This window comes from Sitophilus oryzae, unplaced genomic scaffold (genome assembly GCF_002938485.1).
Source record: "Sitophilus oryzae breed Bouriz unplaced genomic scaffold, Soryzae_2.0 scaffold_888_pilon_pilon, whole genome shotgun sequence".
In the NCBI taxonomy this organism is placed as follows: Eukaryota; Metazoa; Arthropoda; class Insecta; order Coleoptera; family Curculionidae; genus Sitophilus; species Sitophilus oryzae.
Genome location: NW_022147514.1, coordinates 787,575 through 1,075,932, shown reverse-complemented (window position 1 = coordinate 1,075,932; position 288,358 = coordinate 787,575). Strand labels below are relative to the sequence as shown.

At 33.6% G+C, this 288,358-nt stretch overlaps 8 protein-coding genes and 1 long non-coding RNA gene across 10 annotated transcripts; 6 read left to right on the top strand and 3 right to left on the bottom strand.

The window, feature by feature from the left end:
- The first annotated feature begins 21,014 nt into the window (after nucleotides 1-21,014).
- Nucleotides 21,015-25,558, top strand: LOC115890591. The gene is made up of 2 exons (XM_030910866.1): nucleotides 21,015-21,931; nucleotides 24,448-25,558. Exon 2 carries the CDS (start codon nucleotides 24,448-24,450, stop codon nucleotides 25,069-25,071), a length of 624 nt encoding a protein of 207 aa, XP_030766726.1. The 5' UTR covers nucleotides 21,015-21,931; the 3' UTR covers nucleotides 25,072-25,558.
- Nucleotides 25,559-28,457: 2,899 nt separating this feature from the next.
- Nucleotides 28,458-34,179, top strand: LOC115890589. The gene is made up of 2 exons (XM_030910864.1): nucleotides 28,458-28,706; nucleotides 33,438-34,179. Exons 1-2 carry the CDS (start codon nucleotides 28,673-28,675, stop codon nucleotides 34,103-34,105), a joined length of 702 nt encoding a protein of 233 aa, XP_030766724.1. The 5' UTR covers nucleotides 28,458-28,672; the 3' UTR covers nucleotides 34,106-34,179.
- Nucleotides 34,180-64,764: 30,585 nt separating this feature from the next.
- Nucleotides 64,765-67,698, top strand: LOC115890611 (probable deoxyuridine 5'-triphosphate nucleotidohydrolase). The gene is made up of 3 exons (XM_030910889.1): nucleotides 64,765-65,078; nucleotides 66,115-66,332; nucleotides 66,392-67,698. The coding sequence occupies exons 1-3, from the start codon at nucleotides 64,765-64,767 to the stop codon at nucleotides 66,589-66,591; spliced, it is 732 nt and encodes a 243-aa protein (XP_030766749.1). The 3' UTR covers nucleotides 66,592-67,698.
- A 9,234-nt stretch (nucleotides 67,699-76,932) lies between these two features.
- On the top strand, nucleotides 76,933-81,868 carry LOC115890597. Its single transcript, XM_030910876.1, has 2 exons — nucleotides 76,933-81,156; nucleotides 81,228-81,868. Exons 1-2 carry the CDS (start codon nucleotides 80,788-80,790, stop codon nucleotides 81,255-81,257), a joined length of 399 nt encoding a protein of 132 aa, XP_030766736.1. The 5' UTR covers nucleotides 76,933-80,787; the 3' UTR covers nucleotides 81,258-81,868.
- Nucleotides 81,861-85,618, top strand: LOC115890596. The gene is made up of 2 exons (XM_030910875.1): nucleotides 81,861-82,147; nucleotides 83,151-85,618. The coding sequence occupies exons 1-2, from the start codon at nucleotides 82,129-82,131 to the stop codon at nucleotides 85,130-85,132; spliced, it is 2,001 nt and encodes a 666-aa protein (XP_030766735.1). The 5' UTR covers nucleotides 81,861-82,128; the 3' UTR covers nucleotides 85,133-85,618.
- Nucleotides 85,619-98,447: 12,829 nt separating this feature from the next.
- On the bottom strand, nucleotides 98,448-135,286 carry LOC115890600 (E3 ubiquitin-protein ligase SH3RF3). The gene is given in 15 exon segments (XM_030910879.1): nucleotides 98,448-98,901; nucleotides 100,034-100,198; nucleotides 100,834-100,842; nucleotides 108,922-109,025; nucleotides 109,028-109,060; nucleotides 111,894-112,047; nucleotides 117,643-117,949; nucleotides 125,231-125,452; nucleotides 130,799-130,966; nucleotides 133,569-133,720; nucleotides 133,780-133,900; nucleotides 133,959-134,194; nucleotides 134,249-134,363; nucleotides 134,429-134,904; nucleotides 135,177-135,286. Coding segments are annotated over 14 exon segments (2,322 nt in total). The 5' UTR covers nucleotides 134,851-134,904; nucleotides 135,177-135,286; the 3' UTR covers nucleotides 98,448-98,787.
- Nucleotides 135,287-135,721: 435 nt separating this feature from the next.
- On the top strand, nucleotides 135,722-262,095 carry LOC115890608 (putative oxidoreductase GLYR1 homolog). Its single transcript, XM_030910886.1, has 10 exons — nucleotides 135,722-135,820; nucleotides 135,881-135,917; nucleotides 140,447-140,520; nucleotides 141,430-141,544; nucleotides 141,601-141,696; nucleotides 151,215-151,400; nucleotides 159,397-159,570; nucleotides 234,129-234,260; nucleotides 239,680-240,159; nucleotides 257,722-262,095. Exons 1-10 carry the CDS (start codon nucleotides 135,780-135,782, stop codon nucleotides 257,896-257,898), a joined length of 1,512 nt encoding a protein of 503 aa, XP_030766746.1. The 5' UTR covers nucleotides 135,722-135,779; the 3' UTR covers nucleotides 257,899-262,095.
- On the bottom strand, nucleotides 173,479-184,734 carry LOC115890607. Of its 2 annotated transcripts, none has more exons than XM_030910884.1 (10): nucleotides 184,446-184,734; nucleotides 176,682-177,009; nucleotides 176,385-176,617; nucleotides 175,732-176,324; nucleotides 175,433-175,678; nucleotides 175,215-175,374; nucleotides 174,851-175,083; nucleotides 174,643-174,787; nucleotides 174,446-174,586; nucleotides 173,479-174,173 (listed from the first exon to the last, which is right to left on the bottom strand). In XM_030910884.1, the coding sequence occupies exons 2-10, from the start codon at nucleotides 176,959-176,961 to the stop codon at nucleotides 173,550-173,552; spliced, it is 2,655 nt and encodes an 884-aa protein (XP_030766744.1). In that variant the 5' UTR covers nucleotides 176,962-177,009; nucleotides 184,446-184,734; the 3' UTR covers nucleotides 173,479-173,549. The 2 variants fall into 2 exon arrangements, with proteins under 2 accessions (XP_030766744.1, XP_030766745.1); XM_030910885.1 differs by having other exon boundaries at nucleotides 184,462-184,705.
- On the bottom strand, nucleotides 247,111-247,381 carry LOC115890609. The gene is made up of 2 exons (XR_004051668.1): nucleotides 247,255-247,381; nucleotides 247,111-247,193 (listed from the first exon to the last, which is right to left on the bottom strand). It is a non-coding gene; the product is annotated as an uncharacterized LOC115890609 (long non-coding RNA).
- Nucleotides 262,096-288,358: the final 26,263 nt, after the last annotated feature.

Genomic DNA, 288,358 nt, shown 5'->3' with positions numbered 1-288,358 from the left:
ACCAGTCTAGGGAGATTGTATTGTTTTCATTTCTTATTACTTTTGTGTCTAGGAAAGGGACCCAGCTATTATTCTCCTTTTCCATAGTAAACTGAATGTGCGTACTATAGCTATTAAAAATCCTGAGAATCTCGTCAATACCATTGTCTGGAATAGATAAAATTAGATCATCGACATATTTCTTGACAAAAGGTAACCCGAAAGACAGTTTTGGAATGACATCATTTAGTAAGTCATCCATTACGTATTGAGCTATGATAGGAGAGATTGTAGCTCCCATCGGAGTACCAAAAATTTTGTTTATAGAATAGATCATTAAACTTGCAATAAGTGGAATCAAAGACAAAACGCACAATTTCCAGAAAAATCTTTTGTGGTATGTTCGTTAGTCTTGAAATGGTAGGCCATCTGTGTTTGATACTATCAATGACAAGGTTCCTTGGTATGTTATTGTACAGAGACACTACGTCTAGACTGACTATTACATAATTAGGAGGTAGTTGGTAGTTATTAATGAATTCTGAAAATTGAAAAGAGTCTCTAATATAGTACTGATTATCCTCGTCATATGCTTTCGTGAGAATGTCAGTTATGAAAGTAGATAATTTACTATTCGGTGCATTTATGGATGATACTATCGGTCTGAAAGACAATGTAGGTTTGTGTATTTTAGGAAGACCATAGAATTTAGGTGATGTTTGATTATAAATAGTTAAAGTTTTGGTTACTTCCTCTTCTACAAAACCCCCATTTTTAATTCTTGAAACTAGTTTATTTGCTGTTTGTTGGAACGAAGAGGTTGGATCAGACCTGATCTGTGTGTAATATTTTTTATCATTTAAAATCTCTGAACATTTCTCAACGTAGCTTTCCTTCGTAAGAATGACAGTTACATTTCCCTTATCAGCCCTAGTTACTATTAACTCTTGATGATCTTTCATGAATTTTCTAGTTTTTAAGTACATGTGATCAAGAAACGAGTGATTTGTTGGTTTACTATAAAAGTTAGTTAAAATGTTCGTAATCTTAGCTCTAATTATATTTTCTACGTTAGCTAACATACTTTTAACTGAGATGTCGCGACAAGAAGGTGGAAGCGCAAATTTTGCCCCTAATGACAAGAAACTTTTAATGTCACCAGGAATATCGATGTTAGTCAGATTCTTGACCCATGTGTCGTTAGTTTTAATTAATTCGTTGTTTTTATTAGAGATTAAATTATTAGTTCTTTGTTGATTAGTTTTTTTGACTGATTTAAATCTTTCTATATAGTGTTTTTTTTGAGTTTCTGTGAAATTCGTGACTGTTGCTGAAGGCAATATATTCTTAAGTTCATCACAGATTTGGGTCAAAGATCTTTCTAGCCTCGATATTATTCTGATCGTGTTTGTGATCTCAAAATTTAAAATTCTACTTGCTAACCTATCACAGAATCCCCTGGATTTTGTTCCCGTATATTCATCCTCAATCTGTATTGTTGTTCTGACGTTTATTGTGGCGTCTATTATGTGCCTTGGTGTTAGTCCTTGTGATCTGCATTTCAATGAAAGCACTTTCTGTTCCTGGAAAGATGCTAACTCTTTTGTTGTGCTCGAGCCTATGATTTGAGTAAACTCACAGTATTTACTCCATATTGTACTGAGATGTCTTGGTAAAACCCCATGCCTGAAATAGCAGTGGAAGGGTAGTTTTGGCCGACTAGTTAACAATAGAACCAGAATTTTGAATTGGGGTGTAACGGCCTAGTCGTAAGGGCAAAATTTAATGAAAACTCATTTATTACTATTGCCAAGCTTTGGAAAAATCTTTATTTTCTTCTTCAAGGCTACAATATGAAGATAGATATTAACTTTAAATCAATTAACATTTAATAAAAAATCATACCTTGTGTGCAATGTGAGTATGAAAAAAGAAAAAATTGTATAGCAATCTTCGCACAACAGAAAAACCTCTACAATTCCATGCAGTTAGGATGGACACTTTTAAAATCTATTTTCAGTATTTTCATCTTATAAGACGAATTGTAACTGTTAATTTTAATCAATATATATATATATATATATATATATATATATATATATATATATTATGCAGGCATTATATATATATATATATATATATATATATATATATATATATATATATATATATATATATATATATATATATATATATATATATATATATATATATATATATATATATATATATATATATATATATACAGGGTGTCCCAGAAATGAGTGATAGTCCCAGATATTTTAAGGGGTGGTAGATCTGGCCAAAAGAAACATATTTTCTCTTTACCATTTTTAAAATAGATTGAAAATAACCGAGTTATTTAACTTTGAAAGTTTAAAAAAAAAATTGCGACATTTTGAGAGCCGCCGGGGAATCTCGCGGATCCCCCGGCGCGGGGGAGAGATCTCGCGGATCTCAGCTTGTTCGCCGCCCGCTGTTGCCACATCGACTAGAAAGACTTAAAAAGTACTTGCAAAATCCCACACCATCCAAGAGGTTCTGCAGAGGTGCGTTACTTTTTTTAAGTGGGTGATCGCCAGTAGCCCTACTTTTCACATTACACAAAATAAACTAAAAGAAAAAAAACTTACCAAACAATAAAAAAAGATATCCCTATAGCAGAGAGATACAACTGCAGAGCTTTCTTTTTTTCCATTTTACCACTCTTAAAACTGCACATAACACTACACTTAATAACATCACTTCACTACAATTCTTAACAACACTATGCAAATTTTCAACTGTGGAAATATTGGCTCCCCTATTAATTTTAGAGCTAAATCGTAAATGGTTTTTAAAGATACATTACAAATTTGCACAAGGGGATCCAATATCTCGACAGTTCAAAATTTGCATGGGATATCCTATATTTCCAACGATGATGCACCACCCGGTATACCCTTGCTTCTTGACTGCATGCCTATGCCAATTGTTCATGACGACCTCCATTTCCAATACATGCTCTCCTTCTTCTGAGCATTGGAATTTTTAACGTTTTGCAGCAATTCTTCGTTACTGTTCCAGAATCAAATGCTGAACCATACCACAAAGGTTCGAGCATTAGGGATTTATCTATTCGGATACTCTTCGGAATAAGTCTCCGAGCTTCTAAAGCGCTTTCCCTGCCAGAAAGTACCTATGCTCTTAGCATATCTACCTTCTTCGGATTTGTACATCGCGATTTGCCTATACCGATACCGGATTACCGACACAAAAATATGCACTAACGAACATTTCACAACACTTTAAACACAATCTCCGATCACTTTCTCGAATTTTAAAGCTCGATAATATTAGAAATTAGATCGATTTCTAATAGTGTACATGCTGTATTGTGCGCGATTAATAATGTCGTTAATATAATACAGGAATCTGTAATTTTCTCCCACCGCCCATTTCATTGAAAAAAACGGCGGCAAGTTTTCTGCTTTGAAATTACGATCGATGGCATTTATTGTGTAAAGTGGATGGTAAATGGCATCGATCGTAATTTCTCAGGCAATTTAACGTCTTAGTATACTTATTTTTTATCAAAAAGCTTTATAGAAAAAAATAACTGAACATGTTAGCTTTATTACTAATTAAACTATTCAAAACATGTTCTGATATTAGTAAAAATTTAAGTAAAAAAATATAGCAAATTTTATAGTTTGACGACGTTATAATTAACAATAGGCAAATGGAAAAAATTACCTAACTACATATTAGAGACATAATTCCATACCTAGAAATACCGTATGGTCGAAAAAAACGGCGTCCAGAATGGCTTGAAAATAACGGTCGGTGACATTCTTCGCCAAAATTTTACACATAAATTGACAGCGATCTTTATATCATAGCCATCGCTGACGCTGCAAGCTTTTTTTTCACGACCATATTGTATTTCCATTAATCGCATGGTGGCAATACTTTAATTTATATTTAAAGAGATATATCTAAATGTGTGTATAAACTAGGTTATTTTATTAGCAATCATATTTAAGCTATTATGACTCATATCATATTCTAATTATTTGAAACTTGAAACATAATATTTACTCCTATTATATTCATGTAACTAAATTTTCTAATATTAATAACTCTCTGATAATAAAAAACAAGAGTGTGTTTTGAAAAAGTAAAGCATAATTACTGTGTATTGACTTTATTGTGAAAAGCAACCTATTTGAAACACATTTACGTAACTACAGAATAGTTTAAAAAAGAACTTACACACATGTTTTTTTAGTCTATTTTCTTTATTATATTTGAAAACTACAGTCCCCCTTCCAATACATAAAAACATTTATATTCAAATATACTCTAGATAGAGCTCCAATTTTTATATGAAATGAGAATTTGTTCACACATAAACTACCGTATGATCGAGAAAAAACGGCGTCAACGATGGCTATGAAATGAAGGTCGCTGTCATTTTATATGTAAATTTATATAGGAAATGTCATTGATCGTCATTTCCCAGCCAACTGGACGCCGTTTTTTTTTCGATCATATGGTACATTTTATGTATTTTATTCTTTAATTTTAATTACTACAAATGGTCTTGATATTTTTCTTTTGAATACATATATTCTTGTTACTCTCTTTCATCTTTGTCTCTAATATACAGATGCATTGCAATTTGTTGTTAGTATATTTATGTAATCATTTCATAAATCCTAAAAATAAAAATGGTTATAACATGCTTTCCAGATATCCATATCCACAATATTCTGTGTGTAAATATGTTCAATTTTTAATAACCCATTCACTAAATGAGATTGTGAGACAACATACAGGTAGCTGTTTAAATAATTTTCAATCTTTGTATGTAATAATAGATTTCACATATTATATGCATTACACAATATGCATTACCTGCAATAATAAAAGATATTTTCTTTAAAGTGTATAATTCTATCTAACACACTTCTAATAAAGTATACTCTGACTCTTTGAACATTTGTTACAGCTTCTAATAATTAGGTATATCGATAACTTCCTAAGAAATTTTGTTAGCACTTTTAGTTAGTTTACCATTTTTCTCAATATATTCTGCAGAATATAATATGACTCGATACATTCACCTAGAATAAAATCAATAATATCATTTATGAATAGAAAACTACATGTATAACTTTTTCATTAATATTTGCAATTTCAGACCAGAACTTGTCTGAAGAGAACTTTCTTGGTTTGTTTAAAAATATCTTACCGTATAACATAAATTTACATCTGAATTAATCTAATCAGATCAAATTTTCTTCATAGTATAGAAAACATCGAAACTATTTGACTGGTAATCGAGCTATCAATAAGCTGACACTAAAATTTAATGAATAATTAAATGGGATAATTATTTTCATGTAAAACAAAACTTTATACTTAATAAGACCACAGGGAGTACATTATTACAACAGTGTTACTGAGATTTTTGATTTAATGTATTGCTTGGTATTTGTAGATCTGTTATTGTATTGTGATTACAATTGCCTTCTTCTCCATTGATGCTCCTAATTTAAGATTACTGATTTTCTAATACATAATTAAAGTGAAATTATTTTTCCTACCATTACATAATTAATTTCTTCCTACCATTAGGTAGATACCTGAAAGGTTAATAAATTAAAAACGAATTTATTAAGACATTTAAACTGTTTACCCTTTATTTCTCTTTCTTTGTTATGCTGCAAAATAACTTTATTTTGGAATAAATTTAATAAAATGATTCATATTATTCACAATCAGGTCACAAAAAGAAATTCCTAAAATGTTTATCGTAATTTAGAATTCAATTCAAGAAATTTAGAAAACAGCCCAGCGAATAAACGATTCATTTTTGTTTTGTTTGTTTTCTTTCATGTTTCTCTGTTTTATTTGAACCAATGTTTTACAAAACACCTTGAAAAACGTACATTACTTTGAATACCTTTCTGAATGAATAAATGTTGAGAATTATTGTCTCTTATCGCCACTTTACGAACTACTTTCAATCTAAGAAAATACATGTTTCACTCAACAATTATTGACAACGTATTTTGTTTTTTCGCTATTTTTTCGATGTATTTCGACAATTCCATCGACCGCCTAAAGGATGATTCACGGTACACCGTGACGGGCCGGGGCCGTGCGACGGTGAAGGTACGGCCAAACATTGTCAAATGTTATTTATACTTATACATTCATGCTAAGCCGAGCACGGTCCGAGCTTCGCCGAAACCCGTCCGTGCCCCGTCCAAGAAATGTCGGTGTACATTTTTCCTCGGATCCGCTACGGTCCGGCCCCGTTGCGGCAAACATAAATGAGTCGCCCGGGCTAAATACTTCGTTCATCTACGGGCCTATAGCGGCTGTTTTCTAGCAGTGTTGCCGCACCCAACTTTTAGCGCGTACCACATTATAAACTAAAAATGTACCACTTTGGTACAATTTTTTAAAGCACAACAAAATACATCTGCATATGACTTTAACCGGTTTGGTCGCTGTGAATTTCTTCATAAATTTCTACATAAAAAAACTTCCTGGAGAAAGACACAAATCGAGACGAAAAACATGAAATAGAAATTCAGAAAACCCAATTATAAGTATGTATAGGTTGAAGAATTCTAAGTAATTCTAATACTACACACAATACTTGGAAAACTTAAATTTTATTTAAAAAAAACGCAAATATAGAAGCATGTTAGAAACAGTAAATTTTCAAGTTTTTTCTTCGGGTTATTTAATATAGGCAACGCTATAGACATTACAACGTTTATAATACGTCGTTAATTAATGCGGATTTTCTCCGAATGGTATCGGTAAGCGCGTTTAATGCAATATCAACGACAATAATTATTAAATATCTATTCAATTTCGGTGCGCGTGGGAAATAATTATTGTACCAAATCATCCTGGATTTGAAAATGTAGTACTACTGTACCAAATAGAATTAAAAGTATCAAATTTGGTACAAATGTACCACTGCGGCAACACTGTTTTCTAGAATATAATCGGCACAGACATGATCCCCGTTGTCCACTCGGTGTAGCATATATTGAAGGCCCGGACGTGGCTCGGTGTCTACTTTACGGAACGTGCCCGGCTCGGGTACGGCCCGGTGTACCATGAATCATCCTTAACCGGTCGTTCTTCTCTGGCCTAACCGTCAGCCAAGAACCGCCGCGTGTGAACTGGTCCTTTGAGTCGCCGGTCGCCGCGCCGTCGTGGCGGGATTGCGTCAGACGATGATGTTAAGCAACGTTGCCTTAGTTACAACAATTTCAAATTCAAGACATTCGAAGCAATCAAATTCGTATTAAATTTTAAAAATAAAACAGAGAAACATGAAAGGAAATAAACAAAACAAAAATGAATTGATTATTCGTCGGGCTGTTTTTGATGTATTGAATTCTGAATTACGATAAACATTTTAGAAATTTCTTTTTTGTGACCCTATCAGTAACCAATTCATTTGTGTTTTGTTTGTTTCCTTTCATGTGTTCTGTTTTATTTTTAAAATTTAATAAGAATTTGATTGCTTCGAGTGTCTTGAATTTGAAATTGTTGAAACTACGGCAACCTCGCATGACGCAAGCTCGACACGGCGGCGCGACAAAGGAGCAGTTACCAGTGATGCGCCGCTCTCTTGGCCGGTGGCCGACGCGACGATTGGGCTGTCGATGGAATTGTTGAAATACATAGAAAAAATAGCGAAAAAACAAAATATGTATTTAAAATTGTTGAGTGAAACATGTATTTCCTTAGATTGAAAGTAGTTCGTAAAGTGGCGGTGAGAGACAATAATTCTCAACATTTATTCATTCAGAAAGGTATTCAAAGTAATGTGTGCTTTTCAAGGAGTTTTGTAAATCAGTGATTCAAATTGTGATGAGGCCTATATGAAAATAATGTGTTAAAAATGGGGACACTGTTATTTTAGTAGTTATTATAATAACTACAGCATGTACAAGTAAAGCAGCACAGTGAAGTGTATTTTAGTTAAGTGTATATCGAAAAAGAGAATTGTCACAGTTACAATCTGTCATAAGTATCTTTTTTAATGTTGGGTAAGTTTTTTAATTTAACTTTTTTAACACATTTTTTAACACATTATTAAACATTTAACTTTTAATTTATTTTATGTAATAATATCACAATCTTAAAAATGTAATGAATCTCTGCAAACTCCTCAGGTGTTGTGATTTTATGACTTACTTTTAACATATACTTTCTTGTCCCTATGGCAACACAGTGCGTCGAATTAACTGAAATCCGGGCTTGCTCCGGGTAATTGGATGTAGTTGGCGATATCTGCCGGCAGTTCTCAAAATGTTGCGATTATTTTTTTAAATTTTCAAAGTTAAATAAGTCGGTTATTTTCAATTTATTTTAAAAATGGTAAAATATGTTTATTTTAACCAGATCTACCACCCCTTAAAATATCTGTACTCATTTCTGGGACACCCTGTATATTGCTAATGTATGCGTGTTTTAAATATTTTTGTTACATTATATTTTACTAAGTAGATATATCGATAAAATAAAAATAATTTATATATTATTCAAAGGATAAAATCTTATCCCAATAAATATTTGGCAACGCCTTGGATTCATGTGGTTTTACGCCTGTTGGCGGTGGAAACCATGCAAGCTTTTTCTTTGGCCTAAGTTGTTAATTAAAAAAATAATAATCATAAAAAATATAGGTACTAATAGCCTAAATTTTAGCAAAATGCATCAGCAGATCCGAGTTATTATGTTTTGGAACTTAATAATTTAATTAATTATTCCCTTTAATGCATTTACCTATCCTACGTGATAAGAAAAAATATTGCATTAGTCTAAATTTATTATTTATGTGATTCCACTCTTTCACGTATAATTTGCCCCTTGACGTATAATTTGCCCTTTTCATACGGAAAGAGTTAGATTAAAATAGCCAAACTGTACCTAATAACCCATATGCCTTGACGCATATTCTTTTTTATAATATGTGCTTTCTTTATCCGCCGGCCCAGACAAACATCCATATCCATAAAATAGTTGGACCACACACACACACACACATACACACACACACACTGATAAATTAATAAGACCTCATTTCGGCCCTCAAACGTCCTTCGATGATCAACGCCGGCTAAACTATCGACTTACGTGTTGACAAGTTGATTGAGCAGGTTATTGAACTCGTGTGGCATCGAGCATGTCGTTTTTTCAAAGATGGGTCCCATATAAACGCGGCCAGAAGTATTTTCAATACTAAAATTTTGTGTGCACCTCCTCCGTTAAGTTGATCTTTTTTGTTCTCACCTGAAATTTGCTTGGCCTCGGCTGCAAATTTTAGATTCGACCAAAGAAGATCAACTTTACGGCTTTGGTACACAAATAACTATTGTATTGCTCGTAATTTCAAAGAAGTTTGTAACAATGGATCTATTCGGGAAGATTAGATTAGTTATAGTAAATAAAATACACAATATATAATTAATTACCTTATTAATAAGTGCACTATTGTATACTTACCTATAACTTTGGAGATTGGCATCTGGTTCACGGTTCAGAGCTTGAGATCACTGCCCATGAATCACTGCCAAGTTATTGATGTAAATTTGTTTTTTGGTTGCCTTGGTTCCAACATTTTTTTGAGGTGTTTCGATTTTGGAGTTATTTATTGACGATATCACTTTTTTCATTAGAAAATGTCATTATAAGTGTTCCTCTTGTCAGTCCCGTATAGAAAATTTTAAAATTTTGATGTACCTAAAATGTACCAGACCCGGCATTTATTTATATATCAGTCGAAAGCATGTAGAATGTAGAATGTAGAATGTTTAGAAGGGGAGTTAATCACCGCGACCTTATAGATCTATTGTGTGTTCCCCTTTCTTGAGTTATAACGAGTTATAACTCATCATACAGTCTCAGGGCTTTAAGAAAAGCCAGTATCTGAGACGGCTCCACAGAGTCGTCTCAGTCGAAAGCATACACTGAGGGCGGATTTATCAAATTCCTTAATTCTTATTTCTTATTATTATTTTAATTTGTAATTTTTAATCCACAATTCTTTATCCCTTATTTTTTTAGAGACAGTTATCCAATGTCTCAATCCTTATTTCTTAATTCTAAAAATTAATTGGATTTTTCCATAATGGAGGAAATTGTATCCCATGAATTTTCTGTTGCGAACGAATCTTTATGTCTTCTGTTTTGTGTTTTTTGTCCCACAAGTTGGGGAATTTTTCGAGCAGGTCTATTAGAGTGCATTGCTCTTCCAGATCCATTTTTATTGATTGTTAGATTTTATTTTACACAATAATACCTATACTGCTTACAATGTAAATTACTGCATTTTTTTAGCTTGAGTGGTATGTGACGCCGCTTACGTTTACAAAAACAAAAAACGTTTATTTGTCTCTGGCACAGTCTCTGGTTTATTTTAACTTTCCTAAACTAACCCTAACCGTCCCCCGTCCCGCAGTCCCGCCACTCGCCCTCGAAATCGAGTGTTAGGTTAGGAGCACAGGTGGATCGTTGGTAGGGATGTTCGATTTAAATCGATTCTTCAGAAAATCGATCTTTTGACATGCGATTTCTGATTTTTTGAATCGATTAATCCAAAACCGTTTTTTTACAAAATCGATTCATTTCGACTGAGATCGAATCGTCATGCGACCACCAAATTTTATGCTCAATTTCAGAGGATATAATTAATTACGTAATAAAAAGAAATTAATCTACACTCAACCGGGGTAATCCGCCATGGTTTCTCTATTACGCCATTAAAAGCGCGCTGTGTATTTCTATCCTTTAATAATAATGAGTCTGATAGAAGAGGGAAACATACTCAGTGCGCCCGATACTCTAACCAAAAAACGAAACAATTCTTTGATGACGTTCGACGACGATTGACATTTTGTGAAATCCTGAAATCGTTGTTTCATCAATGTACAATTTTAAAATTTATTTACTTTATTTTGTTTTTATGTTTTGTGTCTTTGTGTGTAAAAAAAGTCATAAAAAATAGAAATATATATTTTTAATTTATTGCGAAAACGGAAAATCAGAGTCAAAAATTGAATTAAAAAAAAGATCGATTCTCACTAAAGATCGATTTTTTAGCTTGCGATTTTTCTAGTATCGATTCGCGGTCATTCGATATAGATCGATCCAAAAATTCGATTCTTTTTACAGAAACGCACAGTCCTAGCTCGTGGCTTGGCGGGCTTGGCGTCCATGCGCATGCAGTCCATGACCATGCCGTCCATTTTATTTGCCTTCCATTCTTCATTTCGGCGCGAACCGCCAACGAGATTTACCATATTTTGTTTTAATAAATAATTAGTTTGGTTTGGATTAATTATGCCGACCTGGGCACGATGTAGAAGGTGCACCTCGTTTGAAGACATGGAAAAGAACCACAAACTGGTAATTTTTACAGATTTTTTCTTCAAACGATATGAATCGATCTCCTTCAACGACTGTGAAGCTCAAAATGTTACCTATTTTGAGTTTCAACAGCGGTTTCTGGAGATCGAAACTTATCAGTTGCTGAGATATTTCGTGTCGAAACGACGAGCCGGCGTTCGAATCTTTTCCTCCGAAGAAGTTTACGACCTTCTGGAAGTATTGTGTTAGGCAGTAGTGGCCGTGGGGCTTTAGTAAGGGGTGGACCATCTCCTGCTACGACTGCAGCAGAACACTCTGCGACAGGAGAAGGAAACGAGGAAAGGGCATTTTCTCGGTCTCCGGAAGCTGTCGCAGGGATTGTTAGATTTTATTTTACACAATAATACCTATACTGCTTACAAAGTTGATTACTGCATTTTTTTAGCTTGAGTGGTATGTGACGCCGCTTACGTTTACAAAAACAAAAAATGTTTATTTGTTTCTGGCACAGTCTCTGGTTTAGTTTAATTTTCCTAAACTAACCCTAATCGTCCCCCGTCCCGCAGTCCCGCCACTCGTCACCCGAAATCGAGTGTTAGGTTAGGAGCACAGGTAGATCGTTGGTAGGGATGCTCGATTTAAATCGATTCTTCAGAAAATCGAATCCAAAACAGTTTTTTACATAATCGATTCATTTCGACTGAGATCGAATCCACCAAATTATTATATTAGTAATAATATAATAATAACAAAATAGGTAACATTTTGAGCTTCACAGCCGTTGAAAGAGATCGATTCATATCGTTTGAAGAAAAAATCTGTAAAAATTACCAGTTTGTGGTTCTTTTCCATGTCTTCAAACGAGGTGCACCTTCTACATCGTGCCCAGGTCGGCATAATTAATCCAAACCAAACTAATTATTTATTAAAACAAAATATGGTAATCTTGTTGGCGGTTGGCGGCGAAATGAAGAATGGAAGGCAAATAAAATGGACGGCATGGTCATGGACCGCATGCTCATGGACACCAAGCCCGCCAAGCCACGAGGTAGGACTGTGCGTTTCTGTAAAAAGAATCGATTTTTGGATCGATCTATATCGAATACGACAGCTTCCGGAGACCGAGAAGATGCCCTTTCCTCGTTTCCTTCTCCTGTCGCAGAGAGTTCTGCTGCAGTCGTAGCAGAAGATGGTCCACCCCTTGCTAAAGCCCCACGGCCACTACTACCTAACACAATACTTCCAGAAGGTCGTAAATTTGTTTTTTCGGAGGAAAAGACTCGAACGCCGGCTCGTCGTTTCGTCACAAAATATCTCAGCAATTGGTAAGTTTCGATCTCCATAAACCGCTGCTGAAACTCAAAATAGGTGAAATTTTGAGCTTCACAGCCGTTGAAGGAGATCGATTCATATTGTTTGAAGAACAAATCTGTTACCAATTTGTGATTCTTTTCTATGCTCTCAAACGTGGTACACCTTCCACATCTCCTCCAAGTCGGCATGATTGTGATTTGTGATGCGGCTATGGCGACTTGGCGACGACAAAATAATATTGACCTTTCCCCTCGTTTCCTTCTCCTGTCTCAGAGAGTTCTACTGCAGTCGTAGCGGAAGATGGTCCACCCCTTGCTAAAGCCCCACGGCCACTACTATCTAACACAATACTTCCAGAAGGTCGTAAATTTGCTTTTTCGGAGGAAAAGACTCGAACGCCGGCTCGTCGTTTCGTCACAAAATATCTCAGCAATTGGTAAGTTTCGATCTCCATAAACCGCTGCTGAAACTCAAAATAGGTGAAATTTTGAGCTTCACAGCCGTTGAAGGAGATCGATTCATATCGTTTGAAGAACAAATCTGTTACCAATTTGTGATTCTTTTCTATGCTCTCAAACGTGGTACACCTTCCACATCTCCTCCAAGTCGGCATGATTGTGATTTGTGATGCGGCTATGGCGACTTGGCGACGACAAAATAATATTGACCTTCCCTCGTTTCCTTCTCCTGTCTCAGAGAGTTCTACTGCAGTCGTAGCGGAAGATGGTCCACCCCTTGCTAAAGCCCCACGGCCACTACTATCTAACACAATACTTCCAGAAGGTCGTAAATTTGCTTTTTCGGAGGAAAAGACTCGAACGCCGGCTCGTCGTTTCGTCACAAAATATCTCAGCAATTGGTAAGTTTCGATCTCCATAAACCGCTGCTGAAACTCAAAATAGGTGAAATTTTGAGCTTCACAGCCGTTGAAGGAGATCGATTCATATCGTTTGAAGAACAAATCTGTTACCAATTTGTGATTCTTTTCTATGCTCTCAAACGTGGTACACCTTCCACATCTCCTCCAAGTCGGCATGATTGTGATTTGTGATGCGGCTATGGCGACTTGGCGACGACAAAATAATATTGACCTTCCCTCGTTTCCTTCTCCTGTCTCAGAGAGTTCTACTGCAGTCGTAGCAGAAGATGGTCCCCTTGCTAAAGCCCCACGGCCACTACTATCTAACACAATACTTCCAGAAGGTCGTAAATTTGCTTTTTCGGAGGAAAAGACTCGAACGCCGGCTCGTCGTTTCGTCACAAAATATCTCAGCAATTGGTAAGTTTCGATCTCCATAAACCGCTGCTGAAACTCAAAATAGGTAACATTTTGAGCTTCACAGCCGTTGAAGGAGATCGATTCATATCGTTTGAAGAACAAATCTGTAAAAATTACCAGTTTGTGGTTCTTTTCCATGTCTTCAAATGAGGTGCACCTTCTACACCGTCCCCAGGTCGGCATGATAATTATGAATTATGATAAATGATGAAATTCACAGAACCGTTGGCGCCAAAATGCAGGATGCAGGAATAAAATAAAATGGACGGCATGGTCATGGACCGCATGGACGCCAAGCTGTGAGCTAGGAATGTGCGTTTCTGTAAAAAGAATCGATTATTTGGATCGATCTATATCGAATGACCGCGAATCGATACTAGAAAAATCGCAAGCTAAAAAATCGATCTTTAGTGAGAATCGATCTTTTTTTTAATTCAATTTTTGACTCTGATTTTCCGTTTTCGCAATAAATTAAAATATATTTCTATTTTATGACTTTTTACAATAATAAAGACACAAAACATGAAACAAAAATAAAGTAAAATAAAATTTAAAATTATTACATTGACAAATAACGATTTCAGGATTTCAATTTTTTATTTAAAAAAAACATTAAATATAAAAAAAAAACGTAATTTCGTTTTTGATTAGTAGAGAATAGTTCGCATTGAGTATGTTTCCCTTCTAATTGACTACCATTATTAAAGGATAGAAATACACAGCGCGCTTTTAATGGCGTAATAGAGAAACCATGGCGGATTACCCCGGTTGAGTGTAGATTAATTCCTTTTTATTACGTAATTAATTATATCCTCTGAAATTACATGAAATTTGTATCGTAATGACGATTCGATCTCAGTCGAAATGAATCGATTATGTAAAAAACGGTTTTGGATTAATCAATTCCAAAAATCAGAAATCGCATGTCAAAAGATCGATTTTCTGAAGAATCGATTTAAATCGAACATCCCTACCAACGATCCACCTATGCTCCTAACCTAACACTCGATTTCGAGGGCGAGTGGCGGAACTGCGGGACGGGGGACGGTTAGGGTTAGTTTAGGAAAGTTAAAATAAACCAGAGACTGTGCCAGAGACAAATAAAACGTTTTGTTTTGTAAACGTATGGCGTCACATGTACCCACCTGCCAAAATGCAGTAATCAACTTTGTAAGCAGTATAGGTATTATTGTGTAAAATAAAATCTAACAATCCCTGCGACAGCTTCCGGAGACCGAGAAGATGCCCTTTCCTCGTTTCCTTCTCCTGTCGCAGAGAGTTCTGCTGCAGTCGTAGCAGAAGATTGTCCACCCCTTGCTAAAGCCCCACGGCCACTACTACCTAAAAGACTCGAACGCCGGCTCGTCGTTTCGACACGAAATATCTCAGCAATTGATAAGTTTCGATCTCCAGAAACCGCTGTTGAAACTCAAAATAGGTAACATTTTGAGCTTCACAGCCGTTGAAGGAGATCGATTCATATCGTTTGAAGAAAAAAAATCTGTAAAATTACCAGTTTGTTCTTTTCCATGTCTTCAAACGAGGTGCACCTTCTACATCGTGTCCAGGTCAGCATAATTAATCCATAAATTCAAACTACTGGCTTATTAAAACAGAATAATAACGAGAAAACATTCCTGCTATGGTCTGCGCCGAAATGAAGAATGGAAGGCAAATAAAGTGTCTCAGTGGTAGTTCTGGTCAAAAGAAATATCTTTTCTCTTTACCGTTTTTTAAATAAATTAAAAATAAACGATTTAAGGCTTCATTTATCCAAGGGTATTAAAGCTTTTAATACTAAATATTTACTGAAGATTATTTATTGATCAGATATTGTGTTACAATAATAAAAATTATACTACTCTATTCACAGCTTCCAAAAAGTTATATTAAATAATTACTAGCTTTAAACGGCAATACAATTAATTTAAATGGAACACCCTGTATATTTTACGTGAATCAGATGCACAATTTAATTATCTATCAAATTGTGTTATACCATTTTTTAACTATCTCTTTAAGTTTTCGTAGGAAATGCATTTTTATAATTTAGACCCCATTTATCACTATACCCATGGAATATTGACATTTTAGATTTTTTTAATATTGCAAGCCCATTTGTTTACAAAAGAAAACTATTTAAATCTTTGTAAAAGAGTATACCAATTATTACTAATTATTAATAGACCACCATTATTTCCGCCCAAAAATTAGATAATTACATACTTAATTGTTTTTTGGTTAATAAATTATTCTAAATGTGGATTTGACTTAGAGTTCGATACGATAATAAGTTATGAAAACGAACGTCTCTGTTGTTATAAATAAGCATTTGTCAAAAAATGAAATAAAATTTATAAGGTGTTACTTTTTACCACACTGTCTAATACACGTACAAAATTCAGTTTTTTAGTATTTGGAGCAATAATTATTATTAATCAACTTAAACGGTCAATTAATGTAGTTTGAATACTGAGATCATATTAATTGGTCCCCTTTAACAAAAAATATTTAAACATCTTTTAATGAAATAAGCGAACTACATCGACAAAATTAGTATCTGTACTTTTTGAAAATTTGTTACATATTTAAAAGCAGGGGCGGATACATGCATTTATTTTAGGGAGGCCCAAATAAAAAGTAATGTAGAATATGCTTTTTAGGGCGCTATTTGTAACCCAAAAGCCTAATATTTAAATATTTAACCAAATTGATAGATTATAGGGGGGGGGCCCCATGGGCCCCCCTCTGTATCCGCCACTTTTTAAAAATAATCTAAAATGTCAATATTCCATGAATAAATAAATAAATGAGAAAATAATAAATAAATGAGGTCTAAATTATAAGAAAATGCATTTTCTACGAAAACTTGAACAGATAGGTAAAAATGGTATAACACAATTTGATGACAATTAAGTTGTGCATCTGATTCTCGTAAAATATACAGAGTGTTCCATTTAAATTAAACAGTTTATTGCCGTTTAAAGCTAGTAATTATTGAATATAAATTTTTAGACACTCTGTATAAGGTGTTATTATTACAAGTTATTATTACAAAACATTATCTGATCAATAAACAAATTTCTGTAAATATTTAGTATTAAAAACTTCAGAAACCCTTGGAGAAATGAAGCCTTACAATTTTACTGCAATTTCATAAAATTGAAAATATTTCAAAAACAGTAAGGTTTAAGTGTGTGATAAAAAGCTTAATGAAATTCTACCTTTATTTCAATCGTAGAATCTAAAAATAGAATAATATATAGGGTGTTCCATTTAAAAAATACAACTACACATAATAATTTTTACATATTTGGGACACTCTAACTATCTTGTAAAAATATTTTTTAAATTGTAGCTCTAATAGTCCTTCCACGAAACCAAAACTTACAATTTGTAAAAATAATTGTTTAGCCTACAATACTCAGTGTCATGTGGTGAACCACCCTGTATATGACTGAGTTGACTAGTATCTGTTTTGTAATTAGTATCAAATTGTTTTTTTCTTCTTATATGGCACATTTCAAGACAGCCTATTTTTGTAGTTATGTTCCACTTGTGTATAAAAATGTATGAGTAAAAATAATTAATGTGGTTGATTTCTAGAATTGTTAGTAATAGACACTGATATGATTTGAATTAATACTCGTAATTTTTTATGTACAAATTTAAAATTACAGTGAATATATGTTGAGAATATATATATGTTGAGTATGGATAATCTTGGAGGTGGCAAGTTTAGAGCACTGCAAAGTTTAGATACATCGTAGAGAAATCGAATTGAATAAACAAGTTACACTAAAAAGTTTTTAAAATTTCACGGAAAATGTCAATAAAAATATAAATTCCCCTTACATTTTTTTTTCACAAAACATCCTCATAGGTGTGTTTCTGGGGCCGAAAGTGTGTTTCTGGGGGCCGTGGCTACCAGTGAGAAAATATCTACATTTATTTCTGGGACACTTTGTATATTAAAATCTATAAATTTTATCTTCTATAAGTAGGTATTATTTAATTTTTGTCATTGGGATTTTAGATTACAGTCTAAACAATCTCAAAATGCAAATTGTTTGCAGTGCGAAGTTGTTTTTATTAAAAATACAACTTTTGAAAGATCTCACATGATATTAGGGGAGGGGTAGAGACAAATCTCACGATATTACATTAGAGTGGAGGAGGGGTCAAAAAAAATGCTCAAAAACGCCTTGTGTAATTAATGGACGCTCCCTACTAGGATTTCTCTATATTTTATGTTGTAAAAGACAAAAAAAACTTATTATCAACATCAACGAATTATCAAAGACATGTCTTCGATTAGACTCAAAGAATATTGATAATACATCTTTATGAACCGCATGTTACAATTTCAAGTTTGTGATTTGGCAGTCGGTCGGTGGACTTTAAGTTAGGTTAATGGCTAACATAGCTGTATAGAATTTCAATACAGAATTATGCTTCTAGAATACGTTTTGAGTTTTGGGCTTCTATCTAGTTTAAACGTTATGTTTCTATCGATTCTGTATCATTTCATTAGGATGGTATTTCTCAGTTTAGGGCATTTCTATACCATATTTAATCATATATAATTTTATAAAGATTTAGTTAGAAAATCGACTCAACATTTAATAATGTGTAAAAACACATAATAGGTATATTTTTGCTGTCGTAAAACTCGAAAATCTAATAAAACTTATCGTATAATGTAAGGTAACTTACACTTCCTAGAATTTCTCATTTAAAAACCATAAATTCCAAGTACATTTAACGCACCTAGTAGAATAACGTACTCGGTACTAAAAGTTTGATAATCTGTTAGTGGCGTATCGAATTCTAGACGATTGAGAGAATTTTCTCACCAAAGACAATGCATTATTTCGATAAAAATTAGTTTATTTATACAGGTTTGTTCACCACATACGACACGGAATATTGTAGCTAAACGATTAGATTTTTACAAATTGTAAGTTTTGGGTTCGTTGAAGGACTATTAGAGCTACAATTTAAAAATATTTTTACATGTTACAGAGTGTCCCAAATAAACAAAAAATATCAAACTTGTATTTTTTTAAATAGAACACCCTGTATATTTTTACATTTTTAATTTCTACGATTAAAATAAAGGTAAATTTGATTAAGGGTTATTATACTTAAAACTTACCGTTTTTTAAATATTTTCAATTTTGTGAAATTGCAGTATAAATTTTAAGGCTTCATTTCTCCGAGGGTATCAAAATTTTTAATACTAACTATTTACTGAAGTTTATTTATTGATCAGTTATTGTGTTGCAATAATAAAAATTTTACTACCTTATACAGAGTGTCTAAATATTTATTTTAAATAATAATTATTAGCTTTAAACGGCAATAACTTGTTTAATTTAAATGGAACACCCTGTATATTTTATGAGAATCAGATGCACAATTTAATTGTCTATCAAATTGTGTTATACCATTTTTTACCTATCTCTTCAAGCTTCCGTAGAAAATGCATTTTCTTGTAATTTAGAACTCATTTATCAATATACCCATGGAATACTGACATTTTAGATTATTTTTAAAGATGTATCAAATTTTTAAAGAGTACAGATACTAATATTGTCAATATAGTTCGTTTATTTCATTAAAAAATAAAAAAAACTGTTTAAATAAAGAGGACCAATTAATATCATTCCAGTATTCAAACTACATTAATTGACTGTTTGCGTTGCTTAATAATAATTGCTCCAAATACTAAAAAACTGAATTATTTATGTGTATTAGACAGTGTGGTAAAAAAACTAACACCTTAAAAATGATATTTTATTTTTTGACAAATGCTTATTTATAACAGACGTTCATTTTCATAACTTATTATTATATTGATTTCTGATTCAAATCCACATTTATTTAGAATAATTTATTACCGAACACAATTAAATATGTAATTAATTAGTATTTGGGCGGAAATACTAATTAAGGTGGTATATTTAATTAATGGTATACTCTTTTATAAAGATTTAAATAGTTTTCTTTTTGCAAACAAATGGGCTAGTAATATCATCGTTTTACTAAAAACGGTACTACTACTAGCCTGTACATTTTGTACATTTGTTGTTTTAAAAACACATACGGAATCACTGCGCTCATCACATTCTAATGGAGGGGTGTACTTTCCCACCGGAACAGAGAAGTTCAATGCCTCAATCCCTTGGAGCGGGAACTGTATCGCTCTGTCACATACGATCTGAGGAAAATATCGTAAAATGACTGGCAGCTGCTAAGAGGTCGATGTCCCACATCCCCATGATTGACGAAATACTTGAGGCATTGAAGGGGAAAACTGCAAGTGAAGTCAGCGGCCTTGTTACGGCTATCATGGATATCTTGTTAGTAACCACTTCAAGGCAAACACATAGAATGTTTTATCCCCTTAATATTCTTGTAAAACTGAAGTCCATAACAAATCCCACTACAGGTAATATAAGAATAGGAGATAGAGACACTGGTCTCACAGGTGTCCCCCAAATGTTACGACTAATGAACATGTCAGGATGCAACGGCTTCTATGTATATAAGTTAATCGTCGATTCCGTATTTGAAGTTTTAATTAAACCGTCTTTTGCTTATTAAAAGCGCGCTGTGTATTTCTATCCTTTAATAAATCAGTCTCTGAGCAAGGAGAAAAATATACTCAGTGCGAACTGACTATACTAATCCAAAAACGGAAATTACGTTTTTTATATTTGTCGTTTGACGACGATTGACATTTTGTGAAATTGTTTTTGTCACCGTATGTAATTTCAGTTCTTATTTTACTTTATTTTGTTTTATGTTTTGTGTCTTTGTAAAGTCATGTGGCCAGAAATATATGGATTTATGTTGTGTGAAACGGAAATCAGAGTCGTAATTTAATTAAAAGATTGATTTCACTTAAAGATCGATTTAGCCAGGTGATTTTTCGAATCGATTTTGCAAATCATTCGATATGATCGACCAAAAATCACGATGCGATAAGAGAAACGCCAAAGTCCGCTCGTGGTTTTCTGGTATAGTTTGGCGTCCAGTGGTCCATGACAATGCCGTCCATTCTTCATTTCGGCGCCAACCGCCAACGTGATTACCATATTTTAATAAATAATTAGTTTGGTTTGGTTTGGTTTGACCATTAATCATTTCGACCTGGGCACGATGTAGAAGGTGCACCTCGTTTGAAGACATGGAAAAGAACCACAAAATGGTAATTTTTATAGATTTTTTCTTCAAACGATATGAATCGATCTCCTTCAACGGCTGTGAAGCTCAAAATGTTACCTATTTTGAGTTTCAACAGCGGTTTCTGGAGATGGAAACTTATCAATTGCTGAGATATTTCGTGTCGAAACGACGAGCCGGCGTTCGAGTCTTTTCCTCCGAAGAAGTTTACGACCTGGAAGTATTGTGTTAGGTAGTAGTGGCCGTGGGGCTTTAGCAAGGGGTGGACAATCTTCTGCTACGACTGCAGCAGAACTCTCTGCGACAGGAGAAGGAAACGAGGAAAGGGCATCTTCTCGGTCTCCGGAAGCTGTCGCAGGGATTGTTAGATTTTATTTTACACAATAATACCTATACTGCTTACAATGTAAATTACTGCATTTTTTTAGCTTGAGTGGTATGTGACGCCGCTTACGTTTACAAAAACAAAAAACGTTATTTTCTCTTCGTAGCAATAGTCTCTGGTTTATTTTAACTTTCCTAAACTAACCCTAACCGTCCCCCGTCCCGCAGTTCCGCCACTCGCCCTCGAAATCGAGTGTTAGGTTAGGAGCATAGGTGGATCGTTAGTAGGGATGTTCGATTTAAATCGATTCTTCAGAAAATCGATCTTTTGAAATGCGATTTCTGATTTTTGGAATTGATTAATCCAAAACCGTTTTTTACTTTTTTTTTTTAATTAAGAAGCAAACGCAGGTTCTTTACTCTAACAAAACGTATCTTCAAAACCAAACTAAAATGACCGATCAAAGTACTACAACTGCGATGGAAACTGACCAAAGTAATAATGATCTTATAGTCAACCCAGACACATTGCAAGAGCTGCCCACAGCAAGACGATCAAGAGCCAACTTGAATGAGGATCAGAAAGAAAAGGTGTTAAACTTCCTGGTTACATTCGCTGAAGAAATCTATAATATGATAAGGATGCAAATACCAGCTGCTGACGCTTCTATATAGGTCTTGAATGGTCACCGCCATAGTCTTCCATACCTTCAACATCAAGAGGCAAAGTACATACGGGAGAACTGCTAACCAATTGGCAAAAATGGGTCAAGCTAGGGAATTCAGCTTGAATTTTTTAGGAACCAGCTGCTCTTTAAAACACATAGAATTGGAAAAGAAGATGGTAGAGATTGCAACAATTTTTGGACTACTCTTCAGACAATACAGAGCAGGAGATGCAGAAAATTGGTATTCTACAGCGGCTCCTTACTTAGACTTTTTCTCTGGATATAGACATAGACTAGGAGAACTTAGGAGCGGTCACACCAATATGCCAGTTAGGTGCGCTAACGGATCAAGGACATCCTTCCAGTTGCCTCATACGGAATCACTGGCGCTCATCGCATTCTAATGGAGGGGTGTACTTTCCCACCGGAACAGAGAAGTTCAATGCCTCAATCCCTTGGAGCGGGAACTGTATTGCTCTGTCACATACGATCTGAGGAAAAATATCGTAAGAAAATGGACTACAGCTGCTAAGAGGTCGATGTCCCACATCCCCATGATTGACGAAATACTTGAGGCATTGAAGGGGAAAACTGCAAGTGAAGTCAGCGGCCTTGTTACGGCTATCATGGATATCTTGTTAGTAACCACTTCAAGGCAAACACATAGAATGTTTTATCCCCTTAATATTCTTGTAAAACTGAAGTCCATAACAAATCCCTCTACAGGTAATATAAGAATAGGAGATAGAGACACTGGTCTCACAGGTGTCCCCCAAATGTTACGACTAATGAACATGTCAGGATGCAACGGCTTCTATGTATATAAGTTAATTTCAATGATTCCCTGGAAAATGGAGGGCAACTTCTCCTCATCGCAAGCAAAGCAAATATTCTTCCATTGCATTTTCGGAAGTTTTAATTAAACCGTCTTTTGCTTATTAAAAGCGCGCTGTGTATTTCTATCCTTTAATAAATCAGTCTCTGATGGTGAAGAGGGAACATACCTCAGTGCGAACGAGAGCATCGATATCAATACAAAAACGTGAAATTACGTTTTTTACATTGTCGTTTGACGACGATTGACATTTTTGTGAAATCTGAGATCACGAAGTCAATGTAATAATTTAAATTTTATTTTACTTTATTTTCCTTTTGTTTTTTTTTTTTTTTTTTTGTGTGTTTATGTTTAAGTGTTTAGAATGTAAAACAGAAATATATATTTTTAAATTTCATTGCGAAAAACGGAAAATCGTAGGAGTCAAAATTTAATTAAAAGATCGATTCTCACTAAAGATCGATTTTTAGCTTGCGATTTTTCTAGTATCGATTCGCAATCATTCTATATAGACCATCCTGCACCGATTCTTTTTACAGAAACGCACATTCCTAGTTTCGGCCGGCGGGTTTGAGGTCCATGCGCATGGTCCGCATGTCCATTCTCTTCATTTCGGCACAAAATCACAACGTGATTTTAGCTGTTAATGTATTGGTTCTTGGTTTGCCTTTGACCATTAATCATTTCGACCTGGGCACGATGTAGAAGGTGCACCTCGTTTCCAGAAAGATTACGGGAGAACCACAAATAATTTTGACGTCAACGATATGAATCGATCTCCTTCAACGACTGTGAAGCTCAAAATGTTACCTATTTTGAGTTTCAACAGCGGTTTCTGGAGATCGAAACTTATCAATTGCTGAGATATTTCGTGACGAAACGACGAGCCGGCGTTCGAGTCTTTTCCTCCGAAAAAACAAATTTACAACCTTCTGGAAGTATTGTGTTAGGTAGTAGTGGCCGTGGGGCTTTATCAAGGGGTGGACAATCTTCTGCTACGACTGCAGCAGAACTCTCTGCGACAGGAGAAGGAAACGAGGAAAGTGCGGCCTTCGCGGTTCCGAAGCCGTCGCAGTGGGATCGTTGATGACGGCCAATACCTATACCATTACAATGGGAATTTCACTGCATTTTCATTCGAGTGGTGTATGTGACGCTGCTTACGTTTACAAAACAAAAACGTTTATTTGTCTCTGGCACAGTCTCTGGTTTATTTTAACTTTCCTAAACTAACCCTAACCGTCCCCCGTCCCGCAGTTCCGCCACTCGCCCACGAAATCGAGTGAAGGAGCATAGGTGGATTGCTAGTAGGGATGTCTGATTTGAATCGATTCGAAAATCGATCTTTGAAATGCGATTTCTGATTTTTGGAATTGATTAATCCAAAACCGTTTTTTACTTATTTTTTGCATTCAAGAAGCAAAATCTGGTTCCTTTTACCTAACAAACACCAAAACCAAACTAAAATGACCGATCAAAGTACTACAACTGCGATGGAAACTGACCAAAGTAATAATGATCTTATAGTCAACCCAGACACATTGCAAGAGCTGCCCACAGCAAGACGATCAAGAGCCAACTTGAATGAGGATCAGAAAGAAAAGGTGTTAAACTTCCTGGTTACATTCGCTGAAGAAATCTATAATATGATAAGGATGCAAACACCAGCTGCTGACGCTTCATATATAGGTCTTGGAATGCAGGTCACCGCCATAGTCTTCCATACCTTCAACATCAAGAGGCAAAGTACATACGGGAGAACTGCTAACCAATTGGCAAAAATGGGTCAAGCTAGGGAATTCAGCTTGAATTTTTTAGGAACCAGCTGCTCTTTAAAAGACATAGAATTGGAAAAGAAGATGGTAGAGATTGCAACAATTTTTGGACTACTCTTCAGACAATACAGAGCAGGAGATGCAGAAAATTGGTATTCTACAGCGGCTCCTTACTTAGACTTTTTCTCTGGATATAGACATAGACTAGGAGAACTTAGGAGCGGTCACACCAATATGCCAGTTAGAAAAGCTAACGGGATCATAACATCCTTTCCAGTTGCCTCATACGGAATCACTGCGCTCATCACATTCTAATGGAGGGGTGTACTTTCCCACCGGAACAGAGAAGTTCAATGCCTCAATCCCTTGGAGCGGGAACTGTATTGCTCTGTCACATAATGATCTGAGGAAATATCTTAAGAAATGGACTACAGCTGCTAAGAGGTCGATGTCCCACATCCCCATGATTGACGAAATACTTGAGGCATTGAAGGGGAAAACTGCAAGTGAACTCAGCGGCCTTGTTACGGCTATCATGGATATCTTGTTAGTAACCACTTCAAGGCAAACACATAGAATGTTTTATCCCCTTAATATTCTTGTAAAACTGAAGTCCATAACAAATCCCCCTACAGGTAATATAAGAATAGGAGATAGAGACACTGGTCTCACAGGTGTCCCCCAAATGTTACGACTAATGAACATGTCAGGATGCAACGGCTTCTATGTATATAAGTTAATTTCAATGATTCCCTGGAAAATGGAGGGCAACTTCTCCTCATCGCAAGCAAAGCAAATATTCTTCCATTTACTTCGGAAGTTTTGGACTAAACCGTCTTTGCTTATTGCGCAAGGCTGTGTATTTCTATCCAATAATAATACAATTAAGGTTCATAGAAGAGGTTCGGCGGCCTCAGTGAAACCGATTCATACCTAACCAAAACGAAATTACGTTTTTTATATTTTATCGCTCTTGACGACGATTGACATTTTTTCTGAAATACTGAGATCGTTTTTTGTCAATGTAATAATTTTAAATCTTTATTTTAATTTTGTTTTGCTTCATAGTTTTGTGAAGTTCCTGCGTAAAAAAGTCATAAAAATAGAATGGCAGGCATTTTAATTTATTGCGAAAACTGAAAATCAGAGTCAAAAATTTAATTAAAAAGTTTTTTTTTTTTTTTTTTTTAGGTTTTTAGCTTGCGATTTTTCTAGTATCGATTCGCAATCATTCGATATAGATCGATCCAAAAAATCGATTCTTTTTACAGAAACGCACAGTCCTAGCTCGTGGCTTGGCGGGCTTGGCGTCCATGCGCATGCGGTCCATGACAATGCCGTCCATTCTTCATTTCGGCGCCAACCGCCAACGTGATTACCATATTTTAATAAATAATTTATTGACAGTTGAATTTGTTCATTAACGCCTGACCTTGGGCATAAGATGTAAAGAAGTACCGCTTGAAGACATGGAACCAAATGGTAATTTTGGTGATTTTTCAACGATAAGAATCGATTCTATCACGAAGTTCAAATGTTACCTATTCGAGTTTCAAATATGGTTTCGGAGACTGAAACCTATCAATTCGTTAGATATTTCGTGTCGAAAACGATTTGTCGGCGCGTTCGGTTCTCTTCCCGAAGAAGTTTACAAACTTCTGGAAGTATTGTGTTAGGTAGTAGTGGCCGTGGGGCTAGCAAGGGGTGGACCATCTCCTGCTACGACTGCAGCAGAACACTCTGCGACAGGAGAAGGAAACGAGGAAAGTGCATCTTCTCGGTCTCCGGAAGCTATCGCAGGGATTGTTAGATTTTATTTAAACAATAATACCTATACTGCTTACAATGCATTTTTGTATTTGATGGTATGTGACGCTGCACATGCCTACAAAACAAAAACATATTGTTCTGTTGCGCAGTTCTGGTTTGTTCAACTTTCCTAATCCAATCTCTAAATTGTCCCGTAGTGTTCCCGGCCACTAGTTCTCGAAATCGAGTGTTAGGTTAGGAGCATAGGTGGATCGTTAGTAGGGATGTTCGATTTAATTATTCCTTCAGAAAAATCGATATTCTTGAATGTGATTTGTATTTCGGAATTTGATTAGTCCCAAAACCGTTTTTACTATTTTTTATTTGTGCCCAGGTTCTTTACCGCAAAACAAATCTTCAAAACCAACGCGCTGACTATCTGCTACTACAACTGCGATGGAAACTGACCAAAGTAATAATGATCTTATAGTCAACCCAGACACATTGCAAGAGCTGCCCACAGCAAGACGATCAAGAGCCAACTTGAATGAGGATCAGAAAGAAAAGGTGTTAAACTTCCTGGTTACATTCGCTGAAGAAATCTATAATATGATAAGGATGCAAATACCAGCTGCTGACGCTTCATATATAGGTCTTGGAATGCAGGTCACCGCCATAGTCTTCCATACCTTCAACATCAAGAGGCAAAGTACATACGGGAGAACTGCTAACCAATTGGCAAAAATGGGTCAAGCTAGGGAATTCAGCTTGAATTTTTTAGGAACCAGCTGCTCTTTAAAACACATAGAATTGGAAAAGAAGATGGTAGAGATTGCAACAATTTTTGGACTACTCTTCAGACAATACAGAGCAGGAGATGCAGAAAATTGGTATTCTACAGCGGCTCCTTACTTAGACTTTTTCTCTGGATATAGACATAGACTAGGAGAACTTAGGAGCGGTCACACCAATATGCCAGTTAGAAAAGCTAACGGGATCATGACATCCTTTCCAGTTGCCTCATACGGAATCACTGGCGCTCATCACATTCTAATGGAGGGGTGTACTTTCCCACCGGAACAGAGAAGTTCAATGCCTCAATCCCTTGGAGCGGGAACTGTATTGCTCTGTCACATACGATCTGAGGAAAAATATCGTAAGAAAATGGACTACAGCTGCTAAGAGGTCGATGTCCCACATCCCCATGATTGACGAAATACTTGAGGCATTGAAGGGGAAAACTGCAAGTGAAGTCAGCGGCCTTGTTACGGCTATCATGGATATCTTGTTAGTAACCACTTCAAGGCAAACACATAGAATGTTTTATCCCCTTAATATTCTTGTAAACGAAGTCCATAACAAATCCTACAGGTAATATAAGAATAGGAGATAGAGACACTGGTCTCACAGGTGTCCCCCAAATGTTACGACTAATGAACATGTCAGGATGCAACGGCTTCTATGTATATAAGTTAATTTAATGATCCCCTCGAGGGCAACTCTCCCCATCGCAGCAAAATATTCTTCCATTAGTATTTCGAAGTTTTAATTAAAACCAGTTCGTTTCTATTAAAAGCAAGGCTGTGTATTTCTATCCCTTTAATAAAGCAATTAGTGTCTGAGAGGGAAACATAACACTATGAACTGACTATACTAATCCAAAAAACGAAATTACGTTTTTTTTTTTTTTTTTTTTATTTTTTGTGAAATACTGAGATCGTTTTTTGTCAATGTACCTGCAATTCTGGTTTCATCTTGGTTTTGTTTTATAAGTTCTTGCGGGTTCGTAGGTAAAAGTCATAAAAATAGAAATATATGGTTTTAAATGGTCATAAAACGGAAACGAGTCAAAATTTTAGACGTTATCTATTCCTACCAAAGACTGATTTTTAGTCAGCAGATTCTTTTCTGTATCGATTCAAATTACCGATGCGACTTATCCGCAAAATCGATTCTTTTTACAGAAACGCACAGTCCTAGCTCGTGGCTTGGCGGGCTTGGCGTCCATGCGCATGCGGTCCATGACAATGCCGTCCATTCTTCATTTCGGCGCCAACCGCCAACGTGATTACCATATTTTAATAAATAATTAGTTTGGTTTGGTTTGGTTTGACCATTAATCATTTCGACCTGGGCACGATGTAGAAGGTGCACCTCGTTTGAAGACATGGAAAAGAACCACAAAATGGTAATTTTTACAGATTTTTCTGTAAATTGATATTTTTTTTTTTTTTTTTTTTTTTATTTAAAATGTTACCTATTTTGAGTTTCAACAGCGGTCGATCGAAACCGACTGTTGAGATATTTCAGCCTGAAACGACGAGCCTTATGCCCGGAGTCTCTTCCGAAGAAGTTTCACATTCCAGTGACAGTAGTGCCTGCGTGGGTTTATAGTGGTGGACAATCGTTTAACGTTGGCGAACCTTCATAATGAGAACGAGGAAAGGCATCTTGTTCCGGAAGCCGTCGGTGATTGTTAGATTCTGACGGTTCAATAGTTCAGCGCCGCCATAACGAAATGGTCATATTTTATTGAGTGGTATAGACGCCGCTTACGTTTACAGCAAAACAAAAACGTTTTATTTGTCTCAGTACCAGTTCTGGTTTATTTTAACCTCCTAAATCAACCCTAACCGTCCCCTCATCCTAAACGCCACCTCCGCCCCTGAACTGAGCATAGTATTCGTTGGTAGGATGTTCGATTGAAATCGACTCGAAAATCGATCTTTTGACATGCGATTTCTGATTTCTGGAATTGATTAATCCAAAACCGTTTTTTACTTATTTTTTTTAATTAAGAAGCAAACGCAGGTTCTTTACTCTAACAAAACGTATCTTTAAAACCAAACTAAAATGATCGATCAAAGTACTACAACTGCGATGGAAACTGACCAAAGTAATAATGATCTTATAGTCAACCCAGACACATTGCAAGAGCTGCCCACAGCAAGACGATCAAGATCAACCCTAATGAGGATCATAAAAGCGAATCCGCATATTCATTAAAGAAAATCATGTAATATGATAAGATGTACCAATGAAGGTTGACGTCACATATGGTCTTGGAACGCAGGTCACCGCCATGGTCTTCAAGGCACCTTCACAACATCAAGAGAGGAACTATAACCAATTATAAAATGAATGGCCGTAGTAACCAGCCTGAATTTTAGTGTCCAGTTCTCGAAAACACATAGAATTGAAAAAGAAGATGGTAGAGATTGCAACAATTTTTACCGTCTTTTCCAGATAATGCCAGAGTATAGATGCAGAAAACCAGTATCTGTTGTAAAGCGGCTCCTTACTTAGACTTTTTTTCTCTGGATATAGACATAGACTAGGAGAACTTAGGAGCGGTCACGCCAATATGCCAGTTAGAAAAGCTAATGGGATCATGACATCCTTTCCAGTTGCCTCATACGGAATCACTGCGCTCATCACATTCTAATGGAGGGGTGTACTTTCCCACCGGAACAGAGAAGTTCAATGCCTCAATCGAAAGGAAACCCATTGCCTGTCGCATACGACCTTATATCGGTCATAGCTGGCAGGTCGATGTCCCACATCCCCATGATTGATGAAATACTTGAGGCATTGAAGGGGAAAACTGCAAGTGAACTCAGCGGCCTTGTTACGGCTATCATGGATATCTTGTTAGTAACCACTTCAAGGAAAACACATAGAATGTTTTATCCCATATCGAAAACGAAGTCCGCTAAAATAACCCCAGGTAATAGAGAGGAGACATTCGTCAGTGTCCCCAAATAATCAACAGTCGCATTTTACCGGCTTTACGTACATAAGTTTAATTTCTAATGATTCCCTGAAAATGGAGGGAATCTCCTCATCGCGCCAGCGTCAGTCTTCCATTGCATTTCGAAGCCTGAACAAACCACCTTGTTACAAGGCCAGGTAATTTCGTCCTTATTGTCTCTGATGAAGAGGGAAACATACCCAGCATGAACTGATATACGTTAATCCAAAAACGAAACATGTTTCTTTGCTATTCGCTCGTCGCGACGACGATCATTAGTGGAAAACTGATATTCGTTTTTCATTAATAAATAATTTTAAATTTTGGCTCTTCACTCGTATTTGTTTCGGCGTTTCGGCAGCCTCAGGCAAAGTTTAGTACTATATTTTACCTGTCATAAAACGGAAATCAGTCAGTACCTGCACGGAAAAAGATCGATTCTCACCAGTTATTCATTTCGGCTTTGCGATTTTTCAGTTCATTCCCGAAAATTACCTCTGATATAGATTATCCGGCAAAACGATCTTTTTGCAACGTACAACCTAGCTTCAGTTTATGGTTTGGCGCCCCATGCATGCGTATCCACATTAAATGCCGTCCATTCTTCGCCTTTGCCAACGTACGCAACGTGATTACTCATATTCTTAATAAATAATTAGTTTATTCGGTTTATTTAATCGGCCGAATCATTCGACCTGGGGTGGCCTGATGAAGGTGCACCGCTCATATGGAAAGAACCACAAACGGTGAATTTTATAGATTTTTCTTCAACGATATGAATCGATCTCTCCTTCTATCATGCGAAGCCTAAACGTTACCCAGTTTGAGTTTCAGCAACAGCGGGGCTCGGAGATCGGTGTTCCTATCAATTGTTGAGATACTGCGTTTGTTCATTTGTTCGTTCGAGTCTTCCGTTTTCGTTTTGACCGGGAAGCACCAGCAGGTAATGCGGCTTCGGCAGTGGTGACAACCTCCTGTCGGTTCGCGCGAACTCTCTATTATAGCTGGAAATGAGCAGCGCATCTTCCTGTTCCGAAGCTGTCGTGGTATCGTTGATTTGTTTTCGCCAGTCATCCATACTCGCTTGGCAAACGCCTCTACGTTTTCAGCTCGAGTGGTATGCATTTCTGCGCTTGGCGCAAAACAAAAACTGCTTATTTGTCTCTTGCTGGTTGATTTTCACCTCTAAACTCAATCCCTGCACCGTCCCCAACCCGCAGTTCCGGCTAATTCGCCCTCGAACGAGTGTTGAATATTAATAGTGACTGTTAGTAGGAACGATTTTGCATTCCGATTCTTCAGAAAACGACCTTGAAATGCGATTTCTGATTTTAAATGATTTAACCAAACCGTTTTACTATTTTTAATAAGAAGCAAACGTAGGTCTTTACTCGCAATTGTTCATATCTTCTTGTCCAAACTAAAATGACCGATCAAAGTACTACAACTGCGATGGAAACTGACCAAAGTAATAATGATCTTATAGTCAACCCAGACACATTGCAAGAGCTGCCCACAGAAAGACGATCAAGAGCCAACTTGAATGAGGATCAGAAAGAAAAGGTGTTAAACTTCCTGGTTACATTCGCTGAAGAAATCTATAATATAAGGATGCAAATACCAGCTGCTGACGCTTCATATATAGGTCTTGGAACGTAGGTCACCGCCATAGTCTCCATACCTCAACATCAAGAGGTAAAGTACATACGGGAGAACTGCTAACCAATTGGCAAAAATGGGTCAAGCTAGGGAATTCAGCTTGATTTTTTTAGGAACCAGCTGCTCTTTAAAAGACATAGAATTGGAAAAGAAGATGGTAGAGATTGCAACAATTTTTGGACTACTCTTCAGACAATACAGAGCAGGAGATGCAGAAAATATACCTGCTGGTGCGGTTCTGTCAGACTTTTCTCTGGATATATAGACTAGGAGAACTTAGGAGCGGTCACACCAATATGCCAGTTAGAAAAGCTAACGGGATCATTACATCCTTTCCAGTTGCCTCATACGGAATCACTGGCGCTCATCACATTCTAATGGAGGGGTGTACTTTCCCACCGGAACAGAGAAGTTCAATGCCTCAATCCCTTGGAGCGGGAACTGTATCGCTCTGTCACATACGATCTGAGGAAAATATCAAGAAATGACTCAGCTGCTAAGAGGTCGATGTCCCACATCCCCATGATTGAAGAAATACTTGAGGCATTGAAGGGGAAAACTGCAAGTGAAGTCAGCGGCCTTGTTACAGCTATCATGGATATCTTGTTAGTAACCACTTCAAGGAAAACACATAGAATGTTTTATCCCCTTAATATTCTTGTAAAACGAAGTCCATACCAAATCCCTGGTGGTAATATAAGAATAGGAGATAGAGACACTGGTCTCACAGGTGTCCCCCAAATGTTACGACTAATGAACATGTCAGGATGCAACGGCTTCTATGTATATAAGTTAATTTCAATGATTCCCTGGAAAATGGAGGGCAACTTCTCCTCATCGCAAGCAAAGCAAATATTCTTCCATTGCATTTTCGGAAGTTTTAATTAAACCGTCTTTTGCTTATTAAAAGCGCGCTGTGTATTTCTATCCTTTAATAATAATTAGTGTCTGATAGAAGAGGGAAACATACTCAGTGCGAACTGACTATACTAATCCAAAAACGAAATGCGCTTCTTTTTATATATTTCTGCTCGCTTCATGACGTGATTGACATTTTGTGAAATAGATCAGTTTTTGTCAATGTAATAATTCTTTTAAATTTTATTTTAAAAAAAACTTTCTTATTTTATTTTTGCCAGTTTGTGTCTTGTAAAGTCATGCAAAATACGAAATATATATTTTAATTTATTGTTTTTTTTTTTTTTTTTTTTTTTTTTTTTATTAATTAAAAAAAGGTCGATTCTCGCTAAAGATCGATTTTTTAGCTTGCGATTCTTCAGTAATGATCTGCATGTGTACGAGAACAGATCGATCCAAAAAACTCCATTCTTTGGCAGAAACGCGTCCCAGTTTTCTCGTGGTTTATGTCCATGCGCATGCGAACGCCATGTCCATTCGCATTTCGTTTAACCGCCAATGATTACCATGGCCTTTAATAAATAATTAGTTTGGTTTGGTTTGGTTTGACCATTAATCATTTCGACCTGGGCACGATGTAGAAGGTGCACCTCGTTTGAAGTAGATTTTTTCTTCAAACGATATGAATCGATCTCCTTCAACGGCTGTGAAGCTCAAAATGTTACCTATTTTGAGTTTCAACAGCGGTTTCTGGAGATCGAAACTTATCAATTGCTGAGATATTTCGTGTCGAAACGACGAGCCGGCGTTCGAGTCGAGTGCAAACTCTTCGATAGACAAATCGAGAAACTGTACCACTTACTCGGGCCCCACAGCCACATAACACAATTTTTACCTATGTTGTGTGGCCGTGGAGCTCGAGCAAGGGGTGGACCATCTTCCTCTACGACTGCAGCAGAAGTCTCTACGACAGGCGAAGGAGCTGGGGGAAGGGCGACTTCTCAGGCTCTGGAAACTGTCGCAGAGCCCTCTACTGCCCTCGAAGAGGAAGAGATTCCGCACGTTGAAATTCCTTCTTTGAATGTGACATCCGATTCTTCTGATGATTCAGATTCCTCTGATGATTCAGAAGTCTTATATCGGGGCGTTGGTTCCAATGAAGTAAATTTACGACCTTTTATAAGTATTGCCTTGGAGCCTCAGGAAGAATCTAGGTTAATGATTCCCAGTTCTGAGGCAATGGTTAAGAAGAAGCGAAAGCGAGCTACAGCTCTTGAAATGCTGTTGAAGCGTCAGCAGAGTTGGGAGAAAGATGACTGGATGACTACATAAAACGCCACCATCTTCCATGTTTCAAACAGCTCGATTGTCTCGCTCGCTCGCATGGTTTGGGCAATTGGTGAGAGTTATTTGACGAAAAAATGTGTAAGAATTCTGAAAGGACAGAAACTATTTTCAGACTTGAATACCGAGAAATTGTATCCTTCTTGATATTCTTTTCAGCCATAAAGTTTCATAAAATGTACTTTAGGGCTTAATGTCATGTTATTTCACAAAAACAAGGCCTACTTAAAAAAAATCATAAAAAAAAAAAATTTGCAAAATTATATTAGCGATTTTTCGTGCAATTGAGTACACCCCCTACATTCTGCATCTCAAAACAGTTCTTGTACCAAATTTCTGCTTAAAAATATTAATTACATTCTGTAGTTAAATGCAGCACATTCCCTTATTTTCTGCTGAACAATTTAACGATGTGTTATCACGTAACCCTTGTAAAAAACAATCCACAACAATGTGTTTTATTAGCTGTCAATTTTTGCAGCGTAGAATTGAATATTATAATGCAGAAAAGTGTTGTATCAAGAAATATTATTTGCATTATGGAACAATTAAATATTAGGGATAAAATTGAAATTATTCGTTTAGTGTGTGATAACTATCTTCAAGCAGGTGAAGCTGCCAGAGAATTTAACAACAGACATCCGGACAGACCTGCAGTAAGTATAAGCACGGTTCAACGAATAAATAGAGTTATTAATGAAACTGGTTGTGTGTCAAAATACTTACTAAAAACAGAAGGCCGGAACATCGAATAAATAGGCGTGGAATGAGTAAAATATTAGAATATTTTCGTAACAATCCCCGTGCAAGCATTAGAGGCGCCAATGTTGATTTGGATATACCAGGGAAAATATTAGGAGATGTTTAGAACTAATAAAGTTCAAACCTTTAAACCAAAGATTTACACACTTCGAAAAATCGAGATATTGATGATTGTGAATTTCGCTCATGGGCTCAAGCAGGAGATGTTTCAAGAAATTTTATTTAGCGATGAGGGGCAACATTTAGTACAAACAGAGTAGTATCCTCTCAAAATTCGCGATTCTGGGTAGTCGAAAACCCTGAATGGTTGATCAATACAGAAATATTGTATTCTTCAGAAATTAAAATGTTTTTTTTTTTTTTTTTTTTTTTTTTTTAATTTTTGAGAAACTTGAATCACGAATGTCTTTGAATTTTCTGATTGACTTTTGGGATGCAATACATAATTTACCATGCTAAACCCGTTTGAATTTAAAATTTCAATTGAACGGATCACCTGTGCATAACGTGGCAGTTGTCAGGGAATGGTTAAATGGAAATTTTGAAAATAAGTGGATAGGTCGAAATAGCCCGCTAATTGAGTGGGCACCGAGATCCCCGGACCTAACACCCTTTGATTTCTTTCTTTGGGATTTCTTAAAGCAACAACAAGTCTAGACCTCAATCTGTAGATGAATTACGTATTAGAATTGCAGAAGCCTACCAGCAGCTTAGAAATGTAACTGCTGAATTCAAGAAAAAGAGGCACAACCGTATGAACCGGAATGGAGGGCTGCGGTGGTGCCATAACCGAATTATTTGAATATGTTTAACTATTATTCAACAACGCTTTACCATGCCGCTCGTGTATTTCTCATCCCACGTACCAAACCTGCTGTCGGAATTTCTTTTCATGTCGACAACTCATCGCCAAAGAAACTATTCAATTTTAACCGGTCATGCCCGTCCAGTTCACCAGTCCCGTTCCAGCACGCCAATGGAACCCCTCAAATTGGAAAATCACATATTCGCTTTTCACCAAACCATTGCGAAATTTGTTTCGCAAGTGCTTCCAATGACATCGGAGTTCCGCCACTTTGAAACCATATCAAACCAACGAAACAGATCCCATGAGTTCGTCCGAAAGGCCCGTCAAGCACTGTATATGTTTGTAAAATACGATCGAAAATTCTTTTTAGACAACTTAAGTAGCCAAATTCAAGTTGAAGATCAGTCAATTTAATTTGTTGATAATTTAAAAAGTTTAGTGCTTCACATCGACAAGGATTTAAAATTTACTACATACATTAACAAGTGTTTGCAAAGATCATATTTAAATCTTACATTAGTATATCACCATCGTCATTTTTTAAATAGAAATATTAAAACAATTCTTTGCGAATCACTTATTCTTTCGAACTTCAATTATTGTGACGTATTATATGGTCCTTTTTTAAATGCATATGATGATGGACGAATTCAAAAATTGCAAAATTCATGTTTGAGATTGATTTTTGATATTCGGAAATATCAACACATTAGTCATATCTACAAAGAGTACAACTGGTCAAGAATGGAAAACAGACGATTCTTACATTCCCTTTGCTTGTAGCACTCTGTCCTAACTACTAAAAATCCTCCATATTTATATAACAAGATTCGTTTCCGCACTGATATACATAATATTAACATCCGCCAAAAAGATAAACTTACAATACCTTTACACCATCTTGAAATATTTCAGCACAGTTTTTCTTACTGTATCTCTAATGGCATAAACAAAATAGCTTGTGTTTAAGGATTATAACTTCGTCGAAGCGATTTGAGTATATACATCTCCCGCTCCGTCTTTAAAAGACAATACTTACAACCGGAATTTTGAAAGGCTGGGAGTTTTTCTTTTAAAATTAAAATTACATATAAAATATTCATGTCAATTACGTCAGTTACTGTTTTCCCCCCAACTGTTTGATGCCATATCTGATTATTTTTAGTGTCCAAAAATATTCCATAATATCTCTTTATAATTTCGTAATAAATAAACTATCTTTTTCTCTTTTTACTCCATGAATTTGGAATCAATCATTGTTAGCATGGGAATCCCAAGCCGATGAATTTTCAACATCAAATTACAAGTATTTGTTTGCCTTTCTCTCTTTCAATAATCGTACGATATTTTTGGGTAGTTACTCTTTTGACTTAACTAAAGTAGGTGAGTTTTTTCTCAGAGTGTTAAAACGTATCTTTTGGTGAAACGCTCTATGTGGATCTTACTCTGTGAAGTTTAAGTGAGAGTGCTTCCAATTGTGTGAATTTTTTGGGAAGACTCGAAACCTCTTAAGGGATTGTGAGCCTACTAGAAGAGCAAAAATTAACTCAATCGGCTCATTTCAGTATTCCAGACGTGGATACTGGATTTAAGTCGAGTCCATAATATAGAACCTTCCATCCATACTAGACGGTGGAAAACCAAATTTTAACATCCAATTGCAACATCCCCCTCGAGAAATGAAAACCCGTTCAATGTTTTTTTTGTCAGGACTAATCTCTTGGTATCGCAAGACAACTTAGTTTTAGAAGGACGCAACCTGTTTTATTGTTAACATTGTATATTTTATTTAATGCTAATCGCACCGTGTCAGGTTTGTTGGATATATAGAAGTTAATTTTGTTGAGACTGATAAATTAAATTCAACAAACTTACGCACTGTGATTAAATTGTTATTCGACCTTTAAGACAACATATCAGAATTTTCATTTTGACATTTGGAATTAGAATATTGAATATTTGGCATTTGGAATATTAATAATTCTATAATTTGGAAATGTATTTTCAATTTAGATTTAACTTAGTTTTCTTAGATAAGTTTTGCCTTTGTACATTTTTAATGAACTTCAGTATTTTTAAAATATTTTCAATATTATAACGGGTGGCCAATTTCGCGATTTAAGGTTATTATTGTGCAACAGCTTCCTGTCAAATTAAATCGCGTGGCGGCCTTGAATAATTAATAAGTTATATGTAACACCCGACCCCACTGTCGAAAAGCTGTGTTAATAAATATTTATGGAATTACTAAATAAATTTTATGAAATTAATTCTTATACAAGTGTTTCATTTTCTTACCACCGCATTTGTTTTAAACTCCACAGCGAATGCACGGGCATTTAACTGCTCAACTCCTGGCGATTTGCATACTGGCGTTTTGTCACCTTTTGGCAGGTAGAGGCGTCGAGCAGCTAGTGGCGCAGAATTGAAACGGCGCGGCGGCGCACAGTTTTGCGCCCAATGGACAAAATGTAAATAAAAACTTTGCTTTTAATAAACAAAATACATAATAATATATATTTATTGAAGTTTGTATATATACAATGCAACAAAATTTATACAGATTAGTTTACAAACAAACATTATCATACAAAAAACAACAATATAATCTTACAAACTACAAAAAGGCTGGAAAAACAACAGTTGCTGATCAAGTTCCAGCCTCAAAGTTAAAAAAAAGTAATATAAAATAATAATTTAAATATAATAAAAACAAAACAACCAAAGGCAATCTAAAATTTGCCACAAAAATCAGACAGAAAACAGCACCTACACGCAACATGCAACCTAATCAATATTCAGAAAGTATTTTTCTTGCTTTTAACTTAAATTCACCCAAAGAGCAGTTCTTACACTTAACATCTAGAATCTAGATTGTTGTACATACTATAAATATTAAATGTAAAAGATCGTTCAAACAATGCAGATCGGTGCGAAGTGGGTGAAATGAGACCCCTGTGCCTCAAATTCAAATTGTGAATATCAGTACGAAACTGTATTTTTTCATAAAGGTAAGGTGGAGTTTTATTTATTATAATTGAATGGAACAGAGTCAGAGAGTGCAGTCTACGCCTAGTTGCCATGTTCATCCATTTTGCCTCCTTAAGTTTATGAGATATTCTATCATATTTCCGAATACCATGTATATAACGCAAACAAGATTTCTGAACTTTTTCTATTCTGGCGGTATCTCTAACGTCTAAACAAGGCCCATACAATACATCACAATAATTAAAATGACTAAGAACTAATGTATCGGTAATTTTTATTTTAGTTGGTATAAGTATTTTACGATGGGGATAAAGCATCTTAAGGTTACAATATGCTCTCTGAAGTAGCTTTGCAGTATGTTTTTTAAATCTAAGATCCACATCCAGTTCAACCCCCAGATTCTTAGCACACGACAGCACTTAATTCTTTATTGTCAACCATTATCTTTAATTTACTTTGTACTTCTTGGCGTTTATAACCAAAAATTAACACTGAAGATTTATTAGGATTAATAATTAAGTCATGTTTACTGGAAGCTTTAACCAATTTATCTATATCACTATTTATATCATTATTTAAGACATTAAACTTTATCGATGATAGTCGAAGGTACTAAAAATAAGCGGAATATTTTAAATTCCAATGCTAATAATAAGGAATCATTGCTTAGAACTGATAAGAAAAATAATTTAGTTTTGGTCAGTACATTAAGATTTGTGAGTACAGCAGATTAACTTTATTATTTCTGCATTTTTTAAATATTTAGTTAGAGTGCCTAACTATGTATTGTAGTTATACAGGTATGTATTTTATTCCGCCGGTTTTACGTAATTGCTGGTAACAAAATTTTAAATTTTTTTATTTGTATATTTTTAATTTTTGTTTTTTATTTAATCTCCTCATATGGTCCACCACGAATTTTCGTAATATACTAACTCTGTGTTCTTTGTTATGCAACTTTTTGTTTTTACCCCAATCTGCCCCCTTGTTAGTTATTAAATTTTTTAAATTTTTTAAATGTCTCGTTAAAAAAGGACAAAGAACACATGATTGTTTAGAAAATAAAAAAAAAATTAAATCTAGAGGAAGACATATTAGAGGAAAATATGAGTCGTTTAAGGGAAAAGAGTCATCTTTTTTATATAAAACTTGAGGACATGTGAAAAAATGCAGTCGAACACGTAGTAGGAAGGAAAAACCCATTCAAAGTGGCTTGGTGGAACCTTAACTGTAAGTCTTAACACTAAAATCGCAACTGCAAGTTCAGAAGCTAGCACTTCAAGAAGCCAGACAGGCAGACCTAGAAAATATTTCGACAATTTATATTCAAAAAGCAAAATAAGAAGAGTAGACCACCTAGTTCAAAGTTAGTCGATGGAAGAATTGTGTTTTGCTTCCGATAGGTCAATGCACTTATCAAATAATCAACATTTCACTCAAAATTTAGTCAGTAAAAAATGCTTAACAATTCCAACAAGCTTTCCGAGTTACTGTTCGGTCCTAAAAACAAAAAATGAGTATTATCCATTTACCGGTTAAAATTAATGTAAATGAAAGTACAGCTGAAGTTGACCTTCAAGAACTTTTGCAAAAAAACACTGATAGCATTTTAAAAATTTCAATTTAGCTAACGTCCATCAAGACTCCCACTGTAAACTTGTTTGCAAGGGGGGTTTTGATGGGAGCTCGGGACACAGCCTGTATAAACAAAAATTTACATCTGCCACAGACACGGATGAATGCATGTTTTTGACGGCAATGGTCCCATTAAAATTGGTCGACAGTAATAATGGTATAATTTGGGTGAATCCAAAACCCTCTACATATTTCTTTTTTATCTACATTTTATTGCCGACCGATAAAGTTTTTATTCACGAGAGAAAATCCAGAAATTGTTCGTACAGAAGAAGAAAGAGTAATGAAATTAGTATTAGTATACCACCCTTGTCCAGGACAACACTTTTTTTATTTCTTATGAAATGATTTTAACAATGTTTCCGAGTGGCAAATGTTTTGTCCGAGACAAATTTTACTGCAAAATGCATTATTTGTGGAGCCACACCTAATGAATCACGATAAAGTTTTGGATAAACCTCCCATAGTACAAAATTATCGTTTTGGTACATCAACTCTCCATTGTTGGATACGATTCTTTGAATGTTTACTACATATTGCATATCGTCTAGGAATTAAGGCCTGGCAAGTTAAAAGCGACGAAAATAAAAAAAAATTTAGAAAATACTCGAGAAAATACTAAAAAAGTATTCAAGCAAATTTTAAGAGCAAGATGGGTTTGATAGTTGATAAACCAAAACCGGTGTATGGCTCCACAAATGATGGCAATACAGCCAGACGCTTTTTCCAAAATCCCGAATTAAGCGCTAAAATAACTGGAATCGTTAAAGAGTTGATTTAAAAATTTTGCTGAGTGCAGCTCGTCTTGTATACTTAAGTCTTTATAACTGGTGTTACATGCCTAGTTCTGTTTTGGTTGCATGCATGTGACATAATCGATTTTTTTGAATTACCTATCGGTCAGCTCTCAGAAGGAAAGCTGGACTCTCTTTGGAAGCTGGACACAAGGAATTCTGAAAAATCCGATTATGTAACAGTCGTAAAACTTCAAGAACGGATGCCAATACTGATATAATAAAAACTCTTTTACTAACTTCAGACCCACAATTATCTTCGTACAGACAATCTTTAAATAACAAAAACAAAAATAACCTCTTTGATAATGAAATTAGGCAATATTTAGTTATTAAAGAGTCACATGACTCAGATTCACTCTTAGACATACCCGAGGACGTAATTAATGCCATAGATAGTGATACCGAAGATGATAACTGATTAAATTTTGAGTGAATGTTTATTTTATAGCTATCTCAGCCTTCAAAACACATTTGACACTACATTTTACATGATCTTAATTAAATTTTTAGTTCTGTTGATGCAGTTGTTTTTCTCTATTAAAATATTTGATTTTTCATTTTATATTAGGCTGATTTTTTTTAATTCCTAATTTCTTATTGTTTTTAGTTATTTTCTAAAATAGCTCGAGAAGGACTATTTTGAATTTTATATTTTATTACAGTTTAGAGTGCGATCTTTATTTTAAGCATTACAAGGCAGATACCACGGTATTTTATTATTAGAAAGTGCTTAAAACCATTCCGGGTCTTTTTATTATTAGAAAGTGCTTAAAACCATTCCGGGTCTAAGGGTATAACAACTATAAATTATTGTTACTGAACTTTTCCAGAGTTTTTAAAAATGTCATAGATGAAATTAACTTTTACATCTAAGTAAAGAATACACTCAAGAAAAATTTTAACTGGATTTTAAAAGTATCTTTTTTTTAATTTCTGGAAAACTAAAAGTATCCAGATTTTCCTAAGTATCCAGAAGTTTATTGAAGGGGTAAAATCGATCCCTCTCAAATTAAATCTTAGCAAAAAACAAATTCCCCCTGCTTTATTTCAATATTTTAACAAAAAATCTTGAAAATACTCTATCCAGAAATTCAAGAATTGAATTTTGACCTCAAATTCGTGATCACCGACCTCGAAAACCCCCAGATACCAAACTTCAGTCGAATTTCGAGAACGTAATGCTTTTTGTCCCATTATCCCATATGATGGAAACACTGTGCGGCGCGGCGCGGCGTGGCGGTCCAGCTAGCTACAGTGCGGTAATGTCAGAGACGAGACCAAGTCTGCTGGCATTCGGTGCTACAATTGTCAGGAAATGGGTTACCATGTGACCCGGAATTGGCCCAAATCTAAGGCGGAAAGGTGTATGAGGTTTGGAAAGGCTGGACACGACAAGTTCAATTGCCCTAGTCATAATGGAGGACCTTCAGGACGCGAATCTGGCGTGATCCCAAAGGCGAAGCACTGTCAGATAAGACTAGTACATGTCGTTGACAATATGTACAAAAAACTGGCGGTCACACAGGGCGGATTAAAACTTATATCGACACTAGAAGCGAACAAAGGCATTATAAGGCGCGAAATGTTTGATAGTCTTGGTGCCGATATGAAAGTTGACACATCCACTGTGGTTTTACAGGGTTGTGGCGGCGGTACGTGCACAGTGAAAGACGAGAGGTAAAATTACCAATCACTGTAGGCGGCATCGCAATGGATGTCAAGGCGGTATTTGCTGTCTGCATTTTGCTGGCGCTGTCCACCCCAGGCGTTACCTGACGGTCACCGATGGCAAGGCGAAGCTCGCTCATGTTTACCCGGCAAAGGAAATGATCCAGCAAATCACCCTGGATGATAAGGCGACGGCTGTGCTTGGAGGACACGCAGACGGAAAAAGGACGCTTGGAGGAAAAAGCAGACCTACTTGTGAATCTAACTAAATAACTAATTCATAGGAAAACAAAAAAACAAGAGATAACTGGACGACATATTTAGGAAATTTCACAATTATGTTAGGAGACAATCGATACAGCGGTTCACACCAGGGCATTTCAGTCTATTTCATCAGCAGCATAGGACGAATAAGGTAACAGAGTCTTACCACAGAAGATTAAACAGTAGGTTACCTTGACATCCAGAAATTTGGGATTTGATGAGTATATATGCTCTATATAATATTTTTACACCTAACTATATATACTAACTATATATTTCATTTTTGTGTTCATAAGAATGTAGTAATTAAAAAAATTAACCTAATAAATCATGCATTTCATATTATTTAACAACATATCATTAAACATTTAAAGAAGTATTTAAATCACTACCTCATTTCAGAAATCACTGCATTTTAGAAATTCTCATTGAGATTCAGAACACAGCCATATTGGAACAGTTGGAACGACATGGACGAGCTTTTAGGATTTACAACAAGGAATACTGTTTTCAACACCCGTCTGAATGAAGAGAGGTCCAACATGAAGAAGATGACGCTCAAACAGCTATACCTATTCATGGCTCCGCAAGCACAAGCTTTATTACATCTCTCTGTTCCAATCCACAATTATGCCCTCCATTTATTTTCTTTCGGACTCAAGGACTGCAAAGAGTTCTTTCTCTACTTTCTTCCCTTCCTATACCTCAGCCAAATGTCGCTCAACATCCTCCTTTCATTTTCCTCAACTTCCTCCAAACCCACCTTCACTTAAGCATTCTCCAAATTTACCTCCAATCAAAGAGAGCCATGGCCCATCATCGATGAAATTTAAACAGCTGTACAATTGGAATGTTGGCCGATATACTTTTAATCACCACAACCAGAGAGGCACATAGGTTGTTCTTCCCACTAAAAAACCTACTAAAGCCTACTACTATCCCACTAAAAAACGAAGAGGGCCGAGGACAGAAAAAGAAGATGGACTATTTGAAGAAAACCCTGGGTTTCAGCGACGCAAGTATATTACTAACGGTAATAATTATTTCTATATAATATAGTTATCTACATAATAATAAGTATGTTGTGTTTAATCAATTTGAATATATTACGTAGCCAATTATTTAAGACGAGACACGGAAAACCTCTTACAGATGCTCAGGATGTATAAAAATTGAAGACCGAAAAAAATCAATAAGTAAGAAATAAAATTATAGTAGCCAATAGAGTACAGAAGCTAAAGGCACAGAATTTTTACGTGTCTTAAAACCGAACACAAGAACATTCAGTAATTCTTATTCGATTGTTAGAGATTAGCAGTTTCCAAAAAACTCTGCAAAACTGGACGAATTTCACAATTATGTTAGGAGACAATCGAATGTTCACACCAGGGCATTTCAGCGTATTTCGTCAGCAGCATAGGCCGAATAACGTAACAGAGTTAGAACACAGAACCAACCATTACCGATATAAAGCACACCGAAAATCGCTTACACCGTCTACAAGACACCTTCGAGTTAGTCCGCATAACTTTATCACGCGCTTTTGCGTCACAGAACCACCATTATAATCTGCGTAGAAGAGAATGGCAGTGTAAACCTGGAGATCAAGTAATGAAAAAGGAACATCCTTTGTCCTCCGCCATAAAGGGGTTTGCTGCTAAGTTAGCTCCGAAATATTCCGGACCGTATACCGTCACTCGGAAACACTCTCCCGTCGTCTATGACTTAGTCGGCCAAAACAATCGAAAGATTCAACGAGTGCATATCAAAGATCTGAAACCCGCCTACTAACATACCGGGATAATAATCATCCCTTTAAGAAACCCCAATTTAACTTTTAAGTTTTTGCATTATTTTTGTTTATTCTATCAGAGAGAGGTGAGACACAAAGAACATTTTTGATGAAGTTCAAAGTTTGAATTATCTGGTATAATCTTGAATAATGTTTCAGATGTCCTCAGATGAATCTTATTTATCAGCGTTAGAGGAAGAATTAGTAGAAGAGTTTGACACACCACAACAAGAGCCGCCAACACACCGTGTCTCGAGAGTACCAAGTTCCCTCTCGACAACAATCTCTCCCGTCCCTCAAGTCGTCTCAAGTTCAGCCCAGACGGAGGAACCATTATATTACGACAGTCCGTTGGTAAATCCCTTCGACGACCAGTTCAGATCCATATATCCGCAGCAGCTCGCTGAGCCTTGCAGGATATCAGTTGAGAGAGGCGTCTGTTTGCGATGTGGCCAAGCCGGCCATAGGCGGAACCGTTGCCCAGGTGCTGCGATTTTATTCTGCTCAGGATGCGGCACCGTGGGAATACAGTCGCGACACTGCTCTTGCCGGCGACATGGCCGTGAGCAGGATATTGTCACCAAAAGTACGTATTGTAGCCGAAGGTCCACCCGAGCTGCTGAGACCACCGCGCAACCATCCACTAGCATGTCTGAAGGACAATATCCAAGACCCAGCCAATCCCATCGACGCCCGATGAGTGCGGGAACTGGAAGAAATTCGGCTCCTAAAGGACGTCCGACATGTCGCCACTAGATGGTATTTTCAGGTGGTAAGCAATTGCCCGTTTTCTAATTTTTACTCCAGCTCTTCCCCGTTTTTTTTTCTCTCTCTTTAAAAATAAATTTAGTTTTATTAATCCGTTTATTAGATTTTTTTTTATTTATTAATAAAATTTAAAACAAAAACAGGGGGGAGCTTTCCCAAATCAGAAACAGTATCATTTTATAAATGTAAAAGTCAGCATAGCTGAGAAAAAAATATGTTCATATTTTTTTACCGAAAAAAGTGGGGTGTAAAGAAGTTCTATTTTTTTACTGGTTCGTTTATATACCGTTATTAATCTTTTAACAATCAGGGCCCGAATTCTGTAACGTAGAAAACGCTAAGCGCTTTTAGACGCTCAGCGTATATGACGTTAATTTTTGCTGAGCGCGCACTTAACTAACGATTTGGGTATTCTCGTCTGACGCGCTTAGCGTCTTTGCTGATTGCGCTAAGCGCTTTGAAAACGGTTGCCTTAAAGGATCGTTTTGCTTGTCGAACTGTCAGTGAAAATCGAAAAAATTGTGATTTCGTGCGTTATCTTGCTCTTTAGTGAAAACTACTACTTGTTCTATAAATTCCTAAATAAGTAATCGACAAATTACAAGTTGGTAGCTATAAATATTGTTCAAAACATCGAAAATGCTGAGAAGCGTCTTCAACATTTCCCTCGTATAATAAGAATAATGACATATCTATAGAAAAATAGGTTGACAGAACTCAACAATAGGTTATAAAATTCACGTAACATTGACCTTTTTCATTGTTTTAGTCACATTTGACTATTAGATACCTGCGAAATTACGATGCTGTCAATATGTGCTCAACGCGTATCCAGAAAACGATTCGCACAGCAACGAGAATACCAAAATCGACTGCTTGACGTTCCGCTTATCGCATACTTTCGCTCACCGCTTTGAAAGCGTAACGTTTTTATGTCAAAGTTACAGAATTCGGGCCCAGGTCTCTGTGGAGCAATGGTTAAGGTTTAAGCTAGGAAGCGAAAGACCTGAGTTCAATTCCCGGCCGTGGCAAAAATACTTTTTTTATTTTTATTATTTAAAATACTGTTGATATAAATTTATTTTTAATATTAGTTTATTACTAATATAAAAATGGAACTGTTCATTCTATTTTTAAACTGCAATATTAATGTAAATTCATTGTTTATTGGCTATACTGTATGTAAGTAAGATAATAATATATTTTTTTAGTTATTGTCACATTGCTATGAAATTATTAATTATTAATTAGACTAAGAGGATTCCTTAATTGTTATTAATTAGTAAGATATCCCATGGATGAATAATTAATTTATTTGTTAGAAAAAATATTAGATATTTCTTCATTTTTACTGTAAAGGAATTTGCAATAATTATTTATTTAGCGAATAGATTTTGTATAAACAAATGTGTAAATTTAAAAGATCTGATCTAGCAGAGAAGCCTGGCTGGTGCTGTGTAACCCCTCCTATCCAGGACAAACGAGGTAAACACGTTAATAGAAAGAATATAATTTCGGAACCTGTGAGAAATCAAGTTCGTGAACATATGGAAAGCTTTCCTAAGCAAATATCGCATTATTCTCGAACAAGAAGCAGTAGGCAGTATTTGTATCCTGATTTGAATCTTAAGATTATGTACGATCTATATCTTAAGAAATTTGAACCAGAAATTTACAGGCAAAAACAAGACAATCTACTGTTTAAACCTACAGTTTCCTATGATTTTTATGGTCGTTATTTTCGCGAAAATTTCAATATGAGTTTTGGCCGTCCGAGAAAAGATGCGTGCAAAAAATGTGACATATTGGAAAACAAGATTCGGAGAGCGGAATCAGAAGAAGAGAAGAGTAGTTTCGAAACCCAAAAAAAAACTACACCTTCTTAAGTCCGAATGGTTTTACAAGGAACTGAAAGAAAAATCGAAAGAAGCGGAAGACAATGATCATGTCGAAGTTTTGTCTTTCGGCTATCAACAGAACATGCCCCTTCCCAAGGTGCCATCTGGGGACGCCTTTTATTTGCGACAACTATGGATCCAAAATTTTTGTATACACTCGGCGAAAAACAAAACGGGACATTTTTTATGTATGACCAAACTACCTGTAAAAAAGGAGCCAGCGAAGTTGTAAGTTTTCTACAATATTATATCGAGAACGTACTTGGGCCTGATATAGATTTTGTACTTATTTAGTAACAACTGTTACGCCCAAAATAAAAACCATGCCCTTGTTCGATATTTAGCGACTTTGTGTTTTACAGAAAAGTTTGACGTAATTATGAATCGTTTTCCCAGGGCATAGTTTTTTACCCGGTGAGAGATTCTTCGGGATAATTATTGGTGAAGATAAGTTTGTTATGGCAGATATAATAACAAATGTATCTTCAATGAGTGGAACCAGAGTCCAATTTAATTTCCCGCTAAGAATTTTAAAGATTTTTAGCCTTTGATTCGACCTCTCGATATGAACCCTAGCAGAAGCGATTTTCGCATTTATTATGGCTTCTTCTGCGCTCAGTTGTTTATTTTGTTTAAGAAATAGAGGTCTAATTAACTCTATTTGATTTAACTGGCATATTTCATCGACACGAAATCCTTTATCAACCATGACTGCATCTCCACCAGGATTGAACAAAGAAATAACGTTACTTTCTTCAAAAAAATTACGTTCTTCAAAAAAAGAACCTTATCAGAAGCTCTTCCGCCATATGGTTTACTGAGAAATGTTATTAAACCCCCTGGAGATACCCCAGTCATAAATTTAACAGTAATTTGTGACTTGTACTGAGAATAAAACCTTATTTTACAACATAAGCATTTTGGAGACTGTACAAAAATTTCTGTGCAGTCTACTACTAACCTGACCTTTGAAAACCTTTGCAAAGCAAGTTGGTAGATTACTCAGAATTTCTTCTTTAGAAGGAAAATAAATTAAAGGTCTTAAAATCTTACTCAAGACAGGTATAAGTTCATGAATGTAATTTTTGCATAACTCTGAGGAAATACCAAAAAGTGCACCTAAGGTCACATATTGTAAAACTAGTTTTCAACTTAGTAAACAATAGCATTATTCTCTTCCTTGTATTTAATCAACGAACTCTTTTCTCCTTATAATATGATTCAAAAGCAGTTACAACAGTGTCAAAAATTTTAAAATTATTTATACCTGTAAAACTTTTAAGTGTTTTAAAACTTTAAAACTGTTGTTATAAATTCACATAATGTCAACATTTTTGAGGTATTCACTTGCACTTCTGCATCCCGAAACTTTGGTTCCGTAGGTGGTGAAGGACGTTTTAGAGCTGTTAACATATTTTCTGCAGCAACAGTATCTCCCTCGTCTTCTACATCTTGTGCACATTCCATGCTGACTTCGGGTTCGGATTGTCTTTTTCTTTCTCTTTTACTAGCTGTACGGATATCCATGGATGATGGACCTGCCTCTGAGTCAAGCACAAGTGGCAGATTTTTTGTGGGGACAGCGGTTTTCTTTAAAATTCTGCGATTTTTTCTATCTAATAAATATGTCACTTAGCCTTAGAATATCCTATAACCTAACAAAACCCACATTTATAAAAATAATCTTGGTCTGGAAAATATAATGAGCACACTCGCATATGATCTGAAACTTTCTTTCCAATTTTCAATGCCTTAATCCAAATTTTTCTTCGATCCACCAGCTCTTTATATCCAAGTTTGGTTTCCACAATAACTTGGACAATCCTTCCTTTGGAAACGTATGAAAACTGATCTCGGGGTTTTTCTTTGTCCAAAAATTAAGCTTGATTTTCATGCATCCGTTGTCCGACGATACGTTGATACGATATTAATTTTATTTGTAGAATTTAAAGACTTTGATTGGTTAGAAAATAACGCAGTTTTTAAATTTATTGCATTTTCATGCCTCCGTTTATCGGATATACGTTGGTGTTATTTTATATTTTCGTTTCCATAACGATTTTGCTATTTTACTTATATTTTTATTATTGTTAGATTAAATTTGTCAGAAAAGTGTCAAAACGTCCGTTATCGTATGAACGGGTCCGTTGAGGGGCTGAAGTAAAATATTTACGGATGAAAAGTGGCGCGAAAACGCTATGACCAATCAGAGCACCGTCGGACCAACGTACCAACGTATAACGGATGCATGAAAATCAAGCTTTACACTTTGGCACACACAGCAATAATGATTCATATTTATTTAATTTCAAACGAAAAGCACACCATAAAACACAAAGAATAAACGGGAAATAAGAGTCGTCAGCTTCGATTTCCAATGCAAATCAATAAAAGGAATGGCCAATACGATAGTTCGAAAATCCGAGCATAGAGGGCGTATCGCTTAGCATGAATAGCGTATAGAATAAATCTTTGCCAATATAGACAATACAAAACATTCAAACAAAAAATAAAATTTCTAAAATTTTAAAAAAGAAATTCTAAACATACAGCCAGCGCTTGGAGACCTTTTTTCAAAATTATCGATGGCTGAATTTGCTTGGAGGATTAGCTACATCACTTCACTTGGAGGATTAGCCACATCACTTCCACTTCAGAATTCAGATCCAGAATAAAAGTCTTTTAGCTTTCCCAAAGCGATTTCCGCCACTTGTCTGGATTCAAAATGAACAAAAGCATAATCTCTGAATGTATAAAACTTCTCGATGCTCGTTTCTTCCAAGACTTCGTATATAGTTTGTCTTAATTTCCATTTCGAAGCATCAGAAACAGGAAGGCTACGTAGGGGGTAATAATTTTCACGTTTTCCAGTATACAGTAATGGCCAACTAAATAGAAACGCCTCATATAAATATAATATATTAAGTATTTCAGCTGTTTAAAGTGAATTATAATCGACTATTTGACGAAATTTTGTCCATTATGTCAAGGGCAATACATACTGTTTATGCAGTTATTCTTCCACAAAAATTGTAAGGAATACAAAACATAAACAAGTTTAGGCGATAACACAGTTGGTCAACTATTTAGAAACGACTGAAATAAAAACTTGTGTAGGGTCACTTAAATCTCTTGAGTGATAAGAGTTTATTTCTTAGCAAGACCTAGGAGTTCTCGCCTTACGTTTTCTGTAGTTTAAAATGGGTAAAAACAAAAACTGTGATCCGTCCACACGAATAATTTTTGCACTAAGACAGCGAGGTTGGAGTTACAGTAAAATAGCTAAGCACTTAGACTGTTCTAAGAAAAAGTTTTTTATGCATTGAAATATATAAAAATTCATGGCACATACGAAAATATTCCACGAAAGTGAAGACCCCGAAAAACAAGTCAAAAAACTGATGAATTTATTGTTCGTATGGCTAAAAAGGATCCATTTTTGACTTTGAAAAATGGTTTAAGGATAATTATGTGGAAGTGATTGACGGGCCATCGTGCAGCCCCGACCTCAATCCTATTGAGAACCTTTGGGGTGACCTCAAAAGAATATTACAGAATAAAAACATTAAAAATCTAAATGATCTAGCAGAACAAGCAGAGCAAGCATGGCACTCTATACCGTTGGAAAGGTGTCAACATTTGGCCGAGTCGATGCCCAGGAGATGTAAAACTGTTATTGAAAGTAAAGGATATTCTATCAAATATTAATAATAATATTTGTAATAATTTAGAATTAGAGTAATTAAGACGGTTTAGTTTGTATTTATTGCATAATAATTTTTTCGTTTCTAATTAGTTGTCCATTTGAATCTTTGCATTATAGAGTTTTTTTAAAACGTGTGAATGTCGACAATTAATCTAATAGTTTTTAAGTATTATTAGATATAATTGTTAGAAATGATCATGGATGAAATATAAAAAGAAATAGTTATTTTGAGACATAATTATTGCGACTTTTTTTAATTTGTGCAACGTGTTTCTAATTAGTTGGCCACCACTGTATGTGTTTAGGTGCACTACCTAGTGAGGTATTTGGCACAATAGAAATCATAGGAAAATGTAATTGTCTTTTTGATGTTCTCAATTCAATTTCACCGCGAAACCCCTCCAAATTTACAACATGACAGGGCTATTGAAATTTCTATAAAATATAAGAATAATCAATATATAAACGGAAAAGGTATAACCAACAAATTGAAATTTATAAAAAGTTGGACAATTACTGTTAAATATCTCTAAAATTATGGGATAAACCAATGAGACTACGTTTTAAATACCTCAAGACAATAAGGCTAAATACAGTCTACCTAGAAAACTAATTTGCGAGTGTAAGGCAGCAAAGTGGTAACTGTGTGTATTGTCAAATTTTCATTCCATAGAACAGAAACACACCGACCGATGTCTGACGGTTCGGATGCAACGTATGTGTCCGCATTGGAGCAGGAAGTAATGGACGAGATACACCCGAAGGGCCAACATCCGGAAACACGCCGTTCAAACAGCATAAGAGGTAGGAATTATCTCTCGATGGGGATCTTGATCTCTCTCGCCGGACTTGTGAGGCCACTCCGTCATCAGCGCCAAGAGCAGCTAGGACCACCCAGAACAAAGACACCTCCCAACCAGCACTCGGTCTCATCCAAGCAGCTAGAACCACCCAGGACGAAGACACCACCCGACCGGCATAGGATGCCACCCGAGCAGCCAAGATACCAATACCCGATGACACCGTTTGGAGATGTGGCCGGCCCGGTCACAGACGGGAACAGAGTTCCGGCACAGCCATCCTGTTTTGCTCAAGATGCGGGACGGTGGGAGTGGATAATAAAGTTTTACTCACGTTTGTTTTGGGGCAATTTACTGATTTGAAATTTTGAATTTCTACAGGACATTTGAAGAGTACATAACATTATGAGTATGGAACACGTTGCGTGTGAAACTCCTTTTATAATCAAGTGAAAATGTCAACGAATGGAAGTTTACAACGGAACAACAGTGCCGAAACCACAGCCGTCGTCTTTGATCAGGGTCTGCGATGTGCAGGAGGCCTTCCTGTATTATACTTCCACGCTTCGGCAGACATTGCGGCGTGAGGACGGCCCACGATGGAAAGCAAGGTTAGTGATACTGGTGACAAGGTACATAACCTTTCATCCGTTTTGGTCAGCTTTGTCCTGTCCCACAGCAGTACATCGACTAGCTGGAGGTGTACAAGGTTGAATTGCTGATACAGTTTGTCAAGGCCCCTAAGCGTGAACTCGTGTGGGACCTGTCGCAATTCGTTACAGATAAGATCAGAAAGCCTAACTTTTGGGTCCTAGAATTAGAGTATGATCTTCCGGCTCCTGTAATTGAGGCCGCCTACGGCATCTTGTATATGTCGTAGGAAGGCCAGCCGGACATTGTGATTAAAGCTGAGAAAGGCCCAGCTCTCTTCGATAAGTGGATAAATCTGGTTGACCATCGGTTAGCCTGTAAAAAGACCAATGGAGGCCGAGTTTTAGAACGCAGCTGCATTCCCAAGAAGACACGCCACTCCTATGACTTCATTATTTTCCAGACCAATGTCAGTGGAACCAGGTATGAAGTGTGGTTCCACAAGGGAAAGACAGTCTTGGGGTTGGACTTCAAAGACGTCGCTCATCTGCCCGACGAGGCCCATGAACTCATCGCGGGATTGCAGGTCGTTGCGTGGGTGCGGTACAAGGCGCTGTTGGATTTCAGTTGGGGTAAGGGCGGGGTGCCTAAGTTAAGCGCCCATGCCGCTTAATAAGTTTTGAGTTTCGAGGTCGGCCATACCGCGTCCCGCAACGGGGTGGGCTTGGGGAGTTCCCGGATTATCTAGTAGGCGTCCCCTTCTGCCCTCCGCGTAGGTCGTTTACAATCGGTCGACCGTTCGGAAAGGAGTAGGGATACGTAAAACCAATGATGGGTAGGGGCAGTTCTTCAAATAGATTTTGCGGAAAACTATACATGTGTCAGTCATCAGTCGAGTACCGCGCTTCGTTCAGTGAACATCGCAGCTCTCACAGTGAATTCGCTCTCGGTAGTGTTTCGCGCCGGTAGTATAGTGTATTAGTGTAGTGTCTAATCCCCAGAAAAATTTCAGGTAAGTGAACCTTTTTATATTATTACTGATTTATAGTCTAACAGCCTCCTCACATCCCTGGACGTCGTCCGGGGACTACCAAAAATGAGCCCTAGAGGTTCTAAAAAATCCACAAAAACTCCCCCTAATGATATTTCAATGGAATCAGATGATTCCATAACAACTCACGGTTCTTACGAAACCGATTCTAGCGACACTCGTCCTCACGTCCCCCCTGATTATTTAGACGACTTTGCGTCTAAATATTACTGTCTAATAGTTGAATTAAATAATCTTCGTGAAATTCTCCAGATAAATGGTCGTCTCCCCAAAACTCCATCGCAAAAGTCAGAGGGTCCTAGCCTAAAGAGGAAAGTCCTTAGAAAGAAGAGGGCACGTCAGAGTAATTCTGACGACTCCTCCTCTTCGATAATAAACAACAAGAAAATAGCAGCAAGGGCTGCTTCCCCCAAACATGACAATTTCCCCCCACTCCGCACACCAGGCCCATCTTCCTCTGGTACCTCTGAGAAAGATCAAACAAATCGTCCCAGCAGCCCTGCTAAACAGGTTCCTGCAGAAACTACTCCCTCTGCTGCTCCTCAAACGCAGCAAGAAAAACCAATATCTACCCCAAAAATCTCCATCAAGCCTACTCCAATAGTCTTGAGGGATACTCGACTGTGGTCGAGTATAACTCGCAGACTAAAGCTTGATTTTCATGTATCCGTTGTCCGACGATACGTTCATACGATATTAATTTTATTGGTAGAATTTAAAGACTTTGATTGGTTAGAAAATAACGCAGTTTTTCAATTTATTGCATTTTCATGCCTCCGTTTATCGGATATACGTTGGTGTCATTTTATATTTTCGTTTCCATAACGATTTTGCTATTTTACTTATATTTTTATTAAGGTTAGATTAAATTTGTCAAAAAAGTGTCAAAGCGCCCGTTATCGTATGAACGGGTCCGTTGACGGGCTGAAGTAAAATATTTACGGATGAAAAGTGGCGCGAAAACGCTATGACCAATCAGAGCACCGTCGGACCAACGTATCAACGTATAACGGATGCATGAAAATCAAGCTTAAAGGAGCAGAAAAGCGTCATTAAAAGCTCCAAAACCGTGCAATACAGTATACAAATTAGCCCCGCCACAATCGCCGACCACAGGCACATAACTGCTTACTTCAAGAGTCAGAAGATAAGCTATAATACATTTTTTCTCCCTGAAGAAAGGGATCTAAACATTGTAATAAAAGGCATCGAAACGTTCGTTGAGAACTATGTGATCGTCGACGACTTCAAGAGTTCGAAGTCAAAGAGATTCATCGCCTCACCCGAAAAGCTAAGGCCCTTCCAGTCGTAAAAATTAGAATCCCCCGTAATCAGACTTAAATTTTCCAAGTCCGTACTGTAGCCCTTCTCAGGGTTAAAATAGAACCCCAAAATCGTGGTAATGGCACTCGCCAAGGAGATAAATCGTGGGGTTTCACATTGTAGTAATCAGAATGGAAAGGCTAATAATAATAACATAGAGAATGAATATGATATATTATATATAATATTCTTAGTTAAAAAATATATTGATTTACATACCAACTTACGACAACAAAGTAAAAATCATATTCAAAAGAACTTTTTTAAGCTCATGAACAATGCTGTTTTCGAAAAAAACATGGAAAATGAACGAAAATATAAAGAAATTAAATTAGTAACTACTTGGTTAGGAAGACATGGAGCAAAAAAATACATATTTAAACCAAATTATCGCGTTGATAAGAATATGGTTATTATTAAAATCATGTTGGTTTTGGCATTTTAGAAATTTCTAAAACTATTTTACATGACTTTCATTATAACTAATAATAAATCAACTTTTAATATGAAAGCCAAATTCTTGTATACAAATACAGATTCATTGGTAAGGTAAAGGCACCAGTGATTGGCAGTGCACCAATAATTGACACTTTAAGATATATATTGCCAAAATAAGATTAACGGCCGTTCGCAAGGCATCTCTAGTAAGAAAACTTTATTTATATGATGTAGCAAAAAAATACATATTTAAACCAAATTATCGCGTTGATAAGAATATGGTTATTATTAAAATCATGTTGGTTTTGGCATTTTAGAAATTTCTAAAACTATTTTACATGACTTTCATTATAACTAATAATAAATCAACTTTTAATATGAATGCGAAATTCTTGTATACAAATACAGATTCATTGGTAAGGTAAATGTAATAATATGATGCAACATTGTACCAGCTATGACGTCATCTGAGACGTCAGCTGATATTTTAGGTTATTACAACGTGGCGAAAGTTTGTGATGCCGGTAGTTTATGAAAATTTTGTTTCATTTGTTAAGGTAAGGCAAAACAAACATAATTTTTTTTGCCATATATAATTTATGTTTAACTTTTTCTGTGTGTTTGACAGTACTATTTATGCATGATTAAAACATTTTTTAATGTGTTTTTATTAGTAAGAACGCATTATTTGATGTTAGCGTGAGTGTTAATAACTGGATCATGAGATTTATATGTGTCCCAATTATTAACACTTTGTGTCAATTACTGGAAATATAATGAACTTATGACGCTCATAGTAAAAATTTAGAATTTTAGGCAAGAGCCACATCCCTGAATAAGAGATTCAAAAAATACATGCTTCCAGTTATTGACACAGGTGTCAATTATTGGTACATCAGATGTCAATTATTGGTAATTGATATGTTGCAGACATTATGGCGCCCAAGAAAAACTATTCTAAAGAGCAGATGGCTGAAGCTCTTGCAGCTGTAGCAAGAGGTATGCCTGTGGCTACAGCAGCTAAGACGTACTCTGTACCAAAAGTGACCTTGTATTATAAGTCGTCAGGAAAGTTACCAGTAGAATGCCGGATGGGACCAACTACAGTCCTTACCGACGATGTAGAAAATTTGCTAGAGCAGTGGATATTACCTTTAGCTAAGGCTCATCACCCTGTTAATAAAGATCAGTTGTTAGATAGCGTGCAACTCTTACTACAAGAACAGAAACGTCCCAAACCTTTCACCAATTCTCGTCCAGGTAGAAAATGGTTCAATTCGTTTTTAAAAAGGCACCCTAATTTAAGCAACAGAGTTGCAAAAAACTTAACTTCCGCACGGGAAAAGGTTAAGGAGGGGCAAATTAGGCAATGGTTCGAAGAAATCAAAGATTACCTGGAATCTAAGGAGTTATTCGATATCACTAATGATGCAACGCGTGTTTTTAATTGTGACGAGAGCGCGTTTTTCCTTCAGCCCAAAGGTGAAAAGGTATTGACAAAGAAGGGAGACAAAAACGTCTATAATGCTGGAACCAACGATGACAAAGAGAACCTAACAGTCTTAGTGACCGCAAACGCCGCCGGAGTGCTTGCCCCACCTTTGGTCGTTTTTAAATACGAACGTATTCCAAGTCACATTGCACATAGTATCGATAAGAGCTGGGGAATAGGACGTTCTGAGACTGGCTGGATGTGCGGCCAAACGTTCTTTGAGTACATTACCAATATATTCTTCCTTGGCTGATTGACAAAAAAATTAAAAGGCCCATATTAATGTTTGTTGATGGTCATGTGTCACACATGACATTTCAGCTGTCCCGTTTCTGTTCGGAAAATGGTATTGAACTTTTGGCACTGTACCCAAACTCAACACATTTAATTCAACCAATGGACGTTTTCGTATTCAAGCCACTTAAGGCGTTTTGGAAAAAACGCCAGTATATATAGACAAGAGATATAGTAATAGACCGATAACTCCCATTACACGCCCGGTGCAATGAACAGCGCCTCTGGCGATTGTAGTGAAACTAAAGGGGAATGGAGGGGAAAGGGAATTTTGAATTTTAATTATTTATTATGTTATTATTATGTTAAAGAAATTTCGAGTATATTCAAAAATATACCCGAAATATCCTTTAACAATTGAACTAAACTGTTTAAAAATGGAAGTTAATAACACATACTAATTGATTTAATTCAACCAATGGACGTTTTCGTATTCAAGCCACTTAAGGCGTTTTGGAAAAAATGTGTGAGAGAGTGGCACATCGACCATCATGGTGACAAGCTAAGGAAAGAAAATTTTGGGTCAATATTTGAAAAGGCCCTAAGTTTAGTTACCTTCCAATACATACAAAATGGATTTAAAGCTTGTGGAATGTCACCTTTTAATGTAGAAAATGTCAAGTTTTCAAAAATTCCCAATTATTCCAAGGAGAATTTGAATTCATTACCAACACTTCATAACACAAGCACTGGATTGGAAGTCCTAGAAAAGTACATCCTGAAAGAAACATTAGCTGCTTTTAGAGCCAGCGAAGAGGACTGGACTGGAGCTGTAAAAGATGCATCTCTTTTTGCCATATGGAAAGCAATGAGAGACAGAAAAGAGCCTGGAAAAGAGCCATCAGAAGATGAGAACAAGGTGGAAAACCAGGAAAATGGACAACAACCTAATTTGCTAGAGAATCCTGATGATATTGCGGAACCAGAACCTGAATATTCTGGCATTAATTTACAAGAGAATCCTGATGTCGCGGAACCACAACCTGGCTGTTCTGCACATAATCCTGTGACACCACCAAAAATTATTCTACATTCTGTTGAGAGTTTGACACCATCATCAGCTTCATACATCAAATATCCATTTGGGTCCCCTTTAAGTATATCAGTTCTGAAACAAAATGTCCCGACGCCCTTCAAAAAGGCCCTCTTTTGGCCAGAAGAAACAAAATCAGAAAATAAGAAGCGGAAAAAAGAAAAAGTCCCAGCGGCTCAAAGACTTGGCAGGATTATCATAGCCAGAAAGAAATGGAGAAAAAGCAAAAACAAGAAGAAAAAGAAAAAAGAGCGGAAGAAAGAAAGCGTAAAAAAGATATAAAGATGACGACAAAGAGACCAGTTAAAAAGAAAAGGAATTCATACTCTGAAAGTTCATCTGATGACAATGAGGAATGGGAGGAGAGTGTTGACAGCATGGATGATGTTGAGTCAGAAGGAGAAAAGGGTGATTTTGAATGTGAAAAGGAGAATAATGCGAAATCAGACGAAAGGAAGTTATCCTTTAATGACATCCAAATAGGAGATTATGTATTGGCCAAGTTTTTTTAGGAGGTGAAAGAAAAACATTCTTTTATAGGTATATCTGTATAGTGCGAAAGATTTATAGCAAGGATGATATTGAAGTTGTTTCTCTAAAATCAACAAGTGACAAATCATCCTTTAAAATAATGGAAAATGATATATCTACGATAAAATTTGAAGACGTCATCGAAAAACTGGATCAACCAGAACTTCAAAACATCGGTGATAGAATCAAATACACGTTTCCAAAAAAGGTGGACATCTTTGAAGCATCTTAACTTTAATAAATTAAGTATTATCCTGTTAAATCTGTATTGAAATTAAAGTATATCTGTCTATAATTGGTGTGTCAAACCTGTCAATTATTGGGGTGTCAGTAATTGGATAATATGTGTCAATTATTGGTATTCCAAGAATACATTACATTTCCATTAGAGAGTCTAATTGTGTCAATTACTGGTGCCTTTACCTTATATCATTTTCAAGTTTTTTACAAGTGAAGCAAGAAGAGAGAGAAATTGAATAGAAGACCTATACTTAAATATGAATATAAAAGTTTAAATGCAGTGTGTAATGAACCTAAGGATATGACATGTAATGGTTTAAAAAGATTTGCAGAAAAATCAAAGGCACCATAAGCTATTAAAAACATCGTCCAGGATAATACATCAGCGTCAAGCTGCACTTATACGACAAAACATACCTAATCGTTAATATAAATGGTCTAGAAAAAGATCTATCGAGGAAAGAAAAAGACCAAGAAAAGGAAAAAGCCAGCCTCAATTATATTATGTCCGTCTATGACCTGCAAGCAGTACTTCCTAAACCTTGTGTTTTTATTATAAGTCCAAGTTAAATTGCTCAATTTAACCGTGTCTGAACTAAAAACGGGCTCCACAGAATGCTACTTTTGACATGAAGGGCACGCAAATAGGGGAGCAGATAAAATAGATTCATGTGTGCTTAATGTTATAGAAAAAAAGTGCGAATTTGTGATAATGAAGCTGGACGGGAATTCGTTTTCTTTTCAGACAATTGTTGCGGACAACAAAAAAAAATTCTGTTGTTATGTATATTTATGCTTTAGCTAAGTACCCTAAAATTTATTTATATCTAATAAGTCAACAGAGTCAAAACGAAGGAGATTCTGTCCATTCAACTGTGGAGAAGGCTGTAAAGGAAAGTTTGAAATCTGGACCTATCTACGTCCCTAGTCAGTATACACAAATCATACGTACGGCAAAAAAAGAAGAAAGAACCCTACCATGTCAATGAACTGAGTTATTTGGATTTTTATTCACTCCAAACATTTTATTTATGTCGAAGAAAGAATACCATCCCAAACACTGAATTTAGTAGAAAATAATCATATTGTCAAGACTTAAATAAATGTCAACTTGGGTTTATATCAAATTGGGAAAAGCACGTAAAATATAATTCTAGTAAACCAATTTGATGTAGGCCCAAGAAATCAGTTACCTGCACGACATCGACCCAGATATGTTTTTAAATAATATTAAAAAATTAAACGATTAAAGTACAACAATCTCGGGTCGATAATCAAACGCAGGTTACCAAAATTCGATTTCCTCATAGCCGGGTGAATGTAATTAGATGGAAAATATTGAACGACGTAACCAGCGATGACCACGAGGGATAGGAAATATAAAAAGAGTATGCTGAAGAGAGCGGAGTGGCAGTCAGATCGGTTAGTTAGTCCAATGGTCAGTTAGTTGCGTAGTTAGTTGCGGGTAGTCAGTCCAATGGTCAGTTACAGTCAGTTAATAAGTAGCTAGTTAATCGGTAGAAGACAGCGAAGACGTTGAAGATGTTCATGTAAGTACGCCTTTGAGCATACCCTTAACCCATTACCTCCCACTGTACTCATTTGGGTACATCGTAAAATGTTGCTTCCCAGCGCCATCTGTCGAAATAAAACTACAATTTAATAAATTGGAAGTAATCTGCAATATAGAGGGAGTACACACTTTCAAGGATTTCTCATAGATAACCCACTTAGCGGAAATTCTGCCAAATTCGGAGATTTGCATGTCAGTTGTTTTCATAGTGAAGGTTGAATTATTTTATTTGGGGTGCTGAATTAGTTTGTCAGGTATGTATTGTTACTGTTTTTGTTATAATAATAAATAATTTTATGAAAATTCTGAAAAAAAATGTTAGAAAACTTTAAGTGTACTCATTTGAGAACAATGGGAAGATATGTATAAATTATTCGAAATATTTTTACAGGTGTGTTCTTGATATGGATTTTGATTTCGAGCCAATCACTTCCAAATGTTTCTATGGCAAACGTTTCAAAACATTGGGAGAACCCGTGGAGGAAGCATGTTCGTCAAAGCACGAAGAAAAAATAGTTATTATTCCACCTGAGGTTGATACGCAGATGAAGAAGACTTCGATGATAATGAGATAGCTGTCAACTTTCCCAGAGATATTCCAGGAGAAGTAGAACTTCAATATCCCTCGGATGAAGATACACGCAGAAAAATCACGGCTAGAATTAACTTACAATTTTGTAAGCTCTAACTGTCCTACAAATTATTGAAGCTTTTCTTACAATTGTAGGACTACATTTTATTGTCTGTTTGGTACCCGTCCTTCAATTTTGTGAAACAGAACTGTAAACTCATGATTTACAGTAACATAAAATATTTGTTTTAGAGTAGTCAAATGCAACACCACAAAAACAAGTATTGAAACTCACAAATTTTGTCAATATTTGCTTTATTTTTTGTAGATGTGTCATTGCCAGACTGTAAACCCTGCACCCAATTAAATGCATTTCATCTGATTATTTTTATATTATGTTTACAAAATGCTATACAACACTTCATGGATTTTTCAAATAATGCGTAGTTGTTGTTTTTCAATAATTATCTAGATATAAAATTGTGAAAAATAGTTTATTTCCAGGGGGACAGTTATATTAGCACTAGTGAGATGGTGAAACATAAAATTCTTACTTTATTTTGCGCACCAAATGATATATAGTCATAAAAAACAATTATAAATAATTTTTCATAATGACGATTTGGCAACCTTGCGAGACGGAAGCCATCATCGCTTTTGTTTCGAAGTGCGTAGTTTCGCAGGTCGCCCGTGTATCGCCCATCGCCCATCGTCCGTCGTCGTCGTTTGTTTGGTGTCTCCTTACGTGTTCCGGGACGTCCGTGACCGTTACCTGTTGTGTAATATGGATGCTCTACTGGAAGACTGGGGATTCCCTAATTTAAGAGACGTATTCAGAGGTAAGTACCTAATTGTTTAATTTACCAGCATACCTACCTACCTATGGGCGTCTTCCATACATTCCACTACATTATGCATACTTACACTGTTTAAACAGTATCCACCTGTTTGATTTGGCTTATTATATTTAGTGTAAGGTCGATTTATAAACTGAAAACGGTGCGGTTCGACGTTGCGGTTGCGATTATTTCTACTGGCTATTTGCTATTACTAATAACGTTTCAAGGTCAACGTTCTTGTCGAAGTTAAAAATTGGTTAATTTTTGACGTAAAACGTCAACCGCAACAACAACCGAAAAATTTATAATCAACAAAACATCCTGCGTATAAACAAACTTTTTACCGACCGTAACGTCGGGCGTCGAACCGCAACGTTTTCAGTTTATAAATCGACCTTTAATGATCAAAAAACAGGTTTTCTTTTTTTAAGTAAGTAAGTAAAAGTACCTTTGAAGCATTTCTAAGAAACAACCGGCATGACATGGCCCGCATTTTGGCGGGATCACCTAATCGCCATAACAATCACGATTGTAATTACCTAATTCTTATCATTATCTAGAATACCTAGTGAAACTACGCCACGAAACTATGATCCGAGCTATGATCACACTATCACAACTAACAACATTGCATACAATACACCTAACCTAGAGTTTTTTCTACCTAATTAAACTGCTGAAATTAATATGCATCAAGACCATTTTTAGTGTCTATTTTAAAAGTTAAATGATAGAAAAAATAAAAGTTAAATAACTAGGTACGTAGGTATATTGGAATACAGTTGGTAGATTTTAAAAATCGTTTTTGTTCAATGATATACATACTCGTACTACATTATGATGAACGGTACTTACATAATGATATAGGTAATAGGTGTGACGTCAGTCTTTAGTGTAGTAATCTTAACTTCCGAGTTAACTTCCTTGCAATGTTAGGTCATCTATTCTGTTTAAAAATGAAGGTCATACAAAGAATAATATTCTTATGGGACTTGTGCTGATGGCAGGGATGGCATCAACAGGATGACATAACATTGTACTACACCTGTGTTGATTTGACTATTAGAACACGTACCGGGTGACACAAGATGTTGTCCACCACCCCACACACTTTTTTCTACAGCTTAAGACATGTTGATTTGATTTTTTAATATAGTTAGGGGTGCATAAAACCCCATTTTTTGACATATTTGTTTTGTTGAAACCACTTCCGGTCTTTATAATTTTAAATGGAAACCCCCATTTTTTTGATATTCGAAATCTACGTGAAATTCTACAAAAATTCTACAAAAATAAATACTTTTTTTATCTTCCAATTGTGTCGTATTTTTCTTCGTTATCGAGAAAAAAATAAAAACAACTTTTATGGTCCTTCATAGACCGCCTAGCAATTTTTTGTTTTCTTGGAAACGAAGAAAAATACGACAAAATTGGAAGATAAAAAAAGTTTTTATTTTTGTTTGCTTAGTTCAAAAAATCAATATCAGGAAAAAGTCAGTGACGCTCCTAATTTTTGTTAGTAATGTTAGTTAAAATAATTAAAATCCGCCACTGAACATAATACGAGATTTATTTTTGTCTTAAATTATAGGGAAATTGACCCTCTTCTAAACTGCTGAAATAGATTTTTTTAAGAAAAACGCGAATATATGTTAGTATCTTAGTTAACGCCATCTAACGTTAAAAGAAAATTTTAAAAATACAAAGCAAAGTAACCCTTTTGTAGAGCAACTCATGCCCTTTCAAATGAGGCCAAATTATTTGAAATCGGATCAGCCATAACGAAGTCATGAGAGTTTTTCGAAAATAAACTTCAAGCTTCCCCACCACTTTAGTTAAGGTCTAACAAATATTTCTTCTGAAGCATTTTTTATTCAGAAAATATCAAAGAATAATATATCAATAAGTAATACTTATTGATATATTTTAGATTTGATTTTATGAGAAAATTATATTTTATTTAAAATTTATATTTTTATCTCATCCTACGTACCTACGTACTTAAATATATTTCCAACAGTTTCCCTTGGCCGTTTTACCCAATAAATTTTGTTCTTCCGATTATCAATTATCAAAATTATTAACAGTTATCGAGTTATGGCCGAGTGCCATTCTTATTTGTTCACCCTGTACATGTACCATTGCGCTAAAAAAAACTGGTACAAAAAAATTATAATAAAGTCGGTATTTTTTTTAGAACAACAGTGACAAATCAAAAAGGTAGGTTAAAGGTTGGCAATACTAGCAATAATTTTTGAAACTGATAATCATAGATGAATTCTGTTTGATTGTGTTTTAAAGTTTCTCATCGATTATCCATCAGTTCTACGGGATAAGCATTGATCAGAATTACAAATAACAAGTAGGTATCACAAAAAATAAACCAATTTATGTAGGATTTTACATTTTCAGTATGGTTATTATAGAAATGAAAAGGACAAATATTAAATTTAACAAACCAATTTATGTAGGATTCAGTATTTTGGACATTTCAAAAACCATAGTGTATGATTTTCATTACAACTACATTAAACCTCTGTATCGGAATATAATAATTGATTTCTTAATATATCACTTTTTTGTTGATAATATATATGAACATATTAGAGAGGATATAAATAAATTTGATATTTCTGACTATCAAGAAAACAATCAATTTAATATTCCTTTAGTAAATAAAAAAGTATTAGGTTTGATGAAGGATGAAAAACTCCAATAATTAAAATATTCAGTCACTCGTAGTCAGTCGAAGCAAATAGACATATCTGCATAGCTATTGAAAATGTTTATTATTGATGTACAAGGCTTTCAGTATGGATCGGGAAATTTTATTTGTAAAGAATTGGCAATAGTCAACGTTAACGACAATGGACATTTGGCTGCACATAAATTTATAAGTTATCCATTTGAATTGAAACAGTACAATTCAAAAGTTAGAGATCATATGGAATGGATAACTTGCAATGTTCATGGTTTAGAATTTGATGTTTTGTATGGAGAAGAAAAATGTTTACCGTATGAAGATATTTCGAGTTTCATTAAAAAACACGTGTGTTCAGAAATTGTTGCTGTTAATGGGGCAGAAAAGAAGCAATGGTTAGAAAAGTTTTTAGATAATGAAATAATTGATTTATATATAGAAAGATGTCCAGCATTTGATCGATTAAAAAATATATTCAAATCTTATCATTGTTTAAAACATTTAGATAGTAGTTTATATTGTGCAGTTGAAAATGTATTTCTTATATTATTGGTATACTTATTGTAATAATCAAAAATTTTTACTAAATATTTAAAATAATATATTTTAAATATTTAGTTAATATAATAATAATAGTTTTATTAATAATAATTTAGTTAAAATAATAATATTTTATACAAAATACATGCTTAATAAAACACTTAAAATTGTAATACTATCTTTTATTAACTATATACTCATACAATCCCTTTACTACAAACTAAAAACCATAAGATACTATATACATAAATATTTAAATATTTTTATACAATATGACATATATAAAACAACAATACGGACAACAAATAGGATGCTAAATATTAATTTTGTACAATAGTGTATTTTTGGCTTTCGTACATGTCAGCATCTTCATCGTATACGGTTGTAAATGATGGGGATGCGGACTATCCTCCTAATAATGTGTATAATATACCACAAAAAAATATTAGGTCTTATGAAAGATGAAAATAATGGGAAAATAATGACTGAATTTATTGGTTTACGATCTAAACTGTACACTTTTAGAACTCAAGCACATAGTTGTGAAAATTTAAATGTTAGTAAAAAAGCTAAGGGTATAAAGTCATCTTCACTTAAAGCTATAACTTTTGACGATTTTTATCAATGTCTTTTTAATAATTCCACTCTTGAAACTGAACAACATTTAACTCAATCAAAAAAAAATCAAGTGTATACTATAGCCCAAAGAAAAATAGCTCTATCTCCGAATGATGATAAAAGAATTATTAATTATTTGTATACAGATTCAAAACCACGGGGTTGGGAACTAAGGGGAAGCATTTAGAAAATCTTTAGATTTTATTTATTTGTTATAAAACCTCTCATTTTTTGAAAACATAGTCAAATGATGATGATGGAAAAGAGAAAATGTTTAAAATATGTAAAAGCAATTCCAGGAGCCTTTACTCCTACCAAAGGATCTCCTAGAGCTGCAGGATTTGATTTAAGGAGTGTCTACAGTATAACCGTACCTGCAAGGGATAAGGCGCTCATAAATACAGGTCTGAAATTTGAACTGCCTTCAGGATGCTATGGAAGAATAGCACCTAGATCAGGATTAGCTTCAAAAAACGGCATCAATGTTGGAGGTAGAATTTTATTTTTATAATTATTAATATGATAACTATTCATTTTAATTTTCTTCTAGCTGGTGTTATCGATCAAGATTATAGGGGAATTGTGATGGTTCTACTCTTCAACCATTCGAATGAAGACTTTCAAGTAAACGTTGGAGATCGTATAGCTCAATTAATTTGTGAGCGTATACACTATCCTGAATTGGTTGAGGAAAAAGAACTTACCCATACAGAACGCAACACCAATGGTTTTGGATCAACAGGGCGATAATAAAAACCTAGCTCTAAGTGTTTTTTTTTATATAACTTGCCTATAAATATTATTGTAATGAATATATTTATTAAGTATATTAAGCCTATTAAAAAAATAGAAGCATTTATGCTAGAGAAATTTTCTCAAATCGTGGTATAAAATGTAAAGATTATATTATTTTACTTTAGTATCCATAATAGTTAAGACAGATAGAGAGCGTGAAAAATTTTATTAATAAAAAAATAAGAATGGTAAATACAGATCTTCCGCAAGAAGTATCAGACGAGATTTGTAAATGGTGAGAATTTAAAAGATGTCCTGCATTCAATTACGAGTGTGGTAGATTGTTGTCAGCATTTGACAATCCTGGGAAATTAACAGGTGCTGATTTAAAAAGGCTTACCGACAAATCTGATGTACCTGAATATGTGAAAACTGCAGTAAAACGGGACATTGATGATCGCCATGCTGCACATTTACGTAACATACCTCGACATTTTTAATTTATGATTATAAATAGATCAGTTTGTAATATTTAGCATATGTAAAAAATAAACTGTTTTAAAAGATTTGTCTACGTGTGTTTTTCTGTTAATATCTCCAGTCTAGACTAGGTTGGTTAATACAACATTTAGTTTTAAGTAAACCATCTAAAATTAGTACTCTTATTGATAACCTTTAACCTATTATGCATCATCACATAAAATAACAACGCAATATTTTTATTGATAATCTTTGACCTTTTAAACGTTATCACATACAACAACAACAACAAGGCATAAAAGTAAACAATATAAAATTAGTACTCTTATTGATAACCTTTAACCTATTATGCATCATCACATGCAATAACAACGCAATATTCTTAGTGATAACCTCTAACCTTTTAAACACACAGCAACAACATTGCATTTTCCTAAATTTTAAGAAAATTTCTCGTCTATAGCACCCCAACCTATGTAACTCTTATAACATGGCATATATGCAAACTCCCTAAATCTACTTATTTAGATCTGGCAAAGCAGCATTTGCAGTACCCTCCTGCTTACCCTTAAAAACCTACCCTCACCCACCCCCCTAACAATTATATTAAGGCCCTTTTCAACAGCCTCCGGTAAATTTACAAGAACTACCCACACAAACATTATTTCTTTAGAAATAACCTTCAAATTAATCAAGGTCAATACTTCTTCGGCTCAGGGATCGATGCTGATGGAAAACATGCCATCGAGCAAAAATTGATCCAGTATCCCGCTAGCTATACTACTATTGGTTATATCTTTGAAGTTGATCTTACTTATCCTCAAGAACTTTTTGATTATCACAAAGATTTACCATTATGTCCGGAAAGGAGAATACCTGCTGGTTCAAAGATTCCTAAATTACTTACAACTCTATATAATAAGGAAAAATATATCATTCACTATCGTAATTTACAACAAGCCGTTAGTTTAGGATTAAAAATAACAAAAATTCATAGAGTTTTAAAATTTAAACTGATGAACAATGCTGTATTTGGTAAGACTATGGAGAATGTTCGTAAATATAAAGATATTAAACTTGTAACGAAATGGTCAGAAAGGTATGGTGCTAAATACTATATTTCACAACCAAATTTTCATAGTTGTACCATTTTTGATCAGGACATGGTAATAATCGAAATGAAACGTGTAAAAGTTAAATTTGATAAACCAATTTATGTAGGATTTTCCATTTTAGATTTATCTAAGACTTTTATATACGATTTTCGTTATAACTATATTCAAAACAAATTTGGAGAAAAAGCAAAATTATTATATACTGATTCTCTTATCTACCATTTTTTTGTGAACGATATTTATAACTCAATTCAGCAAGACATTCATAAATTTGATACATCAGACTATCCTCCTAATAATGTGTATAATATATCACAAAAAAACAAAAAAATATTAGGCCTTATGAGAGATGAAAATAATGGGAAAATAATGACTGAATTTATTGGTTTACGATCTAAACTGTACACTTTTAGAACTCAAGCACATAGTTGTGAAAATTTAAATGTTAGTAAAAAAGCTAAGGGTATAAAGTCATCTTCACTTAAAGCTATAACTTTTGACAATTTTTATCAATGTCTTTTTAATAATTCCACTCTTGAAACTGAACAACATTTAATTCAATCAAAAAAACATCAAGTGTATACTATAGCCCAAAGAAAAATAGCTCTATCTCCGAATGATGATAAAAGAATTATTAATTATTTGTATACAGATACAAAACCATGGGGTTGGGAACTAAGGGGAAACGTTTAGAAAATCTTTAGATTTTATTTATTTGTTATAAAACCTCTCATTTTTTGAAAACATAGTCAAATGATGATGATGAAATATTGATGATGGAAAAGAGAAAATGCTTGAAATATGTAAAAGCAATTCCAGGAGCCTTTACTCCTACCAAAGGATCTCCTAGAGCTGCAGAATTTGATTTAAGGAGTGTCTACAGTATAACTGTACCTGCAAGGGATAAGGCGCTCATAAATACAGAAGAATAGCACCTAGATCAGGATTAGCTTCAAAAAACGGCATCAATGTTGGAGGTAGAATTTTATTTTTATAATTATTAATATAATAACTATTCATTTTAATTTTCTTCTAGCTGGTGTTATCGATCAAGTTTATAGGGGAATTGTGATGGTTCTACTCTTCAACCATTCGAATGAAGACTTTCAAGTAAACGTTGGAGATCGTATAGCTCAATTAATTTGTGAGCGTATACACTATCCTGAATTGGTTGAGGAAAAAGAACTTACCCATACAGAACACAACACCAATGGTTTTGGATCAACAGGGCGATAATAAAAACCTAGCTCTAAGTGTTTTTTTTTATATAACTTGCCTATAAATATTATTGTAATGAATATATTTATTAAGTATATTAAGCCTATTAAAAAAATAGAAGCATTTATGCTAGAGAAAATTTCTCAAATCGTGGTATAAAATGTAAAGATTATATTATTTTACTTTAGTATCCATAATAGTTAAGACAGATAGAGAGCGTCAAAAATTTTATTAATAAAAAAATTAATAAGAATGGTAAATACAAGTATTCCGCAAGAAGTATCAGACGAGATTCGTAAATGGCGAGAATTTAAAAGATGTCCAGCATTCAATTACGAGTGTGGTAGATTATTGTCAGCATTTGACAATCCTGGGAAATTAACAGGCTCAGATTTAAAAAGGCTTACCGACAAATCTGATGTATCTGAATATGTGAAAACTGCAGTAAAACGGGACATTGATAATCGTCAAGCTGCACATTTACGTAACATACCTGGACATTTATAATTTATGATTATAAATAGATCAGTTTGTAATATTTAGCATATGTAAAAAATAAACTGTTTTAAAAGATTTGTCTATGTGTGTTTTTCTGTTAATATCTCCAGTCTGGACTAGGTTGGTTAATACAACATTTAGTTTTAAATAAACCATATAAAATTAGTACTCTTATTGATAACCTTTAACCTATTATGCATCATCACATAAAATAACAACGCAATATTTTTATTGATAATCTTTAACCTTTTAAACGTTATCACATACAACAACAACAAGGCATAAAAGTAAACAATATAAAATTAGTACTCTTATTGATAACCTTTAACCTATTATGCATCATCACATGCAATAACAACGCAATATTCTTATTCATAACCTTTAACCTTTTGACCGTTATCACACACACACAACAACAACATGGCATTTTCCTAAATTTTAAGGAAATTTCTCGTCTATAGCACCCCAACCTATGTAACTCTTATAACATGGAATATATGCAAACTCCCTAAATCTACTAATTTAGATCTGGCAAAGCAGCATTTGCAGTACCCTCCTGCTTACCCTTAAAAACCTACCCTCACCAACCCTCAACAATTACATTAAGGCCCTTTTCAACAGCCTCCGGTAAATTTACAAGAACTACCCACACAAACATTATTTCTTTAGAAATAACCTTCAAATTAATCAAGGTCAATACTTCTTCGGCTCATAGATCGATGCTGATGGAAAACATGCCATCGAGCAAAAATTGATCCAGTATCCTGCTAGCTATACTACTGACAATGTGCCACTATCTGTGCTATTTCCCAAAAAAAGTAGGGGTTCAAAACGTAAAGTCACTAGCAAAAAGGAGGAGCCTAAGTGGACCAAATTTTACACAGATATAAGTATGGATGGAAACACTACGGGCTACGAGGAAAGACAGAAAAATATGATTGAAGATGTTAAAGATAGTAGCCCCGTTCAAACTTTTGAAAATTTTTTTGATGATAAGCTTCTAAAACTGATCGTTGAGCAAACAAGTCTTTATGCCTCACAAAAAAATAATCACATCTTTACAGTAAGCGAGTCTGACATAAAAATCTTTCTGGGAATTCTACTTTTTTCTGGCTATCACAGATTACCTCGTGAGCCCATGTATTGGAGCGTTGACCAAGATGTCTCGATTCCTTTGGTAGCTTCCGCTATGTCTAGAAACAGATTTCAGGAAATAAAAAGGTACATACACTTGGCTGATAATACTAAGCTTGATACTTCCGATAAAATGTAGAAACTGCGCCCTCTAATGAACCTACTGTAACGAAAATATTTTCGTTACATTTTTTCTTTTATATCGTTTATACGTTTTTATATATTATCGATTTTTTGCGGAACCTCGATAGTGGTACACATCACTAGCGAGGGTTGTTAGTTTAAATTGTTTAAATATTTTATTTATTTTCTGGTTGCCTATCGGTTATCGATTATAATTTGTTTATTTTTAATGAAAACGAAGGTTTATTATTAATATTTTGTTTAGTGTTGTATAATTAAGATGCAATCGTTACACACATTTTTTTTGAAGGTATGTAAGAAATTTTATCGTATATATTATTTTTACTATTAATTATAGAATTTTTATATTGACATTTGGTACTTAACGCGTGTCTAAATGAATGGGAGAATTCTATAAAAGGAACTGTTTTGCCTAAAATCACTCTCTCTCATCTCAATCTTCTTTGGATAAACTTCTATCGTTTTTTCCAGACACCGACACGAGGTACGACTTGGAATTTCTCTATTAGTTTTATTTTAAAACATTTCTTTCTATCTAATGTGGTTATTTGATTTAATTATTTAATTATCTTGTAACTTTAAATTCCTTTTTCTATTTTATGCTTTTTATCTCACAATTCAATTTTTTTTTATCGTCATTTCTTTATCTTCTTATCTTAGTAGCACGTGTATAGTAGTTTTATATTTTTTCTCATACCTTTAACTTTTATTTAGTACTAATTATCTTTATCTTTCTTCTTTATGTACTGAGACGCAAGCTGTCGAACAGGAACCCGCAGAGGTGTTCGATTTAGCAGTCCCAGGGGCCATGAATAGAAACAGCACTGCAGGAGTACTCTCAGAGACGAACCAGGAGGGACTCTGGTAAGTGAGGATTTTTTATAAAAATTTTATTATACGACTTATGTCACCTTTAACGAATCCTTGCTTGCCAGAAGGCAACTCTTGTTTTATCTGGACCCTGTAGTGGTGGTGACTATTGGCAGGCCATTCGACAGATAGATTTTTTTTGTTGTTTTTGGGTCACTCTAGGGAACGTATCTATCTCGTATCTGCCAAATTTATCTTATCTTATCTTTATCTTATTTGGCGAATGCATTATCTTTGTTCCTGGAGTGACATATATCTTTTCTTTTAGTTTTTTATCTGTCGAATTGCCGCATTTATCGTTTTTCGTATCTTATCTCTATCTTTCTATTTACCTTTATCTTTCTATCTAGTTGTTTTATTTATCTTATCGTATCGCTTTTTAGTATTAACTTTTGTTGTAATTTAAATTTTCATATATTTCTAGTTTTTTTATCTCATATATTTTTTATTCTTTTTACACGTGTCTACAAATTAAATCATATAATTTACTATAACAAACCATTTTTTTTCAAGTCGTACCGAAGTGATTGTGGTGGTCTGGAGAATTTTTTAGAGAGAGAGAGCACATGTATATATTATATATATATTTTTTCTATCTTTACTTTTTTAAAATAATTTGGATAACTGTTCAACAATTTTTATCTAAACTGTCATTGCCTAGTTTTTTTTTAAATTTTTATTATAATTAGTAGTTAGATTTAGATTTGGAATTGTTTATTTCAATCACTATCGATACATGTTGTATAATCTTAAGTTATTTTTATTGTACCTAGATTGGCAACCAACAGACAGTCCAATTGGTAATTTAGACCACCACCACAAAACTGGGTACTTATCAATTGTGTTGAGTAGAATACTACTGTCTGTTATCTTCTAGGAAGATACGAGAATTGACCCTCCCCATAAGTAGCTCACGCACTGAGACTGGTGGAGTCTCACAAGCTCTCCAACGTTAGCCGAACAATGACGCTACCGACCAGCGGATGAGTGCAGCGAAGAGGGTGAGGCCTTTCTCCCAACCAACCGAAGCAGAAACACATTCGTATTCCAGTTATTTGTTACTGACAAGACTGTCATAGCCAATTGCATTAATTGTCAAATTTCTTAATGGAATATAAGTCATTGATGAAATTTTCTATTGTCTTATTTAATTCCAAGGGATACTTCCAGAAAACCAGTAACTTTTAGAATTTTGTGGGTTATATGCTAAATATCAATTTTCGCCAGTGGGGATTTTCCACTAAAATCTTTCAATAGATAAAGCAATGGTAAAATACTTTGGTCACCACTCTGGGAAACAATTTATAAAGGGAAAGCCAGTAATATTTTACTAAGTTCTGATATAATTATGATACATACTGGGGAGCTAAGCAAACGGATGACAATATAGATTTAAGTTTACCACTGGGCTCCAAAGTTGTGTTAGGTTTGCTTCAATGCGTCGAAGTTCCCTCCGACCATATTGTATATTTTAACAATTATTTTTCTAGTTTCGATTTACTGAAAACACTTTGTTACGGTTATATATTTTAAAGGGGAGATAATTTTCTTATATTGATTTTAATCATACATCTTGACAAAATAGTGAATGTGGTGCTTTATTATTTTTATTTATAACCTTGAAGATGACACGTTAATAAAATATAACAATACATTTCTTAATACATATTAATTATTTATTTATTTTCTATTTACAAGTAAAGTAAATGTGCGTTAACTTTAAATCATAATTTAATTTCATGTTTGGTTTGGTTTGGCCGGTTGTTATTTTTAGCCAAATGTAATATTTTGTAAATAATATCTTTGATTCGATCTTGAGGTATTATTCTTCAGGTTATGGAAGGGTAAATGCATCGTATAATGACTTCTTATTTATCTAAAGGAACGTTAATTAAAATAATATTAATAATAACCACTTTATATACTCACTTTTGGTATTTTGTTTACTTCTGTTCAAGTGGAAATATTCATTGCATTTTGTTAGCTGTTTGGTTGCTACAAAGGGAAATCATATTATATTAATTATATTTTAAGAAACGATGTACATACCTTTTGTGAGTGTACCAAGAACCTTCCCCTTTTCCTAATTTCTCTGTTTAGGAGATTGGAAAAATATTTTATTATTTGACTGGAAATCAGATATAGAATATTTAGTTAAGTTTAGATTTAAGAAAAAACGAAACGAAACGAAATAAATCGAAAATAAGTAAGAAAGAAAAAGAATTAGAAATCAAAAAGTAGATTTAGAAATAAAAAAATCGAAAAAAGTAGAATAATTAGAAATCGAATTTTAGGATTAGGAAATCGGAATTTAATATTAAAAATCGCAAATTGTAATATTAAAAATCGAAAATTACCATTAAGTATCGATAAATAATTCGCATTTTTAGAATTAAGTAAAGTAAAAAATATTTAAATCGAATATTATTATTTGAAAGCGTAAATTCTTGTACTAAAAATCGAATTAAAAACGTTAAATATTAAACATATTAGTATTAAGAAAATTTTTATTTTTCTTTTATTAAACATAGCTTTTTCGTTCTAGATCAGCATTTCATTTTAAATCATTAATTTTATTTAGTTAGTAATTTAATCGTGTATAAGTAGACTCAAACGTTTAGTTTATTAAACTCAAACGTTTAGCAACGAACTTTAAAAAGTTCATATATTATTTTACTTTTAATGTTTTAATTTTTAATAATTGAATAATATAAATTTTTAAAAATAAATATTTTAATTTAATTTTCTCACGTTTCATATTTTTATTTTTATAACCAAAGATATTATTATTATAACATTATCCAACATGACGACACCAACAACTACAACGAATATACGTAGATACTATCCCACCTTATGACGGAAACACTGTAAATTTATTAAATTTTATCTCTGCTATGGACTATCTATTCTTAAAATATAGTGTAACGTTTTTAGTTCGTTACATGTCTTTGTATATGATATATGATGTTTGGCGTATCATCACCGGATTCCCTATCGTTCAGGCCGGATAATTTACTTGACGCGCCTGGCGTAATTTTTACGTTCTCTACTCAGCAACCCTGTTATCGTTTCACTGCTCTGTGGAGGCGCTGTCAACATCGCTTCAATGCGCCTATCCGCGCTTAACTTCACTTTGAGGTTGGCCGTCGGCCATCTCAATAGTCCTGACTGAGAGAAATTGCAATTATTTAAATCTTGCTGTATAATTTGAATCGGCTGCTACTTCGAAGCTACAGGTAAAGATGAGATATTATCTTTATTAGATTCGTTATTATTATTGGATATTTTTAGGGTAGAGTTTTGGATTGGCCCACCTTAACTCGTATTTGTATTTTGCTGACACGGCGTTCTTTCGTTTTGTCCCCCAGTCCCCCAGAATGTTACATGGAAGAAAGGACAGTTTCTTTGTTTATTATTGAGCCTTCGAAAGTATTTCGAGGTAGGTTTATTGTGTTTATTATACCTGGGCAGGTTTTAAACACCAATTTCATGTTTTTAGGGTCCAAGGTTATGGTCCAAGGTACGGGCATTATCCAAGGTCCCAGTAGTGTTCCAAGGTACGGGTAGTGTTCCCTTGTACCGTTATCTTATGGACGGATGTCCAAGTTACGACATTGTCCTATGGTTGGATGCCCTATGTACGGATGTCCTGTGGACGAGTGTCCCAAGTAGGAATGATTTATCTTCAAAGACTTGCTTAGAGAAACTGCATTTATTTAAATCTTGCTGTATAATTTGAATCAGCTGCTATTTCGAAGCTACAGGTAAAAATGAGATATTATCTTTTTTGATTCGTTATTATTACTGCGTATTTTTAGGGTAGAGTTACGGATGTCCCAACCTAACTTGTATTTATATTTTGCTGGCTCGTTGGGGTTCCTTCTCTTTTGTCCTCCAGAATGTTACATGGAAGAAAGGACAGGTACTTTGTTTATTATTGAGCCCTCGCAAATAATCCGAGGTAGGTTCGTTTTGTTTATTAAACCTTGTTTGATTTTAAACAAGAGTTTCATATTTTTAGGATCCAAGGTACGGGTAGTGTTCCCCTGTACCGTTATCTTATGGACGGATGTCCAAGTTACGACATTGTACTATGGTTGGATGCCCTATGTACGGATGTTCTGTGGATGAGTGTCTCAAGTAGGAATGATTTATCTTATATATAAAGTGACCCAGCATGGATGTAGCTTGATCCCATGCTGCTTCGTTCCCACCTATAAGCCTAGTCAGTAGGTACGGCTGTATTAATTCATGGTGTCCTCATTCTGGCTCCTTTGGTTGTATTGGATAGCCGAGTACAGAGATGCGAGCCCACCTCACGCTGCTACTCTGTGAAACAGGATTGCTTTAAGAACAAACAGCTAAGTTTAGATTTAAGTTCTAGTTTACATTCAACATTTAACACATTTTCACTCTTAAAGAATAACATACATATTAAATAATATCGTACGGACTATGTTTAGTGGTTAGATCGTTAAGAACATTCATGTTAATTTAGTATTTAAAATATGATTTAGGTCTTAGGTTTCATTACATTACTTCTTGTAATAGTATTACTTTCAGATATTATTATTGCACTATTTTAACAGATGAATAACCAAACATAGATTCTAGAATCTACGGGTTGCAACATCTTCGATTTAACATCATATAAAATATATCAAATTAATTAAAGTAATGCTACCTTTCATATATTTTCTATAACTTTACATGTCTTGTATTTTATCATAGTCGTTTTCATAGATATTTAGTACAATTCTTAACACCACTTTCTTCGACATACAACCACTATATTTACTAGAATTCTACAATGTCATTTACCATCACAGAACATCATGAATAAATATAGTCTTTAGTTTTAAGTAATATACAACATCTATATTTTTTTGTTTATTGTTATTGATTAGTTTTCGTTCTAGTGAAATACCTTATCCACGACTGCTCTCTGATGAAAAGCTGCCGTTAGCAGTGGTAATGTTTTATAAAAAAACGCTACAATAGTAACGGTAACGATGAAATCGCAGGTTACATAACACGGATAAGGAGAATAAAATTAATACCAAGCTCACATTTTTGTTGGAAATAGACTCGAACTAGAGACATGGAGAGAATTAATAGGTGCTTATATAATAATAATTCTTTTGGAGATAAAAGAAATTTGGAATGCTTAGAGCAAGATTTGTTGATAGCATCACCAAATAAAAACAAAAATATTTTAGATTTTGGTAAGCGAATTCAAATCTTGAGAAATCAACTCAAAGAATTAATTCGGTTTCCTTAATAGAAATAAATCATTAATCAGTCTTTCTATATTATGAACAAGTTAAAGAATACAGTTGCAGATTTAAATAAAAAAGGTTTTGGAACATATATTGTCAAAGAATCCCAATTATTCACAGATTCTAATACAACAGTAATTATTGATGATAAGCCAGATTATTTTTTGTTCTTCTAATATTAGTTATAATTATTATTATTATCCATGTTCTTCTAATAGATCCCAATCTAAAGATAGACAAAAAGATGAATTTGATAAAGATACAATTTATGAAGTTGAACATTTTAACAATTTTGAGGAGTTTATTGTCAAATTTGCTACATTTAAACTGCCAAAAGGTTGGTCTTCTGACCACAATTTGTCTAAAGAAGGCGAGAGATTAACTATTTTTAAGATCGAATATTCACCCGGCCCATGCATTAGTTGGGCAATTGTTTAATTATAACCTGAATATTGAAACTTTTTTATATAGCGCGTCAGTTTGTATTTCGACAACAAAATTTAAAACGCCGTTTGTTTCACATAGTTTGGATGATATATAGTCAATATTTGAAGCCATAGATGAAACCGTTATTACTCTACCTTTAGAGGAAAATACGAGGGAAAATATTACCGATAATGACAACCCCGACTGTGACCTTAATAGCAATATCGAGAGCAATACAATGCCTGATTCTGCCAAACCCGCAAATGACATAAATAAAATGGAACGCGTGTTCGATTTTGTGTCAAATGTACTAAAAAGTTTCCAAAATCTTGACAACAAAATAGTACATGCTTTAGATTTTATTTGTGAACAATTAACTCTGCTTACAACTGCAAAAGAAAGATATAGGTATTCAAGTAGTACAACAATTTTATGTTCTATTCTCTATACTATCAGTCCACATGCATATAAATATATAAGGGATTATGGGTCCCTTATTTTACCACATCCCCAAACTATAAAGGGTATTTGTAATAAACATATGACTGATCCCCATATGGATGAAAAAAATATGTTTTTAACTTATGCTCGAAATGTGTTTGGCATGCTAAAAGATCATGAGAGATTTGTGAAACTGCTTTTCGATGAAATTCACATTGACCCTTTTATGGATTATAAGGGAGGCAATATAGCTGGTACAGCAGTCAATAATAATAACTCGCTAGCTTCATCGGCATTTACCTTCATGATAACAAGTGTGTGTTCTAGTTTTAAAGAGGTAGTTCACATAGCTCCCGTCTCAAAAATTAATTCTGAAATGCTCCATAATTTTATTAAAACTATTATTGAAAATTTGGAGGAAATTGGGTATGTAGTATTTTGCACAATAAGTGATAATAATGCTATTAATGGCAAAGCAATGAGCCATTTCTCAGCTACGGACCAACTTAGTATTGTTTATCCTCACCCAATAGATAACCAAAGACCATTATTTTACTTATTTGACACAGTTCACTTATTAAAATGTGTCTCTAAACCTGATCAAATGTTTGATTTTCCTGATTTTGACACTTTGGAAAAAAATGCGCTTCTTTTTCTGCAATTAAAAAATTACATGAACTAGAATATGATAAGCTTTTAAAAACATTTTGGTAGCCGTATACCACACTCTCAAGATACTCTGCTGATTTTGTAAACATCATAACAATATGGTGGAAGATTGTAAATGTAAAAACTCCATTCAAAGGCAAACATAAACGTGACATATTTCAGGAACCCATCGTAAAGAAAAAACTGACGGATATTGAGTTAGATCCTAACGAGGATCCTAAGATTGAGTTCTTAGAAAAAATGTTAAGTTGGCTCGATACTTGGCAACCTAGCAATTTTTCAAGGACTCTTACCCGACAGACTCGAACTGCTTTAAGTCATACCCTTCACGGACTGCTTGAAATTACCAAATACTGTTTTGATGAGCCAAAATCTCAAACAGACCCTCTTGAAGATAGATTTGGTAAATACAGGCAAATGGCAGGTGGTCATTATCATATTTCTGTATATCATTATCATATTCCGAAAATGGGTGAATTTGAAACTATATTTAGCAAGAAGCAAGAAAAGGAGTTGACTATGTCAAAAACATGAAATCACGCTTTTTTGGGTTAACACTTACGGTCCTTGGCTTATGATCTCGCTGGAGCAAATAAGATTCCGCACAATTTTGATACCACAACTAAAATGGCTAGAAGATATTGGTTAGAATTTTTTTTGGCTAGAAATACCTACTTGATAAACCAGGAAGTTGTACCTACTTTTTTACAATAGACTTATCTTCAGGGTTCCATCAAATTGAAATGAATAAAAATTCTGTAGAAAAAACAGCATTCAGTGTTGACCACGATCACTCCGATTTTATTAGGATGCCATTTGCAATAAAAAATGCACCCGCTACTTTTCAAAGAGTGATGGATAACGTATTATGAGAATTAATCGAAAAAAATTGTCTTATATACATGGACGATATAATTGAAGAGTGGAAATACAAAAGGGGTAAGTGCCAAATTTTTCAATATTAAGTTATTAAATCAGAAACGTAATAAATACTATGCTGCATGTCCTAACAAAAGTTACAATTGCCAAACGAAAGCGTCTATTGTTTATGTATATTATATGTATGTTAGTCTTAGAAGATCATCTCAAACATTTAAAACAAGTTTTCCAAAGATGCTCTTCTTAAAATGCAAATAGAAAAATCTGAATTTCTACATAGAGAAGTTGAGTTTCTAGGACATGTAAGGGAATTAGACCAAATCAAAAAAAGATAGCAGCAATATTAAAATACCCTATTCCGAAAACACCAAAAGAAATTAAATCATTTTTGGGACTCTTCGTTATTACCGAAAATTTAATTTTTCGACGAAGATCTTGCATCATCTGAAAGTAGACGAAACTTTCAGATGATGCAATATTTAGGTATAGCAGCACACAAATGCAGTTTATAGTGTCAAATATAGACATGAGTGAGCAAAATATAAGATTCCGAGTTCTTGCCAGGAAATTTCTTGGAGAGGGCTCTGCACGCCTAATTCAGTTTTCAGTCAACTGCAGCGAAAAAAACTTGCGCACATCGTAAAGCTACTGCAGGACCCCTTCGTTTCCGATAAGGTCAACTCCAGAGATATCCGGGGTTTGAGCGCACTTTTGGGGATGAATTTATATACCCGTGAAGCCTATTTCCGTGATCGTTATGGAGTCTCTGTTGATCGAAAAGGAGGCAAGAACATACGTCTCGTTTCCTCCGCCCGCCACGTTTTGTGGCAGGCTGAGGAAGACTTTTATTACTCTTCTGAGGCGCTCATGTGGCGGGATATAGGCGAGAAATACCATTCTAGCTTGCCCTTCGGCTTTAGCCCTGTTGTCGGTGCTTCTAATGTTGACAACATTGAGCGCATTTTTAGTGCACTGACTTATAAGGAGTTGAGGCCTTGCTTTTGCCCTATCTCCACGACAACTCCCATGCCGATTACATCAAGCTCGACGGAGCCATGGGTGGGCTCCCTACCGATGAGGGGGGCAATTATATTCCGCCAAAACATACCCCAATAGACAAGCTCCACCGTTGGGGACTTTTTATTAACGTCATGGCGCACGCTGTCACCACGACGGTTTTCAACTGGAGGGAAGGACTGGGAATAAGGAGCAACACGCAAGCCGAGGGAAGGCAGTTCCTGACCCAGCCAGCAACTGAGAAGAAGTCACCGGAGTTCCTGCACCACCACCACCACCACCAGCAGCCTCAGCAGTCCCAGCACCAGCAGCAGAAGCCAATCAGTTGGAAAGCCCGCCGTCCTCCGCCGTCTTTAGTCCGCCGTCATCCCGAAGCCGCCTGCACGGTAACATTAAGGATTGATATGGTATAGTATTGAGTATCGAGAATTTATTGTTTATTTGGTTTTTATTTATTTTATTTTTCTTCTCTTTTCAGAAAGGAATCCCGTACCGTGGCAAGGTCTAAATATTTTCGAGTAAATACCAATAAAAAAATATATTTTAAATATCAATAACAAATCCATAAAATAAAATACGATTGAGTTATAAATAGGTACTTGGAAAAGTAGGTAAGCTGTGAGGCGATATATCACGGCAGTTTGCTTCGAACTCTAAATTCCTTATTGGTAATTTAATGAATAAATCATTAGGCCGGGTTTTAGACATTTCTTTATTAATCACTAAAAACATATATGGGCTGTTAATGGAGACTTGGTAAAATAAGTAAATTGTGAGGCGATATATCACGGCAGGTTGCTTTAAACTCCAGGTTCTTTATTGATTGCCTAGATAGACCATCCTTGGTCCGACTCTTTTTCCGAAAACAGTCCGCAGTAAACAGTTCTGTCAGTTCTCGTAATAATTGAGCGGTGTATCTCTGTGAGGATTAGGAAACGTGGGGAAGTTGTGAGGCAGGTTTCTTACACACCGATCCCTTTGCTATAAATACATTTGCTGAACTCTTATAGTTTTCCGCAGTTCATTTTAGACTTAATTCAATTTTTATTTTACTTCTTTCTGCTGTCATAATATGCTAAGGTCTAAATATTATTTAGACCTTAGCCCCGCCGCACAGAGGGCCAGAAATACCCTTTAATATTGAATAAGTCCAAAATATTTTTATTAACATATCTGATAACTTAACACTTGCATAAACTTAGTAGACTTTGATCCATAAAAAAACAAAATAATTATTTCGATTGATCGTCATGGAGACGTCAAATAACGCGTCATTTTACGACAGGTTTGCCTTTCGCATTTGAAAAAAAGTTTGTCTTTAAAAAGTTTCAATTTCGATATTTTTTCTGTGGGAAATTATAAGCAATCAAATTTTTGTGATGGATGTAGGTGAAAGAGGTAAGTGTAGTCTGCTTTAACATATTTTATTTTGTTAGTAAATCTTACAACAAAAGGCACTTTAAAGGAAGACTCCTGAATTGGTAAAAATATGCCTCAAATCGAAAAGTTCAAATTTGCCACAGACTTTTTTTAAAATGAGGAAATATCATATTTTTGAAACTTATATTTTTGGAATATATAACAACTATATTTTATTTTGATAAAAAAAAATTCTGCCCCAAAGTGCCCCCCATTGAAAAATGAGCGTTTTTATTTGCTATGCATTTGTTACGAAAAGGTCAATACGCTTATTTTTATAGTATTGTGAGTCGTTTTTTCGGGTTATTATTATCTAAAATAATAATAATAATGCCGTGAAAGCCTACATTTATTATACAGGGTGGAACTTTTAACTGGAATAAATTCTGTATTACAAAATACTATTCATCTCGTAAGAAATTAAAAAAAATACGGGTCAATTTTTTTTCAATTTGCCACATTTTTTTCATGTCCAAATGACACTCACCCCCCATTTGGGGGTAAAAACAACCCCCAACTTTTTCTTTTTAATGTAAATGCCTTGTGGTAGCCGAAATCTAAAATTTACGTAACGAAATCTGAAAATTTGGAAGATAACACAAGAAAATAGACAAATAATCCCAGAAATAATACAGAATGTCGGAAATGAGTTTCATTTTAGATTAAGGTTCTGTCAGGAAAAAAATAGTGAACATTTTCAACAATTTTTTGCAATAAATAATATTTTTTTTACGAGTTTAATAAAATACAAAAGTAAATAGTGGGTCATATTCCTTTTTTTGTGCCCTTTCCAACGAGCTACCACAAAACATACGTTTACATTTGAAAAAAAGAAAGTTGGGAAGAATGTAGACATGAAAAAAATGTGGCAAATCGAAAAAAAATTGACCTTATTTTTTTATTTCTTTACCAAATAAACGCTGTTCTTAATATATAATTTTGATGGAGTTCTAATAGTTCTGATGGGTTTTTGCATTTTTAGAACTTGAATCCCATACGATTCAGTTAAGACAAATATTTGAAAAAGGCATAGAGAGGATCAAAATCAAAGAGACATTAAACTCTATTTTATGTATGAAGTGCATGAAGCAAAACAAGGCAAGAGTAATGCAATATTCTCGTCTTTATTCCCTTGATTTTCGAAGGAAATGGCTGGCTGCAAAAAGGACCAAGAGTAGATTTTTAGACTGGAACAAAACATGGCTTGACAGGGTCATAAATTTTGCTTGTGTTAAAACAAAAACTACTGGAAGACCCAAATCTGAGTTTCAAAATCTCAGTTACTCTGGAAAATTCCGAAGAACGGAACAGTTACGAAAAACGGAAACAAGCGAGCTGATTTTTGCTACTGAATTAAGATTAAGGTCTGATGGAAGACCAGAAGCTGCTAAATTATTATCTCGATCTCGTACTGTTTTATCTCCGAACCAAGAAATAAAAAAAAATAATCAAACTACTTCCAAAAACGCACAATCTCCATTAAGTTCAGATCAAGCTTTAGCGTTATTTCTTGACGCTAAACTTACTAAGCGATCATACCAACTTCTAAGAAATAACGCTAAAGAAAACAATTTCGACATCTACCCCAGTTACAACAAAATAAGAGAGGCAAAGCAGTTATGTTATCCGGAGAATATTTCTGCGCAGGAACATTCTGTGGTGTTACCTTTACAATCGCTACTAGATCATACAACTTGTAGGCTTTTGTCGACTTTGGATCTAGAAAACCAACATTTTGAAAACTTAAATTTTACTTTAATTACTAAGTGGGGAATGGACGGAAGTAGTGGACAAAACGAATATAAACAAGCATTTGAAGGCAATTATAGTGACAGTAATTTGCTGCTTACATGTCTGGTTCCTTTACAGTTAAATACCACAAACGGTCAAAGCGCAAAAATTTATGTCTGGCAGAACCCCCACCCTGCATCTACGGTTTATTGCCGACCTCTAAAAATGCAGTTTTTGAAAGAAACTATCGAAATTTCAAAAAAGGAGAAAAGTCATATGGACCAAGAAATTTTAAATTTATCACCGACTAATTTTAGATTAAAAAATAATTCGGTTATTTTGGTAAAACATGAACTATACATGTCAATGGTAGATAATAAAATGATTAACTCAATAACAGGTACATCATCCCAAAAGTGTTATTTGTGCGGTGCTTCACCCATTGAGATGAACGATATTGATGCAGTTCTGAAAAGAACTGTAGATAAGAACCATCTTTCCTTCGGAATTACATCCCTACATGCATGGATTCGATCATTCGAATGTATTTTGAAAATCAGTTATCGATTACAGATACAAAAGTGGCAAGCACGAGGTGATGATAAAAATGTCATTAAGCAAGAAAAAAATAGGATCCAAGCAGCCTTTCGATCTCGTTTGGGGATTATTGTGGATCAAACAAAACAGGGAGCAGGGACGACTAATGATGGCAACACAGCCAGGACATTTTTTCAAAACTATAAAGTGTCCGCTGAAATAACCAATATTGACGAAAATCTAATATATCGCATTTATGTGATTTTGCAAGTCATTGCTAGTGGCTTTGATATTAAAATTAGAGAATTTAAATATTACTGCATTGCTACAGGAAGACTTTTTCTGCATCTATATCCATGGTATAGAATTCCTGCTTCACTACATAAAATTTTTATTCACAGTGCAGAAATAATCAAGTCTGTTCCTGTGCCTATTGGGCAACTGTCAGAGGAAGCCCAAGAGGCCAGAAATAAAGAGTACAGAAGGGCTAGAGAACAAAACTCTCGAAAATGCAATAGAGTATCAACAAATAGAGATGTTTTTAATTATTTGCTTGTTACTTCCGATCCAAAAATTACTTCACTAAGAAAGCATAGTACACCAAAAAAGAAAATATTTTGCCCAGAAGCACTTAATATGTTCAAGTCATTTAAAACTACTTCTTCTAACCACAGCAGCGATGATGATTCGGATTAGCTTAGTAGTTTTGTAAGATTCGAAATAATTATTGTTATACTTTTTGTTCCTGTAGGTATTTATTATATTTGTTGTGTTTGTTACTTTATAAAAAAGTTTATTTTGTTTACTTTAAATTTGTTATTAAATTCAATATTGTTTCACAAAAATGGTTGGTGTTTCTTAAAGAATGGCATTTTTACATTTAGAAAAGTAATAGTCTTAAAGTTTTGGCAAATGACTTTGACATTAATACATAGTATTAGATCGAAAATTAAAATAAACTAAAATAAAAATATGTCAAAAAGTACCAGTTGACATATTATTGTACTAAAAATGTAATTTTTTATCAAACTGGTAAAGAAAGTTTGGGTGTGCCATTTAAAAAACGAAAGTTAGGGTCACTTCCGGTCAAACCGGAAGTGATGTAAAACAATTGAACACGCAGAAAAATCCCGATTTTTCTCTTATATACGCTCCCCAAATATTATTTGTTTACGTCAAAAACAAAAATGTTATAGGGGCAGCCACGTTTGAGGTACACCCGGTATTATATTCAGTTCCTACTATACCCTATATAATTATGTTTCTACTTGTCCAATTTAGATATTTTTCACATTTTAATCAATATTAGCTTTTGTATCACGTTCAAGACCAATTTCTACGCGAACAATAATTTTTCAATAAAATAAGGCTACGCTGGCCCACTGTGCGCCGTACTAATAAATAATTTTTAGTGTATTTTTTTATATGTTTTATTTTTTAATAATTTTTTTCTTATTATCCCCGCCATGCTTTTAATATTTAAATAAATAATTATTAGAATATTATCTTATTAGCCCCGCCGTACTTTTAATTTAAATTAATAATTTTCCTTTTAGTAGTTTGAATTTAAATAGATAATTATCAGCATATTTTCTTATTAGCTCCGCAGTACTTTTAATTTAATTAGACAATTATTAAAACATTTTCTTATTGGCACACCCATATTTATTTTAATAGTTTGATTAAACCATTTGATAGAATATTTCAAATTCCTTTCACTAACACTCTCAAGTATTTTGGCTTCTTTTCTCTCTCTGAATTTATAACAAATTCTAACATTAATTAATTTTTTTAAGAATAAATTGTTTTTTTTTACTTGGGAGTGCTGTCCTTCCCCTAACAGTCCGTAGCTTTTATTAATATTCTTTTCTATGTAGATTTGCCCCAAGCCGGTGAAGAGACTCCACGCATCGGAGCCAATTTGAGCGCTGTGTAGCCCAACTAGCCACCTACACATCACCATGCCTTTCACCGGAAGAAGAATGACCTAATTTTGCATTTAAAATAAAATTTGAATTTATAAATAGTTTTGGGAAAACACGACCTGCTCTTTATTCTATAACTGTAGATTATGTTTAATTTATTTTCCCCACCTCTGAGCTAAAAGAACTGTAACACTGCTATACCTCTCCACTGTCTAAAAACTACCCGAACCGGCACTAGTGGGCCTCTAACCACTTATTAACTAGAGGTGGCGCCCGAGATCTTATAAGCAACACTAAAAGAAACTTAAGCGCCAGTAACGCCGCTCAGAAAGTAGCTACGTTGCAAATTTGATTTTATAAGATTCGCACTAAAGAGAACAAGATAGTATACACAATTACTGGATCCATGACAGTAAGTGTCTGTCATTGATTTAAAGACAAATTGTATTTTTTAATGTCGTATGTCAAAATTTTCTGACTCTTGCTCAGACTTTACTGTCATAAATTAGCTTGCCGCATCCATAAACACCGACTAATTTAGCATGATAAAGTGAAGTCGAGACGAGTTGCCTGACTTAGATATAGGCACCATGTACGCAAGATATGCACACGAACAGAAGTTTATATCCCCGTTTTTCAGTCAACACTGTTATCTTTTTTTTCGTCAGCAAAGAAATCGAGGTCTATATCATCGAATAGTATGAAAGCAAATTTTAAGATCACCAACAGTGGTCAGTCCTCTTTTGCAATTTGTCTGAGACATGGATCTTGCAACCACTGGAGTATTAATATTCAAAAAAGCAGACAGTATCACTGAAGAACTTGGCAATAGATTCTTCTGACGACAATGATATCTATTACTAGTCCAAACTGACAACTGGTAAGGTTAAATAGCAAGATGCAGCAAAAAAAACAGCAACTTTTGAAATCTGGACCTATCTGCAGATCTGCACGTTAACACTGCTTTTCCCAAATCGGCAAGCAGATCAGATTGAGACTGAAAAATTCCAATAAGCATGTCTAGAAGCTGTAATATAAATATTAAATGCCGTAATCAATTTGCTGATATTCTGGATGTTTAAGGTGTATGGCACAGCTAAACACTTTACTTCTGTTTAATAGTAATACTGATTAGTATTAAAGGATCAAATATTTATGGTATGAGTTCCATTTATCAAAAGTCAACAAAAAACCAATCGAAAACTAGCAGTTCCAAAAAACGGGAGTCCATTAATTCAAAACCAAATCAAAAATGAAAATACCAATTTTCTGATTTTTTTAACACATTCTTTTTTCACAACCTATAACAGCTACAGTGTCAAAATCTTCTGACTCTTCTGGCAGTAAAGCAATCCTATTACAACGGAAGTTGAACTAAAAGTCAAGTCCCTTTGAAGGCCACGAGGGCACTAAAGCTGCAGTCTCCTTGTAAACATTTCTTTTGCAATGCTGATAATCTTACTCCATGTATTAAATTGAAGAAACCGGTATATTCGCCGCCGAATCAGTAAAGCAATCCTATTACTATTTACTATTTTACAGTAGTTTCAGTTTCAACTTCTACACCCTGTATCTCCGAAACGAAGCATTTTAGTACATACATTTATACTGAACTTGTAATTCATTTATAATGAACTTGAGTCGCAATTTAGGTGCATCCGATATTCCGATCCATACAGTATTCCTGGCCATCGCACTACCTGGTATTTCGTTTGTACCGGCCTTACATTTTTGTAGTACCAGTTGTAACACCTACACTTTTCGCTTTCCGATACTGGATACTAGTAGCTGGCACCAAACATCCCTATTTGCAGAAATTTTTAGGACCCCACTATTCCTCCAACAATGAATAAGATTCAACACAAACCAAACAGTATTACAGTTTATTTTGACATATTCTAATAACTTCAATAATTAATATTATAATTAAAATGGACTGTTAGAATATGTCCAAATATGGATTGACATTAACGTTACTAGAAAATGGTCAATAATATCAATGTCAATGAACCTGAAAAAAATAATTCTGACAGTAGAAAATGCAAGTAAAAATAGATCAAACGATTATGATTAGTAAATTGATGGAAAGATCTATTAAGAAACGTAAATATCCCAATATATTATATTATATTGAATAACATACTTCGCTCGACGCTTTAATACTTCATATCTATAATGATATACGCATCATCTCTATAATAACATAATGTTAGAATTAGTTGCAATAAAAGTCGTTTCTAGTAACAAACTTAAAACGGCTCAACCAACCATAGATCCAATGATACTGGAACCTCAAAGATCACATTACAATTGGTGATATCAGAATTAGAACTGATGTGGAAAAAAAGATATAGCTAGCACAACTAGCACAGCAAAGATAAAGTGAACTTGGGCCCTGGACCACATTAACCATCAGGACGATTGCAGGGATGTACAAGGCACACTAGACATCTACAACGCAAATATACAAATATCTCAAACAATTATACAAGGAATATGTTTACCTGGGAAATCCAGAAAACTAAAATTGGTAATTAATAAATTGATGGAAACATCTATTAAGAAACGTAAGTATCTCAATATATCATATTGAATCGGCATCACGCTTGGCTCAACGCTTTAATAACTCATCTCTATAATGATATGGGGAAATTAAAATAACTTTGATTGCACATCATAATACGACCACCAGCAAACTCCATAAGACGGCGCATGGTGTCATTGATGACGTGCACCCAAAGTTGTTTTAATTTCTCTTTTATATACGCATCATCTCTATAATAACATAATGTGAGAATTAGTCGCAATAAAAGTCGTTTCTAGTAACAAACTTAAAACGGCTCAACCAACCATAGACCCAATGATGCTGGCAGCCTCAAAGATCACATTACAATTGGTGTTATCAGAATTAGAACTGATGTGGAAAAAAAGATATAGCTAGCGCGACTAGCACCAGCACAGATAAAGTGAACTTGGGCCCTGGACCACATTAACCATCAGGACGATTGCAGGGATGTACAAGGCACACTAGACGTCTACAACGCAAATATACAAATATCTCAAACAATTATACAAGGAATATGTTTACCTGGGAAATCCAGAAAACTAAATTGGTAATTAATAAATTGATGGAAACATCTATTAAGAAACGTAAGTATCCCAATATATCATATTGAATCGGCATCACGCTTGGCTCAACGCTTTAATACCTCATCTCTATAATGATATGGGGAAATTAAAATAACTTTGGTTGCACATCATAATACGACCACCAGCAAACTCCATAAGACGACGCATGGTGTCATTGATGACGTGCATCCAAAGTTGTTTCAATTTCTCTTTTATATACGCATCATCTCTATAATAACATAATGTTAGAATTAGTCGCAATAAAAGTCGTTTCTAGTAACAAACTTAAAACGGCTCAACCAACCATAGATCCAATGATGCTGGCAAGATCACATTGCAATTGGTGTTATCAGAATTAGAACTGATATGGAAAAAAAGATATAGCTAATAGCACAACTAATACAACTAGCACAGCAAAGATAAAGTGAACTTGGGCCCTGGACCACATTACCCTTTAAGATGATTGCAGGTGTACAAGACGTAATATAACAGAGACACAGAGTGGATTACATAAAAGATGGCAGTAAACGAAAGGATCCGATTGGCTGCTGTCCAAGAGTCACATGTAGAAGGCGCCTATATCCAGGAGTGCCTGTAAATAAGTATAACGTAGGAAATAAAAGGCTGCTAAAGAGATTATTTTAATGATAAATAATATAGTTTTCTCGCTTCGTTAATAAACGAATACATATTTATTATATGTATTAACTGTATTTAAGTATGAATTGATCATAAAATTACACCATCTATTAATACAAACTAAGAATCGACAAATAATTTAATTTAGTATTAACCACGTTAAAACTTATTTTTACCTATGTAGATCTATAAAAAAACATTTGATGCAACATAAAATTAATTATTAATGAAGAATTAACCATAAATAAAATGAAGCAAAATAAATAACTAAATCAAACATTGCACTGAAATAGAGTAAAATCGTTTGTACGATTTGCATTCATGCATATGTTTATCCTAAAGCTTATCTATAAATATTACTAAAAACTTAAATCTAGAAATCCAAATAGTAACCTAATAGTATAATTTGTAGTAATTATTGAACACATAATTTGCATTAGAAAAAATAGAAAATTAGTTCTATTTAACACCCAAAATGATAATTTACATGATGCCCATTACTTCTAGAGTAAAATCAATAGATTGTAAAATTTTCATAAATATAATCAAAGGTTAAACTCTTATTATAAAAATGATATAACAATTCATAAATTCGTTCTTACTCATTGATATTCAGAAGATAAGAACTGGTCCATTAAATGCAAAAAGGTGAATTATAGATATAGAACAAAGCTATACAGGGTGCCAAAAAAATAGTGTATCTAACTTCGGTGGATGATTCTACAGATAAAAATAAAACAAAAACTTCCTATACCCTAAAATGCTTCCCGAAGGAATTTACCTACAGCCCTCGAAAGGTTAAATAAAAATAATATATTTTGTTTATTTTTAAGAACATTAGTAAACCGTTTTTCTTAAAATTTGGTACTCTTACACACATTTTAATGCCAAAGCGAATGGCAATAGTGTAAAATTCCGTCACTTTCCATTAGAATAGAGAGTACTACTGCTGGTACTTCTTTTATTCTTATAGATACAGTAATTTCAATAAATGAAAATTAAAGCTAAGACTTTTCTATGTAAAAAAGGTGCTCTTCGTTTAGTTCTAAACAGTGAACGGTTTACATGATATTTACGTTCAAAGGTAAGTAAAATCAGGAGATTAATATATTGAAAATGTCATTACATTTTATTTATTTCACTAAAATCGATGCATTGTAATCTGTAAACGCAAATATCTTGAAAACCGTTCTCCTTTTCGAACTAAACGAAGAATACCTGTTTTACCGTTTGTTAAAATTATTTATCTATAATGGTGCGTTTAGACTTGAGCACGCACGCAACGGGCATTCGTTCGCGCTCTCGGCTCCGTTCAAATTACAAACTTATTTTTCGACGAATGAAGTGATGGCGAAAATAATGAACGACCAAGAAATAGTCGAGGCTGTAGTCATTGTTATGCACAGCTTAGTTATTAAAAAGGAGAAAAATCGAAAACATCGTCGGTGGTGGCAAACCCAAATTTTTAGAAATTTACTTACTTAGTGTCTGAGGAGGGCTATGATCAGTTCAAAAACTTTACAAGAATGACCAGGCCCGACTTTGAATATTTACAAAATTTAGTAACACCAAAAATTACGAACAAAAGATACAAATTTTAGAATAGCAATTTCATTAATATCGACATATTCAATATTAATTTTATTTACAAGGTCTTGCCATGCGTTTTTTTTTATTTTTTAATAATACAAAGAATGATTAACATCCCATAATATAGGCAACGTTTCATATTCTTCAATTAATAATAACGAAGATTCATTGATTCACTCCATAATTTTAATAAAGAAAACGAAAAAAAATCACACACGCACGCACGAACGCAGACAAAACAAATTGCCGGTGCAAACCGAGCGTTCGCGCACACAGAAAATCCCTTTGAGCAAGGACCAAAAATCGACACCAGACGGCTCGCGTTCGCGGCTGCTCGAGCACAGGCAGATTCACAGCCCTTTACACTTGAGCATTCGTGGAGGATTAGTGCGTGCGTGCTCAAGTCTAAACGCACCATAAGGATAAAAGAAGTACCACCAGTAGTACTCTCTACGCTAATACCCTAAAGGAAGATACTATTTCAGTGCTGTTACGGAATTTTTTACAATCGCCATTCACTTTGACATTAAAATATGTGTAACAATACCAAATTTCAGGAAAATCGGTTTACCAATGTTCTTAAAAATAAACAAAATATATTATTTTTATTTAACCGGAGAAACATCAAAACACCTTATCACTGAGTGCAACGAGACGACGATCGTTCGTGACATAAACTTTGCCACGGCTGATGTCGAGGATGAAGAGCTGGTCTCTGTGACGCCGTCTCAGATACTAGCTTTTGTTAAAGCCCTGAGACTGTATAAACTAGTTATAACTCAAGGGAACACACAATAGATCTGTAAGGTCGCGGTGTTATTAACCCCTCCTAAACATTCCACTTCTTCGGGAGGCATTTTAGGGCATCGTAGGAACTTTTTGTTTTATTTTTATCAGTAAAATCACCCACCAAAGTTAGATACACAATTTTTTGACACCCTGTATATAGAATAACTATAACTGGAAAAACACTACACCCTCTATATTTTTGATAAATAGAACTGTATTTTACAATTACAAACAAAATGTAACACTTTTTTAATGATGGCCCAGTTCAGTCCATCGCTCCGATGGTAACAAAAAAAATTAAAACAACCTGAACATTTTAATAATGAATAATGTTTTACTCTCAAGTTTAAACCTACAATTCCCAAATTTCGGATGATTCGCTGAATCCCTCAGATAAAATATTCCTAATGTCTTGAAAAGTTTTATGCGTGATTATTAATTCTCAAAGACCATAATTAAACCCTGTTATATACCATATTGGTCTAATAAAAACGATATCAGAGTAGCGTAAAAATAATATCTATTGTAGTTCAAGCTTTACTGTCGTTAATTTGAAATCCTTATACGTCGTAATCCTAAGATTTTGGATTTTTTGATTATAGCGATATTGAAAAAGTGTATACGGATTTTTTTCCGGATACCCAATAACAAAAAAATTATTATGACATTAGCCTTACAATAACTGTCATGGTAGCAAATTACAAAAACCCTCTTTGCATACGCAAAAAGTGGGATTAGGTGACAAAATATCGAAAATATTATAGAAAAGTTGTTCAGAGTTTGACTCTACATACCAATAGTAATAACCAATAGTAAACCAATATAATAGTTCATAAATATAAAGGGAGTTTCAAAAAATAACATTCTTGTTTGCTAAATTCTTAAATGATTTTCTTTCTTACTTTCATGCATTGCTACTTTAAATTAAATTTAAAATACTTAGTTAATTTATATTTACTACTCAAATTTAAAATATCACTTGTCATTTTAATTTATCATACGCATACGTGGTACTAGGAAGGTAGTTCCAAGGGCTAAAACACGCCTACATAAGTTTACCTTTATCGCGGCAGCACAACCTTCAATTCGAATTCTCTTCGCCACTCTATAACTTAATTTTAATAAGCAAAAGTAATCGGTAAAAAATCAGAAAAATAATAAATCAATACGATTTTTTCATACGAGTTTCTGTTCTAGTACAAAGGATAGCCACCCAGAAAATAAAACTCTCTAAGGAAGCAAACCTCGTACCACCTTTTTTACTAATTTTAACAGGAACTTCTATTTTTTAGACTTTCTTATTTTTCATTTCATTTTTATTAAAAAACATTTTATACATTATTTCTCAAATATTCAAAAAAATATTTTTCACTTGAATTACAAATTAATGTATCAAGAATAGTAGGTACAATATTTTTTTCATTATCATTTGATAATTATCAAATAACTTTAATCAATCGTTTGTTCCCTAAACCCATTTTTTTCATACGTAGAGGATTTGAGCAATTTGCTGGCATGAGTTGATGGCATGGCAAATGTCAAAATTATCTATTTATTGGGTAAACTGATGAAATTATCCATAAACTTTTTTCAATAGTTTAATATTAAAAAAAAACACAACCGCTGCGAGCTTTTTGACGCACCCTGTATAACGTTAAAACCAGAATATCGAAAATTAAATCGAGATCATCAAAACTACATATCGCCGGTGAAATGTGATAAACTGCTAACTCCATTATTCCGAATTTTACAGGAGAGAAATGAAACGGTACAATAAAATATGTACACATGTAGCAAGTATATTCATGCGTTAATATCATAAAGAGATAACAGTAATAATTGCTGGAGAACAATAAAACTCATTACTTCGTTAAAAATTTAACGTAAAAATTATGTATTAAACGTATTATTTAATAAAAGTCAAAAATGGAGTTAGCAGATCAGGTTTCACTGGCGATATTTTAATTTTGGAACCTATTTATGCTTTCACAACCAGCTGTCAGTAGCATTATCTATAATCTTAGCAGTAGAGCTTAAAAAATAATTTCCAATATTTTTAACTGGGATGTCGTTTTCATTCGACCGCATGTTATATATTTGGTTAATCGCCATTTAACTGTACACCTATAACTAAACGAATATCATTAAATGAGAAAAATCAAAACGCAGTATCAAACAAATCGCTGAACAAAAAGGTAAATATAGTTTTACTAACAGTAATTTAAAAAAAAACATTAACAAAACAATTTTTTACTAACAGATAACTAAGGCGTCAGAATATGAATATTCTGAGCCAGCTTTCTAATGTATGCACTTGGGGCAAAAGATACCTCGCCTTTGTTTCGTCCAAGAATCGAGGCAAAAAATTATACTGGGGTCTGTGCCTAACCTTTAAATATCGATTTTAAATGGATTTCTCCAATAAAAATACACTTTATAAAAGTATTCTTTCGCGAATCAGACTGTAGTAACGGAATTGATATGAATCATACATTATTGGAAACCCTATTATCCCATTAATAGCCCACCCTTCGAAAACAAAACAAACTTTCTTTTTGCCTCATGGTATAGAAGCAAAATATAATAGCAATTCTTCAATTTCTTTAAACCGCAAGATTTCAAAAAGAATGCATTATATTTTTAAAAATGTAAAAATAAATATATCTACTGCATTAAATTAAAAGCCATTTTGATTAATAAATAATAACTAAAAATATTATACTATGTTGAAGATATATAACAGTGTCCTTAAAACTAATTATATGCAAATTCTTACTTATTCAGCGCCTCGCTAAATAAACTCGGATGCAACAAAAACGCAACGGAAATTTTTTCCTCAAATTTAATATATTTTTAATAAATATATTTTTTTTTATTTTTAGCCCTATTTTATTGATTTTTTTAGCAAACTGTATAACTACTTTAATTTTTAAATTCAGATATTTATAAACTTTTCCTTGTATACCGAACGGCTCTAGCGTGGCAAGCTGTACCTTGCTACTCCCAAGGCGTTAAACGAGAAATAAAAAAATAAAGAGCTTTATGGTTGAAATATGGCAACCTCGGCCCGCCCGTCGATAGACGACTCGACGGGACGAGACGGCAGAAAACCCTATAAGTGCATGCGTTCTCAATAGGCAGTGTTGCCATTCTGTTCACCTATAAGTAACTGTCCAGTTAACAATCTGTATACGGGAGCTGTATTATTATTATTAGTATTTGACTTATTATACAGGGATAATCGAAGGGTTGCTTTTTTGCGTTAAATTTAAACGCCCTGTGCATTAATTTCGTGAGTAAATTTTCCTGGAAATTATTTTTAGGTTAGAACCATGGCTTCTGAGCATTTTGTTTTTTTGGCTCATGCCAACACATGCCTTGGTTACTCTTTAAAAACGGAATGAACTTGCCACAGACAATTGGCAGTTTTTTCAATTCTCATTATATTTTTATGCCATTTTTTAATATGACGAGGTGGCTTAGGTAACTATTGTCTTAATGTGATATTAGCTTTGCGCAGTGGCATTATCGCATCAATGAGGTTTATCCGAGGTGCGATTATTACTGGTAGACGGACAAAATTGATTTCAAGCAAAATTTGCATTGGTTAAAGTTCGGCACCCCCCTCCACGTGGGCTACTAGCGGTAAACGAAGTCCAGGCAGTAAAATTCCGTTCGCAGAGGTGGTAAGCTCCTGGATACGGCTAAGACGTGTTAGGGGGAGTGATTACCCCCTAGAGCGACTGCCGCTCCCTTCGGAGTGGGCACGATGGCTGAGGCATTAGAGGAAGCATCTATGGAAGACTCTTCGGAGTTTCCAGAACTTAGATCAAGAAATAAAAGAGGCTTGGATGAGAGTACCGAGTCCGGAGATTTAGCAAAGAAAACAAACACAGGCACACCGTCACCCGTCAAGAACGAAGTTGAAGAGCAATTCAATAAGGTCATGATAGCATTTAAAACACTAACTACTTAAATTTCAGGGTTAAACAGAGACAGCAGAGAAACTAAAACTAAGCTTCATGATTCGGCTAAAAAAGTCAAAAAACAAATAGATGACCTTAGAGGCAACTTATTTCAAGTAATTGCTGAAATTCCAGAAACGATTAATGAGATTAAATAATTAATCAATGAACAAAACATTAAGATCGAAGCTCAAGAAAAGAAATTAGAATCTCTTGGATCCACACAGATCATATGCAGCAATAGCTGGAAGCACAATTAAGGTACAAGGAATCAAAAAGCCCATGGCTCCCCCACCTAAAACATTTAAGATTGCAATATATTCAACAGAAGAAGGCGTAAAAGGAGTAGAAACTAAAAATAGAATTCTACAAAGCATTAAACCTTCAGACATTGGATTTAATCCCATCAAAGTGTTCGTCCGTAGAGATGAAAAGGTGGTCATCGAGGCTGATAATGAACATTTGCATAAACTGAACAACCCAGAATTAACAGAGGGCTTAAAAATAAAAGTTGAGAAATTAGGCAAATTTTTACCTCGCTTAATAATATTTAATGTTCCTGCTGATTTAGAAAAGGAATCGGTACACATTGAATCCACCCAAGATAGAACCTATCTTCAAAGTTGGGCCAAGAGGAAAGACATATACTCATTAGGTCGTTGAGTGCAGCCCAGAGGCAACAATGACTCTCCTTAAGAGGGGAACTATGTATATAGGATGGAATTCGTGTAAAATAGATGAGCGAATTTCTATAACCAAGTGCTATAAATACCAGGGGTATGGACACGTAGCTTCAAAGTGCAACAATAAAACAGCATGTGGCTTTTGTGCGAAAGATCATGCCCAGATAAAGAAGATACTCAAAAGCACAGGTGTATCCTATGCCTTAACGCTAAGGAGGATGCAAAACATAAGTCTAGAGACAACAAATGTAATTCATATAAACGCAAATTGGAAGCCTACATCGCCAATATAGACTTTGGAGATGGTGAGATCTAATACAGAAAAGCTAAATGATCCCTTCCACAGGATCTACGACTGCATAACGCTCGTTCGAGAACGTCTGACGCTTCCGGACTTCCAGTCTCCTGAGGACCTGCTTCAAAAACTCATCACATCAAACAACCTCAACCTCCGGGATGCTTTTTCGACCTTAGGCTTCCACCACGAAGGTTAAATTGACTTTAAGTTTATAAAAGCTGCGATTAGTATAAGCTCATAAATTTAGGATGAAGTAACTTGTTTGTAAGACCCACCAATGGGACAACGGAGGGTTGAAAGGTACCTCCGGTCTTCGGGCAAATTGAAAGAGGGTGCCCACAACCCTCCGCCGTCTCGGAGGAGCGGTCCCCTTAAAAAATAAATTACTGTTAATTTATTTGGCAATAAAGAAAATAGAGGAAAAAGAGAAAACAGAAAGGAGAAAAAATAATCACTAGCATTGTGGGGCGCCGCTCATCTCCTTAAGAGATGGCGCTGGGATTGTGGTGGTGGGGGTCCCCCCTTTCTGTTTTAACAATGCGACCAAGAAGTCGGTGTCAGGGGGTTGCAGGCAAGTATGAGAGTGTTTTAAAGGTTCGTCGAATCGTAGGTACATAAAATGTAACTGTCAACGTGACATTACAATAGTCATTAAAGCCTCATATTAAAAAATGACACAAAAATGTAATGATTATTGAAAATATTTCAAATTGTTGGTGGCCAGTTCATTTCGCTCTTAAAAATTAACCAAGGCATGTGTTGACATGAATCAAAAAACGAAGATGCTCAGGAGCCATGGTTCTGACCGAAAAATAATGTTTTAGAAAAATTTACTCCCAAAATTATTTCACAGGGTGTTTTAAAGTTAAGGTAAAAAAACCCTTCGATTAACCCTGTATAATAAGCCAAATACTAAAGTTCATTATAAACTGAGTTTACGAATTAAAGTTGATATATTTATATACAGGTTGAGAAAAAATTCATGACAATAGGGCTAAAAATAAAAAAAATTAATTATGACGAAATTTCTTTCCGTTGCATTTTTTGCATCTGAGTGTACTTTAATTAAGATTAGTCCCGAACTTTATATAGAGAGACGTTCCAAATCAACAGAAACATGAGTAAAGTTTGAAATAGGCCAACGGCACTGGGACAAAACGTTGGACATGGCATTCATGTTTAGACATTAATATAATGGAAGAGAAACCGTTGTTATTTTTACCAAACCATGTTCTAGTAGGTCGTAAAAATGTTGTCTTAAATTAAAGGCAGGAATGGCTGGGTCCCGTCAGTAAGGCACCTGCTATCGAACCGCTTTGGCCACGAGCGAGCTTCAAAAGCTCTCCACGAAACTCGCCGGAAATAGACCCGTTTTGCCCGTTCTTTGTTGAGTTCCCTTATACCAACCATCTTCTCTTTTCTTATGAACGTAAATTATATCGTGCACCTGAAAATATTCAAAAAATTTTATATTAAAATAAGCAGCAACTTCCAATCAGAGTACCATGAAGGTGCACAACCAAGAAGAAAAACAAATTGTCCCGCTCCCACGCCTGAAAATTACTCTTTTTAAGGCGGGATGACACGGTCAAAGTTATTATAAATATAACTATACTTATATTCGTTGATTGAAAGAATTGGAAAGATGCACAACCTACTGGGCGAATTGAATCACAATCCACTTCTTTCCTTGGATTTTTCCGTTAAGGATCAGTCGGAGAAACTCATATCGATGTCCTCTGGATATATGGCCAAGGTATTCAAGTTTTCGTCGCTTGATAATATTAAGAAGTAGTCTGTCGTGTTCCATTCTTCAAAATAATTAATTTAATTATTTTAATTAATTATTAATTAGTGTTTAAATTGTTTAATGAAAATCCGTATTATTTACGTACTGTACCCAAAACCCGTAGATCTACGCATTAATCAGTAGTTCTGGCACCACTGTCTCCGGCAAGCCCTCAATCTGTCGACTGAAAGCAGAACTACGATACAGTATTCTTTATCCGCTGCTCTGTAAATGACTATAAGCGCGCAACGGCGCAAAGCTAAACTAAATCTCGGATTTCTCGGACAGGCTGACGGTAACGCCAGCTACATATCGGACAGGTTTTGTGCCACGAAATCGCCCATTAAGGTTGCGCATCTTATTTCTCCAATCAACGCTATATAATAATGCGCGTCTCACTTGTACACTGCTTGTATAGTATTGACTGATCACAGTCGAGTTGGCTCCGTGATATATATTTTACTATGCTCTCTGGAAGAGCTTGCGCCGTTGCAAGCTCTTCCTCTTTCGTCTTCCTTCTCCTGGCTGCCGCTATGGAGACTTGCTCGATTTATATTCAATACTAGAATTTGACTAAATAAAAAATATATAGGATCTTCTTCCGATGCGCAGTTAGTAAAAGCAACGTGTATCGGCAGCCAGACGGCCCGCATGCTGTTCCAGCCGCTGAGAGCATAATAAAAGATATATCAAAGAGCCAGCTTTTTTAAAAAACTTTCTCGAAAACGCTGCTAGCTCTTATATTATGAACTAAGCTAAGAATATAGAAGAATAATTTAACGTTTCTTACCTGCAACTCCAATTCATATTCGCTATTCGGAGGATACGGAGTAATGCACCTAAATCTCTCGCGTACGGTCTGCGTCCCCGTCTTGGAAGACTTGTGATTGCCAGCATCGAGGGAGTTCGATTTCTTGTGACGGTAGACGTCGGGGCTAGAACTCGAAACGTCTAACTGACCAGCCACGGCAGACCTTCGTTTAAAAAAAGCATTTTAACGATATGTAAAAGCAATGTTTTAAAAAAATTACGAGTAGAAAAAGTAAAAATGTAACAAAGTAATGAAAAATCGTATTTAGTTTCTAAGTTAAACCGTCCTGACAACTCTTACTTTTGGATCGGTATTTACATGTCTGGAAGTAAATGGCATAGGGATCTTGTAGCAGCCTAAAATAATTTCTTATTTTTGCGCTACATCTCTAGCTGAATTTAAGTAAAATAATGCCCATCCCTAGTTTGTACCGCTGCAATTTTGATAGTACCGTGAATGCCGTTCCATGTGGTGGCGCAGGGTTGCAATTTATATTATTAGTTTAAATTATTCTTTAAATTATATTGATAACTTTCCTGAATTTTCCTTATTTCGAGCACAGTTTGGTGTGTGTATAAACACATTTTTGTCTTCAGAAGATAATCTCTGGCAGAATTTTAACGATTTAAACCTAGTTCATGCACTTGCAAATTGCGATTTACGAATTGCGAAATGCGTTTTGATTGACTGCCTTCAGGGAAGATCTTGAAAGCGACAAATTGCAAGGCAAAAAGAACGCATTTCGCAATTCGTAAATCGCATTTCGCAAGTGCATGAACTGGGCTTTGCTCGGATTTTTCGACACTTCCATTCCAACCACTGGTGAAAAGTCCCAGAGTGGTCTTCATCTTCCTATAAAAGTCTTTGTACATCGTATGTGGCAGAGAATAGCCCTGCGAATTGTGTCCCTTACCATCCTAAAGGGAAGAATTGGCATTTTGGGACTTTCGTTGTAGAAACGAGAACATTTTGGAGGAGTTTTTTTGAGAAGATTTTAAGCACAGCAATAGTTTTAAAAGCAGAAATTTTTGAACAGTTATTGGTTTTTTGAATGGTTCCGTGAAGGTTCCCTGTTGGAGGCCGGTGTGAACTGGCGAGTTTCCCCTTTTTCCGCAAATTTCCAAGTTTTCTGATGGTTTGAAGCAGTTGCATAATGGTACGTATATACCGGCGCGCTGTGCCGCGAACGCGCGGCACGCGCGCACCGATTCGCCTCTATCGGTATGTGTTTTTAAGTTGCGCGCAAACAGCTAGCGGCGAACCATCTCCAGTCGGTTTTTCGACGCTCCGCTTTGTTTCTTCGTCGTTCAATTGGGACGGCCGGTGAAGACATCGCGGGCATTCCGCGCGCATTTATCAGTAACTATGTATATTTTCTTTGAATAAATTCCCTTTTTTGTGTTTTTCTTTGAATATTGTTTATTAATGGAGTGTTTAAAGAGTCGCATTACTCATGATTAAAATTGCGTAGTTCTTCTCGGACGATAGAGACATGATTAACGACTAGACGAATGTTCGCGGGATTTCTATGGATCGCGGGATGTTCGTTAAAACAATAAAAGTAACGCGCGGACAATGCTCGGCGCGCGCGCTGCGCGTTCGCGTCGCAGCGCACCAATGTATACGTACCATATTGGATATGGGCCCAGGTACGATATGAAATCAACACTGATTGACTACAGCTTCAGAGCAAAAGCTAAGTACTGATTTACGTTTTGTTAGAGTCTTTTTGCTCTTTTTTCTTAACTTTCTACGAAACATTTTTTGTAAACCTCGAAACAAATGAGATAATAGACTTTACTCTATCGTTGACTCACCCTGTACATAGGCTTTTATTAAATTTTGCTGTTTTAATTTGAGATATATCACTACTGAACATCTTTAGCCCTGTGGTAATTTTCTTATTTTTTTTAAATATCACATTAACTTGGCTTAAATTAAGTGGTGCCCAACAATATGCAAAAATAATTAAATGAACCTACACCTAATGTTCACCAGACGAAGAGCAGCCGTACGCTGCGGTTTTCTATTTAATTTTTAATATCCTTTTTACATAATTTTTTCTATCTTTTTAAAAAGTCGCCGCAATCTTATTAAGTCGCAGTGAGAGAAATGCGACGGTGTTCTGTTGCGGCGTTGCCACATTTCTCCGGTACGCCTTTCCCTATCAAGTAAAGTAAAATCACGATCGCAAACCGCTTATTTTTAAAAGACTTTTTTTCGAAAAGATAACTAGATAACATCATTAGACATGTTTCTGAGCATCTGAAAGGGAATTATAAGGATATCGTTAAGGTGTCCATTTTTTTATAACGAGAAAACGTCAGTAATCGCGATAATTTAAAAACTCAACTTTTTAACACTACACAACACACTAATTGGTTTTATGTTGTCAGTAAATATTATTAAATAAAAAATATATTCCTAATAAAAATAGATAAATTGTAATAATTATTTAATATCAAAAATATCAGATACACTAATTATTTTTGAAAAGTTATAAATAAAAGTAGAAATGCAAGAAAATATATATAATTAGTTAATTCTGAGCTAATTTTATAATTGATTGATTTACTACAAATAATGTGTATACATAGTTACTTACGAGTAAAAATTATTCTCTTATTAATCTCGTTTTTGACTCAGATCTACCGCACGCTGCACAACTAACGATTTTACAATATTTCTGGAATTCCCAATAATATCACTGTTAGTTTAAGTTCTGACGCAATATCCTCTAGATTTACTAACGCAAACAAAAAACTTCAGACCATTCACATATTGATATTAATAAAAAAAACATTCTCTGTGTATAAATCAAACTCATTTTTATTTGCAATCGAAAATATGTTTTTAAGTTCTATACTTTGTTATATTTGTATACACTCAGATGCAAAAAAACGCAACGGAGAAATTTTTGGTCAAATTTAAAGTGTTCTATTTTTGTTATTTTTAGCCCTATATACATGAATTTTTTAGCAAGATGTATACAGGGTGGCGCACCTCATTCGCCTCGGTTGATTATACGAAAACGGAAAGATGTAGAAATAAAATATTTGATGAGTATATGTGGGGAGAAGTTTCTAGTGCCAATTAGTAACTATTTTCAAAATCGAATTTAGTGTAGGGACTTATTTAAATTTATACCAGTTTACTTTTATTTTATATATTATATTTTATTTTTTTTCTCTGCAAATGCTGGTTGGGCTGGCTTCTGGAGAAGGAATTCACCTTATCCCATAGCCAGGAATTTACGTACTATTCTGCATGTGTGTAAAATTGCGCTTCTCTGCATTGGTACGTAAAGGCCTGAGGGTAGAGAGGCCTTATGCAAAAATTCCTTAAATCGTTTAGATACAACTCCCTCAACTGATATCACTATTAACCCTCTAAGCGGGGGTGTCATCCCCCAACTTTTTTCAAATGGGAAGGGGATCAAGAGGTACCGCAATGAAAAGAGCTTTCTATTCTCTATATTTCCCCGCTTAGTTTTTGAAAATCGGTCGAGTCATTGAGAAAATATGAAGGATTGAAATTTGAAAAGTTTATTTAAACATTTATCAGAGTAAATGATAAGGATAAATTCCTTCGACCAATTTGCTGTTTTTTCTTATTATTTCTGGATGTTTACGCCTTTTTTCACTTGCCACAAGGTTGAACGATCATGTGCGGTAGTTGCTAGATAGCTGTTCTGTGACTTGTGCGTTGAAGTTCTTCTCAATATCGTTAAACTGACCTACAATAGGATTTCCAAAAATACCAGCCCACACGTTCAATTTCTGAGGGTTTTGTGTGTGCACCTCGTGAAAAACCCTGAGGTTGTCCTCTGCCCAGTACCGACAGTTGTGCCGAGTAACTACACCGTTCAAAAAGAAAGTACACTCATCCGAAAAACACACATTAAATTATTATCATTCGCCACTCGTTTCACTCATAGTTTCACAAAATTGCTAGCGACGATCAAAATCGTCTTCGTTGAGTTTTTGTACCAACTGAATTTTGTACGGGTGGAACTTGTGTTTTTTTAATATCCTTTGGACATTTGTACGATTCACGCCGGTCTCATTGGCTAATTTTCTTGTACTGAGCGTACTATCCATGGCAACTTGACCCAATACGAATACCTCCATAACTTCATTTACTACAGGCTCTGCCTCTTTTTATTCATAACGGAACCAGTTTCGCGAAATTTTGCTACTAACTCGCGAACAATTTTGCCATAAAGGTGTTTGTCAGGATGGCATTCATTGAATATCTGCGGAACCCAAAGACATTATAAAGATAGACCGAACATCTCATTCATAAATACTCGTTGGTAGTGTATCAAACATTCCAATGTGTCGAACAAGGACAGAAGAGACAGGGAAGTCTAAAATTTCCGACCCCGGCAACTAGGCACATTTGGATTGTTCTAATGGCCAGTGGCGTATCGTTTTTGGAACGAATTTAAGTAGTAAAGTAAAAGTAAAGTAATTAGTAAAATTTTTACTCCATATTAATATACTACATTAACACTTTTTCGTTAGATGAGTTTTGTTATAAGGTCTAATATAATAATATAATTAATATCCCACATATACTTATGTTGAAACGTTAGTAGATAGTTTTCGAAAATCGCTCCAACGTCGATATTCAATTTAAACTGTCAGTTACTTCTCTATAAACTTTCAGTTACTTTTGAATATTTACAGGGTGACTCAGGCTTCCGAAACAGTTCTATATTAGGTTTGTGGCTGGTGACTTTTCTTTCAATTTTTTTAGAATATGGAGGCAATGGTAAAGCACATTTTAGACATTTTTGTAAACATAGGTGGCCGGAACATATTTTACTAAAGTTGTAGATTTGCCATTAAATTTCCATTCAGAAATACCTAGGGTTGCCACCTGTCCTTTTTGGAATAACTTGTCCTTTTGACTTTTTGACTTAAAAGTCATTTTTATTTACGTATTTTCCCTGAGAAAAATTACCTACAGCAAACAGAAATATTCTTTTCGTCCAAATTTAATTAGAGATGTTATAAAACTTATAAATAAATTTTTCCTGTTTAGAATAGGCAACATTATTTAGAACTTCCCGTTTAATCTCAAATGATAGTTTAGGTTTTAGTTTTACTTTTTTTTGATCTTAAAAAGAACTTTTCAAAATTAGTAATTAGTTACAATTTAGTTAGTTCGCAATCGATAGCTTCCTATACCTAAAATCAATATGTATTTTAATGAGAAATTTAAAAGTATCAAATCTGTGTGCTACAGTATGGGATTTCTGTCGCATAATAATGAATATTACGTTTATTTACAAATCCATTACTTAGGTAGCTTCATCAGACAATCAAATTTTAGTTAAATGTCCCAATCTTCATGAACTGTATTAAGCATATGTATTGCGGTTTGAATCACCCTGTATGTTGACAAAAATATTTTTGAAAATGTGCTTTTCAATGGCCCCGATCTTATGTAGAAAATTGAAATAAAAATCACAAACCAAAAACGTAATAGGTAAAAAGCTTTTTGGAGGCCTGGGTCACTCTGCATATAGGTATGTATAAAACTAGTAGCCTAAGAATTATTTACAGTTCGTCCCATTCTAAAAAAGGTAAACACACCGCACAAATAACTCTAGAAAGAGGTATTTGTATTGTACAGTGGTAAAAATTGTCTAAACAAGACCGAAGGGGCAGATATAAGATATAATAAAGCAATAAAATGTAAAAAGGACGGGTAAACACCTTTGTTTATTTGTTGAGCAAAATTCCTTTAGAATATCGTATATAATGACCAAAATATGACACAATTTAAAAAAAATGTCACTTTTTCTGGCTTATAATAAAGTTTCAAATGCAACGTTTATATTCAAATTTGTTATGATTTGTTATGATACAGTTAGGTAGTAATTGAGACGAATTATAATTCAATTACCGGCTACTACGTTCTTATTTTAATAGATCAAAATTCAACAAATATAATTAGAAATTATTTTAATTGTGAGAGGCTCCCTTGTGGGACGCCTATGTACGATTACGGCGGAAACAATACCTACCTGTGAAAAAGACAAATTCGGGTAATTTGAGCTTATTTTTCCACACATTTGACACTGTCCTACCATATTGAAAATTCGCAGATTCAAAAGTACGTTAAACAAAAACAAAAACTAATGAAAAACACCGAAAAGTTCACTTCGGGCTTGATTCCGACTTCAAACACACCGTAAGCTAAACGTAGTACGCTATAACGGACCAACGGCCGTCGCGAGGGGTGGTGGGACGGACGGCTCATTTCATTCCGGAAGACTAGCAGCGACGTTGCCAATAGTTCTAGACGTTTCAGCACATTAAACAGTAAACATGTCCTTTAATAGTAACGCATATATCCTCTGGTTAATAACATATTATTACGCATGCTTCTTTAAAATAAACTATAAATTTAATTAAGAAATTGAGATTTATTGATATCCGGTGAAGGTTTTAAAGTCACCTTTTTTGCAAATCAAACTAAGTAGATAGGCGCAAATTTGAGATGTGGCAATGTCGCCTTCTCTATCTCAGTTGGTTTTTACAGTACGTAGTCAACCTCCGATTGTTGGATCGGGTTAAAATGCACAATGTGATATTTGTTCTTACTAAATCTATGGCGGAACCCGATACATTCATTATTATTAAAATAAAGTTCGATTATTTCAACTTTTTCTGCAAGTGAGTACACCATAATTGTTAAGAAGTTTAACAACATTGAGAAGAACTTCAACGCACAAGTCACAGAACAGCTATCTAGCAACTACCGCACCTGATCGTTCAACCTTGTGGCAAGTGAAAAAATGCGTAACCATCTAGAAATAATAAGAAAAAACAGCAAATTGGTCGAAGGAATTTATCCTTATCATTTACTCTGATAAATGTTTAAATAAACTTTTCAAATTTCAATCCTTCATATTTTCTCAATGACTCGACCGATTTTCAAAAGCGAAGCGGAGAAATATAGAGAATAGAAAGCTCTTTTCATTGCGGCGCCACTTGACCCCCCTTCCCATTTGAAAAAAGTTGGGGGATGACACCCCCGCTTAGAGGGTTGAAGATTTTGCAGCCATTTTTGGGGCAAAAGTTGTCCCCCTCACAAACAAAATTGACGTGTTTTTGGATTTTTTGAAAAAAAAAACCCTGGCCGTTATGCCTTGCGGAACGTTTTCGATGGGCCACCCTGTATATATTATATATTATATAATAAAATAAGTGATATCCTTGTATACCGGCTATATAATGACAAGCTGTACCTTGGTACTCCCAAAGCGTTAAACGCTATACAGGGTGCTACAAATTCGAGGTACGAGCAATGGTATCTCGGTGACCGTAATAGATACGAACATGGTTATATTGGGGCAAAGTTGCGCTTTAGGATGTTCACCAAGATACCATCGATTTTTTGTTAAAAATTTCAAGAATTGCTGACTTTTTGGAAAAACGGATTTTTTGAAAATCATTTTTATTTTTCCTGACGTTACTTTTAGGAAATCAAAAACTAATTGCACATTCACATTGCCACTTTATTAGGGCTGTCTGATAGTATTTTTTAGATTTTCAAATTAGCTGATAATATAATTTGTGAGATACAGTTGCCATCTTAACTTTTTTAAATACGGGCCTGCATTTTTTATTTCAGATTTTGAAAGAACTCGGTCTCCTGAGTACAATGATATGCCACACATTTTTTTTTTGTTTCGGACATTTGAAGATAATTTATTTAAACTAATTTCAAGTCCGGCTCTGTTTTTTTAAGATTTAATCTATTCATCGTTACAATATCGATAAGCTTTCAAACTTAACAATGACGTGGGGTAAAACATTGAATACGGAAAATCAAATGCAATAACTAAAGGGGCATTACTTGGCGTAATTTGTAAAAGTGAAATCAATACATTTCAACATTTACAATAAAGAGTACAAAATGCATTCGGAACTATAACAAGAAGTTATGTTCAAAGAGCTATAAATAAGATTGAACAAAAATTAAATTTGTGCATTAGGGAGGATGGTAACCCTTTCGAACATGTAGAGCATTAGAAACTAGTGTATAGAAGTTGATTTACTTATAATAACTACGATTAATATTATGAATATTATTACATCGTACATTGAGATCCCAAATTCACAATAAAAAAAGTTAATATAATTTAAAAAACCAGAGTCGTACTTGAAATTATTTTAAATAATAATTAAAGAGCTTTTTATTGTTATATAAAGAAAGTATCAAGTGTGGCATATCATTATACTCAGGAGACCGAGTTCTTTCACCTGAAATAAAAAATGCAGGTCCGTATTGAAAAAATTAAGTTGGCCTCTGTATCTCACAAATTATCAGCTAATTTGAAAATCTAAAAGTACTATCAGATAGCCCTAATAAAGTGGCTATGAGAACGAGTAATTAGTTTTCTGATTTTCTAAAAAGTAATGACAGGAAAAAATAAAATTGACTTTCCAAAAACTCAGCAATCCTTGAAATTTTTAGAACTTTTTGATGGCATCTTGGTGAACATTCCAAAGCGGAACTTTGTCCCAATTTAACCATCTTCGTATCTATTACGGTTTCCGAGATACCAATGCTCGTACCTCGAATTTGTAGCGCCCTGTATACGGGAGCTATTATAGGCTATTATTATAAATAAGTAATATTTCACGACATTTCTTTACTGACGACATTTATTTACTCTTTCTACTCGTTGAAATTCGAGAAAACCAAAAATACAAAAATCCAACAATAAAAGAACTAAAAAGAAAAAATCCTGAAAATAATAACGGCTAAGTCTACCACCACCAAGCAGGTCAAGCCTTAAGAGACATGCACTAGATTTCTACGGCAGCGGCTAAAGACGGGCACACGGACCTGGCGTTACCATGGTGAAGGATAGAGGGTCGCTCCTTGTGCTTAACCCGATGCGAAGAGTAGCCGAACAAACGCTGGTGCTCGGAGGGCTGGATCTGAACAGTTGGCTGGGGCACGAGCCGGACCTGGGGAACACTCAAGGTCATGCAACAAACGACGGGATCATACAATATAAAACGTACAACGTGTGGAAGTTGCGGATCGACCTAGCCTATGGGTGACTATATATATGACAAAGTTTAATTTTGTTACAGGATTAATGTGTTTTAATTTTAATTACACGCCGTTTTTGCTAGTGCGGTCATAATTAGGGCTATTTCAGCTATAACGATATTTTTTAAAAGTACATAAATTACAATTTTAGAAGATGTTCATAAAACATTTAATCACTAGTTGATTAAAAAAAGAGTATACCATTAATACTGCAAATTATGTTTTATCCTCTCATAGTACAGGCATAGTTTAAGGAAAGGAGTAGTTGCACTCTCGCAAATATTTTCTGCCAGTTTTTGCAAGCTGGCAGGTTGCAAAGCGTTTCAGTTGAATTCGGTCCGTCGAGCTGTGAGGTTCGAGTATAGGTTCGAGCGTTGCGTCCGAGCACAGGGACGGATTGCCAAAAAATGAGTGCCTTACTGTGCGCTGCTATTAATTTTGGAAATAATTCAAAAAATTGTTCTTTGAGTCTTTTTAGATTTCCATCGCATGTAAATCGGCAAGCTGATAGTAATTATCAATTAACATTTAATTATATTTGTTTATTTTAGAAGCTGAGATATTATGTAATTAATTAAACGTTATTATTTTTTTTAGCATGTGTGCAGATTTTAAAAATAGTTTAGATATACAGGTTGTCTCAAATATGCGCATGAAAATATTTTTTGGTCAGGGGATTTTCCATAAAATTTTCATTCCAATAATAATTTACGAGATAATTTATATAAATTGGTTTTTGAAACATTTTTTGAAACATACACTGCGGAGGCTCCAAAGAGAACGACAGTTTGTATTGAAATGAAATTTTGTGAACATATGTATGTAGGTTATAGTATTAAAATATAGAGAGTTCTACAGGGTGTCCCAAAAAAATTACATATCAAAGTTGTGTTTTTTGTAATGGAACACCCTATACATTAATTTTTTTTCGGATTCTGGGAAAAAAATAAAGGTGAGTTTTATAAGAGAAGTATATAACTAAAATGTAAGGTTTTTGACATATTTAACATTTTCTAGAAATAAAGAACAATTTTTAAATTACAATAAAAGCTACCTAAAGTGGAGTTTACCCGGTATAGCCTAATATGTACATAGTTAAATTAACTATTGTACTTTAAATCAAATTAAAACTTGATCCAAAAAGTTATACAGGGTGAGACAAAATTAACATTTGCCACCTTTAAAAGCATGTTACTCTTTTATTTTAAATGGAACGCCCAGTAGATTATTCCGATATTCAATGGAGAATTCATGTATCTTCAAAATACTGTTAAGGTTGCTTACCACTCAAACAAAGATTTTTCTAGATATTTTCATTTACATGATTTGATCTGAGTAGATCTTTATTATTTGATAAAATCTAGGTGGCTATATGTCTGACGTTACTTCAACATAGCTGTCTAATTACTCCAACTTATAGTTATCATTTTGTATCAGTTAAAACAAACAAAAAATTCTCAGAAATTTGCCGAAAATGCAAATTTATCCTACATCAGAAAGAATTGATATGATTCTATTAGTTGGTGACTGAAGTGTGCATTCATCAATTAATAGAATACTTAAATGCTAGTCTGGGTTTTTTATGAGGATATGTTAAAGACAGTGTTTACAAAACTCGACCAACTATTGTCGACAACATGAGAGAAATTATTGTAGCTGCTTTTCGAGGTAGAAATCCACATATCCATTTTAAAATGAAAAGGTCCTTTTGAAAAGACAATCATTTTATGCAGTTAACAGGAAAAGAAGCATTTTGAGCACTTGATTTCATCTAGCTAATTTTTGTCACATAATTATAGGTTTATATCGAGTTTTAATTCTGTAATAATTAAAATATGTTTTAAAGATGTATATTTTTATTACCGTTGAGTATTTTACTCCACAATCTTTAATTTTTGTTAAATTAACAAAAGGTATATCACACAGCCACCTAGATTTTTTCAAATAATAAAGATCTACGGACGCAAAACCATAAAAATTAAAATATCTAGGAAAATCTTTGTCTGAAGGGTAGGCAAACTTAATAATATTTTGAAGATATATAAATTCCCCACTGAACATTTAAAATAAAGGAATAACTTGCTTTTAAAAGTGACTAATGTTCCATATTAATTTTATCTCACCCTGTATAACTTTTCGGGCCAAATTTCAATTTGTAATTAAATATCAGGCTATACAAGGTCAACTAAAATTTAGATAGCTGTTATCGAAATTTAAAATTTACTCTTCATTTTTACAAAATGTGAAATAGCAACCCATTAATAAATTTCGCCATATCGTTTATAAGAGGTGTTAAGGCAATTAAAATTTGGAATCACGGATGCTATTTACCAGACGAATTTGCGATATCGTATGCTGTTTAAGCGTTATCGTTCGGCCTAGAACCCAATCGCGATCATGGATGTCGTCGGTTTGGTTTATTTGGCTGCCCAGGCGTTGCGAGGCTTAGCATTTTTTATACATTTAACGTTTTTGATGGGTTTACTTTATATTTGTATAGATTTATGATGAAATTAGAAAGTATATTTAGGTAAAATATAATGATATAACGTATTTCCTAGACTATTAAAAATATAGTTCTCCTTATATTTCCATTTATTTATAATATAGCACACTAAAATCCAATCAATATCGAAATTATTCACATTTTTTAGAAATTATGTAAAACTATATAAATAAAAAAACATTAAACTTTGTCAGCATATTAAATCACTATTGTGTGTATTACTGTAAAAAGCTATTACCTCACATGAACGGGGGTGAGACGCAGGGGATGATAATGGGGTAATTGAATGATCCTCAAAGACGGGATTGTCCATAGAATATGACAAAGGCGGTGGAGACTTCGACAGTTTGTTGGTTAGACGACGCATCAGACTGACTGTGGCTTTATCTTTGCGTTCTTTAGTCTAAAAGAAAAAAAATACCATTTGATTTATTAAGAACACCAAAAAATGTCTATTTCAATAATAAAAGCATGCTCCGTATTCAACAAATATTTAATGTAAATTTTAAAATGTTGTATGCATAATATTACTCAATATCTTGTTAGTATATTTTTATAATTACACAAAGAAAATGAAAAATGTCAAAGTTAATGATAAGTACAAATAATATCGTCGCTTAAAGTGAAGACGATCTTTATTAGGCGGAGACAGGGGCACATCAAAATAAAATCTTTAATATTATTCAAAATAATTGCTAGGTATAAGAATACAGGGTGGCCCATCGAAAACGTTCCGCGAGGCATAACGGCCAGGGTATTTTTTTTTCAAAAAATCCAAAAACACGTCAATTTTGTTTGTGAGGGGGACAACTTTCGCCCCAAAAATGATTGCAAAATCTGCAACCCTCTAAGCGGGGGGGTCACCCCAACTTTTTTCAAATGGGAAGGGGGGTCAAGTGGCGCCGCAATGAAAATAGCTTTCTATTCTCTATATTTCCCCACTTCATTTTTGAAAATCGGTCAAGTCATTGAGAAAATATGAAGGATTGAAATTTGAAAAGTTTATTTAAACATTTATCAGAGTAAATGATAAGGATAAATTCCTTCGACCAATTTGCTGTTTTTTCTTATTATTTCTAGATGTTTACGCATTTTTTTCACTTGCCACAAGGTTGAAGGATCAGGTGCGGTAGTTGCTAGATAGCTGTTCTGTGACTTGTGCGTTGAAGTTCTTCTCAATGTTGTTAAACTTCTTAACAATTATGGTGTACTCACTTGCAGAAAAAAGTTGAAATAATCGAACTTTATTTTATTAATAATGAATGTATCGGGTTGCGCACTTATTCAATGAACGCTGTCCTTCTCAATATCGCAAGTTCTTCTCAATATCGTTAAACTGACCCACAATAGAATTTCCAAAAATGCCAGCCCACACATTCAATTTCTGAGGGTTTTGTGTGTGCACCTCGTGAAAAACCCTGGGGTTGTCCTCAGCCCAGTACCGACGGTTGTGCCGATTAACTACACCGTTCAAAAAGAAAGTACACTCATCTGAAAAACACACATTAAATAGGAAATTATTATTATTCGCCACTCGTTCACTCATAGTTTCACAAAATTGCAAGCGACGATCAAAATCGTCTTCGTTGAGTTCTTGTACCAACTGAATTTTGTACGGATGGAACTTGTGTTTTTTAAATCCTTTGGACACTTTCACGCCGGTCTCGTTGGCTAATTTTCTTGTACTCAGCGTACTATCCATGGCAACTTGATCCAATACGAATACCTCCATAGCTTCATTTACTACAGGATTTTCCCTCTGCCTCTTTTTATTCATAACGGAACCAGTTTCGCGAAATTTTGCTAATAACTCGCGAACAATTTTGCCATAAAGATGTTTGTCAGGATGGCGTTCATTGAGTATCTGCGCAACCCGATACATTCATTATTTTTAAAATAAAATTCGATTATTTCGACTTTTTCTGCAAGTGAGTACACCATAATTATTAAAAAGTTTAACAATATTGAGAACTTCAACGCACAAGTCGGTACCACTTGACCCCCCTTCCCATTTGAAAAAGTTGGGGATGACTGCCCCGCTTAAAGGGTTGATATTTTGCAATCATTTTTGGGGCAAAAGTTGTCCCCCTCACAAACAAAATTGAAGTGTTTTTGGATTTTTTGAAAAAAAATACCCTGGCCGTTATGCCTTGCGGAACGTTTTCGATGGGCCACCCTGTATGTAAGTGCTAAAAAATCTCAAAATACTAGAAAACCTAGTAAATAATATACCTAGTAAATAATTACCCGTTGGCAAACGCACATAAATTCGTGCAAAAGCACAAGCAACCTGTAGAAAATTAAGACATAATCTCACAATTACACTGCAAGTAATGTTATAAAGTCCATTCTGTTAGTTTGTAAACAGCTAGCAATCTTGCTATTTTGAATAAATATAACTAATGAAATTATCATATTAGCCAAAATTATATAATTATTATACAAACTAAAAAAAATCTGGTTAATATTCAAATAATAACATAAAATCTCCTAATACTAACCAAAAATAATATAGTGTGCAGTACAGACGAGCAACAAATCGCAAACTGCGATTCTAAAATCGCTATTGATTCTAAATAGGAAACTGCGACTGCGATTTCTTCTATTTGCGAGTTTCAATTTAGGCAACCAATATTATTATAGTTGCGAGTTGCAAGTTGCGATTTTGCTGCGAGTTGCGATTTTGTTGCGATTGTGATTTTGTAAACTAGGACTGCGACAACCTTCTATCTGCGAGTTTGAATTTTTAGGAGTTGCAATTTGCGATTTTGTTGAGAATATAATTGTGTGGTCGATGTAGTAAGTAATGTTGTTGCGAATGTAATTATTGAAGCATTTTATAGTAAACTGCGACTGAATTTTTCTCTGATTTTATTTATAGAAAAGGTGTTATTTTCTAGGGTTTCAAAATGAATAATATACCTTTTTTTTTAAGAGTGGTTCGACACTATAACTTTTTTCTGATAAAAAAACAGTATGTGTCATGATGACAATGACGCACAGTGGTAGAAAATGCGAATCGAGAATTCCAAGTCTCTCAGTAAGAAAATATATTTTATTTCTTACGAAAATTATTCTAGTTTTTTCTTTTTGTGTTTAAATATAACCATTGATATTTAAAGTAAAATTTATAACGCACAGGGTGAGTGAACGATGTGTGGGGGGGAAGATATTTCCCTTATTTACAGTGATACAAAAAATGTTAAATACAAAAGTTGTTAGGTAATTGGTGATGCATACTTTAAAATTATTTTCAAGATAGTAACATTTCCGGTTATACCGGAAGTAGATGTCAACTTGCTTATTTTAAATAGAACACCCTCTATATTATTCCATATTCGGATTTCATATAAAATTCTAGACATATTTCAGTAGAGGGAGAAGGGGGTTTCTACGCCAGGAGAATCAGGAGGATCAGAGGATCAGGCGCACTGCGCATGCGCGAATCAGGTAAGAACGGTTAAAATAGGCTAATAAACAAGAATAAACAGGTTTGATGCGCTTTGAACAGCTTTTGAACAGCTTTGAACCGCTTTTTAGCTTAAAACAACAGACCTGTTCATTTTTTGTTTAAACCCGTTTATTTCTGTTTTAAAGCTGTTCAAAGCGGATCAAACCTTTTGTATTCTTGTTTATTAGCCTATTTTAACCGTTCTTACCTGATTCGCGCATGCGCAGTGCGCCTGATCCTCTGATCCTCCTGATCCTCCTGGCGTAGAAACCCCCTTCTCCCTCTACTTATTTCATTATACATTTTCATGTTGCATGTTATTTTTATGTATTGTTACGTTTTTCGTCGGTTCCGCGTGCGGATAGAAAGTCACAATTTATTTAAACACTATTTATTTAACACTAATTAACAAAAACAATAACGATAAAAGACTTAAAGAACTATTTACAAACGATTTATAACTATTTATCTAGAAAGAATTTATTTTGAATTTTAGCGCGTCAACTGTACTCGTCTATTTATGTTTGCCCTCTTTAGGCCCCAGCCGCCGGCTTTTATACCCACAGCTAAAGAGTTCCCGAATAATCCGGAACAGCCGAGATTTGTCCATTCGTCCTTGAACGACGCCAAGCGTATTAGTCAGCTTAGACCGGGTTCACACGGGTCCGCAACAGTATAATGTCCTATAGGGACCTAAATTCAACCGATTTCGAGATATAATTTAAATTTCATGTCAAAAATGAAGTGTGCAGGCCACAAAATACTCAGCTTTTTTCCTTATGGGAGCATTAATACTTATTTGAAACTGACTTTCTTGTTGAAAGGGACATAGTTTATGTGAATTATGTTAATTTTTGGTAATAATTTGATACATGGTGGTCAAAATGGACATTTTTAGAGCACCCAGTATATCTGAAACAGATTCTCTGAAAACTTCATTTAAAACCAATAAACTTTTATGTGAGATACTTTTTATAAAACGTCAAATTAAAAAGTTAATGGAGGGGTCCATTTAACTGTAAACACCCTGTACAAACGCACGTATACGCAAAAGGTTTATGGATATTTGAAAAGAAGAATGATTATACAAGACATCAGTGACAAAAGGTCCGAGTCGGAACGAGTCGCAAAAAAGTTCTGCTCCAATTTATATAAATTCGATTATTATTATGTTTAATTATGTTTAATTTTTTCCAGATTACTGTTGGTCTTTACTGTGAGTAGTTTTATTTTAAAAATAAACAAATCATGAAAAAAGTAAAATATTTACATCCGTAAATATCCATCTTAATTTTGGTAAACTCAATTTGTCCAACGCACCTGTGACAGCTCTTTTCAGTTCGCATGAATAACGACAAATAATGTCTCCATGCCTACTAATTAAATGTACCATTTTTGGAACTCCGTAAAAAATTATTTACGGAGATATAAATTCAAATTTCAACTCTTTGTGATTCCTGAATATTTCAAAAGATAAAACGGTAATTGATTCGTTATTATCTTACAACCAATTGGACTTTTGGATTACAAAAATTGGACTTTTGGAATTCTAGATTCGCGTTTTCTATCACTGTGCGACGTTGTCCGATATCTAGACTCCATTCTAAAATCCAATATTTAAATATTATTAATTATATTTAACTCCAAAATTTAAATATTAAAATCGCAATCGCAGGTTACAGTCGCAGCGATTTAAAAATCAGAATCGCAGTTTCAATTGCGATTGGCGAATCGCAGTTTTGCTCATCTCTAGTGTGTATACTAACCAGCTAGTTTTTATGTAAACCAGCTGCTGATTACCCGCTATTTATTTTACACAAATAGAAGGATTCTTCAAAAATAACAGCGCTTTTAGTTAGTTTGTAAAATAGGTGGCTAGTTTTAAACCTAGCTAAGTATCCTTTTAGCCGCCACATATAGGGTGTTTCAAAAACATGTGCCATCACTCGTGGGGAGATTCCTCACGTAAAAATAAGATTATTTTTTCATATCAACATAGGTCCGATTCTGCTTTGTTTCGCAGCTACAGGGTGTTAAAATCTTAATAATTTCTCGATTTATTATAATTTTCTTCCAGGTACTTTTAGCGATTCGAATGAAATTTTGAGGGTAAAAGTTATTATAAGTACCACCTATTTTAATGCTAAAATTTAAAAGTAATAAATAAAAAGTAATGAAAAATAAATCATATTTTTACGTGAGGAATCTCCCCACGAGAGATGGCACATGTTTTTGAAACACCCTGTATACATAACTTTATCCACGAGAGTAGGTAGAATCTAGAGCGTTCACCCAAAAAGCTCAAATAAAGCTTGATTTTCATGCATTCGTTATCGGACGATACGATGATACGACATTAATTTTATTGGTAGAATTTAAAGACTTTGATTGGTTAGAAAATTACGCAGTTTTTATATTTATTGCACTTTCATGCCTCCGTAAAACGAAAACGATATGACCAATCAGGGCACCGTCGGACCATCGTATCAACGTATAATGATGCATGAAAATCAAGCTTAAGTAATTAGTAAGCAAAAACAAACCAACCTTCTCACACTTAGACTGCGCAAGCGTGTTAGAGCCGATGCCGGCCGGACTAGATCCAGCCTGCCAGGTGACGACGGTGGGGCTCGAGGCGCGCGGAGGCAGTTCTGGAGGGGGGGCGTCCGCGGAACGCATCCGCGCCCCCTTGCCGCCGCGGGAAAAACTTACGGACTGGTGAGCGTCGGATCCGGCTGCGTGCGATGCGGAGATGTGGCTAGAAGAGGCGCGAGCCGGTGTCACGTAATTGCCGGGAAATACGCCGCATTTCTGGGTACGGTTCGACACTCCCTTGTACCAACCATCCTGGCAACTAAAAAAAAAATAAATAAAAATACATCGTTCTGCATGAATATCCTATACAACGAAAGTAATTTAAATAAATAATAATTCAAAAAAAGGCATGCAAAAAATAATTTTTAATTAATATATAAATAATATAATTAATAATTTTTAATTATTATATATATTAATATTTTTTAATTAATATTTAAAAACAATTAAAATGTGTGTTATGTAGCTAAATTGTTTTAATTTGAGGATTGTTTCTCGATCGTACTTTAAGTATAAAGGATAAAATCTCAGGTTATTTCGGTCTGTTTTCATTCAATGACACTCATTTATTCATTAAAGCCACTATATTTTGTAGTGGTTACTAACATTATCAAGAGGTACCAAGCTACAAGAAACATTATTCTTTACAACAAAGCAATCCAGCAAACAATACAAATATACAAGATAAGGGTTAACGTAATAAAGACGAAAATCAAAGAACCAAAAAAAAACACAAAAATAAATCAACAAAAATTTCGTCACAAATTACAATGAAGTAAAAAACATAATAATATATGGCAACTGATTATATATAAGTAAAAACCAGAAATATTAATTAAAGAATCTAAAATAACTTACAATTAGAGTTAAAATATCGGTACGTACACACCACACATTATAAATTTATTCTGTGAATGTAAGTAGGTACGAGTATATTAATGTGCCGAGATAAAATTCATTTACATGTATTAAAAAATATTTAACAAAAAACCTACTACAACAATCAAAAGCACTAATAATTATTTCTTTATTAACAAGCAAAAAAACTTTTTTTATACATTATTTAAATTCTTGAGATATATTAATATTAGTATATAATAATATGTATTACTATTAAAAGTACAATTATTATTCTTATTCATTTTATATTATTTTTCAAAACATTGCAATAAATCACACTCAGTTTGTCAATATCCGATCTAAAACTAATGGAGTTTTCTTTATTAATATTTATGTGTCATTTCCAGGAACAGTCTTTTATTATAATTAGATTCACGGTCCAAAACTGAGACATTTTTGTAATCGAAATTATGGTCTTTATCTTTTTTATTTATTTGCCTAATTTGCTATCACTTTTGTGTTGCGCTATTCTACTTTTTAAAGACTGGGATGTTTGGCCAATGTAGCATCCCTCACAGTCAAGACAAGGGATTTTGTATATAACATTACTCTAATTACTCTGAAGTATTGGAGTCCCTGTCCTTAACGTTTGAAAATATTCCTCCTGATGTTAACATATTATATTTTGCTATTTTAAAATTGGAATTATCATCGATTTGTTTAATTATATTATTAGTCAATCCCTGAATAAAAGGCAGTAAGTTATTTTAGATTCTTTAATTAATATTTCTGGATTTACTTATATATAATTAGTTACCATATATTATTTTGTTTTTTTACCTCACTGTAATTTGTGACGAGATTTTTGTTGATTTATTTTTGTGTTTTTTTCGTTCTTTGATTTTCGTCTTTATTACAGGTTTGTTCCAACCAGCATTTCGGGATCGTTTCGAAATCGTACTCGAATCGGTTTTCTTGCACTTTGTTAACATGCACGGACTTCGAATAGTTTCATGACAGTGCAAAAATTATCAACGTTGGAACGCTTTGTGGATTGTTTTCGGGACTGTTAAAAGTATATCGATCGGATTTTTGTTTCTGTTTAGAATTTCATAACATAACCCTATTATTTTTGTTAGCAATTTGCAATAATAATAATTATTATTTTTGAAATGGAGAATCAGAATCCAGTAAATTGTTGGTAAGTGTTGTTTCAACTGTAACTCACTAACTCACTTACCTATCCCCTCTTTTATAATCCTGTTATGCGTAGTTTCCTGTTATTTCATTACAGTATAGAATATTTGAACATTATTTTGTAAATAAAAATTAATTAAAATTTCCGAACGATTTACTCCACACAAACTCACAAGCAAAAGTATAACTCACACGTATTCGAATTTATAAAAAACAACCAAGACAGAAGCATCAGCCGGACGCCGCGCGCCAGACCAGAATCGGCTGTTAAAAATCGATAATCCCTGCCCCAATATGCTTTAATGCGCAAGTCAACCCAAACAGTTCTCCATTTGAACCATGTAACGAAATTACCGTTCGGAAATCGTAACTAAACGATCCCAAGGTAGGTTGGTTCGCAAATAGGATCGTCCGATAACCGTCAAATCTCGGTCGGAACACATTTGAATTATTGCGCACGAGCGTGATCGTTCAGGGACGGTTCTGCGGCGGGTTGGAACAAACCTTACGTTAACTCTTATCTTGTATATTTGTATTTTTAGCTGGATTGCTTTGTTGTGAAGAATAATGTTTCTTGTAGCTTGGTACCTCCTGATGATGTTAGTAACCACTAACGAAATATAGAGGCTTTAATGAATAAATGAGTGTCATTGAATGAAAACAGACCGTAATAACCTGAGATTTTATCCTTTATACTAAATTGTTTTAAGTATTGCAAAATATCTACATAAATAAGTTAATTATATAAAGACTGTTCAGCCATCGTTCACCGTTACTTCATTATTATTTGTCAAATATGAGTTTAGGGTGTGTCTAAGATCAATTCCTATTGTTTGAAAATTTTTAAGTACGTTCATTTTACGTTTTAAGTACGTTTTTTCAAATGAGCGATTATTTATTGAGCGACTTCCGTTTTTTTCGGCATGTGTTCATTTTTTCTTGAACTCTTCATCAGTTACTGTTAACCTTTAATTCCAATCCTTTAGACTGTTCAAATTCCTATTTCTAAAGCCATCGCTATATTATTTTAAAACGCTATCAATTTGTGTTGATTGCAAAAATCGAAATATACACAATGTACAGGGAGGGTCAAATTCGACGCTTTTAAATGAAACACCCTTTCCTATAAGAGATAGACAAAAACTAATATTGGTGTCTGGAGCTCAATTTTTGTCAAAAACATGATGGTGAAAACCGCATATCGATATCTGTTACCATTTCGGAGTTACGGAGTGTTTTTCAAAAATAGGCATTTTTAACAAATCGCTGTAACTGTTTTGCTATGGAAAATTTTGCATTTTTATGAAAATATTTCCAAAGCACCTTTTTACGTAGAATTTAATGGTTTAAGTATATTTTTTTAAATTAATAATTTAAGAATTTTCAACAGAAAATTTGATTTTTTATATGGGACACCCTGTATATTTTTAATTTATTGAAAAGGTAATTTTAAATTATTATTTTTGGAAAGGTAATTTTAAATTATTTCAACCAGCAATACAGTTTAGCGCCACATACACCACGACAATATATTGAAAATAAAAAATCAGTGTTCACCTTCTTTTTGATTAAAGCACAGGACGCAAGACGCTCTCAGCCTGTATGTCCCTTAACGGCTGTTTTGAAACCAGTTAAAATTGTCCTAAACACATCGTCGCCTTCCACACAAAGTGTCGTAACTGACATTTTGAAAATATTACAAGAGATAGAAAAAAACGCCTTTTATTGAGATCTAAAAATGAACTTTTGTTAGATATGTCATTTATTTCTACTCTCTACTTTCTACTTTCCGTCTGATACAGCATTAGAACCATTTGCTGTTACAGTTACATATGCGGTGACTGCTAGATCACACTAAAATAAGTTTTTTTCGCCCCACCATAAAATTTTCAAAATACTAGTTACTACACTTTGTGTGGAAGGCGATATGTTCGATGACGTGCAACGGTTTTATTTGATATGAACTTTAAAACATTATTAGGCTATTAAGATCGGCAAAAAAAAGTTTTTTTCATTTCGCTCAAAATGAGTTATTTGGGTCAAAAATGACCTAAATACAAAATATTTTCACGGTGTCTGTCTGTCTGTCCGTCTGTAACACGATAATTCAAAAACCGCCAAACCGATTTTAACCAGATTTGGCACAAAAATACTGTGGAACCCGAGACTCTACTAGAGCATAGGTACACGGAACGAATATCGACTGGAAAATATCGCGCTTGCGCATTGACGACTAGCGTATGGACTAGCGGATGCAGACAACTAATCAATGAATTAACACCCTCCAAATAACCACGCTAACCAACCCGCCAAATAACTAAACCAATCCAACTAAAAAGAAAAAAAAACCAAACCAAACCAATGCAATTAATCACGCTATAGGCAAAAAAAAATATAAAAAAGGTCTGGTCCGGCGTGAGATTTGAACCACGGACCATTCGCTCACGAAGCCATGGCCTCAGCCACGGAGCCACGTGCTCTTGCAGAACTGCTATCGCTAGGCATTACTTTCCGCCGTGATGGTTTGCCAATGTAACGAAACAACCTCGACACGCATCGATCGATACAAACTCGTAACGGATTACTTTTCTCGAATCGCAATTCGGATTTCGGAAAACTAAAACGACTAAAATAATTGTTAGAAAAGAAGCCTCTGTCAAAAATATCTATGTAAGCAATGCATTGCACATGCGCGATATTTTCCAGTCGATATTCATTCCGTGTACCTATCTCCTAATGAGAATCTGGCCATTAGTTTTTGGTGGGGGTGGGGGGTTGGTACAGGGGTATAGGACGGGGTTAAAAATTTTAAAAAATTGTAACTCCAAAATTACAGTAGCTAGCGAAACGCGGTTTTCAATTTAAGATTAGGAATAATATTTGCAACAAAATTTGTAATAACATCAAAATCAGTCAAAGTCGCAGTTTTTGAGATATTCCGTGTTTCCGTAGTCCGTTTTTGAGAAAATCCGTGTGGAGAACTCCAAACTCCCATCGGACGCGACCCCAGGTGGCGGATAGGGGAAATAACCGCGGACCAAAATTGGAAAAATTCCTTTACTTCGAAACTAAAAGAATTGCCTACCAACTTTTTATTAACATATTTTAGTATGGGCGGCTATACGTGCCTCCCGGCGCCAATTTTTTTGTTTATGTTTGCTTTTTTTAATTAAATTTTCATCCTGATAACGCGTTATAATACAGTCCTATTTGGTCCAAAAGTGTTTCCGGCAACCTTTAAAATTTAATGAGACTTACAAGTATAAATAAAGAAAAAATATTCAAACTTAAACAAAAACTTATGCATATTTTATAAATTATTATTGATTATTTCCCCTATCGTAAAATGGACCAATCAGCTAATCTAATTTTTCGAATAAATTTTGTTTAGATAAGTGATTAAATCCCAAGACCAGTTTAACCGCGATTATTTTTTCGGTTTCCTTTTGGGTTTTCTTTTTGTCGTTTATCACTAATTCTGAGAGATTTTGGCAACAGTTCAAAAATCACGCGCAAAATATATTTGAATAGTTTAATTGATTAAATTTATAGGTCTAGTGATAAAATATATGATTATTTCTAGTGATGAGTGAAATATCGGTAATTGTGACTTTGTCACTGATATTCTATAATCACAGTCACAGCCTGTGACTGATTTGAAAATAAACGGTGACTTGCTAAAGCGTGACGATTACAGTTAATTGTGATTTCTCTGGTAACGAGAAAATACTTCACAGAGCGGGAGGTCGCGCGTCGCGAACGCAGCTGCCGATGGCGCCGGTCGTGACTCAGTTCACAGTCACGAGTCACGACGTACGTTTCATAGGATAGATATCTGACAAAGTGATCTAAAGACAGTGACTGTTAGAAGTGATTTAATTTTTTATGTATTTTATATTTTATTACTATTTTTTATCACTACGAATCGGTTTGGTTCCTTTTTAGTTTAGCAGGTTTTTTTAAAGCCAAACATAAAGTTTTACCTTTATACTGTTAATTTTTTTTTAGAAACTTCATTTTTTATATATTTCGTTTATTTTAACATAAAAGAAAGTATTTGTTGTTTAATGTATTACTTATCTCGTGTTGTTAAGTTTCGTTCGTTATGGTTATGATCATATTGCATATTTTATACTTTTCCCGTTGGTTTCTTTAAATAAAAAAATTGTTTTATTTTTATTTTTTAATATAGCTTTTACCCACTGTTTAGTATTTTCTATTTCAGCGGCCTTGGATAAAGGACAAATCGTCCCATTGCTGCCAAAAGTCACTAACTTACTTTTTATTACTTCCGAGAAAAATGCGTCTAAAGATGAATTGCATTGCATAAAGATGTTATAGTTAGTAACTATTCGGTGTTAAAATAAAACATAAATAGCCAGAAATCGTAGTAAATGACTTTTGCAATCGATTCTCCGCTTCAAAACATAGTTAGTGATTGAATTTGGTTGTTCGGAAAAATGTTAGTTAGTGACTTTTGGCAGCAATGGGACGAAATAAAAATTAGTATAACAACAACAACTTTCGTTGAATCGTATCATTCGTATCGTATCTTATATTTTAGCCGTGATTGTGCTTTCGGATTCATAATCATAAAGTCGCAGTCACAGTTAAGAGTCACAGATAATGCAAAGTCGCTGTTACAGGTAAGCCTGTGAACAGAAAATCACGGTTTGGCTCATCACTAATTATTTCCCTCATCGTGAAATGGACCAATCAGCTAATCTAATTTTTCGAATAAATTTTGTTTAGATAAGTGATTAAAGCCCAAGACCAGTTTAACCGCGATTATTTTTTCGGCTTCCTTTTGGATTTTCTTTTTGTCGTTTATCACTAATTCTGAGAGATTTTGGCAACAGTTCATTTAAAAACATTGATTTACAACACATATATATGACTTAATAACGATTTTAATCGGTGAAAACCCCTTATTCGATATTATTTCGAACAAATAAGTGGAGAAAAATACGTCAGAATTTGATATGTTAACATGCGAAACGGTCCTCGATGCATTGTTGGGATGCGTAAACAAGGTAGCAGAAGCACAAAAATTACTTACGAGACGTCATTTTGAAACGTCTTTAAATTTTATTTACTGCTGTAGTGAAAATGAATTCACGGTTTAGTAAATGTTGTCCGAAAATGTTAATTTTTATAGTTAATAAAATTCTTATAGTTATTTGCTTCATCCTAAGTCATTCGCTTCATTTCTAAGTCGTTCAGGAAATAATCTAGCCGTATATAACTCAACCTATAAATTTAATTGATCAAACTACCCAAATAATTTTTGCATGATTTTGCTTTTTAGAAAATAGTTTTATGCACAATAATTTTAGAATAAAAACCCTCGACCGCTTCGCGGTCTCGTGTTTTTATTAAATTATTGTGCATGCAACTATTTTCCAAGCAAAATCACAGCAAAATATATTTGAATAGTTTAATCGATTAAATTTATAGGTCTCGTGATATAATATATGATTATGTACTTATATTTCTTACTTACATCTCAGACACCATATAAATGCCGCCTTTTTTCAACTCGAGCTCATCTGATTTTTGTGGCTTGTACGGATACAGAGCCATGAAAGCTGCAGGAAGCTGAATTTCTGCAATCGTCGCGGCTGTCGTAGAAGGACCAGAATTACGCTTGGTGCGCTCAGATGCAGTCGATGGGAGTTGACTGACTGATGCAGAAGGCATAATTTCCGCCGAATGTCGGTGGCCACTAAAATATTTAATTATCAATAATAATATATTCAACGTTAAATTCAATTTGTGTATTAAAAAAACTTAATTATACAGGGTTAGTCACTTTATTCGACACGGAGTATTATTGTAGTCACACGATTAGATTTTAAGAAATTGTGAGTGATGGGAACGTTGGAGGACTACTAAAGTTACAATTTAAAATTAATTTCAAGAAGTACACTGTTCCAAACAAATAAAAAATATCAAAGTGGTATTTTTATAAATGCAACATCCTGTATTACGGTGCACCAAAAAAAATATTTTTTTCTTTTTAGTTATACCGTGAAAATATCGTACAGGATGACGAAAAAAAATTCTGGTAAAGTTTGAGCTTTTAATATTAATATTCAGAGGTGCCTCATCGTGATTTTCTATTTCCCATTTAAATAACACGGGGAAACATTTTTTTTCTTTTGAATTTCATTGTGTTCTAACAAATCAGCGTTTGGTAAAAATCAACACATATTATTGTAGAAAATTGAACGGTCTTCAAAAAAGGTCTGATATAAATTTTCATTTAATCGACTCGTTTTATATTTTATCACCAAATATAGGCTCATAAACATAAACTATCATATTTTATCACGAGATAATGGCTCAAACACCTATAATATCATATTGGGATGATTTTTTTTTGATTTACGAGAATCAGATGCACAATATGCACAATTTAACATACAGGGTGGCCCATCGAAAACGTTCTGCAAGGCATAACGGCCAGGGTAATTTTTTTTTTCAGATAATTCAAAAACACGTCAATTTTGTTTGTGAGGGGGACAACTTTTGCCCCAAAAATGATTGCAAAATCTTCAACCCTCTAAGCGTAGGGGTGTCATCCCCCAACTTTTTTCAAATGGGAAGGGGGGTCAAGTGGTACCGCAATGAAAAGGGCTTTTCATTCTCTGAAGAGAAGAACTTCAACGCACAAGTCACAGAACAGCTATCTAGCAACTGCCGCACCTGATCGTTCAACCTTGTGGCAAGTGAAAAAATGCGTAAACATCCAGAAATAATAAGAAAAAACAGCAAATTGGTCGAAGGAATTTATCCTTATCATTTACTCTGATAAATGTTTAAATAAACTTTTCAAATTTCAATCCTTCATATTTTTTCAATGACTCGATCGATTTTCAAAAACGAAGCGGGAAAGTATAGAGAATAAAAAGCCCTTTTCATTGCGGTACCACTTGACCCCCCTTCCCACTTGAAAAAAGTTGGGGAATGACACCCCCGCTTAGAGGGTTGAAGATTATGCAATCATTTTTGGGGCAAAAGGTGTCCCCTTCACAAACAAAATTGACGTGTTTTTGGATTTTTAGAAAAAAAAAATATCCTGGCCGTTATGCTTTGCGGAACGTTTTCGATGGGCCACCCTGTATTAAACAAATTGAGACAAATTATATTATATCTCTAATATACAGGGTTGATCACCACATACGACACGGAGTATTGTAGCTAAACCGAGGGGTGTCTCACTTGGGCAGAAAATGTACATGTACTGCCAAAATATCACTCTACCGCCAAGCGACTGCCAATGCCTGCGAAGAAGACTGCCTATGACTGCCATGTAATTATTCTAGGCGACTGCCGTAAGACTGCCACTGACTGCCAGCGACTGCCAAGAAAATGTACATGTAATTCCAATAGTGAGACACCCCTCGAGCTAAACGATTAGATTTTTACAAATTGTAAGTTTTGGGTTCGTTGAAGGACTATTAGAGCTAAAATTTAAAAATATTTTTACAAGATACAGAGTGTCACAAATAAATAAAAAATATCAAAGTTGTATTTTTTTAAATGGAACACCCTGCCAATTATTACATTTTCAGTTTCTACGATTAAAATAAAGGTAAATTTGATTAAGGTTTATCACAGTTAAACCTTACCGTTTTTGAAATATTTAGGTTTTTGTCAAAATACAGTAATAATTTTAATGCTTCATTTCTCTAAGCGTATTTAAGTTTTTATAACCAAATATTGTACTGAAGTATTTCTATTTACTGAGTTTCGTGTTGCAATAATAAAAATTATACTACCTTATACAGAGTGTCTAAAAATTTATTTTAAATAATTACTGGCTTTAAACGGCAATAACTTGTTAAATTTAAATGAAACACCCTGTATATTTTACGAGAATCAGATGCACAATTTAATTGTCTATCAAAATGTATTATACCATTTTCTACCTATCTCTTCAAGTTTCCGTGGAAGATGCATTTTCTTATAATTTAGAACTCATTTAACGATATACCCATGGAATACTGACATTTTAGATTATTTTTAAAGATGTACCAAATTTTTAAAGATTACAGATACTAATATTGTCGATATAGTTCCATTATTTCATTAAAAATAAAAAAGACTGTTTAAATATTTGTTAAAGAGGACCTATTAATATGATTCCAGTATTCCAACTACATTAATTGACTGTTTGCGTTGATTAATAATAATTGCTCCAAATACTAAAAAACTGAATTTTGTATGTGTATTAGACAGTGTGGTAAAAAGTAACACCTTAAAAATGATATTTCATTTTTTGACAAATGCTTATTTATAACAGAGACGTTCGTTTTCAACTTATTATTATATTGATTTCTGATTCAAATCCACACTTATTTAGAATTATTTATTATATTACTAGCCTGTACATTTTGTACATTTGTTGTTTTAAAAATAAACCAAAAATGTCAATATTCCATGGTATATTGATAAATGAGGTCTAAATTATAAGAAAATGTATTTTCTACGAAGACTTGAATTGAAACTTGTGCATATGATTCTCTTAAAATATACAGGGCGTTCCATTTAAATTAAACAAGTCATTGCCGTTTAAAGCTAGAAATTATTTAAAATAAATTTTTAGACGCTCTGTATGAGGTAGTATTATTTTTATTATTGCAACACAATAACTGATCAATAAATAAACGGCAGTAAATATTTAGTATTAAAAACTTTGATACCCTCGGAGAAATGAAGCCTTAAAATTTTTACTGCAATTTCACAAAATTGAAAATATTTCAAAAACGGTAAGGTTTAAGTGTAATAAACCTTAATCAAATTTACCTTTATTTTAATCGTAGAAACTAAAAATGTAATAATATACAAGGTATTCCATTTAAAAAAATACAACTATGATATTTTTTATGTATTTGGGACACTCTGTATCTTGTAAAAATATTTTTAAATTGTAGCTCTAATAGTCCTTCAACGAATTCAAAACTTACAATTTGTAAAAATCTAATCGTTTATATTTATATATACTCCGTGTCGTATGTGGTGAACAACCCTGTATATGTATATTAGACGGTATTATATATCTAATCAAGTTTTCATAGAAAATGCATTTTCTTATAATTTAGACATGATTTATAAATATACCCATGGAATATTGACATTTTAGATTATTTTTAAAGATGTAACAAATTTTCAAAGAGTACAGATACTAATATTGTCGATATAGTTCGTTGATTTCATTAAAAAAAAAATAAAAATAATTGCTCCAAATACTAAAAAAATGATTTTTTGTATGTGTATTAGACAGTGTGGTAAAAAGTAACACCTTATAAATTTTATTTCATTTCTTGACGAATGATTATTTATAACAGAGACGTTCACATTCATAACTTATTATTATACTGATTTCTGATTCACATCCACATTTATTTAGAATAATTTATTAACGCACACATTAATATTTGGCCGGAAATAATGGTGATATATTTAATTGGTATACTCTTTTACAAAGATTTAGTTTTCATTTTTGTAAAAAATAGGCTAGCAATATTATGGTTTTAGCGCCTGTATTAACAACTTATCAGTAACTTACTATTAGTGTGGGTTTACATGCATCGTTCGGCAGAGCATTGAACAGTCTAATATTGTATTTATTTTTAAAATTAAAAATCAATTCCGTGATACTTTGAAGACTCAGTAATTGTAAGACGTGAAAAGCACAGTTATAACATCAGATCAAGACAGGAGATAGATATTTAATTTGCTAGAACATCACATATGCAAAAAAGCCTCTTTAGCGATAGTATACGGTTGTTTATTTCTCTGCCCTAAGATAATAAAGTTGTATCGAGCTTAACTCTGTTTTCTTTAGCTAAAAAACTACATACTGCCGGTGTATGCTACAGACGATTGATATTGTAACACGAGATTTGCTTTTTTTATTTATTTATGTTTTTACAGATGTTAATGTAACTTATTAGCAATCAGCTAACAATAAACACATTTCATTTCATCCTTGATGCATCTGTAATGCGTCAAGTCGATTCGTTTCTCCAATAACGGTGAAATACAATCTGTCATTTTTCAAATAAACCAATGATATTACATAAAAATGACGACGGACGACACATCACGAGTGCATACATATAAACTCACCTTTACTGATAAAACAAAAAGAAAAATCTAGAAAATGCATGAAAATAAATGATTTTTTTTGTGCTGACATTTTAGGGACTAAATTACTCATTAACTCAGTTAGTACTCAGTATCTCTTTAAACACTAGATGGTCTTCGTTCGACTAAGCTCTATATCAGGATTCCTATTTGAGATTTTTTTATTCCATTTTTTAACAAAATATATGACCAAAAACAGCGTATATTTTTTATATAATATAAAAGGCGATTCAACATTATTTTCGTAAGAGCAAATAAAAAATATAACATCTTTTTTTGGTCCACATTGTATTTATTGTATAAATAGTGGTGGTAAGAAGCAATAATTTGCAATTTTTACAATTTTGAGAAATCTCTTTTTTTGTACGTAAAATTTGGCCTCATAATCACATTGTATACCAAGTGCGTCTCAAAAGAGGCTCACCCCTATAACTTTTATATTTTTTCAGATAAAAAACGGGAGTTGGTATGTTAGTATGACATAAATTAGGATCGATTGAGGTATTCAATTGTTTTTGGTCACTTCCTGTTTCACCGGAAATGACTACAACTTTTGATTTTTAAATGGCACCCTCGGCATATTTCTACTTTATTTGATAGAAAATGACACTCTGAATAAAATGACATATCATATGTCAACTTTTGACATTTTTTTGTTATACTTATAATAGAATGACTATCAATAATGATTTTTACTCATTAAAGGCTTTTAAAGACTATAATAAATATTTAAAAAAAAAAACTAATAAATATGACAACAAAAGTAATAATATATGTGGTATAATCAAGAGTAAGGTTTTTAAAGTGATTTTAACTTTAAAAAAAGTAGCAAGCTTTCAGTGTCGAGTCAATGGCTTTCAATGATAACACTAAGCTCTAAGTGACCTAGACCAAAGATATGTAGTTATGATAATACCTATTATGATGAGGCACTGGGATGTTAGTCAAGCTGTGACGTTTCTCTTTATTATGATGCTGATGATGAGAACCGGATCTTCCTTCTTGAGCAGTGTATGCAAAAGCCGCTTGTGGATGAAGGCTAGGAGCACTTTTACTTGATGATTTTGAACTTTCCTGTTTTCGACTATACACAAAAAAATCACAAATAATCATACACACAACGCTATGGTACAAACAGAAAAATATGACAAAGTCCAATACCGTCACAATTCACTATTAGCGCAGACGTTATTTTGACATTAGACAGTTAAAGCATGGCACAAAATTTAAACATATCTCTTGGGAGAAAATGCAGAAACTTACGTTACGGCTGTGGTTGCGTTGTGGTATAATCAAGAGTTAAAGCAAATATTTTGATATGAAGGGTACAGGCAAAGAAGCCTATAAGTCAATTTTGCCGACATGAGTTTGACTTAATGTAATGAGTCCATCTGCACTATAAAGGTGTATATCAAGGGTGACCAACTTTTCTGTATATAAAATCGACTTTTACCTTAAATGTGTGTCGCGAACGACTTGTCATAGGCGTAATCTAAGGGAAAAGAAAATGTATATGGATGCAAAATGACATTCTATGTTTATACACTGTGTTTCAGTATCTGGTGCATTCCAGTGAGGTATGGGTAGATAAGTAAAATATATGTTCAAAACTATTTTCGATTTTTTAAATTACTTAATAAGTTTTCGAGATATACAGGGCAGTCCAAATTGTCATTAAGAAAAACTTCGCCCAACATATTCTGCTGATAAAAATAAGTTAACAGTTTGTATAAAATAATGTCCTAAAATGGCTTCGTTTTTGAGATACAGGTTGTAGAAATTTCATTTTTATTATAAATATGATTTTTTTCCAAATAATTTCTGAACTAACGTTGATATTTGGACAAAAAATGGTGTTTGGATTTTTTTGACATTAGAAATTTGATTTCGATGTCAGTATGACTCCTACTTGTAAGGGGCGCCACCTAAATACGTTTTAACTGTTTTGAAGCATAATAACTTTTCGACCGTAACTGTATTAACTACAGAGAAAAATATACATTTCCGCGTTTTTTGCGTAAAAAAAATCTTTTTGTAAAAAATATCTACAAGTAATGGTTCTCAAGATATTTAGATTAATAAATAACAGTTGGTCGTAGCGATTTTTACCAAGAGACCTTTTTAGGTAAAAATTGCGGAAATATATATTTTTCACTTAATAGTTTTATACTGATACGAACAAAAAAATTTTTCTCTTTAAAAACAATTAAAACACATGCAGCTATATTACAACCTAACCTACTTACAACCTAACTCAAGCCTTCAAGTAGGAGTCACATTAACATCAAAATCAAATTTCTTGTGTCAAAAAACAGCTACACACAGATTTTCATCCAAATATCGACTATACGAGTCGTTCAGAAATTATTAGGAGAAAACCGAAATAAAAATGAAATTTCTACACCCTGTATCTCAGAAACTAAGTATTTTAGGACATGAATTTATACAAACTTTTTTACTTATTTTTATCTGCACAATAATCTGTAGGAGTTACCCGAATATAATTCGAACCACCCTTGACGACTCTTGAAAAAAATATTATGACCGAGAGGACCGCGAAGCGTTTAAATGCATTAAAGCAAATGGAAGAAGCAATTTTCGCGCGTACTGGTATCTACGCGTCCAAGGGCCCGTATTCTGTAACTTTGAAAACGCTAAGCGCTTTGAGACGCTCAGCGAATATGACGTTAAATTTCGCTGAGCGCGCACTTAATTAACGATTTCGGTATTCTCGTCTGACGCGCTTAGCGTCTTTACTGATTGCGCTGAGCGCTTTGAAAACGGTTGCAAAACGATCCTTGTTTTGCTTGTCGAACTGTCAGTCAAAATCGAAAAAATTGTGATTTTGTGCGTTATCTTGCTCTTTAGTGAAATTACTACTTCTTACTACTAAATTCCTCAATAAGTAATTGATAATTTACGACTTGGCAGCTATAAATATTGTTCAAAACATCGAAAATGCTCAGAAGCGTCTTCAACACTTCCCTCGTATAATAAGAATAATGACATCCATATAACTCAACAATAGGTTATGAAATTCCCGTAACATTGACATTTTTCATTGTTACATCCGTCAGTTATCAACTTTTGACTATTACCTACATTAGAAATTGTGATGTTGCCAATATGTGCTCAACGCGTATCCAGAACACGATTCGCATGGCAACGAGAATACCAAAATCGACTGCTTTGCGTTTCGCTGATCGAATACTTGCGCTCACCGCTTTTAAAGCGTAACGTTTTTATGTCAATGTTACAGAATACAGATATGTTGGCACACAGCCTTAAACAGCAACTTGAAATTTCAATATGTATGCTATAGTATTACCTGTATATTTAAAAAAATATTGATCATATTTCAAAAATCATTTGATATAGATTATGACATGCTGGTGTTCATTTTAAGACAAAACCCTGAATGTAAAAATATTCAGCATCCATTTAGAAAACTACAATTTAAAAGTAAATTTTTTTTTTCTGGTAAAAATATATTTTTATGCCTTATTAATCATTGTAAATATTTTTAAAATGTGTGCTATTCTTGCTTGCATATTTTACAAGTAGCATTGAAGTGAAAAACACAATAAAAAAATAACATGTGGACCTTTTTTAGGAATACTGGGAATGCTCTCTAATTGGAGTAATATAACAAAATTTCTTAATAGTCAAAATATACCTTGCATTACCTTGAATTTCTCAAAGATACACTTTGTCTAGATGGTGGACTGGCTGGAGATGATGGAGCAGAACTTGAATTTGAACTAGTATTACTAGATGATACATTTGGAGTGGTACTAGAACTACTTGATGTTACATTAGTGCTTGAGTCTGATGGCAACTTTAAAACATAAAAGAATAATTTATAGCACAGTCATATAAACTTACAATTATACATACTTGTTGAGATTTGTTCGGATCGACTGATAATACAGTTGTAGAATGATCAGTTGGTATTAATGGGGTGCTATTCTCTGTAGTAGGTGTTGGAGGTGCCAACTTTGAAGGACCAGGTTGAACACTGAAATAACAGATAATAATATAATAAATACATATTCAAACATAAATGTACAACTTACTTTGTAGACAGTTTCATTAAAGACCTTGCTAAATTATTCAGTTCTACGAATGCCAAAGGAAATATACCTATTTTGCCATCGAGTTTTCCTTCAGCCCAATTTTCATCTACTCTTCTTATTACATTAATAATATCACCTTTACTAAAAGCTAAGCAGCCTTCTTCTTCATCATTGTTCATACGAAAATCATATAGAGCTTTGCATTGTGGAATATGACTAGGAACTGGTGTAATAACCTAGCAAGCACACATTTTAAGTAACAATAAGTTGATATTAAGCAATCAAACTACCTGAACATAAGTTGTTGGAAATACACCATGTTTTCCCCCACATTCACCTTCGTACCAATGATTATCAATTCTCTTTTTTAAAATAATAACATCTCCTCTTTTAAAGCACAAATCTCTATAATAAAACCACAAAATATAATTTAAGCAATAAAACAAGTAAGCAATAGTAAAATCACTTACCCAGCTTCTTTTGAAACATAATCAAATAAAGCCTTAGCATAAGGCTGATGAGGTACAACATGACTTGCATTGTGTTTATTGTTACTTCTATCAATTGCATGATGTTGAATTTGAGCAGGATGTTGAATGAAGCTTTGAGGTTGATTGGGCATTCCTTTAACAGATTTAAGTTTCTTGGCACCACCTGAATTTTTCATGCCCTCCAAAATACGCATTAACAGCACATTTGGAGGTAAATCATCTATTTTTATTTTGATCAGAATACGACATTCTGGACATCTCAATTCTTTATGCTTATGATATATCTCCTCTAAACATTTTCTGCAGAAAGTATGTTGACAAGGTAGCACCTTACTTGAAGTATCCAACCTTTCCAAGCATACTGAACACTCTAATAAATCGTTTAATGTTCCCTCATCCATAGCGATTTACTATTCCCTATTAGTCTCAACCATTTGTTCAACAAACACTAGATACTAAAAAATAAATATTTGCTAAGTAAGGAAATTCTAAATAAAGTTGAATCAGTTTCCAACAATTTAATATATTAATACAAAAAAAACCTAATAAGCATTTTCTGTAATAAAATATTATGCAGAAACTGCATCAAATACACTTCCGGTTATGTAAAAAAGTTTGCGACCATCGAGGGCGCGGTGCTCTACTAAAGATATATTGTTTGAGTAAAAAGGAACTGAACTCTACGTATTAGCTAACCGTTTGAAGCCTATTTAAGTTAGTTACTTACTTAATAGAGTTTTAGAAAAATATTCCTGCTCTTTATGGCACACACAAAGACATTATATGCGATAAAGATGTTGGAAGACAACGAAAAATAATACAATAAAAAATTGGAAAGTGAGAGGTTCACAAGTGACGTATTTGACAGAACAACAGACCATAGATTGCCATCATATATTGCCATAGATACTAACAGACAACAGAAAAACAATTTCCATTGAACAACCAAATATCATATAAATATTTTCCAAATATGATTTTGGTAATAAAATAAATTATAACCAGAAAGTTTTTATAACATACTTCCTTAGCATACTTCAAAGCTGTTTTTCATGTTATCAAGAACGAGTTAAAACAAACTTAGTTATACTCAAACTTAAGTAAACTAAAAAATGAGCTAAAGAATTTGACAAATATATGATTGATAATATGTGGCAACGTTGCACTGTAACCGAAGCGGTAGAAGTTATAATCGAAATTGCCTATATAATATTTGACTTACGCATGCGTAAACAATTCTACCCCCCACTTTTATACTTTCAAGAGGGGGAAGAAAAGATGAAAACAAAAATTAGTTTGTGAGTGACTGTAGTAAGGGGAAGTTGTAACGATGGATTCAGATTCTATTTTCAAAGTTGATAATGTGGTTTGGTATGTAGCTTATTTTTTAAACATTTATTTGCACTTATATTATTGATAAACAAATTTTAGGGCTCGAATGAAATCCTATCCTCCATGGCCTGCCCGAGTAAGTATACAGTCAGTTCACTCTTTGCATAAGAGAGTTTATGAACGAATTTTAATATCGTTCTTGGACATTATGTTGCATTTGAGATCAATCGAAAATTTTGTGTTTTGAAATAAGCGTTGTGTGCAAGTCTATTACGAAAATGATATTTGCCGGATGGGCGTGCGCAAGTTTATGTTTTGAAAATACTAACCTATAAATTTTGCCTTAAAACTTTCTAAATATTCAGGCTATAAAAAATGAATAAGCGCGAAAATTTTCATATGATCGCGTTTTGAAATTAAGGGAGGTTTCTTCTATTATTTTTAAATTTTGCGTTTTTCTGCAAATTTCTTTGGTTATATAGGGTGTCTAAAATAGATCAAGATACTTGATTACTGGGCTGCATTCAAGGTAAATGCACTATGCACTCCAGACATAAAATTTACGTTCTTTATTATTGCAGTTGAGGGTTAGAGCCTTTGGTGTTACATTAGCAAAATAAAACACTAATTCACCACAATACACCCAATAATAATCATCTGCTGATAAGGCTAACATGGTTACCGAAACGCGCGTCCAGTGCAAAAGTAAAGTGTTTTGGTGTATTGTGGTGAATTACTAGTTATTTTGCTTTACGTCCTTCGACGTTCTAAAATAAAGTCTATTCTTAATTCTTATAGACAGGCGTCCTAATCTAAGATTAATATAGTCGAACCGAAACAAAAAACTCGATTGTTACGTCCAATTGTCTTCAATACCTGGTTTTGTTATAAATCTGAGAAAATATTTTTATAATTCTATAATTCTAATAGAATTACTAATACAAAATTGTATAAATATCTCTATGTTAAAAAATGGGACAAACAAAATATTTTTAAATTGGCATTTGTATGGTTGAAAATTTCTTAAGAAATTCTTTTTGGAATATAAAAGGATAGTAAAATATTGCAAATAGAATATTTACAGATGTCCCCGCATTATCTTTACACGAGGAAAAACTTTTTTATTATTGACATTTTGAGAAAAACGCATTCTTCATAAAAATGTTTGCTTGTTCTAAAACGGTTAATCCCGTTTATACTTTTACAAATTTCCATATCGTTTTAGAAAAAATTCAAAAAAATCATGAAATTATAGTTGAATTTTTTTGAAGTCCCAAAAATCAAAACGCGATTCTATGGTAACATAATGAATGGTATTTCGTTTTCATTCTTTGATAGATTATGGATAGAATTTTAATTAACATCATATTTTTTGCTGTTTTAAAATGTTAAAGAGGCACAAAATTTATTATTTTTACAAGATCTTTACAAGAGCAAAATCTTTTTTATTATTGGCATTTTGAGAAAAATGCATTTTTGATAAAAATGTTTGCTTGTTTGAAATGGTTAATCCCGTTTATACTTTTTAAAATTTCCATACCGTTTTAGAGAAAATAAAAAAAAACATGAAAATATAGTTGAATTTTTTCAAAGCCCTAAAAATCAAGAGGCGTTTCTATCATCTATTCTGTTCTATGGTAATATAATTTCGTTTCATTCTTTGATAGAATTTTAATTAACGTGATATTTTTTGCTGTTTTTAAAATGTTAAGGAAGCACAAAATTTATTTAGTTCAGTACTACGAAAGGGGTAGTAGATATCGGAAAATGCGTTACCTTAACAACAGCATGAAATATGACGTTAATCAAAATTAATAATAAACATCTATCAAAGAATGAAATATAAATTACATTACCATAGAAACGCCATTTGATTTTTAGGAGTTTAGGAACAAATTCAACTAAATATTTTTTTTTTTTTGTTTGGAAATTTGGAAAAGTATAAACGGGATTAACCGTTTCAGACAATCAATTTTTTTGAAAAATGTATTTTTCTCAAAATGTCAATAATAAAAAAATATATATATATATATTCTCTTGTAAAGACAATCCGGGGACAGTGCATACACAGCTACAATAGGTCCGTGCGGCTGCATTGAAGGTTTCCACCTGAGTCCCATTCTTAGTAAATACAATTACCGTATGATCGAATAAAAACGGCGTCAACTATGGCTAGGAAATGACTATCAATGACATTTCCCATATAATTTTACATATAAAATGACAGCGATCTTCATTTCATAGCCATCGCTGACGCCGTTTTTATTCGATCATACGGTATAATAAAGATGCTTTTATACAATTATAATAAACACGTACAGGGTGTCCCATTTTAGTTGAAATCATACGGTATCTCCGTTATTAGTGAAGATAGAAGGGTTCGGTTTGCACCAACCTGTCCCGCTTTTTTGTCAAAGGGAAGATGCTGTCAACAAAATTTTCATAGCTCTCTTCATTTCTGAGCTGCAGGGTCTGTTCGAAAATTTTAGAATTTGTGACAGCCCCCGTATCTCCGTTATTGTAGATGATATCGAGAAGGCGAAAACTGATTCTTGTAGAACTTTCTACGTAGAATACAGTGGCGTAGACTGTTTTTCTGCAAAAAAATAATTTTGAAAATATTAACGAAGTTATGTTTTTTCAAATGGAACACCCTGTATATTTATAAATCATATGATCCGCCTTGCTATGAGCTTCTCAAATATATAGTCACTCTAATTTGTTTTTACTATTTACTGCAATATTTAAAATATATAATTTTCTATAATCTAAATGGTATTTCCTAAAATAGACATACACATATTAAAATTTTATTTGGGATTGATATATTTTACTTTTGAACTGTTACCACTGAACTTCTGAATATATTTTTCTCTTTTCTATAACAGAATTTTTTATAATGGGATGGGGGTTTGCAAATATATAAAAGCTTGCATTATTAAAGCATTTTCCAGGTATTCGACATCGTATTAGTTGCCACGATATATTTCATATTTCAAAAATCCCCAAAATCAGAAATCGAGAACGGACAAATCCGGAAATCAGGGAGGCCATCATATGGGTACATTGGTTCAAATTCATTGATTTGAGAAATAATAATTTAATAAAATTCGTTGTAAGTTAAGTTGTGAGGGGGGGGCCCATCTTGCTGAAAGTATAATTGACGTAAATTTGCTAAAGAAATATTTAAAAGTTGCGATACGATAGCTTCCAAGATTTACAAATAGCGGTAGAGAGTTAAGTTTTCCTAATATATAAAGAATTAATTAGTGACTCTCAAAATAAAACAAGACACAGATAGCAGTATTACCTTTAATAATTCTTTACAGTTTTTACAATCGTGGCCTACTAATAAATATGATCTTTTAATATATTTTTTAAAATATTCCATTAAATAATGAAAATAAATATAGAGTATTATATATTTTTGAGAAGATTATGGCAAGCCAGATCATATAATTTATAAATATACAGGGTGTTCCATTTAAGAAAACATAACTTTAGTTCATATCTTTAAAAATATTCTTTTCGTAGAATAACAGACTACGCCACTGTATTCTGCGTAAAAAGTTCTACAATAAGCAGTTTTTACCGTCTCAATACCTTTAACAATAACAGAGATACAGGGGGTGTCCCAAATTGCAAAATTTTCAAAAAGACCCTGTAGCTCAGAAACGAAGAGAGTTATGAAAATTTTCTTTACGGCATCCGTTTGACAAAAAAGTGGCACAGGTTTGTGCAAACCGCGCCCTTCTATCTTCACGAATAACGGAGATACCGTATGATTTCAACTAAAATGGGACACCCTGTACAAGCTAAATTTCAATTTTTAAAACCATATTTAAAAAGTTGATCATATGATTTTCTTTTCTCGTATACCGAATGCGTCTCGGAAGTGGCTCACCCCTATAACTTTTTTATTTTTTCAGATAAAAAAAAAGAGATTTGGTATGTTAGTATATGACATAAATTAGGATTGATGGACGTATTTGGTCACTTCCTGTTTCACCGGAAATGACTACAACTTTTGTTGTTTAAATAACACCCTTGGTATATTTCTAAATTATTTGATAGAAAATGACACTCTAAATAGAATGACATATCATATATCAACTTTTGACATTTTCACTTAAAAACAAATCTTATTTTAAATGAATTTAAAAGATTTTAAATCTGGAGTGCCTATTTTAAATCTAGTTGGCTATGTTAAAAACACTAATTTTTTTTAGTCGGTTAGCCTTGGATCACATCACAATTTTTTCAAATGGAACGAGGGTGGCTTATTAGCATATTTGGAAAAAACATTTATTACAAATAATTTGGTACCACACACATGGTATTTTGAGTCAAATTATCGTTATAAACCGCATGTTACAATTTCCAATAAACCATATGCGAAAATGTCAAAAGTTGACATATGATATGTCATTCTATTCAGAGTATCATTTTTTATCGAATAAAGTAGAAATATACCGAGGGTGCCATTTAAAAATCAAAAGTTGTAGTCGTTTCCGGTAATTTGAAAAAATAAATAAAATTGTTGAATTGTAGAGAATACGAAGAACCCCAAATAAAACAATTTTTATTGACAATCCCATTTATTCTTACAAAAACGATAATTTTCTGATTTTTTTAGCCTGTATACCTATTCATTTTTTCTTGTAGATTGTAGAGGATTCAAAGGATGCGAGGAGAAGGAACCAAGTGCGTGTATGCTTTTTTGGAAAGACAGTTTCATTGTAAGTTTATTTTAATATATTTCTTTACCCAAACATTTATTTTTGAAAAATGAAGTCTTTAAATGTATAATCGTTGATTGAAAGAATTGGGAAGATATGCAACCCATCCTAAGGGGCGAATTTGTGACAAAAGGCTGATTTGATTTCCTCTTACGTCTCAATCGCTGTATTGTGGAGACGCCAATCGTTCTGCGGTCAACGAATAAAACACTTATTTTCTCTAATTCGGCCAGCGAAGGCATATCGAAAACAGTGTGGATCTGAAAGCGACAGTGTTGCCATGTTAAAATGTGTAATACATTTTTTTTGACGAAAATATCTTTCGATGAAAAATCCGCGTTTACGTATTGAAAATTTATTCGTGTTAAACATAGAATAAACAACAAAAATAAAAATTCTTTTATAGCTACTGAATATGTCGTATGATCGAAAAAAGTGGTTTAGTTGGCTTGGAAATGACGATTATTGATATTTACCATAATATTTTATATATGAAATAACAGTGATCTTCATTTCCAAGCCAACTCTGACGCCGTTCTTTTAATTAACGGTTGTTCTCAATCATATAATATTATATTAAATTGTTTAATGATAGAAAATCCATATTATTAACGTACTGTGCTCAAAATCCGTAAATCTACGAATTAATCAGTAGTTCTTGCAACGCTCTCCGGCAACCACTCGCTCTGTCATGTCCACTGAAAGCAGAACTACGGTACAGTATTCTTTATCCGCTGCTCTCTAAATGACTATCAGCGCGCAGCGACGCGACGTAAAGCTAAACTAAATCTCGGACAGATTGACGGTAACGCTAGCTACATCTCGAACAGGTTTGTGCCACGAAATCGCCCATAAGGTGCGCATCTTCTTATTTCTTCAATCAACGGTATAATGTTTTACTGTTTTTAGTGGATCTGTACCGCGTAGAGATGTTTTTGACTTTGACAGCCATAAAAATGAATTTGCCACTTGTAAGAGACCCGATTTTAAAATTGCATTAAAGTTGGCCGAGGAGTATATCAAGGTAATTTTTTAACGTTTTATTCTCAACTGCTTTTAAACTTTTCTAAATGTATATAGGGCAACCGTGAAAATGCAGAGTCTGAGGGTGATACAAGTTTGACTAATATTGCTGAAGATGAAAGTACTTCAGATACTCCAAAACAAACAGTAGAGGTAAGTAATAACAATTTAAGACGCTTAAGTAAATCATGCAGTATTTATTTATAATACGCCTTCTTTATGTCCTTTAATTTGTTGTACTTATAATTTTTTCAGCACATCTCATACATTTTTACATTAAATCCTATAAATTAAAACACATTTCTATGGTAATATATCGTTTTCATTCTTTGATAGATGGTTATTAATATTGATTAACGTCATATTTTTTGCTATTTTAAAATGTTAAGGTGCATTCTCACGACTCGTGTACTTGACAAACATTTGTTATTGGAATACTCGCCATGTCGCATGTCGTGAGAACGGTTCCCTTGGTCACTCGTCGCGTTCCCACTCTGTCGGTAAACATAGCCCGAGTCAAGGGATCACGATTATTCGTACACTAGTCAAGTGTAGACTTGGCCAGCCTTGGCTATACTTGCCGAGGCGCAAAAAAATCGACTGCGCAAATAATTGTACTGTTATAACGTATGTCCCGTTTATTTCGGGATCGTAGTGTTTTTCGATTTAATTGCGGATAATTTAAAACGTTAAAGCAATAATAGATTATATAATATCAAATTTACATTAATAACTTCAACATTGGCGACCTACCTAAGTCGTTCCTTCAGGAATAAATAGAGTGGACAAATGAAGACTACACGGGAAAAAACAGATACCTATGTCACATTTTCATAGAAATTAAAATAGCGACACAACTTTATAGGCAAATGTTAGCGTCATTCGAGAAAAAAGAAAGCAATAATACGCTTAGTCCCAGAAATATTACAGCTTGGTTATTTCGCCATACAAGGGAAAAACCAGAGATGTCCTTATGCATGGGCGACAAACATTCATCTTGCAATTAGTAATACATGTAATAAATTTATGTATTCTCTTCTAATAAAACCCTACTTATATATTAATTTTCTTCCTACAACAAAAAATAATAGTTTAGTTTAGGTTTTATACAACCTTTAATTGGACATCCCTGGTTTTTCCCCTGTTCCCCGGCATTTTTATTTCGATACTTCAGAATATTGCAATAATTATACCAATATTAATAGTTCGTAGAAGTTCGAGTCGGTAGTAATATATATTTTTCTAATTATTCAACCGAAAATAACAGATTTCTTTAAAAACACGAAATTGTATTTTTCTCGGCTCCAATTAAAATGGACAAAGCTGGTTTTTCCCGTGTAGTCTTCAAATTGTGTTTTTTTTTTGGAATATATGGATTTATACGAAAATGAGCCCTTCATATGGATGGCGAAACATAAAGAACATAGAAATCGTATTGCAGTGTACAGTAAAAGAACTTAAAAAGAAAAAAGAATCACTAGCAACGACAATTTCAGGACGGCCGGTATCCATGGATGCGACTACTATTTACTATTATTATAACTATTTACTTGCCAAGGATTTAAACAAGAAACATGTCATGTCAACAATGTCAAACAATGTTGTCCTGGCACTGCTGGCGTACTTGTTGAAATGGACACGCACAAAACACATACACAAGAAGTGCTAGCGCCTTGCTGAATATTGGAAAGTGAAATTGACGTTTAAATTTGACACTGTTGACAAGTCTACTGCTACTAGCGCTCCCAATATCGCTTGTAGGAACTAAGGACTAGATTTTAACGCATGGCGGGAAGTTTAAAAAAATAAAAAAATTTAATTCTTCATTTTTAATTATGACATACATAAAAACACAAAAAATACACACATTTTTTAAAAATATGTTTAATATCAATATCAAATATACAACAGAAATTAATTTCACCACAACAAATTAATAAAATTAAAAGAATAATTTTACAAGTAGATCAAGAGACAAAATTAATTATAACAAAACTGAAAAAAATGGCGTCATAGATGGCTTAGAAGTGAAGATATATATTGTTACGTTTTTCGTCGGTTCCGTGTGGATAGAAAGTCACAATTTATTTAAACACTATTTATTTAACACTAATTAACAAAAATAATAACGATAAAAGACTTATAGAACTATTTACAAACGATTTATAACTAAGAATTTATTTTGAATTTTAGCGCGTCAACTGTATATTTATAACTGCCCTCTCTAGGCCACTGCCGCCGGCTTTTATACCGACAGGTAAAAGAAATCTAGAATAGTCCAAAGATCGTTAGGCGCATAGAGAAGGTTTTCGAATGTTCTCGTATGTACGAGTCCATTCTAGTGGGTCTCGATTCTTCTCGAACGAATGAATCATTGCGGTGTCTATGCGATGTTAAGGTCATCCGAGGGCGGACCATATTGTGAGGTTAGGTCGAGTCCACACCGGCTCGCAACACTGCCCCCTTCTTAGGCACATGCTCGTCCCGAGATGTATACGGTGAATGACGGTATTTGCAAAGCTGGCCCCTGGTACATTGCGAAGTCTGGTAGAAATAGCAGTCTACAGTTTTCTCTCCCGATCTCAGCTTTGGGTTGTAGCAGCAAACGAGGATCTCGATTCCCGTAAATCTGAACAAGACTTCAATCATGTTCCGGATTGTACGCCAACTCAAACCATCGAGTCCACACGCCAGCTTCGGAATGGCTAATCGTGCAATGTTGTTGTTTAGCAGGGCTTCTCTCAGTTCAATCAGGGTCTTCCATAGATTGAGATAAGTCGGCTTACTCGGGGACCATTCCTTGGTGACCAGGTAGAAGATGTGCCTTGCTTGACCATGTGCATTGTCGGTTAGCCTCAAGACGCTTCCAACCTCTGGATCCTGTCGGCGTAGTTCTCCGACACGCCCAAACTTCTCATTGAACGTCGCAGCGATTCCTCTGGACATCCGCAAATCTCGAGCCACACAATGAGCGAGCGAATAATCAGGAGGCACGGAAAAGAGGTCTCGTTGATCTTCTTTGGTTACACCATAGCGAGCCTTCTCACTGCTGTTGTATCGGGCCATGAAATCGTCAAAGGACATCTCCGAATCAGGGGGATCAAAGCTGCAGGTTCTCACGGTCCCAGCACGATCTTCTATTTCGCCTTGGTAGGGGCTCAAACGGTTGAAATGGACTACCCTCGGTTTTCCTTTTGGCAATTTTCTGATACGGTATACGACGTCATTAATTCTATCCATGACTTCGTATGGCCCTTCCCACGAGGATTGTAGCTTCGGAGATAACCCACGACGTCTCTGCGGGTTATATAGCCACACCAACTTCCCTGGTTGGTATCCTCCATGCTCAGCTTGAATGTCGTAGTGTTCCTTCATTCGGTCACTAGCACTTTGAATATTTAGGCGGACTCTCTGATGAATGTCGTCCATCCTTTGACGTAGTGTGTGGACATAATCTTCTCCGGCGACTTCTTCTCCCGGTCGGCAACCAAATTTCAGATCACAGGGTAGGCGCACTTCCCGTCCCATAACGATGCTGGCTGGAGTTTGCCCTGTAGATTCTTGGACGGATGAACGGTAGGCCAACAGGAACAGGTGAAGAAATTTGTCCCAGTCTCTTTGGTGGTCAGAGACTACTTTGGCCAGATAACGGTTGATAGTTCTGTTCATGCGTTCAACCATCCCATCGGATTGTGGATGTAGAGCAGTCGTCCTGGTCTTGCGGATGTTCAGGACTTCACAGACGCCTTGGAACAGATTGGACTCAAAGTTTCTTCCCTGATCTGAATGAAGCTCCATGGGAACACCAAACCTGCAGATCCATTCTTTAACAAGGGCATCAGCAATCGTGGACGCTTCTTGATTTGGCAACGCGTAGGCCTCGACCCATTTGCTGAAGTAATCCATTACTACCACAATGTATTTGTTGCCATCGTTCGTCTCCGGGAAAGGACCAGCCACGTCGATCGCTATTCGTTCGAAGGGACTACCAACATTGTACTGGCGCATAGGGGCTTTACCACGCTTTTGTGGCCCATTAATGGCTGCGCAAATGTCACATTTCTTACACCAGGCCCTCACATCTTCTTTGCAGTTCACCCAGTAGAACCGTTCACGCAGCTTGCCAAGTGTCTTGGTAACACCAAGATGTCACCGCTGGTTCCATTGTGAACTTCCGCCAAGACTTCCGGGACCCTCTTCTTTGGAATGACGATCTGCCTTCTCTCTTTTTGTCCCTCTGGTCTCACAATCACACGGCGAAGTAATCCGTTATCTATTACCAATGAATTCCACTGGGACCAGTACGACTTCACGTTCGGCGAATATCTGCAAACTTCCTCCCACGTTGGTCTCTGGTCCGCGTTTTTCCAGTTAATCACCAAGCCCAACTCTGGATCACTGATTTGGTCATTTGCAAGATCTTCGGTTTGCCAACTATCACCAACCACAGTCGTCCTTAAGACTTTCACTTCTTTCTCTTCTTTGCAACGATTTCCCATCTGTCCGCAATTCCAACAGCGAATCGGTCCCCCCTTCTTACTCATATACTGATCCAGTACTTTCCGCACAATCCTTTCCACTTTGGAATCGTCGGAACTCTCCTCAACAGCCCGTACAAATCCTAGAGACCTAGAGCATTCTTTCGCGGCCTCAAATTCCAGGGCACGTGCTAGGGCATCTCCCAAATGCGTTGGATGAGCTAAAAGAAGTGTTTGCCTTGTCTCGTTGTCACATAAACCATCAATAAAAGCCTGTACTTTTAAGCGCTCCATAACATTTTCGGGCATAGCAGGGTACGCAAGGCGAACGAGGCGGGCTACGTCGGCTTCAAACTCCTGCAGAGACTCATTTGACTTTTGAATGCGATTTTTTAGCTGGGAATGATAGACATGTTCCAAATGAGCTTGGCCGTACCTCATTTCTAAATGTCGTACCAATTGCTGATAATCTCCCTGTTCCGATGTGACAATGTCTGCAGGATATCAGTGGCATCTCCTCGCAGTGCGACAGTCAAAGCGGTAGCCTTTTCAGCGATTGTCCATCCGTTCGCTCTCGCAGCGGCCTCAAACTGGCAAAAATAATTGGCCCAAGCGGTTTTTCCGTCAAACTGTGGAGGCTTAATAACTGACTTTGAGATATACTTATTTTCGACTAGTTTCGGTGCCTCCGATGTTTCTTGACATTTTGGTGAATTGGCCTTTTCTATTTCTTGTTTTAAAATTTCGATTTTTCTATTTACATCTTCCTCAATCTCCGTTATTTTGTCTTGTAGTTCCGTAGAATTCTCTATAATCTTATTGTTTAAACTTTCTTCTAAATTAAGTATTTTGTCATTGAAACTGGCTTGTAGATCTTTAGAATTTTCTATGATTTTATCCTCTAAAATATTAATTAAATCCTGGGAATTTTCCATAATTTTATCTTTCAAACTGTCTTCTAATTTTTGAGAATTCTCTGTGATTTTATCTTCTAAATTAACTTCCAAGTCAATTATTTTACTATTCAAATTGTCGTTTAAATTGTCTTGCAATTCCCGGGAATTTTCTGTAATTTTGTCATTCAAACTGTCTTCTAATTTTTGAGAGTTTTCCGTCATTTTAGCTTCTAATTTTTGTAGGCACGAGTCAAGGTCACCTTCGAACTCAAAGCAAAATGTGTCCGGATCCTCGCCTTCCTCCCTTAAAACGTCTCTCAGTCTGGTTTGCAAAATGCTTTTCTTTCCATCTGTCTCGCACTCTCTCTCTTCCAATATGGATTTCAGTTCGGACACTTTCAAGTCTTTCAACAATTTCTTCGCAGCCATTGTTAGTCTTTTTATTTTTCTAGTCTATCACACACGCCACACCTGACACCAATTGTTACGTTTTTCGTCGGTTCCGTGTGGATAGAAAGTCACAATTTATTTAAACACTATTTATTTAACACTAATGAACAAAAATAATAACGATAAAAGACTTATAGAACTATTTACAAACGATTTATAACTAAGAATTTATTTTGAATTTTAGCGCGTCAACTGTATATTTATACTGCCCTCTCTAGGCCACTGCCGCCGGCTTTTTATACCGACAGGTAAAAGAAATCTAGAATAGTCCAAAGATCGTTAGGCGCATAGAGAAGGTTTTCGAATGTTCTCGTATGTACGAGTCCATTCTAGTGGGTCTCGATTCTTCTCGAACGAATGAATCATTGCGGTGTCTATGCGATGTTAAGGTCATCCGAGGGCGGGCCATATTGTGAGGTTAGGTCGAGTCCACACCGGCTCGCAACAATATCATAATTTTGAAAGTAAAATTATATGGGAAATGTCATCGATCATCATTTTTAAGCCAACTGGACGATTATTTGAAACATACAAGCTGAGTTCGTTCATAGTGCTCTGAGAAATCTAGATAAACAAAGAATAATAAATTAAAAGTATTCCAGGGGAAAAGAGAGGAAAAACCTGTATCGTCTCTGATATCTGTCAGGGTATTGTTGAAAGTGTCATCTTTTTGCTCGAAGTTTTCAGGTCGATCAAAAAGACATTTACAACAATACTTTGCCGTAACTTACACAAATATCAGAGAGAATACAGGTATTACCTCTCTTTTCCTCTGAGATGCTTTATATCTGTTGTTCTTTATTTATCTATATTTCTCAGAGCATAATGTCGAACACGACTACAGTATATAATAATTTCAATATCCTAAGTGGAAAGAAAAAAGATCACCTTTCTGTTTTGTACTATGGTCCCTTTCTTCCGATGGCTCATCTCGTTGATATTTAGGAAGGTCTCCATAAAATATATATTTTACTATCGGTCCTGGGATGAAAACATATAAAATTCAATTTAATGATCCTTTTCTGTCACCTAAATCAGGAGAATGACGATGAGCATGTTAAGATGAAAAAAAAATTAACAACACTTACCTACCCGTTAGTCCGAGGAGTTTTATCAAAAACCTATATTTGCCTAAATAATTTATGTATTAAATTTGCAAAGCAAACTGCAGCGTGTAAACAAAACAAATAAAATGGCGACAAGTCAACGTCAACGACCCGACAAGGAGAAAAGTGGTGTTCAAATAACAAATTATGGGTCACCAAAAATTGTTTTTGTCTCCTTTCAACGCACACTTCAGAAAGAAAAAGGGATGAACTGTAATACTGAAAGAACGTCAAGGTTTTATCTGTCACTCTTGTCAATAATTTATCGGTAAGGAAGATTCCTAGAAAATCGCTTGTAGTCAAGTTTTGAACCATTGCCAGTTCTCCCATAAGAAGTGTCATCCACCTGTGGACACATCGTACGTCGTGTGAGCGCCTCACTTACCAATGTTGTTTACAAAGTGGGGATGGTGGGGATACTTGCCAAGTAAACGAGTCATGAGAGTGCGCCGTTAAAAAAGCACAAAATGTATACACTTTGTTCGTAGCATTGAACTAAATAAATTTTGTGTTTCTTTGACATACTAATACAGCAAGAAATATAGCGTTATAGTCAAGAAAATAGGTCTTCAAATACGAAGCTTTGGTAAAAACTTGAATTTTTGATGAGTTACTTTGAAAGATCTAAAAATTAATTGTGAAAGATTTTTTAAATTCATCCCCGAGAATGGATGAAATAAATGGAATTATTTTTTTAGAAATTATGGAGAAACGGTAAAAACTAGAAAAAAAGTTCAAATAAAAGTTGTGGAGCGTCAAATTAATTAAAAGCGTCAAATTAAAAGTATAGAAATGATTTCTATACTTTTTTTGCTCAGATCAAAATTAACCATGGTAAAATCTAGGGAATGATAGTAGAAATTTAAAAAAAATATAAGTTACTGAAAAATTTATATATTTGACATTTTTATATTCAATTTTTTTAGAAAATTATAATTTTCAATTAAGTTTAAATTCACAATAAATATAAAGTTTTTTTTCAAATTTCGGAGAAACGGTAAGGACTTTTTAAAAAATTTCAATAAAAGCTGTCTTTTAGCTTCTAGGCACTCTATCTCGGTTAATTTTGATTTGAGCCAAAAAAGTATAGAGACCATTTTTGTCTAAAATTGAACGCTATACAACTTTTATTTGAACTTTTTTTCTAGTTCTTAGCGTTTCTCCGAAATTTCTAAAAAATAATTTTATTTATTTCACCCCTTCTCGGGGATGAAATTAAAAAAATCTTTCACATTTCGTTTTTAGATCTTTCAAAGTAACATATATCAAAAATTCAAATTTTTACCAAAACTTCGAATTAGAAGGCCTATTTTCTTATACTTTTATATACTTATAAATATATCTATATACCGGGTGCGTCTCAAAAGTGGCTCACCCCCATAACCTTTTATTTTCTTCAGATAAAAAAACGAGATTTGGTATATTAGTATAAGTATGACATAAATTAGGATTGATTGATGTATTCAGTTGTTTTTGGTCACTTCCTGTTTCACCGGAAATGACTACAACTTTTGATTTTTAAATGTCACCCTCTGTATTTTTTTACTTTATTCAATAGTATCATATTTCAACTTTTGACATTTTCGCTTAATAAAAAGTCGTATTTTAGTATTCAATCTAGAGTCCCATGACTTGTTAAAAACATTAATTCTTAATCAAGGAGCCTTGGAAAAGTATATTTGATCGTCTAATGCTTTTAGTGTCTTGAGACAACGGCCCAGCTACGTCGAAACACCGGTTCCCATTAGAACACCGAAGTTAAACGACGTAAGACAATACTAGTGGATGGACGGGTGACCGGTTCGAAACTCTGTATCGTGCTGTTGTCCAAAGGCAAAAGTGTAAAATCTATTGACACACACTGCTCATTCACGCCGGTTCGAGGCCGGATGAGATCAGATATCTCGTGAGTAAGAGTCGATTTAGACACTTGCTAAGTCGGTAGGCCATTGACCATGATATGGCCGAGGACCGCGGTTCGGATTCCGCGTAAACAAAGTCTCCGTCCAGATTAGCCCTGGCAGCAAAAAGGAGACGTTAACTGAAATCTTTACTTTACTTTTAGTGTCTTGTTCTGGCCAGTTAGAAAATGCTCAAATCGTATTTTTACTCATATCTCAATTTTCTCAAATGGAAGGAGGGTGGCTCATTAGCATATTTGGAAAAAGCATTTTTTACGAATAATTTGATACCACACACTTCGAGTCATATTTTCGTTACGAACGGCTAGTTATAATTTCAAATTAACCATATGTAAAAATGTCAAAAGTTGACATATGATATGTCATTCTATTCAGAGTGTTATTTTCTATGGAATAAAGTAAAAAATACTGAGGGTTCCATTTAAAAATCAAAAGTTGTAGTTATTTCCAGTGAAACAGGAAGTGACCAAGAAACAATTGAATACGTGAATCAATCCTAATTTATCATATACTATCATACCAAATCTCGTTTTTTTATTTGAAAAAATAAAAGTTATAGGGGTGAGCCACTTTTGAGACGCACCCAGTATATTGAAGAATGTATTTATAAGAGAAGATAATAGGTAATAATTTTCAAAATAAAACTCTAACTCACAACACAATACACTTAAGCACTACTTTTAAAGTGGCGCGTTTTTAATTTTCTTAAAAGTAAAGGAGGTTGCTATATTGTGATGAAATAGTGTTTTATTTTGCTGTTGTAACGCCAAATGTTTAAACCTCAACTGTAATCGGTAATATTTTTATTTTATTTAATAGAAAACTTCATCCAGCAGTGAAGTAGCTGTGGCTTCCGCAAGAGGTAAAAGTAAGAGAAAGGCATCAGACGCTTTTGAAAATGGAAATAAACGTTCCAAAAGTATGGGCTTTTCCATTGGAGATGATATCAATGGTGGTGCAAGTCGAATTGAGATGCTTAACAGATCAGCAGTACTTGAGAGGCCTGTAAGTTTATAAAAACCGAGATAAAAACTTTACCATAATTAGCAAATCTATTTGGGTTGGGTATTACTTAAATTGCAGTCACTCTACTATGAATAGAATTTCTAATATATTTTTTCATAAAACATCTATGTGGTGGATTCATCTCTCCAAAAAAATTTTATGGGTATTTCGCCACTGCATTGCAAGAAAATCTACAAAATAAAATAGTTATTTTTTGTAAACACTTCTGGCCTTAAACCTAAACGGACGCTGCTTGTCAGAGGTTATGGTTACAGTAATACAAATTTGCCTAACTAAGAAAAAAATGCTTAACGTTATCTCTTTCCGTCGTTGGAAGCAAAAAAATACAAAGAATAAAGAAAAAACTATTTAAAATATTTAAATTCGACTATTCAAAAACACTTTACTTTTTTAAAACAGAACAAGAAACCGTTGACGTTCTGTTAAAATGACATTATATCAAGTTAAACTTCAAAATTAACAATTACTACCTGATAACAATTACTTAATAAGGTAAAACCAAAAAGCCCCAAACATTTTGTATGATTATTTTTAAATTTTACGTATGTTATGATTATTTATATTATGTTCTTTAAAATCAAAGAAACGATTGCCATACATTACTAACATCTACAGATGCATGAGAAAATTCTGCATCATAAAATTCTCTATAAAAATGTATCAATACTTTTTTTCCTTAGAGCCACTGTTTCTGAGATATAACGAATCAAAGTTGTAATTGTCATAATATGCACACGTTTCCACGCCACCTATGAGGTGGTGTACTTAGTGCGTTTTTTTAACGTAGTTTCTCCAGTAGGCCTATTCCACATGTCTACTGTGATTCTGTTTAATTGAAAACTATTGCAGAATAAAAGGTATTAGTAAGGATTGGAAATTATAATAGCGATGGAAATAAAAAAATATAAATTTACTAGTCTGATTCATAACCTTCAAATACTTCTTTTTGTTGTTCTTGTTAATCTTCTTCTTCTTCTTGATCTTCGTCTTTTTCGTTTTCTTCGTCCTGGATGTAAGTAAATTGCGTCAATAGTGATGTATCGCATGTTTCTTCGTTGGTATCAAACGAATCCTACTAAGGTATCCTACTATTGGTGATTCAACATTAGAACATGACCGACCTTGACAATTTGTATATGCCAGAGAACAAAACAGTCCAACAGCCAGAATTACTGTTGTATTTGATGGCTATGATAATTGCACGAGAAATATTAAAGCTAGCAGCGTTTTTTTTTCTTTTGTAGAAAGGCATTTTTAGAAAAGCAATCAAAAGATAAAAAACGCTGCTGAGACTATCAAATTGTTGATATAATAATATTTTGAGTTTAAACTATCTCTTTAACAGCAACTTTTTTTCCAAAGCCTACCATGAATTCACTGAGGCGTCGTTTCTTAGTCACTTTCATTGATATCTTAATTATTAGTTATTAATACACCTAGTATTATGGTATTCTAGTATATTGTCGATTTTTTGAATGAAATAATCTTATCTATCTTATTTTTTATTAGAATGGTCATAATCAAGAGGGCTTATTTTTTCGTATTTATAATAATTTTGCTAATAACTTTGGTTTGAAAAAAGGTTTTCGCTGAATTTTTAAACTTTTATTACTCTTTAGTATCAGCTAAAATTACATATACTATCGAATTTAACTTTTTCGAAAAAACGCGTAATATTTGTTAAATTGTAAGACAGCGCCCCCTAGCGTCTACGGTCAAAAGCTTATTTTTATTGTTTTTATGGTATAATATAGAGTAAGACACTCTCTTTTAAACGAGCCCTTACTTGTTGAATTGCGATCAACCAGTCCGGAGTTATTAACATTTAAATAAAAACAGATCTAACCTTCCCCCACCACTTTATTTTAGCAGATAGGGGAAAATGGTTCTAACAAAAAATATGCAAAAATTACTGAAGATTATTAATCTATTATTTATAGTATCCGATATCTAGGCAAAATTGTATAAAAACTCCTTTTTCTTATTTTTAATAGCAGTTGCGCCCTCTAGCGGCCGCTCTACAAACTTGAAAACAATTTCCAGCAATTTCTCATGCTCTCTTTAGTTATAAATATTTTTTTCCCGCAAGCTCTACGACTAATACTTTCTGAGATACAGTCGAGAGCTATTCTTAGTGGGACACCCTGTACAAATTGTCAATGCCAGCCATGTTCTAATGTTGAATCACCAATAGTAGAGGATTCGTTTGATACCAACGAAGAAACATGCGATACATCACTATTAACGCAATTTACTTACATCCAGGATGAAGAAAACGAACAAGACGAAGATCGAGAAGTACTCGAGAAACCATGTTAAAAAACGCGCTAAGTACACTACCTTATAGGTGGCGTGGAAAGATCAGTGGCGGATCGTGGCTTGTGAGACTGGGTAGGCGACAAAATTGTAATTACATCTATTTGTTCCCCAAAATTTACATAATATCTTAACCCAGTTCGTAAAAACCAATATGTTAGCTTATGGGTTAAAACACAACTTAAGAATATTTAGGATAAAACTATACTAACGAAATTTTTTGAAAATGTTTTTAGTTAAAAAACATAATTTCTTGATAATATGACAACATAGATATTAGATTAAATTGACAAGAAAGAAAATCCAGAAAAGATCCAGTGGTTCTCAAAATTTTAGCAAAAAAATCTTTTTTTTTTGGAATTTTTCAAGGTAAAATAACTCAATAACTAAAATAACTTATTTGAAAAACGATAAAGAGAAAATATTGTTTCTTTTATCGAGATCTACCACCCCTTAAAATACTTGCACTTATTTATGGGACACCCTGTATATTAAATTGATTCGCCGATCTCTTAATAATGAAAAAAATTATTTATTATTATATCAGTAATGTTATCAGATCTTTTTCAATTGAAAGTAAGGCAAATGACAATAAACGTTTATTTTTCATTGAATTTCTAGTGTAATTTTTAATGCGTTTCAAAAATGAGACTGTTGCTGTCCGGGTGGCGGGAGGATGCCCGCAGGGTGGAGTTCTCTCCCCTCTGCTATGGAATCTCGTTATGGACGGACTGCTTGATAGTCTCAACAGGGCTGATTTTTAGCACTCTGGGATACGCAGACGATTTTGTCGTGTTAGTCAGAGGTAAGTTTAACACAACAGTAAGGGAGCGAATGCAAAGGGCCCTGAAGATTGTGGAATCAAGGGTGACACTGGAGGGACTAAATATCAGTCCTACAAAGACCGTAATAATCCCCTTCACCAAACGAAGAATTTTGGAGGGACTAGGACCTCTAAGACTCTGCGGTGATGAGATTCCTCTCTCGGGGGAGGTCAAGTATCTAGGAATCATGCTGGATACCAAACTGACCTGGAACCGACATTTGGAAAATGTCACAAGGAGGGCGGTGACTACACTAGCGGTAGTCAGACGACTTCGTGGAAAAATCTGGGACCTCAGACCACAGATGGTGCGCTGGCTGTACACTGGAATGGTGAGGCCTTCAGTAACATATGAATCCTTGGTATGGTGGCCTAGGGTAATGCAACAAACAACAATGCTCAGCCTTAGTAAGGTGCAAAGACTTGCTTGTCTGAGCATAACAGGGGCAATGAAATCAACACCCACTGCATCAATGGAGGCGCTTCTGGACCTTCCGCCTCTTCACATAGTGATCCAGGCGGAGGCAAGAATGGGACTCTATCGACAACAAAGTGTCTTGTCTCCGGGAAGTAGGACAGAAACAGGACACTTAAAGATGGGAGATTCTATCGGAGGATCTCTACTCCAAATGAGATCGGACCAAATGACCTCTTTATCACTACCACAAACCATTCGAGGTGAACAAAATGGATCGAGGAATGTGGACAGATATAACATTCCTTCATGATGGGCTAACCTGGTTTACAGACGGGTCAAAGACCGCTGAAGGAACAGGAGCTGGAGTATTTGGGGAAAGACCAAGGGCAAGCTTATCCTTTTCCTTGGGTAAACACTCAACCGTATTCCAGACAGAAATCTTCGCCATTCTACAATGTGGAAGAGAAAACAATAGAAGAGCTTATTCAGGTAAGCTCATCAATATATACTCAGACAGTCAGGCGGCACTTGGGGCGCTTGTGAACCCAAAGGTATCGTCGAGACTCGTCTGGGAATGCCTGGGTGAACAGGGAGCTCTGGCACGAAGGAACAGAATTAAATTATTCTGGGTGCCGGGCCACAGCGGCATCCAAGGCAACGAAAAAGCCGATGAGCTAGCTAGGCAGGGATCATCAGTATCCTATCTTGGTCCAGAGCCAGTAATGGGAATACCCAAATGTATGGCCCGTAGTGCACTAAAACTCTGGATCAAGGAAAAACACAATGTCCACTGGAGAAACAGACAGGGGCACAGGCACAGCAAGGCTTTTATCCAAGGACCCAGCTCTAAAACCGCAAAAGAACTGCTAATGCTTAGCAGGAATAAAGTGCGGATTACAACAGGCCTCTTGACAGGACACATGGCTGTCAAGTGTTATCTGAACAAGCTCAACCTGTATCAAGGAAGTCTTTGCTGCAGACGCTGCGATAAAGATCCTGAAACAGCGGAGCACATAATATGTCATTGCGAGGCTCTGGATCGCAAGCGACACTCTTTATTTGGGAAAGCTAGGCTAGAACCGGAGGAACTATGCTCTCATCCTATCAAGGACCTGCATAAGCTAGTGCAGGGCACAGGGATAGGAGAATGGGTGCAGATATAGAAGGGGGACAAACACAATAGGCCTCACAGGTCGCAGTGTTTCCGGCAGAGGACGGCCCCTTGTTATGGAAAAAAATGCGTTTCAAACATGAAAAATGTCTCTCAGTAATACCTGTCTCTCAACCGAAGTACTTGTAAATGGTATGAATGTATTGTATACGTGTCGCATAAATTGTATGAATTGGATTATCCATATTGAAAATCGACATTAATTACTCCAAATTTTAATCTAAATTAATACTTATCCGTATCTCCTCCTTGTTAACTTAGAAATTAACATCCAAATGCACTGTACGAGTACACAATCATTCAAATCAATATTAGGCAGTCGATAAACATATTTTAATTAAAGTTTTAAATACTGATAACATATGATGAATAATATATTATGGGAACCACCGAATTTCTAAAACCTATCGAGCTCCAAGCGCATGCCGAGGCGACCGAAGATATCGCCTAAACCCCGCCTTAATTCGACGTAGTCATCGATTTCCATCGCTACTGAGCGATGAGTTAGAGAGAGACAAAGGACACACATCGACGGCTCAGTGGGAGATCAAAATTTAATTTGAAAGGCGATGCTAGAAATCGCCGAACGAAGATGAATGCATTATACACCAACGGTCAAAATTATTTTGATTTCTAACGCTGTATACGCTAGCGGTAGTTAATATATTAATATAAAAGACTACAAATATTAAATTAATATTAATTGTTACAACTCATTTCCTTGTATTAATAGCATTTATATATGTATTGGCAACATTAATAAAGATAAATATTATAATGTAAAAAAAAATTTGACAAAATTGTAGGGTAGGCGCCGCCTAACCTTGCGTACCCTGACGAGCCGCCACTGGGAAAGATGTGCATATTATGACGATTACAACTCTTTGACTCGTTATATCTCAGAAACAGTGGCTCTGAGGGACAAAAATTTTGATACATTTTTTATAGAGAATTTTACGATAAAACTTACGGTTTTGCTGAAAATCGCGAAAAAACAAAAATTTTCGGGAGTTTTTAACTTTGACCTCGCATAATTTTTTTTCCAGGCACCGGAATGATTCGAAATTTTAAAATCTTATTTTTAATTATGTTTTAAACAATTACACGCATTTCAGGTTGTAAATTTACGTACCTCCGAATCTCTAAATTAACCGAACTCGAATTCATAGCAAATTAAGTCGCAAAAGTGCACCAATTGAGCTGAAATGGTATCAAATGCGATTTCAATCGTCTCTTAGAAATTGTGGATAGTTCATTCCATTCAGATAATTAAAAAAGTCCAATCATTGGCCCTCTTATAATTCCTGCCCAAACATTTACCGATAAACGCTCTTAGTAGGTATTGTAATGGTATATTTGTTATATGTATGCAGTAGGTATTGTAAGGGTATATTTGTTATATGTATGCACCTTCGTTGTTATATGCAAAGTGACCCGAACAATATAAACTAAATAATATAATAATAAATAACGCAAACAAAAAGTAAAATACGAAAACAAGTGAAACCTAGGACGAACTTAGATTAATAATTAAATGACATTAGCGGGGATTTTTAAGCGATCGCTCCCGCAGCCCAGATAGGACATTCTGTATCCGCCGACCCGATCGTTCAGAGTACAGATATTTTGGTATTCACAAACGCGCATTATGCATTTCAATAATCAATCATTCCAATAGAAATATTTAAAATATCTCTTCGCCTACATATTTTTGAGAAAAATCCTATTTTCTGATTGGCCATCACAGATGCCCCCTAGCTGACCCTAGCGGACATTTTTCGAACTTGTAAATAATTTCCAGAGATTTTTCTTTAGTGGAGTGCCCAAAGACTTTTACCTCGGAATTCAATTACTCTGAATGTATTAATGTGAAACCTTCTGTATTGTGTTTTATAGATAAAATACTAAACATTTTTTTCGTTGCTTTTAATTTTTTATTTTAGTAATTTTAATAAATTCTTAATTATTTTCTTCTTAATATTTTGATTTTTTTAATTCTTTTTCTAAGTAAATTTATTGAAATAAATAAATCTAATGCATAATAATGATTGAAATCGAATTATACAGGCGCGTCATATACGACGCGGTTTTTGCAAGGAGAACAAAAGTTTATATTGAAGTGAAATTTTGTGAGCTTAGGTAAGTCAATTTAAAGCATTTTCTAAAATTATGTAGAGTTCTACAGGGTGTCCCCAAAAAAGATACACATAAAAGTTATGTTTTTTTGTAATGGAACACCCTATATATTAATTGATTTTTGGATTCTAGTAAAAAAATAAAGATTTCTTTCATTAGAAAAGTATATGACTAAAATGTATAATTTTTGAAATACATTCACCGGCACGAAAAATGGGCATCTTAAAACTTCGATGTATTTTAAAGGTTAATATATTTTATTTTAATGGGCCGATTTTGATGATTTTTTAAGCAATTTGTAGCCAAACTATTTGACTTTTTAGTATCTTTTTCTAAATTAAAAATGAAACTCCCCATATATTATACGAGGGAAAACAAAATGTTGATATTTTGGTGAAAGTTTGAAACGCCCCGTGGATTATGTTAAAACAGCAAGAAATTTAAAAATTATTTTATCATCTAGATACATCTTTTCTCGAAGATTTGTTTTTTGGTTCATCTCATTAGCGTTATTTGGCCATATTCGCTTTTGAAGGAGACACTAACATTTTTTCGTTATTTTTACATTAAGATCGTGTCTTTACTTTTGGGCCTAGTCAACACATCTAGTAAGTTCTGGTCCCGTAGCATGCCTTCTTGACATAAGATTTGCTTCATTTAATCTTCTTCTATAGTCCGTTAGTTAATATGTACGTTCCTTAAGTGCAATTCCTTTATTTTCGAATTTGTATATCAGTAAAGCTAACTGCTGACAATTGGTTTCCGTTGGATTAACTGAGCAGTGTTTACAAAAAATAACTATTTTATTTTGTAGATTTTCTTGCAGTGGCGAAATATCCATAGGAGTTTTTTGGAGAAATTTTTACTGTGTTTCACAAAATTGAAAATACCTAATCAAATCTACCTTATTTTAAACGGTACAATCTAAAAATATAATAATATGCAAGGTTCAAATTATATTACACAAATTCATTAATTTACAAATATACATTTAATATTTGTATTTATTTTGAAGATACTATGTATCTTATGAAAATAATTTTACTATGGTTATATAATTAGTTTATAGAAGGGAATGTTACATACAATAAGGAATATGTGTTTGTTTTAGGATTCCCCAACTGTGGACTTTGCCAGCACTTCCGAACTACTCGAGAGCAAAGATATTCTACCTTCACAAAAGAAGTTTGGATTTTTAGGGTTGGGAATTATGGGTCAAAGAATTGTTAAGAATCTAATTCAATCTGGACATCATGTAAATGTGTGGAGCCGAAATCCTGAAAAAGTAAGTGATATGCAATCTATATTTATTGAATCGGATATATATTATTACATTGACTATTATTGAATTTGTTTCTACGCATTTTTCTACATACAGGGTTGAGTAAGGACACGTAGAAACTTAATTTTCTATGTGTTAACCTGTCTAAGTCAATTGATTTAGGCAGATCGAGGAAACAAATTATTTATTTCCGATTGTTATAAAATTGCTCAAATCTTTGTTATTTTAAATTGAACCCTATGTATATTATTTAAAATATCAAAAACCAACTTTATTAACTTATTAAATTAATTCATAAAATTAACAATTTTATAATAATAGTCTTGTATTGTGCTTTACTTTGTAAATTGCTTTAATAAACAAAAGTTAAATATGAAGTGTCCAGGGGAAAAACATGATAAACGCCATTTTACTAATTTTATAGGAGCTAGAAAACACTTCAGAAAGTAATTATATGACAACTACTATACATCTAGTAACTGTGTTTTGTAGTTTTACTAATTACCGTAATAAGAAATTAAATTAACACTAGACTTTGAAAATCACAAACAATTTTAATGAAAATGAGAACGCTTAACAAACTAAAAAAATTCAAAATACACTCAGATATGAGGCAGTGTAGATATTCAAGGGTACTTTCGGGAACTTACAGTTATATCAACTTGGCCAAAGGCTCCAGAAAGTTCACTGCTTGACATAACGATAAAAATCAAAACTCTAAGGGTAAAAACATAGTGGAGCGACGAGGCTAGAGGCACAGCGACGAGATAAGCGACGCGATAGGACACGTACATAGTAAGGAGACAAAAGTTGCGATTTATTGCTCTACTTTCCAAATTCAAACCAGTATGTACAATGTTCTCCGACAGTGAATATGAGATTTTATTCGATAATGCGGCGCTTCGCGGACTTATAGCAGTGGAACAGAAACTACTCTTATTCCACATTCTCTAGCCACTTCTGCCCAAAGTTCGTCTAATGCATAGCGGTTTCTGTGGTCTGGACGAGATGCATTCCATAACGCACGCTTGTTGAATACGGATGTTATTGTATTATTCTCAGCCATTGCGAATGATAAATGTTGTCTCTTTACTAGCAGTACTCCTACTTAATGATACCAGTCAACTGAAAAAAGGCCACACGTATTCCAGCGTCAACGCGACAAGAAATCATATTTTTATCTCGACGCGCATCTCCTCGCTTGTCTCGTCGCTTGACGCTTCGGCAATCTCTTTACTATGTTTGCCTCCATTACAATACACGATCGAATTCAAGTCGCGACGCTTACCTCGTCGCTGTGCCTCTAGCCTCGTCGCTCTACTATGTTTTTACCCTAAAGCTTCGTCCTACGTGGGTGACAAAAGCGAGCGGGCGACGCGTGCGACAACAGAGGGCGATGAGCGCGACTCGCGCGACATATTTCAATCGCCTACGATGCCGCTTCAGTCCCGCGCATCTCCTACGTAGAACAGCTTCGTAAGAAAACGTTGCGTTGTTTGATAAATACGCGTCGCTCGCTCCGCCCGAATCGCGCGCTTTTGTCTCCCACTTTGTTTACACGTTTTATTTTTTATCTTAAAAACTATTAGAGATAGCTAAAGGTTAGTATAGTAGACAAATTATGAGATGTGAAAATAGTTTCGAAAAATATAATAATATACCGAGTGTTCCATTGAAAATAACAAAGATGCTAGCACTTATTATACAAAAATCCTGTAATTTGTAAAAAAATCGTATCACCGCACCGGTTCTCCATGAACGTCTAACCTACCATGGCCGCGAATCACCTTTTATAGTTTAACACACGGTAAAGGTTGTGAATTAGTATTTGAAGTGAAACTTCTTTTTACATCTGTCTGTCCGTCTGAGGACTCCATTCGGGTACCTCTATTCACGTGCCGGGTTTGGTTCCAATCGACCCATAATTAAGAAAAATCCTGATGATTTCGTCCAGTTAGAGGGTTCGAAACGTCGAAGGCGTCATTCTGTAGGACCTCAAATCCAAGGAGGCAATAGAGAAAGAGGGACGCATCGTCTATTATCGATCAAGTTAAAGAGGTGGAAAAATGGAGATCAGAGCCTCCACCTCACGGGTTCCTCAGCCGAAGGCAAACTCCTCGACTGTGAAGGGCGGCACGGAGGGCCAAACACCAACCGTGGAAGGGTGTGTACCCTCGGAGGAAGAACTGTTGTCAGAGGAGGATGGGAAATACCCTGTCCCCTCTACAACAGGGGTATGATGGGTTAGGTTAGGTTAGACTGTGTGATGACTCAAGGAAGTGGGGTCTATAGGGTCTAATAGGTCTTTAAGGTCGCAGTGATTAACCCCCCTCTTATTCATTCTACATTCTACATCCTGTTATCCGTCCCCAATTATGCCAAGATCGACCCACATTTTTCTTCAATATCAAATCCATAGTCCCACACTGATGAAAATGTAAAAGAAGCGAGGTATCCAACTTTGCATGGTGGGACTGTGTGCACCGTTGCTCATATAGCCTACCCACCAAATTTGGTCGCAAATCTAACTGTCACAGTGACACTTATCATACACGGTCAAGTTGGCCTTGGTCCAATCTATCGACATACCAAATTTCATTTAAATCGAACGATTTTTTTTATTTGATTCATTGATGATGGGATTTTATAGTGCAAGAAACGTCGTCAAAATACCATGAAAAGATGGGGCTCTTTACATTCCAAGTTTCATCCCCATAGCTCACATAGGGGCCGAGTTATGACACTCCAAGATCGTTACCACTTTTCCTCTCGTGTCTCGTGTATCATTGCCATGTCACGGCCTTCAATTTTGATGTTAATAACGAATAAAATAAAAGTTTCATAACATACCTAAAAGTTATTTATGGCAGTGCTTAGCTGGACAGTGTGCATACAATAATTATATACGTGGAATACAATATTCAATTGTTGAATGGTTTGCGGATAGTTTTCGTAAGCTTTACTTTTCACATGGCCCTAAAAAAAATAATCTAGCTGCTTCAAGTCGCATGACCTAGGTGGCCAATTAACGTCCCCTTTCCTGGAGATAAGCGTCCCTCCAACTGTGTATGCAATAACTTCAATAGTTCACCTGCTGTATGACATGTCGCACCATCTTGTTGGAACCACATATTCTCTATATCCACATCCATTATTTATTTGATCCTATAAAAAACATCAATCATCGTTCAGTATCGTTCTACGTTTACTGTAACAGCTTGTTCGTCTTTATCTTAAAAAAATATACTGCCCAATGAAAAGCTTACGAAAACAACCCACATACCTTTTCAACAATTGAAAGAAGAAATTAAGCGAATAATTCGTGACATAACTCCAGAAATGTGTTCAACAGTAATGGAAAATTTCAACTAAAGAATGGTGTGCTGCCAGAGAAGTCAAAGTGGTGACTATTTGGCAGATATTATGTTCCACGTATAATTGTACACTGTCCAGCTAGGCACTGCCATAAATATTTTTTTAGGTATGTTATAAAACTTTTACTTTATTCGTTATCAGCATCCGATACCTCTTATTGGAATACCCTTTGCATGGTAGTAATTGCACTTTCTTTCTAAAATGAACAGAGATTCGAGAATCAAACTGTTGTGTTTTCCAAATTAAGTCTTCGCAAAATGCTTTCTTGTTGCTGCTAAAAATCATTAGCGTGCATTATTAACATTGGAAGCTTCTATGTATTATATTTTTTAGTGCTTGAGTTTTAATGATCTTTGGTACATATCCACAAATCTACAGTGCTAAAATTCACTTCTGTAAACGTCTCCATTCACACAGCACTACTATTGCCATTACCACAGATTTTACAGATTAGAAACTTGTTTTTAAAATTGATGTTTTTTCTTTATTGTTTTTCGTGGTTCCAATTTTCGGGATCGGGCACTAGTTAGGTTACTAGTTTGCGCACATAGCACGCCCACTTATGGCCTCTAAAATTGTGCACAGCGCCTGACCGGCACAGTTATTAGAGAGATATCGGAAAACCGAATAGCGTCATGCAGTATTTACGCGTACCTTATCATGGTTACGATATGCGCGAGTCAATTTTTAACGCAACGCCCGCTAATAACGTTACCGCCTGACGTAATTTGCGGATCAATTACACCAAGCTATATTTCTAAATAACCTTTAAAAATTGCTTAAATGGGCATGTGCGGGTATTTGACAACCAGGGCCGGCCGGCGAGATCTTTTATTTTAGGTTATGTTTGAATTGTTTTGAATTATTACTTTAGTTTTATTAGGTAATTTGATATTTAAGTAGCTAGGATTAGTTTTAATTAAATAAATATGGCTCAAAATATGGATTCCACCTCTTCCAATATTAAAGAACCTATAAAGAGGCTTAGGTTTACAGCAGATGACGACTTAGCCCTTCTAAGAGAATTTGTTGCTTGTTGCCCTAAACCCACTGGCAGACGTTGAACAATAAAGCACTAGAAATAAGCACTAGCCCTTTAGTTTTAAAATACCTAGTAAACAAAACAATTTCAAAGTTTTAAATTCAAAGTTAGGTTAAGTTTAAATAGCGGACGCAACGCGAACAGATCCGATCCGATAACTATAAATGAAGGGAGTTAATACCACCTCACGTAAAGGAAATAACACCTGGCCTTATTAACGCCCATGCACGCTATTTGGTTTAGCGATATCTCTCTATTACGCTGTTTATTTTTATTTTACGCGAGTTTATTTTTGCGCACAAGAAATTATACTCGTTTGCACATCGTCATAAAAAACAATTTTCGTACCACGAGTTAGGGATAAGATTTTTATCTGTATGCATATAGTATACTTAATCTGTGCTATTACTCGCTGACGAGTATTTGAAACGCATCAGAAGATGGTTACGCTGAGCGTTTTCTTTCATGAGTTTTCTGTGACTGAAAAGCCCGATACGTGATGTTGCCTCATCCGCATTCAAAAATCCCATTCACACAACAATTATCAAAGTGAACTAATATTTTCTAATATAACGGTGCGTCCAGACCTGACGAGACGAGAGCGAGACGAGCGCGAGGCATTCCAAATTCGCTAAGTGTGGACGAATCTCGCGAGACAACCCGAGACGGCCGAGAGAGATCAAAGAAAGCTCGCGGCTACGTCTAGACGTGTTTTTGGTAAGCTCGCACGACTGCGAGATACTGCTCTGATTTATGAATTTCGACTATTTAAAATTAAGTAATCTCAATTTTTTAAATGGTACACCGTATGTATTGTCATTTTTTCTGATAGAATTTACAAATTTTGCGTCACTGATAATAATTTTTACCGTACCGAAATCTAACATTTCTTTAAACAAATTGAATTATTACAAAATCTATTAATTTTAAATATATAATGTCATTATGCAAAAAAGTTACCGAATTATACTTAGAATCCAATAATAAAAGAAAAAATAGGGTATTCCTGTTAGAAAATATATTATGTTATATCCGTAACACTTTTTTGAAGTATCTTGTATACTCTACAGTAATTTTAAAATGTGCTTCTTAACCTTTCCAATAACTTTTCTATTTTACATTTTGTTACAAAACAAATGAAGTGATAAAGGGGAAGACAGCCAAAAGGGAAAAAAGCCGATGATGAATAAAATACGAAGAACCAAATATCATGTAAAGATACAAAAAATTATTACTGTATGCGTTATTATTTGGCCATCGTGTGTTATATTCAATTACACTTTAATATGTGTTTGGCTTCCTTTCACTATGATCCAACTCGGCTTGTCTCGTGGCAGGCTTGCGTCAAAAAATGGATAAAAAATGTCTCGCTCTCATCTCGCTCTTGTTCTCGTCGCGTGCTCGGCTCGTCAGGTCTAGACGCACCTATTATATAGGGTGATTTATGGCAGGTTAGAATATTTAGTTAATAGCTTTGGTTAATAGCTTGTGGAAAGCCGATGATTATATTTGGATTCTTACACCATCGGCCTAAATTATTTTGAGTATTCCCGTTTCATTTGTAAAGTAGTAGCATCTTTGTGGTTTTCAGAGGAACGCCCCGTATAATATTAGAATTTTGTAAACTTTCTAGTTCTCATAATTTTTCTATTATTGTTCCATATAAGTATCTATTTCTAAAACGGTCACTACACTACTGGCAAAATAGTCTGACATGCTATCGCGAATCAAGCAGAATCCTTCTGTTTCTGATGAGGATATATATGAAATGGGTCAGACCTTAAATACCCCGATGTTTATAAAAACAACCTTAATTAAAAAAAACCTTAAATACCCCGAGGTTTGCCTATACGATTTCTTCTCAATTACTCTCCTTCAGACAATGTTTCCGAAATAATTTATATGAAATCAATTGAATTTTTGAACTCACTCAATTTATTTTAATTAAAAACCTTTCATCGTCTTCTAATTTCAGCGAGATTTTAACAGCGTGTCATATTTTTCTCACCATACCTGTTTCTGTGGCCTCGGCTGAAAGATCTTTTTCCGAATTAAAGCTTGTCAAAAATAATTTAAGAAATACTATGGGCGAAAAACGTAATCAGCTTTGGCAGTTATTTCAATAGAAAATGAAGTTGCCCGTACAATAGACATTGGTAATATTGTGTAACTTTCGCCCATGCTAAAGCAAGGAAAAATAATTTTAACATGTTCATGTTCCTATTTACATTTTTTATTTTAATTTAGTGTTTTGTTGTTTTTTGTTTTGTTTTTATTTATTTGATATTTTATATGTTTTGAGTTACATATTCTGTGTTGCAGTAATAAATAATACTAAATAAAAATTAATTTGATAATGTTATTTCTAACCAAAAATATGAGTGCATATTATTCAGATTAGTATATATGTAAGTATTGAAATATGTAGGTGTAATAGGGGGCCCGGTAAAATTTTTGCACACAGGCCCGTGAATCTGTTGTTACGCCACTGGCCATGATACAATATATTCGACCTGTTTTTCACATTCTTATTATACTTATGACATATAATTTTAAATAAAAATTAATAATGAAACCTGATAAAATATTTAAATTACGGTATATCTACAACGGTACCGAGTGGCCAACTAAGAATGGACGCCGGTTGTATTTCAGAAACTACTTCTCGCATAACTTTTGGAAAAAAACTTTTGTGACCCAAACGACATAAACTTTATAATATAATAATAAACAACACAAACAACAGGTAAAACACGAAAACAAGTGAAATCAAGGACGAACTTGGATTAACAGCCAAATGACGTTACATGAAAAAAAACCTAGTTTTCGCCCATACGAAATTTGTTATTGTTAAAAGCAATATGGCGACAAAAAATTCCTAGAAGTTTTAATAAAATTTTTGATTGTCCGACTTTTGAACATTTTAATCTGATTTTAATCTACCTACGTATAATTAACCAAGAAATTCGTAAAAATTATGTGGATGGACGATAATGTTACATAAACACGTTTAAAAATTTATGACGTCATTTTTTTTTAAGAAAACGCCCGAAATTCGAATGCATGGAAACTGAATTTAAACGTTTTGATATTTTGACGTAACCAATTTACCTCTTTTTGTTTCCTAGCCTACTACTATAATTTTTAGACCATATAATCCTAAGCGGCAGCCTAACATGATTTGTTCTCTTGATATCTCCGGTTAGAGACAAGATAGAAAGTTGAGGTTTGCGCTGATATTTTAGAAATTTTGTGCTCTATTTAACTGTGGAAAGAGAAATATAGCCTCGTATTTAATTTTTTTATGCAAAATCTGTTATGATGTCAAACAGCGCCCTCTAGCTACCACGAAAAAAAATATGGAAACAAAATTTATATTGGATATCATTAAGGAAGAAAATGTATTTTAAACGAGCCCTAATTTGTTTAAATCGGTTAACCTAAACCAGAGTTATCCTTATTTTAATAAAAGCAAATTTAACCTTCTCCCACCACTTTATTTTATGATAAGCAAAACACTCTATATAAAAAAAATACAAATTTCTCGATAATTACAATAGTAATATTTAAAATGCATACCTGCATATTTTTGAGAAAAACCCTGTTTTCTGATTGGCTGTCAAAGAAACGCCCCCTAGCGGACATTTTTTGAACTTGAAAATAATTTCCAGCGATTTCTCTTAAACTTGAAAATAATTTCCAGCGATTTCTCTTGGTCGATTTACTTATTACAATTTTTCTCCCAAAGTTATACGATAAGTAGTTTCTGAGATAAAGCCGGCGTCCATTCAGTTGGCCACCTGGTGCATATAAAATGATCCAGAACATTTCTCTACTCAGCTTTCAACTGCAAATGGAAAATTACTAAATACCGTCGTTTGGGGTGAAATTGATCAGAAAAAAAAGTTTTTAGCCGAGATTTGGTATTTGTGTAAAATTTTATTTTTGTAAATAAGTTTTTTCGGTAGATGTTGGTGATGGGAACAACACCAAATAATCATAAAATTTGAAAAAAATATATTAAAGGCCTGGAACGAACAAAATGTCCTGAACAATCTCATACTACGTGTGGGGTGTGATTGATCACGTTTTATTTAATGCATTGAATAAGCGTATACCTACATAGAAACTGAGTAATCTAACCGCTGTTTATTTTATAGTCATAGTTTAGATTTTATAGGATTTTTTAGCATTTGGGGTGATATTGTTTGGTGCAGGTGAGAATGATCAATGAAAAATAATGATTGCTGCGATGTAAAAAAATACAAGATTAGACTTTCAAACTAAATATTTATTTTCTGAATCAAAAACAAGAAAAAAATACCAACAATTCATTCTTTTTTACCACAATTGACTCGCAGGGTGAGATTGATCATTCGATAATCAGTCTCGCCCGTACTAGGCGATTAATCTGACCCCTTCGAACAAATTAAAGTATAACCTCATAATTCACTATCGAAAATAACTAAATTTCGGAATATGGCTTGCAGAAACATTAACGAATAGCGCCATGTGATCAGTGTGATCGTTACTATATCACAATTTGACTTACCAATCAAAATTCTAGAAGTTGTAAATGAAAGCAAAAACAGTTAAACAATTTGAATGTATTTTTTAGACAAAAAACAGCGATTTAACGACGTGACCTCTACACATTCCCTTCGGCCATGTTTCTACTAAACACACTTTTAACGTTTCTACTAAACAACCGACGATTCGCGCGCTACATTTGAATTAATAAAAATGCAACCTAGTGATCAGTTTCACCCCCGGAGATCAATTTCACCCCAAACGACGGTACTGAAACTTTTGAATTGATTTATCATTTGATATAAAGCTATGAAAGTTTTTGAATATTGTCCGAATGAACTTTGAGAAGTCTCTTGATTTTAGTACAGATTATAAGTACTTAGTTGAAGAAATTAATTACATGGAAAAATTTTACTTGTATTAGAATGTACCTAGTATCTGAACCGTAATATTAAATCTTTTCGACTGAAACTATTCGTAAGAAAACCAGGAGTTGGTTGTAGTATTAGGGTATTTTTAGTTATGAATAAAAGAAAAAAGTAGCCGGCCGTGGCTCCAGAGGTATCGAGTTCGATTCCCAGCTACAGTACGGGCGCTTTATTTATTTAAATAAAACCTATTATCTAAATAGAGCGACCAGCCAGCCGCCACCTCAGGCGAAGGAAGGCAATGGCAAACCACCTAGAATATTTGCCTTGTACAGCCTCTCAAATAATGCCGTTCGGATTCGGCATTCCGATTCGATTTGATGATCACAAGTACTTGCGGGAGATATCTGTATAGGGTAAGAAGATAAAAGAAAGATATGGCAAAGTAAAATACTGCAACAATTCTGCTATTATACATTATTTTGACATTTACGTTTCTCTGGTTTAGAATTATAGCACCTCAAAATAGCGTTGTTTGGTTTTTGAAGTCCAACAATCTGTAAACTCGTTCTTAATCTAACTTACTAATTTTTATTACTCTATTTTCTGTTTTGTTGGTTTTCTGATAAGTAATTTGATAGTATCAGTTAAATTATACTTATATGCAAATAGTACGAGAGCTAGCAACGTCTGGAAAACAAGTATTTTAAGAAAACTGGCTCTTTGATATATCTTTTACTATGCTCTCTGGAACAGCGGGCAGGCCGTCTGGCTGCTGATAGACGTTGCGTTCAGTACTGCGCATTAAAAAAATTTCACCGCATTTTTGATCAACACTTTCCACTTAAACCTGTGTATAAAACAAGAAAGAAAACATCAATATACAAAAGTAAGGAAATAACAGAATGCAAAGAGAGATTAGACACACTACTAATGCTATCAAGATATAACGATCAATATAAAGATATTTACAGAGCCACAAAGAAAGAATATGACAGATTATTAATTAAGGAAAAAGCTAACAAATATGACGCAAGAGTGAAATCATCTGATAACAAAATGAAGTGTTTATGGTCAATCTGCAAGGAAACAACTGGTAAAAATTCCCCAAAGGATGATTGTTTTATAGATCAAGACCCACTAGTTCTAGCAAATGAATTCAACAATCACTTAATCAGTGTTGTGCCAAATATATTGTCCAGTATTAGGAAAGTACCATTCATCTGTAACATAAGTGAGAACAATGAGTCAATGCGACTGAAATCTGTGAATATAGAGGAAATTCAAAAAATTGGTCAAAGTCTAAAAAATAAACATAGCAGCGGTGTGGACGAGGTTCCAACATCTATAGTAAAATTCTGTTTGAAATATGTTGATGATATCTTGTGCTATATCATTAACAATTCGCTAAAATATGGGATCTTCCCAGACAGGCTGAAGTTGGCATTTATTAAACCAATCTACAAAAAAGGAGATCACTCTGATTTGAATAATTATAGACCAATTAGCTTACTGCCAAGCTTTTCAAAAGTATTTGAAACAATAGTTGCAAACAGAATATTAACTTTCATGAATAGTTGTAAACTGTTTCAGAATATACAACATGGGTATTTGAAGGAGAAAGGTACCATTACTGCATTGTTCGATTTCACTACATCAATAATACAACATCTGGAAAATAAAGATCTGGCATGGGTATATTTCTTGATTTATCAAAAGCATATGACTCTTTAGACCACCATTTACTACTAATAAAACTCGAAAAATATGGAATAAGAGGTCCAGCACTCAAATGGATTACATCATACTTGACAAATAGAGAACAACAAGTTATTGTGAGAAAAGACGAAAAGATTAGTAAGTCCAGTATACAAAAATTGAATATTGGTATACCTCAAGGCAGTATCATTGGGCCACTACTTTTTATCATCTACTTAAACGATATTAGTCAAACAACAAGAAATGCAAATTTTAGCCTTACATGCTATGCAGATGACACTAATATACTTACTCACGGAACAACACAAGATATTCTGAAGGAGAATGGCAGCAAGGCTTTCATAAGAGTAGAGGAATGGTTTGATGCAAATAGACTAATGCTAAATAAAGAAAAAACTAATACACTAATTTTTCGAACACAACAGAAGAAAATTGAATTAGCGAGCAATTTGAAAATTGGAGAAATGGATGTCAGCCTTGGTGGTGAATGCAATTTCTTGGTATTTACATAGACGAGCACTTAAAGTGGACCCAACATATTTATAAGCTATGCTTGAGACTTGGCACAATTTCCTACGGTCTGAGAATTGTGTCAAGTTATGTGAACCCAGACTCAATGAAAACACTATACTGTGGAAATTTTGAGGCACTGCTGAGATATGGAATTATTCTCTGGGGATCAAATTCAGAAACTGCAAAAATTTTTGTGATTCAGAAAAGAATTATAAGACTTATAAAGAAACTTCAGTACAGAGAAAGCTGTCGAGGACACTTTAAATCCCTCGGAATTATGACGCTTCCAGCTCTTTATATATATGAGTGTTTAATATTCATCTTCAAACATAAATCCCTATTTGAAATGGAAAAATCTCATGAATACCAAACAAGGTCCAGTGATGCCAAGTTCCCCTCACATCGTCTCACCCTGACTGAAAAAAATCCAGTATACATGTGTGTAAAGTTTTACAATAGCCTTCCTGAAGACATAAGAGCAATCGAAAGTCAAGAAACCTATAAGAAATCGTTGAAAAAACTCTTAATTGAATTGAAACCCTACTCAATCAATGAATTCTTAATATAAAAGTCTCTTCGCCGCTGACAATATTTCAATATTTGTAATTTTATTGTACATATTTAGATCATTTTTGAAATAAATATTTTTATTATTTATTATTATTATTAAAAGAAATTCCTATATTTTTATTTAGTCCTTTAAAATCTAGTATTGAATATAAATTGAACAAATCTCCATAGCGCGGCGCCGAAAACGTTCCGCCTATAAAGCGAGAAGTCCCGAGTTCAATATCGGATCGGGGTAAACTTTTTTTTAATTTTATTTTCATTTACATATATTATGATAGTAAAGTATTAAATAATTCTGTCGATTAAAAAAAACATTTATTTAATACTTCACTATAATAAAAATAAACGAAAATAAAATAAAAAAAAGTTTACCCCGAGTCGGTATTGAACTCGGGACTTCTCGCTTATAGGCGGAACGTTTTCGCGCCGCGCTATGGAGACTAAAGGTTGATTCTCACTATACCTTCCATTTCCATTCCATTCCATATCCGTTCCGTATTTTTTATTGTATTGACGCTATATGTAAGCTTCCGTTCCATATCAGTTTACCATACTAATTAACCATACTTTTTATTGTACGATTTATATCATTGCGAAAGTTTTATTTTAAAAATTTGTATCTTTTGAAAAAGGTAATAGATTTAATTAAGAGGTAAAAGAATAAATAAATATCAGCAAAATTTTAACAAATACTGGCACAAATGTAAGAACATGACAACCCTGTTTCCGATACGCTTCAGTCCGTCCGCCAAAAAAATGTCCGGAGGGACAGGATATGGAATGGAAGGGAAACGGAACGGATAATGTGCATTGTCCTATCCATTTACATGATATATTTTATGTAAATGGAAGGGAGCTGATATGGAAAGTATAGTGAAAATCAACATTTCTGGCGCTTGGAGACGCTATGACGCTTATTCAATTTATATTCAATACTAGAATTTAACGGATTAAATAAAAAAATATATAGGATCTTCTTTCAATGCGCTGTAGTGAACGCAATGTCTATCGGGTGCCAGACAGATGACTCTCACGCTGTTCCAGAGAGCATAGCAAAAGATATATTAAATAGCCAACTTTCTTAAAATTACTTTCTCGAAAACGTTTCTAGTTCTTATACTAAAAACGCTTGGCAAGATTTTGAAGTGGTAATTCTGGATTCCTTTCCTGATTATTTAAAATAAGTGAATTAGAAGAGCAATATATTGATAATTTTCCGATGAGAACATAATAAATTCAACTTTGCCATGTACTATATTTGACTTTTACGCACTTCAAACTTGTCAAAATATCGTCTCCCTTAGTACCGCGTATCGTTGCCTGCTGCCTTATCTCTCCATAATCAGTTGGTAGAAGACTCAGAAAGCTATTTTACAGTTTTAACCGACCAAATATAAATTTAAAGTTATAACACTGGTAAATATCAATTTTAATATAATAAATACCATTACGCCTTAGAAATGTTTTCCCTTTTTCTTAATAATTTGTCTTGTGTAAAATTCTTCTAAGATTTTCCTCCGTGAATTGCATAAACGAATCTTTTCACTATCAAATATGAAATTGTTAATCATATTCAATATTTGCCCATTCCATATTGGAAATTTGTCCCCTTTTCCTAATAATTTGCTTGATATAAAATCCAGAATTTCCTTCATGAATTGTATTATTTTTTTTTATATTTTCAAGAAAATATTTAATAATAAATAATACATTGAACTATACAAAATTATTACTAACCTGAAAATAATAAAGATACGTGAATAAGGAAAAAGTAAAAAAACTACTTTATAATAATTACTGATAAACTAATTTTTATATATAATTTAATTTCGTTATTACAATAAATCTATAACAACTGTCATAATTCAGAGCGCTGTCTCATGATTGACTCGATCTTCGGGCAAATCGAGTTTGATATCCCCTACGTCTACTACAGGGATATCAGGATTAATATAAGCATCTTTGGAAGTTGACGCGCCTGCGTTCAGAAACGCCGACGCATCTCCGTTAGAGAACGGCAACGGCAACATCCCTCCGTTCGGGAACGGCATCACCGGTCTTTCTTCGATGTAGTTAATGTGTACGCCGGCCAACGCGTCCGGCGACATCACCTTGGAACCGATGGACCGCTCCGTCGGCGTGTAGTACAACGACAAACGACTCTGGGTCAGGTTTTCCGTGTCCGTAACCTCGTCCAAGTTGGACAGTTGCTCGATCTTGGACTTGATGTAGAAATCGACGCTTTCGATGTCGTTGGGGTCGAAGACGAGACTCTCCGCCCGACCGCAGGTTCCCGCTCGGCAGTTCTCAAAGTAGAGGCTGGGCAGGTTCTCTAGCACCTTATTCAGGGTCTGTTGCTGATACTTGTAAGTTTCTCGCAGCTGGAGTACTTTGTGAGCGCTGAACTTGCGGATCTTGTTGCGTTGGAATACGTAGTTCTCGCGTACCCAGTTCAGTTGAGTCGTCGAATAGTCGCGTACTTTGCGAACCTAATATAAAATGTCAATCAAAATACCTATAACTATAATTATCGAAATCGTCAGTTTAAAAAAGAATGTAATGTTCCTAGAGTGCAGGTTATATCGAAATTTAGATTTTAGATTTTCCTCTTACTGTTAATTACTGAACAATAGTAGTTGTACCACATGTATCTTAGGTTTATCTTTTTATGCTACTGAAAATATTTTTTGTGGTAGGAATTATAATCTAATATTGTGCTGTAATAAGGTTATTGATAGAATAACATAGCAAATGAATTTACCTGGTCACAGTATTGTCCTCTTAGGGTGGATATATGCTGGCTTCCGATATCTCTAAAGTCTCGTAAATGTTTCGCCTGTGACTGATAGCTGTTTTGAATCCACTCCATTTGTTGAGCACAGTTGTCCTTTATTCTATTCACCTATAAAACGAGAAAAGTTAACTTTAAAAAGACCAATTAATAATTTTATTTTGTACTTGTTGTGTGTAGTTATCCTTTAACTTCTCTAATTGCTGTGACTTGTATTGCTCGATATTATCTAACATTGCGTAAATTTGACGTGCTCTAGGTGAAACTCTGTCTCGTTTGCAGAAACTACAGAAATTGTTTAGGATACCGAATCTAAAATAATATAAGAAAATTTGTTAAAAATTCATTGTTGGCAAACGAAGATAGTGTTCTTACTTATTTAGAATGTAGCGTAGGAACTGAACAAGAAGGGTAAGGCCAAGGAAGCCAGCGGCACTCTGAGTTCCAACAATTAAACTAATGATACGAATATGATTCCAGTCTGTAGGATCAATATGTAGGAGCACGTCATCAGTAAAGTTGGATATAGGATTGCTGGCGTAGCAATAATAGCGGCCGCAGTCACTACGTGTTATATTTCTAATCCACAAAGTTCCATTATCTAATACCTGCAATAAATATATTTTCAAAATAAAGTGTTACAAAAAGGAATTTTATGATGAACAAGTTATTTGGTTAACATAAAAATTAATAATACCAGAAAAGCTATGATTAATATGAAAGTGTTTAATGAACGTACCTGTATTCGAGGAGGAATCACTCTTAAGGGTGTCATGTAAATATCGTGAGCATGTGGATGTTTTTCGAAGGTATCTGGGATGCCAGCATCTGGGTTCCAATGAAACACTTCCCTTTTTGGTGTAATCCAGGTAATGGAAGGTGGAGGATATGCCGAATACCTATATGAATGAATAGAGATTAATTGAAAGAAAATACTGAAAATTGTGTATATTTCACCTGCACTCCAACACCGCATCGGATTTAAGGCGATATAATTTGGTAGGCGTCTTATATACTATATGCGGCCGGGTACAGTTCAAATGTTGCAGTGTGGGAAGCATATCGTTCGGGTATGCATCCGGGCCACATGTCAGCTCGGATAGTTCCAAATCTTCACGTTTTTTCTTTTCCGCCCAGGCGGCAAACCAGTACATCCGGCAGTCGCATGCCCAAGGATTATTTGAAATATTAAGGTGCTTCAGCCTAATGGGAAGAAAACTGATTAACAGTACTTTTAACATAAATTATTAACTTACCGCGTTAGATTAGCCATCGATTGAGGTAAGAATGTCAAGGAATTTCCACTTATATCTAATCGCTCTAACGCTGGAGTATCGGCCAGGACGTACGATTCGATTTCCCTTAATCGTTTATTATTACGAATAGAAAGATTTCGCAATAAAGGTACTCCGAGCAGTTCGGAATTGTGAATTTTCTGGATGTCCGTATCATCGATTGCGAGCGATATTAGATTAGGACTAAAGTGTAGTAAGCCAAATGTAAAGAGCACCATATTGTTTCTACTCAAGTCGATTTGGCGAAGATTTTTCAATCCTCGGAATGTGCCGCTAGCCAAACTGCCTAACGGGTTATTAGCTACATTTAAGAATTCAAGCTTATTCAGCGAATCAAATAGGCCCTTTGAAAAGCTGGTAAGCAAGTTGTTGCTGAGATCCAAATGACGCAGCTCGGTAAGGTCGGCTAAAGCGTTCGATGTGAGCTTGGTGATACGATTGTTGTTCAGTAATAATAATTCAATATATTTGTTAAACTTAAAGAAATGATCTAGGAAGGTAGCTAGGTAGTTGTAGCTTAGATCTAACTCAGTCATATGTTCCATGGCAAATACCTAAAACGATTTAAGAAAAATCATAAACTATTAAATCCAATGAAGTTTTAACTATCTCACCTGGAAAGGTAATGCCTGTAAATAATTATGACTAAGACAGAGCGTTTTAAGCTTCTGGTTTTTGAACACATATCGCGGCAGATCAGCTATTCGGTTGTATGAGAGGTTCATTTGCAGCAAGCTGCTGTAGTTGGCAAACTGGTAATTTTCTAAATGACTGATGTTGTTGTTGCTCATATCTATCGACTTTAGGTTCTCCGGGTTTATTAAGCAGTCTTTTAAATTGACTATACCTATAGACAAGTTTCATTCGTTATTTCCTAATTTGCATTGAAAAAAAAATGGAGGTGGACTTACCGCTGTCCGTCCATGACAGATGGCGTACGCGGTTCAGATCGAGTCGACCCTCGCTGACGTTGCGCAATTCCAGATGGGTGACGTTGGCAGCGACGGCCACTCCTGCGGCCGATCGATTCGCACAGCGCAGTAGGGAGGTTTTGATCGCTACGCAGCCTTCGGGCTCCTGCGTGGCGGGGCCATGACGCGCGTGTCCCGTAACCAGCGACAGCACGAACACAAGGATGAAACATGACGAGACATCGGAGCCGGCACGTGTCAGCCGGCAGAAGTTGCCCATTTTCTAAATGTCATCGTCTTGGGCACAGCACTTTGGATGAGGGCAGTCCTGTTTGGAAAAAAAATATTTTATATATGATAACTTAAAATTATTAATCTAAAATTTGGACTATTTTATATTTTTTTGTGCTAATAACATTTTAAATTTTTAGTACAAAAAATATAAATTAGCTAATTCACAGTTAAAACGCATTTCGATTTGGAGCCTGCAATTTCTCTTTAGAGAATAGGCCAACTTCTCACGGGAAGAAGATATTTGTTTTTCTAATTTTCCATGTTACATTTTGCATTTTTATGGATATTTGTTATTATTGCTATATTTATTTGACAAAACAGATTAAATAATTCACATTATTTTTATTTTATGCTTTTATTAGGAGTTAAAAGTCTATGAAAATTACACTTTATAATAATTTATTGAAAAATATTCTATTATTTCAAATAATAGTTTCTACAATACTTTTTTTTAAACTCTTTAATTTGTTTTAACATATTTTAAAAAATTCTCTCTATGTAACTCTCGCTCCGCTGTTACTTTGACCAATTCTACGATATTATAAAATTTATTTTTCCATTTTTTTACATTGCGAGTAACATTTTCATTCCAAAACAATACATTTTCAGGAACCTGTTCTTTTTTATTTTATAGAGATGTTCCTAAAATACATCTTCCCCATCAATAAAAACATTTTGAAAAACTTTTAAAAACAACATTTAAACTTTTAAGATATTTCGTAAATTTTCTATTGTTTAGAAATATTAAAATGCACATTTTCTTTAACTCGCCTAAATGTTATGGTCATTAAACAACTCATGGCTATGCATAACTTATAAAACAGTAGTACCACAGGCAGTACTAACAACGGCATTTATTACAAATTAAAACATAAGCAGGGTTACTGACCGATTCGGTAGATTTTTATGTTTTTTAGCAAAAAAATTAATCACAAAACATCGTTGAATAGATGTATTTTTAATTTATTACTCTTTTCGTATGTATTTCTCCGAATTAGTTATGAAATACGTACAGGGAAAGGACTAATTACTATAATTATCATGGCTCATGAAATTTCTCTACAGTACTGTTTTCAAGGAATTCTACAAAAAAAGCTAATACAGGTCTGACGATTTCCATTATAAAATTGTTTTACTAAAAAATAATTCCTATCATTTAAAAAAGGTTTGGTAGCATTCCCAAACCATGCATATGTGTATGTATACCAGGTGCGTCTCAAAAGTGGCTCACCCCTATAACTGTTTTATTTTTTCAGATTAAAAAAACGAGATTTGGTATGTTAGTATATGACATAAATTAAAATTGATTGACGTATTCAATTTTTTTTGGTCACTTCCTATTTCATCGGAAATGGCTACAACTTTTGATTTTTAAATGGCACCCTCGGTATATTTTTACTTTATTTGATAGAAAATAACACTCTGAATAGAATGACATATCATATGTCAACTTTTGAGATTTTCGCTTTAAAAATAAGCGTATTTTAAAAATACTAATTTTTAATCAAGGAGCCTTGGAAAAAAAGATTTGATCGTCTAATGTTTTTCGTGTCTTGTCCTGGCTAATTAAGAGATGCCGAAATTATATTTTTAATCATATCTCAATTTTTTCAAATGGAACGAGGGTGGCTCATTAGCATAATTGGAAAAAGCACTTTTTACGAATAATTTGGTACCACACACTTGGTATTTCGAATCAAATTATCGTTATGATCCGCATTTTACAATTTCAAATAAACCATATGATAAATTGTCAAAAGTTGACATATGATATGTCATTCTATTCGGAGTGTCATTTTCTATCGAATGAAGTAAAAATATACCGAGGGTGCCATTTAAAAATCAAAAGTTGTAGCCATTTCCGGCGAAACAGGAAGTAACTAAAAACAATTGAATACGTGAATCGATCCCAGTTTATGTCATACACTAACATACCTTATCCCGTTTTTTATCTGAAAAAAATAAAAAAGTTTATAGGGGTGAGCCACTTTTGAGACGCACCCGGTATAGAGTTTGTTAATTTTAATATTGTAAATTATATATAGGTAGTATATTTATGCCTAATATATTTTATTGAAACTAAAAAAACCTTAAAATATTAAGAGCTTTGTTTAAATATTTCTACATAAATATTTGATAAAAATACAAATGAAATTTTCAAACAAAATTTAGATTCATTGGTATTATATTAATTTGGATGCATTTAAACAACCTAAAAAAATCATCAGTACTACATAAAACCGCCTTTACCATTAATTTGCTAGCTCAAGTTAAAACGTAAAATTTTAATTGGTTGTAAATTTAATTTAAAACATACAGACTTTGATTTTGGATTTTTTTAAATAAACATTGAAAATGTAAATTTAGAAATAACTTGAAACATGGAAAGTTACAGAATAATTACGAATACTGAATATTGTATACAATATAGAGTAAAGTCACAGGAAATCAACTAACTTGAAAGCATATTCCGAGTATACACATTTCATATTTGTCAAAAAGCGTCTGCTAGTTGATTCAAATGCCGGAACGTCTTGACAATAGAATGTAGTCGATTAGTTACAGATCTACCGTATGATCCAAAAAACGGCGTCAGCAATCGATCATACGATACTTATGATGCATCGAGTAATTAAATATTTAAGCTATAGGTAGTTAAGAGATCCTAGAGATTATGAAAAAAAAATGAGAAATGAATCAACTCGTTTGAACAATTGACATGATTTGTTACATTCGTAGGAAATTAATTCAAGTGACTAGATCAGTTGACTTGACTCGTGTAAACGTACCTTTAAATGCACTATGTTCCAGCAGGCTTATAAATATTTTATATCGCAAATTTCATTAGAATTCGGTTTCGATTGTCGACGTCCAAAGTAATATGAAATCATAAAACTTTTAATCGTACATTATGACAGTAACTTTATTTATATTTCTAGCATTAAAATTAATCTATAATCGATAGAGAACTGAAAATTCTGTAGGGAGATATATTTCAGGGTCGACAGTGGCTATTATTAGAGCTAAAAGGCAAAGTCATTTTCCTTTCGAAATTCAGGCCGACAAAAAGTCTAGCCATTTTTTTCTTATTTTAGTGTATTCCTGATCAATAAGTCGGACTAAAAGGTATTGAGATTTAATGAAAATAAATCCCCAGATCACCATATTTTCTATCAAAAATAAAATTTCAATTATTCTGGAATAAATCTTTTCGAATTTTTAGATTAATTTAATTTTTATATGTACCTAGTTACCTCACCTCAAAATTACAACTAGAACTACGAATATCAAAAATGTTACTATACCAAACAATATGGTAGAAGCTATATTTATTGTAAGGTAGAGAGTAAAGAGATATGTACAGAATGATAGAAAAAAAACGGCGTCGAAGACAGCTGGGGAATGTTAATTTTGGCGAGGTCGATCTCTAGAGATGTGCAGGTTATACACTCGCATTAGTTGCATAATTTTTAAAAAGGCTTTAAAACGGTTCAAAGTTGATACATGAGTCATCACTAAACCTTCATGAGGACGAATACACCCCGCATAATCGGATCGTTTTGCAGCATAATGCACAAAGTGCATAATTATCGCATAAAGTGGCATTTTTTCCTTTTTTTCTGCAATTTAAGAAGACTATTGTTTGAGCCAATTAAAATTGTTGTGGCGACTTGTGACGATGTTTGAAAAGAAAAGAAAAAGATTCATCTGTTACACAAAGTACCTACGGCTGATTTCAGAGTTTTACATGGTATAATGTCGGATGAGGTGAAAGAGGCAGTTCAGAACTCCAAAACAAATAAAGATGACACAGATTTTGTATGCAAGGTACTGTTAGGATTGAGAACCAATTATCCTGAGTTTTTTACATACTGCTTGCAAGTTTTGCATATCCCAGTGGTAAATGTCGATAGCGAACGAGCTTTTTCAGCCTATGGAGATATTCTCTCCCCTAGCCGTTGCGAACTTTCTCCTGAAAACGTTGAAGTTATGATGTGTATGTATTTTGGAGATGATTGTTCGGATTGGGTTGTCGAAGATGATGTTGAAACTTAGCTTTTTTTATGAGATTAATATTTGATAATATTATTAAACTTTTGTTATCTTGTTAAGATATTTTATAGTTACCAAAAAATGACATTGTTTAAATATAATAAGTTGCGTTTTGTGAAATCTTGTGTTTTTTTTTCTGTTTTTAAAATAACTAACCATTTTCAACACCTTTAACGAAAATACCGACCAAAACATAAAATTACTTTTCTAGGAGCATTTTTTCGCATAATAAGTAACTTTTTAACGCATAATAGCCACATAATGAGCAATTTTTGGGCGCATAAAAGCCGCATAATATAACAAAATTTGTTCGCATAAAATAGGGGGTGTAAAATGCATAATCTGCACATCTCTATCGATCTCTAAACGTCATTTACTAAAAATTGACATAAAACTTGTCAGAAATTAACACTAATTATTAGAAAGATTAAAAAAGGATTCCAGGCCCCATAAAGGCCAAGTAAATGACGTCTAGGGCTTGACTTCGCCAAAATTATCATCGATTTTCATTCCGTAGCCATCTTTGACGCCGTTTTTTTTCTCGGTCGTATGTTTCGTTATCGATTTTGAATAAAGAGCAATTTTTCAATAAAATGGCAACCGAGAGGGCTGAAGTCGTCAAGGCACGTGTCTAGTAACAAGTTAATAGCTATTTTCAAAATCGAAATTAGTTTATGGACTTTATTTAAATTTATAGCCAGTTTACTTTTATTTAATTTTACCTACAACAGTTTAATAAATAATATTTACTAAATATGTATTTATTATTCTGGCAAGAAAAACGAAGATGTACCTAGTCCTTTGATTTATTTTACGGTGAGTTGTAGATATATGGATTTTCTATAAAAGGGCCAATTGCGGCAAATTCATTTTCTTCGCTTCCGACGACAGGTTTCTGCGAAATAGAACAAGTAGTTTTTCAAAGGAACGCTTTCCTAACAAAATAAAATCACTAGTAACATATTCATTCGTTCCGCAAGCAGATACTGCTCTATTTTTCTTGATAAAATAATGAATATTTATTAAACTATTATGGGTAAATTTAAGTAAACTGTTATAAATCTAAATAATAATGTCGATTTTGAAAATAGTTACTGTCACTAGAAAATTGCCTTGGCGACACCAGCCATCTTGATTGCCATTTTATTGAAAAATCGATTTTTTTTTCAAAATCTGAGCTAGATAGGTATAGGAAACCCTAATATAGTTTGAAAGAGGGTTTAAATATGGTTACAGGGTGATGCGTTTGAAATAACGAAGTTTTTATATAAAATAAATATTTAAAATAGATCAGCAAGAGCTATAAATAACACAAAAATATGTTTATGCTAATATAAAATAAGTCAACACATTTATCAGGAACATTATCAAAAATGTAATTAACTATAAGAACAAAGTAGATATATACTTAGGCGCATTCATTGACACACTATTAAACAACTTGACTTTTGGTTTGGTTTATAATTATATTGTATGCTCATTGCCTACCATAAACATTAAATTAATTGTTCATTTCATTATCTGTTCAAGTAAATAAATTTAAAATGTCTAACCTCTATCTGGGTAACTAAACTGAACGTTGTAAAATAGGTACGAAGGAAGGAATACAAAAAGAAAGCTATAATAAATATGATAGAAGGAAGAACTCTAAAATTTAACTATAATATCTATAATAGGTAACCAATACCTATATCAAACAAACATATATTATGATAACAATAACATAGGATGTCGTAATTCATATGCAATACAATTTTAATTGTTAAGGTTCAAAGTACTAACCCATTATACACATATTGTCTCATTGTCGTTTTTCAAATACCTAAATCCAAAATAAACGAGTTATTTTATTTTGAAAATTTCCAAAAAAAAAGAAATATTTTTGCTTAAATTTTGAGAGCCACTGGATCTTTTCTGCCTTTTCTTGTAAATTTAATCTACTACCACAACTACTACCTATGTTGCCATATTATCAAGAAATTATGTTTTTTAACTAAAAAATTCCAAATTAAAAAAAACGAAAAATCTTCATCGCGTTTCTGGGATCGACATATACCTACTACCCCTAAAAATAGTTGCACTTATTTAAGACTCACCCTGTGGAGTTTTTTTTATAATGTAGAGGAGATAGGAGGTTGATTGAATTTAAATATAATTTTAAAGCTTAAAACCCTTTTAAACTATCGAGCAAAAGTTAAAAATTTGCAAATAATTTCATCGTTTTATTTCACGATTTATTGTGATTTAAAGAATTTCAATGGGAATTTAGGACAAAAACTTGTTCTATTTTTTTTAATGTTAATTTAATATATCAAACAGCCATTGTTCTTATGTTTTTCTTACGTATTTTTATTCTTTCCAATTATTATTAGAAATATATGTTATAAGAAAGTCAAATCAGACCTACAAGGTAATTGAATGTTTGTGTAGGTGTTTTACTATTTCATTAATAGAAGAAATCACATCTAAATTTAGCAAACAAGTATTTTTATTTAACATTAACATTAAGTAACTAAATCTATAAAACTTGAAGTTGAAGTAGGTAACAAATACTGGGGGAAAAAGAATTGACTCAATCTATATGAAACCTTTTAGGAAATTAAATAATAATGTAATTAACTTTTCGTTTAGTAGGTACCTACAAACAATGGGTACTAAAATCGAAATACCTATGTCTACTTACATTTTACATACTTTTTTTAAATTTCAACGGTTTCAGGGAAGAACAAATATGCCTAAACAAGATATAAGATATATACCGACAACTTTCTTCTTGGAACCCAAAACATTTTCTTTTTATATTTTAGAAACATTTCTCATTTAAAAATAACACGTTGATTACAAAACGATTCGTCGTATTTTGTAACATTTGACTCATAGCGAAAGTGGGTAACTGAAGCATAAATTGTTTTGGTTCATTTTAAACAGTATGTAAAGTAATTTAAAAAAAAGTGGATATATTAGATAATGTCTCCTTGTATTTTAACGAATACCTAATCAAATTTATAAATAAAATAGTGATTGTATATTTAGATACAAAAGGTCAATGAATGTATAGCATTGAAGCTGGTCCTCATCAGTTCTTATAATGAGCGTGCAGACGATTTTTAGAGTTTTCTAGAACGTTTTTGATATTGTAAGGTAAGGTACTTTATCGATCAAGCTCGTTCGAAACTTGAAAGTGTTCTTTCATAAATTATTTTTTCAATTGATAGAAAAATCTAGCAAACATACCTAATTATATCGGTATATCAAAGTCTTGACATAAAACTCATAAATAATAAAATTCAAACATGCTAAGTATCTTTTATCAATTTATTTGGAGTAATTCAACTTGAGTCGTTATTTTTTCTTAATATATAAATATGTCGATTTGAAAAGTTGATTTTTATTTATATCTGGAGAAAAGGCACTGACCACTCCGTTCTATTACTTGTGATTGAAGCAGGACGGGCAGACTTCAAATATGGCTTCACCAATGTCAATAAATCGTTCAGTTAATAGAGGATTTAGCACTGAAAGATCACACACGCTAAAGAATCGGAACTTTTTTTTAGAAACACACACAAGGTATTTTGACGAATGGGATCGAAGTTACGTTACAACCCGCACGACATAGGTATTTCGCTACAGCTGTTCATGAGCTGTTTGCTTTTGCTTCATTTCCCCAGTTGGCAGGTTCGAGCGCGGACGAGTCCAAATTCCGTCGGATTCGAGGGGAGGTCGTTAGTAACGGAAACATTAGGCGACGTTGCCAATAGCTCCGCCTGTATTTACCTTACGATTACGATACTCCTACTGGAAACTAAATTATTGAAATATTAATATTTCAATTGCCCTAAAATGTTCAAACCGTTTTACTAAATTTAAGTAAATTTTATTAATGAAGTTTTTAACTAAATTATTTGCAAAAATCGTTTAGCGTTGTATTCATTGGGTTAATTTAGCACGAAAAGTTGAGTTGTTTTCACATAATTAGTCTTCCATTAAAAATATTTAAAAAAAATTGTATGTGCACTATGTGCGCATATCTGAAGTGAAACTTCTCCTAACTCTCTGTCCGTCTGTCTGCTCGTTTGTCCGTAATACCCCCTTTACATGCAGCCACTGCCGCTGCTACTCGCGCTGCCCGCTGTCCTGCCCTCAATAATTCCACGGCAGTTGTAGAAGCAAGTGACCGTTTACATGCAGCTACTGCGCCTCGCATTGCTATTGCTCTCCATCAGTAACGTAGAAATTGCGGCGGCGACAGCGCTCTGTTTTTTGAGTTTGCAAAATTATATTAATATGTTAAAGAGAAGTGTAATAGAAAAAAAACGCCGACGTATTTGTGCACGCTTTAGCATACACAAAGTAGCACTTAAAGTAGCGGTAAAATATTTTTCCCGGACACTGATTTTGAAGCAGAATTACCATATTATAAATTACTAGATGATTAGCCTTTCAAATCATCGTATCAAAAAGTATGTTCGTATATGAAAGTAATTTGTACTTAAAAAAATCAAAAAACGTGGATGGCATGCAGTTGACAAAATATGCATTAGTGGTTTTCCTAAGTAGCATTTTTTAGAATTAGTGGGAGAGGGGTTAATCACTGCGACCTTACAGATCTATTGTGTCCCCCTTTCATGAGTTATAACTCATCATACAGTCCCAGGGCTTTGACAAAAGCCAGTATCTGGGACGGTTTTATAGAGGGTAGTTCTTCATCTCCAATATCAGTCGTACCAAAATTCATGGCACGAATGGTTGTCGTCTCGGCGCACTCAGTGATGAGGTGTACTGGTGTTTCCCCATCTTCCCCACAGAATCTGCATTCGCCGTTTCTTCTTAGTTTCAATCTACTGAGGTGTTCATTGAGGAGACAGTGTCCTGTTAAAAACCCCGTGACAATCCGAAGATTGTTCTTACTTAAACCCAGGAAGATCTGTGATTTTTCTTGATCATAAGCCCTTAGAAACTTCTTCGAGTGTCTTAGACCGTTGCAAGATTCCCATTCCAGGTTTGGTTTTCCCTAAGTAACTATCTGAACATTAATTTCGCACCCCAAATAACATGAATATTTTGTGCTATTGTATAGGAAACATAGTAGGTAATTACCAAAGAGGTTAGAAGAGAAAGAGGTAACAAATGCTCTATTTTATAATGCGCGAAGGCTGCCTGTTTTTCCGATCTGGGTTCCTTTGGTGGGGGTCACGCCAGGAGCGGATTTAGAAATTTTTAAGTGAATAATGATATACATCTAATATATAAAATTCTCGTGTCACAGTTTTTATTACCTTAATCCTTCAAAACGGCTTGACCGATTTTGATGAAATTTTATATGTATAATCAGTGGATATGAGACTAGGTTGTTATCGATTTTTTATACCCCTAAGTGATAAGGGTGACCCAAGAAAAAAAAAAATTTTTTTACTTTTTTGAAAAAAAAATTATTTTAATTTTTTTATGATTTGGCATTATAAAATACATACAACCCTAAATTTTCACCCTTCTACCACCAACACCTATTTTGTAATAGGGGTTGTTTTTTTTAATTTTTTTTATTACCTTACTCCTCCGAAACGGCTTGACCGGTTTTGATGAAATTTTATATGTATAATCAGTGGGTCTGAGACTAGGTTATCGATTTGGTGGCCCAAAAAAAAATATTTTTTTTTAATTTTTTGGAATTTTTTTTATTTCTATTTTTTTATGATTTGGCAATTAATACATTTGGCAATTAATACATTAATACAATTTGGCAAAAATACATACAACCCTAAATTTTCTTTTTCTACCATCAACCGCTCTTTTTTAATAGGGGATGTTTTTTTTAATTTTTTGTTACCTTACTCCTCCGAAACGGCCTGACTGGGCCTGACCGAGTTTGATGAAATTTTATATATATATATATATATATATATTCAGTAGGTCTGAGGGTAGGTTATTATCTATTTTTTATACCCCTAAGGCGCGGTATTTTCAGGTATAAATAAATAACTTTTATCTAACAAATAACAATCTTAAAGATAAAACAATTGGTAGAAGATACACGTTTTTACACGCTATCCGTCAAATAAAATATATAACACGCTATCTGTACCTGAAAATACCGGGGGTAAGTGATAAGGGTGATCCAAGTCCACCGGCCAAATCTTCTGGTGTATGGGTGGCTACTCGTTTTTTAGACCAATCTAATCTGACAGATCAAGTCTGCTCTGATTTGGCCTGTGACAGGCTTGGTCCGCCAATGGCTTGGCCTGCTACAGACTTGGTCCGGCACACAAACACAAAGTTCTTATCCGCAGACCAAGTCTGCAGGCCAAATCTTCTGGTGTAGGACGCTAATAAGCAAATTTAATTGTAGAATAGGACTGCAGAAAAACCACCTTATGATATTAAAAATTCTTTATTTAAAACTATTTAAATAAAAATAATTCTACAATGGGCTATAAAATATAAAATAACACAATATTAATCACAAAAATAGTATATTGTTTTATTAGGAATAAAAATGACACTTTTCGTGGCGAGGCTGTACGTTTACATACAGGCGAGGCACAAAAAGTAATTTTTACTCCGAATAGAACATGCTATTTTTTTCCAAACGCCACAAATAATTTTTTAAACAATTTCAAACGTTCCAAATGATATAAAAAGATTTAAAAGTAATACCTTGTATATAATTATATATCGAGAAACTATGGTTACCCTCCTTGAATTTGACACTTTATGTCAGTTTAATAATATATTTTCGCACTTGTATGCTTGGGCGTAAAAGTGTTTTACTTTTATATCTAGGCAGTAAAATTACTTTTTTACATTGTCAATCACGTCGCAAAAACTAATACTTTTGTGACGTGTGAAAAAAATAGTATATTGTTTTATTAGGAATAAAAATGACACTTTTTGTGGCGAGGCTGAACGTTTACATACAGGCGAGGCACAAAAAGTCATTTTTACTCTGAATAGAACATGCTATTTTAGAAACGCTACAGATAATTTTTAAACAATTTCAAACGTTCCAAATAATATAAAAAGATTTGATGTGTATAATTATATTGTAATACCTTGTATATAATTATATATCGAGAAACTATGGTTACGCTCGTTGAATTTGACACTTTATGTCAGTTTAATAATATATTTTCGCACTGCTTGGGCATAAAAGTGCTTTAATTTTATGCCTAGGCAGTAAAATTACTTTTTTATATTGTCAGTCACGTTGTAAAAACTAATACTTTTTTGACGTTTGAAAAAAAAAATATATTTTTACAGAATTACAAAATATTATTGTCCCTTAAATAATACTAACTTATTATAACTAGACCGTATACTTCTACTTTTGTCAAACAGACTTTTGTTATAATGATGAATTCGCACAGTTGCATATATAGAAGAAATTAATTCTATTAGGTTGTTAAAGTGGCTAGTAAAAATATTTTGTTCTCTAAAGTGGTTATTAAGTGATTCAAATAAGTTTTTTTTACCAATTATTATTTTTAAAACTCTAATATTTATTTTTTTAATATCGATAACAGTTTCTGAACCGTTAAAAAATATCTGAAGAATTTTTTCTGTTGTTAAACAAATATACATAACATCTTCAGATGGATAAAAGAGGTACTGTCCTTTGTCTTTTTGATTAATAAAGGACGTTATTAAATTATACCTGTCACCTGAAAGTGAATAGACACATTCCTCGCATTTTAAAATTTTACCTATTTTTTTAACCACAAAGCCAGCAATGTATGTTATGGCCTCTTTTTTAAATTCTGATATATTTATATTTATGTTTAAAGCATTGTGAAATATTTCATCGTCCTCAACTTCAATTACTTCTTCGGTTACTTCTGAAATGCGTTCTTTACCACATGTTTTATTAATTACCTCAGAAGGAGTTAAAATTGGAATTGCTTCCAACGGAATGCAATTCCCTTTAAATGAATCTCTCAATTCAAGATGGACCATCATTTTTTTATACGCCGATTTAAATTGTTTTGCTGATGGATTGTTGTTGTAACCACCCAGAGATCTAATCTGCCCAAAAAATAATTCAATGTGATCTTGACTTATTTTGTAGGTAGGGAAATACAACAGTAAATTATTCTCATAAATTAGATTTTTATAAAGAAATTGAAGGCTTTCTATATTAAATAAGAACCCTACAAATCCCATTTTTCTGCCGCTTTCGCACAATAGTTTGCCATCCATTAATCTTAATGATTTTAAATAATCTAATAATTCACACAAAAAAGAATTTATTTTTTCAAAGTTTTGCATACTGATTGGTTTTTTGAAATCAAGTTGGTGCAAATTTCTACTGTTTAATATATCAAATAAGTTGTTTATATAGCGTATGAATTTTACTGTGGGTTCAGAATCTTTAAACTGTTCAAGTTTTAAAATTTCATTGCAATATTCCAAAGAATGTGCTACTGATTGGCTAAATAGTTGGGTGGCTAATTTAACCTTCATTTTTTGGTTGCTATAAAATATATGTGATTTTCGCATTTTATTAGCCAAGTGCAAACCCTCTTCATCCTGAAGTTTACACAACTCTGTTAAAAAATCCCATTTTATTGTTCCACCGTTGTCATCTATAATAACTTTTTTTTCACCCAATGTATTCCTAATTAACTTTACCATATGACATGGATCAAAAAAAACTGCAATTCTTCTCCCAGAGTTAGGGTCAACAAATGTTGAATTAATATTTTTATAATCAAAATTACAACCCAGTTGTTTAGCCAAAGTAATATTGTTACTAGCCCCATCAAAAGTGATAGACACCAAGTGGATACCCGATTCATTTAGTAATTTTAGGCACTGTATTAGTAAATTATGTTTCTGTAAACCATTTAATGAGTCAATTAAGAAGTATCCCAGAGGAAGCTTCCAAGATTCGTTGACACCAACTAGCATAAATACCAGTGCTTCTTTTGCTACTGGATTAGAGTCAGTTTCTAGCTGAATACCATAATCTACAAATCCGTAGTATCGAACTCCATCAAATTCTACATGTTGGCGAATTGCCATTTCATCTATTACTAAACTACATATAATTGTGCGATTGGCATGTTCTACCTTTTTTTTTAATAATTGAAACACCTCTAATGTAAAACCAGCTTCCCCATTTACATTTTTATACCATCTCGATATTGTTTTAGGATGGGGAAGAGCTGAATTAAAAGTGTTCCTGACAAAATTATAAGCTTTTACAGAATAAAAATGTAACGTAAGGGAAAAAGCTTTTAAATTATTTCCATATTTGTGCTTCTTAGTTATTTGCCTCTGTAAAAATTCTTCGTTAGGACCTATTTGTGCTAAAGTTTCCAAAGTTTCGGGAGTTACCTTACCACATAATGATTTGATGACATCAGAAAGAGTGGCTGACTTCTTTTTGTAATGCTGGAGACTGGCTCTAAGACGTTTAATTTTTCTTCGAGCTGTGACTAGCTTCTTTGTCAATTTCATTTCTCGTGGCGTAGTATCCTGAAAAAGTATATTGATGTTTAGTAAACAATATTACTAGCAAAGCGTAAGAAAATAATATTTATGAACTAATAATTATTGCCGTAGTTTAAAACATGGTAAGCATTATGTCAAATATTCATATGGATTGCCTTTATGCAACCGACAAAATATAAAATAAATTCTGTTAATATGTTAAATCAACAAAAAAATGCTTACAGACATTCAGGTAGGGATGTAAAAATGGTAATTTATTTTTTGTGACATGACATTGTCATTTATGTGTCATTTACGGTCATTTATGGTCATTTACCTTAAATGTAAAAAAATCGCTAGGGAAGTAAAGATAAAGATATATTAACAAATACAAACAAACTTAAACAAAAATCAGTCTTAGTGGTTCTACGTTCACTAAATAAGCTTAAAGGCATAGCTTAGGTATACTTTTAAAATAAAATAATAATATTTAAAAAAAAAATGAAACAAAACACAGCTATATCACACTGAGTAACTAAGGTCCATTTGTTTTCAAAGAAAAAATGGAATAAAGAGATATATATCATAAATTTAAGTCATAAATTTAGGTGAACAAAAAAATAAATGACAAGAGTGTCATAAAAATAAATGACAAGAGTGTCATAAAAATAAATGACAAGAGTGTCATAAAAATAAATGACGTGACCGTCATTTTCATTATGACCGTTACATGACAATGTCAGAAAAATTTGGGGGTTTTCAAAGAAAAAATGAAATAAAGAGATATATATCATAAATTTACGTCATAAATTTAGGTGAACAAAGAAATAAATGACAAGAGTGTCATAAAAATAAATGACGTGACCGTCATTTTCATTTTGACCGTAACATGACAATGTCAGAAAAATTTGGGGGTATTTAGTTTTTTATAATTTGCTCACATCCCTACATACAGGCAAAGTTTTTCTTATAGCAATTGTACTTGTTATTAAAATATACAGTTAAAACTTTTTTTAGTGTAATACACTCGTATGTGTCAAAAACAGTTCTTTATCAACAATGTTTTCTTATTTAGTTCATCCAGGTATTCTGCATATTAGAAGCAAAGCTTTTTATTACATATCTTTATTTATACTTGAATAGCATATGTGCTAAAGTATATTTTAATTCTCTGTAAACTTACACTGACATTTTTTCTAAAACATCATATGCCTAAAATAATCAGCTTCTGAGATATAATTATACAATACAATTGAAAAAATGGTGTCAAAGTTAGCTTGGATATGAAGACCACTGTTATTTTATATAAAAAATTATACGAAGAATGTCATCGATCATCATTTCCAAGTTCACTTTCGCCATTTCCTTTTCTTGATTATACAGTAGTACTGTATTACAGTTGAGGGTTTGGTTGATTATTTTGCAGTACTGTATGTTCAAACGGTTTTCGATCCAGCATACTTTGATATTGATAGTTCAAAATGGTTTTCATGATATAGACCAATTCCCAATATATTCCCCTTAAGATCTCTAATTCAAATTACATTTGTAACCAGACTTACCGCAATATCCTTGGCAATGGATGAAAGTGGTGAAGTCATATTTTCTAAAGGTTCAGTGCTACTCGATGGTCTATATGGTAGTTCTAGATTGTCCTTAAAAACACCTGTGCTAGTAGACGGCAGAGAACTACAATCCATTACAGAGACACTCTGTATTGTATTTGCATGTTCAGAACAAAAGGAATCAGTGGTCTTTCTAGATAGGTCACATTCACTTGCAGCACGACATGAAGTGTTACTTGTAATCTATAAAAAAAGTAATAAATATTCTTAAAATGTATAAAAATTGATCAAAAAATAAAATGTAGTGGTCACGTAACCACTACTTTCAAAAAATTTTCATTTCGCTTATTTAAATCTTAAAATATAATATAGTAAAATATAATAATAAAGTATTGTGACAAAGGCTAAATTATAAAAAATATATATTTTATAATGAACTAGCAGTTTTTTTTAAATTCCCTGTTTATTAATATTTCATATTACTTTGAAACATAAAATATTCTAAATTAGCACTTACCAATATAGGTATAGCAGTTTTCTTTAAATGTAATGAAAAGGGTGATTTTTCATTATCAAATGAATCTTCTTTAAAATGCAAATGACACACGTGAGAATATTTAAAAATATCATCTTTGTTTAAATCCAAAGCTGCTCTCCAAGACTCCCACATCTCATTATTTTTAGGAAATCTAAAATAAATCAGGTATAGGTTAGATATGCAGTAAAAGCTAAAGTAAAAGGCTAGATAAGATAGTAAGTAAAATCTAGATTAGATATACAGACATTAATAACTAAAATAATTTCTAATTTATTATACTGTTTCGTGTCAATAACATCTGAAATAAAAGTGAGAATGAACTCCATATATTTATAAGGAAATTATTCTCTTAATCTAGAAAACTGTAACTGATTTTCCTGCAATTATCAATTTGGATTCCATTAATTTAATAAAAAATTGAAAACGTACTAAATGCTGTCCTGTACAAAGTTAAAACAGAAAACAACATGGCTACTTTAAATTATCAAATTTCATATTACTTACCGAAATAAATGCACATCAGTCTTATCCCGATAGTAATTGGCACTTTTATTATAAATACAGTTTTTTACAACACACCTAGGCATTTTTAAACAATAGTAAGTCCAAATTAAACACAAACAAAGCCACTAGAACGACTGTAAACACACAGCTGACACAACGAAAATGGCAGAAAATAGAGTCGGTTGACAGCTCATCGGCCCCAGTCGGCGCGTTATTCAAATAAATGTTATTCATTGGTCCGAGCGCTTGGAATCCTGGAGTGGGAAACTGGCAGGATGCGCAGTGGTCTTTGCTACATCTTTAACTTCATAAATCTATGGTAATTACACAACCACTAACACTCGCGGCGCCGGAGGTTCGGCAGCGGCAGCATGTAAACAGACGTTGCCACTCGTGCTGCCGTTCCTTTGATGTCCCTTCAAAATACCGCCACTGAAGGGAGCGTACGGCAGCAGCAATGACATGAGCAATGGCAGGGCGAGCGACGTGTTTACATGCTCGCGCTGCCCACTTCCCTGCCCAATTCCATGCTCACTGCCGCGGAAGTGGGCTGCATGTAAAGGGGGTATAATATGTATTTCCTGTTACCTGCATAAAATGATTCTCTTTTCAAAAGATCCTCTCATTTTAAAAGGCCATATGAGGGTGCAGCCACACTATCCTAAAAACGGCGTATCGTAGTAATGACCTTGAATCGATTTCCAGTAATTCTATTGGCTGAAATTTTTGACAGATGAATTTGACAGATAAAACTTCTGACAGATGAATGTTTCAGCCAATAGAATTACTGGAAATCTATTCAAGGTCATTACGCCGTTACGCCGATACGCCGTTTTTAGGATAGTGTGGCTGCACCCTGAGTTAGCATAATTCAGTGGCGGCTCGTGACTCGTGTGACTGGGTAGGCGACAAAATTTTAGTTGCGTCTATTTGCTCCCCCCCCCCTCCTAAATTTGCATAATACCCCTAACCCAGTTCGTAAATATATTATATGTTATCTCTGGGTTAAAAACATAGCTCAAGAATATTTAGGACAAAACTAAAGAAAAAGTGGCAGCATTCAACGTAATGACATAATGATTGACATAATGTACAAGTATATGTTTGTTTATCTATTACTATGGAGTTACTATGGAGTACATCATAGAATTTTATTTTATTTATTTACGCAAACTTAAAAAATTGGTAGTACTGAGAAAAAGAATAATTATGTTTTATATATTAAATTGATGAATCGGTCTCTTGATAAAGAAAAGTTATTTAATATTATATCAATAAAATCATCAGAGTGTTGAAGAGGATTGAAAGTATGACAAGTGGCGATAAACGTTTATTTTTCATGGAATCTCTACTATAAATTTTAATGCATTTCAAACATGAAAAATGTCTCTCAACCCAAGTACTTGTAAATTGTGTAGTAACAATCAAAACCAACAATTTGAAAGCCTCTGGAAATATATTTCCAGGATTATTCTCCTTAAATTAGTTTATAATCGAAATTATATCTATTATTAATACCTGCAATTTATTCATTAATTTATGTTGGTCAATAACATTTTATGTTTGTTAAATCAATATCAAATGCGTTGGAAATGTATCAATATAACAAGTTTGTTAAATCAGATATTAAATGCGTTGGAAATTTGTTATAGGATTCTTTAAATTTCGGATTTATTAGGATAAATAAAAATAATTGAGACATACGAGTACCTATCTGCAAACCTTATTTCTAATGTATAACAATGTTATCTAATATTTCATAAAATAGGTAACATTTATTAACATATCGAATTAATTAGCACACTGAGACTTTTCTGTAATATCTGTTGTATCGTCTTCTTGCACGAATAACGCGCTCTTTTATTTCGGATTCTTTTATTTCTGTGGCGTGTTCTGAAATACTACCGGTTATATCATTTTGAATAAGGTTTCCAATTTGTTTTAAACGTTTTTTCGATTTTTCATATAACAGTTTTAAATGCTATGTGTAATGAATCATATGAAATATCCCCTTAACGAAATGTGATATGATATCTTATAAAATATCGGGAATATCCCCTTAACTTCTAAGCCTACGGAGCCTCCACGCAGGGTTGGCATGATTTAAATCATGATTTAAATCAAGTGATTTAATTTAATTAAAATAAAAAAATCAACTTTTTTAAAATTTTGCAATAAACAGAAAAATAACTGTAATAGATATAAAAATGTGTCCTAGAAACTATAAAAAATATTTCTATAACAGATATACCCTATATCTATTCATTAAAGAAAATGTTACACTTGCTATTGTCATGTTTAACTATAATTATAATATATTAAATATTTTTAATAAATCGAAAAATGATTTCTTTAACACATATACTTATTACATATTTATACATCAATTAAAATGTTGGATCGATTTTTGAAGTATTTTCGTGTGAATCCATTAGATTTCTAAAAGGCAGGGATATTTTGAAATTTATGGACAAGTGACAAAAAAATGTTGTTCGAATATATTTCATTCGCAACCTCCCTAGTGCAGAAAAAGGTTCTTTTGATGTTAGACTATATCTTCAAATCATTGTCAGAAAATATGCAGTATTTTACACTTTGACAATAGAGAATACTAATTTCATTCTCGACTTAAGACTATTTCCGAACAATAGTGTATTGAAGAACAAATTGTGTAAGGGGTAAAAACGACGAGGTTGTACGTTTGACGACTAGCGTAAACAGGGAGGCACAAATGTACATTTTTACTCCGAGTAGAATACACTATATGTTTTCAAATATTACAAATAATTTTTTAATCAATCTCAAACGTTGCAAATAATATAAAAAGTAATACCTTTTAAGTAATCGCGAAACAATTTGTATACTCGTTGAAATTGACGCTTAATATCAGTTTAATAATATATTTTTGTACTTTTGCGCTTAGGTGTAAAAGTGATTTACTGTTATGCTTAGGCGTTGAAACGACAAAAAGTAATACTCTTGTGACATTTCAAAAAAAAAATCCTTTTGATCTGAAGCGAACGACTTTTTTTGCGGAATATATTGGTGACTGATGTGAAAAAATGACACGCGCCGTAGAATTGTTAATGTTGTCAGTATCGGGCAGAGTTATGAAGATTTAGCCATTTAGGACAGGACTTTAATTGAAATTAAGTCCTAATTATTTCGAAATCAGATTTAAATAATGTTTTCTATTAAAATCAAAAAATGTGATTTAAATAAAAAAATCTGATTTTTTGATTTTTTAAAAAATCATGATTTTTTCCAACCCTGCCTCCACGACTTCATGCGAAGGCGACCGGAGATTTCGCCTAAGCTCCGCCTTAATACGATACAACTCCGGCTTACATCGCGTCGCTACCGCACGATGTGTTAGACAGAGACAGAAGACTGCCGTACGTCGTGCATCGACTCTGATAGTAGGCGATGTAGAAATCGCCGAACTATGGCGTTTGTTCCAACGGTCAAAATTATTTTATTAGTTTTCTAACGCAGCGGACGCCAGCGGTAGTAATATTTTAATATACAAGACCACAAATATTAAAATAATATTGATTATTAAAACACACTTCCGTGTATTAACAGTATTTTTATGTATTGGCAACATTAATAGTAAATAATGTAATGTACCAAACCGCTTAAAGTCTGCCAAAATTTTAGGGTAGGCGCCGCCTACCTTGCCTACCCTGGCGAGCCGCCACTGGCATAATTCTACTCATGTTGTCGACAAAAGTTGGTCGAGTTTTTTAAACACTGCCTTTAACATATCTTCATAAAAAAACGGAATAGATCAAATTAGGAGCATTTAAGTATTCTATTAATAGTAATTAGTAAATGCACACTGGCATTCACCAACTAATAGGATCATACCTATCAGTTCTTTCTGATATCCAATAAGTTCGCATTTTCGGCAAATTTCTGAGAATCTGTTTTGTTTTAACAAAATGATAACTAGTTATTAAAGTTGGACTAATTAGACAGCTATGTTATATAAACTAACGTCAGACATATCACGGTCACCTAGATTTTATAAAATAATAAAGAATAAATAAAAAATAAAATAATAAATAATACTAACTAAATCAAATATCTAAGAAAATCTTTGTTTGAAGGATTTGGAATTAAATTTGAAAGCCTCTGGAAATATATTTCCAGGATTATTCTCCTCAAATTAGTTTATAATCGAAATTATATCAATTATTAATACCCGCAATTTATTCATTAATTTATGTTGGTCAATAACATTTTATGTTTGTTAAATCAATATCAAATGCGTTGGAAATGTATCAATATAACAAGTTTGTTAAATCAGATATTAAATGCGTTGGAAATTTGTTATAGGATTCTTTAAATTTCGGATTTATTAAGATAAATAAAAATAATTGAGACATACGAGTACCTATCTGCAAACCTTATTTCTAATGTATAATAATGTTATTTAATATTTCATAAAATAGGTAACATTTATTAACATATCGAATTAATTAGCACACTGAGACTTTTCTGTAATATCTGTTGTATCGTCTTCTTGCACCGAATAACGCGCTCTTTTATTTCGGATTCTTTTATTTCTGTGGCGTGTTCTGAAATACAACCGGTTATATCATTTTGAATAAGGTTTCCAATTTGTTTTAAACATTTTTTCGATTTTTATCGAAATTTTTCAATTTTTATCAAAATGTATATTTATTTCATATAACAGTTTTAAATGCTATGTGTAATGAATCATATGAAATATCCCCTTAACGAAATGTGATATATCCTCTTATAAAATATCGGGAATATCCCCTTAACTTCGAAGCAAATAATAATTTAAATCAAATATCTAAGAAAATCTTTGTTTGAAGGATAGGCAACCTGAATAGTATTTTGAAGAGACATGAATATGAATTCTCCATTGAATATCGGAATAATATACTGGGCGTTCCATTTAAAATAAAAGAGTAACTTGCTTTTAAATGGTACCATTGTTCAACATTAATTTTGACCCACCCCGTATAAGTTTTTGGGTCAAGTTTTAATTTGTTTTAAAGTACAGTAGTTATTTTAACTACATATTAGGCCATACCGGGTCAATTCCAATTCAGGTAGCTTCTAATAAAATTTAAAAATTGTTGTTTATTTCTTGAAAATGTTCAATATGTCAACCAAACCGAAAATCATTTAATATATATATATATATATATATATATATATATATATATATATATATATATATATATATATATATATATATATATATATATATATATATATATATATATATATATATATATATATATATATATATATATATATATATATATATAGGGTAATCCGATACAAAAAACACAACTTTGATATGGATTTTTTTCGGAGACACTCATATTTTTAAAAAGTGCTCTGAATTAACCTACATGTGCTCACAAAATTTCATTTCAATACAAATTGTCGTTCTCCTTGGAGCCTCCGCGTCGTCGTATGAGAAGCGCCACCCTGTATTTTATAATAAAACCCGTTTTCTAAAATTCCGAGTGCATGTTATACGACCCAAAAAATTCTGTCCTATGCTAGAATTCGACAATTGACAACAACGCGGAGTTGTTTTATACCTTTCGTAAAGTAATCATTATCCTTAATCAAATTAACCATTGCCATAAGGCAGGATAAAATAGTTTATTTAGCTGCTGAAATATATTTCTAAAGCAAGTTTTACTGCCTGAACTAAACTACGTGATAACATTCTAACTATTTTTACAAATAAGCCTCTGTAGCGTCGCGTCTAGGTCGTTTCTAGATAGCATTATGATTATTTCACTTTTATTGGACAATTACAATAGCATGCATTATTGTTTACTCGGTTTCCGTGTGTTATATGTTCTGTAATCTTTTAAAATTCGTATTTTAAAGTTGTGGTTAATTCCCTAACATACTGGTACGAGCATTTATAAAATTTCCTCAGTATTTGATACTCTGTTACAAAAAGTGTATAAAATCGGTGTTTGTTAGATATTATTTAACAATATTCAAAATGTATTGAACAATATTAGCAATAATATTCAATTTGCAATAAAATTATTTACCTAATTTATCGAAAAACGTGCCATATCTGTATCAGCAAAAATGTTATACCGGGTGGTGCATCGTGGTTGGAAACATAGGAAAATCGCATGCAAATTTTGAACTCTCCAGATATTGGCTTCTATGATAATTTTACGGCGAAGTTTTAAAGGTCTGCGCATGCTGAATACACATACCAAATTTGAACAATTTTGGACTAGCCAATTTTAAATAAGAATAACTGAATCTGTTTTTAAGTTAAAATTGAACAAGGTAACAATGCAAAACCAGGCAAATGCCAACGTACCTAAAGCCTTTTTACACGTGTCAAGTAGCTAAAGCAAGTTAGTAAATTAATTACTGAATTTAGTGACCTGCATGGTGTAAACAACCCGATTTAAGGTTGATTCTCACTATATAAATAAATATCAGCAAAATTTTAACAGAGCCGATACAAATGTAAGAACTTGACAACTCTGTTTTCGATACGCTTCAGTCCGTCCGCCAAAAAAATGTATTGAAAGAAAGGATATGGAACGGAAGGGAAACGGAACGGATAGTGTGCATTGTCCTATTCACTTACATGATGTAATATTTTATGTAAACGGAAGAGAAACGGAATGGAGCTGATATGGAAGGTATAGTGTGAGAATCAACCCTTAGTACTTGGCAAGTAACAGATTTAGTAAACTGCTTAGTCAACTGAATAGAAATGATTCATATTTACTTGCATAAGTGGTCATCCCCACCTCTGTTTTTGAGCAACTAAAGCGCCGACTAAACAATAGAGGTGTAAAAGTAACGAAAATTTGAATCCACGTATGTATACGTTGGTATAAGTGGAAAAAGCTATACATCAAGCGAAAAAACAATAAAGCAAGTGGACCAGATCAAATATATAGTGAATGGCTAAAACTGTTAAGCAATGAAAACATAAATGAACTTACTGTGTTGTTTAATCAGGTATACGAAACTGATCATATTCCAGCAGACTTGCTAAAATCTGTTTTCATTCCTTTGCCTAAAAAGCCAAATGCTAAAAAATGTTCAGATTGTAGACTTATCAGTCTAATGAGTCATGTGCTCAAACTACTTCTACACATTCTCCAAAAAAGAATTAGCAACAAGTGCGAGGAAGCTCTGAGTTCAGAGCAATTTGGTTTCAGACGATGCATGGGAACCAGGGAAGCACTATTTACGATGGAAACGCTTCTGCAGAGGTGTTGGGAAGTAAGAAGACCGGTATACCTATGCTTTATTGATTTTGAAAAAGCCCTCGATCGTGTCCAGCACATTAAACTAATATCAAGTCTGCAGAACATCCAGCTAGATGACAAAGATATTAGGCTGATTTCGAATTTGTATTGGAACCAAACAGCTACTATTACCGTGAATAACAGAGAATCTAGACCTATTAATATTAAACTGGGCGTGAGACAGGGGCGCATACTCTCTCCCACCCTCTTCAACGTTTTTTCGGAAAACATATTTCGAGAGTCCCTAAGAGGCCAAAATGGAATTGTAATAGGAGGAGAAATAGTCAATAATATCAGATATGCCGACGATACCGTAATTTTAGCAGAGAATCTCATAGATCTACAAGAATTGGTAAATAGAGTCAATGAAGCTTGTAAGAATTGGGGGCTATCCAAACCAAACTAAATAAAACTAAATATGGTTGTGAGTTAGGTAGATGGCGAGACCTCATTATTGTTGAATGAGGAAACGTTAGAGAGAGTGGCGAAGTTTAAATATCTAGGCTGTTGGATTAACCAACATATCGATCCTTCATGCGAAATCAGATGTAGTATAGAACAAGCAAGAAATACATTTCAGAAGTTTAAGTCGCTGCTCTCAAATAGTTCACTAAACATCAAAATACGGGAGAACTTTACAATGTATTACGTGTGGTCGATTCTTTTGTATGGATGTGAGACGTTGACACTTAATAAAGAAACAATAAATAAAATCGAAGCATTTGAAATGTGGACATACAGAAGAATGCTTAGAATATCTTGGACCACCAGAACCAGAAATGAAGAAGTTCTTCGAAGAATGGAGCACGACAGACAACTTCTGAATATTATCAAACGACGAAAACTTGAATACCATGGACCAGAGGACCTCGATATGAATTTCTCCGACTGATCCTTAACGGAAAAATCGAAGGAAAGAAGTGGATTGGACGCAAGAGGCTTTCGTGGTTGAGGAACTTGCGACAATGGACAGGCTTGAGTGCGGATGAATTACTCCATGTAACGCAAGATCGAGAGCGGTACAGAGATGTTGTTAACATGGCAGTCGTCAAAGTTCACTAGGAACATGACACTTGAAGAAGAAGATGTATACGTTACTTTTGATATCGATATTCGTTACTCGTTACTTCCGTTGCTTCAACGTACAAATGGTATTAGTGACATAAAATCCTCCAGATGGTAGGAAACTCACGCTGTATACATCTTGTCTGTTTCGCTGTACTTTTGTGCTTCTGAAATAAATTGACTTCAAATATTATTAATATTCTATTTACATATCTACCTCATATTAATGCTCATTATTTACCTCATAATTAACCTCATCATTTAAAGTTTATTAAATTGGTATAACAATGAACTGCACGTAAACATGTCAGTTTCAAATGTTTTTATGAAAACCCAGAAAACTTGCATCAGCAAAATTATTAGTAAATCACAAACACAATCACACCATAAACTACCTACTTAATTCGCATTTCTCATCAAAAACAGTTACTGTTTGCATCAAATCAAACGTTGAACTGGTGATACCATAGGTGATATGTATATTGCTGCAATTTCTATATTATTTGAACAACAGTGTTAGGAAAAGTGTATTATAGCAGCTTATATTTTTCTTCGGCCATATATTATGCACTAAATAGAACCACATAATAAAACAATTTTATAATAACAACTTAGAAAAACATTATCTAAAACCGCCATCCGATATATAACCTAACTAACTTTTCAACTCGAATTTTCTACAATTTTCAACAGGTTTCTAAGAGCTAAATTTGGTTAAAATATGCTCAAATATTAATTTGACTCTATAATTTTTAACAAAATAGTTATTTCTGTCAAGAAGTTGTATGTTAGGTTAGGTTAGATAGGTCGATTCAACTCTTCCTTTTAGCCTCCGTAATTATAACCACATTGCTATGAATATGTCCAATCTGCGAGGACTAAAACTAAAATGAGAGCGCCTAATAAACATACTTAATCGATACGCTTTACGTTGGATAAATGGCTATACCTGGCAACGTTGTTAGAAGGAAAGCTATTTCGTCCTGATCGGGGATATTGGGATAACACTGTCCTTTTTCTTCTTACTGGGTATTTATTTTGTTTACCGGTTTATTGTAATTGCTTGAGTGAAGGTCTGAGGAGAAACTCGGCCTTATTTTATTTGCAACTCCTTTGAAATTTTCATAATTGATTTTTTGACGACAAAAGCCCTCTGTCGCTCTGTCTAGGCATAGTACGGGACGGAATGAAATATGAAAAGTAACATCTCCGCGAATATCGATTCTCGTATTTATTTTTAGGGTAGATATGGTAACTTATTTTTAAATTTTTTTTTGAATTCGAATTTCATTTTAAGATTAAATTATTGAACAGGGTGAATTAGCCAGTTGTCGGACAGACAAAAAGTTGAGTTTAAATTGTTGATTAATTTTTCTTACATAATGATTGACATAATGTACAAGTATAGTTTTTATTAATCTATTTTATCTATTATTTTTTATCTATTATTATGGAGTCACTATGGAGTACATCATAGAATTTTATTTTTATTTATTTACTCAAACTTAAAAATTGGTAGTATTTAGAGAAAGAATAATTATGTTTTATATATTTAAATTGATGAGTCGGTCTCTTAATAAAGGAAAGTTATTTATTATTATATCAGTAAAATCATCAGATTGTTGAAGAGCTGTGAAGAGATCTTTTTAGATAAGTGGCGAAAAACGTTTATTTTTCATGGAATCTCTACCATAAATTTTAATGCATTTCAAACATGAAAAATGTCTCTCAACCCAAGTACTTGTAAATGGTGTAGTAATAAACAAAACAAACAATTTGAAAGCCTCTGGAAACCACTATTTCCAGAATTATTCTCCTTAAATTATTTTGTAATCGAAATTATTCTATTATTAATACCTGCAATTTATTCATTAATTTATGTTGGTTAATAACATTTTTTGTTTGTTAAATCACTATTAAATACGTTGGAAGTTGGAAATGTATCAATATAACAAGTTTGTTAAATCAGATGTTAAATGCGTTGGAAAATTTTTATAGGATTCTTTAAATTTCGGATCCGCAAGAGATAAATAAAAATAATTGAGACATATGAGTACTTATCTGCAAACCTTATTTCTAAATGTATAACAATGTTATCTAATATTTCATAAAAATAAAATTCGCAAAGATATTTGACTTAGCCGCTTTTATTAACATATCGAATTAATTATATGAAATAGCACAGAGACTTATTTTCTGTAATATCTGTTGTATCGTCTTCTTGCACCGAATAAAATAACGCGCTTTTTTATTTCGGATTCTTTTATTTCTGTGGCGTGTTAAAATACAACCGGTTATATCATTTTTAATAATCTCGGACAAGCCCCCTAACATATCCCCCTAACATCTCAGCCTACCGGGCCTCCACGACTTCAGGCGAAGGCGACCGGAGAATTTGCCTAAGCCCCGCCTTAATACGATACAACTCCGACTTATGTCGCGTCGCTACCGCACGATGAGTTAGACTGAGACACAAGACTGCCGTACGTCGTACATCGACTCTGATAGTAGGCGATGTAGAAATCGCCGAACAAAGGCACTCCAACGGTCAAAATTATTTTGTTTTCTTATGCAGCGGCACAGTCAGCGGTCAGCGTACGCTATCGGTAGTGAATATGTTAATATACAAGACCACAAATATAATGTAATATTGATTATTAAAACACACTTCCGTGTATTAACAGTATTTTTATGTATTGGCGACCGGCGAATTTGCCTAAGCCCCGCCTTAATACGATACAACTCCGACTTACGTCGCGTCGCTACCGCACGATGAGTTAGATTGAGACAAAAGACTGCCGTACGTCGTGCATCGACTCTGATAGTAGGCGATGTGGAAATCGCCGAACAAAGGCACTCCAACGATCAAAATTATTTTGTTTTCTTATGCAGCGGCACAGTCAGCGGTCAGCGTACGCTATCGGTAGTGAATATGTTAATATACAAGACCACAAATATAATATAATATTGATTATTAATTATATAAATAATGTTGCCAATAATGTATTGGCATCATTAATAGTAAATATAATAAAATTATATAAGGACAAGTTTTGGTTCCATTCGTTTACAAACGTCGCGTCGCTTATTTGCCTTTAATACGGTCCTCTACTGTTGACTTGGAATCCTGTATTGACTGCATGTTTTACGCGATTTGCCCTCTTCTCGGGCAGTTTGGACTGTTTTTTTCTAATGCATCTTTATTGTATTGATGAAAACTCCTTTTTACTTTAGGCTTCAAACTTGAAAATAACCAAAACCTTATCAGTCTGAACTCTGCAATATGACGTCGAACAGGGCCTACTGTCCGACCTCTCAAAATATATTAAATGTAGCGTTGACCAGTGGTCGAACAACTTTAATTTCCTTTGATCTGCGTTTGTGTTGAGTTTTTGCTGTCCGACCACTAAACACTGCCAAAAACTCATGTTTCATTATGTTTCAAACGAAAAAGACAGTAGATAGTAAGTACATATCAATTGTCAAGAAAAAGACTAAAACAAAAGAATTATTTTTCCAGTAGTCGGACGAGTGTGGAAAATACTACTTCATAAATTAGATACAAAATTTTTAACTTACCTGACAAACTATCTCACCTCCATCTTTAACAGGCAAACATTTGGAAGCACAAACATTTAACGGTTTTAGTGTGACAATTTAGGCAAAGAAAATATTATACAGGGTGAGTTTCCTACGATGTTCTCTATGGGTATCTCGGAAACTACTGGAGATAGAGAGTCGGTTGAATGGGGAAAGAATTGCAGTTTTGTGGAGTCATAAATTGCGCCTTTCAGATTTTTGAAAAAGTTCATGTCTTACTAGATATTTCGAAAAAAACAAATTTCGGCTATTTTAAAAATTGTCCCTAATTCCATTATAAGCTATTTTAGACAAAAAGTTTTCAGATAAAAGTTAATCACATCCTTAATGAGAATGTGTCCTCCGTTTTTTTCTAAAGCCTGTCATTTTTGACATTTGACACAAACATATGTTTTTTTAAATGGAAACCATAGTTGGCCATGACTTTATAAAAAGCGCCATTTTTTGATTTTTTAAGCTTTTTAGCGATATAAGCTATAATATGTTTTCTTCGAAAAATTATCAAGTTATAGCCAATTCTTATCATTTTTAAATAATTTCACATAGTTAGCCATGGAAACAAGTTTAATCCTCTTTGCTCTCATAAATGTGAAGCGGCCACATCCAAACTTTGTAAATTAAAATAAACAAAAATTGTAAATATGAATTTTTCAAATGAGGAAAAGCGTGTAAGATTATTGGTTCAACTTTTCTTGACCATACATTTTCGAGGATACGTTGACCGGCGAATGTTTTTTAGAGAACGATTTTCAAGACTTGTTAGAACAGTTAAATTTAGTTATGGCCAATTCTTATCTTTCTTGACTAATTTCGCTTAGATTGCATGGCATTCTTACTCTGTTATGATTTATAACTTATAAAAAGTCAGAATATACTACTAAACGGTTTTTTAGAATTTACATTGCACAAACTAAAACTTAAAAAATAATATCACTGAAGTCACTGCATACACTTAACTAAGTTATTTTAGAAAGTGTTAAAAAAATCCGCCATTGTTTTGAATTACATCTTTTTAAAACTGAATTAGTACCTATTCTCACAAAAGGACCGGTTGACTTAATTAAACTTCTCTCGTGCCGCCACTTCGAGTGCGTATCTTAATTCATAAATAATATGTCTTTTGTAAACCTTATTGTTAATCATACCGCATAAACAAATTTAAAATGGATAGGTCAGGTGATCGAGCACCAACCTTGCAACTAGTCCACCCTCTTCCTATCCCTGAGTTTATATTATTAGAATATAAATAATTTTTAACATTTCTTTCATTATGTGGAGGGGGGGATCATAATGAAAGTCATGTTAGAAACTCTATTAATGCGCGAGTATCTACACGCTTTTCTTCATTCGATAAATTCATATTTACAATTTTTGTTTATTTTAATTTACAAAGTTTGAATGTGACAGCTTCACTTTTCTGAGAGCAACGGCAATTGAACTTGTTTCCATGGCTAACTAAGTGAAATTGTTTAAAAATGATAAGAATTGGTTATAAGTCAGTAATTGTTCGAAGAAAACATATTATAGCTTATATCGCTAAAAAGCTTAAAAAATGGCGCTTTTTATGAAGTCATGGCCAACTATAGTTTCATTTAAAAAAAACATATGTTTGTGCCATATGTCAAAAATGACAGGCTTTAGAAAAAAACGGAGGATACGATCTCATTAAGGATGTGATTATCTACAACTTTTATCTGAAAACTTTTTGTCTAAAATAGCTTATAATGGAATTAGGGACAATTTTTAAAATAGCCGAAATTTGTTTTTTTCAAAATATCTAGTAAGCTATGAACTTTTTCAAAAATCTGAGAGGCGCATATTTATGACCCCACAAAACTGCAATTCTTTCCCCATTTAACCGACTCTCTATCTCCAGTAGTTTCCGAGATACCCATAGAGAACATCGTAGGAAACTCACCCTGTAGAACCAAGCGGAAGAACTGCTTTTAATTAGAAATTATAGAGGAAAGCTTTTAATTATTTGAAGCAATACTAAGCTATATTTTTAACTTATTTCCCAATAAATACGTTTTGTCCGACCACTGGTGTATATCCGACTACCTGGCATATTCAGCCTACCTTTAGTTTAGTAACTAAATTGTGTACTCAGTAAATAATAAATATATCAAATAAAAGTATTTGTGTCATCGTACGTTGGCTTCAGATATAAGTAACATAAAGCCGCGTATAAATATGCCGAGGCAAGTACGAGACAAACCCGAAACGAGTATGAAACGAGGCTATAGCAAATTCTTTCCAAAAGGCGTACTAATATGCCGAGACGAGGACGAGACGAGTCAACCTCTAGCGGAATTCGTCATATTATAGCCTCGAGCAGAGTCCCTGCCCAGTCGAACGGCGTTGTCTCGCGGCTATCCATTTTCAGTGGAGCCTTTGGCGAACCCACAAAATTCTTCATAGGGCTATGCGATACCAAAGTTTACAGAATAAAATATAAGTTCCGTCACTTGTGCCGGCGGCAGGTATCAAAAGCCGCTTCACGCACGTGTTTCCCAGTGTATTACTGGTGTGTGGACTTTGGACCCAGCGGATCACGTTCGGCGTATTACTCTGATTTTGGCGTTATTACAGAGTGGTCTCGCATGCATATGGAATTATTTTTCAAGTGGTTATTTAATTTTCATTGCAAAGTGTTACTGATCACATTAGCCTTAGTTAATTATTTATTAGTTTATTATAAAAAAGCATAATTATTTTTATTATTTCTTAAAAATAATATTGAGTTTTTCGCCACTGAAAAAAAAATTATTTAAAATATCTAATTAGAATTATTCAAGAACACTTTATTTTTTTACACAAAAAATCATATACTGGGTGTGTCTCAAAAGTGACATATCCCTATAACTTTTTTATTTTTTCTGATAAAAAAACGAGATTTGGTGTGTTAGTATATGACCTAAATTAGGATTGATTAACGTTTTCAATTTCTTTCGGTCACTTCTGGTCTCACCGAAAGTGACTACAACTTTTGATTTTTAAACGGCAACGTCGGCATTTTTCTACTTTATTCGATAAAAAATGATACTCTGAATAGAATGACATATCATATGTCAACTTTTGGCATTCTAGCTTAAAAAAAATCTTTTAAAATTTCAATATTGAGTGTCATAGCTCTTTTAAAAACAAAACTTTAATCAAGGAGTCCTGGGAAAAATAGTTTTTTTGTACGAAATTTGATCGTCTAATGTTTTCCATGTCTTGTTTTGGCCGGTTAAAAGATGCCCAAATGGTATTTTTAACCATATCTTAATTTTTTTCAAATGGAAAGAGGGTGGCTCATTAGTATATTTGGAAAAAGTATTTTTTTACGAATAATTTCATGCCACTCTTGGTATTTCGAATCAAATTGTCGTTATAAACCGCGTGTTACACTTTCAAATAAATCATATGTGAAACTGTTAAAAGCTGACATATGATATGTCTTTCTACTCAGAGTATCATTTTCTATCGAATAACGTAAAAAAATACCGAGGATACCATTTAAACATCAAAAGTTGTTGACATTTAATAGTTTCAGCTTTGAATTTTATAGTGTACGTAATTCGTGTTGGAAAACCATATTACGCACTCATGGAATACTGTTGTGAACATACATTTAATATGGTTATATGTATATGTATATTCGACAAATTGTATAAAATATTATTTTTACCCTTATTCTACGGCTATGCCTAAAGAATTTAAGGTACGAAAAATACCATCAACATTATTATTCTTCTCAGAAAGATGGGTGATGCAAATAAACAGAACCATTACCTTAAGATGAAATTTGGAAGAAATAGTCATAAATAGTTGCATCACTTTTTTAGTTTTCCTTTGTAATTTGTTTACTTTCAGACGCGATGTCTGGTTTCTATTTACTTAAGAAATGGTCATGTTTGTCCCTTTGCAAACCTACCTGAAAATATTATTAAGAAATAGTAGGTACGCCCGTGGATTTTCGGAGAGGGCATTCTCATAAAAGCACGGTCACAGAAGGGACCGGGGACATTCATAAAAATTTTTCATAGACGTAATAATGCTAAATTTATATTTTGTATTAAAAGTTTAAAAATAAAAGTAATAACAACTTAGTAAGAATTTAATTATAAAAAAAAATAAAGAATAACATTCCCAACAAGTGGTGATACGAGTCAAATAGAGAACTACAACATTTGGTGGCAGCGACTACAAGATTGGTGACGACGGTGGTCCAATCCAGGATCACGACATTGGTGGCAGCGGTAAAAACTACCAAGGTTTCCTGAAGGTGCGCCAGACGCAGCAGAAAACCTACCAGTTTTTGGAAGAAGATAGAGGCAACGGGCAGTTCTTGAAGGTGCACCAAGAAGCAGCAAGAAGCCCGACACGAGACGTAGACATTGGGGACACTGAAGGAGCGCCAGACGCAGCAGCAAGTCTCCAGGGAAGCTTTTGTTTTCACCCAGATGATGACGGGGTAAGTCTTTCATTTGTTTACTGTATTGTGACGCTACTGTTTTTCTTCTGATTTTAGTTAGTTAGATTTAAGTTAAGACAATAATAATTCTGGCTGCAAATGAAAAAAAAAAAAAAAAAAATATTGCTTAAAATTCGTAAATATTTTTTTCTCTTCAAACTAAAAAATACATCTATAAAAATAAATAATAATTTTAAACTAAAGTAATAAATCATTAATAAAATATAATAATGGCAGGAGGTAAAGACGCAACTGATGTTCTGAATTTAATAAATTCATTTGATGGTCAGGGTGACGCAAATTCACTCCAATTTTTCTTAAAAATTGTGATTCAATATTAAAATTGTCAAAGTGGATCAAAAAGAATTACTAGTAGATTTAATTTTTGGTACTAAATTAAAAGGGAAGGCACAAGAGGTAACACAATATAAACAGTTTCAAAATTGGGAAGAACTAAAAGATTTCTTATTAGAGCACTTTACTGATAAAACACCACCATCGCATTTTCTAACACAAATAATGAATATAAAGCAACATTTTAGGGAAACTGTAAAAGAATATGGCGATAGATTACAAATTCTCTTTAATAAATATAAAGAAACGTGTCACTTAAATTATGCAAATAACGAAGCTACTGTTTTAATAGAAAATTTAAACTCCATTTTAGTCAATACTTTTAGAAAAGGACTCAACGATGAAAAAATTCAAATGCGTATTATTGCCGAAAATACTACATATTTAGATAAAGCTTTATCATTAGCAATTGAAATGGAACTTGAGAATAATGACAGGTTTAAAAACTCGCATTTTAAAAATATAGGTTTTGTAGAGCGTGGAAATAGACAATTAAATAATCATTCTTCTAATAATTCCTGTTTATTTTGTTTTAAAAATAATCATTTAACATCACAGTGTAGACAGCTTAGGCAATACGAACAAAATAGTAACTCATATAATAGAAATGTACCTAGCAATAATCAGACACGCCCACCGCAAAATTTTAATAGCAATAATAATTTTTCAAATAGACAAGACGTAAATACAGTACAATATAATCAAGGACGTTTCACTAATCGAAACTACAACAATCAAAATTTTAATCAGAACAACGACGTGCGTAATTATAATCGTAATTATGGTAACAATTATAACAGTAATAATCCTCGTTCAAATTACAATAATAGATATTCTCAGAATCCAAGAAATTTTAATAACTCACAAGTTCCTCAACGGCAGCAAAATGTTTCGATACCTCAACAATCTCAAAATTTTTCTAATTACAATAATGAATCCAGTACTACCAATTTTAATAGTTCAAATAATAGATCACCACAACAAATTCAAACTATAAATTCTCAGTCGTTAATCAATTCAGCAGATAATTATTTTTCAGAACCGAGCACATCTCAAAATTTTTCGGGAAACGAGAGCGAAGCCTTGGTCGCGAGCAGCCGATTAAGCGCTTCTTAAAATTAGATAATAGCTGTTCTATGAATTACACACTACCTGAGCATAAAAATAAAATTAAAATTGAGCAAAACTTAATTGACATACCGCATAAATCAGTATTATTTTCCGATAGTTACCAACAATTAGAGATAATTAAAATCCCTTCTTTAGATATAAAAGATAAAGAATTACATCTTTTATTAGATACAGGGGCAGATATATCTTTATTGAAAGAATGTATCTTATTACAAAATAATCTAAAATTAAATAAAACTTGCATTATAGAATTAAAAGGTATAAGTAAAGAACCTGTATTTACTAAAGGTGTTTGTAACATCCCAATTAAATTAAACAATAACAAAGCAATAACTCATCCTTTTCACATTGTGCCAGATAGTATACCGATTAAAAGTGATGGACTATTAGGACGCGATTTTTTGCAAAAGTATAAAGCCAAAATAAATTACGAAGACGGAGTCATTAATTTTGAAGACAATTTTTTTAAAATTTTGCCGTCAGAAGCAACTACAATAATTCCCGCGAGATGTCAAATTATTGTACCTGCTCTAGCTAATTTATCTTCGTCCGAAGGCATAGTAGTTTCAAAACAATTATCCGAACATTTATATCTAGGGTCAAGCCTAACAAAAGTCCAGAACTATAAATGTTTAGTTAGCATATTAAATATTTCTAATGAAGCTCAAACTATCCATACACCTAGAGTGAATGTCGAACCTATTTCTTTTAATGAGTACGAATTTATAGAAACATATAATTATGACATTATCGATCGTTTTGCTAAAATAAGAAAAGAAATTAATCTAGACCAATTAAATGAAGAAGAAACTAATTCAGTATTAGATATTTGTAGAGATTTTAACGATATTTTTTACTTAGAAGGCGATAAACTAACAAGCACCAACACAATAAAACACACTATACCGACAGAAAGTAATAAAGGTCCTATTAACGTAAAACCTTATAGATTGCCTTTCAAACATAAAGAAATAATTAATGAACAAACTGAGCAAATGTTAAAAGACGGGGTAATTTCCGCTTCGGACAGTCCTTGGAATAGTCCTTTACTAGTTGTTCCTAAGAAAAGCGACCCATTATCACCTAAATTTAGAGTATGCGTTGATTTTCGAAAGTTAAATGAAATTACCATTGGAAACGCATATCCTCTACCTAATATAGCAGAAATTTTAGACCAGTTAGGAAAATCTCATTATTTTACTACCTTAGATCTTACTAGTGGATTTCATCAGGTAGAAATGGACGAAAAAGATAAAAATAAAACCGCTTTTAGCACTAATACAGGACATTACGTTTATAACAGAATGCCTTTCGGTTTAAAAGGAGCTCCCGCCACATTTCAAAGACTCATGAACACAGTTTTAAGCGGTCTTAATGGTATGAAATGCTTTATTTATTTAGATGATATAGTAATTTATGCAAACAACTTAAATGAACATAACGATAGATTAATTGAAGTTTTTCAAAGATTTAGACAACATAATTTAAAACTTCAACCTTCGAAGTGTCAGTTTTTACGAAAAGAATGTTTATACTTAGGTCACATTATTACAGAAAACGGCATTAAACCAGATCCATCAAAAATTCAATGTGTAACAAACTTTCCGCAACCTAAAAATCCTAAAGATATAAAATCTTTTTTAGGGCTTGTAGGATATTATAGGAAATTTATCAAAAATTTCGCTAAAATTGCTAAACCTTTAACCGAATTATTAAAAAAAGATTCTGTTTTTAATTGGGGTATAAAATGCGAAAATTCTTTCCAAATTCTTAAAGATAGTATAACTTTTCCACCTGTTCTCCAATACCCAGATTTTACCAAAGAATTTATTATAACAACAGATGCGAGTAATTTCGCAGTAGGAGCAATTTTATCGCAGGGTAAGGTTAATCATGATCGTCCAATAGCGTTTGCTAGTAGAACTCTAAATAAAGCAGAACAAAATTATTCAACTTCAGAAAAAGAGCTAACTGCAATCGTCTGGGCAGTAAAACATTTCCGTCCATATATTTTTGGCACAAGATTTAAAATTGTTACAGATCACAAACCCCTACTCTATATATTTAATATCAAAGACCCTGGTTCTCGTTTGACGCGTTTTAGAATAAAACTTGAAGAATATGACTATGAAATAATTTATAAAGCTGGAAAGATTAATACAAATGCTGATGCATTGAGTAGAATAGTTAGCACAACAAATGTCAATTCTATTATTACCAATTATGATAATTTTAAAACACATCTCGAAAGCCATATAATTATTAATTCCAAAGTCAAAGAAAAAAACACAAATCTGTTTGAAACACCACAACTTATACCTATAGTTTTATTTTTGCCAAAATTATTCAACAAAAACGACTTTAAAATTCTAGAAAAAAATAAACAAATTAATACATTTTTAGAACATTACGATAACACAAATCCTTTAGACATGCCGTCAGTTTTTCAGTATCAACAAAATAATTGTAATATATTTCTATTAACAGACAACGAAAATACATTCAGTGATATTAATTATGAAAATATTTGGTCTTGCTTACTAACTTTACGAAATATTATATCCAACGAAAAAACCGAACTATCATTTATAAAATATCATTACAACTCATTAGTCAAATGGGAAATCGTTCTTCCTATGATAAGATATATTTTTAAAGACCTCTATTCAGAAATTACAATATTTAACAACAGTCTTATCAACCCCTCAGATGCTGAAAAAGTTGTATTATTAAATGAAAATCACAATTGTCCATTAGGAGGTCATCAAGGGTCATCCCGCACATATAAAAAATTATCTCAATTATATACATGGAAAGGTATGAAAAAAGACATAAAAGAGTTTATAAAAAAATGTGAACTTTGTCAAAAAAATAAACAGTCTCGAAAAACAAAAATGCCTATGGTAATTACGACCACGGCATCAAAACCGTTCGAAAAATGTTTTTTAGATATAGTTGGACCACTACCAGAAACCGAAAATGGTCACAAATACATATTAACCTTTCAGGATGATTTAACAAAATATATAATTAATATACCTATGAGAAATCAAGAAGCTGTAACTGTAGCGCATCATTTTGTAACGAATATTATATGCATTTACGGAATACCTGACATGCTAGTCACAGATCAGGGGTCAAATTTTTTAAGTGATATTTTTAAAAGTACTTGCAAGTTTTTAAAGATAAAAAAGATCCAAACAACAAGTTATCACCCAGAGTCAAACGGAGCACTAGAACGCTCTCATAAAGTTCTAGAAGAATATTTAAGACACTTCATTAAGACATCTCAAACAGACTGGGATAATTGGATTCCCTATGCAACATTTACATATAATACTACACCTCACACTGCTACACAATTTTCTCCATTTGAACTTTTATTCGGACATATTCCTACATTACCAACATCAGTTAAACAACCACCTAAAGTCAATTATACTTATGATGATTTCATAAACAATCTTAAACAAAAAATGCAACATTCTAATCAATTAGCTAAAGAAAACTTATTAAAATGTAAAAACATATCAAAAAATAATTACGATAAAAACAGTTATACCAGAATATTCGAAATTGGTGACAAAGTGTTACTTTACGACGAATCAGTTCGACGTGGCAGAAGTAAAAAACTTTCCGCCTTATGGATTGGTCCATATACCATTATAAAAAAAACAGATGTAAATTATACAATTCAAAAAGGAAAAAAATAAACAAACTATTCATGCAAATAGATTAAAATATTTTTTTATTATTAAAACTAAACATAATCAGTATATATAGATTATAAAAACTAGAATTAATAAATTTTAATTAGCTTATTATTAGTATATATATTTTGTTTTAGGGTTAATTTATTTATAATAATTACCAGTAACACTTGGTTATTTGCAGTTCCTCATCCAGAAACTCTTACGATATCATGTAATAATAAAAAAAATCACGTAGATGTAATACTAAAAAATTGCGGTAGTGTCACTATAGGTAAACAATGTAAAGCTTATAGCGCATCATCAATGCTAATCCCTCATGGAAATACAGTCCAGTCCAATATTTCAAGTGATTTTATTCCACCATTCGACATTAGTGATAATTGTTGCGAAAGGATAAAGGAAGAAAAAATAAACATTAGTGAAATATTTCTCAACGAACATTATAGGAAATTAACAAAGCACATCCCCGAACTTAATGTAGCGAGCCATAAGCTAGAAGATATTGAAAAGTTAGGTGATGAAATTCTAAAAAGGAAACTTGTAAACAATTATACATTTCCAGCATCTGTAATTGCCTATATCTTAGCTCTTCTTGCTATTATTTTTATTATTTATAAATTGTATACAAAATGTACTAACAAGACAGCCTGTTGCGGAATTATTCCAAACTTATGCATTAGAGTTAATCAGTCTGTGGAACCATCTTCTAGAAATAGTGATAGATATGTTGCTCATTATAATCGTAATATTAGCCAAAACTCTGAAAATGTAGGTAACTATGAAAACTCCGAAGAAGAGAATGTTAATTTACAGGCGCCCTCGCGCAGACCCATTGGGTATGTACCATCAAGGCGACCATTAAAAGAAAAATAATTTCCGCATTTGATACATTTTTAAATCTGCAATAGTTATAAAAAAAAATGTTAGTTAAGTTAGAATGTAAGTTAGTTATAATTAGTAGTTAAGACTTGTATAATACTTTTATATATGTACTTTTATTCATTTCCATCTGAGTTATACTAATTAATTATATAAACATTTGTTTTGAGATTTCATATCACTTTCACCTCATGAAATCTCTCATTAAGGGGGGAGGTGTTGTGAACATACATTTAATATGGTTATATGTATATGTATATTCGACAAATTGTATAAAATATTATTTTTACCCTTATTCTACGGCTATGCCTAAAGAATTTAAGGTACGAAAAATACCATCAACATTATTATTCTTCTCAGAAAGATGGGTGATGCAAATAAACAGAACCATTACCTTAAGATGAAATTTGGAAGAAATAGTCATAAAAGTTGCATCATTTTTAGTTTTCCTTTGTAATTCGTTTTTACTTTCAGACGCGATGTCTGGTTTCTATTTACTTAAGAAATGGTCATGTTTGTCCCTTTGCAAACCTACCTGAAAATATTATTAAGAAATAGTAGGTACGCCCGTGGATTTTCGGAGAGGGCATTCTCATAAAAGCACGGTCACAGAAGGACCGGGGACATTCATAAAAATTTTTCATAGACGTAATACTGCTAAATTTATATTTTGTATTAAAAGTTTAAAAATAAAAAGTAATAACAACTTAGTAAGAATTTAATTATAAAAAAAATAAAGAATAACATTCCCAACAAGTGGTGATACGAGTCAAATAGAGAACTACAACATTTGGTGGCAGCGACTACAAGATTGGTGACGACGGTGGTCCAATCCAGGATCACGACAATACTGCACTCGTGCGTAATATTATTTTTTCCAAAAGTGACCGAACTTATATTTTATTCTGTAAACTTTGGCGATACTGAGGCAGTATCGATATTTTGGTATCGGTTGTATTGAATATAAAGTATCGATACTTTAAAATATTGATAAATATATTAAAGTATTATTCGATACCATTCAATATTTTAAAAAAATAATTAATAAATTTAAGTATACTGTGTTTTTAATTGGATTAGGATCGAAAAAAATCAACAGAAGTCCTTTGTTTTAAATTTGTCGACGTTTCGCAAAATTTATTTGCATCTTCAGGACACTACAAAGTTAAGAGAGCAAAATACAATCAAAAAATTTTAAAAATTTAACAAACAACTTAAAACACATATCAGTGGAATTCCACACATACACAATTGGTAAAACTACCCTAATGTTAACAATTAAATAAAATATATGTATATGTTATAAATTTAAGATCGCTTGTAAATAAAAATAATAAGGGATAAGGCCAGAATATAATCAGGATAATTTCTTATTCGCATTTAACGAAAAAAATCGACGATGGTGGCACTGTTTTATACAAAAAACTACCAGGATCAGAACTAAATCAGTCATCAAACGATCTCAAATTACTGAAAGCACTTGGAAGAAAATGATAAAACACTTAACCTAGGGTTGGCAACTTTGAAAATAAAAAATAGGGGCGAGAGGATAAAAAAAGGCACAGGCGAAACATTTTTGAAACGTCGCTCAAATGTCGAGAATTTACCAAAAAGTTATATAAACGGTATGCGATAAATATTTAAAATACACGAAAATATTTATACTCAAAACTTATTAAAATAAAGCAAACCATTGTCAACAAAACTTTTTTCAAGACATAAACTAACAGTAAGTAAACATAAAATTACATAAAAGACACAGATTAACAATTCTTTAAAGCATTGTGGCGATAAACGAATATTTTTTAGATTTTGAAGTTGGTATGTAACAAAGTTTTCAATACGTGAAAGAAAAGAGGACAATCAGATCAAAAAGAGGACTGTTTCTGGAATAGAGGACGGTTGGGAACCCTATTTTAACCCCCTGTAGCTACGAACCAAAGCAGAATTGGATTGGTTGATATAAAAATAAATCTATTTTTACGTGAGGAACTTCCCCACGAGAGATGGAACATGTTTTTTGAAACACCCTGTATATGTTTGTTTAATTTCAAAATAGGTAAAAAAACAAGCTAGATAAATTAAAGGAATTTATGATACATTTAAATTATATTCGGACTGTTTACATAAAAAAAAACTGGAGAACGCCGACTACCAGATACCTGGAGATAACGGCACGGCAGCGGCGGCGGCGGAGCCTTCTGACAGTACCGTTTTTTTTAGTCTTTTATTATTTTATTCAATAATATATTTTTTATGTGGTTTGTATATCTATAAAAATTTTAAATAGAGTAACAGCGCTTTCAGATGGAGCGGACCGTACGCGCAGAGCGTCCGCACGGATGTTTTTTCAAGATAGCTCATCCGGACGGAGCATACGCGACCCAGGTGAAATTGTTCATATAAGCTCATGGTACTGGAAGTCGCGGACGGTCCGTTCCATTTGAAAGCACTGTAAGATAAAACCTAATTCGACTTTATTTAATTAAAAAATTAGAAATTTAAGTAATTAAGATTTATATTATTAATTTAAATCTACATTTAACTGCTAATATATATAACTAACCTGGAACATATACTGTAAATAATATATCTGCATTTCTTCATTTCTAAAGTTGTATATTTTTTCAAGGTATTAAATTCGCCATATTATTATTCTATTACTTACACTTTTCATCATTGCAGCACGCTTATTAATAATTTTTAAAATATTATAATGTATATAATTTTAAATCTAATTCCCAGTTTTTTAAACCTTCGCCGTAATGTGCTTTCTGAACAGGGTTTTTTTAAAGCTCGGAGAGTTTTTTTAATAATTTCTATGGCGGGAACTTTATTATTTTCATATTTACCATAAATTAAGTTTCTTAGTAGTCTGGAGAGTTCAAATTTCTGGATTTTTCTATATCGAATCGTTCCTTTCTTTGTCGATTCCCTTTATTTATGAGAGTACCGTAAGGAACTTCTGAGAGCATGGCCACCTTTTTCAACACACTCGATTTGCCTCTCTTATCTCCTATGTATCCTATATGTAAAGAAGCTTGTTTTACATCTTTAATTCCGTTCAGCAGAAATAGCGCATAATTTTTTTTTGAGCCGTTAATAACTCGTGAAAGCCGTTAATAACTCGACGAAAAGTTCATTACGTTTATTCATTTTTCATAAAATTTTCATGTTTTTATAAAAGAAATCACTAATAAATCTTTGTATATGAGATTTACCTACTTTGGCTAACTTACCTATACTATTTTAGAGAAGACAAAATTGCATCTTTCTAGTTAGGATGCATTATTAACATTATTACAAATAAAGGAAAGAATATTTATTTTTATATAAAAATGGGATGTGGAATCCGGAGCCCCTTGAGACTCGAGGCAATTGTTCCGCGGAGCCGCGGTGTATACGCCACTGGTTAAATAGACGCCCCAATCCTTTGATGGTCCGCCAAAGGCTCCGAAAAAACGGAGACAACGCCGTCCGGCTGGGTATAGGCTCGGCTCGAAGCTCAGACCCCGTCCCAATATGACGAGTCAACTTCAAATCCGCTTGAGGTTGACTCGTCTCAGGTGTCTCTCGCACTCGTCTCGACATATTTATACGCAGCTTAATGTTTCACGGAAAGGTGAAATACCGTATGATCGAAAGAAAAAAAACGGCGTCCGGTTGGCTGTAAATCGAAACAATCGATAACATTCCATAATTTTACGTATAAAATGAAAGCGACCTTTATTTCAAAGCTATCTTTGACACCTTTTTTGTATATTCTGCAGTTTTTAAATTTCAATCTAGAGTGCAATGATGGCTGTGTTCATAACACCAATTTAACTCGAATATAATATATTTTCATATATAATATATTTTGCACTTAAAAAAATAGTTTTTTAATTTTCAATCCGGAGTGACATGGCTGTAAAAATCACTCATTTTTAATCAAGGAGCCTTGGACATATAGATGTGATCGTCTGATAGTTTCCGTGACTTTTCCTGTTTCCTGGCCTGGTTAAAAGACGACCAAATCGTATTTTTAATCATAACTCAATTTTTTTCAAACGGAACGAGCATAGCTCATTAGCATATTTGAAAGAGGCGTTTTTTTAAGAATAATTTCGTACCACATAGACATATTATGTCATCTCTATTCAGAATACCATTTTCAACCAAACAAAATACAAAAAAATACCGATGGTACCATTTAAAAATCAAAAGTTATAGTCATTTCCGTTGAAACAGAATGTGACCGAAACTAATACGCCAATCTTGATATATGTCAGACTAAATATCATTTGTTTATCTGAAAAAATAAAAAAGTTATAGAGGTGAGCCGCTTTTGGAAGACACCCGGTATATCAATGTTTTTTCCTATTAAACAGTATGAATGGATTCCGCATAGACTTTTTAGCGATAACTCAATAATTAAAAATCATTTGTTAGAAACTTATTGGCGCACCCTGTATAAAATATTTATATGATAGCAAGCTTCTGCTGCGTGGCCCTCCCTATCAAATTTTTAACTTTTAAATTAATTTTCTAAAATGCCTGAGATTCGTTTTAATAATGAAATGAATTATCAACAAATATTCATGCAATATCAGTGGTGGCGTTCGAACTACATAATTGGATTTTACAATATTTGTATAATTCTAATCATTATTTTATAACAAATTTATACAGTGGATCAAGTAATTTAAAGTACTTCAAAAATACAGAGAATGACGCAGTTTTAAGTAATGAAGCAGTTCTGGTTAAGTAAATGATACGCCAGTGAGGCGTGGATAGTTTTATCTGGTTTTATGTTTGATAATTTCTGTTTCAATAAAAACTAAGGATAGAGTGTCTTATGTCAATAGTTCATTCTGTCGGATATATCGATATGAATGCTTGGGCGACCCGTTTTTGCTCTCTACAATTTTATTTATCCTTTCGTGTTTATTATTGAACATTTCAACAGTGGCGGTTCGTGAGTTGGGAAGTAGGGTGGGCTCAGCAGCCACAAGAAAAAAAAAACTTATCTACTCCTTTTAATACATAAACACTTACTTTCATGCTAGAAATGATGTCATTATTTGGTCGTGTAAAGTGTAACGTAAAGATATCATAAATAGCGATGGGAAAAACCGATTAATTTCAGTAATCGAGTACTCGAGTTTCAAGCCATTTCAATAATCGCTTATAGTAGCAAATCGCGTCGTCCATATTTAATCGGCCATTTTGAATTTTGCAAATCCGACGTCAGACTCGTGAGCAGTGACCTACATAATTCCAAATTCGCGTTCAGCGACCCAAAATCTCCCATATACAAACTTAAGTCCGTGCATTTTTTGAAATTCGTATCGGCCATATTGGATTCGCCATTTTGAATTCTGCCAATCCGACTTCAGATTCATGATCAGCGACCCAAAAAAAAGCCCTATACCGATTTTGGTTAAGATCCGTACGAGTAGTAGAGAGTAGAGAGTAAAGAGTAGTTTTTTGAGGTTAGAAAATTACTAAATTGATAGGTGTTTATCAGGCCCATTTATATGCCTGATATATTTTTTTAGGGACAATGGATTGGCTTATTTATGGAGATATCTAGATAAAAAAATAAAGGGTATTAAATTAATTCCAAATGACTATTATTTTTTGTGATATTCGAAATTTGGCAACACTGTAGTTCACAGGATTAGGAATTAATAGTATTCTTGACGTAACGACCTTAATTTATATAGGCAATTTTCTTGAAAGTACTTTTATGCAATATTATCCAAATTTACCGACTACTGACTTGCCTTGGCTATTTTAAAAAAATAACTGTTTATTAATAATTAGTTATCAAAATTAATTAGCATATTTAATTTGTTAAAAAAAATATATTTCAAGGTGAGTATTTTGAACTGTTGTGTTGCTTGTTGCAAAAACAGAACAATGGTATATGTTGTATTATTATTTTGTACAAATAATAATATATGGCGAGCTACTTATCTTTTAAATACCGAAACAATTGCTAACCGGTTATAAATTAAAACTAAATTTAAGAGATTAGGGATTAGGGAGATTTTGGTACCGCTTATAACGTCACGCACTATTTAAGCATACGTTATTTTAATATTAAGATATGCGAATGTAGTGATGTAAAATTTCCAGAAATATATTTTCGGAAATATTTCCTGAAACATTGGAAATATATGGAAATATTGGAAATATATGAAATATTTTAAAAAATAAGAAAAACTGAAATATTTATTTATAAAAATCATAACAAAACATCGCAAAACACAAAATGCTTATACATAAACACAAATAAAGAGTTATTCTTCAGATTAAAAAATAAATTAAGGTTAAATTTGTACAAAGAAAAATATTTTTGACACACTAATCGAGCAAGATTATTCTTCAAATTAAAAAAATAAATTAAGGTTAAATTTGTACAAAAAAAATATTTTTGACACACTAGTCGAGCAAGAGGCATATCTTTATCGCTGTCATCAGCATCACACTCAATAACATCTTCTTGCCAGTCTACTTTTTGCCGTTTCCTATTTTCTTCAGCAAGTTTTCATTGTGGGATACATAGAGTAGCTTAGCGGTTCTATCATTAGTAAGCCCTGTTTCTCTTTTTTGAATGAATATGACTATAAACGCTAAAATTGCGTTCCGTGGCAGCCGAAGATGCTGGCATCATCATCATTCGTGAAGCTACTTGTGATAATGAAGATGAAGAACACAGTCCTTTCCACCAGGAGACTGGGCTGGGTTATCAAAACTACTTTTCTATATGAAGTTATTTCCAAATAACTTGCCACTTCTACAACGATAATCTGCTATTTCATCTATTATTCCTTGCTCCTTTATATTGAGTTTATTTTTTGATATATTAAATATGCATTCTTATTGGCAGAAAGAATTTGGGTTTCATCAAGTTCAGAACCTTGTGATTTTAGATTTAATAATTCTGCAGCATAATGAATGGGTTTAATAGCAAGTTTTTCTCTTTTGTCAACAAACTCCAACAATTCGGATTTTTCTTTGTCGTCAAGTGAGGACAATGCAAAATTATTCTGAATTGCCCTTCTAATATCACAAAATGCTTTTACAGCGAAATGAATAGTGCTATAATCTCCTTCTACAATTTTTAAACATTTGCCAATAGGTTCAAAAATGTTAATTACGTTGAAAATTTGGGCCCAAAATACTTCGTCATCTAATATCCACTGCTTAACATTTTTATCAATCATTTGTGTTGCTTCTTGACTAATTGCAACTACTTGTAAACTGAGCCTAGTATTGTATACACTTTTTAAATTGGTCAAAATTAAAGACCAGAGAGTTTTTACTACGCTACGACTTACGAGCTCGGGATTTCCCCGTAGAAATGCGAGGTTGCAAATAAGTTGGTGAATCCTCAAACTCGATATATTCACCATATTATATGTTTGTAAAACTGTTCTATAGTAAGTTTAATGTTTATAGGGTTACAAAATATGAAAGATATATTAATAAACATCGGGTTTGAATCGTTAATGACAAGATTAAAGTATTTTTAAAAATATTTCCAATATTCCCAATATTTCCGAGACACGTTTGGAAATTTTAAATATTTCCATTTGCATGGAAATCCATCCGTTGGAAATATTTCCATTTACAACACTATGCACATGTCCATTTTTGACTTTGGGTACGCTAAGGGCGGGTTTTATATATATATAGATACAAGAGACCTCTTGAGTATCATGCGTCGCAAATAGGGCACTGACGTCAGATTCAGGGTTGGTTGATTGCGCATACTCTTCATTTGTGAACGCTCCGGATACAACGATTTCGACTGCCCCAAAGTCATATTGAAGAAGTTTTTGAGAGAGGAATCGAGCGGAGTCGGCTTTGTTTTCCCCCAGTGCTAGAAAATTCTTCCAATCTTTTAGAAGTGGAACGGCTAAACTTGTGATGTCTCTTCTTACTGGAGCGGCTCCCTGGTCCTTCTGCAGCGGGTCCCACTTTTAATTGAACTCGGGCGATATCGGTCGAAAAGGATGTCGACTCTGGCATACGGTCTCCCAAGATAAACAAACTATCCTTTTGATAAAAGTTACAGCGAGGTCTCCAAAAGTAGTGGCGTTTTCTGGTTTTCCAAAGCAAAATGGCATTAGTTTTGGTTCCCCCAGATAGACGGCGCTGCCTGTAACGATCTTCACTTTTGAATTGAATAAAAAGAATTTTTTTAAGAGAACGCACCCAACCACTAAATAATCTCCATATTTTACATTTTAAATCAAAAATACTTTTATACTAAGAATCTACTGAGTTTTGGCGGCCATTTTGGGCGCCATTTTTAAACCCATGCTCTGCAAACTTAAGATGAGTAAATTCTAAGCTTTGGAAGCTGTTCCGCATACAAAATAAACCCTAAGCATACGTTTAAAACACTATTTTAAGTCGACGAACAATGGAGATATACGAAAAAATAGTTTTTGGCCGCCATCTTGGATTCTGGACTTCTGGTCCAAATTTCGCTTTGGCGAACGTTTTTTAGAAACGTTGTTTTCCGAATTGTTACATGAAATGCTTCTTGCACTTTAGAGAGAAGGAATTTTTAAAAATATTCCTGCTCTATAACCTCCGATACATAATGAATTTATAGTATAAGCTGTGCATATTGTTATCTGTTTTATTTTTATTTTTTTTAACATTATGTTGGATAATTTATTTGTTTTTTTTTTGAATATTGTTTATTATTATTGTTTTAAGTATATTGAATATACCGGGTGAGTTTTCTACGATGTTCTCTATGGGTATTTCGGAAACTACTGCAGTTTTGTGGGGTCATAAATATGCGCTTTTCAGATTTTTGAAAACGCTCATGGCTTACTAGATATTTCGAAAAAAACAAATTTCGGATATTTTAAAAATTATCTGTAATTCCGTTATAATCTATTTTAGACAAAATGTTTTCAGGTAAAAGTTGTAGATAATCACATCCTTAATGAGATTTTGTCCTCCATTATTCTAAAGCCTGCATGTGATTTTTGACGTATGACACAAACATACCTATGTTTTTTTAATGGAAACCATAATTGGCCATGACTTCATAACAAGCGCCATTTTTTAAGCTTTTCAGCGATATAAGCTATATGTTTTTTTTTTTAACTACTGAGTTAGAGCTAAATATTCTGTGGTTATAGCCAATTCGTATCATCTTTAAACAATTTCACTTAGTTAGCCATGGAAACAAGTTCAATTGGCGTTGCTCTCAGAAATGTCAAATTGTCACATCCAAACTTTGTAAATTAAAACAAAACAAAAATTGTAAATATGAATTTTTCAAAAAACCCAACGAAACCAAGAAAAAATGTTAAAAATTATTTATATCATAATTATGCAAACTCAGGGATAGGAAGAGGTGACCTATCCATTTTAGATTTTTTTATGCGGGATGGTTAACAAGGTTTACAAAAGAACTTATGAATTAAGAGAGGCACTCGAGGAGGCGGTACGAGATAAGTTTAATAAAGTCTACCGGTCGTTCTGTGAAAAAAGCTAGTAGGTAATTAATTCAGTTTTAAAAAGATGCATTTATGTACGCAAAACAATGGCGGCTTTTTTGAACATTTTCTAAAATAACTTAAGGTGTATGTAGTGATAATTATTTTTAAGTTTTAATTTATGTAATGGGAAATTGTAACGAACCGTTTAATAAAATATTCTGTCTTTTTATAATGTATAAATCATAACAGAATAAGAATACCATACCAACTAAGTGAAATTAGCCAAGAAAGATATTAATTGGCTATAACTCAGTAATTTTTCGAAAAAAAAACAGATTATAGCTTATATCACTGAAAAATTTAAAAAATGGTGCTTTTTATGAAGCCGTGGCCAACTATGGTTTCCATTTAAAACAGCATATGTTTGTGTCATATGTTAAAAATGACAGGCCTTAGAAAAAACGGAGAACACAATCTCATTAAGTATGTGATTATTTACAACTTTTATCTGAAAACTTTTTGTCTAAAATAGGTTATAATGCAATTAGGGACAATTTTTAAAATAACCGGAATTTGTTTTTTGTATCTAGTAAGCCATGAACTTTTCAAAAATCTGAAAGGCGCATATTTATGACCCCACAAAACTGCAATTCTTTCCCCATTTAACCGACTCTCTGTCTCCAGTAGTTTTTCGAGATACCCATAGAGAACATCGTAGAAAATTCACCCTGTATATTTATAGGAAAATGTAATTTATGTTTGGGTTAAGTGGTAGAATAGCTTACAGCTAAACTTCGCTCACAAATTGTAACTATCTTTTTTATCGTACAATAAAGACGATTTATCATTATTATATGTCACTAGGGAAATACCTAATTTTAACATATCGGGTTCTGCCTTAATACTACAGATTTAATACTTAAAGCGCTAATGTTCATCTTCATATATAAAAATGTACAAATAAGTGTAATAATCGTGTAAAAAAAGTGTACAAATAAAAGTGTACAATCCAAATCACTACATTCCGAAAATGAACTTTTAACACAGTTATTCTATTTATAAAATGCAACAAAATTTCCTTTCATAATTTTATTACTTATTACATAAATATTCAACTTTTTCCGACACACCTATGCTGTAAAAAGAATAATTATTGGAATATTTTATTTATAATTTTGCCCATAGCATATACAAATCGATTCTTATATTAGTTTAACATCTGATAAGCTAGATATTTACTTACCGTTATCTTAATCTTGCGCAAAAATAATTAAACATATTGAAGTACGTTTTTATTATTCCAGATAAAACATACATAAGTACTAAATATAGACTATTTTTCAAAATAATAAATAATATAAATATTGTAAATAGTAACCAAACGAACTAATTTGACCAATACAAGAATTAAAAATAAATAAAAATGTTGTTAATAAGTGAAATAAATAAGTGATATCAGATTGACTGGATATAATTTGCATGATGCATAACCAATATTTGTACGTATAATAATAAATAATATTTATATAACCACAACATCCATATATACAAAAATATCACAAAAAATTTTCAAACGATGCAGCAATGCAAATACACCATACATAGACCGTATTCAGAGAGCAATTCTCAATACGGTCTATGTATGGTGTATCTATAACATTGCTGAATCGTTTGAAAAAATGTTGTGAATGGATGTTGTGTTTTTTTTTTAATTTACGTGTGTTATGTGTCAAATAAAAAAGGGATATCCACCACTCCCCTCTATATACCGTATAATGAAAATGACAAAGAAAGTCCAGATTTAAATTCTCCTGAAGATGCAAATAAATTTTGCGAAACGTACACCACTTTAAATCATAGGACTTTGAGGTTTTTTTCAAACGACAAAACAATTATGTTTAATATTACGGGCAAACTTTATTATAATCGTAATAAAAGTCTATTATGATTATGTGTGTTTATTAATTTTTTATGTCTGCAATCAGTCCTCTATCCATGAGCCCAGTACCAGCTTGTGCAGATCCTTAATAAGACGAGAGCATAGTTCCTCAGGTTCTGGCCTTGCTTTCCCAACTAGACAGCGTTGCTTGCGATCCATAGCCTCGTAGTGATATTATGTGCGCTCTGCTGTTTCAGAGTCTGCAGAAAAGACATTCATGCAATTCGGTCTACCCAACAAAGTTATTACTGTGTGTAAAAGGCTCCATAACAACAACAAGTCAAGAGTGTCACATCATAAATCACTGAGCGATCCCTTCATCACAAATATAGGAGTTATGCAAGGATGTGTCTTAGCGCCTCTCCTATTCAACATATTCATGGTAGCGCTCTCCATTATAGTGGACAGCAAACTGCAGGAGAGAGGTTTGGGCATTGAATACAACACGTACAAAATTCATCACAGAACTTCAATACGCTGATGATTGCATTCTAGTTGCAAAAACGTTACAGCAATTACAAGAAATGTTGAGCACTTATACCTGGGCATACGGGGCTTTGGGTCTTAAGCTAAACATCGACAAAATTAAAATCATGTGCAGTCCCCCAGAAGATCACAACAATGCTTTAAAATCGGAGAAGAACTATTGGAATATGAAGCGGAATTCAATTACCTCGGCAGTTCGATTTCGTAAAAGGCCAATATCGACTATGAAATTCAGCACAGGATTAGCAGCGCCTCAAGAGCGTTCTGGAAATTAAAAGACAGGGTTTTCTACAACCATGACTTGAGCACAAAAACGAAACTTGCAGCGTACCGAGCAATAATAATCCCCACTGGGTGCCGTACCGCCGACACATAAACGCGTTAAACAAGTTGCAACAGAGACACCTTAGACAACTCTTAAGAATCAAATGGTTCTATCATGTCTCAAACGTAACGGTCCTTGAGAAAGCTAACTGCAAGAGTATTGGAGTCATGGTTACAAAATCCCGCTTAAGATGGACTGGTCACGTATGCAGAATGCAAGAAAACCGCATACCAAAATCATTGTTTTACGGTGAGCTTGTAGAGGGTAAGAGGAGGCCAGGTGGACAACTCAAAAGGTACAAGGACATTTTCCACGAAAACTTAAAGGGGATTAACATGCAGAATGAGTGGGAAGAAGCAGCTCACAATAGAACTCAATGGAGAAGAATTGTAAACTCAGTTAACAGCGACAACCAAAAAGTAAAAAGGCAACAAAGCAATGAGATTTTTGAATGTCCGGATTGCGGTAGACCTGGTAGACAGATAACATCACGGATCGGGCTTTTCAGTCATAGAAAAGCTCATGAAAGAAAACGCCTTGCGTGACCATCTTCTGATGCGTGTCAAATACTCGTCAGCCAGTAATGGCAGTATGTATGTATGTATATATAGTGTGACCAACGGATCTGTAGCTACGGGGTATCGGCAGGGGAATGCAGTTGTAAACAAAACACGCCCAACTTCATTCATAAAATAGGCATGGGCGTCCGGTGTTATATGAAAATGATAAGTATCATAAATATAATACTCAGATTAATAATTTTTTTCAAAAAACTTTATGCTGTTTGAATCGTTACTGATGAGTTAGCAGATAAACACTAAAATCTTTTATTAAAGCACCCTTAAATATTTTGAATCATTTTATTATTGTGTTGTTAATATAATAGAAGAAATAATTACAGTTGGGGGTTGGAACCTTTGGTGTTACACAGCAAAATAAAACACTTAATCAGTACAATACACCAAAACACTTTTAATTTTACACTGGACGCATGTTTCGCTAACCATGTCTGCCATCAGCAGATGATCAAGACTGAGTCTTGAGGTATATTTATTTATATATCTGTACTAACTATATTTTTTTCTATAATACATAATTTTAGATATAACTATTTCCAGCAAAAAAATATTGAAAATAGTTAACTTTGGAAGCGCAAATAAAACATAATTTTACTCACCAGTAGATCCAATATTGCCTATTACACCAGATATGGTATCGCTCCGCCAGCAGTTTTTAAAGGTTAGGTCATTGTCTACCCATATGTTTCATCCAAATAGATAACACTTGGCTATATTTTCGAATTTCGCGTATATATTTTTATCTCTCTCTGCAATGTAATGGGCCGCTCCATTAATATTTATCTGTTATTTCGACATTTACGCCAAAAAAATTCATTTGATTTTAATAACCCCCTAAGCGTTTCCCTGCAAAAGGAAAATTCGATTCTTCCTGCAATTTTTGCAAAAGCTTTCTAATTGTGGGGACGAGTTTGAATTCGAGATAAAATCTATCAAATTCCTGACCACTTCGAAAAAGTCGTCGAGCTTTTCGACAGCAGTCTCACGTGGTCGTTTCTTTCCAGAGCTGGATATAATTTTATCGGGGTTAGTTTTCAGCCTTTTTTTTATCTTCTGTGTGAATTTTTTTATAGCCGATACGCTAACTCCGGTATAAAAAAATATCCGCTCAAGTTTACGTTTAAGCGGCAACTTAAGCGAACTCTCTGTAGCTTCTTCATCGCAAACCCTATTATGAACACAAGGAAATAAATCAAATGAGATTTCATCCACGTTATTATTAACTTACCTATATAAATTAGCTATTATTTCTCTTGTCTGACTATGTAGCGTCTTACCCTTAACAAATTTATTCATTTTAAAACACAAATATACGATCAAACTTGATATTAATAATTAAAAACTACGAACGAAAAACATTATAACAAGATAACAAAACAATAAAACACAACTTAACTATCAAATATACGAAAAATATAGGAATAAAGTTTAGGATAACCGGTATAAAATAATGAAATAAAGTAATAATGATCAAAAAAATGACACCGCCACTGGATATTTCAATAGTATTCAATATTCCTACTCTTTTCAGAAGAGACCGTGAAGTTGGGGATAAAGCAAGCGAATAGAAAAGGCGTAAAAGCCATGGCAACCGCGTGGTAACAAATCCTGTGACGTACTCTCGCCAATCATGTTCAATGAATAGGCGGCCATGCGCGGCGATGCCGGTTTGCCAATGATATCGTTGAAAAATCTTCATCTTCCATAATAAGCAGATTATACAGAATGAAAGAAATAAGTTATTAAATAAAACATATCGAACAATATGAACTACGTTAAAATTCCTTAATAATATACGTCAGAATATATGCTAAACACATTATATATAATAAAAATATATTAAATTTATAGTTCATGTCTGGCAATTTTGCAATTTTATAGATAAACGTGGCAATATCGATTTTTTTTTCTCGCGTTCCTTCCGTAGCTTCAGATCCGCTGGTCAAACAGTATGTATCTATACTAATATATAAAATCCTTAAGTGACTGACATACTGATTAATCACGATCCTGCTCAAACCACTCAACGTAAGAAGCTCAATTTTGGCATACAGGTTGATTCTAGGGTGTAGAGGTCCGATAAGAAAGGATTTTTCTAAATTCCAGTTCCAAGAGGGTGAAACCACCCCTCAAATATTACAGTATTTTTGTTATTTAAAAAACGGTTAGTCTTTTGGGAAAACGCTTGGACAAGCATAATTTATTTGTTTTTTTTACATAATTTGATTTTTTTTAAAAAATCATACAGGGTGTTCCAAAAAGTTGGGTAATTTCTAAAAAACTACGATTCTGCTTAAACTGCTTGACGTAAAAAGCTTATTTTTGGCAAACGGATTTTTCGAAAGTCAAATTCCAACGAGATGAAACTACCCCTCAAATATTACCAAGTTATATAATAATATCGCCATATTGTTTTTTCTCATAAAAATGTAAGAAAATTTTATGCAGTTTGTATGTTAATGAAAATTCCTGCTTTGCTTTATCATCACCATTACAAATGATTAATTCGACGCGAACGAAGTCGCTGGTACACGCTAGTGTATGTATATATGTATATATGTATGATACAGGATGAGCGTGTTCAGGAGACGCTTAACAGCTATCCTGTCAAGGGACTATTCCTTACTTAATTCCTGCTGAGAGAATCAGAATTAGGCATTTGGATGAAGGCCTTACTATCCTTGTGCTTCTGTCTGTTTCTCCCTGATCCATTATTTTAATACACTACGGGCAATACATTTGCTAAAATTCTAGATTAGTGTATCTATGACTATAAGTGAATAGGTTTTTTTCCAACTTTCAAATTTATAAATAATTTGGTGTGAGAAACAATTAGTCCCGCACATTATTCAACACGCCATCAAGATAATCAACTTGCGTACGTGTTTGCATGTTCCGGGCAAACTTCAGCATAAGCGTTTACGTACATTTGTTAATAAAATACAGGTTTTATTGTTGTTTTTAATTGTTTTGTTTCGCGACGTTTTTTTTAAGCTTTATTAAGCACCGTCTACACATAACGTCTTACCTGTCAGTTTTACTTGTTCAGTCAAAGCGTATCAAGTATATATGTCTTTTTGCGGACGACACTAGCTTCACTTGGAGCAACAAGTTACTAATAAGTTACTTAATAAGGGGTCCAAAGCCTACTAGTTAAAAGTGGCGAACTTTTAAAAATTCTGTATTTCGAAGGAAATTATAACAAAATATCAAGTGTGCTATATTTTTGGAAAGGTAATTTTAAATTATGTTCAGTTAATTAAAAATATAGAGTGTGTCCCAAATAAAAAATCAATTTTTCTGTTGATAACTCTTAAATTATTAATTTTAAAAAAATTATACTTATACCATTAAATTCTACGTAAAAAGGTGCTGTGGAAATGTTTTCATAGAAATACAAAATTTTCTATAGCAAAAAAGTTCCAGCGATTTGTTAAAAATGCTCATTTTTGAAAAACACCCCGTAACTCCGAAACAGTAACAGATATTGATGTGCGGTTTTCACCATCATATTTTTGATGAAAATTGAGCTCCAGACACCGATATTAGTTTTCGTCTAGCTCCTATAGAAAAGGGTGTTTCCATTTAAAAGCGTCGAATTTGACCCACCCTGTACAATCACCTGCCATTTGAAATCAAATCCATGACATAATTTTCTTCATTTCGCAAAGCATCGAAATCTTATTTACTAGACAAGGCTTTCTACGCCGTAAATGACTTATATTTTGATAATCGAATTTGACCTTGTAAACACTGGTCTAATGTTTGCTATTACTATATTTATATTTAGTATAAACTTACTAAATATTTGAATCTTATTTTTATTTTTTTATTCTTTGATATTGTAAACATTTATAAATGTTTATTTTAAACAATAAGACTGACAATGTAATTTGTATACTTGTTTTGTATTCTCTTATGTTTGTGTACTTTACCTTTGTCTACAAATTGTAAAAAAATTTCACAAAAAAAGGCATTTATTTATACAGAGAAGACCAGGCTACTAGTAACATAGCAAGTTGCCGGACGAATTTACGTGCGTTCGTACTCGAGATTCACTGCAGGCTAGTCGGCTAGTCAGGCAGTACGCAGTTGCAGTTGTGCTTGGACGGGTCGGTCGTGACAGACTAGGAATACGACGCGAGGAGTGCCGAGTATTTATTATTTTCATTTTAGGTGTTTACCTTCGCTTAAGGTAACATTTAAAATAAAAATACTTATTATTTGAGTGTGTTTACAAGCCAAAACTAAAAATAAATAAATTCTCTAAACTCAAAAAAAACTAAAATATTACTCTAAATAAAAAAAAGTTATAACAAGTGTTCAAAAAGACACACACCGTCACACCTTCTTGTGCTAGACAGAAGTCTAGGCGGTCGTAAAATCCCCGTCTGACATTGGCTAACATATTAGGGCTAATAGTTTGGAAAGCCTCTCGTATTTTTTACTTAAAGCTCATCCAGATTATTAGCCCTATTATGACCATAAACTTTGGATTTTACATAACCCCACAAAAAGAAATCATTGGGAGAAAGATCTGGTTGGTGATCTAGCGGGCCACAAAATAGTTCCATATCCACTAATTAAACGGTTGGGAAAAGTATTGTTCAAATATTCTCGAACAATACGGGCATTGTGGGCAGGGCAACCATCTTGTTGAAACCAGACATTGTGGAATCTTTCTCCCAATAACTCACGAATTCTAGGGAAAATCTGCTGCTGTAACAAGTCCAAATACTTTGCAACAGTTAAATTACCCTCTATAAAAAATGGACCAATCATATGCTCCCCTATAAAACCACCCCAAACATTTAGCTTTTGAGGATATTGCGTGCGTACCTCAAAATATCTGTGCAAATTTTCCCGAGACCAATATCGTACTTGTGTAGGGTTATGACGACTCAATAAAGGAAAACTTGATACGTCGGTGAAAACTATACGCCGAATAAAGTTTTCATCTAAATTGGCCTTTTCCATTACAGATTCACAAAACGCCATACGCCGAAAATGGAAAATTTCTTGAGTTTTGCGCGCTTTATACGATCGGTATCCATTCTTTTTAAGGACTCTTTTAACCGTGTTAGATGAAGAATCTGTTATCTCAGCAATTTGATTACTTGAAAACGTGTGATTTTAATCCGCGGTAGCACATATAAACACTTGCTTTAACTCCTGTTCTTCATTAATCAACACATCAGGCTTTTTGTGTTTTTGTGGGGACACGCACCCATGTCTTTCAAAATTATTAATAAGTCTTGATATAGTAGGTAAAGATGGAATTGGCCTGTTTACAAAAGTTTGTGGAAAAATTGTTTGTATATCCCGATAAGATCTATTTTGAAAATACCATTTTACAATTTGAATTTCCTCACGAACTTCGTAAACATCCATTATTTTATTTAAAAAATAAATTTTACACGAGAACTGTCGCGAGAATCTGTGTATTCGTTTTGGCTATTAAAACACGAATAAATACAAATTCTGTAACATTCTTATCACATATTTACCAATTTTTATTTTATCGCATTTTTCGCCTGCTTTTTATCCGGCGGACGGGTATACGCTAATTCGTCCGGTTCTGCCTATGTTACTACTACGGTGGTCCGGTCTGTATAGTAAAACCTTGTGTTAATCTGAATAAAACTATGTCATGTCAAGGCCGTGATGTGTCACGGCCTTGAATTTTTACTCCCATCACGCGTAAAGAAGTTTCACTTCGAAAATAAAAAAATATAAATTTGCAATACTTACTAATCAACATGAATTTCTTTAATTGCAGAGCAAACTTATGAAAGAACAAGCAGATGCTATGTCAAAGGGTACCCTCGAAATACATATCGCTCCATGTGATGTGATGAAACACTCAGATATCGTTTTTAGTTGTTCGTTCGATCCCACCTCTGCAAAACACGTAAGTAGTATATGTAATTAGTAATAAACAAGCATTGCCGTTAACATCTCGTTGTAGTCTAGTCAAATAATTGTACTCAAAAGAGCCTTGGGGAAGAGTTTTGAGGTAGTTCTAATTTCTTCAATTTATTATGTTTTTGGAGTGCTCAATTCGAATCTAAAGTTCGTGTTGGACATAGAGAACAATGCAAAAAAGTGGAAAAATGGATTTCTTGTGGTTTTTTGTTAACATAAAAATATCAACTTTTCGTAAATAATTTTTCTATTCAAAATTAAAGTACAGACAATAGGAAAATGACAAAAATTATAGGAAACCATAATTTTAGTCATTATTTTTTTTTGTTCTGAAGAACTCTTCTGGCACATCAGCCAATTGAAAATTAACGTTTTTAGGTTTGTGTACTTCAAAACTGTTAATTTATTATTAAAATCGAGTATGTGTTTTTTTAGTTTAAAGTTGAATGCCATATAGGGTCCAATACCGGGAAATCCCGGTACCGAAAGTACCGGGAATTCCCGGTTCTTTTGAGACATCAAAGAACCGGGACTCGAAATTATTAGTTCCCGGATCTTTCGGGACTCGGTAATAACAACTATAAACATATTTTTGTTACGTGCTAAAGACTTTTGATACTTTCTAGCTCTCTTGATATTTTTTAGCCGACCATACCAATAGGTATGGTAGGCTATTAAGATCGGATAAAAGTTTTTTTAATTTTACTCAAAATGAGTTATTTGGGTCATAAATGACCTAAATACAAAGTATTTTCATGGTGTCTGTCTGTCTGTCCGTCTGTAACACGATAACTCAAAAACCGCTAAACCGATTTTAACCAAATTTGGCACAAAAATACTGTGGCACCCGAGAATCTGGCCATTAGTTTTTGGTGGAAGTGGGGGGTTGGTAATGGGGTATGGGAGGGGGTTAAAAATTTTAAAAAATCGTAACTCCAAAATTACAGTAGCTAGCAAAACGAGGTTTTCAAATTAAGATTAGGAATAATATTTGCAACAAAAGTCGTAGTTTTTGAGATATTAACATATTTTAGTATGGGCGGCTATACGTGCCTCCCGGTGCCAATTTTTATGTTATGTTTTTATAGGAATTTGCATCTTTAATTGAGAATGTTAAGTTTTTTTCTAATTTAGTTAAGTTGGTTTCGAGGTTAGTCGATGTTATTTGATGTAATTTTTAAGCTACCTATCTGTTTTTTTTTTTTTTCTCTTGTGTTCATGTTTACTTTCTCATGATTTAATAATTAGATATTATTTTCATTTGAAACTCAATTTTTTTATCATAGCATAGCTGAAAACTGCTAATACGTAATCCACAAAAATCCATTTTTTCACAGTCATCTTTCGGCGAAAATATAATTAAACCTACTGCTTTATTTAAATACTGGCACTACCTCTCCCAGAGTTGATTCTCGAAGGGCCACTGGTGCAGGTGGACAAGTCTTTGTAACACAATAACTACATATTACAATATATTTGCAACATGAATATCCTTGGCGCCTGTCTTTAATATCCCATTATCCCAACCATCGTATTAGTGTTTGAATTTGTATAAGCTATTCTGTTCATGGTACTGAAATAGATATATTAAATTTAACAGTCTAATAAACACAAAGATATTACTGACAATGTTGAATTGACATGACCAACAATAACAAAAGAAATCCAGGCTGAATTATAGTTACCTTGACTGTGATGTTGCTTTTTATTAACTTACCCTTAAATACTCATCAGCAAAGTTTGGAACTACACTCAGATGCAAAAAAAACGCAAAGGAGAAATTTTCAGTCAAATTTAGAGTGTTATATTTTTGTTATTTTTAGCCCTACTTTCATGATTTTTTTGGTAAAGTGTATATAATTATATCAACTTTAATTCGTAAACTAAGTTTTTATAAATTTTAGTATTTGGCATATTATACAGGGTTAATCGAGGGGTTATTTATACCCCAACTTTAAAACACCCTCTGCAACAATTTCGTTTGTAAATTTTCCTAAAATATAAATTTACGGTCAGAACTAGCGATGGGAACTATCGAATGAATTAGACTATCGAATGGTTAATGAATGAATGATATCAACTATCGAATGGTTTTATTCGAATAAAATCATTCATTCATTTGTATACTAAAGCATATGTGACAACCTCGCCGTGCGACAAAATGGTTATCGTTGAGCCACGACTATCGAATGCTTTTGATAAATGAAATTTAGTATTCGTTTGATTTTTGTATGCGTCAGTGCATTATTAGTTCTTCCAAATTTTTATAACTTCACCGTATAAATACTGTGCTATTTTTGCGTTTACTAAAATAGTTAAAATACTAAAATAGTAGTTATTTTTTAATTTTATTTATTGACGATTGTGTGCATGTGCAGGTGGTCAAAATTTTTCCGAAAAGTTGTGTGGTTTTCCGTAGTCCGATCTTTCAATTATTTAATTTTATATGGTATATGGTCTATTTTTTAATGGGAAATTTTGAGAAGTAGCAATTTTTAAGAGAGATGAGATGAACTTAAATTAATTTTAAAAGTACATATTTGTATTTTAGATGTTTTAATAATATGAATTAGTTGAACTTAATAATCATATTTAAGTAATGTGGTTAAGTAAATGGTTATCGAACTCAAACTATGGGGTGAGAAAATTAAAATGAAAGTTTTACACGTGCCAATTAAAAAAAAAGTTAACGATGTTTGTATTTTGTTTATGCTAATTCTCTTACATGTAGTTTTTTGCGAAGAAATATTTCATTTATTTTTTAAAGTAAATGCCAGTAAAAGTAAATATAATTTTTAAATAGTAATATAAAGCACCTAATATAAATAATTTTGATTTCTAATGTTTTATTTATATTTTCCTTCCATTACACTGCATGCTTAGAAAATTAATAAATGTTTATATTTCATGATTTTAAAATTTGTTGTTAATATAACAAATTAGTTCTGTAATTATTATTATTTAATAAACCAACGTTGCCACACACAAAAAATTTAGAGACTATATTATTTTTAAATAGAATCTAATATAAATAATTTTGACATCTAATTTGTTGTTTATATTTTGCTACTACTTAAAAAAATATTTATATTAAATGATTTTAAATTTTGTTGTTAATAGGTATAACAAATTATTACTCTTATTATTATTTATTAAACCAGTCTTTGCTTAAAAACATTAAAAATCATTTTCCTGCATCCAAAATAACAAGTATTATTGCAGTGTAACAACAGAATATTAATAAAAAAGAATGCAGAATATATAGACATACTATCCCTAACTAACTAAAGCCAAACAATAATATTCTTTGCTAATATTAACTAATACCAAAATATGGCAACAGCGCCCTTCATAATGTATTTTCTGTGTAAATACTAGCACCTCAATAAAAAAATAATGTGTCCTTATCTATATCTGACTCCGCAAAAAATCAAAGATGCCGGCTTCTTTCATAGCATTGCCACCGACCGCTGTCGGGTTTCTCGGAAAAAAACCTACGTCGCCGGGCGACAACTAAAATCCAGTTAATATTTTATTATAATCGATCCTGACGAATAAATGAATTTCATAAATGAATGAATTTTATAAATGAATGGTTTTTGCTGCCGAATTACTAGAATACAATATTTCAAGGCAGATGACGGATCTATTCGATAATTTTTATTCGAATAGTTTTCAACGAATGTTTTCTTACTAACTATCGAATTATTCGAATGAATTGCAACTATCGAATGTTTCGATAGTATTCATTCGATAGTTCCCACTACTAGTCAGAACTATGACTCTTGAGCATTTTGTTTTTTGATTCATGTCAATACATGCTTTGATTAGTGTTTAAGAGCGAAATGAACTGATCACGATCAATTTGCAATTTTTTCAATTATCATTACTTTTTGATGTAATTTTTTTAATATGACGAGATGGTTTTGGCGTAACGTCATATTGCGCTGTATTACATACTCTATACTTAAATTAAAAAAAAAACGTTAATCACTAACGATACAGTCCTGGTTTTAATTTTAATATACATTAATAACAATAACAGAACCAACAATATTAAAGAAAACATCTGTAATACTCAAGTATACAAACAGAAAAAAAAATTGTAAAAAAAACCTAATACTTTGTATTGTCTCCCTTGGAAGCTATAACTGTCCGTTCGTACTGTCACTGAAGCTGCATATATCATATTTCATTGTTTTTCCATTCTTCTTTAAGCACCAACCGAAGTTCATTTAATGAAGCTGGTACCGCTTCGAGACCTCTAACCCTGCTACCAAGCATTTCCCAAACGTCGGACATGATGGACAGTTCATAGTAGTATATAGTTCAGCCTTGTCATATTAAAAAATAACTTAAAAAAAATTATAATTAAAAAAATTGGCAATTGTTGGTGGCAAGTTCATTTCGCTCATAAAAATGAACGAATAAACCGAATTAGCGAACCAATTAATTAACGAATAACAGAAACAAATAGTTTTTGACGCGTAAAAAATAGTTTTTTACGGGTAACAAATAGTTTTTTACCCGTAATTTTTTTTTTACCAGGAACAACAAGTTTTTGACGCGTAAAAAATAGTTTTATACGTGTAAAAAATAATTTTCTACCAGTAACCAATAGTTTTTTACGCGTTACAAATAGTTTTTTACCAAGTTTTTACTAGTGTAACCAATGGTTTTTTCGTAATAATTTGATTCACTTTTACAAAATTTGTATTAAGATATCAATATTTTTGATAAACACGTGGACTGATCACAAATACACGTCGCGTCACTACGTATTTCTAGCCGTTAACATGTTTCGTTAGAACTAGCTCGTATGTCACAGCCTTGAATTTTTACTAACGCCCATAAAGAAGTTTCACTTCAAAAAGTTTCATAAATCATGTCCTAAAATTGCGTTGGCAACTAGTAATATTTACTATTCTATTATATAATTATAATTATTTATTATATAATATAATAACAAGTAACCACAAAACTATATACTATATTGACATGATCCAAAAAACAAAATGCTCAGGAGACATGGTTCTCACCGTAAAATTATATTTTAGGAAAATTTATACACGAAATTATTGTACAGGGTGTTTTAAAGTTAAGGTAAAAAACCAACCCCTCGATTAACCCTATATAATATGCCAAATACTAAAGTTTACAAAAAAGTGAGTTTACGAATTAAAGTTAACCTAATTATATATACAGCTTGCTGGAAAATTTATAAAAATAGGGCTAAAATAACAAAAATATAACACTTTAAAAAAATTGACCAAAAATTTCTCCGTTGCGTTTTTTTTGCATCTAAGTGTAGATGGATTTTTGTAAAAAAGATCCTTTATTATTGAAATATATCTATATTTGAAGAAAAATATTATCGCTTAATTATTTACTATTATTTTTTTTAGAATGTGTTTGGCAACTGCGCAGTCACGAAAGAGGGTAACGACATTCTAGGCGGCAAAGGCTACGTCGAAATGACAGGCATCGATTCGCAAACGTCACAGGAGATCTGCGACGAGATCACTAGCAAAGGAGGACGATATCTGGAAGCCCAATTGCAAGGCAGTCGTGACGAGGCAGAAGAGGGCTCACTGGTGGTCCTCACCGCCGGCGACAGAAGTCTTTTTATCGATTGCCAATCTTGCTTCAAGGCGATGGGCAAGACGTCGCTGTATCTCGGCGAAGTGGGCGTCGCTACTAAAGTGTATCTCATTTTGCAGTTGATGAGGGGAATTGCGTTGGTCGGTCTGGCAGAAGGTCTGGTACTAGCCGATCGATGCGGTATTTCCGCTAAGGATATAGTAGAAATTTTCAACATGACAGGGTTGGCGTGTCCATATCTGAAAAACAAAGCCAATATCATCATCAATAAGGATTTTAAAAAGGTATGTATGCACATATGATAAGAAATATTTACGACAAGTGGGCTTAGAAATGAATATCACCATAATTTTAGATATATTATGAAAGCGATCTTCATTTTTGAACTAGATCCAAACCGTTTTTTACCGTTTTTAGTAATAAGATTACCTACCTTCCGTTTTATTTTTCTATTTTTTTTTGTATCATTCAAGTAGGAACTAAAGTGTTCACTATTTTTTTCTTAGTTCTGGTGATATACAGGGTGCTACAAATTCTAGGTACGAGCTTTGGTATCTCGGAAACCGTAATAGATACGAAGATGGTTAAATTGGGGCAAAGTTGCGCCTTGGGATGTTCGCCAACATGCTATCAAAAAAGTTTCAAAAATTTCAAGGGTTGCTGAGTTTTTTGGGAAAAACGGATTTTTATGAAAATAAATTGTATTTTTTCCAGTCGATGCTTTTTAGAAAATCAAAAAACTAATTGCACATTCTCACAGCCACTTTATCAGGAGTATCTGAATGTATTTTTAGATGCTTAAATTAGCTTATAATTTGTGAGTTACATAGGCCAACTTAACTTTTTTAAATACGGACCTGCATTTTTTATATGAGGTTTTGAAAGAATTCAGTCTCCTGAATACAACGATATGCCACACTTTATATTTTTTTTGTTTGGGATATTTTAATACAACAAAATTGTTTAATTGCACAGCCATACAGCAAAAGAAAAGTGGGGTATGCTTTTTACCAGACCCCATCATATCCTATAGTATTTTTCAACGCTGAGCACGTCACATTTTTTTCTAACCTCAAAAACTCGGTGAAAATCTGTAAAAATTCAGGAAAATGTAGTAGGAAAAAATCATTTTTTTTATTGATAACACTATAACCTAATGTAAATGGGTCTGATAAACTCAAAGCACCCCATTTGAATTGAGCTAACATGTCTCATATTTATCTAACCTCAAAAAACCTACCACAAGTCGGATCGCTGATCATGAATCTGACATCAGATTAGCAGAATTCAAAACGGCGGATCCAATATGGCAGATGCGAGTTCCCAAAATCGCACGGATCTTAACCAAAATCCGCATAGGTTTTTTTTTGGGTCGCCGATCATGAATCTGACGTCGGATTCGCATAATTCAAAATGGCGGTTTAAATATGTCCGACGCGAATTTCAAAAAACCACGGATCCGAACCAAATCAGTATATGGGAGTTTTTTGAATCGCTGATCGCAAATCTGAAGTCAAATCAAAATGGATCATTGATCGCGAATCTGACGTGGGATTGGTAAAATTCAAGATTGCGGATCCCATATGGCCGACCTCAAGAACGATGTGGAAAAAAAATCATACCCCACTTTTCTTATTTTGTGTGGCTGTGTTGTTATTTAAAATAATTTCAAGTCCGACTCTGGATTTTTAAATTATTTAACTTGATTATATTCATCGCAACAATATTGATGAGCAGTAATTAACAATGAATAAGGAAAATCGAGGCAATTGAAAGATTCATATAAATAATATCTAGGTCAGCTATTTAAACATATTATTTTTAACTTTTTATTGTGAATTTGAAATCTCAATGTACGATCTAATAATGTGCATAATATTTTAAGTTGTTATAAATATATCAACTTCTTCAAACAAGTTTCTAATGCTCTACATGTTCGAAAGGGTTACGACCCTCCCTATTGCACATTTATTTTTCGTTCAATTTTATGTATAGTCCTTTCAACAGATCTTCTTATACTTCCGAATGCATTTTGTACTCTTTTGTTGTAAATGTTGTGCTGTATTGATTTTACTTAGATAAATGCCCTCAAGTAATGCCCCCGCCCCTTGGCGACAGGTTCAGGAACCTCGCTGGCCATTATACTGCTCCACCATTTCCAATCCATCTTCCGGGGAAATGATTTGATTGTTTATATTATATTACATTTATATTATTTATTTTATATTAATTCTTATTATTTTATTTTATTGTATTTGATTTTCCGTATTCAATGTTTTACCCCACGTCATTGTTAAGTTTTAAAGCTCATCAATATTGTAACGATGAATAGATTAAATATTAAAAAGAAACAGAGCAGGACTTGACTTTAAATTAGTTTAAATAAATTTTGTTTAAATGCCCGAAACAAAAAAAAATTAGTGTGGCACATTATTGTATTCAGGAGACCGAATTCTTTCAAAACCTGAAATAACTAATGCAGGTCCGTATTTAAAAAAATCAAGTTGGCCTATCAGCTAATTTGAAAATCTAAAAAAATTTATGAGATAGCCCTGATAAAGTGGTTATGAGAATGTGCAATTTATGCCAGTAAGCGAGGATTTTAGGGTCCGAATTCTGAACACCAGCACCGATTGACGTGAAATTTTAACAGTGAATAGAGATATATGTCAGAAACAAAAGTTACATAGTAGCGATGTGTGTTTTCACCCTGGGGCTGAATGCCACCCCTTCTCAGGGGTGAAAAATAAACCACCCATTTTAATTGCAAAAATCAATAAAGGGATGAATTCTAAGCAAAAAATGCTCTGTAACATTTTTTCAGAAAATTAATATTTTCCTAGTTATTTAAGATTGAAAATGTTGATTTTTCATCTAAAAACTGCATGTTTTTCTGCCATTTTTTTATAAATAACTCGAAAACCTTGAATTTTATCGCAAAACTCATATTAAGCAAAAATGAAGCTTTTGGAGTAATTAAACGATTCATTTTTTTGCTGATTATTATAGGTGTAATTATAGCCGAGTTATCACTCTGTAAATGTAATTTTTTCTTTTTGAAAACTAAATTGCAACTTTTTACCGTAAAATTATGGCGAAAGAACACATTTTTTTAAGAAAATGAATATGACCGTTTTTAAAGTGCTTTAAAAGTGCTACTAACAATGGGCTCTGCAAGTTCGATCGTTTTAGAATGCCTAAATTTGGAAAAAAGTTAAAAATAATGAAAAAAATTTTTTTTTTATTTTTTTAACACATCTCAAAAACTAAGCAAGATACGTTAACAATGCAACAGAGTAAAATTGAAGGTATTTTTTGCAATCACTTTTGCTCTTTTTCAATTTTTCTTTAGATCTCTTTATTTCGTAGTGTAGTTTAGAAGTTAATAGTTTAGAATAGAGAAAGTTAATAGTTTAGAGCAGTGATTCCCAAAGTGGTCCAGGTGGACCCCCAGGGGTCCACGGGAGACTTGCTGGGGGTCTACGTAGGCGTGAACAAAAAATGGGGGTCCATAAGATGTTAATGGGGGTCCACGAAAATTTATCTGCTTTTGATAGTAAAGAGCAAAAATGTAAGCATAGTTTTTATAAGGGCCTACCTACATTGTTTTAAGTACCTATCTAAGCAGATAATATTTTAATAAGGCAAGCGACTGTTACTTGTCCAAACTTGCGTATTCGATATTACGTACAATTTCGTGTACAGACTTGCAAAGCGCTATCCGCCCGACAATGCTTAATGCTTGTTCAGACATGAACTTGATCACCACTATAAATACTTGATGCCAAAGGCAAACGCATTCATTTGTTTCCGGAATTTCGAAAAAAGGCGGAATTTGGAAAAAAGTTGTGAGAAAATTTATATCTGTGTTTGCTAGTGCCGGAGAAAAGTAAGTAACCTACCTTTTTTTGTTATAGTACTTAAGTATTTTGTTTACGTGTACTAGTCGGTTGATCACAACGGCCTGTATAGATAGGTAACTTAGTAACTTACAGATATTTTAATTGTCCTCTTTCGATTTGAAGACAAACACAGCATGTTTTATTCAATTGTTTTTTCACGAGAGAAACACTGCCTCTCTAAAAAGGCCGAATAAGCAATATTGCAGAGCAATTAATTTTGTAATTTTTCTTGCAAATAACTACTAATTTTATAAAACAGTAATTTCATAATCATTTTAAATTGGTTTTGAAGTAACTATTTTATCAAAACTATTCCTTTTCGGAAAGAGCGAGCGGTGCGCGGGCGACGGGAAAAGGGCGGGGCTTGGACTTCGATGCCAGTTTGTCACGTTTTAACAATGAAGCCGCAGACAAAAATACGCAAATACACGGAGCGCGTGAACTCATTGATTTAATAAAATGTTAGTTATCGTTTTTATGGACAATTTTGGGATTTCGACTTTATTTTTTCCTACACAAATATGATCAGTATTCGATACTGAGTACACCAATTTTATTTATACTATTAAAAATTAGTGGTAAATTATGTACTTTAAAATTGATACCGTTTTGTGAAAACGTCTGTATTTGTCTCAGCGGTTTATTAGTTGGTCCCTTTACAAGCCGTAATTCTATTTCCGCGTGCTGACAAAGGCTGCGGTGTGATACCTATATTCAGAAAAAAACTTGGTTACTAAAACATTTTTTTTACAGGTAAGGTAACTGACACGAAACATGGCTACAGCAAAGAAAAAATGTCGACAATATAGTATCGATTATTTGAAATATGGTTTTGTTCCATCAGAGGCAGACAAACAATTGCCCATGTGCCTATTATGCAACAAAGTTTTGAGCAATGACTCTATGAAACCATCAAAGCTCGAAGATCATCTAAAAAGGTGTCATACTGATAAAATAGGTAAAGATTTAAAATATTTTCAAACATTGAAAGAAAAATATGGAAAGAGACCCACCATGCACAGTATGTTCGCTTCAACATCTCAAAGTAACGATGATGGCTTGCGGGCATCTTACAATATCTCATTACTTATAGCAAAATCTGGAAAACCGCACACTATCGGAGAACAATTAATTTTACCCGCTGTTGAAGAGGTTTTAAAAACTGTTTTGCACAAATCTCCATTTGACGTACTAAAAAGAATTCCATTAAGTAACAATACTGTACAAAGACGCATTGATGAAATGAGCTCTGATATCGAAAGCTTTTTGTGCAATCATCTGCAAAAAACTCATTTTTCTATACAACTGGACGAGTCAACGTTACCCAGTAATGAAGCATTACTATTGGCATATGTCCGATTTATTGTTGAGGAAGAAATTCACGAAGAATTGCTATTTGCCAGAACTTTGGAGACTGACACTAAAGGCGAATCAATATTTAATGTCCTGAGTAATTTTTTTACGGAAAAATCGATCCCATTTACAAACATTATTTCAGTGGCAACAGACGGAGCTCCTGCAATGGTCGGGCGATATCGTGGGTTTATAAGTCATCTCAAAAGAATTATACCAGGACTTACAGCTATTCATTGCGTAATCCACCGACAACATCTTGTGGCAAAACATTTAAGTGACAGGTTGAACCAATCTCTTCATTTTGTAATAAAAGCTGTCAACAAAATCAGAAGCAATGCATTGAATACGCGTTTATTTGCTCAATTGTGCGACGAAAATGATGAAGACTTCCAACGACTGCTCTTACATACTGAAGTACGCTGGTTGTCGAAAGGTGCATGCTTAACGAGATTTTACTCTGTTTTCGATTCCATATTAGAGTTCTTAGAAAGTAGAGATCCAGATTTAAAAGAAAACTTGATCAAATTCAAAGCAGACATTGCGTATTTGACAGATTTGTTTAAAAAATTTAATGATATTAACTTGCAGTTACAAGGGGACAGCCTGAATTTAATAAAAACAAAGGGGATAATTTCGGCTTTTCTTGGGAAATTGAAATTTATGAAGCAAAACATTAGTCGGCGCGAATTCTCTCAATTTCCAAACTTGTCGCAGGTAGAATGTATTGATGAGGATATCCATACCTACAGTCAACATTTAAGTGCTCTGCATGATGACTTCAAAACCAGGTTTGAAGATATACTGACGATGGATATACCACCATGGATCATAAATCCATTTGATGAAACGGAAGTGGCCAATGTTGTATTACAAGAGGAGCTGCTCGAGCTAAGCACTAATGAGGAGCTGAAGGTGAAATTTAGAAAAGGCTACCCAACATTTTGGCTGCAAGCAGAAATACCCGAAAAATATCCTGGACTGTGGGAAATCGCAAGGAAATTTTTAATAGCTTTTCCCTCGTCATACCTTGTCGAAAGGAGTTTTAGTGCCGTTACAAACCTCTTAACAAAAAAAAGAGCAAATTAAACATCACAGAGCGGGGGGATTTGCGGTTATTGCTCACAAAAATAAAGCCAAACATTGATCGTTTGCTGACACTCCATCAGATACATCCTTCCCATTAATTAAAATTATGACCTGAACCTATATTACCTTAATATTTTTTCTTGTAATTCTATTCTTTTAATAAATAAAGTGATACATGTACCATTTTTCAACATGTACCATTTTTCGTTTTTATTTTACATATCGGAATATAGGGACAGAACTCAGAAGTGACACAATTTTTATTTTTTGGCGACTTTAAGAATGTGGTAGAAATGTAGCAGCAGGGGGTCCACCGAAACCAGTAAAATTTTGAAAGTGGTCCACGAGAAAAATAAGTTTGGGAACTACTGGTTTAGAGAGTGGTGAATCGCGTGGTAAAATGTTGGGAGATTGCGCTTTTGGCGCCCTCTAGTTGGCTACAGGAACGAACTATGAAAGAGCGGGAGATTTAAATTATTATTATACTTAATATTTTTAAGCCAATTAAAACTAAGAGTGCCCTTAACCAAAAACAGTGAAATAAATGGAGATACCTACTCAAATTTTATATTATCATGATATTAAAGGATATAAATACAGCATTTATAATCCTTTTACACCTTTTTATTCAAAGTCTTACACGCTAATATAAAATTTGACTATCTCCATTTATTTCACTACTTTTGGTTAAGGGCACTCTTAATTTTAATTTTCCTTTTTTTTATGGGAAAACGATTAAATGGGAATGGAAAGAATGACCAATTATTGTATTTTGTATTAATTTATAATACCCCTATTCTACTAAATATCTAGCTACATTGTACTTACAGTTAAATAGCTACATTGTACTAGTTATATACATATTTACAGTTTTATGATGGCTATTATTTCTTTTCATCGTGCTATCAATTGATTCGCTCCGACTTGAGTACTATACCTCGAGATGGCTCCAGGAATTATTTATCTTTACAGGCCTAGAATATGAAGATTCACAGTAGAATTTTTGGTTTTACTACCTATTAGAAACAAACCTACCCCCCTACATCAAGGGACATACAATTATGCCTTGTTCTCGGCCATGTTATTCCTTCCATTCTATATCCAACATCCAACTTAGCAGACCTTCTGGTTCACAACAGGGTCTAGACTGGCCGGATGATATTTTAACAGAATAGGCCTTGATATCTCATTCACACTTTCATTTAATAATTAAATAGGAGGGCTGGATGGTATAATTTCTAGAAAGAATAGCCTGTGAAATAAAAACTTCTGCATGGACATTACCTTTCTTACCTTTGTCTGCTATTTTTTAATAAAAAACAACTGTTTAGTTTGCACAAAAATAAAATTAACAATCAAAAATTTCTTAAAAAATGATCAAGCCTTGTACTACGCCGTGTGCCGGTTTTTGAACAAACAACAAACAAAAGAATGAGGTTAGCGGCGTTGCCAATGTCAATTTTCTAAACTACCCATAAATCTAAATTAAATTCGCCAATTTGGGGAGAAAAATGTCCCGATTCACCAAAAATTCCCCACATGATTATTTAAACAAAAAAAAATAATTTTAATAAAAATACAATATTTATTATATATGTTAGAGGGATTAAACTGTAAATTACCTCCTTGTTTTTTAATCCCTTCCCTAATAGTCATTAAATAATTTGAGGTCACTAAATTTTCTTTCAACTGAAGCATTTGCAAAGGGAAGCACAAGTAAAAAGCAGATTATAATTTTTAAGTTGGGAAAGATACATAGATTTAGGAAGAACAGATATCACACTGTGCATTTTAACCCGATCAAACAATCGGAGGTTGACTACGTACTGTAAAAACCAACTGAGATAGAGAAAGCGACATTGCCACATCTCAAATTTGCGCCTAGTTTGATTTGCAGAAAAGGTGACTTTAAAACCTTCAACGGATATCAATAAATCTCAATTTCTTAATTAAATTAATAGTTTATTTTTAAAGAAGCATGCGTAATAATATGTTATTAACCAGAGGATATATGCGGTACTATTAAACTAAGCTATTAAAGGACATGTTTACTGTTTAATATGCTGAAACGTCTAGAACTATTGGCAACGTCGCTGCTAGTCTTCCAGAGTGAAAATGAGCCGTCCGTTCCACCACGCCTCGCGTCGGTCCTTGGTCCGTTATAGCGTACTACGTTTAGCTTACGGTGTGTTTGAAGTCGGAATCAAGTCCGAAGTGAACTTTTCAGTGTTTTTCAGTAGTTTTTGTTTTTGTTTAACGTACTTTTGAATCTGCGAATTTTCAATATGGTACGACAGTGTCAAGTGTGTGGAAAAATAAGCTCAAATTACCCGAATTTGTCGTTTCACACGTAGGTACAATTTTCCGCCGTAATTGTACATAGGCGTCCCACAAGGGGAGCCCCTTACAATTAAAATAATTTCTAATTATATTTGTTGAATTTTGATCTATTAAAACAAGAACGTAGTAGCCGGTAATTGAATTATAATTCGTCTCAATTACTATCTAACTGTTGTAGATCATAACAAATTTGAATATAAACGTTGCATTTGAAACTTTATTATAAGCCAGAAAGTGACATTTTTTTTTCTTAAAATTGCGTCATATTTTGGTCATTATATACGATATTCTAAAGGAATTTTGCTCAACAAATGAACAAAGGTGTTTACCCGACCTTTTTTACATTTTACTGCTTTATTATATCTGCCCCTTCGGCCTTGTTTAGACAATTTTTTACCACCGTACAAATACCTCTTCCTAGAGTTATTTGTACAGTGTGTTTACCTTTTTTTTGGAATGGGACGAAATGTAAATAATTTTTAGGCTACTAGTTTTATACATACCTATATACAGAGTGACCCAGGCCTCCAAAAAGTTTTTTACCTGTTACGTTTTTGGTTTGTGATTTTTATTTCAATTTTTTACATAAGATGGGGGCTATTGTAACGCACATTTTCAAAATATTTTTGTCAACATACAGGGTGATTCAAACCGCAATACATATGCTTAATACAGTTCATGAAGATTGAGACATTTAACTAAAATTTGATTTCTGATGAAGCTACCTTTAAAAGTAATGGGTTTCTAAATAAACGTAATATTCATTATTATTCGACAGAAATCCCATACTGGTAGCACACAGATTTGATACTTTTAATGATAAATGCCTTCTATTGAGAGACTAAAAAGTAATTGCCTCGTATCATAGCCATCATAATACGAGAAGAAGACCGAAAGAGTCAAATCTTGTCTTATATTTTCAAAAAAAACACAATTTTCTCATTAAATATTGATTTTAGGTATAGGAAGTTATTAATAATACAAGATTAAACAACTATTACACAGTACTCCACAGGAAGCTATCGATTGCGAACTAACTAAATCGTTACTAATTACTAATTTTGAAAAGTTCTTTTTAAGATCAAAAAAAGTAAAACTAAAATCTAAACTATCATTTGAGATTAAACGGGAAGTTCTAAATAATGTTGCCTATTCTAAACAAGAAAAATTTATTTATAAGTTTTATAACATCTCTAATTAAATTTGGACGAAAAGAATATTTCTGTTTGCTGTAGGTAATTTTCTCAGGGAAAATACGTAAATTAAAATGGCTTTTTAAGTCAAAAAAAGTCAAAAGGACAAGTTATTCCAAAAACGGACTGTCCTTTTCAAAAAAAGACAGGCGGCAACCCTAGGTATTTCTGGAATGGAAATTTAATGGCAAATCTACAACTTTAGTTTGAAAATATGTTCCGGCCACCTATGTTTACAAAAATGTCTAAAATGTGCTTTACCATTGCCTCCATATTCTGAAAAAAAATGAAAGAAAAGTCACCAACCACAAACCTAATATAGAAGTGTTTCAGAAACTTGAGTCACCCTGTAAATATTCAAAAGTAACTGAAAGTTTAAATTGAAAATCGACGTTGGAGCGATTTTCGAAAACTACCTACTAACGTTTCAACATAAGTATATATGGGAAATTAATTATATTATTATATTAGACCTTATAACAAAACTCTTCTGACGAAAAAGTGTTAATGTAGTATATTAATATGGAGTAAAAATTTTACTAATTAAATTCCTTCCAAAAAACGATACGCCACTGGCCATTAGAACAATCCAAATGCGCCTAGTTGCCGGGGTCGGAAATTTTAGACTTCTCTGTCTCTTCTGTCCTTGTTTGACACATTGGAATGTTTGATACACTTCCAACGAGTATTTATGAATGAGATGTTCGGTCTATCTTTATAATGTCTTTGGAAAGATATATCGTCCCGCTCCTTTTTTTAAAGCTAAAAATTTTACGCCATTTTCAATCAGCAATAAAATGTTGAAACTCCCCTTATTTTTGCCGCCTATTGCTAATCCCCACAAAATTCCCAATCGGCTCCGGATTCCCCAAAATTTGGGGAATTCTCCACAAATTGGCAACGCTGGAGGTTAGCGTGTTCTTTCTGAATATGATAAGACTAACGGACTAGTGTCGAAACACAGATAGCTAGATGGATGTATTTCGGCACTTGCGTCGATGCGCTACAGGAACATTTGCCTGCGCGTCGTATGTCTTCTGGCAGTCTTTTAATTTTTTTGTTTGTCTATGACTGCAGCCTGGGCACAGAATATACACCATACAGAAGCGACAAAGAGCTTTGAATAGCATTGGTCAAATGGGAACTAATTGCGTGACGTCACGTTTGACATCCGTGCGCCTTGAACAGCATTTCACACTGAAAGAAAATTGTTAGATTTTAATAGAAAATTATGAAAGGCAGGTTTATTTAATTTTTAAAAACTAGAGGGATTTAAATCAGTGTTTTTATTTAGAATTAAAAATAAATAAATAATTATGAAATATATTTTTTAGTCTTTTATGCATAATATCTAGAAATAATTATACCTGCGGTCGTGAATTTTTTTTTGGTGTGTAATTCTTTGACGTCACGTTTGACAGTTAACCAGCATTACCCCCTCCTAAAAATTTTGAAGCAAATCTCTTTGTCGCTTCTGTATGGTGTATATTTTGTGGCCTGGGGGCCTCGCTCTTCTTCGGCTACCGCCGCAATGCGACGATGTATGGAGACGGCGCAGTTGCCACGTATAGCACAAATAATTATTCACACGTAGATATTATCTTTTTTTTTTAGATTGACTCGCGGGTAATGACCACCTTCTTTAAGCCCTTAAAACCCAAATATCTCGTAAAATTGAAAATTTCAAGAGTGTTCAACTATAGAGGTTAATTTCTAGCTCGTGTAATTTCTTACAAATTGATATGCAGAAATATGCAGTTTTTAGATGAAAAATCAACATTTTCAATCCTAAATAACTCGGAAAATATTAATTTTCTGAAAAAATGTTTTTTAATTTTTGCAATTAAAATTGGTGATTTATTTTTCACCCCCCAGAAGGAGTGGCGCTCATCCCCAGGGTGAAAGCACACATCGCTACTATGTAACTTTTGTTTCTTACATATATCTCAATTCACTGTTAAAATTTCACGTCAATCGGTGCCGGTTTCAAGAATTCGGAGGTAATACCCTATTTTTATCGTCGCTTACTGGCCTAATTAGTTTTTGATTTTCTAAAAAGTAACCACAGGAAAAAATAAAATTGATTTTCTAAAAAATCCTTTAATATTAATAAATTTCAAAAAAATCCTAAAATCCATAAATTTAAGACTCACCCTGTATATTAATCACCATATATTAACTAAACTGATATTATTATACTTTTAATACATGAAAGAATTTATTATGTTCTCAAATTAAAATACGAGTACGTCTGCCAATTTGGCATAGCCGAAATTAGTTTTTTTTTTGAGTTAAACATTTTTCTAATGATCATATTCAAATTAAAAATAACTTAAGCACCCAGAAATAAACTATTTAAATTTGGCTATACGAGATACTTATTGAGAATTTTGCTTGTTATTTCCATGAGCTCTTTCCGATTAAGTTTTTTTAATTCAACAGTACATTAGGTACTTTTCGAATTATGATCAGAGTTGAACTGGTCCAGAGGGACCCGGATGGCATTGTGAAGAGGGGCCCGTGTGAATTTTTTTGCGTATTTTTTCACGTAATGTTTTGAACAATTTTGCCCTATTGATTTGTTGTTAATATTTGAAATCAGAGAACTACCCGTAATGCATATTGTAAATATTGTAAATAGAAAAAAGTTTTCGGGATAACCACAGAATATTACCGTCACTTTTTTCTGTTTTATTTTTATTTAAAAAATGAACTATTTTACGTGTAGTTTCAAAAACAGGGGGCCGGCGTTAGTTGGGCAATCGCCACCCTGACTATATAGTCAGTCCAACCCTGATTATGATTATCCGCTAATATTAATTTGCTTAAAATAAAATTGTGCATCAGACATTGGCAAAATAATTTGTCTCTAAATCATAATAAGGGAAATATCTTGAGACAATTATGTTTTAATAATGCCAAAAGATAAAATACAGTAATCCTAGGGATCTATAAATTATCAATACATTAATGTAAGAGATTACTGTTTTTCCTGATTAGTGACTAAAGCGCGTCATGAAGAGGCAAATGTATACAAATCTATAACATATGGAATTTTTTCTCAAGTCATAAAATATACAGGGTGGTCCGAATTGTATTCCGGAAACTTCGGCCGCATATTTTGCAGATAAAAATAAGTAAAAAAGTTCGTATAAATGTATGTTCGAAAATGCTTAGTTTTGGAGATACAGGGTGTTGAGGGTGTGATTTTGATGTCACTCTGACTCCTCTTTGTAGGGGGCGCCACCTACATATGTTTTAACTGTTTTGAACAGTAATAACTTTTCGTCCGTACCTGTATAAAACTACCGAGTGAAAAAATATTTATTTCCGTGATTTTTACGTAAAAATGTCTCTTGGTAAAAATCGCTACGAGCAACCGTTCTCAAGATATTTAGAATGGAAATAGTCAATTCATGTCATTATTGACAGAGTAGATAGTTGTTTGACTGAAATATTAAATTTCGGAAATTTTTATTTTTTTTTAAATTGATCATAAATTTTTCTGCGAATAAATGATCATAAAACAGTTTCTGTTAAACTTTTGGCACAAAAACATTTCAAATTTATGATTTCAGTCTAATAACTATTTAGTCAACATGTTTAATTTATGTCAATCATGACAGGTTTTGATAATTTCGATTCCAAATATATCGAGAGAGACCTTTCTTACGTAAAAAACGTCGTAAATGTATATTTTTTACTCAATAGTTTTATACAGGTACGGACGAAAAATTATTACTCTTCAAACCAGTTAAAAAATTTGTAGGTGGCGCCCTCTACAATTAGGAGTCATATTGACACCAAAATCAAATTTCTCATGTCAAAAAACTCCCAGGCGCCAATTTTCATCCAAATATTGAAGTTACTTCAGAAATTTGGAAAAAATCGAAATAAAAATGAAACTTCTACACCCTGTATCTCCAAAAGTAAGCATTTTAGGACATACATTTATACAAACTTTTTTACTTATTTTTATCTGCAGAATATACTGCCAAAGTTTCCGGAATACAGTTCGGACGACCCTGTATAGGTCATTTTATGGTAACAGAAATTTAAATGCAATAATTACCATATACCAAATTTATTTTTTACCGTTATTAAAAAAAATTGTTTAAAAAACTCGTTTTCATAGAAAGAAAGTATGATTAACCAATTATATTTACAATTTCTCTGTACAGGGTGAGTCAACGATAGAGTAAAGTGCTTTATCTCATTTGTTTCGAGGTTTAAAAAAAAGTTAAATATAAAAGTTATAGGGAAGGTTAAGATTAGGGAATGCAATCCCGCACCAAAATATCAATCCGGCAAACCCGCGGGATTAAAGCAATCAATCCCGCGGATCCGCAAAATTGCGGGACTATAAACAATAGTCATACATTTGGTCCTAAATGGTACAAAAGGCATAGTACATTTTGCATAGGCCCACAATATATTGATATAGCGTGTATCTTAAACTAGCTGTACAGAAATTTGGACACCGATGTATACAGGGTGTTAAAAAAATATATTTAATATTAAATAAACTTAAATTTTATTATAATTTATCTACTTATTTTATAAATAAAAATATTATTCTGATTGAAATTTTTTTTTAACTTGTGTTAGTTATCTGCTTTTTAGATACACTCTATATCAATAAGTTTTTGGCATATGCAGAATGTACAAAGCTTTTTGTACCATTTAGGGCCATACGTATGACTAAAAATGCATATTTTTCGAAAAAAAACGTCGTATTTTCCTTAAAACAAAAAAAATTAAAAAACCGATCAAATTGTTTTTTCTTGAATTGTTCAATTTCAATACAAATTCGTCGTATTTGGTAAAAATTTCGATTTTTTAAAAATTTAAAAACCACATCAGCATCTTAATCACAATAGATTCATCTAAAACCTGGTCCAAACCGCATCCCAAAATCTTTTTTAGTTCAAGAGATATTCAACTTTAAATTTACGTAAACGACGAAATTGTCCTCAAGTACTAGTTAAACGCTTTTCTTCACTTACGTACATACACCAGAAAGAAATCTAACAACTAGCCTGTTTGTTTCACTTATTTTTAATGGCCAAGCCGTAAAGGGAATCCCCCTGGTTCCGAGCGTCGACGCATCGGCCCGGAACGAAGCGGTTTGATCTTAATCGAGATCGACTTGGTTGCCCAGTAGTAATGTGTTGATCCCGCGGATCCCGCACGGTAAATCCCGCAACTTTGATCCCGCGGAATCTCAGAGAGATCCCGCATTTGCGGCATCCAGCATTTGCGGGATTGCATTCCCTAGTTAAGATACATATTTTAAAATTATTATAGAGTATACAGGTTGCTTCATAAAAGCGTGGCTGATATAACATATGTTTTTTTTAAATGCAACAGTAATTTTTTATTATTTTTAGATTCTGCGTAAAATTCCATAACCTTTTTATATACAGGGTGGTCCGAATTGTATTCCGAAAACTTCGGCCGCAAATTCTGCAGATAAAAATAAGTAAAAATGTTCGTATAAAGGTATGTCCTAAAATGCTTAGTTTCGGAGATACAGGGTGTAGAAGTTTCATTTTTATTTCGATTTTTTCCAAATAATTTCTGAAATAACCCCAATATATGGATGAAAATTGGTGTCTAGAAGTTTTTTGACATGAGAAATTTGATTTTGATGTCAATATGATTCCTACTAGTAGAGGGCGCCACCTACATGTGTTTTAACTGTTTTGAAGCGTAATAACTTTTTGTCCTTCCCTGTATAAAACTACCGAGCGAAAAAATATACATCTCTGTGACTTTTTACGTAAAACATATCTCTTTGTAATCGCTACGAGCAACCGTTCTTAAGATATTTAGAATGGAAATAGTCAATACATGTCATTATTGACGAAAAATAAACATGTTGAGTAAATAGTTATACTTCACTGAAATAATAAATTTGGGAAATTTTTATTTTTTTAAATTAATCATAAATTTTTCTGCAAAAAATGATAATAAAACAGTTTCTGTTGAACTTTTGTCACAAAAACAGTTCAAATTTATGATTTCAGTCTAATAACTATTTCTCTTCGTCAACATGTTTAATTTATGTCAAGGATGACAGGTAATAATAATTTCGATTCCAAATATCTCGAAAACCATTACTCTTAGCGATTTTTACCAAGAGACCTTTTTCATGTACAAAACGTCGCACAGTGGGGCAGCGAGCCCGAAAAGATACCGAAAAATCTAATTTTATTTCATATCTATTAAAACTGCTTCTAAATGCTTTCTTAAGTCGTAAAATAATATTTTGTCAAAAGATTTAAAAGATTTTATTATAGTACGAGACATCAGCCGAGGTATGTCAAAAGCTAATGCATTTTATACAAGCAAATAATAAATTTATTTAACTTCTAAACGTCTTAAAGGCCTTAAAACCTTGATGAGCATTCTTTGTTGTTTTTCACAAATCACTGTAGCTTATTTCAATATTTAAGTCTAAAAAAAAACAAAAATGATATGGAAAAATTATATTGCAAAAATAATATGTTATGTTGGGTCCTATTCCTATGTATTCAAATTTCAAATTTATAATTTTCTAGTTAATCAGCACAAAACAGCAGTAAGTTTTAGAACCAAATTAAAGGTAAGAGCTTGTATATTAACAATTAATTAAAGTGCTTGGGGAATATAAAGGTATCATTAACTTTTTGGACAGATAAATCAACAACTTTAAATTGTTTTGCAGAATTTGTTCACTTTTAACTGTAACCTAATTATTTTGCTCAAGCTATCAAAGTATCCAAAAACAGTTTCTATAGAAATAATCTACACTTACCGGAGTTAGTGTTAGCCATTTAAATTTTAATTTTATTATATTTCGTTATAAAGAAATACCACTTTGAAATTGAGCAATATTTTCATTAAAAAATATTAATTTATTACGTTTGGATTTTTGTCAACTTTGACAAGCTGCAGCAGGTGTTCTACTGGAGATGCTGATCCAGGGCTGGCATGATCAAATAAAGAGAAGAATTTTGCATAGTTTGCGAGTATTTTTTTGCTTAAATCTCATATTTCAATTTTCGACTTTCTGGTAACTTTTATGGGTCTAGGCCCCTCTGTGCGTCGTAAATGTATATTTTTTTTTACTTAGTAGTTTTATACAGGTACGGACGAAAAGTTATTACTCTTTAAACCAGTTGAAAAATATGTAGGTGGCGCCCTCTACTAGTAGGAGTCATATTGATGTCAAAATCAAATTTCTCATGTCACCAATTTTCATCCAAATATTGACGTTACTTGAAATAAAAATGAAACTTCTACACCATCTCCGAAACTAAATATTTTAGGACATACATTTATACGAACTTTTTTACTTATTTTTATCTCCACAATATATTGCCGAAGTTTCCGGAATACAGTTCGGACCACCCTGTATAATGTTATATACCTAGTTTTTGTAATATTTCAATTTGTTTCAACAAATGTTAAATTTCAATGTGATAAATTGTCAATAATGCCACTGTTTCTAAAGTTGCACAACTAAAATTTGGTAGGAGAATTTCATAGAGATATTGAAATAGATATATGTAAATATATTTCAGTTTGATGTTACAGGGTGTTCAAAATAGATTTATGAATTTCAACTACTTAAAATTAAAAATTCGCAATTTTTTTAAACGGTACACTGTATATATTATCACTTTTTCTGATATATTTTACAAAATTCTTTACTTTCTTCTTTAACGGCTCTAGCATGGCAAGCTGTATCTTGCTACTCCCAAGGCGTTAAACGCTATATACGAGAGCTATTATTATTAAATACCAAATAAGTATACACTAAAGTTTTCGTATTGGTATCGTGTGATATATTATTATTGATAGATATATTATTGATAGGGATATCCATAATTAACTTAAAAAATACTAGAAACTTTTTTTAGAGAAATCTTCCCCGAATCGTAAACCACAGTATATAGCTAAATTTGTGTTCTTCTTATTACAGGTTGAGCACTCGATCCAGAACATGCAGAAAGACATCAAACTCGCCTTGGGTCTTTCCGACGAGTTCATGCAGCCGTTGATGATGGCTTCAGCTGCCAACGAGGTCTACAAACATTCGAGAAAGTTGGGTTACGACGAGCACGACTGCGCCTGCATTTACATGAAGGCTCGGTACTAAAAACCCTCCTAAGTACCTCTTCGACATTGAACAAAATTTTCAAAATCGCTAAAAGCGACTTCAACTGCAAAGCCAAACACGGCTTGAGCGTGACCACTCGGTCCATTTATTATTCGACTATAAATTTATTTTTCTGTGTCTTGTTTATTTTTAACGTTGCGAAGCGTAATTAGGTTTGTTTTGACCCAATTAGATTTTTTTTTAGTTTTGATATTGCATACGTATTTTTTGTCAACGCGCATATTTTGCTAAACAGCTGCTAAGCATCATTAAATAGATGGTTTTTAAGCACTACATCGTTTGTAAAATATGCGTCCGGGAAACTTTTTGATATATACTTTATAATTCGAGTTAAAGGATACGATCTGGTATCTTTTAATACGAGAGCAAACAGTTGCATTTAAGTATTTTTATAATAGGTGACAAATTATGTTTTTAGTAGGAGATTTTTTTAATATTATAGCTGTTGCAACATAAAACATTAATTCACTACAATCCACCAAAACACTTTACTTTTAAACACCGGACGCGCGTTTTGCTAACCATGTTAGCATTATCAGCAGATAAGTAACACTTAATTTTAAAAACTTAGTTTTAATCATCTACTGAAACGCGCGACCATTGCAAGTAAATTGTTTTGGTTTATTGTGGCGAATTAGTGTTTTATTTTGCTGTTGTAACACCAAAGGTTCCAAGCCCCAACTGCAATTATAACTGTTTATTATGAGCTATTGTTCGTAAACTTTTAACCAGTCTAAAATGTTTAATGTCCTTAATGTTAAATATTATTCAAATTGTATACTTATTTGAAAGAGTTCTAGAAAAAAAGAAGAAAATCTGAATCTATTTTTTAATGTACGCTAAATTAAACATGGTTATATAAAACGATTATAAAACAGTTATCAACTTAAAATATGCAAAATAACTAACATCAATGAAAAAGATATTGGATAATAAATAACCTCTTTTAAATACACTACTCAAAACAATTATCGCATATTTGATAAAAACTGATTATTACATATTTCTAAATGTACCGTGCATTTTTCTGCTTTCCTCTTGCGAGTTTTTTTGGGATAATTAGGCTATGCGCTGACAGGCAATTTTTAGTCGGCCGACTATTTAGTTGCAGATTTGTAACGGATATATTCTTATTAAGCGGCGCTCACATGCAATCAAATAGTTGACCGCATCGGCTTCATGAGAATGTGTTGTTTTTACTGTTCCAACTAAATAGTCGGCTGACTAAAAATTGCATGTCAGCGCGTAGGCTTATTGTCTCGAATATTTCCCTTTACAGTATCCAAACTATTTTAAAAAACGTGACTCAGGGAATTCAAGGTGTCTTGTTTTGTAAATTAATATATATTTTTTAAACATATGCGATAATTGTTTTGAGTAGTTTATATTGAGATATGAAATAACGTTATTCTAAAACAAGATAAATCCACTTGATATTAATAAAATGTATTCATTTTGTCTCGGATTAAAAAGCTATAATATACGATTAATTATTAATCGTTTTGTTGATAACAGTAAAGCTTTTTTTCCAATTTTCTGTCTTGCAAATGAAATTTTCTTTATATTCTTGAGATCTTCAATTTTGTTATTCTTTTGGAGTAACGTTTTTAGTATAATAAAACATTTTTTATTGTACGATAAATATTTTATTGACCTTTGGATTGCAAACTGTACAATTTTAGTTCTATAAATAAGTATCGATCCGTAGATGTTTTGCAAGTTCCCATGTAAAGAAAATTACTGACAATATGTGTTTTTAACTGTCGTCAAACGAAGTTTAAATTGCTTTTAATAATCTGTTTGAACTGCTGTCTGTATATTATGTATTTGTATGAGAAATATACGAGTAAAATTAAGTAATCATTTTACTTTTACAAATCGCCTAGAAGAAAGTATTTTCTTCATATAACATAGATACGAGATCAGCTTGAAATATACAGGGTGTCCCATTTTCGTGTATTTTAAAGGGTTTCTCATTTAGGAGTAGAGGTAGAAGAATGCGGTTTTCACATTACTGTATTACTTTTTTTATGAAACAAAAGAAGGTGCTACACACAGATTTGTCCGAACCTTGTTAGTTCCCGAAATACAGAGCGAATTTTAAATTGTTGCATTTTTCGACTCCCCTCGTATCTCGGTTATCTTATAGCTTATTGAAAGGGTGAAAACTGAGTTCTCTAGAGTTTCTCTCGTTAAATCCAGTGACGTAACTAGTTTTTCGCTGGGAGCTACTACACACTACATTTTTTTAAGGAATATCATGTATATTATTTTTTTTATTTTCTTTGCCTTGTTATGAACTTTCTAAAAATATACCATAATAGTATAACAACCCTGGGTCTTTCAACAAAGTTGTAGAGGTAATATTTTGGCCAACTGTATAACAAACAATTTAAATGAAGTAAAGGAACCTTCGTTGTGTACGGCGGAGAAAACCTCGATCACTATTCTAAAGATTCCAACTCCTGTTGTTCTGAACTTTAATAAAAGAGAAATAATAATAATACAAAAACTGTCCTCGTACAATGGTTTGTAGTTTCATACATTCCAAAACATGGCACATATTACATTCAACACGGAAGAGGTTTTTGTTAGGTTAGCGGGTTCCCACCCGTACTAAGGCCCCGGTTGCGGAGCTCGAAGATTAAGTTGAAGGTTTGGTGCAAATATCTTTAGATTATAAGTTATCCTATTTATTGGTTTTGGTTGCCCTTTTGCGAATTAAGATATCCGCCCATTCACGGTCGAAAAATGTTAGTACATTCAACAAAGTCCTTATTGTCACACTGAACCAGAAACATCGGCACGAGTGGGCAGTTAACGATTGTATTTAGATTACTTTTAAACTGAAAATATTCACAGCATAATGATTCCATTAAATACATACACATGTTATATGATATAATTCTCAGATGAAGTTAATAAGGAAAATCTTTAACACACAAGTAAGCTATATGCTTTAGTTAACACTAGTTAAATAATGGGAAAATATTTACTTTCCCTTTAATAACATTCGTTCTCACAAAACTTACTAACAAAAAAAAACATCAATCCGTCTCGAATGGTAGTCTAAAAGCTATTATTTAACACCTATTATCTCTGTTCGTCGTCTGATTTTCCTCTCTCTGGTTTTGCGAATAATATTTTAAAAATCAATAATTTTATTTATGTATACAGAGTGTCTTAAAAACTGAATGTTTTGGATATATAGAAATATGTCTATTTTTAAATAGGCGGGTCATCTCAATACTCTATTTATTTTTAAAAACAAGGTAAAAAATGCATTGTTTAACTATTTAAGATAGGCGGTCTGCTTAAATTAGGTAATCAAAATAATATAATCATTTATTCGATGTCAAATTTTGGTTAATGGCTATTCCACGCTAGTTTCTGTATATCAATCAATTGCAGAAGTGCATTCAATATATTCATAACTCTGATTGACATTGTGTTATCTTGCACAAGTTCATTTTCAGTGCAGTTTATTAAGATAATACAATGGAAAGCAAAATTTTCTGAATTAAATAAAATCAAATAATATTTTTTAAAGTTTATTTGTCTTAAAAATTTAACTAATGCATTTTTTTACCTTATCTATGAAAAGAAGTATACAGTATATTACATTTTTATAAAGCTCATAAAATTGTAAACAAAACTAAAAAATAATATATAGGATGTCCCATTTAAAAAATATGTTTAACTCGTTTTCGAAAATGACAGTTCCCAGCGAAAACTAGTTTGGTTTGGTTTTTTTTTCAGCGCCACTGAATAAAGGTTAGGAAAAATTTGTGTGTAGCATCTTTAGTTTGGTAAAAAGTTAGCACAATGATGTGAAAACCGCATGTTTGTATCTCTACTCATAAACGAGAAACCCCATCACACGAAAATGGGACAACCTGTACAGTACTCGATTTAATTTGATGCATATTAATGTCTTTTTTTGTTTTAAGGGGTAAAAATATAACGTCAAATTTAGAAAATATACTATGCTTCGCAATAATTTCTGTTCTAACAAAAATATATTTAGTAGTTTTTTTGTAAATTAAATAATATTTGTACGTTTAATGTCAACTTTCTTTATTTAAGGATTAGATCTTTTTATTAGTATGACTTATATTTTACTGTCAGAGATTTGTTCGATTATTCACATTCTTAGGCAAATATAAACATTGTTTTGTAAAATAAATTGTGTTAATTATTTTGACTCGTGTTTGAAACGCACATGTTTAACCGAGTCAGAGTCCCAGCAGTCATAAAAAATTGAACTTTGTTATAAAACGTTATCAAAAATGGTCTTTATCGTAAAATTCACAAAGAAATAATGCGATTGAAAATTATTTAAATACCTCGTAATAAGTTATTTAAATTTTGAAAATTGGCAATATCTTTATTTTACTTTTATTTCTTTTTGAAATGTTAAACTAAATAGCTTAAATTTTATGGTGAAACGTCTTCAAAATATGGTATGTTTCTTACATTAATAATAATTATGGAAATTAGTGGGGTTTAAAATATATAAATCGGTATTAATAAGTTATATCTATATTTTTCTACTTCTTCACAGTTTTGTTTCTTAGAGCAATACATTATCAAACATTATTAGCCCATACATTATCAAGATGGAAGATTTTCAACTACTGCAGAGAATGCGGAAGAAGAAACCATAGAGCACCTGCTGTGCGACTATCCGGCACTGGAAACCCGACGCTTTAAAACACGTTTTTTAGAGAGACTGGAGGAAGCAGAAGCACAATATTCTTGCACAATTACAAGAAATAAAGTCCAGGATTGAAATAGCCAGAAATTCTTTTTTAAAACTAAAGAGATTTCTATGCAGTAGAGATATAAACTTAGATTTAAGAATAAGAATACTCCGATGTTACGTGTTTTCGACCTTATTGTATGGTGCTGAAGCGTATACCCTTAAAACAGCTGAAATTAATAGACTGGTGGCTTTTGAAAGGTGGTGTTATCATCGCATGTTACCAGCGGCGTGCGGTCCACGGAAGCGGGGGAAGCACCGCTTCCCTAAACTTTTTAAAGTAAAGAAATAAATAGTTAAACGTTAATAATACTGTTATTTTATAACAAAAGATTAATTTAATTTGTTAAAATTATTTATTTGAAACCTTACACAAACGTAGTAAATTTGATTAGACTTTTACTGCATGGATGCGCGCCTGGAAATCGCTGCCGCTCGCCTATCCCTCCTTCATGTAGTTGTTATTGACCTCGAACGCAAACGACAAATTTAAGCCTGAAAATCGCGCACAGTTGCTAGCCACGGCAGCGATCTTTCGGCCGCCTTCCGCGACTTTTAATTTATCGGGACGGGTTTTTTATAGGTACGGCGATTTTATAGGTAATATTGTATTTTTTTCGGATTACTGTTTCGTTTGTAATGGAGGGTCAAGAAGGACAATCTTCTGCTTCTGCTAGTGTGGACAATAATGTAGACTGTGTTGTATGTGTTATTAAAAAAGGGATTTTCTAGTCGGAACTTCCAAGAAAAAACTGATATTATTAAGTCACATGGTGGTAGGCCAACGGTTCCTATCAATTTAGAGACCAGAGTGGAGAAGTCGGTAAAAAAATTCACTAGACATTTTCATGTTGGGTCTTACGACAAATATGAGTGGTTAACCGGCTGCAATAAGTTATCCAAATTATTTTGTTGGCCCTGTTTACTTTTTAATATCAGTGAGAAGACTAACTGGAACGTAGCCGGGATTACAGATTTAAATAATTTTCACAAAAATGTAAAAAGGCATGTCAATAGTAACATTTAACTGCTACTTACCGATTCGCTTCCCCGCCTATAATTGTCACCGCACGCCGCTGCATGTTACGGATTTCTTGGGTCGATAAAGTTACAAATATTGAGGTGTTACGCCGTATGAACGAGGAAGAAGAAATATATACTTAAAACCCTTAAGAGGAATATTTTATATTGGAACATTTTGCATATGTTATAAGAGATATTATACAGGGTGCTACAAATTCGAGATACGAGCATTGGTATCTCCGAAACCGTAATAGATACGAAGATGGTTAAATTGAGGCAAAGTTGCGCCTTGGGATGTTTGCCAACATGCTATCAAAAAAATTTCATGGATTGCCGAGTTTTTTGAGAAAAACTGATTTTTGTGAAAATCAATTTTATTTTTTTCTGTCGTTACTTTTTAGAAAATCAAAAAACTAATTGAACATTCTCATAGCCACTTTGTCAGGGCTATCTGACAGTATTTTTAGATTTTCAAATTATATGATAATTTGTGAGATACATGGTCCAATTATTTTGTTTTATATACGGACCTGCATTTTTTATTTGAGGTTTTGAAAGAATCCAGTCTCCTGAGTACAACGATATGCTACACTTTATATTTTTTTGTTTTAGATACTTTACCAACAACAAAACTGTTTAATTATTATTTAAAATAATTTCAAGCCCGACTCTGGGTTTTTAAATTATTTAACCTGATTATATTCATCGCAACAATAAGGAAATTCCAGCCAATTGAGAGATTTAAATAAATAATATCCAGGTCAGCAATTTAAAATATATTATTTTTAACTTTTTTTTGTTAATTTGATATCTCAATGTATGATCTAATAATATGCATAATATTAATCCTAGTTATTATAAATACATTAATTTCTACAAACAAATTTCTAATGCTCTACATGTTCGAAAGGGTTTATTTAATACCACCCTCCCTATTGCAGACATTTATTTTTCGTTCAATTTTAAGTATAGCCCTTTCAACAGATCTTATACTTCCGAATGCATTTTGTACTCTTTGTTGTAAATGTTTAGGTATATTGATTTCACTTTTACAAACGACGTCAACACACAGATTCAGGAACTTTGCTGGCTATTATGTTGCTCCACCGCTCCCAATCCATCTTCCGAGGAAATTATTTTATTGTTTATATTATATTTACTTTATTTATTTTATATTATCTTATTTTATTTCATTTTCCTCATTCAATGATTTATCTCACGTCATTGTTCAGTTTTAAAACTCCTCAATATTGTAACAAATGAATAGATTAAATATTTATATAGAAAACAGAGCCGGACTTGAAATTAGTTTAAATAAATTGTGTTCAAATTTTGGAAACAAAAAAAATATTAAGTGTGGCACATCATTGTACTCAGGAGGCCGAGTTATTTCGAAATCTGAAATAAAAACTGCAGGTCCGTATTTAAAAAAATTGAGTTGGCCTCTGTACCTCACAAATTAACAGCTAATTTGAAAATCTAAAAATTCTATCAGATAGGCCTGATAAAGTTGCTATGAGAAGGTGTAATTAGTTTTTTGATTTTCAAAAAAGTAACGGCAGATAAAAATAAAATTGATTTTCAAAAAAATCCAAAAAACTCAGCAATCCTTCAAATTTTTAAAACTTTTTTGATGGTATCTTGGTGAACATCCCAATAACGGTAACTTTGCCCCAATTTAACCATCTTCGTATCTATTACGGTTTCCGAGATACCAATGCTCGTACCTCGAATTTGTAGCACCCTGTATAAGGGATCACTAGTAGAATGATGATACTACAGCGTACATCTTGTCATTCGCAGATGACCAGGTTGTTGTAGCACAAGATATAGACGACTTGGAATACATTCTTCGAAAACTTATCGAGGAGTATGAAAAATGGGGATTAGAACTGAATATTAAAAAACGGAGTGTCAAAACGTTTTACATGGGCATTGGTGGACAACAACAAGACCTAGGACTAGCAACAGGACAAAAAATGTTTCTATTTTAATTCTGCATCTAAAAGAAAAATAATGTACATGATATGGCATTAAAAAAATTAGATAAATTAGAGCATTTTAAATATTGCAGGGTTGGCCACGCCATAAAAATACCCTGTATAAGATAATATGAGCTTTCATTCATAGATTTTGTTAACCTTGGTGTTTCGGAAAATATAGCTATATATTAATAAAGTTATATTTTCTTGGTATTTTTTATAGGTATTTTTCAAATAAGTCCAAAAAAAACAAGATATTTTACATTGAAAGTTTAAAAAAAATAATTTTTTGCTTAAATTTTGAGAATCACTGGATATTTTTTGTTTTTTTTCCTGTAAATTTAATCTACTACCTATGTTGCCATAGTATAAAGATTTCATGTTTTTTAGCTCAATTTTAAAAAAATTTCAAATTTTTTTTTTTCAAAAAATTCCGAATTTTCATTTTTTTTATTTCGCGAAGAAAACCTCATAGCAGACGTGTTTCTGAGGTCGAAATATACTACCTCTAAAAATATTTGCACTTATTTAAGACTCACCCTATATAAACAAGGGTACAACCATATGTCACACCTAATATTTATTTTTTGGGTTGGGCAGTTAAACACAATTTATTTAAAACAATTTCAAGTCCGGCTCTGTAAAATATTTTTATTCTATTCATCGTAACAATATTGATGAGCTTTAAAACTTGGCAATGGCGTGTGGTAAAGCATTGAATACGGAAAATCAAATACAAGAAAATAATAAGAAATAATGCTCCTATAAAGTAAATAATATAAATAATAAAGGGTCGAACCCATGTCGAACCCCTATAAAATAAATAATAATCTATACTAATATATAAAATCCTTAAGTGACTGACTCACTGATTAATCACGATCTTGCTCAAACCACTCAACGTAAGAAGCTCAATTTTGGCATACAGGTTGATTCTAGGGTATAGAGATTCGATAAGAAGGGATTTTTCTAAATTCCAGTTCCAAGGGGATGAAACCGCCCCTCAAATATTACAATATTTTTTATTTAAAAAACGGTCAAGTTTCCGAAAATACGCTTAAACACGTATATTTTATTTTGTTTTTTACATATTTTAAGATTTTTTAAAAATGTATACAGGGCGTTTCGAAAAATCTGGTCATTGATTAATCACGATCCTGTTTAAAGCGCTTGACATAAAAAGCTGTTTTTTGGAAAACGGATTAACTTTAGAGTGTAGAGATTCGATGAGAAGGGATTTTTCGAAATTCTAAGGGGGTGAAACCACCCCTCAAATATTAGAATATTGTTTATTTAAAAACCGGGGAGTTTTTGGGAAAAACTCTTAAACACGTATATTTTATTTTTTTGTTTTACATATTTTAAGATTTTTTAAAAATTTATACAAGGTGTTTCATAAAGTATGTCCATTGAGTAATCACGATTCTGCTTAAACTGCTTGACGTTTAAAACTGATTTTTGGTAAACGGATTGACTGTGGGGTGTAGAGATTCGATAGGGAGGGGTTTCTCGAATCTCAAATTCCAAGAGGGTGAAAACGCCCCTCAAATATTACAATATTTGTTATTTAAAAAACGGTTAGTCTTTCGGGAAAACGCTTGGACACGCATAATTTATTTTGATTTTTTACATATTTTGAATTTTTTTAAAAAAATCATACAGGGTGTTCCAAAAAGTTGGGTAATTGATTAACCACGATTCTGCTTAAACTGCTTGACGTAAAAAGCTTATTTTTGGCAAACGGATTTTTCGAAAGTCAAATTCCAACGAGATGAAACTACTCCTCAAATATTACCAAGTTATATAATAATATCGCCACATTGTTTTTTCTCATGCTGACATAAATGTGAGAAAATTTTATTCAGTTTGTATGTTGTTGGAAATTCTTGCTTTGCTTTATCATCACCATTACAAATGATTAATTCGACGCGAACGAAGTCGCGGGTACACGCTAGTATAACACAAACAATCAAATCATCTCCCTGGATGGATTGAATAGTATGAATGGTGGAACAGTATAATGGCCAGCGAGGTTTGGTTTGATTTTTACCTGTATTATTACCTGTCGCTATTTGTAAAAGTGTAATCAATACACCTCAACATTTACAAAAAAGAGTACAAAATGCATTCGGAAGTATAAAAAGAAGATGCGTTGAAAGGGCAATACATAAAATTGAACGAAAAATAAACATGTGCGTTAAGGAGGGTGGTAATCCTTTCGAACATATAGAACATTAGAAACTAGTTTGTAGAAGTTGATTTATTTATAATAATTACGATTAATATTATGCATATTATTAGATCGTACATAGAGATTTCAGATTCATAATACAAATAAAAATAATATCTTTAAAATGTTGATCTGAATATTATTTATTTGAATCTTCCAGTTTGCTCGATTTTCCTTATTCATTGTTAGCGCTCATCGATATTGTTACGATGAATATAATGAAGTTAAATAATTAAAAAACCACAGCCGGACTTGACATTAGTATAAATAATTTTGTTAAAGTACCTAAAACAAAAAAGAAATATTAAATGTGGCACATCTTTGTATTTAGGAGACTGAATTCTTTCAAAACCTGAAAAGCAAAAACCCAGGTCCGTATTTAAAAAAAATCAGTTAGTTTATGGATCTTAGAAACTATTAGCTATAATTTGAAAATTTAAAATACTATCTGATAACCCTAAAAAAGTGCAACCACTTGCAAATTTGTCGATTTTTTATTGATGTTGCGTCGTCTAATTTTTTACGAGAAACATCAATTAAACGGTAACAGAGAATATCGTTTCCTCCCTTATGAATGCCCCGTAACTACAGATAGACGTCACAGATTAGACGTACTGTACATTTTTTTGGCAGTGGTTGGTATCAGTAAACCTATTCGGTATCAGTCGACTATAATTATATAGCAGACACAGGCAGTCTTCTTCGCAGTTATTGGCAGTAAAATGATATTTTGGCAGTACATGTACATTTTTTACCTATAAGTGAGATTACCTCTCTCAGTCAATATTGCCTCATTACAAGAAATGGAACATTAAGGAGCAAACTTATATATATATATATATATATATATATATATATATATATATATATATATATATATATATATATATATATATATATATATATATATATATATATATATATATATATATATATATATATATATATATACTTTTTGGTTCGATGATTGAAACTATCGAAAAATTTGTCCCTGTTCAAATATTACCATGATACAATAAACGAAAGATAAGATCCTTGGCGGTCGCAAATCGGTTCTCCGCGCGCATGACGTCACCCGGGTAGTAATTTTCTGTTAAGCTCCCACTACATGTGTAATATCTTTTCTTTCCGTTATTGTATCATGAAATACTACTACTACTGCCATTACTCGCTGACGAGTATTTGCCACCCATCAGAAGATGGTCACGCAAGGCGTTTTCTTTCATGAGCTTTTCTCTGACTGAAAAGCCCGATACGTGATGTTATCTGTCTAACCCACTGCGGACATTCAAAAATCTCATTGCTTTGTTGTCTCTTTACTTTTTGGTTGTCGCTGTTAACTGAGTTTACAATTCTTCTCCATTGCGTTCTATTGTGAGCCGCTTCTTCCCCCTTATTCTGCATGTTAATCTCCTTTACGTTTTCGTGGAAAATATCCTTGTACCTTGTAACAAGCTCACCGTAAAGCAGAAATTCGGAAGAAGCGGTTTTCTTGCATTCTGCATACGTGACCAGCCCATCTTAAGCGGGATTTTGTAATCATGACTCCAATACTCTCGCAGTTAGCTTTTTCAAGGAGCGATACGTTTGAGACATAATGGAACCATTTGATTCTTAAGAGTCGTTGGCAAGAGACCGCTAAGGTGTCCCTGTTGCAACTTGTTTAATGATGTTTAATGCGTTCATGTGTCGACGGTACGGCACCCTTTCGCTTCCATATAACATGGTGGGGATTATTATTGCTCGATACATTGCAAGTTTCGTTGTTGTGCTCAAGTCATGATTGTAGAAAACCCTAACTTTTAATTTCCAGAATGTTCTTGAAGCGCTGCTAATCCTGTGCTGAATTTCAGAGTCGATATTTGCCTGTTCCGAAATCGAACTGCCGAGGTAATTAAATTCCGCTACATATTCCAATTGTTCTTCTCCGATTTTTATAGCATTGTTGTGATCTTCCGGGGGAGTGCACATATATTTTAGTAGTATTTGTGTTCAACATTTCTTGTAATTGCTGTAACGTTTTAGCAACTAGAGCGCAGTCATCAGCGTATTGAAGTTCTGTGATTCTGTGATGAATTCTGTACGTGTTTTTGCCCTGAGTCTTTGTATGTTGAACAGACCGCCCCGCCATCGAATTTCGAATCTGTATTTAATGCCCAATCCTCTCTCCTGCAGTTTGCTGTCCATTATAATGGAGAGAGCTGCCATGAATATGTTGAAGAGGAGAGGCGCTAAAACACATCCCTGCCTAACTTCTGTATTTGTTGGGAAGAGACCGCTCAGGTGATCCATTTTGTGACACTCTTGACTTGTTGTTATAGAGCTGGTATTTTTCTGCTAATTTAGCACTAATCGTGATTTTTTTGCACAGACACGTTTTATTTTGTGTAGGGAACATGAATCTAGCTGCGGCCCGTATTATCAAACAGTATAGAACCTCTATCGAGCCTATATTAAAATCTTTAGTCGATAAAGGCAGCGTTTATTCTTTTGGTACAACGACGATACGTGTTTGAATACAGTCTAGCCTGTACTGAATAAAGTTGGCCTGTATTGATACTTTTCCGCCACTATACATTCTGGATTTAGATTGAATAAAGTTAATTTGTCGATTCGTTATCGTACCGATATACATACTAACGGTGTCTTTTACAAAATATGTATTAAAATCTATATCCTATAAAAAGTTTTTCTTGTTACCTGAATTAGAAAAGTTATGTTTAAGTAAATTTTAACATATCCTTTGTAGTATTAATATTCCAAATATTAATATAAATATTCTAAAGGCATAAAATACTACAAACGATATGTTTAAGTATTTACTTAAACATAACTTTTCTAAATCAGGTAACACTTTTAAAAACCAAAGAAAAATTTTCTAGATATATTTTAATACACATTTTGTAAAGGACGCCTATCAAACCTATAGGTTAGATAAAATTTATATTGGGGCGATTTAAGTAAAATTACTGAAAATTTGATTACTCTTTTATTATATTTTTACTTACAAATTCGTGTACACTACTGTTTTCATCAGTTTTAAAACTTTCATCAAGTCTTGTAACTTCATCAAGGGTGTTCATGGGAAAATTACATCTTGCTACTTGTTACCAATGTGACCATGTGACCATCAGTACCCTTATTATAATTACCCCGCGGAAGTCTTCTATTGTTTAGATATATTACGACCTGCCCTTCCATAACTCAACTTCTGGAAAGTATACAGATTTCAAATTTTAGATTTTTCTTCCATTATATTATAGTAGAATGTTAAAGAAACACGGAGACGCACATTTGTATCTGGCATATTAAAATTATTATAACCCAGAAATGATGCACCAGCGGAATATCATTATAGATATATAAAATACATGAAATTGTAAAGGATCAGCCTATATTATGTATAACCTTTGGTATAACTATACAAATTTGTATAGAGTTAATAAAGGATAAGTAAAGTTTTCGTAACAGTGAATATTGTTATCGAAGAACTGTATAGAATCTGTATTTATGCGTTATCGATGCTATATAGATTCTTTATTTGCGTTATAAATATCATTCATCTATTCTCTATAGGAGAACATATACAGGCAGTGCTTTACGGTTGCTATAAAGATTAAGTACAGAACATGTCTATAAAGGAAATATTTGAGTATTCTTTAAATATGCTTTATACAGTACGTTTGTCCGTTCTGTAGCTATGGGGTATCCGTGAGAGGGGAAACGATGTTCTCTCGATGATTTTCGTAAAAAATTAGACGACGCGCCCCATCAATAAAAATTCGACAAATTTTCAAGTAGCCAATAAAATGCGTGGGCGGAGCGATTTGCGGTGACGTACTCGTCAAGTCGACGTATAAAATATATTGCTGTTTATTTAAATGTTTTTTGTCCGCATTCCTTTCATAGACACAGATCCAGCAGACGTACTGTATATGAAGTCTTTATCTTTAAAGCAAAGAAACTAATCTATGTAGGCTTGAGTTTACTATATTGCGTGGTTATAAGGGGTAGAAACGAAAAAAAATATTTTTCGTAAATATCGAAAACCGTCTTCGAAATAATTGCCTTCATGTGATACATATTCATTTACAAAACGATTTTTCACTATTTTTGTAATGTAGTCGACGTTGTTTATATAGGTGTTTTGTACTCATTATAAAGAACATGAACCCACCTGCGGAGACACGAAAAAATCCATATTTTCAGTTGGTTAGGTTAGGTTAGGTTGGGTTAGTTTGATTTGGTTTGGTTTGGTTAGGCGTTTTGGTTGACTTAAAATTTTTTCTGCAACCTAACCTAACCCTATTATCATTCTCACAGTGGTTTTACCCCACCTAGCACCCCTATTCGCTCCCAGTTTCCGTAAGCTTCTAAACTGAAAATTTAAGAAAAAACACCGTTTTTTTTGAAGCTCCGCAGGTATGTTTCGTATTCTCTACAATCATTTTAAAATGTCTGTATGCATACAATTTCTTATATTATTAAAATAGCGAAAAACCGTTTTGTAAACTGTTACCTAGAGGCTTTAACACACTGTAAGAAATTTGATGGGTTCACCGAACTTTTTCATAATTGCCCAAAGTGCATCTCTGTTCACAGAGTCGAAGACTTTTGTTAGGTCGGTGAATGCAACATAAAGTTTAGACTGTGTTCAAATAATAACATAGTAAACGCTGTGTTCAAATATTAAACAAAAGAAAACCGAAAAGAAAGTACCAACCGTTTTGTCGCGTAGGTACGGGTCATTCATTTACATCAAAGACAGTGAATGGCAGTCGAAATCGCTGCACTAAACCAACCGCTGGTACAAAGATGAAAAAAAAATCGATCGAAAGCAAAATGAGGCAGTTCCGCCAATCCTCCACTTCGGCGGTGGCCATCGACGGCCGACAGCAAATTCCTTCGTCCGCAAGAAATCGGAACTAGGTGAGCGGCTCGTCACTCGCGTGCTGGGTACCAACTCGGCTGTGTTCTTTAATTTTACCGAACCGGCACCAAATCTCTAGTTCGCGTCAATAACCCTCCCCCGCAGTGATCCAACTCAATGTCGCTCAAGAGTTAGTTACCCTAAATGACACGATAGCTAATTCATATGTCTTTTTGGCGACAAGAGTTAAGAAAAATAAATAAACTATTTCGCTAGTTGGTTAACGCGACCTTGACAGTACATTTCTGACTTGTGATTGTATATTTCGATTGTAGTGTTTGTGTACATTGTCAATGAAAAGTGTTCAGGTTTCTCAGTGCGATTAGTTCACATATGTATCGATTACCAGGATTTCGGAATTCTTTGAACTGGAATTTGAAAGCGAAGGGATATTTTCTTCATTATGATCAGAACATTCGACAGAAATCCATTGTTGAAGGAAAATAAGTCTAGGTGAGGTAATTTGAAATATAATAATAAACTAAAGATCTTATGAAAAATATTTAAGACGGAGCCGTACATACCGGGTGCATTTCAAAAGTGGCTCACCCATATAACTTCCAGATAAGAAAAGATGTTTGATATGTTAGTATATGACATAAATTAGGATTGATTGACGTATTCAATTGTTTTTGGTCACTTCCTGTTTCATGGGAAATTACTATGATTTTTGATTTTTAAATAGCACCCTCAGTATTTTTTTACTTTATTCGATAGAAAATGACACTCTGAATAGAGTGATATATGATATATTCCTTAATTTGTGCTAATATTATATGTATGTTCCAATGACTAAAGAATACAAGGACGAATAACACCTGCGACCAAATTGTTACCATACCACCAAACGACCAAACAGTACCGTGGCACATATTTTTCTTAACATGGCCGCTTGAAGAGATATTTATATTTTTGATAAATGTTTTGACTACGCCTATGGTGTATGCGGTGGTATCATACTAATTAATTACCAAAAAAACGTATTAAAATGTTAACAAAAGGTACAAAACTAGTATCGACGTATAACACATTTTAACCTCTATGTATAGCACATATGAAGTACATATAATCAGTGGCGGCTCGTGACCCTTGTGACTGGGTAAGGCAAAAGTAAGGCAAGTGACGATAAATGTTTATTTTTCATGGAATCTCTGCTCTAAATTTTAATGCATTTCAAACATGAAAAATGTCTCTCAACCCAAGTACTTGTAAATGGTGCAGTAACAAACAAAAGAAACAATTTGAAAGCCCCTGGAAATATATTTCCAGGATTATTCTCCTTAAATTATTGTATAATCGAAATTATCATATATATTATTAATACCTGCAATTTATTCATTAATTTACGTTGGTCAATAACATTTTTTGTTTGTTAAATCATTATTAAATGCGTTGAAAATGTATCAATATAACAAGTTTGTTAAATCAGATCATTTTGAATAATCTCGGACAAGCCCGAAAAATGTTTCCAATTTGCTTTAAACGTTTTTTTAATTTTCATATAAAAGTTTGAAATGCTACGTATAATGAATCATATGAAATATCCCCTTAATGAAATGTGATAATATCTAAGGGGATATTATTATATCCCCTTATGAAATATCGGGAATATCCCCTTAAGTTCTAAGTCTACCGAGCCTCCACGACTTCATGCGAAGGCGACCGGAGATTTCGCCTAAGCCCCGCCTTAATACGATACAACTCCGACTTACGTCGCGTCGCTACCGCACAATGAGTTAGACAGAGACCGAAGACTGCCGTACGTCGTGCATCGACCCTGATAGTAGCCGATGCAGAAATCGCCGAACAAAGGCACTCCAACGGTCAAAATTATTTTGTTTTCTAACGCAGCGGCACAGTCAGCGTACGCCAGCGTTAGTGAATATTTTAAAATACTAGACCATAAAAATTAAAATAATATTGATTATTAAAACACACTTCCGTGTATTAACGGTATTTTGATGTATTGGCAACATTAATAGTAAATAAATAATGTAATGTAATAAACCGCTTAAATTCTGCCAAACTTTTAGGGTAGGCGCCGCCTACCTTGCCTACCCTGACGAGCCGCCACTGCATATAATATCAAATTCAATAAGAAAACTAAGAAAAAGCTAAGAAGGTGGATTAGGTTGTTGATTTACCTATGAAACGTAACTCCTGGCTCTTTCTTATCGTTGCGGCTTTTACACTTGAAAGTTCAACCATAACCAATAATAACCATTGTAATAAAGTTTATACAAAGTTCACTACAAAGCAAGAAAAGATAATATCTTTGAATATCTTTTAATCATAACTATTAAAAATCGCTAAAATTGTCGCTGATGACGAGCTAATGACTCATAAAAAAAATGGCGTCTAACATCACACATTCTGCTGTAGCCCGTATACATATGGGCGTTACATGTCCTTTTATTCTTTAGGCATTGGTGGATTCAAACTGATGGCCCTCTTCCTTCAGTCATGCCCGTCGAATTAAATTATCTTCTGCTCTAGTTACATCCTTTATTCTTTTAATAGCTCGAAACTGCTTTATAATAGTTTTCCTCCCACTCGACTGTATGATATAATCTTGCTGCCAATACACTCTATGTTTCAAGATGACCCACAGAAATTTCTCCAAAACGGTAAGGCCAAACGGCGCTGTCCATTTGACAGGTCCTTCATTACCCATTTATTATTACCCATTACCCAATACCCCAGTATTGTGTGGAGGACCCCGTCGTCTTTGAACCAGTATCTGTTAAAATGTTCCAGAGGTAAATCGTCAAGGTATTCTTCAAATTGGGTAATCAAAAAATGCAATTAAGTTGCTCCAGTTAAATGTTCATCACCGGAACTAGGTACTCGGAAATTTAAATGTGTCTAAATGGCATATTATTAGTACATTAAAGCAAAGCCGTGTCTTATTTAACTATCCTCGTACCTCCTATAGTTTTCGGGATACCACTTTGAATTACCCTATATACCTGAATTTCTTTGACGCGACTTCTGACTTGATTGTATATTTTGATTGGGGTATTTGTGTACGTTGCCAACAAGTTTTCAGGATTCTCAGTGCAATTAGTTCGCAATATGTATTGATTACGAGAATTTAAGAATTCTTTGAACTGCAATTTCAATGCAAAGAAGTATTTTCTTCGTTATGATCAGAACATGCGACAGGAATCTATTGTTGAAGGAATACTTAGCTAATAAGACAATAACAATCCTCTCTCTCAAATCGTTCCTTATGGCTGAGGGTTGTGACTTCTTTTGAGAATACTTTTTGTTTTATAAGATCTTTCCGGGCTAATCTGTCTTCAGCTCGATGGATAGCTAAGTGTAGGGGTAGACCAGTTGTCTTACTTGATCGATTCATCTTGTTAGGAACCGACCTCTACATCTTTTTCCTTGGACATCACCAGTTATAATAATTTTTTCCATGTTATCGGCAGGTCTTCGAGCAATGTGTCTAAGTACTCGAGGATGCGTTTCAGACAGATAGCCGATAGTCGGGTGCTTATGTTGAACTCATTAATTATTGACAGATTAGTTCTTCTAGCTGTCCAAGGGTATTCTGAGCATACGTCTGTAGCACCACATTTCAAAGCTGTCTATCATGCGCCGTTCCGATGTTTTTATGGAACAGTGTGTTGTTATCACTCTGCTCTGCCATATTCTTGTAAGACGCGTTGTGGCAGTTTTTGCTAACTGTATTCTGCGTCTAATTTCTATTTTATAATTGCCTTCGTCGTTTATGTTTGATCCTAGATAAACAAAATCATGAACCACTTCGTTACCATTAAGCTGGAAATATCTTTGTAGGGTTTTTCCTCTATCCACGAATTTTAATTAATTAACTTACTTCGTCTGCGTTATCGCAGATGGAGCTGAGGCTTGGTAGGGTTTATATAAATAATTATATTTTTTGCTTCTTTCATTTTGTTTATTAATTAATTAATTATTATTTAATTAATAATAATAATAATAATAAATGTCTTTATTTCCCAAATAAAACTATTACGAAAAAAAAATTAATAAACATTTTAAAAGAAAAATAACACGCTAATATAAACAAAACATAAACACTATTACCAAAAAATATACAAAAATAACGAGTTACTTCAAAGCAGGGTTGGCATGATTTAAATCAAATGATTTAAATCATGATTTAAATCAAGTGATTTTTTTAATTTTAATCATGTGATTTAAATCAAAAAAAAATTATTGAAACTTTGTAATAAATCAAAAGGTAACTGTAGAAGTTATAAAAATGTGTTCTAGAAAACTAGAAAAAATATTTTTATAACAGATATTACAGATAATAAATCGAAAAATAATTGTAAATGTTATAAAACTGTATAAAAATATCTATTCATCAATTTAAATGCTGGATCGATCTTTGAAGTAATTTCGTGTGAATCCATTAGACTGCTAAACGCAGGGATTTTTTTTAAAATTTATGTATAAGTGACAAAAATTCACTGTTCGAATAGACATCATTCACAAAGTCTAAAGCAGAACTAGGTTCTTCTGATATAGAAACTATATCTTCATTCCCGAGAATCTATAATCGTTGTCAGAAAATGTGTTATGTGTGTATGTATTTTTTGAAACAGTTGTATGTTTCCAAATTCCTACCGACATTTCGATCTGCAGTAAGTACTTTACACTTTGACATAAGATTATACATACTAATTTCATTCTTGACTTAAGGCTATTTCAGAACAATAGTGTATTGTTTTATTAGGAGTAAAAATTATTAGGAAAATTAATTAGGAGTAAAAAATATCTCTTGATAGAAGATACTATTTCTTTTATAATATTACAAATAATTTTTTATTCAATTTCAAACATTGCAAATAATATGAACAGTAATCGAGCAACAATTTGTACACTCGTTGAATTTGACACTTAATATCAGTTTAATAATATATTTTTGTACTTTTATGCCTAGGCGTTAAAATGCCAAAAGTTAATATTTTTGAGATGTTTGAAAAAAAAATCCTTTTGATCTGAAGCCAGCGACTTTTTTGAGGAATATATTGGTGACCGATGTGGGAAAATGACACGCGCCGTAGAATTGTTAATGTTATCGGTATCGGGCAGAGTTATAAAGATTTAGCCATTTAGGATAGGACTTTAATTGGAAATAAGTCCTAGTCATTTGGAAATCCGATTTAAATATTGTTTTGAATTAAAATCAAAAAAATCTGATTTAAATCAAAAAAATCTGATTTAAATATAAAAAAATCAGATTTTTTTGATTTTTTTTAAAAAATCATGATTTTTTCCAACCCTGCTTCAAAGAGAAGGAGCGAAATTCAGAACTTTCGTGTTCTGCTCGTCATTTAACTTCTAATATATACAAGGTGTCCCAGAAATAAGTGCAAGTATTTTAAGGAGTGATATCGATAAAAGAAACATATTTTCTCTTTATTGTTTGTCAAATAAGTCCAAAATAACAGAGTTATTCTACGTTGAAAATTTCTAAAAAAATGATTTTTTGCTAAAATTTTGAGAACCACTGGATCTTTTCTGGATTTTCTTTCTTGTAAATTTAATATAATACCTATATTTTGCCATATTATCAAGAAATTATGTTTTTTAACTAAAAACTAAAAAAAGTTTCAAAAAATTTCGAATTTTTAAATTATTCTTTCGCGAAAAAAATCTCATAGGCGTGTTTCTGGGCTTGAACTGTACTACCAGTTAAAATACTTGCACTTATTTCTGTGACACCCTGTATATATACAACATGTATATTCCCTTAAGCCGGTCCCACATGATGTTCCAAAAAGTGTTCAGAATTCTCAGTGCAATTAGTTTACATGTGTATAGATTACGAGGATTGCATGCAATCTGGAATTTGAAAGCGAAGAAATAATTTCATCATTGTGATCCGAACAATCCATCAAATGAGGAAAAACTCTAAATGAGATAATTTGAATGAAATAAAAGATCTAAAGATTGAATTAAAAATATTGGAGACGGTGCTGTACGAAATATTTATATAAACGTCTAAACTTAACAGTAATTCAGCTTTACTTAACAACTTTCACATTTTGCCGTAATTAAAATTGACCACAGCGCGTTGTTTTCTTTCGCTGTGTTACTTTACTTTAAATCTTGAAAATAGTATCGTTATCTATCATTTAGTTCTTGCATAATTTGCTTACATTTTTCTTTCGTAATTCGACGAAATGAAATTGTGGGTTCATACAGCTAAAAATTATCGGGTCAAGTTTCATCTAGCCGAAATCTATTAAAAAAGATTTTTTTTTTCATTTTGGTACCTCAGGGCCTCAGGGAGTATATTACTGAAAAAATTTTGCCGCGGAAATGTGTCACCATTTTTTGAAAGCTATTTGAAAGTAACGAAATGACATACATGAAAAATTAATGTTATTTCATATTTTAGACGTCTTTGTATCTACTAATACGAAAATGAAATTCCGCGGAAATGCGTTGTTGCCATTTTTTAGGTTCAGAAGTAACGAAATGAGAAAAAATTAATATTATTTTATATTGTAGACTTATTTTTAAGCACCAATACAAAAATGAAAATCCGCGGAAATGCGTTGTTTCACCACTATGCAGTGATGTTCTTCCCGACCTTTGACACAGATCAATGAATAATATCTATTCTTATCAACTTAATATCGATAGGGTCAATACATGCGAAAATTAAAAAAAAAATTGTCAATAAAGCATAAAAACGACAACTAAACCAAACCGAACCCTAAAAAAACAACCAAATCAAACCAACTAAACCCACTACAACCAAACCAACAACAAATCAAACCCAATAAAAACAAACAAACCAAACCAAACCAACTAAAACCGAAAGTATGTAAAAAAGTTGAGAATACTATGGAAAACTTCGAAATATTGAAGATTTTCCATTACACCGTCCTTAATAAATTTCCGCGAAAAAAGTTATATAGAAAAGTTATAGCAAATTATTAATCAAACAAAAATATGTAGTTTTTATCTTCCTATCACATTTCGGCACTTCTAAACCCGGAAAAATAAATGAAAATTATTGTGATAAAAATATATTTTCGAATAAAAATTAGTTCACATCGTTATATTAAAGGTTTTTACGTCATTCTATAATGAAAAAACTATTAAAAACACCGTAAAGTTTTAAATTTTAGTTAATGATAGAAAAATTAAAAATTCCAGTTTTCGCAAAAACAAAGAATTTCCGCGGCAAAAATCAAATTATGTAGTGCTAGTTTTCGTCTATAGAATCATCCTATAAGCCGATATAATATGTAACATGTAACTGATTTCGGCTAAACGAAACTTGAGTCAAATTATCTACAGTAATTATTATCTTTTGCTTAAAAACGTAAATTCAATATAACATCAATAAATATGTATAAAGTAATAAATAACTGAAGTACTATTTTTAATTTTACACTATTTGTATCTTGATAACATGAGAGATAACACTACGAGAGATAGGTACGAAATCAGTTTACTAGGTCGAGAGTTGGTTATTAGATAGTCGATAATAGCCTGTGGGGAAAACCCGTTGAAAAAAATCGTTGATTGAAGAAATTAAAGACGCCAGACGCTTGAGACGCTCGTTCAGTATTTATATTTAAAGACATAAAGACAAAAAATAAAGAAACAAAAAACAGAAAAGCAAAACAGTGAAATATGCTGAAAGCAGAAAGAAGACTTAGTACTGAATAACAACCATATGATTGAAAAAAAACGGCGTCAGCGATGGCAATAATGAAATGAAGATTGCTATCATTTTATACCGGGTGCGTCTCAAAAGTGGCTCGCCCCTATAACTTTTTTATTTTTTCAGATAAAAAAACGAGATTTGGTATATTAGTATATGACAAAAATTAGGATTGATTGACGTATTCAGTTCTTTTCGGCCACTTCCTGTTTCACCGGAAATTACTAGAACTTTTGATTTTTAAATGGCATCCTCGGTATTTTTTTACTTTATTCGATAGAAAATTATACCCTGAATAAAATGACATATCATATGTCAACTTTTGACATTTTCGCTTAAGACAAAATTGTATTTAAAATTTCAATTTAGAGTGCCATGGTTGTGTTAAAACACAAATTTTTAATCAAGGAGCCTTGGAAAAATATGTTTGATTGTCTAATGTTTTTAGTGTCTTATCCTGGTCGGTTAAAAGATGCTCAAATTGTATTTTTAATCATACCTCAATTTTTTTTAAATGGCACGAGGGTGGCTCATTAGCATATTTGGAAAAGCATTTTTATTTCGAGTCAAATTGACGTTATGAATCGCATATTGGAATTTCAAATAAACCATACTCGAAAATGTCAAAAGTTGACATATTATATGTCATTCTCTTCAGAGTGTCATTTTCTATCGAATAAAGTAGAAATATACCGAGGGTGCTATTTAAAAATCAAAAGTTGTAGTCATTTCCGGTGAAACAAGAAGTGACCGAAAACAATAGAATACGTCAATAAATGCTAATTTATGTCATATACTAACATACCAAATCTCGTTCTTTAATCTGAAAAAATAAAAAAGTTATAGGGGTGAGCCACTTTTGAAACGCACCCGGTATACTTCGGGCGAAAATTGAAAATATTGAATACGACATGCAACAGTCCCAAGCCACAGATTCTCAAGCTGTCTTCAAATACGGATACAAGTCAATCCCACTTTTTTCTGAAATTGACTTGTGAAGTTGGTTTGGAATCGAATATAATATGGATCGAATCTTCCTGCAGTTAATGTGAAATAAACGGTTGCGGATTAGTATCGAAAATGAAGCCTGCTTTAAGGTTGATTCTCACTATACCTTCCATATCAGCTCCCTTCCGTTTCCCTTCCGTTTACATAAAATATTATATCATGTAAATGAATAGGACCTTCCCCTAGGAGATGCAAGACCTTGTCGTTAGTGGGGAAGCTCCTGGTCAGGTGCTGGGGGTAATCCCCTCTAGCACTTGGCTTGGTCTAAGAAGCATCTCACTCATCGTCTTGTCCCTGACTGTAGTGTCGTGGCCGGGGAATTGCACCAACACATATAACGATACCGGGCGGGGCTACGGACAGCCTCAACTTTGGGGCACCGGGGGGCACCCCATTGTATTTTACCCCTTACTTCTACATGCGGGGCTCTGTAGAAGTGGACCGACTGTCCCTAGCGACTCATAGGAACACTATGAGATCTGGTAATAATAGTAATAAAAACATCACCGGTGAAGTGGTGGGGAAACCCCCTAGCGACACTGGGAACAGTAACAATGAAAGTTCCAAGGGGCCAAACCCAAAGAGAACTACAGGAGAGGTGGCTGACAGTTGCGTGAGACCATCCTCTGCAAGTGACATACAAGCTACCACCTCCTCTAAGGGTCGGGAGCCTACCTCCTACCTCTAAACCCAACAGGCGACACAAGCTACCGTTTCGTCTACCCGGCCTGGGTCGTAGCTCCTCGACTGTGAGGGACACGGGTCTCCATAGGAAGTCCTGGGACTGTATGATGAGTTATAACTCAAGAAAGGGGGACACAATAGATCTCTAAGGTCGCAGAGATTAACCCCCCTCCCACTTATTCTAATTCTAATTCTAAATGAATAGGACAGATAGGATAGAAAAAGCCTCACAAAAGTACAGCGATTGGCAGCTCTAGGTACAACTGGAGCAAGGAACAACACAGCGCAAGCTCCGCTAGAAGCATTTCTGGACTTGTAATCAATCGACTGGCTCGTGAAGGATCTGGCCGTTAAGGTTGCCTTAAGATTAAGGGAATTCAATCTGTGGAACCAGACCAACTATGGTCACTCGAGGATATTGCCAGTGATAGGGAAAATCATGATGAACACGAGTCCACATCTGCTAGACCAGAAAACGGACTATATGCTCACTAAACATAATTTTCGAGAAAAGATAAGGATTCGCATCCCGTCATCCCGACAAGAGAAGAATAGGAAAGCAACCGAGTAATGAACACACAAGAGATAGCAGTCTACACAGATGCTTCCGCAAATTCAGGGGGCACAGGTATAGGTATCTTCTCAGAGAAACTAGACATCCGACGATCTTTGAGGCTATCGGATGGCTGTAATGTTCTACAAGCAGAGGTTTACGCCATAAAGGAAGCGGCTAGTTGTATACGAGAGAAAATTGCTGATAGACCAATAGGGGATATAGTGATATACTCTGACAGCTTGGCCGCTTTAAGAAGCAGCACCATGCAATCAGTGAGATCGGAAACTGTGGTGGAATGCCGAGAAGCACTGTCCTGGCTGCGTCGGGGCGGGGCTACTCTGTGCTGGGTGCCAGGCCACAGCAATGTGGTGGGCAATCAGGAAGCTGACAGACTCGCCAGAGACGGGGCCAGAGGAGAGGCCGTGGCAGATGACACACCACTTGTGACGACCAACACACTGAAGGAGGCTATAGGAACTGCCATCAAAGCCAAGCAACAAGAGACGTGGCAACACCGTGAGGACTGTGCTACAGCTCGAAAAGTATGGCCAGTGGTAGATAGCAAAAGGACAAAACAACTACTAGAGCACAAAAAGGACCTAGTACCTAGAGCACAAAAAGGACCTGTAGGTGTCGTCACTGGAAACTGTCCCACGGGGTTAAACCTCGTAAGATGGAAAGTTTCCGACGACGACGCTGTGCCACTGTCCGGCACTGGAATACCGACGCTTTAAAACTTTAGGGAATGTTTTTTGGAGGGACTAGAGGAAGCAGCAGAAACCAACATCAGCGACATCGGGAACTTTGCAAAGAGCTGGAAGTGCTTTAACGCAAAGAAAGAATGAGAGGAATGTTTGGTAAAACAATACAGGGGTATCGCAATGGGCCCAAGGCCTCCGAGTGAGGGATCAAATATGATCCCAAACCCCAGCAACCTAACCTAACCTAAATGAATAGGACAATGCACACTATCATTATCCGTTCCGTTTCCTTTCCGTTCCATATCCTTTCCTGAAGCTGAGGCTGAAGCGTATCGGAAACAGCATTGTCAAGTTCTTACATTTGTACCAGCTCTGTTAAAATGTTGCTGATATTGGTTTATTCTTTCACCTCTTAATTAAATCTATTACCTTATTCAAAAGATACAAATTTTTAAAATAAAACTTTCGTAATGATATAAATTGTACAATAAAAAGTATGGAACTGACAGGGAACGGAAGCTTACGTATAGCATCAATACGATAAAAAATAAGGATCGGATATGGATTGGAAACGGAAGGTATAGTGAGAATCAACCTTTATTAGGTAATCCAAAGGATAAAACACCTCCACTGGAAAGGTCGGGTATTTATGAAATTTCTTGTAAAGATGGTAATCAGAAATATGTTGGGCAAACTAGAAGATCAATATTAACTAGATTTAAAGAACATTTAGCGCAGATAAGATATGGTAGACCGGATAAATCTTGCGTTGCTGAACATATTGTTGATAAAGAACATTGTATAGATCTTAATAATTTAAAATTAATTAAACAAGTCTCAAATTACAGGCAATTAGATGCATATGAAAGCATCAGGATTAATAAATGTAAAGATAGTATGAACAGAGACAACGGTCCAATTCCTTCAAGTTCGTCGTTCCTACTACTCTAGCAGCGGAAATCTAACTGTTACGCTCGGTGGGCTCTGACTGGGTTGGCTACTCCTCATCAAAAAATATGAAAAAAAGTTCCTATAAACATGGGTATAGAAATTCATACTTTTAGAGTTACAGGATGTTAAAACATTTTTTAAAAATTGGGTTTTTTGTAATTATTATCTTAAATACCGTTCTTTTTTTATTTGAAATTGCTGTAGGTTGGACTAATAGTAATCATAACTAATAGTAATAATATTTAATAATAAATTAGGTAAAATATATACCGTATGATCGAATAAAAAACGGCGTCAGCGATAGCGATGGCTATGAAATGAAGATCGCTGTCATTTTATATGTAAAATTATATTGGAAATGTCATCGATCGTCATTTCCAAGTCAACTGGACGCCATTTTTTTTCGATTATACGGTATTTTATTAATTTTATTTTAATTTTAATTTTATTAAATGTGATTAATAAAATTGCGTTTATCGCATCTAGGAGGCCGAATTCGACAAAATATCAAGAGATAACTTTTAATTGGCATTAAACGACCTACACAATTTTGATATCAAAAGGAAAAACGCCAGTGGCGCACATGTTTTTTTATTGAAAAATATTCCAGTGATAACCCATATGCACGTCCCTGATAAATTTATCGACACTTGTTTAGCATTAAAATATGTAGCACTTATAGTAACTTTTTCCCTCAAAATTTCATTCGAATCGGTAAAAGTACTTGGAAGAATATTATAATAAATCAAAAGATTATTAAGACTTTAACACCCTGTACCTACGAAACAAAGCAGAATCGGACCTATGTTGATATGAAAAATAAACTTTATTTTTACGTGAGGAATTTCCACACGAGAGATGGCACATGTTCTTTGAAACACCCTGTAGATATGTAAACAAGTAAACAATCATCGTTGTAATACCAAATGCTTTAGAATTCCTCTCGGTTATGTGGCTATTTCTTCGAGAGATTCGTTCCGATTGCAATTTAATAAATGTACATTCTAAATCAAATTTCGTTCGATCGCCATTTGACAGCAACAGTGCGCATATATTTGACGTCACAGAACGTGCTGGAAATTCATGCTATTCTCGTAAAAAGAGAATGGTTGAGTTTGGGGACGCGAGACTTGAGATTAGAAATCCGGTATCGGTGAAAGTGTTTGCGCAATGTTGTCAGCTGTAGTAAAATTTCCTCAATTTTGAGATTATTTAATTGATAATTATTTATACTGACATTGAGGACCCTTTTTGGCCCAACCTTCGTTTAGCTGAAATCAATTACGTCAAAAATATTTGTTTATTTAATATTTGGAAGCCTTTTTGAATAAAATTTTTTGTGTGTTTATGTTTAGAAAAGTGTTTAGAATTTAAAGTGTTGGAATATAAAACAGGAACATGTTTTACATGTTTAAAATTAACGTATTTCCGCAGAAAATGTTTTGTGTGTTTATGTCTTGGAAAATGTTTAGAATGTAAAGTGTTGTACAGCGTACACACACTATGCGAGAAACAATTCGAAACATGTCAAGGTCGCATTTCGTCGCCCAACTTTGACGCATTTCGATTTATTTCCAATTGTCTTGACCCACTTCGATTTGCCTCGACCTACTTTCGATTCTTAAAAGCGCCTGAAAACTACTCGTGAGGAGGGCGAGTGGGGATTTTTTTGGCGTTTTTTGTTGTCTCGTTCAATTTTGTTTTGTTTTGAGCTATTTCCAAAACGTGGCGGTATCTGTTCCGAGGCAAACGGTTTTTTTCTCATAAATCTCAGTGAAATAAGTAAACCTAGACGTTTCTAAAATAGCTGTTGTTACAATGATATTTCGTTAATTACATCCCGATTTATGTTATATTGATATATATTCCACAAAATTAATATTTGAATACGCGTTTATTATATGTATAGTAGAATTAGTATATAAGATTGTATATGATATGTTTGTTTACGGCCTTAATTGATTAATACAAGAGTAGTATTGCTTGATGAGTAATACTGGTAACTTTATCAATATATCCGCTTGGGAAAATTATTAACTGACTCGATGTAAACAAAATTATGGCCCACGGACATTATTTAAAAGCAATATTCTTTTATTGTTCTTAAGAGAAATCTGTAAACGATACTGTTATTAGCATCCAGCATGGTTTGACATAAATCCATTCAACTAGTATTTATTATGCAGGGATTTAGACAATTAAAACTAGAAAAACAAACCAAATTCGTAAACTAAACTTTACTACAGACATATGTATATAGTATAAACACAAATTACCTATAACAGATGCGAAAGAACACCGAATTACGCTTTCAGGTTTCTGTGACCTTCAGAAAGAGTTCATAGACAATCCGCATCAATGTATAGTTTGGGTTATTATTTGTTTGGGTGAAAATAATCTGCACCAATATGTTATCGAAGCATACAAAAAGGTCCACAGACTTCGAGACATACGAAAAATCAAGTCCATTTAGCGTGTGTCGCAATTTTCATACCTTAAAAAAATAGTTTTTTATAGCTATAGCAACTGCAGCGACTATGAAAAAAGCTGTGTGATTTTCATAGAAAATAAGGGCATCTGTAATTCATTTGAGAATGTTATAAATCGCTAAAAGAGGTTTCAAATTTCTCTTGGATTTCTATTAATATTAAATAAATTTTATTAAAAATTGAACTACAATTGTTAGTATCATTAAAAACAATTCAAATTCAAAAATTGTATCAGTCAAATTCCCTCATTTAAGGTGAATATTAAAGTAAATATAAATACAGCTCATTCTAAGCTCTACTTATCTTTAAGAAAAATTTAAATCATTGTTGCAATTGGGCCTTAATGCCATTTCGAATGAACAATAGTATTAATAATGTACATTATAATAATAATAAATTTTATATCATAGTGTGTATTAAAACTACTAAAACACTTTTAAATTGGTATTATATTAACAACTTTTGTTTTTTAATCCAAAAAAAAGTTACCAATTTTCTCAATCAAAATATTTGTGGTCCTGAAAAGGACCTTCGTTTTCCCATGTTCGTCAAGGTAGGTAATGGGTAAACGGTAAAAAAACAGGATAATGAAATTTAAAAAATTACAAAAATTGTTCAAAAGTGCCTCCCTCTTGCATTAAACAATAACCCAAACGATCATAAAATCCCCTCCTCACATTGGATAACATATCAGGGGTGACAGTGTCAAAGGCATTAAATATTTTCTGCCTTAACTGCTCCAAGTTTTGAATTTCTTCATGGCCGTAAATTTTAGATTTTATGTACCCCCATAAAAAGAAATCATTCACCGAGAAGTCAGGTGAAATTAAACGTCAGTCTAAACAAAACTGTCATTTTTGAAAACTTGTCAAAATTTGGACACACGCTAAATGGACTTGATTTTCCTATGTCTCGAAGTCTGTGGACTTTTCTGTATAATCTCACAGTAATTTAATAGATTGCTCGTCATATTATATCAGCTCGTAGGAGATTAGGAAAAAAAAAGATATTTATAGTATAAAAAATTAATTTATTTAATAAAATTTAATTAAAGATGTGACAAAATAGTTACATTTCTATTGGTTCTATCGGACTTTTTTCGACTATATAAATCTTTATTTTTTGTAAACTTTAATGCATAAAATATTTTCAATCTAATAAATAATTTAATGATGTAAATAAGAGGAAATTTCTCACAAGGGTCTCACAAACAGCCTCTGAATGTTTTCTTCAGTGCAAAACTCATCAAAATTTAATATAAATAATTTTTCCTGCCTGTAAATAAAATGAACAAATTTTTCCACTTTCATGATCAAAGGCTTTTAAATGGGTAAATAATTTCGAGTTATCCAGAGATTCGGATTCTTTTGCAAATTTTAGACAAATATCACATTGATGTATTTGAAGACTCTTTTTAATGATGTAGTCAAACATAATTA

Bases quoted from the DNA above. Each gene is read 5' to 3' on its own strand.
- LOC115890591 (XM_030910866.1), top strand. From the start codon at position 24,448: ATGACCGATCAAAGTACTACAACTGCGATGGAAACTGACCAAAGTAAT.
- LOC115890589 (XM_030910864.1), top strand. From the start codon at position 28,673: ATGGAAAAGAACCACAAAATGGTAATTTTTACAG. The intron at 28,707-33,437 runs ATTTTTCTGTAA...CGTTTGAAGTAG, and splicing joins CAAAATGGTAATTTTTACAG to ATTTTTTCTTCAAACGATAT.
- LOC115890611 (XM_030910889.1), top strand. From the start codon at position 64,765: ATGTTTATTATTGATGTACAAGGCTTTCAGTATGGATCGGGAAATTTT. The intron at 65,079-66,114 runs GTTAGAAAAGTT...AAAGAGAAAATG, and splicing joins GGGGCAGAAAAGAAGCAATG to TTTAAAATATGTAAAAGCAA. The intron at 66,333-66,391 runs GTAGAATTTTAT...ATTTTCTTCTAG, and splicing joins AAACGGCATCAATGTTGGAG to CTGGTGTTATCGATCAAGAT.
- LOC115890597 (XM_030910876.1), top strand. From the start codon at position 80,788: ATGGGTGGGCTCCCTACCGATGAGGGGGGCAATTATATTCCGCCAAAA. The intron at 81,157-81,227 runs GTATAGTATTGA...TTCTCTTTTCAG, and splicing joins TAACATTAAGGATTGATATG to AAAGGAATCCCGTACCGTGG.
- LOC115890608 (XM_030910886.1), top strand. From the start codon at position 135,780: ATGGATTCAGATTCTATTTTCAAAGTTGATAATGTGGTTTG. The intron at 141,545-141,600 runs GTAATTTTTTAA...AAATGTATATAG, and splicing joins TGGCCGAGGAGTATATCAAG to GGCAACCGTGAAAATGCAGA. The intron at 159,571-234,128 runs GTAAGTGATATG...CTTTAATTGCAG, and splicing joins GGAGCCGAAATCCTGAAAAA to AGCAAACTTATGAAAGAACA.
- LOC115890607 (XM_030910884.1), bottom strand. From the start codon at position 176,961: ATGGGCAACTTCTGCCGGCTGACACGTGCCGGCTCCGATGTCTCGTCA. The intron at 176,618-176,681 runs GTAAGTCCACCT...ACTTGTCTATAG, and splicing joins TCTGTCATGGACGGACAGCG to GTATAGTCAATTTAAAAGAC. The intron at 176,325-176,384 runs GTGAGATAGTTA...AAATCGTTTTAG, and splicing joins TACAGGCATTACCTTTCCAG to GTATTTGCCATGGAACATAT.